At 52.2% G+C, this 271,091-nt stretch overlaps 5 protein-coding genes and 4 long non-coding RNA genes across 22 annotated transcripts in view; 4 read left to right on the top strand and 5 right to left on the bottom strand.

Moving 5' to 3' along the window:
• Positions 1-25,562: 25,562 nt before the first annotated feature.
• LOC138849674 (uncharacterized) lies at positions 25,563-32,025 on the bottom strand. 5 transcript variants are annotated; one of them, XR_011388712.1, is made up of 5 exons: positions 31,591-32,025; positions 28,455-30,273; positions 28,136-28,299; positions 27,903-28,030; positions 25,563-27,689 (listed from the first exon to the last, which is right to left on the bottom strand). It is a non-coding gene; the product is annotated as an uncharacterized lncRNA (long non-coding RNA). The 5 variants fall into 5 exon arrangements; XR_011388713.1 differs by having other exon boundaries at positions 28,136-29,442; positions 30,166-30,273; XR_011388711.1 differs by having other exon boundaries at positions 28,136-31,087.
• A 30,590-nt stretch (positions 32,026-62,615) lies between these two features.
• On the top strand, positions 62,616-70,463 carry HMGA1 (high mobility group AT-hook 1). 2 transcript variants are annotated; one of them, XM_051854819.2, is made up of 6 exons: positions 62,616-62,774; positions 63,038-63,149; positions 65,732-65,876; positions 67,302-67,385; positions 67,912-67,962; positions 69,202-70,463. In XM_051854819.2, exons 3-6 carry the CDS (start codon positions 65,775-65,777, stop codon positions 69,253-69,255), a joined length of 291 nt encoding a protein of 96 aa, XP_051710779.1. In that variant the 5' UTR covers positions 62,616-62,774; positions 63,038-63,149; positions 65,732-65,774; the 3' UTR covers positions 69,256-70,463. The 2 variants fall into 2 exon arrangements, with proteins under 2 accessions (XP_051710779.1, XP_069930282.1); XM_070074181.1 differs by having other exon boundaries at positions 65,732-65,909.
• A 123-nt stretch (positions 70,464-70,586) lies between these two features.
• SMIM29 (small integral membrane protein 29) lies at positions 70,587-72,665 on the bottom strand. 4 transcript variants are annotated; one of them, XM_002714604.5, is made up of 5 exons: positions 72,599-72,665; positions 71,440-71,622; positions 71,310-71,335; positions 71,023-71,128; positions 70,587-70,919 (listed from the first exon to the last, which is right to left on the bottom strand). In XM_002714604.5, exons 2-5 carry the CDS (start codon positions 71,548-71,550, stop codon positions 70,854-70,856), a joined length of 309 nt encoding a protein of 102 aa, XP_002714650.1. In that variant the 5' UTR covers positions 71,551-71,622; positions 72,599-72,665; the 3' UTR covers positions 70,587-70,853. The 4 variants fall into 4 exon arrangements, with proteins under 4 accessions (XP_002714650.1, XP_069930283.1, XP_017200535.1 ...); XM_070074182.1 differs by lacking the exons at positions 71,310-71,335; positions 72,599-72,665 and adding an exon at positions 71,336-71,352 and having other exon boundaries at positions 71,440-71,571; XM_017345046.3 differs by lacking the exon at positions 72,599-72,665 and having other exon boundaries at positions 71,023-71,089; positions 71,440-71,571.
• Positions 71,618-107,778, top strand: LOC138849675 (uncharacterized). Its single transcript, XR_011388719.1, has 2 exons — positions 71,618-72,357; positions 80,916-107,778. It is a non-coding gene; the product is annotated as an uncharacterized lncRNA (long non-coding RNA).
• On the bottom strand, positions 83,308-189,322 carry NUDT3 (nudix hydrolase 3). Its single transcript, XM_051854821.2, has 5 exons — positions 188,898-189,322; positions 133,738-133,848; positions 95,214-95,258; positions 94,123-94,207; positions 83,308-90,980 (listed from the first exon to the last, which is right to left on the bottom strand). Exons 1-5 carry the CDS (start codon positions 188,994-188,996, stop codon positions 90,802-90,804), a joined length of 519 nt encoding a protein of 172 aa, XP_051710781.1. The 5' UTR covers positions 188,997-189,322; the 3' UTR covers positions 83,308-90,801.
• Positions 189,323-189,439: 117 nt separating this feature from the next.
• On the top strand, positions 189,440-197,680 carry LOC108177419 (uncharacterized). The gene is made up of 3 exons (XR_001794217.3): positions 189,440-189,661; positions 193,222-193,466; positions 197,374-197,680. It is a non-coding gene; the product is annotated as an uncharacterized lncRNA (long non-coding RNA).
• Positions 197,681-203,536: 5,856 nt separating this feature from the next.
• Positions 203,537-209,652, bottom strand: RPS10 (ribosomal protein S10). 2 transcript variants are annotated; one of them, XM_002714611.5, is made up of 6 exons: positions 209,465-209,652; positions 208,704-208,853; positions 208,412-208,583; positions 206,465-206,542; positions 204,387-204,442; positions 203,537-203,625 (listed from the first exon to the last, which is right to left on the bottom strand). In XM_002714611.5, the coding sequence occupies exons 1-6, from the start codon at positions 209,642-209,644 to the stop codon at positions 203,584-203,586; spliced, it is 678 nt and encodes a 225-aa protein (XP_002714657.3). In that variant the 5' UTR covers positions 209,645-209,652; the 3' UTR covers positions 203,537-203,583. The 2 variants fall into 2 exon arrangements, with proteins under 2 accessions (XP_002714657.3, XP_051710780.1); XM_051854820.2 differs by having other exon boundaries at positions 209,007-209,505.
• Positions 209,653-215,171: 5,519 nt separating this feature from the next.
• On the bottom strand, positions 215,172-226,745 carry LOC127493049 (uncharacterized). 5 transcript variants are annotated; one of them, XR_011388717.1, is made up of 3 exons: positions 222,719-226,745; positions 216,408-219,001; positions 215,172-215,476 (listed from the first exon to the last, which is right to left on the bottom strand). It is a non-coding gene; the product is annotated as an uncharacterized lncRNA (long non-coding RNA). The 5 variants fall into 5 exon arrangements; XR_007922985.2 differs by lacking the exon at positions 222,719-226,745 and having other exon boundaries at positions 216,408-216,465; positions 218,585-222,700; XR_011388716.1 differs by lacking the exon at positions 222,719-226,745 and adding an exon at positions 219,865-222,700 and having other exon boundaries at positions 216,408-219,661.
• Positions 226,746-243,210: 16,465 nt separating this feature from the next.
• PACSIN1 (protein kinase C and casein kinase substrate in neurons 1) overlaps positions 243,211-271,091 on the top strand; it is a 56,268-nt gene continuing 28,387 nt past the window's right edge. The window contains exon 1 of the mRNA XM_017345050.3: positions 243,211-243,487. The gene's annotated coding sequence lies outside the window, so the exon portion shown is untranslated. The remainder of the gene's footprint in view (positions 243,488-271,091) is intronic.

Raw genomic sequence — 271,091 nt, 5'->3', positions numbered from 1 at the left:
ACTGCAGAAGTGACTTCAATTAGAGCTGTAAGTGTGTGACTGTCCTTGTCCCAGGGAGAGCGCAGGACACAGTGCCAGGGAGCTGGGGACAGGGCCGTGGCAGCAGAGCTGTACAGACCCTCCCTGCTGCAGAGCACAGCCCAGGCCTGGGGGCACCCAGCCACTCCCACAGCTCCCACTTCCAGGATGAGGGCTGTGGGGGCAGGGGCGTGGCTTCCCCCTGCTTCACCCCTGCTCCCTCCACCTCCCTTCTCCACAGACCTGCCCCGGTGGGAGGTGGGGGGCACCTCCCCTGGCGCTCCAGACTCCACAGAGCCAGCACCAGTCTCGTTCACCATCCTTCACCCGGGGCTGGCACTGTGCCTGGACCATAGTGTGAGCTCAGAGAACGTTTGGTGAATGAGTCGCTGTTGGCAGAGCGCACACGCACTCTGCCGTCCCATGTAATAGCCCCAGGACATGTCTCATTTACACCATCAGGTGGAACCCTCTGATGGAGGGGCCCACATTGTGTTCAGGCACTCATGCACGCTGCACATGTGTGTGTGTGAGAGAGAGACAGACCAGCATAGCCCAAGATCCTGCTCCATCCCCAGCCCTGAGAACACACACACACACACACACACACACACACACACGCCATTGGGACCCCAGCGGGAAGCGTCTTAGAGAGACGAGCGAAGGCCGTGAAAGCCGCTGCCTGTACCCAGCTGCTCTGCCCAACCGCGTGTGCGGTGGTCCAGGCTCACCGGGACTCAAGGCGTTCCCGGAGGGAGTCGGCTTCCCGTGCCTGCCCACCTGAGGGCCGGGTCCCCACCCGCAGATCGAGCGCTGCAGGGCCCGGGCACTGCGCACAAGAGGCTGTCCAGCGTGGGGAGCCGCAGGCAGGTTCCGATTCAGCGGGCCTGGGTTCTGACCCGAGTGCAAGGGTTATTTTTTCTCCTTCTCTCAGCGGCACCCCCTGGGCTGGTCAGGAGCAAAACACGATGGTAACGCATGCACGACACCTGGTCCTGTATGTGGGAGCCACTGCCGTTTCTAACACAACATAACCCTCACCACCCTGTGGTTGAATAAGGGAGCCGATGGGTAAATGAATGGATTAGCCAAACTGAAAATAACACGGGCCACGCTGCCCATCCCCTGCCCGGAGCAGCGCCTTCACTCTGGCCATAATTATCCCGCCCCCGCCCCCCACCAGCTGTGTGGCAGAAGGCTGGGCAGGCTATATTTTTCGGGGTTAAAAAAGGAAACACTGTTGGCTGGCAGATGGCTGAGTTTGTGTGGACTCGTCCAGTCTGCAGGTTCCCCGCCTGGGGCCTAGCTCCTCCAGGCAGCCCGCCTGGACCACCCCTGGGGCCTCCAGACTGCCACAGCCCCAGAGTGCTCAGCCATCGGCCCTCACCTGTGGGCCCTGGCCGTCCAGCGGGGGGGTACCTTCTTCTCTCTCTTGGGATTATGGCCGACTACTCGCCCTGGACACACACATGCTTCAAGGAACTCCCATGGGCATCCCCTGCCTTGGGGGAGCTGGGGAGCCCCCACTATGGAAGACCCATGGTCACAAGAGACCCCAAAGAGTCACACACGGAGGGCCCGGGCCTGGGCCACCTGCTCCACAGTCTGCCTTCCAAAGCAACCCCCACTGCTCAGATGGACTGGGAGGGAGTGGACAAGGGCACAGGTCTGGGAGCCAGGAGGCCTGGTCCCTAGGTCTTTTTCTTGGCAGGAGCCAGGTGCTTCTCCTGGTCTCCCATGGGGTGCAGGGCCCAAGCACTTGGGCCATCCTCCACTGCACTCCCGGGCCACAGCAGAGAGCTGGCCTGGAAGAGGGGCAACCGGGACAGAATCTGGCGCCCCGACCAGGACTAGAACCCGGTGTGCCGGCGCCGCAGGCGGAGAATTAGCCTATTGAGCCGAGGTGCCAGCCGGTCCCTAGGTCTTAAGAGCTGTGACCCTGGGGACACCCCCAGCCCCTCTGAGCACTGGGTTCCCCACCAGCGAGGTCAGGACCCTGGGCAGAGGACTCTTGGGATCCTCGGGAAATAACAGTACACAGACTGGTGCCTGGACAGCACACCTCCATGACCCGGAAGTTCTTCCTGAGATCTGACCTAACCCCATCCTGCTGCCCCAGATTCTTCCTTCCTGCCCTACCCCCACCCCCTACCTCCACTGCACACAGTGTTGGGAGTTCATATCCACAAAGCTTCTTCTGCCACTTCCCCATTTCAAAGGAATCCTAATAGGAGCCAGCGATTATCTGGGAAAAATCCTGAAGTTTGGGGTTTGTTGAAATCAGTCACAGCGAGCTGGAAGGGGCAGGGTCTGGGGAGAGGCTGGAAACACCTGCCAATGGCCCTGGGCTGAGCTGACCCAGCCACGGCCTCCACCTCCCGTCTAATGGGTTTCAGTTGTGCTTTTCCCTCTCCGGGGCCATTAGATGGAGATGGCCGGCGGAGGGGGGCAGGGAGGACAGTACCGATCAGGGGACAGTACCAGTTCCCTGGCTGCAGGTCTGCAGGATGAAGAGTTGACCTTCCAGGGAATGCAATGGGCCATGCTCCCCAGAGACCTGGAGACTCCTGAGTCACCTGCACACACTCAGGGCAGCATCGCTGGGGCAGGGGCTTCGGCCCAGGGCCTCTCCCAGCCCCTCCCCCTCCCCCTCCCCCTCTCAGAGATGCGGGTCAAGGGTGTGAGCATTGGGAAATGTCTCCTCCCTAGGGGGGAGCTCCAGGACAGGCCCGGTCAGGGCGACCCCGCTGGAGGCCAGCACACTTATAGGCCCTGCTCTTGCCCTTGGCCAGAGTGGCCCCAGCCTCCTGGAGCTCTGGGCTTGCAGTAGTGCCCCTTTGGCTAAAGCTGCAGCCCTCCTTGCACCACTCCAGAGCAATCGCGTGTTCTGGGAAACACAAATTTGTCTGCAGGTTTTCAGGGAACTCGAAAGCGGACGTGAAAGCGGCTGGAGGCTTCTTTGCTGGGAGCCGCATGTGTCTCTGCAGGAATGGCGAGAGCGTGCCTGCCGGGCCCGGCCTCCCTGGGCCTTGCACACCCTGTGATAATACACCTCAGCTGCTTTGTCTCGCTAATCCCCAAACCACCTGCTCTAAGGGTCTCTGAGGAGGAAGGGGCTGTGCACCTGTCATCGTCCTGTTTGGACTAAGGGCCCCACAGCACACTCGCAGGCTCAGAGACCAGCCCGGCCACAAGGATGGAGCTTCCAAAGTGTGAATCTGGAGTCTGAGTTCTGGCACAGCGGGTAAAGCTGCTGCCTGCAATGCTGACACCCATATGGGCATGGGTTCGAGTCCCAGCTGCTCCACTTCCAATCCAGCTCTCTGCCAATGTCCCTGGGAAAGCAGCAGAGGATGGCCCAAGTGCTAGGGCCCTTGCACCCAGGAGGGAGACCTGGAAGAAGCTTTTGGGTCCTGGCTTCAGCCTGGTCCAGCCCTGGCTGTTGTAGCCATCTGGGGAGTGACCAGTGGATATAAAATCAACCTCTCTCTCTCTCTCTTACTCCCTTTCTCTAGCTCTGTCATTCAAATGAATAAAATAAAAATATTTCAAAAACAAAACAAAGAGCAGAGCTGTGTTCAGATCAAACCCAATCGCCCTGGAGCAGGTGCCCCAGGTAGGGGAGGGTTGAGGACCGGGCATGCCTGGCAGCTGTGTGCGAGGAGGGCTCAGCGCTGGCTCCATGAGCACCCCAGGAGAATGGGGTGCAGGATGGGCGTCAGAGGCTGCCTGGGGTCTCTGCCTCCTCCCACCTGTGCGGAGGTCAAGGCAGCCGGGGAGGGGACGGGGGTGGGGGAGAAGCTCACGGAGCTGGGGAGCAGCTGGGGGAGGGTGGGGCCGAGGGAGGGGCCCCAGGTGAACAGCAGCTTCCCACTGACTGCTCCAAAGCACCTAATGACAGTGCTTCCTTTCCCTTCCAGCCTCTGTCTCCCCACTTGCGGGGGGACAGCTGAAGGTGGGGGGGCAAGGTGGCCACCTCCTCCCAGTGGGGGAGAGAACACCGCAGTGAATCCCTCCTGCGTGCGTGGCACACAGGCCACGTGGTCAGAGACACCTCAGTCTGGGAGACAGGCAGGCGCAGCAAGTGGCAGGGGTAGGGGGCTCTCAGTGGGCCGTGGAGACAGCTGAGGCCCCCGGCACCCAGGCCCTGGTCGCCTAGGGCTGCCTCAAGCCTAAGGGTGGCCAGGAAGGAGGGGTCCCTGAGCGCGAGAGGCCGGGGGAGGCCTCAGAGGAGGGGGACACTTGAAGCAGACCTGGCACACAGTAGGTACCCCGGGTTTGACTGCTGACCCCATCAGTAGCCAGCCCACCAGACAGGAAGACCTCCTCCTCCTCCCTCTCCTCTCCCTCTCCCTCCCTTCTTTTTCTTAAGAGTCAGGATCTTCCAGCCTCTTTGCCACGCTGCAATTTAAAACTACTTATCATCTCTCCCTCTCTCTCCACATGTCCAGGGGCTGTCAGCCGCGAGCCAAATGTCATCAGGATGGATGTCACAAGTCTGGATGTCAAAATACAATTAACATTTCAAAGCCCCTCCCAACTGCAGCTTCAGCCTCACGGCCAGCCTGCTCCAGAGGGGAGTGGCAGGGCTCTGGGCGCCAGGGCGGGCAGCCAGGTGACAGGTGCAGGAGGGGGCGTGGCCAGGCTAGCTGGGAGGGGGGAGGAGAGGGGATACAGGCAGGGACCAGAAAGAGAATGCACCCCCCAGGGAGCTCCTCCTCCCGTCCCCCTTCAGACCCTATGCCTGCTACATGCCTCCCACACACACCCACGCGCCGTCCACATGCTGTCCACACACAGGCACTGTCCACAGCGCCCACTGTGCTAACCAGCGTGCGTCCCACGCCACCCCCCGGTCCTCAGCGCCTCTGAGCTGTCTGAGCCATGAAGGGCTCTGCAGGTTCAAGGCTCCTGGGCCCGGGGCCTCAGGTGGCGTCCTCCTGGCCAGGCCCCAGCACCCTCACCTTGGGCCTGCTCAGGCAGCTCCTGGACAGCAGGGAGGAAGCTCTGGCGTTTGCTCCCTGCCCAGGAAGGACCCAGACAGCTGACCGGAAGGAAAGCTGGAGAGGACCCCAGGACCTCTGGCTGGCAAAGCCCCAGGCAGCATCGATCCCGCTCCGGCTGTCTCCAAGGCATTCCCTGCCTGCCTCCTGCAGCCTCCACGGAGAGCCGGGGAGGCTGGGGCAAAAAAAAAAAAACACAATAGATCAAGGCAGGGGGGAGAGGTCTTGCATAGTCCAGTCTTGGGGCTGAGCTGCAGCCACCCCCTCATCAGCCCCAGGAAACCTGGGCCACACCAGGCATGCAGCAGGGGCAGCAGCAGTGAGACAAACAGCCTTGCCTTCCTCCTCCTCCTCCTCCGCGTCCTCACGCTCCTGCGCCACCTCCCCGCCACCAACCTGTCACACGGACCCCCCAAAGAGGACAAAGCCATGCTGGAGAAGAAAAGCCCACACCCGCCAGCTCCTACCCTCGTGGGCTGCATTTTAATGGCGTCTGATTGGATCGGATGCGCTTTTAATTCCCTCCTGGGACATCAGGAGGAGGAGGGTAGGAAAGAATCTTTAATTCATCAAACTGAAATATTAATAGAACTCCAGCCGGCTGGGGTGGTAGATGAGGGGCCGGGAGGGGGCGGGGCTGGGGCCAGGGGCGCAGCTGAGAAGGCTCAGTGGGGGATCCATCCCACCCCCCTCAACACAAACTGCGAAGCTGAGAGACTCAGCTGCCTGAGAGAAGGGGTCGGGCCTGAACCCCAGTGGGCACCTGCCAGGACCTTGCCCATCCCTGAAGCCCCACACCTCTGGGATCTGCATCAACCATCAGGTGCAACCGAGCGCAGGCCTTGAAACCTCCCCCAGACCAGTCCCCGGGGGTGGCCACAACCTTGGCTCAGCTCCACCAAGGGTGCCCGGGAAGGAAGAACCTCAGAGGCTGTCAGGGGCACGAAGACCTTATGTGTTCCCCGAAGCAGGCGCCAGGCCCAGGACCACACCGGGGTCTTGAGGGCTGTTAGGGACGCAAGATGACCCTGGCGCTAGTCCCCTCCTTGCGGCGGAACGCACTCGCTCTGTGGTTGCAAGCGAGACTCCTCCCCGCCACTTTCAGCCCGGCACTCTTGACCCTGAGCAGGAGGAGCAGGTGAAGCCCTGCCCCAGGGCTCAGCGCTCAAAAGCCTGCACCCTCGGGCCGCGGGCCCCAGGAGCTCCACAACCCGAGGCCGCTGATTCACTGGCCTGCCCCGAAATAACGCCCCGCTCCCCATTTCTTCTTCCAGGTCACAACCTCGGGAAGCACGTGGGAAAGGTGCGCCCAGAAGAAGCAGCAGGGCTCGCCACGACCGCTGCCTGGGCCCCCCAGCACGCGGGGAGCGCGCCCTCGGGCGGAGCAGGCGCTAGGGAGCCTCGCGCGCCGGCAGCCGCGCTCCCATCGCGGGCCAGCAGCGCCGCCCCGCGGCCGAGAGCCCTCAGAGCAGCGGCGCTCGGGCGCGGGGAGGGTCCGCGCCGAGGCCAGCGAGACCCGGGCCGGGGTCTCCACCGCCCACGGGGCCAAGCGCTGGCCCCCTCCAACGCGGAGAAGGTTGTTTTTCACCTGAGCGGATTCCAGGAGGAGGCTGCGGGGGCGGCGTGGGTCTATTTCAGGGCTCTTTCCCAGCTGGGCCGCCGCCCTCGGATTCGTGCGCGTCCCGGCTCACCTGCTCTGACGGCAGGGAGGGGCCCCCGCGGATGCACCCACACGCACAGCAGCAAAACCTGGGGCCGTGGGCCAGGAAGCACAGGTGAGGGACTCAGTGCGCTCTGCTGCAGTGCGGAGGCTGTCGGGGTGCAGGCCTGCCCCGGATCCCAGCGTCCCGCGCCCCCGCCCTGAGCCAGGCCTGCGGTTCCGTACCTGGCTGCACCGTGCCGTCTGCCTAGGGCCTTGGAAGCTGCCCAGGAGCCTGGCATCCGACTCTGTGTGCAGGGCACCGGCGTTCACGGGTGGGCAGGCTGCATGGCGGGCTCCGCTCAGCCGCCCCCTTCCCGCGGGTTGCCCTGTGCCTTGCTCTCTCCCAGGCCCTGAGGTTTATCGCGAACACGCGTGACCGTCCCCAACGGTTCAGCCGTGTCTTCCCAAGGGGGTACGCCCCCCCGGGGGGGGGCAAAAAAAGCACTGTTCCATGAGACACGAAAAGAAGGCAAGAGATGGGGGGGAGGCATGTGTCAGACTTGGGCTCCCAGCCCTGCACTGGCACCATGGGGTGGGGGGTGGGGTCGCGAGGGCAAATCCCAGCGCTGACAGAGGAACTCCGTCCCAGCCCTACAGTGGTTTGTCCGAGGCTCCTGGGTGAGTCTGAGAGCCCTGTCGGTCGCACTTCCCAAACAGATCCTGGATCCACCCACCAGCATGATCGACGAAGCACACAGAAGGCATGGAATCTGCAAAGCCAGACCCAGGTGTGGGTACCGTGTGGCTCTTCGTGGCTCTGCTTATGCAAAGTAAAAAAAAAGTCGGAAAAAGTGGGATCCGCAAGAGTATTTAGAAAAGTTCGAGAAAAACGGAATTAAAGATAAGTTATTTTTGGTGCAAAAATTGAAATCAATGTGTGGTTTTCTCATAATAGGCATTCTTGTGAATTCATTGATGATCTCATGTATGCATGCATTTCAAACGTTTTTTAAAGGTTTAGTTAGAGGGCCTGCTCTGTGTCGTAGCAAGCTAAGCCTCCACCTGCAGTGCTGGCGTCTCATGTGGGCACTGGTTCAAGTCCCGGCTGCTCCATTTCCAATCCAGTTCTGCTGTGGTCTGGGAAAGCAGTAGAAGATGGCTGAAGTCCTTGGGCCCCTGCACCTGCGTGGGAAGCCCAGAAGAAGTTCTTGGCTCTTGGTTTCGGATTGGCACAGCTCTGGGCGTTGCAGCCAATTGGGGAGTGAACCAATGCATGGAAGACCTCTCTCTCACTCTCCCTCTCTCTCTCTCTCTCTCTCTGCCTCTCCTTCTCGCTGTGTAATTCTTTCAAATAAAGAAATCTTTAAAAAAGAATTATTTGTGAGGCAGACACGCATGCACACACACACACACACACACACACAGCTCCCATCTGCGGGTTGACTCCCTAAATGCTCACAAAGGCTGGGATAGGGCAGGGCGGGGCGGGGCGGGGCTGAAGCCAGAGCCAGGACCACGATCCAGTTCTCCCACCGGGGCGGCAGGTCAGAGCCTTGGCAGGAAGCTGCAGTCCCGAGTACAGCCAGGTATGGGACTCTGGCTCTCCAACGTGGGGCGCGGGCCTCTGAACTGCGGACCCAAACACCTGCCCGCCACGCAGACCTCCTACAGCTCTCTCCTGCGGGGCCCAGGCACCCGCTCCCTGCCCCTTTTGGTCACTACTCACCTCAGACATAACCGATCTTGTGACTTCTCACTGCAAAGGGAGAATCCTTGAAAAGTGGAATTAAGCTTGGGGCGCCGGATTCTGTCCCGGTTGCCCCTCTTCTAGGCCAGCTCTCTGCTATGGCCAGGGAGTGCAGTGGAGGATGGCCCAGGTGCTTGGGCCCTGCACCCCATGGGAGACCAGAATAAGCACCTGGCTCCTGCCATCGGATCAGCGCGGTGCACCGGCCGCAGCAGCCATTGGAGGGTGAACCAACGGCAAAGGAAGACCTTTCTCTCTGTCTCTCTCTCACTGTCCACTCTGCCTGTCAGAGAGAGAGAGAGAAGTGGAATTAAGAGAGAAGTTTATTTTGGCGTAAAAAGTTCTGCGGCGTGGGTGTAGCCACACAACGGGCTAAGCGGCCTCTTGGGATGCCTGCGTCCTACACGAAGCCCCTGGCTGGAGCCTCGGCTGCTCTCTTCCTGATCCGGCTCCTGGCTAACACGCCAGGGAGGCAGCAGAGGATGGCCCAAGTGCTTGGGTTCCTGCCACCCAGCTGGGAGACCCATAGAGCTCCTGGCTTCAGCCTGGCCCAGCCGTCGCCACTGGGGCTGTTTGGTGAGAGAGCCAGCAGATGGAAGATCTGTGTGTGTGTTTCTTGCCCTCTCTGTGTCACTCTGCTACTCCGCCTTTCAAATAACTAATTAAATCTTTTTTAAAAGATTTTTATTTATTTATTTGAGAGGTAGAGTTACAGACAGAGAGAGGGAAAGACAGAGAGAAAGGTCTTCCATCTGCTGGTTCACTCCCCAAACGGTCACAACAGCCAATCCGAAGCCAGGAGCCAGGAGCTTCTTCTGAGTCTCCTATGTGGGTGCAGGGGCCCAAGGACTTGGGTCATCTTCTACTGTTTTCCCAGGCCATAGCAGAGAGCTGGATTGGAAGTGGAGCAGCTGGGGCTTGAAGCGGTACCCATATGGGATGCCGGCACCATAGGCAGCGTCTTTACCCACTACGCCACAGCGCCAGCCCCTCAAATAATTCTTAATTTTTTTTTTTTTACTTATAAATAGAGCTCTTGGAGGAATAGGCTAGGAGTTAGGACACTAGTTGAGGCCTTGTGTCCTGTATGGGAGTACCTTGGTTTGATACTGGCTGTGGCTCCCTTTTCTGGGCCCTGGCTTCAGATCAGCACAGCTCCAGCCGTTGTGGCCAACTGGGGAGTGAACCAGCGGATGGAAGACACCTCTCTCTCTCTCTCTCTCTCTCTCTCTCTGCCTCTGCCTCTCCTCTCTCTGTGTAACGCTTTTTTTTTTTTTTTTTTTTTTTACAGGCAGAGTGGACAGTGAGAGAGAGAGACAGAGAGAAAGGTCTTTCTTTTGCCGTTGGTTCACCTTCCAATGGCCGCCGCGGCCGGCGCGCTGCAGCCAGCACACCGTGCTGATCCGAAGGCAGGAGCCAGGTGCTTCTCCTGGTCCCCCATGGGGTGCAGGGCCCAAGGACTTGGGCCATCCTGCACTGCACTCCCGGGCCACAGCAGAGAGCTGGCCTGGAAGAGGGGCAACCGGGACAGAATCCGGTGCCCCGACTGGGATAAGAACCCGGTGTGCCGGCGCCGCAAGGTGGAGGATTAGCCTAGTGAGCCGCGGTGCCGGCCGGGAAACTCTGACTTTTAATTAAATAAATAAATCTTTTTTAAAAAGCTATGTATTGATTTAAAATGTTTTTTGCATCTACATAAATTATCTTTTAATTCACTTTTCCGCGAACTCTCGGAAGTGCCCTCCATGTCGGTTCAGTCCTTCTTCTGTGAAAGTGCGCTTTGGTTCCGTGGAAGCTTCTGACGCTCTCTGGACCCCAGGAATGCCCATGGCCTGGGCCGGCTGGGAGGAAGGGCTCCAGCGCCCCCAGCTCCGTGGGCCTCGCCCTGCTGGCAGCTCCAGCCAGGCAGCAGGCACCTGAGGTTCCGGCCGGGGGTTGTGGCTGCACCAGGACGCCTCTGGCCAATTCATGGAAAATAAGATAACAGGAGCTGACGTGCTCACTCTTGTGTGACTTCACTCCGAGGACCGGAACTGGCCCCCAGGTGCCCTTAGGACAGCAGGATAGCAGCAGCTGCCACAGTCCCAGCCTCGCCACACCTCCCAGAGCCGTGTGGAGAGACCAGGAGCACAGATACAGCCCCCCCCCGGCCCGGCCCCGCCTTCAGCGTCACCAGCAGTGGGGGCTCTGCAGACCCCAACCCGCTGTGCGGCCGGAGGTGAACCTCAGGAAGCGACAGGACCCGGTCTGCAACCTCGGAGGGCAGCATCACCTGGGTCTGCAGCGGGCACCGAGGCTGGGGCAGACGCACACGGAATTACTCGGAGGGAGGGCGTGTGCCCTGTGGGGGACACTTCTGAGGGAACTGGGATGGATAGGGAGGGGATGTGCGGGCCCAGGTCTTGCGGGGAGAGGGCTTGACTTGGCAGGGGCAGGTGTCCCTTGAGAAGGAGATGAGCTGGGGAAGTGAAGGGCTTTAACAGAACAAGAATCAAAATTAGAAGACACATTAACCCCCCCCCCAAAAAAAAAGGATGTCATTGATCGTGTTTAAAGTTTTTTTTAATATTTATTTATTTGAGAGGCAGAGTTACAGAGAGAGACAGGGAGACAGAGAGAGGTCTTCCAACCGCTGGTTCACTCCCTAAATAGCTGCAATGGCTGGAGCTGAGCCAATTCGAAGGTAGGAGCCAGGTCTCCTCCAAGTCTCCCATGCGAGTGCAGAGGCCCAAGGACTTGGGCCATCCTCCACTGCTTTCCCAGGCCATAGCAGAGAGCTGGATCGGAAGAGGAGCAGCCAGGACTCGAATCCACACCGGTATGGGATGCCGGAGCTGCAGGTGGAGGCTTAGCCCACTACGTCACAGCGCTGGCCCCTAAATACTTTAGAAGCGCCCCTGTACTGAAAAACCAGACCTTTCACTTCTGCTGCTAGTGCCTGCTAACAGCCGCTCAAAGCAGATGATGTTTGTTTATTTTTTTAAAGATTTATTTATTTACTTAAAAGGCAGAGTTACAGAGAGAGACGGAGTTGGGGAAGAGAGAGAGGGAGTTGGAGAAGAGAGAGAGCGAGCCACGCCATCTGATGGTTCACCTGAAATGGCTGCAAGAACTGGAATTGGGCCAGGCTGAGGCCAGTAGGAAAGGTGGAATTAAAAGATAAATTTAAAAAAATAAATTCTTTGGCGCAGTGGGTTAAAACTCCAGCCTGCAGCGCCGGGGTCCCATATGAGCACTGGTTCTAGTCCCGGCTGCTCCACTTCCGATCCAGCTCTCTGCCATGGCCTGGGAAAGCAGCAGAAGATGACCCAAGTCCTTGGGCCCCCTGCACCCCTGTGGGAGATCCAGAGGAAGCTTCTGGATCCTGGCTCTGGATGGGCTCAGCTCTGCCGTTGTGACCATTTGGGGAGTGAACCAGTGGTTGGAAGACCTCTCTCTCTCTCTCTCTGTCTCTCCCTCTCTAACTTTTCAAATAAAAATAAATCTTTTTTAAAAAAATAAATTTATTTAGCTGCAAAAAATATTTGAAACCAATACATAGGTGCAGAGGCCCAAGCACTTGGGGCATCTTCTGCTGCTTTTCCACGCGCATTAGCAGGGAGCTGGATTGGAAGTGGAGCAGCTGGGACTCGAACCAACACCCATATGGGATGCCGGCACTGGAACTAACGCCCATATGGGATGCGGGTGTCACAGGCAGTGGCTTAATCAGCTGTGCCACAACACTGTCTACAATAGAAAGTATTTCAACAGAAACTAGAAAAAGTAGACAACATTCCTGCAAATCTACAAAAAGAAAAAAAAAAAAACAGAAAAATGAAAATCAAAACATTTCAGCTGATGAAAACTCTTCCCCAGAGAAGTACCAAGCAGAAGAAAACTGTTCCATAACCGTCCAAGCTGAACTGAATATTCTTTTTTTTTAAAAGATTTTTATTTATTTATTTGAGAGGTAGAGTTACAGAGAGAGAGGGAGAGACAGAGAGAGAGAGAGGTCTTCCATCTACTGGTTCACTCCCCAAATGGCCACAATAGCTGGAGCTGTGCCAATCCAAAGCCAGGAGCCAGGAGCTTCCTCCCACTCTCCCATGTGGGTGCAGGGCCCAAGCACTTGGGCCATCTTCCACTGCTTCCCCAGGCCACAGCAGAGAGCTGGATCAGAAGTGGAGCAGCTGGGACTAGAACCGGCGCCCACATGGGATGCCAGCGCTGAAGGCAGAGGCTTAGCCCATGACGCCACAGTGCTGAACTGAATATTCTTACACAAGCATTTACAAACAGGAGAAAGAGTGTATACTAAAATTTTAAAAACATCGAACAAAACTAGACAAAAGATGTGGCAACAGGAAATGAGAATTAGCGAACTTAGGAAATAAACAAAAGTAAATTCAATCAAAAATACAGTGAGAGGCACTCACGAAAGGAATGAAAAAACCCAAGAGAACTAAAATCAATTTAAAAGAAGCTTTTTAGAAAAGTCAGGGAGAACGAGATGGCCAAAGACGATCCAGTGTCCACATAAGTGTTGTGCCTGGAACAAAAAACAAAGCCGGGAGCAGGCGTGTGGTGCAGTGAATCAGATGTAAGCCGCTGCTTGGGACGCCTGCCCCCATTGGAGAGCCTCATTGACACGCCTGGGCCCTGCTGACATGCCTGGGAGGCAGCCGATGAGGACTGAGGTACCCGGCCCCTGCCACCCCCAGGGGAGACCAGGATGGAGCTCCTGGCTCCTGGCTTCTGGCCCAGCCCTGGCTGTTGCAGGCATTTGGGGAGTGAGCCAGCAGATGGAAGATCTCTCTCTCTCTCTCTCTCTCTCTCTCTTTCTATTCTCCCTCCTTGTGGCTCTGCCTTTCAAGTAAGTAAATAAATCTTAAAAAAAAAAAAAAAAACTAACATCAAAGTTTAAGCCCCCAAAATGAGAAGCTTTCTAGAAATAAACTTGAATCTGCACACTGAAAGGACCAATCAAGTACTCAGAAAAGTTAACCTGGATGGGGCCGGTGCTGTGGCGGAGCGGGTTAACGCACTGGCCTGCAGTGCCAGCATCCCATATGGGCACTGGTTCGAGACCCAGCTGCTCCACTTTCAATCCACCTCACTGCTATGGTCTGGGCACACATGGAAGACCTGGAAGAAGCTCCTGGCTCCTGGCTTCGGATCAGACAGCTCTGGCCGTTGCGGCCAATTGGGGGAGTGAACAAGTGAACCAGCGAATGGAAGACCTCTCTCTCTCTGCCTCTCCTTTCTCTGTGTAACTCTGACTTTCAAATAAATAAATAAATCTTTAAAAAAAAAAAAGTTAACCTGGAAAAACTGGACTAGTCAACTCTGAGTTAGAAAACCTGGAAAATGGGAGACGGCATCTCGCGGACTCCACAGTAAACAGGAGATCCAGCTCAGCACCGCTAGGCTGCTGTTCCAGAGGTGCTGCAGAAAGTCCCAGCACCACAGAGCTGAGGCTTGGCCAGAGAGAGAGAGGGAGAGAGAGAGAGAGAGAGAGAGAGAGAGAGAGAGATCTTCAGCCTGCTGGTTCACTCCCCAAATGGCTGCAATGGCCACGGCTGGGCCAGGCGGAAGCCGAGAGACTGGAGCTTCCTCTGGGTCTCCCATGTGGGGGCAGGGGCCTGGGCACTTGGGCCATGCTCCGCTGCCTTCCCAGGTGCCTTAGCAGGGAGCTGGATCAGCAGTGGAGCAACCAGGACTCCATCAGGTGCGCATGTGAGATGCCAGTGTCTCAGACAGTCACGTGACAGCCCCCTGGGCCGCAGAGCCATCTGACCGGGATTGTGCTAACCTGAATCTAACCATGAGGAAACCATCAGATACATGTAGGTGACAGGTTATTCTGCAGGATGACTGCACTCGAAACACAGCAGTGTCATGGGAGACGGAACGCACGGGGAGTGTTCTAGGGCGTTGAGGAGCTCTGACGACTAAGCTCAGTGCAAAATCCCTGACTGGGCGCTGGACTTTAAGACATAGTTATGGTGTTGGCGCTGTGGCATACCGGATAAAGCTGCCGCCTGCAGTGCCAGCATCCCATATGGGTGCCGGTTCGAGTTCCGGCTGCTCTACTTCCAATCCAGCTCTCTGATGTGGCCTGGGATAGCAGTGGAGGATGGCCCTGGTCCTGGGCCCCTGCACCCACATGGGAGAGCCGGAGGAAGCTCCTGGCTCCTGGTTTCGGATCGGCGCAGCTCCGGCCATTGCAGCCAACTGGGGAGTGAACCAGTGGGTGGAAAACCTCTCAAACCTCTCTCTCTCTCCCTCCCCCCCCTTCTCTCTCTGTGTAACTCTTTCAAGTGGATGAATAAATCTTAAAAAAAAAAAAAAAAGAGCCAGGGTTCATCAGAAACTCCTGGATAACAGAATGAGAAAGGGGGGTGGTTTACCAGCCAGCTCCGGGGGAAGGGGGAGACAGAAGCAGCAACCAGGGTTTCAGGGATCCCCAGCTTTGGGGCCCTGCTGTGGGGCAGCCTGAGCCCCAACCACCTCATCTCTGTCAATGCACAGGTTCCAAAGTTCCAGGAGAGAACCTGATTGGCCCAGCACAGTTGCTGGGCCCACCCCCTGTGTCTGTCCATCCTATCAGACGTCGGGAAAGAAGGCGGGCAACCCCCCCACCAAAGATGTCACCTGTGGGGATGCAGCATCACAGACGCTCTGCCCCTCCGTGGTCGCTTGCTTGCGGCTTCCACTTGCGAAGTGGATTGGCGCACTCCTTGGATCCTAGGTTCAAAAGCCTCACAAGGAAAGGCCTCTCCTCTTACCTTGGATCCGCTAGCTGCAGCAGGGTTACGGTGATAAGAGGTCCCTCCTCCTGAGCCTCTCAGCTGTGGCCTGGGGGTTGAGGTCAGACTGCGTGTGACTGGGCGCCGGGGGAGTGGAGCTGGCAGGAGGGGTCTGCGGAGCCGCAGTTCAGCTCACATGGTTCACCTGGGAAGGCCTGCAGACCCAGAGGCAGTGGCTCAGAGCAGGCGGAGGGCCGGGGCAGGAGGCCACATTGGGGGGGGGGGGGGGCGCGGTGAGAGGCAGGGAGCCGCCTGGAAGACAGCAGGGACACCCACCCCAGGCTGCAGGGATGGGTGCTCGGGGTGTCTGCTGCCTCTGCTCCACACAGATGGGCTCACGCTCAGGTGGGGCTTTCTCCCAGGAACCAGGACATGAAAGAGAGACCCACAGTGCACCCCTGCCTGTCGCCCATGAACTAGGACACGCGCTGCCCTGTGGCCAGAGTGGGAACTAGAGAAGGAGGAACTGGCTCACTCCCTGAGGCCCGGCCGTGTGGGGACCCAGATGGAGTCCCTGGCTCCTGGCTGTGGTCTGGCCCAGCCCCAGGTAGTGCAGGCATTTTAAGGAGTGAACCAGCGGGTGGAAAAAAAAAAAAGATTTATTTATTTATTTGAAGGGCAGAGTTACAAAAAAGCAGAGGTAGAGAGAGGTCCTCCAACCACTGATTCACGCCCCAGAAGGCCACACAGCTGGGCCAATCTAAAGCCAGAAGCCAAGAGCCTCTGCGCCTACCACACAGGTGCAGGGTCCCAAGGACTTGGACCATCCTCCACTGCTTCCCCAGGCCATAGCAGAGAGCTGGATCGGAAGTGGAGCAGCCAGGACTTGAACCAGTGCCCATATGGGATGCCAGCACTGCAGGCGGTGGCTTTACCCACTATGCCACAGCACCAGCCCTACATGTATGTGTCTTGCCCTGCCTTTCAAATAAATAAATATTTTGAAATAAAAATATAGAAACATCTTTAATTAAAAAGATTCCCACTAAGTGTGCAGCTTCTTGAAGAAGTTCCACCTTCATTCACTCAATACACTGGATGCTTAAATTAAAAAGCTTTACAGGGCTGGCGCTGTGGCGTAGCAGGTAAAGCCACCACCTGCAGTGCCGGTTCGAGTCTCCACTTCCAATCCGGCTCTCTGCTATGACCTGGGAAAGCAGCAGAAGATGGCCCAGGTCCTTGGGCCCCTGCACCCACGTGGGAGACCTGGAAGAAGCTCCTGGCTCCTGGCTTTGAATCAGTGCAGCTCTGGCTGTTGCAGCATCTGGGGAGTGAACCAGCAGATGGAAGAGCTCTCTCTCTCCTCTCTCTCTCTCTCTCTCTGCCTCTTTCTCGCTCTCATTCTGCCTTTTCAAATGCAGAAACACTGAATGGGGAGGGAGGAATGATGGGTAAGACTGCCAACACAGAGGCTGTCAAGGGAGCAACTCTGGGGCAGCCGGGTCCCTGCTGCTACTGAGGGCCCCCTGGGGACCTGGCTGTTTGGTGCTGGCCTGGTTTCCTTAGCTGGTCTCCGGGGGGGTGGGGGGCTTGTCCCTGGGCTGTCCAGCTCCCCTTTCTCTGGACACTTTCCCCGGAAGCAGCGGCCCCTGCTGCCTTCTGTCCCTACGTCCCCACAGGCCTGGGCCGACAGCCACCAGGCAGAGCTGCTGTGTGGCCACGCTGTGCGGTGCTCATGGCTGTCCACAGCAAGGTCTCTAAGGACCTCGCAGTGTTAGTCCAGCCTGGCCTGGGGCAGGGGGTGGGGGGTTCCAGGGACATTGAGGTGACAGCCCAGTGAGGGGAGGCAGAGGCAGGCTCAGAGATGCAGACCACAGCTATTGTCTGATCGTCAGTGTCACCACAGACCGCTGGCACAGCCACCCCCGCCACTTCTCGTGGGGAGCTCCTGTCCCACTCAGCAGGAGGCACGTGTGACCGAGTCCTCCCCTGCCCCACGGGCCCCTGCTGTAGCCTAAACCTCCATGGGGAGATCTCAACTTACAAAAACCAAAGAAATCAAGACAGGATTTTTTTAAATAATTTTTTTTATTTTTAAAAATATATGGAGGCAGGCGCCACTGCATAGCGGGTAAAGCCACCGCCTTCGGCACCAGCATGCAATATGGGCAACGGTTAGAGTCCCGGCTGCTTCCGATCAAGCTCTCTGCTGTGGCCTGGGAAAGCAGAAGAAGATGGCCCAGGTCCTTGGGCCCCTGCACCCACGTGGGAGACCTGGAAGAAGCTCCTGGCCCCTGGCTTCAGGATGGCCCAGCTCTGGCTGATGTGGCCATTTAGGGAGTAAACCAGCAGATAGAAGACCTTGCTCTCTGTCTCTCCCCCTCTCTCTGTAACTCTGCCTTTCAAATAAATAAAATAAATCTTTTTTTTTTTTTTTTTGACATGCAGAGTGGATAGTGAGAGAGAGAGACAGAGAGAAAGGTCTTCCTTTTGCCGTTGGTTCACCCTCCAATGGCCGCCGCGGCCAGCGTGCTGCGGCCGGCGCACTGCACTGATCTGATGGCAGGAGCCAGGTGCTTCTCCTGGTCTCCCATGGGGTGCAGGGCCCAAGCACTTGGGCCATCCTCCATTGCACTCCCGGGCCACAGCAGAGAGCTGGCCTGGAAGAGGGGCAACCGGGACAGAATCCGGCACCCCGACCGGGACTAGAACCCGGTGTGCCGGCACCACTAGGTGGAGGATTAGCCTATTGAGCCGCGGCGCCGGCCTAAAATAAATCTTTTTAAAATATATAGATATATAGAAACATCTAGGCTCCAGAACTGTATAGAAATAAATTTCTGTGGGTTCCCACTAAATTTATATTTATATGGAGCAAGACAGATCTCCTATTTGCTGGTTCACTCCCCCAAATGCCCACAGCAGACAGGGCTGGGCCAGACTGAAGCCAGGAGCCAGGAGCTCCACCTGAGTCTCCCGCATGGGTGACAGGGGTCCAAGGACTCTCCTGCATTTGTTGTTTTTTGAGACAGACAGAACCCACTCTCATCCACTAGTGCCCCCTCAAAATGCCTACGATTTTTAGGTCTGGGCCAGGCCAAGAGCCAGGAGCCAGGAGCCAGGAGCCCAATCCAGATCTCCCACATGGGTGAAAGGGACCCAACTGCCTTAGCCATCACTGGCTGCCTCCCATCATCAGGAAGCTGGAATTAGGAGACGAGCCGGGACTTAAATCCAGGCACTCTGACAGGGGACACGGGTGTCTTAACCACTAACCAAACATCCACTCCAAGCATATGGATTTTTTCGTGGAACTTCAAGAAATGAAAAACACAGAGGTTGAAATGTAAAACCAAGATTAAGTCATCATTAGATACTGCTGAAGAGAGAATTAGTGATCTGAAGTCTTGTCTGAAGAAACGACCTAGAAAAAACACAGTGAGGCAAGAAAAGGAAGCGTTTCATTTTCATTTCAGACTTTAATAGTGGCGCAGAGCAGGTGTGTGACACAGGGGTTAAGCTGCCATGTGGGATGCTTGAATTCCATCCTGGGGTGCCTGATGTGAGTCCTGGAGACCCCATTTCTGGTTCCGCTTCCTGCCACTGTGCAGCCTGGAAGGCAGCAGATAATGCCCTGGCTACTGCGGGCATTTGGAGAGTGAACCATTGGATAGAAGATAGCTCTGTCTCTCTCTCTGCCCCTTTCAAATAAAATGAATATAAATATACCTGATCTTAGCCAAAAGGCCGAGAAGCGATAAAATGAATATAAATAAATAAATGGCTTAAGTTTTTTTTCTTGCAAAACACCTCAAATTTCACTCGTGTTCATGACAAGATTAGAAGCAAATGCAGCTCACAGCGTATCCTCTGCAACAGTGCAGCCTAGCAGAAAGTCAGTGCAGAGTCTTATTTTACTTTTACAAAACAGGTGCATTTTAGAATTGAACGACTGTCTTGTTTCATTTTTCCAGAGCTAAGACCTACGTTTTCTGGCTACTAGCATTCAGCCAAACCCTGTGCTGACCCCAAGCGGACAATGGCTGGGAAAGCTGTTCCCTGACCCTGCTCGGGCTGAGCTGGAGCGGAACACCATCTCGGCAGGAGGTTTTCACAGGAAGAAATTCGCCCCTACCTACCCCAAGAGAAGACCCGGCACGCTGGCTCGCACAGAAGGCATTGCGGGCAGCCGTGCACGCGCACAGCACCGCTGCCGGCCCACGTGGGGCAGTCGCTGCTGCCGGGAAGGCGGGAACACCAACGTGAGAGGCAGCTTTGCCACCACAGCACTAACAACTAACAAGGGATCGGCATATAACACTTTGATCTTCAAGTGGGTAATCATGGGAGGTCCAAGCTCATATCAACTAGGGCAGCCTAGGTGTTCGACCGAAAAATATATTTTTTAAAGATTTATTTATTTGATTTGAAAGTCAGAGCTACACATCGAAGTGGAGCAGCTGGGACATGATCGGCACCCATATGGGATGCCGGCACTGCAGGCTGCAGCTTTACCTGGCATGCCACAGCGCCGGCCCCAAGGAAAATATTTTAAAAAAAATAACGCTGGGGGGCTGGTGCTGTGGCGCAGTGGGTTAAAGCCCTGGCCTGACACACCAGCATCCCATATGGACTCTGGTTCAAGTCCCGACTGCTCCTCTTCCGATCCAGCTCTCTGCTGTGGCCTGGGAAAGCAGTAGAAGATGGCCCAAGTCCTTGGGCCTCTGCATCCATGTGGGAGACCTGGAAGAAGCTCCTGCCTCCTGGCTTCGGATCGGCACAGCTCTGGCCGTTGCTGCCATTTCGGGAATGAACCAGTGGATGAAAGACCTCTCTCTCTCTGCCTCTCTGTGTAACTCTGACTTTCAAATAAAATAAATCTTTAAAAAATAATAATAATAATAATGCCAGGACTGGTGCTGTGGTGTAGCGGGTTAAACTACCACCCGCAGTGCTGGCATCCCATATGGACGCCAGTTCAAGTCCCAACTGCTCTTCTGATCCAGCACCCTGCTAATGTGCCTGGGAAAGCAGCAGAAGATAGCCCAAATGCATGGGCCCCTGCACCCACGTGGGAGACACAGAAGAAGCTCCTGGCTCCTGGCTTCAGATTGGCCCAGCTCCAGCAGTTGCAGCCATATGGGGAGTGAACCAGCGGATGGAAGATTGACCTCTCTCTCTCTCTCTCTCTCTCTCTCTTTCAAATAAATCTTTTTTAAAAAATGTAATGCCAGGGCTGAAATTGTGGCTTAACAGGTAAAGCCACCACCTACAATAACAGCATCCCTTATGGGTGCCAGTTTGAGTCCCAGCTGCTCCACTTCCAATCCAGCGCCTCGCTAATGGCCTGGGAGAACAGCAGAAGATGGTTTAAGTGCTTGGGCCTCTGCACTCACGTGAGAGACGCAGATGAAGCTCCTGGCTCCCGGCTTTGGACCAGCCCAGCTCCAGCCACTGTGGCCATTTGGGGAGTGAGCCAGCGGATGGAAGACCTCTCTCTCTCTGTCCTTCTCTGTGTATCTGTAACTCTGCCTTTCAAATAAATAAATAATAGTGCCTATGAGAGACTTCTAGAAACAGTGGGACTGCCTCAGGCCCAGCAGAAGACAGATTCTCAGAAGGACTTCCACGGTGAGCGTCGGAGCTGATTTTCACACGTGGCTTTAGGCTTTTAGATGCCTCTCAATTGATCCCCACAACCAAGACAAGCTGTGATCATAGGAGACTCCAGAGTCGTCCGGCAGACGGCCGCTGGCTGAGCGCTGCCCTGCACAAAACAGTCCACTGAGCTGAATGACTGGACCTCTGATACGTGGGAAAAAGGGCCACCAGGCACACAGCGAGGTCCACGCAGAGCCTGCTGGGACAAAGAGGAGGTGAGACCCTGGGCTCCCCCGTTGTGCTGACACCGACATTACATGGACACTGGGGACGGCTTGGCATGCACCTGCTCCGGCAGGCCCGACTTGGGCTCCCCAGGGGCGGGGTGGGGGTCCTGTGGCTCTGAGTGCGGAGGGGGGTGAGGAGGAGCAGAGCCGTTTGCGACCCATCCATGAGCACCATGAAGGAGGCGCTGCGGTCGGGACAGACTCAGCCTTCCCACAACCTGCTCTGTCGTCACGACCCGATGCAGCTCTGAGGCCGCTGGGCACCCACTCACTGCCTGGAGGTGGGGCCCCGTGCACAGGTCATTCTGGGAGGCCGGCGTGGACCTACACTCTCTCTCTCTGCTCTCTAGGCCAGAAACGTGCAGAACTGTCTTAAACGGCTGTGCAGAGACAGGAGCTCTTATACGTGACCAGTCCCAGCAAGACAGAATAGAGGGAAAAAGGAGGAGAGTCAATATTTCAAGAGATGACTCTGAAACTTCCGAGAGTGAGGAGCAACGTCCAGCCACAAAGAAAGCACAAATCCCAAGCAATTAGAGAGACTCCCGCGGCAAAGCGCTTTGTGGTAAAAACACAGAACATCAAAGACAGAGCGGTGCTAAGATCCCCAGAGGGAAAGGACAGCTCCACCCGGACCGGAAGTCACAAGGGATGCCAGAGACAGTGGGGCAATGCTTGACGCTGCAGTAGCAGAATGCACGCAGCTGGGCGATTTACAAAGAGCAGAGACGTTTTCCTTCCATGCTGCGGGCAAGAAAGCACAGGCGTGAGAGAAAGGGAAGGAAGGGGACCAAGCCCGTCCTTGTATCAGTGTTCTTCTAAGGAAATAACTGGGGCTAGCGGTGCGGCACAGCAGGGCAACCGCCACTTGTGACTCTCAAGTGGAAGCCGCTCCACTTCCAGTCCAGCTCCCTGCTAATGCACCTGCAAGGCAGCCTAGGCTGGCCCAAGTGCTCGGGTCCCTGTCGCCCATGTGGGAGACCAGGAGGGAGTTCCTGGCCCCTGGCGTCAACCTGCCCAAGACCTGGCTGTGCAGCCATTTGAGGAGTGAACTAGCAGATGGAAGATCTCTGTCTCTCCCTCTCTCTGTGTCGCTCTACCTCTTAAATATATCAATCTTCAAAAAGAGAAAATAACGAACGATGGGTACGTTGTACAGAAAAGAGGCGAAGTGGCTCACAGTCAGCTTTCCGTTACTATAATGAAGTACCAGACACAAGCCACGTAGGGAGAAAAGAGCTGACTTTTCTCACAGTTCTGGAGGTTCACAGTCCAAGGTCAGGGAGGCCCCCAGGGTCAGCTTCGGTGGTGACCTTCTGGCTGGCAGAGTCCCCGAGTGCCCGTGCAGCCTCGTGCAAAACCATCAGGATGTAATCGTGGGGCTGCACCCAAACAACCCCATCACTAAACGTCATAACAGATTGATTCCCACCCTCTCAGTACCCTTGACTTTGGGGCCTTAACACGTGGGTCTCTGGGGAACGTCTCACTTCCAAACTAATACCCACTCTGCACAGTTCTACGGGCTTTCTCGGGAGACCTCGTCTTGTTGGGGCTTCTGCTGCATCCCAGGATGACAGGAGCACATGTGAGAGACATCACGTAGAGAGACAGGAAGCGAGAGACCAGGGAGGGGCCGGGCTCTGTTGTTTAAAACAATCGGTTCTCATAGGAGTGAATGCGGACCCAGGAGAGCTGGCGCTCCCTTGGATAACACTGGCCCATTTCTTTAAGATTTATTTTTTATTTATTTGAAAGGCAGAATTAGAGAGAGGGAGAGACAGAGAGATCTTCCATCTGCTGGCTTATTCCCCCAAATGGCTGAAACAGCCAAGGTTGGGCCAGGCTGAAGCCAGGAGCCAGGAGCTCCATCCAGGTCTCCCACGTGGGTGCAGAGGCACAAGAACTTGGGCCGTCTTCTGCTGCTTTCCCAGGCCATCAGCAGGGAACTGGATCAGAAGCGGAGCAGCCGGGACTCGAGCCGGTGCCCATACTGGATGCTGGCACTGCAGGCAGGGACTTAACTGGTTGTGCCACAGCACCAGACCCAACACTGACCCATCTTGAGGACCTAATCCCCTCTCTCAGAGGCCCCACCGCCTCACTACCGTTATGTTGGGGAATGAAGCTTCAACATGAATGCTGGTGGGGACAAACCTCCCTCCGTCCACAGCAGCCAGGAACCCACTCCCAGGGTAACAGCCCGAGGACGGCTTTCAGAGCTCCCAACTGGCAGCGAGGCTGCCCTGGGCGGTAGGTGCAGTAGGTGTCCCATATCTGAACGTGGGGAGCCACATTCAAGCCACAGCATTCCACTCTGAGCCCCCAAAAGCTCATGCAAGACACGTTCAAGAAAACCCGGTAGCTCCAAAAGTCCTAACTCACTCCAGCACCAGCTCCGCAGCCCGCAGCCCGCAGCCCAGGGCGTCAATCATAGGAAATGTGAGAACGACTCAGGCATGACTCAGCTGGGAGCGGATCCCTCCCCAGCTGGGAGCCTGGGAAATTGGCTTCCAAAATACCAGCGTGGGCCAGGCACAGGTGGACACTCCCTTTCCACCGCACGGGGGAGAGGCAGGTGAGGAGCGAGGGCCACGGGGTCCAAACAAGTCCAAAACCCACGGGGGAACACGACGCTGAAGTCTTCAACCTGGAGAGCCATCCCCTTCGACTTCAGCCCTGCATCCTGGGCTCCCCGGGGCCTCGGGCCCACGCACCCCTGCGGCTTTGATGGGCTCAGCCCAGCCAGCGGCTCTCACGGGCTGGGGTTGCACGCCCGTGGTCCTACCACTCTGGGGTCCTGGGAGCTGTGAATTCCCACAGCTTCCCTAGGCGTTATCCTAGCAGAGACTCTGCAGGGGCGTCACCTCTACAGCTCCGCTGGGTGCTGCCCCGGGTGGGGATTCTCTGACCCTATGACAAGTCTCTGCCTGGGCCCCCAACACTTTGACACCTAGGCGGAGGCCGCCCTGGCCCCGCACTTCCTGCGTGCTGTGCACCTGCAGAACGAGCAGCACATGGATGCCCCAGGGAGCAGCGTGTTGAAAGAGGTGAGCCTGGGCAGGGGGAAGCCGGCTCCTGCTCACCGGGAGAAGGACGCTGAAGGCGGGGCAAGCTGGGACCTCGAGGGCGACGCACCCAGGAAGGCGCCCTAGGTCCTCCGCATCCACCGGGGGGCCGCGTCGCCTTGGGACCCCTGTTCCGGAAGCTGCTGCGATCCGCCCCCGCCATCCCCGCCACTGGGGCTCCCGCAGACCCACCTCTGGTGTTTTGTCCTGAACTCACTTTTTCACTCATTTTCCCAAACTGTTCCGTTCTGCTTCCCATTCAGTTGCTAATTTCATCTCCCAGGCATGTTTCTCCTTCTCATTTTACAGTAAACAGCCAGAGGAACCCGTGCAGATTAGTCCGCCTCTTCCGCTAGCCAGCTCCAAAGCCGCAGCTGCCTCCCGCTCGTAGGTGTTGGTTACAGCCCCACCTGCGGGTTCCGATTCCTCGCCTTCGTCGGAACTGTGCTGCTGGGTTCAGGTAGAACAGAGTTACTTCCTTTCCGGAAGCCGACCCTCGCTGGGCTCACCCCATGCGGGAAGGCAGAGGGGCAAGAGAGCATGTAGGGGCTGCGGGGCGCCGGTCAAGCCGCCGCCTGCACTGCCGGCCTCCCATGTGGGCGCCGGTTCGAGTCCCGGCTGCTCCACTTCCGATCCAGCTCTCTGCTATGGCCTAAGACGGTAGTGGAAGATGGCCCAAGTCCTTGGGCCCCTGCACCCACGTGGGAGACCCAGAGAAAGCTCCTGGCTCCTGGCTTTGGCCTGGCCCAGCCCCAGTCACTGTGGCTGTTTGGTTAGTGAACCAGGGGATGGAAGATTCTCTCTCTCTCTCTCTCTCTCTCTCTCTCTGCCCTTCTCTCTGTATCTGCCTTTCAAATAAGTAAACAAATCATGGGAAAAAAAAAAAAAAAAAGGAAAGGAAAAGAAAAGAAAACAGAAAACATACACACAGAGAAGGAGACCCATGTCACCAGGAGCTCCAATACCACCCCCATTAAAAAAAAAAAAAAAAACAACTTAGACGTAAACAGCAAGGAAGATACATCCACACTTGAATATGGTGGAAGCAATGAGCAGAGGGAAATCGCCTAAGTCAAGGCAGCCGCCAGGATGCGGCGGAGACCGAAAAAGAAATCAGCACACGGAACACAGCCTGGGGGACCCGGATCAGCCAGCGGAAAAGACCGGTGACGCCGGGTAAGATGCTGGCGTCCGACACCCAAGTGCTGGGTTCAATAGCCGGCACCACTCCCGACTCCAGCTTCTTGCCAATGCTGACCCTGGGCGCGCAGTGACGGCCCCAGTGGTGGGGCCCTGCTGCCGTGTGGGAGACCTGGGCGGATTTCCTGGCTCCCAGCTGTAGCCCCAGTTAGGACCATGGTGGGCATCTGGGGAGTGAACCAGCTGATGGGACCTCTCTCTCTCTCTCTCCCTCTCTCTCCCCCTCTCTGTCTTAGAATAAATAAGTAGTTAAATAAACAAGTGATTTTTTTTTAGAAGCCATTTATTTATTTATTTTAGAGGCAGAGCTACAGAGAGGCAGAGGCAGAGGCAGAGAGAGAGGTCTTCCATCCACTGGTTTTATTTCCCAGACGGCCATTGAGGTCAGAGCTGTGCCGATCCAAAGCCAGGAGCCAGGAGCTTCTTCCAGGTCTCCCACGTAGGTGCAGGGCCCAAGGACTTGGGCCATCTTCCACTGCTTCCCCAGGCCACAGCAGAGAGCTGGATTGGAAGTGGAGCTGCTGGGACTCAAACCAGTGCCCATATGGGATGCCGGCACTGCAGGCTATGTCACAGCACCGCCCCCGTTCCACTTCTGATCAGCTCCCTGCTAAGGCACCTGGAAAGGGAACAGCAGATGGCCCGGGTGTGGGGAGCAACTGGGAGCAACTCGGACTAGACTAAGTTACTTGAATTAAGACTTATTCTATGCATCTGCTCTCCCACTATATGGCGCTGAGAAGGGAGAAACAGCTTCTACACAGCGAAGCCGCTGCGTGCAGAGAGAGCACGGGGCGTGAATAGATAGGGAACGCAGGGCTGGCCCGAAGGCTGTGGTGCGGGCGCGAAGGGCGTGGAGACCGCTGAGCGCGCGAATAGAAGCCGGTAAGCCGCGCAGAGCCGGTAAGCCGCGCAGAGCCGGGAAGCCGCCGCGGGCGAGGTGCCGAGAAGCAGCCTCGGGGCGGGCGCCGGGAAGCCGCGGGGATAAGAGAAACAGAAGTTTAGAAGTAAAATGAGAGAAATAGGAATGCTGGCAGATAGAAGTAAAATAGGAGAGATAGGAATGCCCGGAGGTAGAGAAATAGAGAAAAATAAGGCCTCCCCACAACACAGCAATGAGAGAGCTTGGATTCGGTCTGCCTGATTAGTAAGACGATAAGCACCTGTGGGCGGCTGCAGGTCACCGAAGACAGGCACGTTATCAACACCAATAAGTCTCCCCACAATACGGCAATGAGAAGGCTTGGATTCGGTTTGCCTGCTTGGTAGGGCTTGTAAGCACCTGCAGGCAGTTCTAGCAGAGCAGAGCATGCGCTGCAGGGCACCGAACTCAGGCACGCATCAGCGCCTAAAAACCTCCTCACAACATGGCGAAGAGAGGACCCGGATTCGGTTTGCCTGATTGATAGGACTTGTAAGCACCTGTGGGCAACTCTAGCAAGCAGAGCAGAGTGTGTGCCGTGGGGCACCGAAGACAGGCGCGTATCAACGCCAAAAATAAAAAGAAAGGGGGATCTGTGGGGAGCAACTGGGAGCAACTCGGACTAGACTAAGTTACTGGAATTAAGACTTATTCTATGCATCTGCTCTCCCACAATATGGCGCTGGGAGAGGAGGAAACAGCTTCTACACAGCTGCCTCCAGTTCAACCAATAAACAGCAGGACCTGCTCCTGATTGGAGGAGAGCAGCGTACTCGGCGTGTGGGTAGCAGAGTTGGGATTGGCGGAAGAGGACTATAAAGGAGGAGAGAGACAACATGCACCAGGAACATCTATCTGAAGGAACACCTGTGCAGCCTCCAAGAGAGCCGGCCAGCAGTGTGCCGCTCCCCCGCGGAAGTGGGGAAAGTGGCAGGGGGAACTGCCCTTCCACAGAGGTGGAAGGACGGTAGCCAACCCGGGAAGAACCAGCAGCAAACCCGGGGAGGGCCGAGCAGACAAAAGAACAGCGCAGGGTCCTGTGTCGTTCCTCCACGAAGAGGGGGAGCGACATAATGGTGCCGTGACTCGGATAGGAAGCCTAGGCAGGGTTTAGTGTCGTTCCTCCACGAAGAGGGGGAGCGACACCCGGGCCCCTGCCACCCACGTGGGAGACCCGGATGAAGATCCTGGCTGCTTGGCTTTGACCTGGCACAGCCCTGGCTGTTGCAGTCATTTGGGCAGTGAACCAGCGAATGGAAGATTTTCTCTGTCTCTCTCTCTGTTGTTCTGCCTTTCAGAATAAAACTAAATATTAGAGGGTGGGGGGCAGGGAGGGGCTTTAGTTCTGTGACTTTTTTTAAGATTCACAGCCTAGAAACCGAACTTGAAAGCAGAACGATCTTGTTGAAGGGTGAACTGGGGTTCATTCCGTTTCCCGTACTGTCCCGCTTGCCCCAAGTGTTTCAAAATCTGTAGTGAAACGAGGCCGACAAGCACGCTGGGGAGCTGGGCTGGACACCGGCAGGGGAAGCCGGCCTGCAGCCCACTCCTCAGCCTCGGCCGCGCCCACCCGACCACCTGCCCGGGTTTCCTGCCGGGGGCCCCACCTCCTTGCCGACCCTCCCCCAATCGGCTGCATTTCCCCCACCTCCACTTCTGCCCAGGTGCCCGCCCGTCACTCACCACACGGGGGCGCTGAACTCCGGGTCTGACGGCGCTTCTGCCCCGGTGCCTCTCATCAAAGAAAATGGAACAGGAGAGAAAGAACCCGGATCCCCTGTGCGGGGACCGCTGGCCTCACGCACGTGCAGCTGTCAGGGTAGGCACTGAGGTGACGCCTGCTCTTCCCAGAGTGGTCTCCCAACCCCCTGGAGCTTCGCTGCTCCCTGTGCGGTCCGTGGGCTGGCAGCACCCACCTGAGCCGGGCACCTGTAGGAGATGCAGCCGCCCGGAGCACGCTGGGGGTTCCCGTGGCTCCGGCATTTCCCAAGCTGCACAACCAGGGCTAGTGGGTCCCGAGTCCTCTTCATCCTAAAGTCGCTGCCAGGGCCAACGCGGCTGCTCCCCTCCACCCAGGAGCCTGTGTAAGCAGAGCCCAGGGACAATGCCGCAGGCCCGCCCTTTGGGTCCCTGGCCCCTGACACCATCCCCCCTGCCCCCAGGCCAGCCACGGAGGGCTCCGAGGTGACCCTGGAGGGGCGTGTGCGGGACAGGAAACCTGGCAGGCGTCCTCACCTCCAGGGCAGTGGCGCTGGTCAGCCAGTGACCCTCCCCAGACCAGGGGGACAGCCCTGCTTCTCCAAGAGGCCTGACGAGAAGCCGGGTGCGTCGGTGGTGGGCAGGGCGCGGTCACAGCCATGGGCACCAGGGCTGTGATGTCTCCGGGCCCACGTGAGCTGGCAGGAAGCTGCCCTCCTGTCCCTCGTACCTCCTGTGCCTCCCAAGGGCATCCCGGGGTCCCCTGTCCATCCACTTGGGGTGGCTCAACTGCCTGCCGGACAGCAGTGGGCGGCCACCCCTTCTCCCCACTACCAGCCCTCTCTCTTCCTGCTCAACTTGAGCACCCACTCGGGACAGCTGGCACCCACACCCTCGGGATCACAAAGGAAAGAGCAGGAACGAAAGGCAGCCCAGAGGCTGGAAGAGCCCCCACCCGTGAGCTGGCGCACGCATCAGCAACAACCCGCCCCCCGCATGGGTGATGGCTCGGGCTGCGGTGAGCCGCGAGGACACGGTGCTGAGCCAGGCCCAAAGGCCATGCACCTGTGGTCTCAGGTACGTGGGAATGCAGGACCACGGCAGGCAGACGGGCAGGGGAGAGGGGGCAGCTAAGCTGCGTCGTCGCGTCGTTGGCGGGGCGGTGGAAATGTTCCCAGGTGCCCGGGAGCCACAGCTGCACAAGACGAATCTCCTGACACTTGCAGAATCGCACGCTTCAAGTGTGTGAGTTACAGTCCGAGCTGGTGCTTCGGAAGACAGCCGGCATCCACGAGCCTTTCTCTGAGCGGAAGGACTTAGACGGCCCAGAAGGTGCCAGTGCCGTGGATAAAAACGGACCCTCAGGGCTGGCAGCACAAAGCTGCAGACAGGGCCTCCACAGGTCACGCGCAAGCGTCCGGAGCTGGGACGGCTCGGCAGTGACACTGGGACCAGAAGGCCCAGCCCCAGCGTTTCAGCCTCAGAAGACAGCGGCCTCCCGCCCACGGAGCAACAGCCAGCCAAACTGTCAATCAAATGCAACGGGAGAGTCGGGTCATTTGGGGGCCTGCTCTGCCCTGGACATCTCAGAGGGCACAGCCAGTTGGGACACCACCTGTGACACCGGCATCCCATACATGGGCTGGGTTAGGGTCCCATATATGGGTTAGGGTTCCGGCTGCTCCACTTCCCATCCAGCTCCCTGCTAGTGCACCTGGGAAAGCAGTAGAAGACAGTCCAAGTGCTTGGGCCCCTGCACCCACAAGGGAGACCTGGAGGAAGCTCCTGGCTCCTGGCTCTAGCCTGACCCAGCCCCAGTCGTTGCAACCATCTGGGGGGTGAACCAGTGGATGGAAGATTCTCTCTCTCTGCCACTCTGCCTTTCAAATAAATAACAAAAATAAAAGCAGGTCACAGAGTCTGCGTCCCACCCACTGGCAGGAGCGCCCCCAGGAGGACGCTGTGGGTACAGGCGGGAGGTGAAGGGGGCCCTGGGTGACAGCCGGCACTGGCCGGGCAGCCCACACCCAGATACATTGGTTAGGGCAGGCCATACCCCCTAAAGACAGCAGTGGGTGCTCATTATGGAAAACACAGAAGGAGCCATCAAAGCGCAGCCTGTCACCCTCGCCCCACCCCCTGCACCAGGACCTGCCCCTGCCACCCAGCTCTGCCCCCTCAGGAAACCTCCGGGCAGCGCTGGGAGTGGGCTGCCCCCAGGGTCTACACTGGCTGCTGTTTCACTCACCCACGCGGAGATCTTCTGGGGAGGAGGATGGTCAGTGGCGAGAAGAGCTGAGCCGGAGGAGAGGAGTGGCCGGGGGCTGCAGGCACTGGGGCGCAGGCGGGTACTGCCCTGGAAAGCCCAGACAGCGGCCAACCAGGTGGGCCACAGGGGAGACCCCTGGGCCATGGCTCAGACCAAGAGATGCCCACACCTGCTCCTGAGGGTCATTCCCGGACTGCCCCTCTCCCCAGCAGGGACCAGAGCAGCCCTCACTGCTGGCAAGGGTCCTGGGAGACCCTGGGGAGTCCGGCGGGATCCAAAGCCCCCCACCCGTGGCTCCCGTGGTCTCCCGGCTGGCTTGGGGAGTTTGTCTCAGGCCCAGTCACACTCTGGGTTCCACTCCCAGACCGGAATTAGGGCCTGGGCTGTGGCCCAGCTTCGGTCTCTGTCCCCTGTGGTCAGGAGGGATTGGAGGATGCCTCAGGCCGCTTGCCACACCACCTGGCCTGGGCCACAAATGCCCACAGGAAAAAGGTGCAGGATTCAGTGGGCGGGGGTGTGGATACCCCGGGTAGCCCCGTGCCTGCCTCCTGGGGACTGGACACCCTCCTTCCAGTGCTTTCTTCCCAGCTTCTGGCTCGCCGAAGGCCTCAAGGGGTCCTCAAGGCAGTGGAGACAGGAACGCGGGAGGAAGCTGTCCGCAGGGCCACAGTCATAGGCCCAAATGGGCCCTGCCCTGTCCATGTGCACCGCCCGCAGCCTCACTTTCAGAGCAGGTGCGGCAACGCCGGCCATAGCCACGAGGTGGCGCCAGGAAACCACATTAAGACTCGCACACCAGCACCATCCGGGCCTCTCTGAGTCGGGACCCCAGGGCTGCCAGGGTCTGCGCGCCGCCGGCCACCCGCCCAGGCCCTCAGGGGAGCAGGCTACAGGGCCCTGCCTGTGGAGGGAGACGAGGGAGCCCTCAGTTGCACGGCCGCGCACCCTCCCCGCAGGCCCCGTTGCGGTGACCTTTGCGTCCCCCGGGTCGTTCGGGGCCAGCGCCTTGGTCAGTGGCTCCCGTTGCCCAGCATTCCATCAGTGGAGAAACCGGAGCCCAGGGGGACCCTGTGCCTTGGCCGGGCTGCGTCGCTCATCAGCGGTGGCGCTGGCCTGGGACCACGGCCCCGCACGCCCATCCGCACCTGGGTGCCTCACCCCGTGGAAGGAGGCCCTGCCCACTGTGCGTGGCCGTGGTCAGCCCAGGGACCTGGCCCAGGTGCCCCTACGGCCTAAGCAAGCTGGGTCCCCAGCCCACACCCTGTCCCTGGCGCTAGTGGGGTCCCGGGAGCAGTGGCCGCAGCCGCACGGTCCCGGGAGAACCCTTCGGCCTCCCTCGTTCCGCCCACCCCCAGTCGGTGCAAACCGAAGCTCCGTGGTGCACCGGGGAGATCCTGTGTTTACCAAGTGCAGGGACCCCAGGGAGCAGGGGAAGTGGCTGCTGCCCTCCAGGCTCGCTGGTCAGGGCTGGGAGCTGGAGGTGTGGTTGGAGCGAGGGGAACCCGGAAGGCGGCCCGCAGAGGCGGCGCCGGCCTGGCCCGGGGCTGCGCACTGCCTGCCTCTCAGACGCAACGCGCCGTGTGCAGGTTGAGCCGGTTGCCGCCGCCTCACCGACCCGCGGCTTGACCGGCTCTTACCCATCCAGTTTGTACTGAGGCCCTGCTGGGTCCCAGGGAGCCCGCGCGGCCAATGAGGGTGACCACCACACTGTGGAGTCCCTGGGGGGTGGAGGGGACGTCAGGCTGAGACCCTCGGGGAGTGGAGAGCGGGAGCAGGTGCCCTGGCGGGGGCAGGGGAAGCACGCTGGAAACCAGTCTGCTGTTCTTTCTCTGTGACAGAGGGCCCCCATCCGCTGACCACCCCCCCCCCCCCACACACACACACAAATGCCCGCGACAGCTGGGGCCGGCTCAGGTTGCTGACAGCAGCCAGCAACTCCACCCGGGTCTCCATGGCAGTGGCAGGGACCCACATGTGAGAGCCATCATCACCTATTGCCTTCGACGGGTGCCTTAGCAAGACAGCTGGAGCCAGGAGCCAGAGCCGGGACTCGAACCCCAGGCACGCTGATGCCCGACGCAGGCGCCTCAGCCAGCGTCTGCATCGCCAGGTCCAAGGCCCGCCTACACCACTGGGCACCAGCAGCTCCAAACCCAGTCCTCCCCAAAAACCCTTTCGGTGGCTTAAGACCCCAATTGCTTTAACTGCTCTTGATCTTTAGTGATTTATATGTGAGCTTCAAATTAGCCAGTCCTATCACCTGTGCTGTAGGAAACCCTGGATTCCACTTGAAAGCTACCCGGGAGCCTTCCCGGCTGCCAGTGCTGGTGTGCACGGCCGCAGGGGCTGGCACGCAGGGAGCCCGCAGCCGTGACACGCACACGGGCAGCTGGGCTTCAGGTGGCCCCCGGACCTTGGGCTTGCTCAGCAGCGTTCAGCTGGACGGGGGCTCACGAGCTGCTGGGCTGAGCCGGCGACAGACACGGGTGCCCCGTAGCCGCTGGAGTTCGCCGTGAGCGGGCGCTTTCCAAGTCCCTGGCAGACTCTCCCGTGTGTCCAGGGCTTTCCGTAACTGTCTGTGTAGCTCTGGTTTCTTGTGAGGGAAAACTGTTTCCAAATAGAAGTGTTGAATGTCCTCTGATCAGTCGTGGTGGGAGACGCATCGACAGATCTGCCTACGCTGTTTCTAGAACACGAGTCTTGCAGCGCTCGGTCTCGATGAAGTCACTGACGATTCCGCGAAGTCTGGGAACGGGAAGTGCAACACTGGTCACTCCGTGGACCTGGAGCCACACTTTCCCCTTTTGTCTAAAGCACGCATCTTCATTTGTGTGAAAGGCACACAGAGATCTGGCGGCCCACTCCTCAAATGACTGCAACAACTGGGTTAGACCCGGCGGGAGCTGGGAGCCGGAAACCCCATGCGGACCTCCCACGTCAATGGCCTGGATCCCAATACTTGGACCACCACCTGCCGCCTCCCAGGGGAGCGTGGAAGCTGGATCAGAAGCAGAGACGTGGCAGGGCTGGGGGGGGGGGGGCAGCAGGTAAAGCCACCCTCTGCCATGCTGGCATCCCTTATGGGCACAGGTTCACATCGCAGCTGCTCCGCTTCCCATCCAGCTCTCTGCTATAGCCTGGGAAAGCAGTAGAAGATGGCTCAAGTCCTTGGGCCCTGCACCGTGTGGGAGACCCAGAAGAAGCTCCTGGCTCCTGGCTCTGGCCATTATGGCCATGTGGGGAGTGAACCAGCAGATGGAAGTCCTTTCTCTCTCTCTCTCTCTCTCTCTCTCTGCCTCTCTGTAACTGCTTTCAAATAAGAAAGTAAATCATCTTTAAAAAAAAAAAAAAAAGGAGGAGCCGGGACTTGCACAGGCATCCAGTTGTGGGACAAAGGTGTTCCAGGCAGCATGCTAACTGCTGTGCCTGACGCGGGCCCCTCTTCTTGTTTGTGCTGGAATAATGCTTTATTTATTACTATTACACAGGGAACTCAATGAAAAATTCATGCATTCTTATTGCTCATTATTATTATTCAAGTCACAATGATTGAAACTAAAGTAGGGGCCAGTGCCATGACACAGCAGGTTAATCCTCCACCTGCGGCACTGGCATCCCGTATGGGCGCTGGTTCAAGTCCCTGCTGCTCCTCTTCCAGTCCAGCTCTCTGCTGTGGCCTGGGAAAGCAGTAGAAGATGGCCCAAGTCCTTGGGCCCCTGCACCTGCATGGGAGACCAGGAAGAAGCCCCTGGCTCCTGGCTTTGGATTGGCTCAGCTCTGGCCATTGCAGCCATTTGGGGAGTGAACCAGTGAATGAAAGACTCTCTCTCTTTCTGTCTCTCTGCCTCTCTCTGTAACTCTGCCTTTCAAATAAATAACTAAATAAATCTTTAACAAAGAAAAAAGAATTTTGTATACAGGAGAGCTGTTAAAAAAATCTCCACTCTAGGTATAAAGGCAAGCTATGACCTTGCAGTCAGGGAGGGCTTCCCTGAGTAGGCAACATGGCACCTGGAGGTTAAAGGGTGAGCTGCAGGCGAAGGCCGATTCCAGGTGGGTGAGAGGAACACCTCCACCACTGTGGCTGCAGCAGAGAACCATGTGATTCTGGATCCAGCTGGATTGTGGGAAATCCAAACTCTGTCCCATAGTTGTTCCCTATCAGAAAAACCCAACGGTAGGTCGGTGACTTGGGCCTAACGTGGATCACAGTGCCTGAGACGCAGCCCCTTACCACCAGCCTCGACACTGGCTTCTTCCTCGTGCTCCGAGGTGGCTGCTTGAGTGTCAGCCATCACGGCTGTGTTCTTGTCAGCAGGAAAGAAGGGACAGAAGCCGCAGCCAGCAGGCGTCAGAACACAGTGCTGCTGCCTGACCATGGGCCGGGATCCCGACACAGAGGCCCACCCAGATACAAGGCGGCAGGGTGGAAAATGCCTCGAGCCCAGCTACAAGTGGGGATCCTCTTTCTAAAGAAAAGGAGAATGAGGGGCCCGGTATTTTGGCACAGCGAATAAAACCAACACCCGCAGCGCCAGCATCCCACATGGGCACCAGTTCATGTCCTGGCTGCTCCACTTCTGATCCAGCTCCCTGTTAATGGCCTGGGAAAGCAGTGGAGGATGGCCCAAGTGCTTGGGGCCCTGCACCTGTGTGGGAGACACAGAAGAGGCTCCTGGCTCCTGGCTTCAGCCTGACCCAGCCATAGCTGTTGTGGCCATCTGGGGAGTGAATCAGAGGATAGATCTCTCTCTCTGCCTCTGCCTCTCCTCTCTCTCTGTAACTCTTCCCCCCCCTTTTAAGATTTAGTTATTTATTTGAGAGGCAGAGTTACAGAGAGAGAGAAGGAAAGATAGAGAGAGAGATCTTCCATCTCTGGTTTACTCCCCAAATGGCCACAATGGCTGGAGCTGGGCCGATCGGAAGCCAGGAGCCAGGAGCTTCTTCCTGGTCTCCCACGCAGGTGCAGGGGCCCAAGGACTTGGGCCATCCTCCATTGCTTTCCCAGGCCACAGCAGAAAGCTGGATTGGAAGAGGAGCAGCTGGGACTGGAACCAGCGCCCATATGGGATGCCAGCGCCTCAGGTGGAGACTTAACCCACTATACCACAGTGCCAGCCCCATAATTCTTCTATTTAAATAAATAAAATAAAATAAAATAAAATAAATCTAGGGAAGGAAGGAAGGAACAAAAAGAAAGAAAGAGAGAGACTGAGCAGGGGTTTAGGCCCGCAGTTGAAGCCCACATGTCCCACGGCAGAGTCGGGCTCCTCACCCCACTCCTGCTCCTGACCCCAGCGTCCAGCCACGCAGAGCCGGGCAGGGCGGCAGCGAAGGCTCGGACAACTGGGTTTCTGCCTCTCACGGGAAGACCTGGACGCGTGGCGGTCTCCTGGCCGCAGCTCCGCCCGTCGCAGGCATACAGGGAGTGAGTCTGTGGGTGAAAGCTTGTCCGCCCACCTCTGTCTCCACGCCTGTGTCTCTCTGCCTTGCAAATGAATACATAATTTTCAAAAAGACAACAAGGTTGGTTGGGGCCGAGCTTCTGTATCAGGGCACCTGGGCTTGAGTTCCGGGTCAGCTCTCAATTCCAATGCCTGCGGGAAGGCAGCAGTGACCGCCCGGCTGGTTGGGTCCTGCCACCCGCGTGGGAGACCTGGACTGCATTCCCAGCACCCTGCTTGGCTTGGCCCAGCCCTGGCTGTTGTGTGCATTTGGGGAGAGAGCCAGTGAAGGGAAGCTCTCTCTGTGTCTCTCTGCCTTCCATGTAAATAAAATAAATAGAAATCATTTTTCAAAAAGAACAGAGTTGGGGCCGGCGCTGTGGTGTAGTGGGTAAAGCCACCATCTGCAGCACCGCAACCCATATGGGCGCTGGTTTGTGTCCCGGCTGCTCCACTTCCGATCCAGCTCCTTGTTAAAGACTTGAGAAAAGCAGTGGAAGTGCTTGGGCCTCTGCTCCCACAGGGGAGACCTGGGTGAAGCTCCTGGCTTTGGCCTGGCCCAGCACTGGCCATTGTGGCCACTTGGTGAGTGAACCAGCAGATGGAAAATCTTTCTCTCTCTGTCTCTCCCTTCCTCTCTCTCTGTAAATCTGCCTTTAAAATAAATAAATACATCTTAAGAGAGAGAGAGTTATGGACCAGGCCTGCTGCAGGTGCAACAGATAGGCCTGAGGTGTTGGCAGTGGTGCGGAAGACACACAGATGCGATCGTGTGCATAGCCCTTGCGGGAATGAAGTGTTGCTAGGCAAAGGCTGGGAGGTGTGGGGAAGATGACCCCTCCAAGCTCCAACTGAAACACAGTCACCCGCAGCCCTGGGAGGGGCCGAGGCCTCTGGCACCCAGCGAGCCCCAGAACACCCCGGAGCCCCGTGGCTCTGGCACTCCTGCCCCTGACACCCCGGACGGAGAGCCACGCGGAAGAAGATCACGCCAGGGCTGGCAGTGGCCCGGTCTTTCTTGTCTTCTTTTAAAAGATGTATCTTATTTATTTAAAAAGCAGAGAGACAGAGAGAGCAGAAGAGACAAAGGGGAAGAGAGAGAAAACTTTCATCCATTGGCTGTTTCCAGAGGTCCACAATGACAGGGGCTGGGCCGATCCAAAGCTGGGAGCCAGGAGCTCCATCTGGGTCTCCCACGTGGGTGGCGGGGGTCATCTTCTGCCTTCCTTAGCTGAGCGCATTAGCAGGGAGCTGCATCTGAGGTGGAGCAGCTGAGCCTGGAGCTGCTGGCATCGCAAGCAGCGGCTTAACCAGCAGCCCCCAAACCCACAGAGCTTTAGGAAATTTAAAAAGAGGATGCTGGCCGGCGCCGCGGCTCACTAGGCTAATCCTCCGCCTTGCGGTGCCAGCACGCCGGGTTCTAGTCCCAATCAGGGCGCCGGATTCTGTCTCGGTTGCCCCTCTTCCAGGCCAGCTCTCTGCTGTGGCCCGGGAGTGCAGTGGAGGATGGCCCAAGTGCTTGGGCCCTGCACCCCATGGGAGACCAGGAGAACCACCTGGCTCCTGGCTTTGGATAAGCGCAGCACGCCGGCCGCGGTGGCCATTGGAGGGTGAACCAACGGTAAAGGAAGACCTTTCTCTCTGTCTCTCTCTCTCACTGTCTACTCTGCCTGTAAAAAAAAAAAAAAAAAAAAAAAAAAAAAAGAGGATGCTAAACCACAGGTGGCTTCAGAGAGGCCATACCAAGACCCAGCCTGGAGGGGGATGGACCGGGCAGGGGCGGGGGGGGGGGGGGGCGGATCAGCGATGCGGAGATGCGGTTACCCGGAGGGAAGCGCGTTTGTGGGTGGCGCTGTGCATTCAGCCCTGGCCTTGTGATTCAGGTGCCTACGAGACACCTGAAAGTGGGTGCCAGGTGGGCAGTTGGACATCCAAGTGCAGAGCGCAAAAAGAGGTCTGAAGGTAGACAGGGGTGGGGGGAGCTCGGTGAGGAGGCCAGAGAGCACAGGTGCGAGTGAGAGGCTGAGCCCAGCGAACTTGGCAGTGACCGGCTGGACAGAGAAGAAAGCAGAGCAGCAGTGTGGAGAAGGGGCTGGGCGGCAAAGCCCTGAACCTCAGCAGGGAGAGGCCGCCTGCAGGCCGAGGGACTGAGTGTGACCAGTAGTGGGGGAAGGTGCCCAGAGGCCTCCCCCACACACGGCCTCCCCCACCTGTTCCGGGAAGGACAGGCAGCAGGCAGCAGCCTGGCCCCGGCACCCCCTGCTCGGAAGGCAGTTCCTCGTGGGCAGGTGGACGCCGCGGTGCCCCAGCGTCCCTCCCTTCCACCACAGAAAGACATTTTCACTCGGCTCTTGCCTGTCCGGCCACAGACTGCCTCCCACCTCCCTCGCAGGGGGTCGTGTGGCTGCCGCGGACTGCTCCCCAGGAGCAGGACCCTGGACTGTCTTCTGCAGTGGGACCTCTGCCCACTTGCCCTTTGACCTGGAGGAGAGTGCTGTCTGTCAGGGCTGCTGGGGACAGAGAGCGTCCTGAAAGGCCATGTGGACTCTGGCAGTCAGTGCTTGGCACACAAGATGGACAGGAGCGAGAGAGACCACGAAGGTGGCAAGCATCACGGGGCAGGGCGAGGCCACTGCCCGCGGCGCCCACATCCCATGTCAGAGCGCTGGTTCAACTTCCAGCTGCTCCACTTCCCATCTGGCCTCCTGCTAACGTGCCTGGGAAGGCAGTGATGATGGCCCACATACCTGGACCCCTGCTGCCTGTATGGGAGACCCCAGTGGAGGTTGGGCTCCTGGCATCAGCCTAGCCAAACTCCAGGCATTTTTGGGGAACAAAAGCAGAGGGAAGTCTCTCTGTCTCTCTCTGTCTCTTTCTCTGTCACTGTGCATTTCCAATTAGTACATCTTATGAAAGAGAGACTCCCGGAGAATTAAGTGTTTCCACATTGCACGGATATGAATTCTGCATGAGCAATGGTATAATTACGACTACCGACACATGAAGATGAATTGTTAGGGGCTTGTGGGAAAGTCCTTTCCTCCTTCCACTGCACGTTGTCGTGTCTAGACGCAACATTTGGTGACAGGCAGCCATCTTGTGACCGTGAGGAATAACATGGCTAGTACCTTGACAATGGCAGAGATGGAAGTTGAAGTCCTTGGTCCTTGGTGAGGCTATTGAGCTACTCAACTAACTAGTGCTGTCTCACCTCTCGCCATCACATTACGAGATAATTTTCTAAATGTTTTTTTAAAGGCAGAAAGAGAGAAAGAGAATCTTCCATCTACTGGTTCAGTGACTGCCATTTGGGGAGTGGGCTAGGCCAAAGCCAGGAGCCGGGAGCATCTTCCAGGTCTCCCATGAGGGTGCTGGGACCCAAACACCTGAGCCATCTTCCATTGCTTTCCCAAGTACTTCAGCAGGGAGTGGTTTGAAAGTGGAGCTGGGGCCGGCGCCGTGGCTCACTTGGCTAATCCTCCACCTGCGGCGCTGGCACACCGGGTTCTAGTCCCAGTCAGGGCACCGGATTCTGTCTCAGTTGCCCGTCTTCCAGTTCAGCTCTGTGCTGTGGCCTGGGAGTGCAGAGGATGGCCCAAGTGCTTGGGCCCTGCACCCGCATGGGAGACCAGGAGGAAACACCTGGCTCCTGGCTTCGGATTGGCACGTTGCGCCGGCCGCAGCGCACCAGCAGCAGCGGCCATTGGAGGGTGAACCAACGGCAAAGGAAGACCTTTCTCTCTGTCTCTCTCTCACTGTCCACTCTGCCTGTCAAGAAAAAAGAAAGAAAGAAGGTGGAGCTGCCAGGACTCAAACTGGTGCCCATATGGGATGCTGGCAGTACTAGTGGTGGCTTAACCAACCACCACAGCACCAGTCCCTCTGTTTTTCTTTAAAGATTTACTTATTTAAGCCGGCGCCGTGGCTCAATAGGCTAATCCTCCACCTTGCGGCGCCGGCACACCGGGTTCTAGTCCCGGTTGGGGCGCCGGATTCTGTCCCGGTTGCCCCTCTTCCAGGCCAGCTCTCTGCTATGGCCAGGGAGTGCAGTGGAGGATGGCCCAGGTGCTTGGGCCCTGCACCCCATGGGAGACCAGGAAAAGCACCTGGATCCTGGCTCCTGCCATCGGATCAGCGCGGTGCGCCAGCTGCAGCGGCGGCCATTGGAGGGTGAACCAACGGCAAAAGGAAGACCTTTCTCTCTCTCTCTCTCTCACTGTCCACTCTGCCTGTCAAAAAAAAAAAAAAGATTTACTTATTTATGTATTTATTTGAAAGGCAGCACACTAGAGGGAGAGGGAGGAACATACACAGAGGCAGATCTTCCATTTAGTTCACTCTCAAACGAACACAGCAGCCAGGTCTGGGCCAGGCCAAAACTAGGAGCCAGGAACTCCATCCGGGTCTCCCACCTGGGTGCAGGGACTCAAGCACTTGGGCCATCATCTATTGCCCTCCCAGGTGCCAGGACACAAACCAGTGCTCATGTGGGATACTGGGACCGCAAACAGTGGCTTAACCCATGGGGACACAATCCCTGGTCTCTACATTTCCTCATTTTTGAGCCATTTGAGTCAAGATGTTTGGCACAAATAGCCTGCATCTTGCTAACCATGCAGTGTCCCTCTCTCCCTCCTGGAAATCTGGTACAAAAGGTCCTGGTGGCAAGTGGATGGCGGTGGCCTCATCCATGGGGGTGGGGTAGAAACTGCTCTTCCAAGACTACGGATAGGGGCTGGTGTTGCGACAGAGCAGGGTAAGCCACCGCTTGTGACAGCAGCACCCCATACTGGAATACCAGTTCCACCTGCTCTGCCTCCTCCAGCATTCCTACTAACGCACCTGGAAAGGCGGCAGGTAACGACTCGAGTGCTTGGACCCCAGACACTCACGTGGGAGACTGGATGGAGCTCCTGGCTCCTGGCTTCAGCCTTGCCCAGCCCCAGTCATTGCAGCCATTTGGGGAGTGAACCAAAAGAAGAAAGCTCTCTCACTTCCCCCCTTCCTTTCAAATAAATAAATAAATCTTAAAAAGAAACCCACGTGGATAATCATGCCTTGCCTAGCTAACAGCAGGGGAGTTCTTGGGGTCCCTTCCGGCTGCGAGCTGTGCCCAGCACAGCTGCTGATGTGTGCATTCCACCCATGGGAGGAGGCTCGAGGGGGTGGCCCTGCGTGTCCCCTGGGGGCCGCTTTCCCTGAGGCCCTGCCCCGGCTGCTACCATGCTTAGAGCCCCCACCCACGGGGCCCTGGCGAAGGGAGGAGGCTGCAGAAGTAGAGACTCGAGGTGGGGGGGGACAGACCTTGGGGGTCAAGTGGGGGTTCTGGGCCACGAGGGGGAGGCTGCTTTGGGCCTGGGGCAGGACCCTGAGGAAGCACAAAGCCTGGTGACACAGGCCGTGGGTGACGAATGGTTTGTCAGTCCAGCTCGCCAGGACCCAGGGCCCTTGGTCACCCTCCCTCAGGACACCCGCTTCCAAGCCGACCATGACCTTGAGCGAGCTGGTGTGGGGAGGGTTCGGGGGAAAGACAGGGATCTTCTCACCCCTCAAATTACCCTCCTTCCAACTGAATTCAAACTGCATTGAACTACTGAGCACGCTCTGCCCTCGCTCTGCTGGCTGGACTCCGGCAGGGCCCAGGGGGAGGGCCCACCTTTCTCCCTTCAGCCTGCACCTCCTGCTCACGGCTCTCCGTCTCAGCCGGACTCCCCTCCTGCCCCAGCCGGCTGGGTCAGCCCCCCCTCAGAGGCCTCCATCTCAGCCAAGTCAGCACCCCGACGTGAACTGTCCCTGCAATTGTTACCCCAGGCCATGTCCAGCGTGTGAGGCAGGGAGCATGCCGGGAGAGGCACAATGTGCCCCGGGGGTGCAAAGGAGGCCAGGCACAATCTGGGAAAAGCTGAGAGGGCTGGGGGGGGGGGGGGGCACGTCAGGTGCAGGGCACAGAGTCCAGGGCAGGGGAGACCTGCAGATGCACACAGAGGCCAGGGCTGGTGATGAGCAGCTCAGCGGGCAGGCAGGCTGGCGGAATCGGCCATTGCAAAGCTTCATTTGAGCCAGGGTGATGTGCCAGCCCCAACATGGGCATTTTATGTGTCTTCCTTTTTTTTTAATTTATTGTATTTATTTGAAAGGCAGAGCTTGAGAGAGAGGGAGAGGGAGAGAGAGAGGGAGAGGGAGAGGGAGAGGGAGAGGGAGAGGGAGGGAGGGAGAGAGAGAGAGAGAGAAATATCTTCCAGGTTCACTCCCCAAATAGCTACAACAGCCGGGGCTGGACCAGGCCAAAGCCAGGAGCCAGGAGCTTCTTCCAAGGCTCCAACATGGGTGCAGGGAGCCAAACATTGGTCCACCCTCTGCTCCTCCCCCAGGTGCATTAGCAGGGAGCTGGATGGGAAGTAGAGCAGCCGAGATACGAACCGGCACCCATATGGGATGCTGGCACTGCAGGCGGCAGCTTAACTGGCTACACCACAGTGGTGACCCGGTGTCTTCCTCTTTTAATCCTTGCCACAACCGCACTCGGTGGCTAAGGCACAGGGACCTGAACCTCAGCCTCCCTCCAGCTGCCCCCACCACAGCTTTCTGGGCCCTGCTCAGAGACTCTGCTTCTCGTAATCACCACACCTGCCCTCCCAGGAACCTCTCAGGGGTCACACAGGCTGCAGACGGCCCACCTAGACCTGCACTGAGTTCCAGGCTCTGGCTCTGGCGTGGCTCAGCGCCGGCTACTGCCAACATTTAGGGAGTGAAGCAGCAGATGGGAGCGTGCTCTCGCCCTTCTCGCTTGCTCGCTCTCTATCTCTCTGTTTCTCAAATAAATAAACAATTTTAAAAGGCCCAGCCAGGGACCGGCACTGTGGCACAGTGAATAAAGCCACTGCCTCCAGCTCTCTGCTGTGGCCTGGAAAAGCAGTAGAAGGTGGCCTAAGTACTTGGGCCCTTGCACCCGCGTGGGAGACCTGGAAGAAGCTCCTGGCTTCAGATCGGCACAGCTCTGGGCCGTTGCGGCCATCTGGAGAGTGAACCAGTGGATGGAAGATTTTTGTTCTGCCTCTGCCTCTCTGTACCTCTGCCTTTCAAATAAATAAATAAATCTTAAAAAAAAAAAAAAAAAGCCCCAGCCTTTCATGCCCAACTATTATGCCACACTGTCTCCCCATTGTCCTCTGGAAGGGGCACCCCGTCTTCACCCCCACAAAGCTATCAGCACAAGGCAGGCCCAGGGCAGGTCCCGGCCCTGTGTGGCCACCAGGCTGCAGAGTGACGGCCCAGGACCCCACCTCCTGCTATGGACACCCTCACCTGGTCCCTCCCACCTCGCAGGGGGGTCTGTGGTTGCCAAGGAGGTCATCAAAGGCATCCTGGCTGTCAACCTGGGATCACCTGCTCAGGGAGAGGCCGGCTTCCAAGCCCTAAGGCACCCCAGCCGCCCTACAGGAGGAACCAGGGCCTCCTGCCCACAGCCTTGTGAGCGACCCCCCCCCTCAAAGTGGCTCCCCAGCCTCTGTCAGGCTTCGGGTGACGGCAGCGCTGGCCAGCGTCCTCACTGCAGCCTCACGGCAAACCCCGGGCCACAGCCACCCAGCTAAGCAGCTCCCGGATCGCGGCCCCACTTGCTGAGTTATGGAGCAATAATATTCATTAATAGGTGACTCGCACGCCCCCTGAGTCCAGTCCTCTCTGTCTCTCACTCTTTTAAAGTAGACGGAATTTAATTTTCCATTGGTCATATTTAGAAAGAAAGGCAAGGAAATAGTCTGATTCCGAGGGTCAAAATGTGACATGTGGTGGCCGGCGCTGTGGTACAGTGGGTAAAGCCACTGCCTGCAGTGCCGGCATCCCATATGGGCGCCGGTTCGAGTCCTGCCTGCTCCACTTCCAGTCCAGCTCTCTGATGTGGCCTGGGAAAGCAGTGGAAGATGCCCAAGTCCTTGGGCTCCTGCACCTGCATGGGAGACCCGGAAGAAGCTCCCGGCTCCTGGCTTCGGATCAGCCCACTCTGGCCGTTGCAGCCATTTGGGGAGTGAACCTATGGATGGAAGACCTCTCTCTCTGTCTCTCCTTCTCTCTCTCTGTAGCTCTAACTCTCAAATAAATAAAATCTTAAAAAAAAAAAAAAGTGCCGTGTGGGCAGGCATTTGACTTGGTCGTGAAGACCGATTAAGACAGCCACGGCCGGTATCAGAGCACTTGGGCTGAGTCCCGGGCTCTGCTCCCAATTCCCGCTTCCTACTGACGCGCACGGGGGAGGCAGCAGGGGACGGCTCCAGGAGCTGGGTCCCTGCCGCCACGTGGGAGACCTGGAATACGCTCCTGACTCCCAGTTTAGCCCAGCCCCAGCTACTAAGGGCATCTGGGGAGTGAACCAGTACCGAGGGCTCTCCTGTCTGTCCTGTTTCTACCTCTCAAATAAACTGTGGAAAAAGAAGTGCACATGTTCAACTGAAAATGCAGGTCAGGTGTGAGGAGGAGGGGCTGGGGGGAGGACCCCACTGCGGGTCAGGTGAGAGGAGGAGGGGCTGGGGGGGAGGGGTCTGCAGGACCCCACTGCGGGGTCAGGTGTGAGGAGGGGGCTGGGGGGGAGGGCAGAGGTCTGCAGGACCCCACTGCGGGGTCAGGTGTGAGGAGGGGGCTGGGGGGAGGGCAGAGGTCTGCAGGACCCCACTGCGGGTCAGGTGTGAGGAGGAGGGGCTAGGGGGAGGGCAGAGGTCTGCAGGACCCCACTGCGGGGTCAGGTGTGAGGAGGGGGCTGGGGGGAGGGCAGAGGTCTGCAGGACCCCCACTGCGGGTCAGGTGTGAGGAGGGGGCTGGGGGGAGGGCAGAGGTCTGCAGGACCCCACTGCGGGTCAGGTGTGAGGAGGAGGGGGCTGGCAGGAGGGCAGCGGTCTGTAGGACCCCCTCGCACTGCCGGAAGCAGGGCTTTCTTGCTGCTCCTGTGGCTCGAGTCTTCCTAGTAGAATAATAGCCTCTAAAAGTTGAGGCCCCCAGAGCCGCGAGTTGGGGCTGCAGGGGCTCCCTACGCTGGGGCCCCGCTTCCGGGGCAGGTACCACTTTGTAACCCGGGAAGTGAAACGCACAAGCGCTCAAGCGAGGGTTTCAGTGTTTCCCAGAGTTACAAAAGAAACTGAAAGCAAATACTTAAATCTTGTAAGACAACACTGCACCTTTCCAAGAGGGCGCTTAGCGGAAGCAGGGCAGCGCCTGCACGCCCTCGTCCCCAGGCTCTGCGCCCCGTCCTCTTCCTCTCACCGCAAACCAGCACTGTTCCGCCATGCGTGGTGTGGGAAAGAGAAGCAGATAGGCTGGGATGCTGTTTTTTAATCTTACTTGTGTTTCTTTTTAATGTTGACAAGTAAAAATTGTAGAGAGGAGCTGTTTGGCGTTTAAAAGATGACGTGATGTGAGAGAGAGGTGTCGGGTTTACCTCTGAACAACGCAGAAAGGGAACCGTGGGAGCGAGGCCTCCGTCTTCGGAGCTCACCTGTTTCCAGACCACTTGAACCTCACAGTAAGCGTGGATTGCACCTGTGAGTGAAAAAGATTTAAAATATTGCCTGTACCCCCCCCCAATAAAACAAGATGGGCTGATTATAGAAGGTACAGAAAAAAAATTGTAATGTTTTTTAAAAATTTATTTATTTGAAAGTCAGGGTTACGGAGAAAGAGAAGGAGAGACAGAGGCCTTCCAACCACTGGTTCACTCCCCAAATGGCCACAATGGCCGGGGCTGGGCCAGGCCAAAGCCAGGAGCCAGGAGCTCCATCTAGACTTCCCATGTGGGTGGCAGGGGCCCAGGAACTCAGGCCATCTTCTGCTGCTTTCCAGGCCATTAGCAGGGAGCTGGATCAGAAGTGGAGCTGCTGGGTACAAACTGGCCCCAAATACAGAAATGTGTTTAAATTTCACCCTTCAGAGAGCTCACCACTGAACATTTTGGTATGATGCCTTTAACTTCTTCAGATAGATGATAGATAATACACAGATAATAGATTTTTAGAGCTACTCAGGGTCATTCTGAACATAGCTTTTCTTAAATTTTATCATGAAGATTATTTTTTAAAGATTTATTTATTTTACTTGAAAGTCAGAGTTACACACAGAGAGAAGGAAAGGCAAAGAGAGAGCATGCACGCGAAAGAGAGAGGTCTTCCATCCGCTGGTTCACTCCCCAGATGGCCACAACAGCCAGAGCTCAGCCGATCTGGAGCCAGGAGCCTCCTCTGGGTCTCCCACACAGATGCAGGGGCCCAAGGACTTGGGCCATCTTCTACTGCTTTCCCAGGCCATAGCAGAGAGCTGGATCAGAAGTGGACAGCTGGGATCCAAACCGGCACCCATGTGGGATGTCGGCACCGCAGGCGGCAGCTTCACCCACTATACCACAGCACCAGCCCCTATCATGAAGATTTTTTAAACTAAATTTTTCCTTATTTATTTGAGAGACACAGGAGGGGAGCGAGAGAAAGAGAGGCCCCATCTGCCAATTCACTCCCCAACTGTCCATAGTGGACCAGACTGGGTGGGGGTGAAGCCAGCAGCTGGGGACCCCATGCAGGTTTCCAGAGTGGGTGGCAGGGAGCCAGCTTCTTGGGCCATCACCACTGCCTCCCATGGTCTGCATTAGCAGGACACGGCACACAGGGCTGGAGCCTGGGACTGGTGCTGGGTGCTCCCATTCACGGCTTGGCCTCTGAGCTGCCACTCCTAGGAATAATTTCAAACACACAACAGAACTAGAGCAACGTTCCAGTGGACACCCACACCCACCACCTGGCCTCCCCCTTTGATGCTGCACTCTACCTGCCTCAGCACAGCTGCCCCTCTGCACTGTGCTTTGCACTGTGCCCCAGCAACACAGACCATTCCACGGGCACGGATGCATGTGGCCACCGTGGTCAGCAAGATTCTGAACAGTACCATCAGCTGCAGACACCACCCCTCTGGCCAACTCCTTACACCCACACTTGGTCCCACCCCTAAGCCCCACAACTACTGACCCCTTCGCGTCACCCTTGTTTCGCCTGTTCTGGGATGTCATGTGAGTGTCTGAGGCTCCTTTTTTATCCACATCATGTGGCTCATTAATTCATCCTTTTTTTTTTTTTTTCTTGACAGGCAGAGTGGACAGTGAGAGAGACAGAGAGAAAGGTCTTCCTTTGCCGTTGGTTCACCCTCCAATGGCCGCCGCCAGCGCGCTGCGGCCGGCACACCGCGCTGATCCGATGGCAGGAGCCAGGTGCTTCTCCTGGTCTCCCATGCGGGTGCAGGGCCCAAGTACTTGGGCCATCCTCCACTGCACTCCCGGGCCACAGCAGAGAGCTGGCCTGGAAGAGGGGCAACTGGGACAGAATCTGGTGCACTGACCGGGACTAGAACCCAGCGTGCTGGCGCCGCAAGGTGGAAGATTAGCCTAGTGAGCCACGGCGCCGGCCCAAACTCATCCTTTCTATTGTTGCGTAGGGTTCCATGGTATGGATGGACCATGATATATCTGTCCATTCACATTCCAGATGAGCAAAGCTGCTGAAAGTACCCGTACAGATTTTTGTGTGAACCCAAGTTCTCATTTCTGTAGGGTAAGTATTTAGAAGGGAAATGCTTGGTCATTTGTTGTATCTATTTGAAAGGCAGTTAGAAAGGCAGGGAGAGAGTTCTTCCATCTGCTGGTTCACCCCCCAAATGGCCTCAATGACTAGGGCTGGGCCAGACCAAAGCCAGGAGCCAGGAGCTTGAGGGTGCAGGGGCCCAAGGACCTGGGCCATCTTCCACTGCTTTCTCAGGCACATTAGCAGGGAGGTGGATGGGAAATGGAGCAGCCGGGACTCAAACCAGTGCCCATATGGGATGCTGGCGTCACAGGGAGCAGCTTTATGCACAACACCACGCTGGCCCCGTCAGCATGGTGTTAATTTTCAGTTATCCAGTGGACAATGATATTGGGCATCTTTCAGATGCTTATTTGTCATCTGTGTATTCTCTCAAGTGAGGTGTCTATTCCACTGTTTTGCCGATTTCTACACTGGTGGGTGCTTTCTTACTATTGTTTTGAGTATTTTTAATGTATCTATACAAATTGCCAAATACGTGATTTGTAAATACAAGAAGTCTTCAGAAAGTTCATGCAACATACGTATTATTGAAAAGTGTGGGGCTGGCGCTGTGGCTCAGTGGGTTAGAGCCCCAGCCTATAGCGCCGACATCCCATATGGGCACTGGTTTGAGTCCCAGCTGCTCCTCTTCCGATCCAGCTCTCTGCTGTGGCCTGGGAAAGCAGTAGATGGCCCAAGTCCTTGGGCCCCTGCACCCATATGGAAGAAGCTCCTTGCTCCTGGCTTCAGATCAGCTCAGCTCTGGCCATTGCAGTCACTGGGGGAGTGAACCAGCGGAATGAAGATCTCACTGTCTCTCCCTCTCTCTGTAACTCTTTCAAATAAATAAATAAGAATTTTAAAAACATTTATTTTTAAAAAGTGTGCATGGATCTCAAAAACGTTTGCATTAAAATAAGCTTATTGCAGGCCGGCGCCGCGGCTCAATAGGCTAATCCTCCGCCTAGCGGCGCCGGCACACCGGGTTCTAGTCCCGGTCGGGGCGCCGGATTCTGTCCCGGTTGCCCCTCTTCCAGGCCAGCCCTCTGCTGTGGCCAGGGAGTGCAGTGGAGGATGGCCCAGGTGCTTGGGCCCTGCACCCCATGGGAGACCAGGAAAAGCACCTGGCTCCTGGCTCCTGCCATCGGATCAGCGCGGTGCGCCGGCCGCAGCGCGCCGGCCGCGGCGGCCATTGGAGGGTGAACCAACGGCAAAGGAAGACCTTTCTCTCTGTCTCTCTCTCTCACTGTCCACTCTGCCTGTCAAAAAAAAAAAAAAAAAAAAAAAAGCTTATTGCAGAGTGTCAATTGTTAAATCAACAACAGGAGTCACTGTGCACTTATTCCCCATGTAGGACCTCTGTCCTTGATGCATTGTACTATGTGAACTAATGGTAAAACTAGTACTCAAACAGTACTTTAGACTTTGTGTGTCTGTGTGGGTGCAATCTGTTAAAATCTTTACTTAGTATATACTAAGTTGATCTTCTGTATATAAAGATAATTAAAAAGGAATCTTAATGAAGAATGGGATAGGAGACAGAGTAGGAGATGGGATGGTTTGCGGGTGAAAGGGAGGTTATGGGGGGAAAACCACCATAATTCAAAAGTTGTACTTTTGAAATTTATATTTATTAAATAAAAGTTAAAAAATACAGATGAGGATAAAAAATTCATAACTTTTTCTAAAAGTTGGAAGTGGTGGGACATAAAAAAAAAGCTTATTGTTTAATTTCATTTTCCACAGTTTTCAAAGCCCCTTCATATTGTGCGTCAGCCTGTGAGTTGCAGCGACATTCTCAGAACAGGATCTGACACAGCCAACAGTTTCAATTTTGACAAAGTCCCACTTACCAATTGTTTTCTTTCATAGATTATGTTTTTATCATTTTTAATAATTTTTGACTAATCCCAAGTCACAAAGAATTTCTTCCACTAGAAGTTTTATAGTTTCAGGTTTCACATTTAGATCTATGATTGATTTTGAGTTAATTGTAGTCTAATGTGTGAGGCTCAGGTTGAGGCTTATCAGTTTATTTGGTGTATGGATGTGCAGTTGCTCCAACTCCGTTTATTGCAAACACTTACCTTTTATGTTGGATGGTTTTGTGTCTTTGTCAACAATCACTTGGCAGGCTTTTTGGCACAGTGGTTAAGACGCCAACTGGGGGGGCCAGCGCAGTGGCATAGTAGGTTAAGCCTCTACCTGCAGCACCGGCATCCCTTGTAGGCACCGGTTTGAGTCCCGGCTGCTCCACTTCCGATCCTGCCCTCTGCTATGGCCTGGGAAAGCAGTAGAAGGTGGCCCAGGTGCTTGCACCCCTGCACCCATGTGGTAGACCCAGAAGAAGCTCCTGGCTTCGGATCGGCATAGATGTGGCTGTTGCAGCCATCTGGGGAGTGAAGCAGCAGGTGGAAGACCTCTCTTTCTCTCTCTCTTGCTCTCTGTAACTTTGCCTTTCAAATAAATACATAAATCTTTAACAAAAAAAAAAAACACTAATTTATTTGAAAGGCAGAGTGACAGAGCTGTTTCATCCACTGCTTCACTCCCCAAATGCCCACATAGCTGGGGTTAGACCCAGTCAAAGCCAAGAGCCAGGAACTCCATCCTGGTCTTCCATGTGAGTCGCAGACCCAAGTACTTAAATCATCGTCTGCTGCCTTCCCAGGTGCATTAGTAGGAACCTGGGTCAGAAGGAGAAGAGCTCTCGCATGGCATGTGGGTGTCCCAAGCTTTGGCTCAACCTGCTGCACCACAGTGCCTACCCAAGACAACTTCTCCCCCTCCCCCTCCCCCCCCCTTCCTCTTCTGATTGATTTGGAGAGAAGGAGAGGCAGAGAGCTCTTCCAACCTCTGGTTCACTCTCCAGATGGCCACCAGAGCCCAGGATGGGCCAGGCTGAAGCCAGGGGCCAGGAGCTTCAGCCGGGTCTCCCACATGGGTGGCAGGAACACAAACAGCTGGGCCATCCTCTGCTGCTTTTCCCAGGCCATTAGCAGGAAGCTGGATTGGACATGGAGCAGCCGGGACTCGAACTGCCAGCCACTAGCAAATTCTCTTGCCTCCTTTTCCTACCTTGTATCAGGCAGTACAGCACAGTTGCTTCTTTTTTTTTTTTTTTAAGGTTTTATTTATTTGCATGGCAGAATGACAGCGAGACAGACCTTCTATCCATTTAAATTTTTTTTAACAATTGCCTAAGCTTCGTGTTTCCCATCTAAACAAAACCAGTGCCCCCATACCTGCTTCCCTCCGATGACGTCGGAGCTGCAGGCACCCACACTGCTCGGCTGCACATCAGCGACCTGACCATGCTCTCCGCCTGCTAGGAGTCAAGCCCTGTGCTCCCACATCCAGTACCCACCCTGCCGTGGCGCCCAGCCCAGACTGCCAAGAGGCCGGGCAGTCAGGAAGTCATCGCCACTCCGGGGGCCGAGGGCAATGGTGAAGGCTGTGTTCCTGGAGTTGCAGTCACAGAGGGACACGGACACAGCACCAGGGCGGGAGGGGAGCACCTGGCCTCTCTCTCTTGCCCGCAGATCTCCTGCTTAAGGTGCTGCCCAGCAGAAAGCAAAGGGGCCTGGAGATCCAGGCCAAGAGTGGCCCCTGGCCCAGAGCCTGTCACAGCAGCGACAGGAGGGGAGCGCACAAAGGGAGCCGATCAAGCCCAAGAAGGCAGGGTTGTTCTCATCCCATTTTGCAGAAGACTTGAGGCCCAGAGACATAAAGTAACTTGCCTGCTGTCACAGAGGTGGCTCGGTAGAGCTGGAGGAGGCAAGGTTCAGAGGCCACGGTCCCTTGGTCCAACTTCCTAGGACGGGCCACCAGCCCCCAGACGCCCGAGGGCTGAGGGTCGCTGCCCACACCCCTGTCTTCCTCCCTCACTCTGCGGCTCGGCTCTGCTGCCTTTGCCTGGCCTTCCCTGGCCTCCAAGGAGGCGTTTGCCATCCTCTGCCCTCTGAGTCCTTCCTCACTTACCCCTCCTCTTCCCTCAGCCCTCTCTCCTCTCTCCTTGTCTCTTAGTCGTCCCCAGAGTGGCTCCTTCCCTCGCTCTCAGAATCCTGCAAAGTTCGGCTTCTTCACGCCTCGGCCCTCCAGCGGCGACCCTGTGCTGCGTGCCCCTGCCCCACCCCGGGGCACCCCAGACCGCCGCGCACAGCCCCTCCCCCGGCTCCCCGCGGCGGCCGGCTGGGTGGCAGCAGGGGGCGGGGAGCGCGGGGCTGGCGCGGCGCCCGGCCTGAGTCACACGCATGAGGCAGCGTGAGTCAGGCGCGGAGGGAAGTCCCTGCGGAAGGGGCTTTCGGAGCCACAGCCGCATCGCGGGGAAAGAGAAAGTGTCCTAAACGCTCTTTTGACACAGTGACCTTGGGTGAGCCCGGGCCGGGCACACCCACCACGTGCACCCCGGAATGCCTCCGCGTCCGCGCCGGCTCTCAGGTGCGCCCCCGTGGGGATAGCGACGGGCCGCGGGTCTTACAGTCTGCACCCTGCGCCTCCACAGCCCCAGCCAGTACAGCTGTCCTCCGCCCGGCAAGGCCCCTTTCCCCTCACACGGCAGGCATGGTCAGGAAGGACTCCTTGGAAGTCTTGCAGGCCGCCTGATGGAGCTTGTGGGGTGCACCGGGAGCAGGCAGCTTGGGGTCCCTCAGCACCAGAGGGCCAGCAAGGGGAGCTCCCCTGCCTTGAGAGCCCTCCCAGTCCTCCGAGGTTGCCTTGGAGTCAATGGGTGTCATTCAATTACCGCAGTGTTTATTGCACACCTACTAAGTGCCACCCTCAAAAACCTGGGCTATGCCAGTAAACAAAACAGGACAGTGCAGAAAACGTCAGAGCCCAGTTTCTGGCACAGCAGATAGGCCACTGCTGCCCAGGACACCGGCATCCCATCTGGGCACTGGGTCCAGTCCCAGCTGCTCCCCTTCCGACCCAGCTCCCTGCTAATGCCCCTGGGACAGCACCAGAAGATGCCCCAAGTACTTGGGCCCCTGCCACCCATGTAGGAGATTTGTATGGGGCCTCAGGCTCCTGGCTTTGGCCGGGCCCGGCCCTGGTTGTTGTGGCCATTTGGGGAGTGAATCAATGTGGAAGATCTTTGTTTCTGTCTCTGTCTCTCCCTGTCTGTAACTCTGCCTTTCAAATAAATAAATAAATATTAAAAAAAAAAAAAGTCAACCCCCACCTTCCAAGAGTATGTACGCCTTGTGGGTGAGTGGGGGAGACAATAAATAAGCAGGGGCCAGCAATGGAGTGAGTCACTAGGCCACCTGTAGGGCCAGCATCCCACATCAGAGTGCCATTTGGGGTCCCAGCTGCTCCACTTCTGATCCAGCTCTCTGCTAACGCACCTGGGAAGCAGCAGCAGATGGCCCAGTGCTTGGGCCCCTGCCATCTCTATGAGACTGGATGGAGTTGCAGGCTCCTGGCTTCAGCCTAGCCCAGTCCCTGTCGTGGACATCTGGGGAGGGAACCAGTGGATGGAAGATCTCTGCTTCTGTCTGTCTTGCTCTGTGTCACTCTTTCAAATAAATTTTAAAAAGTAATAGTAATAATAAATAAGAAAGTTGTGTAGACCAGCATGGCTCAACAGAAATAGAGTGGGAGCCATTAAAGTAATGTTAAATTTTCTAGTAGCTACATTAAAATGATTTTAAAAACCCACAAAAATTTAACTTTTATATTCTATTTTTTTTGTTTGATTTTTTAAATTTTTATTTGGAAGGCAGAGTTACAGAGAGAGGAGGAGAGACAGAGATCTTCCACCTGCTGGTTCACTCCACAATGGCCAGGGCAGGGCCAGGCTGAAGCCAGGAGCTTCTTCTGGGTCTCCCACGTGGGTACAGGGACCCGAGTACTTGGGCCATCTTCTGCCACTTTCCCAAGTGCATTAGCAAAGAGGGGTCAAAGAAATGGAACAGCTGGGTCTTGAACTAGCACCATATGGAATGCCGGTGTGCAGGCAGAGGCTTAACCTGCTACACAAAGCTGGCCTCTATATTCTATTTATTGGAATATACCCAAATATCACCATTTCAACATGGAATCACTGTACTGTTTCTGTAGCCAGCACTGGAAATCCAGGGACTACTTCAGCACGGCTCAGTGTGGGCCCGTCCCACAGCAGGTGCTCAGTCATCACAGATGCCTTGTGGCTACTGTCACAGCACAGTCCCACATTAGGGAAGGGCCCTGGGACATGGGGAAGGGAGAGCAGGGTGACGGGGGAGAGTGCTGGGTGGGCAGCCTCGTGCAGGACTTGGGCAAGTGAGGTCTGCAGAGATCCAAACCCAAGCTCTGCCACTGGCCATGGCAAGTCACCTGATTTTGCTGGGCCCCAATTACATCTACAAAATGGGGACACAGCTTTATTCCCTCTATATGGATTGGTGGAAGGCTCCTGAAGCAATGAGGTACTCATTAAATGCCACTGTTAGCCCACCCAGCTGTCTGCAGCAGTGGCCAGGGCCCAGCCTCCCAAACTCACAGCCCCAGCTCTGCCCCGCCCAACTCCTGGTGGCCACCAAAGGCAACCTAACAGCCCAGGCCACCCCATACCCTCCATTTTCTATCCATTTCTACCTCTTGCTAAAGCAAGATACTTAGCTCCATGGACCTCAGTTTCACTGACTGTGTAATGGGTGCCTTGAGTTCTGGAGAGAAAAGCACAGCAGATTTCCAGGGGACTAAGTCACCCTCTTAGGATGGACCTAGGCCAAAACTGAGGTTGGTGAGAGCAGCAGGTGCCAGGTGCCAACCTTACCACATCCCAGAGGGTCATCCTGCCCTCAAGGCTGCTGGGAAGCAGATACACCTGACCTGTAGACAGATCCCAGGGAGCAAGGGTGGTGGAGAGGGCCCCACACCCAGAGGAGGGGATTTGGGCCCCACCTCTACCTGTTGCTGGTATAGACCAGCAGGCCCCCAAACACAAGGGACTTAGGAGGGTCTCCAATCAGGGGGGCCACCTGGGCCCAGGTCTGAGGCTGCAGCCAGGTTGGAGTTAGGAGATGGAGAGAGACCCTGAAGTGCACAGAAAGAAGCCAGTGGGGCCGGGGCCTGGGCCGCAGACCTGCCTTGCCCCTTGCCCAGGCCTGGGAACTGGCAGGACACCCTGGATGGTGTGACCCAGAAACCTGGCAGTCAGCAGCTCCGGCCTGGCACTGCCCACAGCCAGCTCCATGGCTCCCTGCGCGAGTCCCTGGCGGCTATGGGGGTGGGGGTGGGGGGTAGGCCCCGTGGATCTCCTCTTTTCATCAGCTCAGGGTCAGCCCTTAGCGACCTGCCCAGCCTCTCCAGGGCATAGCTAGGTCCCAGTCCAGTAGTGTGCTTCCCAACACCCAGACTTCAGATATGAAGCGAGGAGACACACTGCCCACCCCCAGGCCACTCAGGTACAGTGTTCTAGTCCCACAGGGCCTCAGACCCCTCGGTGGCCAGTTCCTAGAGAGTAAACAAACAAAAAATTCAGTGAAGATCAGGTCTTGGAGGACATGCTGAGCCCCAGGATTTATGGAATAGGGACAGGGTAGGCTGGGAGCAGAGGATATTTCAGCCGGGGTGGGGGTGGGGAGAACACGTTGGGCCCTCCCCAGGCCATCTCCTCGCCAGATTCCAGACAGGCAGGCTCGCCCAGCTCAGCCTGCCTCCTCCTCCTCCACTTTCCCGCCAGTGGCTACATCCCCTGTGCTCCCCTCCCCCATTCCTTGTCTCTCCCCCTCTTCCTCTTCCTCCTCCCCCTCAACTTCCTCCACCCCTCCCCCAGCCCCTTTCCATCCCATTCATCCATCCATTCACCAAACTTTTGCTGAGCGCCAGGGCCCCCTTAGGCCCTGATGTGGAGCTTGCACTTGCGGTGTGGAGAGGAACAAAACAAAGCCTGGAGGGTTGCGACTGACTCTCCAGCCTGGTGCGGGCCCCTCTCCCACCGCCTCCACCTCCACCCCAGGCCATGTGTTCTGGGGTCAGGCAGGCAGTCCCAGGATGGAGACCCCAAGAAAGCCTCTCAGCCCTAAGAAAGGTTCAAGATGGCTAGGAGTCCTGAACCCACACGCAGTGTGACCCAGGACCCGTCCTCCCGGGGCCAGGCAGCTTCCTGAACTGGGACACTCCTTCAGTAAATGGTGCAGCCTACAGAAGCATAAAAGGACCAGACAAAGTGGGAGGAGCCTCCCCGTAGCCAATGTGATGGAGAACAGTCACTCTGTTTTGTAAAGATTTATTTTATTTATTTGAAAACTAGAGTTAGAATCTTCCGTCCACTGGTTCACTCATTCCCCAAATGGCTGCGATGGCCTGGGCTGGGCCGGGCCAAAGCCAGGAACCTAGAACTCAAACCAGCCCTCCTATGGGATGCCGGTGTTGCAGGTGGCAGCTTAACCTGCTGCACCACCACGATGGCTCCAGAACAGTCACTCGTGAGGCTCTGGGGACTGCCAGTCATTGCCTCCCAATCTGGCAGGAAACTGACATGAGAAAACACAATCTGGAAAAAACAAAGCAAAACCAAAAACACAAGTAGAAGACAAATAAAAATCACTCAAAACATCAGGGCCTGATCCCTGGCCCTGTGTGTGACGTGGGCAGGAAGGGGGACAGTGGCTAACATTACACAACTTGAGACCACACATTCTACAACCAGTTAAAGAGCTGACACGGACTTCCAACCCTGGTGTACTGCCTGGAGAGGCAAACCCAGCTCCAAGCCTCAAGCCAGACTCCTGGAAACAGCCCAGCACCTGGTAAGAGTTCACATTCCCTAACACACTTCCTTCCTGGGCTCCCACAGGCTCCCCACTTAAAGTGCATGCACAGTCAGCTGTTGAGAGAGGGAGAGGGCACAGTGTTCGGGGGCATTTACCAGCAAATCCTGCAACATGGAACTCTGCAGTGGACATGGCACTTAGACCAAAGGGAAGCTATTTGGTTCCACGTAAAGCTTAATAAATCTCACACTCATCCAGCCCCACGTGCCCCTCTGATGAGCTGCCACCACGACCTGGCCACCAACAGTGAACCAGCCAGTTTGCTCCAGCCAAAGGGACAAGGTAGTGTTGAGCGGCTGCCTGCTTGTGATGTTATAAACCCAAGACCAAGCGAAAAGCCTATTTCCCACAGCAGGTGGCAAACTATAACATCTACGGGTAATGCCCACTAGAAATGACCCCCGTGGCAGGAGAGCATGTGGTAGCAGCACGGGGGTTTACCCTGGCCATAGAGAAGACAGCTAACTTTGGAAGGCATAGTAGCCCTTGCTCCTGTCTCAGGCTGGGTGGCCTGCCACTCCCATGATGGATGCCGGTTTCCCTGCCCTCGGCCTGCCCTGGGATGTGGCCTTTGTGGATAACAGAAACCACTTTGGCTAATCATTCTTCAATCAGCACATTTTATGAGTCAAAACACTGCTCGGGCCGGCACTGTGGCATAGCAGGTAAAGCCGCCGCCTGCAGTGCCGATATCCCATATGGGCGCCAGTTTTGAGTCCTGGCTGCTCCACTTTGATCCTGCTCTCTGCTGTGGCCTGGAAAAGCAGTAGAAGATGGCCCAAGTGCTTGGGCCCCTGCACCCACGTGGGAGACCTGGAAGTTGTTCCTGGCTCCTGGCTTTGGTCTGGCCCAGCTCTGGCCATTGCAGCCATCTGGGGAGTGAAGCAGCGGATGGAAGACCTCTCTTTCCCTCTCTCTCTTTCTCTCTGCCTCTCTGTAGCTCTACCTGTCAAATAAATAAATAAATCTTTAAAAAACAAAAACACTGTGCTGGGGCCTGGGGACACCCCAGTGAACCTAAAAGATACTATTCTCTGACCTAAGGGAGCTGGCATTGCAGTGGAGAAAACTGGACAGAAAACACCACATATAGCATTTGTTACTGAGAATAATTAAGCAGACGAGTTAATTATATAATTATATAGTGTGTTAGAAATCACTGCTATTATTATTTTTTTGAAAGGCAGAGACAGAATCTGCCATCTTCTGGTTCATTTGCCAAATGCCTGCGACAGCCAGGCTAGGCCAGGACAAAGCCAGAAGCCCAGACAAGCTGCGTCTCCCATTTCAGAGACTCAACTACTTGAGCCATTATCTGCTGCTGCCCAGAGTGCACACGAGCAGGAAGTTGAATCAGGAGTGGAGTCGGGATTCGAACCTGGGCACTCTGATATGAAATGTGAGCATCCCAAGTGACATTTTAACCACTGTACCAAATGTCCACCCCAAGAAGCTAAAGATTCGTGTGTCATGAGAAAAGCATGTAAAGTGGGGGGGGGGGGGGGGTCCAGGAGGAGACTGCGGCTTTAAACAGTGTCAACAAAGCAATACTGAACAGACAGGACAGCACCGTGAGGGCAAGCCCAAAGGATATCTGGGGGAAGAGTCAGGCTGGCAGAGGAACAGCAGGTGCAAAGGCCCTTCGGCAAGCTCATGCCTGTAAGAGAACACTGAGGGCCAGCGTGGCTGGAGCGGAGAGCAAAGGCAGGAGAGCGAGCATGGGAGGGCGCAGGCTGCAGGGCCTTGGTGAGGTGGAAACCCCTGAAGGGCTCTGAGCAGAGAAGAAACACGCCTTCCACCGCAGATAGAGATTTACACTGGGAACGAGCGCTTACAAAACCTTTGGAAGAACTGGAGGAGCCGGCTTGGGGCTGGGCCTCCTCCAACAGGACTGAAGTGCTGGCCTCTGCCTCAGCGTGTGGGCAGGGAATCAGGAAGCCCCGCTGGAAGTGCTGAGCTGAGACCTCCCTCGGGGCAGGGGCGGGGGCCGGGGCAGAGGCCCAGCAGCCGGCACCCCTGCATGCTGACCCCCACCACACTGGACAGCGTGGCCTCCCTCCCCTCACTGCCTCCAAATTGCACTCTTTCTTTGGGGGACCTAATTTACATCCACAACTCTAGCTTCGAAGGAGTATGGGGAATGGTGCTGAATGCCAGGCACCATGCCTGTCAGAGCCCCAAGCCCATCCCCATGCCAGACACCCTGAGCCCCTACCTGTCAGCTTCCCAGGCCTCCTGGGATGTTCCACCTACACCCGGGGTCTCGCCTCTGCGCCCTCCCAGCAGGTTCAACACTGGGGAGAGTGCCCACGTACCTGTGTGTCCCTCAGGGCAGGAACGCAGTGACCCAGTTCAAGGACACAGCCTGACTGTGAACGGTGGTGCCGGAGAAGGCAGCAAGCCGATCTGACTGGAACAGAAGCAGGGGAGGGAACGAGGTAGATTCCTCAGCTCTTGAACCACCCCAAGATTCCGTGTTAACACCTGCCAGCCAGGGGCAGTAGCATCACTGGTAGACAGGGCAAGGGTGGGGAGGGATCTAAGACAGCACACGCAGTCGGTGTATGCTCCTCCGGGGCTTTCTGATGTTGCAGCAGAGCCACACTTCCCCGGGGATCCGGCCCTGACGACGAAAGCGGAGTCCATGGCTTCCGGAGCCAAGCAGGGTACACAGCTGGCTCACAGCAGAGAGGTGCAGGCCTTCTGGGCCCTCGTTTTCACTTGAGAATTTTTCCCTCGAAAGTTGGACGCAGAAGAGGCCCTCCTCCCACTCTGGGCCTGCCAGGCCTCCTGGCAGCAGAGCTGTGGTCAGCAGGGCTTGGAGGCCTGATCCTGCCAGATGACCAGATGCACTAGTAGCTGGGTGACTCCAGCATAGTTAAACACTGTGAACCAGCATGATCTTATCTCTGGTTTGCTTAGGTTAATTCCAGCTGGTGTGGTCCAGCTGTAACTATTAGTAGCGCCCCCTTCCACATTTAAATACCTTCGTCTTCCGTTACAGCAGAGCACACACACGCAGCGATCCAGCCATTCCTCTTCTAGGCTGGTACCCAGCCAAAATGTGCATACCCACCCACCAAGACCTACCCAGCACTGTGGTGCGTTCCTACCACCTAATCATTGCAGCCGTGAGAATTCCTACTCTGCAGGCACGTGCAGCAGCGTGGATGAATCTTACAGACACCACGCTGAGCAAAGCCGGGAGAACACGCAACATGTAATTCCACCCAGCCACGTACAGGAACGGGTGGTACTGAGCAACGCTGTAGGGGGCAGGACAGTGGGTTCATAAAGGAGCAAGATATGCTCAATCTCTTAATCCGGGTGACACAAGAGGAACCAGTTTGAAAAGACGCTGTAGGCGCTGGCACCTACAGTTTGCATGTTTTCCTGCTGTACAGTTTCCATCAGTGAAAGGTTTACTTTAAAATGGATGCTGAGGAGCAGGCACCGTGGCTCAGCAGGCTAAGCTGTCCCCTTGGGAGGCCCACACGCCATGCTGGAGTCTCAGTTCCCTGCTCACCACCCAGCTTCCTGCTACTGCATCCTGGGAAGCAGCCCTTGATGTCTCAAGCACTTGGACCCCTGCCACCCATGTGGCAGACCCAGATGGAGTTCTAGGATCCTAGCTTTGGCCTGGCACAGCCCGGGCTGTTGGAGGCATCTGGGGATTGACCCTGGGGGTGAAAGGAAGTGGAAGTATTTTTTTTAAAGCACACTGGTTTGGAGGACATGTTGGACAACTCCTGACGCTTTCCGCCTCTACCCATCATGCTGAACAAACCTGATGGCCACACCCTTAGGAAAACTGCCAGTAACCCAGCTGCTAAATGGAGCCACCTGCACTGGCCTTCCCATCTCCTCAAGAATCAAACTGACCTGAAGCCCCCACTTTCTGGACATTCCTGTTGGGTTCCCTGAAGTTCACTGGATTGTATCATTGGACCCCGATCATCATAAAGTTGTTTCCTGTGGAGAAGACTGGTTCTGGTGTCACCCACCCCCTCAGGGACTCCTCAGGCCTGGGCCAACTGGCTGGCGTCCCAGGACTCCTCCCCACCCTGAGCCACCCACCTCCCAAATCTGCTCAAGCTCATCTCCCCGGGCTCCCACCCTCTCCTCCTGGAGCAACTGAAGCACCCGCTGCCCCTGCCCCCTACATTTCGAGAGTGCCCACAACTTCGAGGTGCTCACCCCAGGAGTGTCCCACTTCCGGGCAGGTGGTAAGGCCCCAGGAACAGGGAGTGGATGAACCGCTCTCTGCGTCACGGCACCTCTCCTGCTGCCACTCAACTTTCCCTGGTGTATTTTTGGCCCGGGGTCCTCTAGACATCAAATGCAGAGATGGCATCTGGGGCCTCTGACAGAGGAAAGCCAGGGCAGAAGGTACAGGGCATCGGTAACCCAGAAGGCCCGGAGGTGGGGGTCAGGGGGTAGAGTGTTATTTGGACTTCAAGGGTGTGGGTAATCCTTCAGGAGAACTAGCTACTATATTTATTTGCCTAAGAATTTATTTATACCTGCCTCCGCCAGAGAGGGTTTGAGGTGGCTTACAAAAACACACACAATACAAGGTAAAAAACAAGTTGGTGAGGAAATCCGGACGAGAGGCAAATAAGAGTAGGAAAAATAGGATCAAGTCGGCTTGCCAGAAGTGGGCCAAAGAGTTGGGCAAGTTTTCCCACAGCCCCCTGGGGGGGGGGGGAGCCCCTCGTCCCTGCCCAACTCCCCCTGGGGAGCCACGTGTCCCAGGCTAGGTGCGGCTTGGAGAGGGGGCAGCCAGGTCTCTACCGGAATCTTTGGGGCCCGGCTGCCGCAGGGCGCAGACGCCGGCGTCGCTGGCCTCGGGGAGGGCTGCGGCCGCTATCCCAGGCCCAGGCCTGGGGACCCTGGTGGCGGACAGAGACCTGTGACCTGGGCAGGGGCAGCAGGAGCTGGAGGGCGGCGCCTCCGGCCAACGCAAAAGCCAAAGCTCTGGAGCTCGCACCTGAGGAGCCTCCGTCCAGCCAACGCAGCTCACGGCCTACTAAGCGCGCCTGGCGCGCGCCGGACACAAAGATGGAGGGAGCGGCGCGCTTCCACCCCGCCCCACCCCCACCCCGGCTCCAGACAAAGGGGCCGGCCGCCCCTCCCCCAGCCTCGCCCCGGCCTTCCCCCGCCGCCCAGGCCGCCCTTCGGTGACTTCCTCTCCCCTTCCAGGGGCGGCCCCGGGACTTCTCGAGAACTGCGTTTCACCTGGGCGCAGGGCGGGGAGCCAGCGCGCGCAGGGCGGCCGCCGGGCCCACCTCCCGGCCGGGCAGGCCTCAGGCCTGCGCCCTCCCCTTTGAACCCGCGCTCTCGGCCTCCGCGCCTTCCCGCCCAGCCGCCCGCGCCCCGCCCCCACCCGGCCGAGCACGTGCTGCCCGGGCCCCGAGCGCCCCCCGCGGCCCCGGGGTGGGGGCCGGCCCCCTCCCCCACCGGAAACATTCCTGAAACATTCCTGAAACTTGGAGGCCCGGCCCCTCGGGCTCCCCACCCCGCCCCCACTGCGGGCTCCGGGTTTTCCTCGCGCCCCCCCACCCCCGCCCCCGCCCCTCCGCGCGCCCCCTGAGGAGGGGGCTGGGCCTGGGCCTCGCTGACCAGGGAGGAAGAAGGGGAGCAAAGAAAAACATGAGTCACTGCCGTGTGTCACTGGGCCGCATTACAATTCCCTGCCTCACAGGAGGTGTGGAAGGCCGCCTCGGGGACCGGGCGCGGGAGGTGCGCCCGACAGGGCCGCGGCCCGGCCTGCAGGGCGCGCCTCCCCTCTCCGACCCTGCCCTCTCTTCCCCCACCGCCATCTTCCCGCTCTGGCTTCCTCCTCGTTCAGCGCAACAAGTCCCGGTGGAGCCCGGCGCGGCGGGCCCGGACGGCGCGCGTCAGCTCAGACCCTGCCCGCAAAGCGCTTCCAGGCGTCGCCGGCCCAACCCTTTGTTGTTGTTGTTTTTTTTTTTTTTAAACCACGGCAGATGAGAAATCTGGGGGCCACTGCGGGACCGCGTGCTTCCAAAACGGCCGGAGGGCGCCAAAGGGAGTGACGCCCCGCTCGGGTCCAGCCCGCGAGCGAGCCAGTTGTGTCTCGCTCGAAGGCTGGACCTTGGTCATGCTTCGCGTGTGGCCGTTAACAAAATCTAAACACCTTGCATTTCACAAGACGGTACCCCACCCGCCAGTCACGCGCGGGATGTCACTGAAACGCACATGCTGACACACCTGTCGGCCTGGAGAAATCCGCAGGCCGTCGGTGTAAGGGAAAGGGGCGGCGCGTAGGCCGCGGAAGTCTCCCACACCCGCGTTTCTCTGCCCCACTCCGGCCGCGTGGACCCCCGCGGGCACGAAGGCCCACCCACACCCCCCACGGCGGGGCGCACACGCCCGGAGCGCCCCTAGAGGTGACTGTCCCGGGACTCCGGTTCCAGACGGTGAGGACGCCCCCGCCCCCCGCCCCGACGCCAGAAGCCCCTTCGAGATTGCTCGGCGCCCTGCTCCCCCTAGGACTGTGGGGAGTGGATCGTGACTGGGCGCACCCCCACAGCAGCCTAGCACCCACCCGCGCGGCGGCGGCGGCGGCGGCTGGCGGGCGGCCGCCCTTTTAAATCCCCGGGCTCATTTGCATGGCCCCGCCCCCCGGTGACACGGCTGGCGCGGGCGGGCCCGTCCCCCCTGCCCCTGGGTCGCTCTTTTTAAGCTCCCCTGAGCCGGGGCTGCGCTCCTCTAATTGGGACTCCGAGCCGGGGCTATTTCTGGCGCTGGCGCGGCTCCAAGAAGGCGTGAGTTCGCGGCCGCTCCGGTGGCTGCTTTTTTTTTTTTTTTAAATATATCTATAATTTAATTAAATTATTTATTTATTGAGGCCGCGCACGGGCCGTGCCCGGCTTCCTGCCCCTCGCCATCCTTCGGGGGAGGGGGGAGACTCCTGCCCACCCCCCCACCCCCGGCTGGATGTGACATATAAATACCCCGCGGGGGCCTGGGCGGCGAGCACGCGGCGGCGGCGGGCTCTGAGCGCCTCTGCCCTCTCTCCCGGTTTCAGATCCGCATTTGCTACCAGCGGCGGCGGCGGAGCCAGGCCGGTCCTCAGCGCCCAGCACCGTCGCTCCCGGCAGCCCCGGAGCGCGCACCGCAGGCCGGCGGCCGAGCTCGCGGTGAGTCGTCCCCGCGGCCCGCGGCGGCGGCGGCCGAGGGGGGCGCCCGCGCCCCCGCCCGGGGCTGCAGCGCGCGCCGCCGGCTTTATTCCCAGGCCGGGGCGGCGCGAGCCGGCGGCGGGGGAGGGCCGCGCGGCGCGGGGGCGGGCGGCGGGGCCCGGCGGCGCGGGGAGGACGCCCGCACCCCTTCCCCCGCGCCGCGGGCGCCCTGCGGGGGGGGGGCGGGGACCCTGGGAAGGCAAGCGCGCGGTGGGGGAGGGGGCGCGCGGCTGCGGCGAGCGCGAGTTGTGCACCCGGCGGAGCCCGGTGCACCTCGCGCGGCGGCCGCTCCCGCCGGGGCCGGGGGTGGGGGGCGGGGAGGAGGCCGGGCTGCGGCGGGCGTGCGGGGGCTCGGACGCCCCCCGCAGCCGCACGAAGTTCTGGAAGTGAGGGGGATGGGCGGGAACCCCGAGATTGGGCTCTCGCCCCCTGCGCGGGACGAGCCGGCTGCCCGGCCTGGATTTGGGGCTTCACCCCGACCCCACCTCTGGCCCGAGCTGCGCCTCCTCAGCCCCCAGGGCCGGGCCTGCCCTCCGCCCCCACAAACTGGTTTCTCTGCTTTGCTGGGCTCTGTTGGAACTAGTCCCCTGGACTCCCCGTTTCTGTTTTCCTGGGGTTTTATTTGGCGGGGCGGGCGCAGAGAGGGGGCTTTCTTCCTGTCCCCCGCCAGCGCGCGCCAGGTCTCCTGCCCCGGGGCGGGCTTGGGTGCCCCCTCTGGCAGGAAGTGGGGCCGGGTGCACCCGCGTGGCGGTGCATGCGGCCGGGGTGCGCTCGTTTCCCGCGCCTGCAGGGACGGCCTGCGCCCCTCCCCCTCGCGCTCTGGCCCCGACTCCCGCCGGTCTGCCCACAACGGCCCGGCGCAGGCACTTGCAGACGCCGCCTGGGTCTGGAGCAAGGGCCGACAGGGTCTTCACCAGCCGCTAGCTGGGAGAGCACACCGGTGGGCTGGGAGGGTCGCCAGTTTGCTGTGTGACCTTGGAAAACTCATCAGGCTTCTCTGGGCTACTTTTTTATTTTTTCCTTTATGCAGAATAAAAGGGACTGCTAAGATGAGGTACTGGGGTCATTCCTGCAGGGCCTTTAAGCGCTGGAGGAGCCTGGGACCCGAGTGGGCTTCCTACAAGCTGAGGGATTGGGGTTGGCCCCGAAACGTGGCTGCTCCAGGCCAGGCCTCGTTGATGTTCGCGAACAGGTGGCATAGAGACCAACGTTTCTTGGCCTCCCTAGAGAGAGCCTCAGGACTTCGTGGGGGCCTGGCCGGGTGGGGTAGGGGGGAGGCAGGCACCCACCCCATGCCATCAGAGGTTCGGGGGACTCCGGGCCAGCTTCGCCCAACTGGAACCCCCCCTGCGAGGGGGCCCTGGGCAGACCTTATGTGAGGTCAGCACTCATTTAGCTGATTAATTTTGATGTTTAGTTTGAAGGGGGCCTGTGGTGTAATATAAGATTCTAATCACTGGCTGTAATTACAGAGCAGGCCAAGCCACTAATGACGGAGCAGGCTAAATCAACCACCTTGTTTGCAAGGGTCTCCCAGTCTGAGATATAAAATAGGGTAATTACCAGACAAAGTCCCGCCGTCTGGAGGGGCTCTGTGCTTGAGGGGTGGGGGCCTTGGGTCCTCAAAAAAAATCGCAAGTTTGCAAAAATGTTTTTTCTTTCCTGGGTTAAAATTGGAAATTGCCTCAGAATCTCTCAAAGGAGGAAGAGAAGTCATTTACCGATAGAAGGTTTCTGAGGCTTCAGTTTTTTTATAAACTGTTCTGAGTTGGAGCCCCAAAGCCGTGTGGGGAGGCAGTGGAGACAGGTGTCTTAGCATTGCCTGCATTTCACAGACGGAGGGGCGGGGCAGGCAGGGGGTGGTGGCTGCAGGCTTCCAGGTCCACTTGGGGCTGCTGACCGGGCTGGCCCATGCTGCCTGCTCCAGGAGGGATAGGTGAACTCATCGTGGTGTGTGCGGGGGGAGGGGGGTGCTAATCAGACCCCCAGCAGGCTTTCCTCGCACCCCGCCCGCTGCAGGCTCCACCATCTTCCTCCCTCAGTTGTCCCCATCTTTGGAGTCCTCAAGGATTTCCCCTGGGACAGGGCAGAGACCTGGTGGGTGGGCACCAGCCCTGGCTGTGTGAGTGGTGGTCCTTGAGGCTTGAGCCCCGCCAGATGCACACAGAGTCGCTGTGTGTGGCTGCTGCAGCTGCCACCGTCTCATCTTCCCTGGTCCCTTCCGAACTGGCCAGGTGTGCTTTCTGCCGGCCCTGTGGGTCCCCCACCTCACCTGCACCTCAGCCTGGCCCATGGTACCAGGTCTGGGCTGTACCTCCTGGGCACCACCCCCAGGGCCCGTGGGGGCGGTGTCTGGGCAGGACAACAAAGAGGCCTTCTCAGCAGGAGATAAGGAGCTGATTAGGCCAACGGCCCTGCCCCACCCTGGGGCAGCATGCTGGGGGTGGGCAGAGTGGGAACGGGCAGTGTGCTTTGAGGGTGGGGTGGCGGCGCCGGAAGTGGCTCAAGTTGAGCTGTGTTGAAGCCTGCTCTGCCTCTTGCAGCATCCCAGCCGTCGCTCTCGCACCTGCCCTGCAGAGAGGGAAGATGAGCGAGTCGAGCTCGAAGGCCAGCCAGCCCTTGGCCTCCAAGCAGGAGAAGGACGGCACGGAGAAGCGCGGCCGAGGCAGGCCGCGCAAGCAGCCTCCGGTGAGTCCTGGGACAGCGCTGGTCGGGAGTCAGGTGGGTGTCCACGACTTGGCTTCAGTGTACCCTTTGGGAAGGGGGAGGTGGCCGGTGTCTCAGCGGGCGAGGGCACGGGATCATCGCCATCTGGGCTTGTGTCTGTGCTCACCCCACATGCGGCTCTGGGGCTGTGGGGGGACTCCAGGTGAGTTCCCAGGCCAGTGCGAGAAGGCCCAAGCCGCAGTGAGCCGGGGTCGTGGTAGAGCCGCCTGTTCCCCACGCTGCCATCTGTAGTAAACCAGTGACCACGTACAAGCGAGGAGATGCGTGCACACAGTTACTCTGTCCGGTAGCTCTGAGTCTGTGAGTGCTTGCTGTCCACTCTTGCTGGTCATGGCGCCCTGGGCTAAGCGCCAGTGGATGGCCACACTTGGAGGAGCCCTGGGAATGGGCTTCACCTGGTTCCCTGCGTGGACGTGGAGGCCCTAGGAAATGAGACTCTGGGAAAGTTGGTGGCAGGGACCCTCAGAGCCGTGGTGCCACCCCACCCCCAGGGAGGAGAGGTGACACAGCCAGCCTGGCACCGCGAGGTGCACCTGTTCATGTGAGAACCTGGGCCTCGCAGGTGCGAGCTGTGTGCGGGGGCAGAGGAGGAGAGCGAGCGGAGGAGCTGAGGTTGGCCCTTGCCTCTTCAGCCTGGGGCGGGTCGTTAACAGCCGTGTGCAACATGGAGCCGGGGCTAAACCGCCCTGTTTCTCTGGGACTTTGGAGCAATTCACCTGTTACCTTCAGAACCTGGAGTTGGTTGGGGGGGGTCCTCCTCTGATCCGCCACTCCCTCCCGCACCTGTTAGCTGTGCCCACTGTTTGGGTAGGACCCCAGGAGAGAGGGCCTGGGTCACTAGACCACTAGATGTGGTTATGAACAGCCCACAGGGGGCTGCCCCAAGCAGTAGCTGGCCGCCTTCACTTACCATCTAGCCTCTTCACGTCGAGCAGAGAATTAGCATTATTCCGTCTGGGTTTAGTCAGATTTCAGCAGTAGTGACCTCAGGGGCAGCCTGGGACCCTCGTCTCCAGCACGCGTCCTCTGAGGGGTGGGCAGGACTGGGAACTCTGCATGCATCTCATTTCCCTGACACTCTGCAAGGTGAGGCATCCAGCGTCTTGCCCAAGATCCATGGCAGAACTGGGACTCGGCAGAGCCGCCTGCGGCTGTCTTGCTGCCTCTGTGACACCTTTTTGCTAGGGGACGTCGGTCTCTCGCTGTTCTGTTGTCACAGAGGCTCCAAGGAAAGCAAGGGGAGGGGCTGTGCGAGGGTGGTCCGGCGGAGGCCTCGAGGCCCCAGGGGCCTGCCCACCCTGGTTCCCGTGGGTGGGAGCCTGCTGCAGCGGGCAGAGGGCTGGGACAGGTGGGGACTGTCCCTGATTGCCCCGTCTGTCTCTGCAGAAGGAGCCTAGCGAAGTGCCAACACCCAAGAGACCTCGGGGCCGACCAAAGGGGAGCAAGAACAAGGGTGCTGCCAAGACCCGGGTGAGGACTGGGGAGACAGGGCAGATGCACAGAAGTCCACCGCTGTGGGGAGCTGGGGCGGGGGACGCAGGGGTGGGAGTGCTGCCCAGGACAATGGGGAAATCAAGTCAGAAGTCCCTGTGGATTTCACGATCTGGAGAAGGACAGGTGGGAGAGAGAGGGGCTGAGTGCTGCCCTTGTCCCAAGGGACAGGGACACGCACACGCACGGGGAGGCCCATTCCCAGTGCAGAAACCTTGTTTTGTTTTTTATTTTTTCTAAGGCACTACTCATATCCTCTGAGTCATGGGTGGAGGATGGAGTAGGGGGCGTGTGTGTGTGTGTGTGTGTGTGCATGTGTGTGTGTAGGGCGGGGGAGTGTGGCTGCCCAGTCCCCACAGCTGGGCCTGCCTGGTGAGAGTGGCTGCCCTGAGCTGCGAGGCGGGGAGTGCCGCTCCCATGTGCCTTCCTCCGCGTCCCGGGCGCTGGTCGTCGGACAGCACTGCTGAGTGTTTTCCACTTAGGGGATGTTTTCTCTGACCTCTAGAAAACCACCACAGCTCCAGGAAGGAAGCCAAGGGGCAGACCCAAAAAACTGGTAGGTACAGGAGCGGCGGCTCTTCCCATGGGTGCTGCTGGGAGTTCTTGATGCGTGATTCCCTGCACCCTCCACGGAAGGACACGCTTCTGACTGTGCCCGGGGTGCTGGGGTGCCAGATTGTGCAGAGGTCCAAAGGGAGATAGGAGCTTGCCCCAGGGTTTTTGTTTTTAAAGATTTTTTTTTTTTTTTTTTTTTGAAAGTCAAGAGATGGAGAGACAGATCTTCTGTATACTGGTTCGCTCCTCTGGCCACAGCAGCAAGGGCTGGGCCAGAGCCAGGAGCTGCGTCCTGGTTTCTTTTGCTGCCTCCACAGGCGCATTACCCGGAAGCGCAGCCAGGAGGCCCCGAAACCTGCAGCTCCCAGGGGCTGTGTCCTGAGGAAGCAGGCGTCCGACCAGATAGCCGGGGTGGGCGGGCTGTCCACGCCTCCAGCAGCCTGAGACTTGAAGCAGGGCCCAGGAGGTCGCCTAGCCTGTCCCTGTCTCTGGAGGCAGGAGAGGAAGCCACTGGGGAATCGTGAGGGTCGCTCCTCCGTGGTCCTCTCAGGAAGAGGAAGCGAGGACAGCTCAGCCCTGGGGGGGTGGTGGGAGGCACCCCGTCCTGCCTGGACCTTCCCTGGCTCCCTGAGGTGCTCATTCCTCGAGCTGAGCCACAGCTAAGGGGGGCGCTGCTGGCCAGGCCCCAGGAGTGAGTAACAGGAAACAAGTTGTTTTGGAGTTTGTGCCTGGCACGGGGGCTGCAGGCCTGTGTGGTGTCCCGACATTCCCGCCCAGTGAGTGGGCCCCCGGCACACACTTCCCCTGCCTCCCCACCCTGGCCCGGGGTCAGCCCTCGGCCACCCCAGGGGACCCAGGGCCACAGCCCAGTACCTGTCCCTGTGGGCCAAGGCCACCTGGTTGCCCCGCATACACAGGGGCCTCACCGCCCTCTGGCCACCCGTTCCTCCCTGTGGCCTCTCCTCCGGAGAGAGCCGGGCACTTGTCCACGCCCCCTGAGCCTGCCCTCTGCTGCCCATGGGCCAGGGGGGCCTGGCTCCTGGCTCTGTGAGAGCAGCATGTGTGTGGTTTTTTTTTTCCCTCCTTTTAAATTCTTCCTTTTTATGAATGAAACCGGGCTGTGGAGGTTGCTGAGTCACCCACACACTCAGCCCTGACTCACGCAGGGAGGGGGTGGGGCCCAGCCTCCGGGGGTGGAGAAGGAGGGCGCCCGCCCAGAGCTCCTCTGTCCACCTCACAGGAGAAGGAGGAAGAGGAGGGCATCTCGCAGGAGTCCTCCGAGGAGGAGCAGTGACCGCGCCGTGCCGCCTGCTCCGGCATCCCAGGAGCAGCTTTCCTCTGGGACTGGACGGCTTCGCTCTGCTCCCACTGCCCCCGCCCTCCCCCAGGCCCACACCCCCACCTGCGCCCTCCCCACCGCACACTACACAGCACACCACGCTGTAGGCCCCCGCCCTCCCAGGGGGAGGCCAGCTGCCCTCTGGCCTCAGCTCCCAGCCTGCCCTCCCGCAGCACACACTCGCCCGCCTGGACAAGGCTGATTCCCACTTAGCCGCACCCTGCACCTGCCGCGACCCCGCTCCCTGGCCGGTGGGAACACTGCTTTGTGGGCTCTTGGTTTGGGGGCCCTTTCTCGGCTCTACTGTTCCCTCTGGCTTCCCAGAGAGGGGGCTGAGAGGGCTCCCCTGGCCTTAAGGGGCCCAGGCCCCATCTCATTCTGACATGCACCACTCCATTGCCCTGGTGGCAGCAGGTGTGGCCAATAGCCCCCTGGGATGCCCCAATAACCACAGCCACCAGGTGGGGCTCCCACCCCGTGTTCTGCTTTCCCTCACCTCACCAGGTCCCTGTCCGAGGATGGGCAGCCGCCTGCCCACCCTGCAGCCACTCTGGGATTTGGGTATTGCAGTTAGACGTGCAGCAGGGTCGCCTGTTGTCCAAGTGAGGCCCAGGGTCCCTGTGGCAGCCACCCGAGGGGGGCTGGGGCCGTGCCCACCCCTCCCTGCTTCTGCTCTAGGCCTGTCTCCCTCCCATGGGGCACTAATAACAAGGAGCTAGCCCTGCCCGCCCCCACCCCTCCTGCTCCGCCCCACCCCCCAAGGTTCTGGTTCCATCTTTCCTCTGTTCACAAACTACCTCTGGACAGTTGTGTTGTTTTTTGTTCAATGTTTTGTCCTTAGACATCCCATCACCGCTGCTGCTGTCAGCGCCGAACGCTCCCCCCATTGCCCGCCTCATTCTGTCCGCATCCCTCCCCCGGGACAAGGGGGCTGGGGCGCAGCAGGCTGGGGCCCTGACACTCAGGCCCAGGGAAGGTGGGGCCTCACCCCGAGGGTGCTGCAGCAGAGCCAGGGGGCCCGTGTTTGTCCTGAAGGGTGTAGGAGCCGCCTTCTCCCCCTGTTCTGTTGGGGAGGGGGCAGCCGTTTTATGTCCCAGCCTGGGGCTCCCCCTTTGGTTTCCTATTTGCAGTTACTTGAATAAAAAAATATCCTTTTCTGGAAAGGAGTGTGGTTGTGCTCTAAGGCCTGGGGGGCGGGGGTGGCAGGGGGAGTGGCACTCTGGGGACCTCAGGCTGGGGTTGGAGCCTCAGGTAATTTAACCCCCTTTGAAGAATTCTGCCGCGTCTCTAGCCACAAAACCATTTATTTACAAAATATGTATACTGAGTATTATACATCTGGGTCCCTCGCTGTGGAAACCCAAAGCCAGTCCAGGATCCAGGGAACCTATAGAAAGCAAAGTTGTCTCCCAGCTGCCTCTGCCCCGGGGAGGAGGCCCCCATTAGTGCCGGGAGGTGGGTGAGGGCTGAGGGCAGGGTGAGGCTGCTGAGCAGAGTTGGGGGGGCGGGGAAGCAGACTGCAGGACCCCCGAGGCTCCGGCCGGGGGCTCAGGTCAGGTCTTGACATCCAGCAGGGGCACCCGCTTGTGCTGGTAGCCACTCTGCCAGCCGTGCACCACCTGTGGGGCGGAGGTCACACAAGGCTGGGTTGGAGGAGGCGCCCCCAGCCACGCCCAGGTGGGGAGGGCAGAAGCAGCCTGGGTTTCCCCTGCCCCTACTCACCTTCGGGTCTCCCACGTCCGACAGGAGCTCCTGCTCAGCCTCGTGCAGCTCCTCAGCCGGGTCGTAGCTGTACATGGGGAGCAGGTGGTGGCGAAGCCGGTCCACCCTGGGGGCAGGGCGGGATGCTCAGCCCAGGCCCCCAACCCTCACAAGACCTGCCTGGACCCCAGGCAAGGACGGGCCCTTCCCTGGAGAGCTGGTGGGGGCAGGGGGAACATCTCCCGAGGGATGAGGGTGCAGAGGGCTCAGGGGAAGGAGTTTAAGCAGTGGGGGGCAGTGCCACTCACCGTTTTCTCTTCTGGACATACATTACCTGCAACAGAGACAGCACTGGGCAGCACTGGGCTGCTAGGCCCCCCGCCCCCTTACAGAACACAGCTGAGATGTGTGCAGAGGTGGGGGGGGGGGGCTCCTTACCACGGCCACCACCACCCCGACCAGGGTGATGAGGAAGAAAGGGCCCAACACATAGCCCACCATGGAGTCGCTGTTGGCCTGGGGCGCATTGGGCACTGTGGTGTTACTCATGACACCGGCAGGCGGAGCGCGCGGTGGTCAGCATGGGCAGTGGTGCCTGGGAGGGCGCCTCCACCGGGCTCCCTGGGGAGGAGGAAGGGAGGTTACCATTGCACCCAGACTTCTACACCCCCACCCAGGGAGCACTATGAATACGGGCCCTAGGTCAAGTGTTGGGATGAGGGGTCCCCCAGACACCCCTGCTGGGTGTAACCAGCCCAGAACTCCGCAAATTCGGTAAGAAGGCCTAGGTCTGGTGCCCAAAGTCCTGTCCAGCTCTTATCCCGAAATCAGGGTGGGGCTCGGATCAGATGCCGGGCAAACATTTGCAAGCCTCCACTTCTGGGGAAAGGTCAGTAGCAAGTTCCCTGTTCCCTCAGACCTGGGCACCGGGGCTGCAGTTCCTGCCCAGGGGCGCACGCCAACATAGGGAGGTCCTGAGCTGCGGCCTGGGGGTGAGGCGGCAGCGCCCCAGCCGACCCCCACACTTCGACTACAGGCCACATGCCGGCGCTCTGTGCCCTCCTCGGCCCTGGGGTCACCCCAGACACAGTCCGGACATCCCCTCGGCGGTCCCCACGCCAGGGTGCACACAGCGGGCAGGGCTGGCCTGTATCTTCGAGATGATGTCACCTCCCTCGAGTCCCTCTGGTCCCCACCCGGGGCTCCGCCCAGGTCCCTCCCTCCTGGTCTGGAGGGCGCGGAAGGGGAGCGGGTCAGCTCCCTTTGACAGACGCGAGATCGTCCCGGGGCGGCTGCACGCTGGTGAACCGAGGGCCCTGACCCGGCTTCTCCAGGGTCTCTGTCAGGGCGTCAGGGGTGAGCGACCGCGCCGTGTCCCGGGGGCGCTGGGCTCGCCCCCGTCACCCAGTGCCCTCTCCTGCTCCCAGGGCGGGGAGGGCGTCAGGACGGGCCAGAGACGGCAGGCGGGAGGCAGTTCCCACGGCGCGGGGAGGCTCAGGCCGGGGTGGGGGTGTGGGGAGCGCCGAGGGGCCGCCCCGCGCCCCGGCATCCTGGGATGCCGGCGCTCCGCTGCCCAGCCACCCCGGCCATGCCTTACCTCCCGCCGCCGCAGCCCCGACAGGAACGCCCTCGCTTGGCTCCCCGGCCCCGGAAGAGCCCGCAGCGCGTGATCAAAGGACCCGGGGAAGTGGGCGGGGCCTGGGCCGCCGGGCTCAGCCAATCCGGTGGTGGAAGGAGGCCGGCCTGGAGCCTTCTGGAGCCGCCAATCCGGAGGCGGGGTGGGTGCATGGGGCGGGGTCGGGGCGGAGGGAAGCTCCCTGGCTTGCAGGGCCCCGGCGGCGGCGGCAGGGGGCGACCGAGGGCTGCGCAGCGGGGGAGGAGGGGCGGGCCGGGCGCGCTCGGTTTCCCGGCGGCCCCCGGGCCGAGGCGGGCTGCGCGCCCGAAGCTGCGGATCGGGTTCCGGGAGCGGCCGGCGTGGGTTCGGAGCCCGCCGCCTGGTTGGAGCCCGAGCGCCGGGCCCGCAAGGCCTCGCCCAGTGTTGGTTGGCCGGCCCCTGGGACTGTCTTAGCGGGAGGGCAAGCACGCACGAGACGCCGGCGCCTGCAGGTCCCGGGTGGGTTTCTCTGTGTTCTGTGGTTTTTGAGTCTGGAGGCCGCAGAGACCCCCGGCCCTGGCTCCTGTCAGAACTGGGCCGGCCTGGCCTTGCAAGGACGTGAGGAGCAAGCGAGGGGTCGTGATGGCCGTCCACGCATGCGGCTTCTGCCCTCGTCCTTCGGACCTCCGGCCCCATGTCTGAGCGCTCATGCCCGTCAGGCTAGTGTGTGCAGGGGGCCAGGTGTCAGGGTGAGGGACTCGGCGTGTTTTAGCTTTCCTCGCTCCTGGGACAGAGCACCCTGACCTCAGGTGACGCTGTGCAAGCCGAGGCCTAGAGCGCCGTATTGAGCCGCCAGGCCTTCGACCTGATAGTCCAGGGCAAGGCGAACGGCGTGGTGGGGCAGCCCTGTGGCTTCCTCCGGCGCGGGGGCCGCCCCAAGCCCAGCCCGGGAACAGCTCCAGCTCTGCCTGGCCTCTTCCTGCCGGTGTTGAGGCTGCTCGGGCTTTCTCCCTCTCTGTGTTGCTGTGGCTACAGCTTGGCGGAGGGCAAGAGGACTGAGGCGTCAGAGCGAACCGGCAAAGGCGAGACCTGAAAAGGTTGAGCTGTTTGCAAGCGACCGCACTGCAGAACGAGGGTTGCGGACAGGCATAGACCTGGAAGACATCCGGCCTGCAACATGGTAGCATTCATAGTACCTGGCATCTGTCAAGACAGTGACCCATAAACACCCAGGCACGGGGCGGCGCTGTGGCACAGCAGGGCAAGCCACTGCCTTCTAAACTGGCATCCCGTGGGGGTATCTTGAGTCCGGGCTGCTTAGCCTCACATCAAGCTCCCTAATAACTAACAGAATCATAGAGTTACAGATGCCCACAAATGAGATAAAAATGGAATAAAAATACTTGTAAAAGAAGGCAGAGTGGCCTGGTGCTGTGGCCTAGCGGGTAAAGCCACTGCCTGCAGTGCCGGCATCCCATATGGGCGCTGGTTCAAGTCCTGGCTGCTCCACTTTCAATCCAGCTCTCTGCTATGGCCTGGGAAAGCAGTAGAAGGTGGCCCAAGTCCTTGGGCCCCTGCACCTGAGTGGGAGACCCAGAAGAGGCTCCTGGCTCCTGGCACCTGGATGGGTGCAGTTCCGGCTATTGCAGCCATCAGGAAAGTGAACCAATGGATGGAAGACCTCTCCCTGTCTCTGTCTCTGCCTTTCAAATAAATAAATAAGTCTTTACAAAAAAAAAAAAAAAAAAAAAAAAAAAAAAAAAAGAAGGCAGAAGCAGAAAGGGGGAACAAAGAACAGATAACAACAACTAGAAAACAAATAACAGGAAATAGAACTGAAACCTAACTATCAATAATTATATTAAAAGTAAGTGGTCTAAACAACCCCATTAAATGGCAAAGACTTTCATATTCGATTAAAGTGAGATTCAACAATATTCTGCCCCAAGATCGCACTTTGAATACCTTCAGATGTGCTAAAAGTAAAAGGATTTGAGAGTCAAAACTGGAGAGGCTACCCCAGGATCAGAGAAAGCTGACTTCAGAGCGCAGGACGTTACCAGGGATAAAGAAGGTAATTCCACGGTGACAAAGGAGTTAATTGAAGAAATAAGCTTCAATGTTCATGTACCAGATAAGAGAGCTTCAAAAGATATGAAGTAACAACTGACAACTGCAAAAGCAAAAAAAGTCACAGTTATAATCCGAGATGACCGTATGGTTCTCTCAGTAACTGGTAAGAGGAGACATGAGCAGCCAGAATGCGGTGGACTTGAACACTGTCCATGAACGTGACCTGACTGCCATTCACAGGACACTCCACTTAACCACAGCATAACAGGGGCCGGCACTGTGGCTCAGCGGGTCACCTGTGGCGCCAGCATCCCATATGGGCCCCAGTTCAAGTCCCTGCTGCTCCACTTCTGATCCAGCTCCCTGATAATGCACCCGGGAAAGCAGTGGAAGATGGCCCAGGTGCTTGTGCCCCTGCCACTCACTTGGGCGACTCAGATGAAGCTCCCGGCTCCTGGCTTCAGCCTGGCACAGGGCTGGCTGTGCAGCCATCTGGGGAGTGAACCAGTGGATGGAAGCTTCGTCTCTCTCTCTAACTCTTTCAAATAAATAAATATATTTTTAAATGGCTCAAAAATAGCTCTGCTTACTGAGGAGGCGTTTGGTGCTATGATTTTCTCTCCATTTTCGAGGCCCCCCACAAACGCTGAAGTTCCCTTCATCTTCCTTCAGCTCACACATGTCCTATTTGTTCTTTGACCATGAGCGTAATTTGCTCAGTCTCCAGATGTTTGAGGATTTGCCAAAGATTTTTCCGTTACTACTTTCTGATATAGTTCCATTGTGACCAGAGAACATATTTGGTTATGTCTTAAATGTTTTTAAATCCACTGAGTCTTGTTTGATGGCCCAATATATTCCTCTCTTGATAAAATGTTCTCTATACACTTGAATGTGCATTATGCTATTTTGTTGTTGTTTTAAATACTTATTTTGAAAGAATCGCAGAGAGAGGGAGAAGCACACACACAGAGTTCACTCCCCAAATGGCTACCAAGAACACCATCTGAGTCTCCCACGTGCAGGGGCCCAAGGGCTTGGGCCACCTTCTGCTGCTTTCCCAGGCTGATTTGTAGGAGCTGGATCGGAAGTGGAGAAGTGGGGGCTTGAACCAGCGCTCACATGGGATGTGCTTGCAGGCAGCGGCTTAACCTGCTCTACCACAATGCAAAGGCTGCTGCTTCTTGAGAAGAGCAACGGAATGTATCAGGCTCTCGGCACCTGATCAGGCAGAGGGAAGACGGCCTGCCGCTGGCAGGAATGCAAGAGGTGGCGGCGTTACAGTCCCGGGCAGTGACAGCCACAGGAACATCGGGAAGAGCCTTACAGCAGTGCACTCCGTAACAGACACAAACCGCAGACACAAGTCACCGAAGCGCAGTTACTCTATAGCGAGGGGCCAGCGTCCTAGCTCCTGGCCAGCCCAGACCCCAGCAGTTCCGCCCACCTGGGGAGTGAATCACTGGATGAAAGATTCTCTCTCCCTCCCTCTGTAACTCTGCCTTGGAAATAAATAAATCTTTAAGATGGCTGCCTTCATTTCATGGTAAATAAACTTACAGCCATCAGCTTGAGCTGATTTTAGCTTTAATAGCCTAAGTAACTGCAACTATGGATGCCAGCTTCGCAGATGGTGGCTTAACCCCCTACGCCACTACGCTGGCCTCTGCAGTTTTTTTTTTTTTTTTTTTTTTTTTTAATTTACTTTACTTGAAAGGCAGAGTTACCGAGAGAAAGAGAGAGAGAGAGAGATCGTCTATCTGCTGGTTCACTACCCAAATGGTTGCACAGCCAGGGCTGGGCCAGACCAAAGCCAGGAGCCGGGAGCTTTATCTGGTGTCCTGCGTGGGTGCAGGAGTCCACGCACTTGGGCCATCTCTGCAGCCTTATTAGGCACAGAAGCAGGGAGCTGGATTCAAAGTGGAGCAGGGACCAGAGCTGTGGCGTAGTGGGTGAAGTCATTGGCATCCCATACAGGTGCCAGTTCTCTTCCCAGCTGCTCCACTTCTGATCCGGCTCCCTGCTATGGCCTGGGAAAGCAGTAGAAGATGGCCCATGTTCTTGAGCCCCTGCACCCACATGGGAGACTTAGAAGCTCCTGGCTTCGGATTGGCCCAGCCCCAGCCATTGCAGCCACCTGGAGAGTGAACCAGCGGATGGAAGACCTCTCTCTCTATCCCCACCTCTGCTCCATCTCTGTCTTTCAAATAAATAAAGCTTAAAAAAAAAAAAAGCTCCAAGTTTATCAAGTGTATGTTGCTTACGGGAGACTCACTCTGGACCTACACACAGGTTAAAAGTGAAAGGCTGCGAAAAATCAAAAAGAGAGCTGACTGAAATAGATTCTGAGCCGAAACTAGCTAGGTGGGACAAAGGAGCACATTCAGCGTTGTAACAGGCAAGCCGCGAGGAAGGAGCAGCAGTGGTGAGCACGCACGCCGCACAGCGCAGCCCCGGTGGATGAAGCAGACAGACGCGACCAAAGGGAGAAGTCAGTGTCTTTCTTTTTTGAAAGAAAGAAATTTCATTTTGGGGAGAACATGGAACAGTTGGAACTGTCATCCCTGGCTCATGGTGTGTGACAAGGAACAGGCACTTTGGAAAACTGTGGGATTTTCTTACAGACTTGAGGATGAACCTACTTAAGGGCTCATCGCTTAATTTGTTAAAAAGGTTTATTTATTTATTTATTTGAAAGAGTTACACAGAGAAAAGGAGAGGCGGGGGAGGGGGGGTGTCTTCCATTCGCTGGTTCACTCCCCAGACGGCTGCAACGGCCGGAGCTGCGCTGATCCGAAGCCAGGAGCCAGGAGCTTCTTCCTGGTCTCCCACGCAGGTGCAGGGGCCCAAGGACTTGGGCCATCTTCTACTGCTTTCCCAGGCCATAGCAGAGAGCTGGATCGGAAGTGGAGCAGCCGGGACTTGAACCGGCGCCCATATGGGATGCTGGCACTGCAGGCGGCGGCTTTACCCGCTACCCCACAGCACCAGGCCCCATGACTCATCACTTTAATTCCCAGAAATGAAAATATATATCCTCAACAAAATGTATGCCAGAATGTAGCTGCAGGATTTTTTAATCTTTAAAAAGGTCCCATTTTTTGACAAATTATAATCATACATATTTATGGAATAAAAAATGGTGCTGCATGTATGTAGTGTGGAACGACTGAATCAAGCTACTTCACACAGATGCCACCTTAAGCATGCATCATTCATTCCTCCTGCCCAGCTGCAACTTCCTATGCTTTGGCCAACACCTTCCTGTCGGCCTCCAGCCCCGCTAACCACCGTTCTGCTCTCTGCTGTACGGGTTCACTTGTTTTCGGGCCCACGTGGAGGTGTAAAGGTGCGGCCTCCGTCTAGAAATGGCTCCACAGTGATGGGGAAGGGATCTCATCACAACGTCCTGGGTGGAGGTCGGTGCCGAGCGGGGACCGACACCCTGACGGCAGGTGCACCATACGGGCCCTTATCATTGGCCGCTCCACTTTCTCGGATTGAGCCCCCCACACCCCAGCAAAGCAACTGCCCTGCACCTTCCAGAGGAGGTCTCCCTGGCCTGCCCCTCCCCGCCCCCCAACCCCAGGCATGGCGAGAAGCAACCAGCCTCCCCTCGGCTCCTGCCCCAGGCCCGGGAAAGCTGGCAGGGGATCCTGAGAGAGAGCTAAAGGGAGCTTCCCCCTCGTGAAAAGGCACCCCCTCTTCTTCCCTTGCTCCCCAGACTCAAGGCCAGGAGAGGCCTCCATCCGTGACGAGTGATTAGCCAGGGCACCATGCTGGGTGAACACCACCACCTTTCCCCACAGGCTGTGCACTGTGGCTTTTTTTTTTTAAGATTTATTTATTTACTTGAAAGTCAGAGTTACACAGAGAGGAGAGGCAGAGAGCGAGCGAGTGCTGTCTTCCATCCGCTGGTTCACTCCCCAATTGACCGCAACGGCTGGAGCTGGGCCGATCCGAAGCCAGGAGCCAGGAGCTTCTTCCAGACCTCCCGTGCGGGCGCAGGGGCCCAAGGACTTGGGCCATCTTCTACTGCTTTCCCAAGCCACAGCGCCGGCCCCCGCTTTTTTTTTTTTTTTTTTTTTATTTACTTGAAAGGGAGAGTTACAGAGAGAGCGAGCGAGAGTGAGAGAGAGGTCTTCCATTGGCTGGTTCTTTCCCCAAATGGCCACAACAGCTGGAGTTGGACCAACCTGAAGCCAGGAGCCTGGAGCTTCTTCCGGGTCTCCCACGCAAGTACAGGGCCCAAGTGCTTGGGCCATCTTCTACTGCTTTCCCGGGCCATAGCAGAGAGCTGGATCAGAAGTGGAGCAGCCGGGATTCGAACCGGTGCAAGGCTTAGCATACTATGTCACAGGCTCAGACTGCGGCTCTTCTACCTCCGGGACTCCTCCCATCCAGGTCCCTGAGGGCCTCTAGCATTTGCTCTGAGGCTCAGGGGGAAAGTGCAGGGCTGTGGGGTGCCGAGACGATGAGGGGATGCTGGGCGCTCCTTCTTTGTGCTGGGACACCCCCCTCCCCCAATGCCATTTGGCGCTGCCTCTTCTGAGCCCCAACTCCTGGGTCCCTGCTCTGTACTACTCAGCGGGATATGGATAGCAGAGACAGACTCAGAGCGAGGGCTTGTCCATGGGGGCACACAGCCCCCTTAGAGGGAAGGAGCGGATTCTTTCCCTAAGGAGGGCACAGATGTGAGTGTGCAGCTATGCGATGGCGTATGGCACCGGGACATCCACACGAAGTTCTAGGAAGAGGCAGTGTCTGGTGTGGTGGGCAGGTACTGGGTACTGAGCCAGCGTACTGTAGCCTCTTCACACCTTCCTAAGTGAAACGGCCAACGGCCACTCAGACACTAAGTGGTGTTTGTTTGTTTGTTTGTTTTGGACAGGCAGAGTGGATAGTGAGAGAGAGAGACAGAGAGAAAGGTCTTCCTTTACCGTTGGTTCACCCTCCAATGGCCGCTGCGGACGGCACACCGCGCTGATCCGATGGCAGGAGCCAGGTGCTTCTCCTGGTCTCCCATGGGGTGCAGGGCCCAAGCACTTGGGCCATCCTCCACTGCACTCCCTGGCCACAGCAGAGAGCTGGCCTGGAAGAGGGGCAACCAGGACAGAATCCGGCGCCCGGACCGGGACTAGAACCCGGTGTGCCGGCGCCGCTAGGTGGAGGATTAGCCTATTGAGCCGCGGCGCTGGCTACTAAGTGGGTTTTGAGTACTGCCACCATTTCTCCCAGACACCTGTCAGCACCCAGGAGCAGCCCACTGCCCAGCCCCCAGCTGGCGTGGTACGAGGTGTTTAGGGACCAGATGCAAACTCAGCCCTGCACTTGCCACCTCCCTACCTTCAGTTTCCTTGTCCACCCTCCAGTCTAGTGACCAAGATGGCGTGCCAAGGGCGTCCAAGGGTGGGTTCTGGGGCCAGCCCTCCCAGGCTGGACCATGCTTGTTTCCTTGGATGTTACCTGACTTGCGCATTTTCTCCTGCAGCCTGGTGACCTCCTTTTCCCATCTGTGGACTTGCTCCTTTGTGGGTCTTGCGCTTTTGCTGGCTGCCCATCGCCCATCCTCTGCTGTAGAACCCGGCCCTCTCCCACGCAGGGCTCCGTTTCCTGGGCCCCTGCTTCGCCCTGCTCCCCGAAGGAGCTCTGTCGCCACACTGCTTCAGCCACTGGGTCTCCCAGTGTGGGTCCCGAGGGGACACGGGGCTCCCTGGACCGGTCTCTGGCTCTCGCCTCACTGCCTTCCCCTTTGGCTTGTACAGTCCCGCTTCTCCAGCTCCTTTAAAAAGCAGCCAGCTCCCGGGGCCTCCGCCTCCTCTCCCACGCCTGGCTGCGAGCTGGAGCGTGAGGCAGGGCCTGTGGCCCGGAGCACACAGGACACGGTATCAGCTTCCCTGAAAGCCCAACCCCACGGTCACCGCTCCCTTTTAAAGCCTTTGCTGGCTTCTTGGTCATGCGGAGCAAAGGTCACGCGCGGCCTGCCAGGCCGCCTGACCCCAGCTTGCCTCTCCCGCGGCACCTCCTGCTGCTCCCCCTCGCTGCCCACTGTGGCCCTCAGGTGCCGCCGGCCGGGTCCAGGGCCCTGCCCCTGCACACACTGTCCCTTCAGCCCACTGGGTTCCTCCTGGCTGCTGCCTCCTTTGGGAAGAAGTCACCCCTGTCTTCTACTGGCTACCATTCTTGGGTCTGTCGTCACACTGTTTTATTAGTGACCGCAGCACAGCCCTTGGCATTTCCCAAACAGGTGCCACCATGTCAGGACCACAGCTCAACCTGGGCTCGCATACAATCCTACTTAATGCTCGCAACCACCCTGCCAAGTGGACTTCTCCCCCACCGAGGAGGGCACAGAGGTAAGGCCAGCTTGCCAACATCACAGAGCTCAGTGGAGCTGGGACCCGAGACCTGGCCCAGGCCCACACTCACCGTTGCACCAGCACCAGGCGGCTGTTCCATGAATGGTGTCCACCCTCTTCTGCACCCTCCCATCCATGCACTCTCCCAGGAGGCGGCTTTTGGGCATGTGATGCAATTTCTCCCCGACACCTACCAGCATCTAGGTGCACCCTGGGTGCCCAACCTGTTGACTGAGTGACGGTGACATCACAAGCAAGCCCCTCCCTCCACCTCCCTGCAGCGCTGACGTGGTCCCACCCCCCAGGCTGTCATCTCCTCCACTTCAGGCCATCTGTCATGGAGCAGGTGCTTCTGTCCGGATTTAGCACACGGCTGGGATTCAGGAAAACAGAGCTGAAGCCTCAGGCTGAGATGGTAGCTGAGCAGATCCACACACCCTTCACCCTCCAGAAAGCAGACAAGGCTGTTTTTTTTTTTTTCTTTCTTGAGGGAGCACAATGACCGGGCCTCCAGAGCCGAGGGTGAGCCTGACTGGGGAAGGAGAAGGAATTCTGCCAGCCCCACCGGCGTGGGTGGTCAGACATACCGCCTGGCACGCCCACAGGGGACAGCCAGGGCACTGCTGACGCCAGTGTTCAGGGCTGTGCTGGGTCCTGCGGGCCATTTTCCTCTCATCACTCCTGCCTGAAGTTTCGGGCTTCTTCGTAGGTCTCTCTCTCTGGCCACAAGTCCCTTAGGCTGCTGGAAGAGTGTAGAATGGGATGTCGGGGGCCGGTGCTGTGGTGCAGTGGGTTAAAGCCCTGGCCCTGGGCGCTGGCATCCCATACGGGAGCCGGATCTAGTTCGGGCTGCTCCTCTTCCGATCCGGCTCTCTGCTATGACCTAGGAAAGCAGTAGAGGATGGCCCAAGTCCTTGGGCCCCTGCACCCATGTGGGAGACCCAGAGGAAGCTCCTGGCTTCGGATCAGCGCAGCCGATTGTAGTCATCTGGGGAGTGAACCAGTGGATGTAAGACCTCACTCTCTGACTCTACCTCTCTCTGTAACACTATCTTTCAAATAAATAAAATAAAAAAATAATAAAAAAAAAAGAATGGGATGCCGTACTTTGCAAGAGTCGACATGCAGTAAATATGACAGGTGATGGGTCACCTGTCGAATGGCCCAGGAGGATGTGATAGGGGCAGGTGGGAGCGCCCTGGCAGCCAAACCCCACGAGAGGTGGCCAGCTAGGGACCCTGCCAGTCCCTCCTGAGGGTTCTTGGCTAAGAGGGCTGAGGGGTGGGCGAAGGGAAGTCTGCACCATCGGGACTGTAGGGAAACAGGTGCCCTGACTGGCTGGTCGGGCACATGACCTGTGCCGGCATGTTTGTCAGGCGGCTACTGCCCAGCAGCCAACTTCCTGCCTCTGTGCGGCGCCTCGCACAGCCAGCCAGTGCACTGACCACGTAACGCGGCCTGCCCTCTGCCGCCATGCACGCGAGCTGTCATCTGGCATACACATCAGTCTCTTAGGAGTTAAGCTGGTGTGATCTTGCACTGGAAGTGGCTGTTCCACCGACCACAGCATGTTTCTTGGCTAGTGGTGGTAGCCGCTGGAGTCCCGCCTCAAGAAGGCAGCCCGTCCTGGGGACGGCTGCGCTGGCCTGACCGGTCCTTCCCTCCTCGCGTATGGACAGTCTCGGATCTGGTACAGAACGGCTTCCGGGCTGCTCCCCTCTAAGCTGTCCTGCCGGCCGCTCCTTGACATGGCCGACACCACAGCCAAAGCTGCCCCGCTCAGGAATGTAGGGAGCGCCAACTCCTCGGGCTGCCCTCTCTTTGCAGTTTTCCCTCAGTTGACCTCATGATACTTCATCTTCATTACAGCTCGAAATGCTGTCCTTTCCTTCTTGGGGGCAGCAGGGCGCGGCTCCCTCACTGCTGCCCTCCCACTGAGGAGGCCCGGCACCTCCAGCCCCTCCCCGCCCAGGAGAGCCGCTGTGCTCTGCTTCCCTGCGGTCCTGGACGTGTCTCACCTCCTTCCCCTTCCTGCTCCTGGGCCCTGGCGGGGGCAGCCCCAGCCCGGCGCTGGGCACTCTGGGAACCGCGCGCAAGGCTGGCTGCAACCTCACTGCTCCTCCTGCTCCTCGCCTGAACTCCCTGGACGGGTACGGCCCATCTTCCACAGAGCCACCCCGACCTCTAAGGCAATTCCCAGGAACCCAGGAGCGGGATGGGGGGGTGAAACCAAGGCCTGAAGGAAGACTCCGGAAAGAAGAGACCGGACACTAACAGGGATGCGTGTGGGAAATACTGCTTTTTATTGGTTGGCACAAGATTACAACCTACAGTGGCAATGCCCTTCCCTCCCACACAGCTCAGACAAGGAAAGGGTTAACAGGATGGAGAGGAGGGGACGCTCACAGGCTTAAGCATTTGTACAAAAGGAGAGGGGCACCGGGCTCCTAGGGCTCCTAGTGCAGTACCGAGGCGCGCTCCAGCCACGGGGAAGGGTCTGTCCGCTGCTGCTGGCGCCACACAGGGGACGTGTTAGCAAGGACGGGGAAGGGTTACACATGGTTGCTATTAAGGGGGAGGTGGGGTGGCATCTGCTGTGCACCTGTCTTAGGCCAGCCCAGTGGCCTGGTGGCCCTTTCCTCTCCACTCTCCTGCACAATCCTAGGACCTGGCCACCGCACCCATGGGCGGGGGCGGGGAGGAGCCCTGCAACACCCACCTTGAGAACAGGAAACAGGAAAGCTCAGTTTCCTCCTGACTTCTCTGGCCCAAACCCCCTGCAGCGCAGTGAAGACACGGAGAGGAGGCCAGGCCCCGGACACGGCCCTGCGCAGGCCAGAGGAAAAGCTCAAACGTCCAAGCAATAGCAAGCAATGCGGCCTGGGAAACAAAGCGCAAGGCCACGCGCCCGCAGCCTGGTGGCTCCGAATCCCAGAGCGCATCGGCCCCGGGCCGAGGGCAGGATCACCGAGCCCCGGCTTCGTGACCCTGCACGCACCAGGCGCCACGGGACCTAGGATCACAACCAAGCCTCCTCCCCACGGCGCCATTGTGTGGACTCCTAGCCGGCGGCACTCACAGGGGCCGTGCTCACCCTCCTCTTCAAAGGTGACCCAGCCTGCTGGCTGTGGTTTCCTGCCTTTCTACATCGCGAAGCAGCCCGGGCACACGGGGCCCGGCCCGGTTCTGGAGACAATCCCCAGCACTTAGGCCTCAGCTGAAATGTATGTGCACCAGGCGGAAGGAGCAGGACGCCTGTGCGGGGGAAGAGGCCAGCTCACAGTATCCAGGTGACCTGACCTCAGGAGGGCTTCCCTGGAGACCCCTGTGAACAGTGCACCGCCACAGGGAGACAGCACAGCCCCTTGGAGGCTGGTCCTGGGGCTGTTGCCCTTTGTGATGCTGATGGCGTGGAGGTGAGGAAACCTGGGGCTGTTTGGAGGTCACCCCCAGAGGGAGGCCAACAGAATTGGGGCCTCCCCGCCTCCTCGGAACCCAGCCCCTACCAAGATCACTGGAAAGCATGGAAGCCAAGGCTCCTGCAGCCTAGGCCAGGCCGCTGACGTCCTGACGGACACACTGGCACCAGTCCGGGTGCTTCTTCAGACAGACACTGACGGGACTCACTTCCTCCGCCCCACCCCCCTGGCCAGGAAGCAGCAGAATGGATGTAACAGGCGTCACGAACAAAGCTGCAGCATGTCCACATTTCTTCCACACCAGAGTGGACCAAACACTGCTCTAACCACTAATGAAGACGACACAGCGGGTGCCCGGACTCCTCGGGTGGAAGTGAAAGGATGAAGCCTTCGGAGGCCTCGGCAGAACTCTGGCAGCAGAGTCTCCTTGGCAAAGATCTAAGCAGAACCGCTCTCGGCCACAGGGCAGAGGTCAAAGGGCAGGCTGCAGCCCAGACGGCCCCTGTGCTGGAGAGGACACAGCCTCTGCTCCTGGGCAAGCGCTCCCTCTCCAGAGCCTCGAGGCTCTCCCCAGCCCAGCCGCAGCCCCGCGGCCCGGGGAGACCGTGTGTGGGGCAGACCCATCATTCTCGGTACTGTTCCTAGGTGCGTCCACCGTCAGCCTAACCCCTCCAGGCCCCCATTTTAGTTGGTAAACTGCTGTAACTGAGTAACCAAGAGCAGATGTCCTTTGGGTCACTTATTAGCGACACGCTTCCTCCACAACAGACGGAGGTGAAAGACCAAGGCTGAAGGCTGCAGAGCGTCTCATCGGTGGCAGAGGGACAAGCGGTGCCTCAGCTAAGGTGGCACTGCTAAGGTTCGTTTCCAGTCCCGCACACAAGTGCTGGAAGACAGGGACCACCAGGCCCTCTCCCTGGCAAAGGGACTTCCCACAGGTGACACCACCACTCTACACACAGAGAAGGGGGTTCTGTTGTAAGGCCCAGCACTTCTGACCTTTTCCTAAGGACTTCAAAGAATTAAGATTTTGATTTCAGGGTCTGGCGTGCAGCAGGCTAAGCTGACATCCCACGTGAGTGACAGTCCCAGCTGCTCCGCTTCTAACCCAGCTTCCTGCTAACGTACCTGGAGGCAGCGGAAGTGGCCATGCAGGAGACCAGGCTGGAGTTCCAGCACCTCCTGCTCACATCTGGGGAGTGACCCCGCGGATGGGACACCTGCCAGCCTGCCTTCTGAATAAATAAATTTATCCATTCAAATTTAAATTTAGATTCCTCATTGGGACCTCAAGCCAGAAAAGCTATTTCACTGTACCGTCCCAAGGTCTCTGAAAAGCTCTCCACAGATAACAAGCACTGAGCTGATGATCAGTCCAGGCCATGAGTGGCTCTTTGATTCACGATTACAAGCACCACACACTGGCCTGGCTTTGGGGCCGAAGGGAGCACACCGAAACGGCCATGACCTGGGCAGCGCGGGCATGCTGCGGCTCGTCTATCCTCCAAAGCCTCTATTCGGGACTGTAAATTATGGCTAAGAACTGGGAATGTAAACCAAAGCAAACTTGGGAGTGACTGAACGGACTGCAGGAGGGACAGCAGCAGCGGCCCTCCCGCCTCCTAGGTCAGAATCTTTCTTTCTGGCAAAAGCACCTTCTTCTGCAGCTCCGGCTGGCCTGCCCATGCAGTGCTCACAGCTCGCCTCGGCTCCTCCCCGGGCGGCAGCCTCCCGTTCCAGGAGACGCTCAACCTCACCGATCACTGTGCACAAGGCTGCAGGGCGGGCACAGCCAAACCACGGGCCTGCTGCCCTCACGCACGCAGCGTGCCCAGACCAACACAACTCGGAGCTTTCTTTCTCCTTTCTGGGCCTTAAGGGGGCCAGGAAGACAACTATTTGACGAACGGAAAGGTGAGAAGTATCATTTTCTCAGATGCCCCGAAAGGTTATCAGCTACACACAAGTTTCTGGGTTAGAGCAAAACTAGCTATTCTCTGAGAGGCAGGGTGGGGAGGCCGGGGGCCTCAAAGGAGAGCGCCCGAAATCCCCGGGCCCCAGAATCTCAACGCAACCAGATGCGGGCACAACAGAATCTTTGACCGATTGCAGTCAACGTTCCTCAGATCAGGAATTTTTTTTAATGTCTCAAATATCTCACTGCTTTTGGTGACACTGAAAGTGACAAGGAAAACACAGCCCTCATGAGCAGTGAGGTCAATGCACAGGCTGGTCCGGGTGACCATTCCCACCCGCCTAACAGAGGCCAGGCTGAGCCACTAACACGGGCAGCGGAACCACAGGCCTTGGCTCTGGCCTCGCTCAGAATCGTTCAGAATGAGAACTAGAGGAGCTGTTCGCATCGTTTAATCACTTTAAGTAATCTCCTCCCTCCCTGTCCCTGCATGCCTTGCACTTTTTGGAAATCTGTGGATTGTATTCTGAAATACAGATGGCACCATGATAAAATTCTATTATCAATTACAGCCAATTCTCATTTCTCTTAAGAAAGCAAAAATTCAGGGCCGGCGCTGCGGCGCAGCAGGTGAAACCTGCAGTGCCGGCATCCCATATGGGCGCTGGTTTGAGTCCCGGCTGCTCCACTTCCCATCCAACTCTCTGCTATGGCCTGGAAAAGCAGCAGAAGATGGCCCAAGTCCTTGGGCCCCTATAGGCACACGGGAGACCTGGAAGAAGCTCCTGGCTCCTGGCTTCAGATCAGCCCAGATCCGGCGTTGTGGCCATGCTGGGGAGTGAACCAGCAGATGGAAGACCTCTCTCTCTGTCTCTCCTTCTGTCTGTAACTCTGCCTCTCAAGTAAATAAATAAATCTTAAAACAAAACAAAACAAAACAAAACAAAAACAAGAAAGCAAAAATTAACCCCACATGGAGACTTCTCCAGATATTTCAACTCTCAACCAGAATGGGCTGAAAGCATACTTCAGAAATATTAAAATCACACGACTGTGGAAAAATCACACTGTGGATACTAACATCCTTTTTGTTAACAAAATGCATGTGGCTCAGGCTAAGCTGTTAAAAAAAAAAAAAAAGAAAAGAAAAAAGACGACGATGAGAATTATGACTGTACAAAGGCTAACGGCAGCCCGAACGGCCGTGAGAAGTCCGTGGGCTCCAGTATGTGGCATGTACACCAGGGCTCCCCAAAGACTGACGACACCTTTGGCTACGGAGGGCTGGAAGGAGCCATCAGAGAGTGAGGAGGGAGTGGAGAAGAGCAAAGGGGAGGAGCAGGAGGAGGAGGAAGAATGGTTTTGCCCAGACCTTTTTTCTTCTTTAAAAAAACCCACAGAAGTGAGTCTTCGCTTCTAGGCTTGCCTGTGAGACTCCACACGGGCTGACTCCTAACATCAAAACAGAAAATATGTCCTTACCGCCGAGGCACTGACCACGCAGCACCACATTTACACACCTCCTGCACAAGAGACCTGCGGGCAGTGACCTGCCCTGCTCCCCGAGGCTGTGCGAGCAAGGCCTTAGGGCCCCTGCAGGGTGCACGGCGCCACGCCGAGGGCGGAAGTCAAGCAGCGTGGCCACCCTCTAGCCTTCTGTGGTCTCAGAGGGGACGACACTCCCATACCCTTTGACCCCTGCCAGATGGCTCAGCCTGGCCCCCGCAGTGAGGGGCCCTCTCCAGGAAGGGCAGACGGGACAGAAGACACTTGTACAAACAGAACACAACCGATTCATTAACTGTTCCATCCTGTTAGGTTTGCTAGGAGAAAAATCCAGACTCCTGTCTCATGGATTGTACTCTTTCCTGTGGTCCACTCCCTTCTCTCTCTCACACACATAATTAAGTCCTGATCCACAGAGGCTGCAGGACCTTACTGGTGTTTCCCAAATGGCTACAATTTACAAGCTAAGAACAAGTTTTAATTAAAACCCCCATTACATACTTTTTCTCTCCTGAATCCAGTGGCCTATGATGGAAGATCTCGTAATAACCAGGATCTGCAAATGTCCTGCGAGCACGAGACGGCATCTGCCTGTCCGAAACACAGGGGCCTGTTTCCACAAAGCCAGCACTGGCAGAACTAATGGTCGATCGATGCCAGTGAAACATCCCACAAGCAGGGTCACTGGAGATACAGGTCATTTCAGCCGGACAACCGCCTTGTCTGTCACAAAGACTGTAACTACACATCAGTAAAAACAGCCATCCACGCACAGTGCCAGGGAGAGAAAACACCAACCCCAGCTCACTGGAGTCCCAGGGCAACAGCACCAGTTCTGACAACTCTGGCGTTGGACAAAGCATCCCTTTGTCAGCTAAGAAGGCATCAGGATGCTCTCTCTAGCTAACCGCGATAATAGGACCCATTCACGTCACCAGTTCACTCTCCTGACCCAAGACACCAGCAACAATCCAAACTGCACTTCTGGGAGCAGTCTATTGTCCCAGCAATCCAGCCAAAACATCTTCAGAGCATGAGAGCGAGCAGGCGAGCGCACAGCTGACGGACCCCGAGCTCCGCTGGCAGGAGAACCTGCAGCACACTCCTAAGGCTGGCATTTATCTGTGACCGCGTACTTTGTGGATTCTACTTCGCATCTATTTGGGCAGAAGCTTAGAATGCGCCAAGTCAGGCAAAGAGCAGCAGTGTTTGTTTTGATGCAGGACACGTGAACAGCAAGCTGGTGCTCAGGCTCAAAGCCCGAGGTGCCTGCGCTTCTATCCCCGGGACCTGCTTGCGGCCGGGTCCCTTTCAAGGGCTCTGAGGTGCTGCTTTCTGACTGTTCCCACACTGAGAGAAGACACCAACTGAGAACAGACAGCAAAATTGAGAGCTCGTCAGCTGATGTCTCCAGAACTGCTGAACACTAAATGGCACAGCTCTACCAGACACGTGCATTTCTTTTTAGTGGGAAGAAGCGCAAAAGCTGTTCAAAGTTTGCATATTTATTAGAATTTTTAAATAAAGAGCTATGATTTTAATTTCACATCTTGGCTATGATTTGACAAAGGAGACGCCACTACGAGTATAGCAACAATCTCCTGTCCCAAGCCAGGGATCAATCAGTGCCCCCCTCCCCCATGCCCAACCCTCAGGCGAGACCCTTTTCAAGACCATTTTACTTCTCAACTAAACAACACAATTAGCAAATGCAGCCAGCATGAACCTGTATCAGAAACCAACCAGCCAGCATCCGCTCCAGTAAATGACTAAGCGGCCTCCTGTCGCCCCCCAGGCTGCAGACAGACCTCCCCCGTCCTGGTGGGAGCAGAGTTTGGCATCTCTGAGCACGCTCCCAGGGGCGAGGAACTTCACACAGCAGCAGGTGTGAGGGCAGGACTTTGCCGCTGCACTTCTGTAAGGTACAGCCAGATGCCTCGGTGCACAAGGCAACAGCCAGGTCAGTACGGCTAAGGCCTAGATGGACAGGAGGAGCAGCAGCTGGAGGAGATAGGCCGCATTCTGGAGCGGATTCCGAACCACGCAGACACAAATGGCATTCGAGGCTCCGGTTTTTAGACAGCCATCCTAAGGATCCAGTTCAAGCCCTATCAGCAACAGGTAGGGCAGAATCCAGCATCTATCACGGTTTCTCCGGATCTGGGCTGAGCCAGTTGATTTCTTCCTGTTTCTTTGTTGGCGGGGAAACCCAGCTTAGAGAAGGGAAGGAAGGCCAGGAGCCCCGGGAGCACTACAAAGGTCGCCAGCGCTTCCCTCACTGCCTGGGGAACGGAGGATGGGGAAACCTGCCTAGTCACTAGCATCAAAAGCAAAAAGCTAAGTAATTGTGAGGCCCTCCATTTCAGAAATATACCAAATTAAAAAAAAAAAAAAGCTTGAAAAAGCAAACAGTTAAATTCCTCCTTCTAAAAGCCATTTATTTACATATTATATGTCCGGTATATAATGTGTAGATAAATGCGTCCCGCAGTGAAAATGACCGACCTACTGGACCACACAGCACACTACAGGACAAGTTCTTGAAAAGTTCTCTCACGTTGGTATCTTTTAATTACAAAAAAAAAAATCAGAGAAAACTCTCTGGCCAGGACTGGGCGGAGGCCAACAGGAACATTTTGGAATCCAAGGGAGGGAACGCTGTTTGCCTCTTCAGAGGCCTGCAGGGGCGCAAAGAGGGGGACAGAGCATGCACAAAATAATCACAGTTACCTACCCACCCACCCCCGGATAAGCAGCAGCAGCCCACCGCGTAACCCCGGCAGCAGCGTCACCAGCACCCCTTGCTCTGCTGCCCATCATGCTGTATTAGAAAGAGGAGGCCTGTGAGGAGAGGCGGAGAGAGCCAGGGTGAGAGGGAGGATCTGCATTTCAGTCTGGTTTCCAATTTCCCTTTCTCTTACAGGAAGTCTTCAGTCATCTGATGCCTGACATGGAGCTCTGAGCAGAAACCGAGTACGTGGTGGCCACAACCGGGGTGCCATTGTTGGCCGAGTAGCCTTGCCTCAGCGTTTCAAAGTACGACGCCTGCACGGGTTTGTGACAACGCAGCACTTTTATGGCATCTTCTATTTTAAACCATTCCCTCTTCCTTCCTGCGGAGGCACGAAGAAAAAGAAGTTAGTACGAGAGGGGAGCAACGGGCAAGTTTCCGAGCCTGCGGGCGAGAGTAGAGGAAGGCTTGCCGACACAGGACCCAGGCCTCTGGCCCACGTGCTGGGTTCCCACACAGCTCCAGCCCCGGTGAGCGGAGCGTGTGACCCGGGCAAGGCACCGGGCCCCTCCATGCCCATGCCCCTCACCGACAGAGGTGATAAGCAGGGTGTGGACCTCACAAGACCATCCTGAGGGTCGATATACAAAACACCTGAAAGGCACCTGGCACACAGCGCACACTGTGAAGTTAGCTTTTTAGTTGTTACTCGTTCTTTTTTACTTCTGTTGCTTCTTAAGCAATATTTTGTTATAAAAAAAGTATGACATGTAATGGCTACAGTACATCATAATACCCAGCATGGATGTACTGTCATTCAATTAATCATTTTCCTATCATTAGAAACCAGTAGCCTACAATTTAATTACAATTTTAGCTTAAATAATATTTCATAGGAAGTCTTTCTTCCCGCTTTTCTTTTTTAAATTTCCCAGATAAAGATCCCTAGCGCAATGGCCACAAGAACAAAGCATTGCATGTTCAAGGGCTCAGGATACATAGTGCCAAAGTGTTTTCCGGAAAGGCTACACCAATTCTGTTCATGTGTCTCACTACATCCCTGCCAGCACTGTTACCTTTTACTACTGCTAATTCTTTAGGTGAAAACTGGTACTTTGTTTTGTTTTCATTTCAACTTTTTTTTTTTTTAAGTTTTATTTTTTATTTATTTGAAAGGCAGAGTTAAAGGCACGAGGAGAGACACAGTACACGATCTTCCATCTGCTGGTTCATTCCCCAAATGGCCGCAATGGCCCTGGCTGAAGCCAGGAGCCTGGAACTTGGGCCATATTCCACTGCTTTCCCAGGTGCATTAGCAGGGAGCTGGATCTGAAGTAGAGTAGCCAGGACTCAAACCGGCACCCATATGCTTAATCTGCTACAACACAATGCCAGACTCTCAACTTACTATTTTAATGTAGCTCTATATAACTCTTTTATTATTATTTTTAAAAATTTATTTTATTTATTTGAAATACAAAGTTACAGGAAGAGGTAGTGACAGAAAGATCTTCCATCTGCTGGTTCACTCCCCAAATGGCTGGAACGGCTGGAGCCAAGCCAATCCAAAGTCAGGAGTTTCTTCTGGGTCTCCCACACAGGTGCAGGGGCCCAAGGACTTGGGCCACCCATACTCTGCTGCTTTCCCAGGCGCATCAGCAGAGAGCTGGATCAGAAGTGGAGCAGCCAGGACTTGAACTGGTGCCCACATGGGATGCCAGCACTGCAGGCCGGGGCTTTAACCTGCTGTACCACAAGACCACCCAAGACTCTTTTTTTAAAAAAATATTTATTTATTTATTTGAAAGGCAGAATGAGAGAGGGCGGAGAGACAGAGAGATTTCCCCTCCACTGCTTTACTCAAGTGGCTGCAACAGTGAGGGCTGGACAAGACTGAAGCCAAGAGCCAGGAACTCCATGTCTCCCACGTGGGTGAGAGGGTTCCAAGCACTTGGGCCATCCTCCACTGCTTTCCCAGGATACATTAGCATCAGGGAGCGGGATTAGAAGCAGAGCAGCTGGGACTCGAACTGCCACTCAAATATGGAATGCTGGCATCCTAAGCAGCAGCGTAACCTGTTGTACCACAATGCCTGCCCTGTGTTGTATGTTTAAGACCCCCCCCCCTTTTTTTTTTCTAGTAAGGGTAATTCCAGGAAGGCCATTTGGAAGGAAGCTCAAAGGCTTACTCTCCCACTGGATAGTAACAGAGCAACTGGTGCCTTAAAAATTAGTGCTATGAATGTGAGGTTCTTGCCAGACAGACTGACCTGAGGACAGGACCACACTGTATTCATTTCTGCCTCCTTTCCAGCCCTCAGCACTGGTTATCAAGGAGTTTATTTTCAGTATATCCATACTGAAAGCATTTATTTAAGCATACCGCATTATTATTAGGTATAAAGCCATTAGGAGAAGAAGAGCTATGAACCATCCATGTTAACAGCAGGAGGGGTATATGGCAGCAAAGTGCATACTAATAATAAAGGAAGGGTTTTGGTGAACAAATTTTATCTGCCTGCCAATCTTTCTTTCTTTTTTCTTTTTTTTTTTTTTTTTTGACAGGCAGAGTAGAGAGAGAGAGAGAGAGAGAGAGAGAGAGAGAGAGAGAAAGGTCTTCCTTTTCCGTTGGTTCACCCTCCAATGGCCGCTGCGGCCGGCGCACCGCGCTGATCTGAAAGCAGGAGCCAGGTGCTTTTCCTGGTCTCCCATGGGGTGCAGGGCCCAAGCACTTGGGCCATCCTCCACTGCACTCCCGGGCCACAGCAGAGAGCTGGCCTGGAAGAGGGGCAACCGGGACAGAATCCGCTGCCCCAACCGGGACTAGAACCCGGTGTGCCGGCGCCGCAAGGCGGAGGATTAGCCTAGTGAGCCGCGGCGCTGGCCTCTGCCTGCCAATTTCTAACAGCAATTATGCTGCTCTAGAACATACTTTGCTTCAGAGGCAAAAAATCAAAACATGAGTGAACCATACAGCACCTCAGCTGCTTGTTCAGGACAGACACACAGCAGTGGTCTGAGAGAAAATGGATCCTCAGGAGAAAGCTGGGTGTCCCTGCAGGGCAGGTACCAGGAATAAAACTGGAAACGACCCCTCCCACCTTACATCTACTGATCGCCTTTGAGGGCAGGGCTGCCATCCAAGAGTTTTCTGTATCAGTATGATTGAGTGCCGTGAGGAGTAAGGCCAGGGTCCTGCTTCACCTCCTGGCAGTGAGCGGGCCCTCCGTCCATGTCTGCCCAGGAGGTACCAAAGCAGAACCCTCTAGAGATGATCCACTGTGATAACAGAAACAATCACTCGACTTTTATGGGCCATGTTTCTATTTGTTGACAATGTACCCAACACAGCTTCCTTTCACACATTTCAAAATACTAGCTTCTCAAGTTCAAAATACATACACGCTTGCTTTACCACACACAGCCTTGTGTTATTTCTTCTGTTACCAGGCTCTTGGGGAAGGACCTAAAGTGAGGCAAGGGCTGGTGCTGGGACTCAGTGGGCCTCTCTGGTGACGACTTACCAATGTTCACGGAGTCCTCCCAGTCCTCCAGCACTTCTGTGACAATGAGCACATACACATACGTCCTGTGCTTCCTCTCCTGGTTCTGAAAGGACAGCGGAGATTACTTTCATGTAACACGGTCACCACACTGTCTAGAGCACAGGCACAGGACTCCTCTTCCTTTATCTTGCCCTACAATCACGGCCCATTTCTTCAGTTTCATTTCACCTGAAAGGCAGAGACAGAGCAGCAGCCAGAGAGAGCTCTTCCACTCGCTGAGTCACTCCCCCAACGCCTGCAACAGCAGGGGCTGGGGGCCAGGCTGAAGCCAGGAGTGCAGAATTCAGTCTAGGTCTTCTACTGTGTGGCAGGGACCAAAGGACTTTAGCCATTACCTGCTGCCTCCTAGGGCCACACGAGCAGGAAGCTGAACAGGAAGCTGAGCCGCTGAGCCGAGAATCAGGCACCGTGACATGGGATGCAGGCATCCTGAGCAGTGAGTGATTTAACAGCTGCACCAGATGCCTGCCTCTCGGCCAATTTGAATGAATTCAGGGTGTGTTCTCTGGCCCACTTCTGGAGCTGAAGTTTTATACTCATTCTCCCTTCTCCTTCCTCCAGCTGCAGGTTCACATGAACACTGTGACTTCTCAATGAGCAGCACGTCCGTTTAACCAGTGAGACAGTGGGTAGGGACGGCGTGGTGCCGCCATCGAGGCCGACAAGCCAAGTGTCTTGAACACTGCCCTCTTTCCAAACCACTCTGCTCATCTTTATCCCACAGTCTCCCACGCCTTCCACTTCATTTCAAATCCCCCTTCCTCTGCGACAGCTCCGTGTCTGCTAATTTTCCTCTTTTCTCGACACTTACCTATCTTTCCTCCCACCTTGGGAACAGAGATAGAAAAGTGGGAATGGGCTATATAGTAAAGCAAATTATTCCAGTTGTCTAGAGGAGAAGCCCGCAGGATTTGAAGAGAGAATGCTAGTTATCCTCTGATGGTGCTTCTGCATTTACACAGGTGACAGAGATGGCCTCTTCCCTCAATTAGGATATATGTGGTTATTATATTAACATACATTTATACCAAAAGGTGTAGAAGACTTACCTCAAAAATTCCAACTAGTCTTCCCAATGTCCCTTTTACTCCAGCCTGAAAAATGAAAGGGAAAAATTAACACACTGTTTCCCGCGGGCCTTAATGGCAGCCTTCTGGAGCAGTCTGTAAAACAGAAAGAAAAGACCAGAGGACACAGGTGGGGTGCACTCCAGGTGTGGAGGTTACACCAGCCTACCTGTGTGTCCCAGCCGTAGACTGACCACAGCTGGGTACACTCTGAGGAGAGAGAAGTCCTCCAACTTTCTCTTCCCACAGCCTAAAAGAGCAAGCAAATCAAGGCCATGAAGCCATCAGGAAAGCAGTCATTTAGCTACAAATACATACTGACTGCCTGACTTAAGCTAGGAAACAGCGTGTGAGCTGGAGGCACAGTGAGGAACAGGCCGGAAGGCAAGATCCATGGGGTGCCAAGACCCTTGCTAACTGGTTTGCTGGTGTCCGTGTTTGCTGTGCAGGAGGAGCCCAGCACCCTGCAGGACTTCAGAAGACTTGTGTCAACGAAAACAGACTAATTCTGCCAGCAATAGGTTATTGTGATGGAAACACATGGGGTTGCAAAGGGGCATCTCCAGTAGTAGTTGGTTAGAATGTTTTAGTGTGTACTAACTCCCATTAGCCCTTGCATACTTGTTTAGATTTGTGCATTAAAGATAAATTTTTTAGTCTATTTCAACTGATTAATTTTCTTAACTAGACTGGTATTTCCATTCCTATTTTTTCATATCTGCCTGTTCCAATCATGTACGCTTTTGTTTCCGTGACATTTTTCTTTCTTTTTTATTAAAAACGATTTTATTTATTCACTCGAAAGTCAGAATTACAGAGAGGCAGTGGCAGGGAGAGAGAGGAGTCTTCCATCTGCTGGTTCACTTCCCAAATGGCCACAACGGCCAGAGCTGGGCCAATTTGGAGCCCGAACTTCTTCCCGTCTCCTACATGGGTGCTGGGGCCCAAGGATTTGGGCATCTTCTACTGCTTTCCCAGGCCATAGCAGAGAGCCAGATCAGAAGTGGAACAGCCGGGACTCAAACTGGCACCCATATGGGATGCCAGCACTGCAGGCTGGGGCTTTACCTGCTACGCCACAGCACCTTTTTCTACCTTTTTAATAGAGTGTAAGGATTTGCTCTTCGAACATCTTAACTTATTTATCTGTGTCCTCTCCTTAACCAGGCCACTCATGTCTTTTGAAAAGCCTGGCTCCTGGTGTCCAACCCCCCATCCCTTTCAAGAGAGGCTTTGGGACTGCCTCCCTCCAAGGGGTGCAATCAGCTCCCGAGGCCAGGCAGCTGCAGCTTCCCCTGGCAGTTCTGCAGCTCTGCTGTGCTTCTGATCCATGGACGCATCTGTCCTGTGGTTGGGCCAGGCTATCACTTGTTGGACTTTGCTTCTATATTTTATGTTTTTTTGCTGGAAGCAGAGGGGTGGGAGGGAAAGGAAAGAGGAGCACCTGGACGTGCCTGGATAACGCTGTAACTCATCTTCATTACTAATGCCATGTTACTGTATACTTTGTGAAAAATGAAGGCAAAATGCGTTTTAAAAAAAGGGTTTATTTGTTTATTTAAAAAGCAGAGTAATAGAGGGAGAGAAAGAGAAAGTGAAAGAAAGAGAGAGAGAGAGAGACTCTTCCATCCTCTGGTTCACTCCACAAACACCTGTAAACAGCCAGGGCTGGCCCAGGCTGAAGCCAAGTACTTGGGTCATCATTCACTTCTTTTCTAGGTGCATTAGCAGGGGGCTGGATAGGAAGTGGAGCAGTCAGGACATGAATCCATGCTGCAATCTGGGATGCTGGCATCACAGGCCTCAGCTAACCCACTGCGCCACAACACTGGCCCCAGCAAAAATACTTTCTAAATACAAGTAATACTCAGTTTGTATCAAATACACAAAAATTTTAAATAAGTACTCTAACAGCTCTTTTAAAAGTTTATTTATTTTCATTTTATTTCAGAAGTACAGAGACAGAGACAGATCTTCCACCCACTGATTTGTTCCCCAAATGCCTACCAACAGCCAGAGCTGGGCCAAGCCAAAGCCAGGAGCCCAGAAGGTGGCAGAGGCCCAAGTAACTGCTGTCTTCCAGGGTGTGCATTAGCAGAAAGCTGGACTGGAAACACAGTAGCCTGGACTGGAACCAGGCACTCTAATATGGGATGTAGGTGTCCCAAGCAGAGATCTAAGCACTGTACCAAATGCCTGCCACCTAACATTTTTTTTTTAATATTTATTTTATTTATTTGAAAGACAGTTACACTGGGAGAGACAGAGGTCTCCCATCCACTGGTTCACCAACAAAATGGCTGCAATGGCCAGAGCTGAGCTGATCTGAAGCCAGGAGCTTCTTCTGGGTCTCCCATGTGGGTGCAAGGGCCCAATGACCTGAGCCATTCTCTGCTGCTTTCCCAAGTGCATAAGCAGGGAGATGGATTGGAAGTGGATCAGCCAGAACTTGAACCTGTGCCCTTATAGGATGCCAGCACTGCAGGCCAGGGTTTCACCCACTGTGCCACAGCGCCAGTCCCACTTCTTACATTTTATAAGAGATTCACAATAGGGGCTGGTGCTGTGGCGCCAGCATCCCATGTGGATACCAGTTAGTGTCCTGGCTGCTCCTCTTCTGATCCAGCTCTCTGCTTCTGGCCTGGGAAAGCAGTAGAAGATGGCCCAAGTGCTTGGGCCCCCACACCCACGTGGAAGACCTAGAAGAAGCTCCAGACTTCTGGCTTCAGTTCAGCTCGGTTCTGGCCATTGAGGCCATTTGGGGAATGAACCAGTACATGGAAGATCTTTCTCTCTCTCTCTCCTTCTCCCCCTGTAACTCTATCTCTCACATAGATAAAATCTTGAGAGAGAGAGAGAGAGAGAGAGAGAGAGAGAGATAAATAATAGAAATGCTAGAAGTTGATTTAAAGCAGGGGTGGAGAAACTTTTTTTCTGCCAAGAGCCATTTATCTAAATATTTTTAAAAACCGGCCAGCACCCTGGCTCAAGAGGCTAATCCTCCACCTAGCGGTGCCGGCTCACTGGGTTCTAGTCCCAGTTGGGGCGCCGGATTCTGTCCCGGTTGTCCCTCTTCCAGGCCAGCTCTCTGCTGTGGCCCGGGAAGGCAGTGGAGGATGGCCCAAGTGCTTGGGCCCTGCACCCCATGGGAGACCAGGAGAAGCACCTGGCTCCTGCCTTCGGATCGGCGCGGTGCGCCGACCACAGTGCGCCAGCCATGGCGGCCATTGGAGGGTGAACCAACGGCAAAGAAGACCTTTCTCTCTGTCTCTCTCTCACTATCCACTCTGCCTGTGAAAAGAAAAAAAAAAGAAAGAGAAAGAAAGAAAGAAAGAAAGAAAGAAAGAAAGAAAGAAAGAAAGAAAGAAAGAAAAAAAGAAAGAAAGAAAGAAAGAACGAACGAACGAACATTCATGAGCCATACAAAATTATCAACTTAAAAAATTAGCCTGCCTGGGGCTGGTGCTGTGACGTAGCAGGTAAAGCTACTGCATGCAGTGCTGGCATCCTACATGGGTGCCAATTCAAGTCCCAGCTGCTCCACTTCTGATCCAACTCCCTGTTAATGCACCTGGGACAGCAAAAGCAGCAGAAGATGGCTCAACTCCTTGGGCCCCTGCACCCTTGTGGGAGATCCAGAAAAAGCTCCTGGCTCCTGGCTTCGGATCAGCCCAGCTCTAGTCGCAGTGGCCATTTGGGGAGTGAACCAGTGGAAGGAAAATCTCTCTCTCTCTTTCTCTGCCTCTCTGTAACTCTGCCTTTCAAATAAATACATAAATCTTTTTTTAAGATTTCACAGGCTATACACTCCCCACCCCTGATTTAATGGCTTATACTTCTGGATGACTTATATTTTAAAATTAACTTTTGTTAATTATCTGTCAAGGAATTATGTTCCTTTCTCTGCCAACATGTATGGTTTCTCTATTTTATATACATTCTTTTTTAAAAGGTTGTATCAATTTTTTAAAAAATATTTTTATTTGAGAGGTAGAGCTAAAGACAGAGAGAGGGAGAGACACAGAATAAGGTCTTCCATCGGCTGGTTCACTCCCTAAATGGCTGCAATGGCTGGAGCTGAGCCAATCCAAAGCCAGGAGCCAGAGTTTCTTCTGGGTCTCCCACATGGGTGCAGGGGCCCAAGGACTTGGGCCATCTTCCATTGCTCTCCCAGGTCATAAGCAGAGAGCTGGATTGGAAGAGGAGCAGTCGGGACAAAACCAGTACCCATATGGGAAGCCGGCACCACCGGCAGAGGCTTATTAGCCTATTATGCCACAGTGCCAACCCATGTATCATTTAATTATATCCATCCACTGTTCGTGGCTTTGGTCCACTTGAATGGAAATGTCTACCTTTCTTAAATTCTTAAATTGCTTCTCTCCATTTCTTCAAATAATTGCTCACCACAACCTGCTAAAGCTAGTTAGCTTGCATTTCATGGATTAACCAACATAGCTAGCTGCCTGAAAGAGTGCGCAGAGCCGCCGGAGGACCAGTTCTATGCTCTGATTCTGGGTCTCCTGAGACTAACACCTGCGCTCCTGCCATAGCCTCCACAGGTGCATGAAAGTAAACAATGTTGAGATTTAGCAGTTTCCTTAGGAAGAGGTCCTCCTTTTCTAAGAGAGGGTTTCTGTTCTCTAAAGTCACAGAGCTGATAAAGAGAAATACTCTTCACAGGCAAAGCTGCTCACTGCAACTGGCCCACTTCTCCCAAGTCCCCCGGACCCAGAGTGCAGCCTTCCTCTCCCAGCTCGCTCTCCAACTCTGTCACAGGCAATCTGAGAGTGGGTTATATTTATATCTCACATGATTCCTGCATGTGGACTGGGGGAAGTGTCAGGGTCATCGCTGACAGATATTTGGCTTAGACATTTGGGGATGAGATTTGATTTGGGGTATATATAAAGTTTGGTCCAATCTGGATACTGATACAGAACCGTTTTTCTCAAATTATATGAAAGTGGCTACAATTTCGATCTTTATGTCAAAGGCTCCTAATCTAGACAAAGAATCTTTATTTTTAAAAAACTTATCTTAGCTATTAGCGAGAATTCTAAATAAAATACGTGCTGTCCTTCATTATTCAACCACACAGAGGTATTTTCTTCCTTAAACTTCAATGTATACAATACCAATTCTAGTACTTTAGATCAAATTAAAAATAATCTCAGCAACTGCCTACTTATTAAAGAGAGAAACCAAAACAAGGCACGAGTGTTTCTTTTTGCTCTTTGGCGTTCTCCTGGGGTAGAAGCATTTGCCTGGGAAAGGCCGGACTCAGCAGGGAGACCCCGTGACCCCGTCCTTCCCCCAGCTGTCTCCCACGCGCACATGCACCCAGGCAGAGGCACTCACGTGAGTGAGGGTGTTTGAGGCTGGCCCTCCAAGGACCTCTACCACAGGAACACGAGCTGCCTACGGGTCTGCACGAGCTCTGAGTGGGCTGTCACCGTAGGAAATGGGCTTCTCAGTCCACAGCGGGCGTCCTGGCGGACACTGATGGCTGCCCGGCCACTTGGAGAAGCACACCTGTGCTGGGTGCCACGAACCCCATGCCCCTCTGCAGGGACTGCTTCGGGTGCCAACGCCCGTGACCCAGTTCTGGGTCCTGGCTCCTGACAGGATGTCTTTTGGGGACTTCTGAGAGATTTCCCATCATGATAGAGAGACTGCACAAAAAGAAACCCTACACCTACTTGTCCAGCAGGGACTCAGACTCGGAGCTGCTGCAGTCATCCGGTGATCAGGAGAGGAGGCCACGAGACAGGCGAGAAGCTGAGCCCCTGCCCTCGTGCTGCCGCCTAGCAACGTGGCACTGGCCACCCCTGCACTTATCGCGAGAAAAATACAAGACAGGTGGGAAGCCACTTTCAGTTGGCTGAAAAGTCCCTGCTACTTCTTCCCTGATTAAAAGGTAGCTATCTGCCGAAGACCCAAGTATCTCAAGACAGCTACAGTACTGTAGACAAGCTTCCTTTATGAAAGCAGTAAGTCCACTCCTAAAAGGAGCTCAGGGGAACAGCTCTAATGCAAGTGTCTGTATAAGGAGGCCCACGAACAAAATACGATAGTCAATGCACATAACTGTCAGGTACCTGCCGAGCCTGGCAATTAATTACTGAAGACAACAATACATGGGAAGTGTAAGGAAAGCATCTGACTTTCGTTTTTATCTTTCAACAAAATATTTCAAACCTCAAAAAAAGAAAAATAAATATTCATATTGTTACTGGCTGTTTTTGTCAAATATGAACACATTGTGTTGTTTACTTCTTCTTCTTCTTCTTTTTTTTGGTTAAAGAAATAAAACAGGGGCCGCCTTGTGGCACGGCCCCAGCTGCTCTACTTCTGATCCAGCTCCTTGCTAATGTGCCTCAGAAAGCAGTGGAAGACTGCCCAACTCCTTGGGCCCCTCCATCTGTGTGGGAGACCTGGAGGAAGTTCCTGGCTCCTGGCTTTGGACCGGCCCAGGTCTGGCTGTTGCAGCCAATTGGGGAGTGAACCAGTGGATGGAAACCCTCTCTGTCTCTCTTTCTCTCTGTAACTCTACTTTTCAAATTAATAAATAACTCTTTAAAATAAATTTAAAAAATGACTTGGATAAATGAAACGCCTCTACCCAGTGCAAGAGACAATTAGCCACCTGAATTTGGTGTTCATCATTCTCTTCATGTCCTCATGCTTTTACGACTCGGCTGCGTATCCCCTATTCATAGGATATGATATTTTCTGTAAGTTTCTCTATTCAACTTTTTTAAAAAAGCATATACCTTCTGCAACTCTCCCATCAATATTATGTTTCAGAGTTTTAGCTACACTGATGCATGTAGTTTTAGTTAATTCACTTTAATTGTTGACCATTCATTTATTTTAAGAACTTATCAAAATTAATCCAGTCATCTGTCTATTTAGTTTTGCTGTTATAGAAAATGCTGCTCAAAAAAAAACCTACTGGAGATCTCCTTGTTCCCATGCATAAGAGTTGCTCTAACTGACTAAACTTCCATTTCCCCAGATATTATCAAGTTGCTCTCTGGTGAAGATCAACTGCAGAAATGGTTTCCATTCTTCATCTATCCCTGCATATCCTTTGAAATGTGATTCTGTGGCTCTTCCAAAATGCTATGGCTTAAACCATTAAGCATTTATTATTGTGTGCACACCCAGAGATAGGATCTACCTGCTCCCTCCTGTATCTAGGCTCACCTGCGACTTGCTTTGCTCAACAGAATACAGAACAATGGGCTATCAGTTCCAAGGTTCCAAGACAGGTCTCAGGACACCTTGGTGCTTCTACTTTTTCTGCTGGAACTCTGTCGTGGCGTGTGGACAAGCCTGAGCTAGCTCCCTAAAGGCTGAAAGACTACAGTTGTCTCACAGAGCAACCCACAGCCTCTAACCACCAAACTCGGACAGTGGAGCCAACATCAGAGGAGCTGCCTCTTGACCCAGAGCTGGCTCAGAACAGTCTGGCTGACACCAGAAGCTGATGCACGGGCAGTAATAAATATTTAGTATTTCAAGTCACTGAATATTGGAATAGTTTGTTATTCAGCAAAGTGATCCACTCTTCAAATATACAAGCAGTGGACAAGCTGCCATCACTCTTGTTTCTCTGCAATACTTGGAATTTATTGTTTGCCATTCTCCTTCCTTCTATTTCTTTCTTTCTTTTGGTCAACATAATAAACTTGAAATTGTATTAAATCATTTTTAAAACTGAAATTGTTGGGGCCAGCACTGTGGTGCAGTGGGTTAACGCCCTGGCCTGAAGCACCAGTATCCCATATGGGCGACGGTTCGAGACCCAGCCACTCCACTTCCAATCCAGCTCTCTGCTATGGCCTGGGAAAACAGAAGATGGCCCAAGTCTTTGGGTCCCTGCACCCGCGTGGGAGACCTGGAAGAAGCTTCTGGCTTCAGATCGGCACAGCTCCAGCCATTGTGGCCAACTGGGGAGTGAACCAGCAGATGAACCATCCCCCCCCCCCATGCCTCTCCTCTCTCTGTATAATTCTGACTCTCAAATAAATAAATCTTAAAAAAAAAAAAAAAAAAAACAAAAAAAAACAAAAAAAACACCTGAAGTTGTTTATCCTGTTCAGTGGACATTCAGATCTCTTCTTCTGGGACATGTATATTATACATGTCCACATTTTGCCCACACTTCACATTTTAAGGTTGCAGTTACTTGCAGCTGTGGTCAGAAGGGCCAGTGTTATGGCATCACTGGTAAAGCCACTGCCTGCAACACTAGCATCCCATATGGGCACCAGTTTCGAGACCTGGCTACTCCACTGCAGATCTAGCTCTCTGCTGATATGCCTGGGAAGGCAGTGGAGGACGGCCCGAGTGCTTGGGCAACCACATGGAAGGCCCAGAGGAAGCTCCTGATTCCTGGCCATTCTGATCATTTGGGGAGTAGAAAATCTCTCTCCTTTCTACCTCTTCTTCTCTTTGTGTAACTTAGACTTTCAAATAAATAAATAAATCTTTAAAAATATACATTTTTTGAGAGACTATATTCACCTAACTTTTATTATAGCATACTGTTGTAACTCATCTGTTTTATTGTTAGTTGTTAATCTCTTTTTGTCCCTAAGTTATAAATTAAACTTTATCCTAAATATGTATCTATAGGAAAAAATACCATTCATATAGGGTTCAGTACCATGTGCAGGTCCAGGCATCCACTGCAGGTCGTGGAATATAGTCCCATGGTTAAGGTGACAGTACTGTGTTCTAATATTTCTTACTTGACTAAGACCATCTGAAAGATCTACGGAAGTTATTTGTATCTTGTGATCCTGCACTTTGTAGTAAATATTTTCTCCCAACTGGCACTTGTCTTTTACTCTGTTTTCAATGGTCTTTTGCTTCTTAAAAATGATTTATTTATTTGAAAGACAGAGAGAAGGAGAGAGCGAGCGAGTGAAAGAGAGAGAGATCAATCTTCCCATCCTCTGGTTCACTATCCAAATGGCTGCAGTGACTGGGCTGGGCCAGGCTGAAGCCAGGAGCCAGGAGCTTCTTCCAAGTCTCCCACATGGATGCAGGGCCCAAGGATTTGGATCATCCTTTACTGCTTTCCCAGACACATCAGAAAGTGGAGCTGGATCTGAAGTGGAGCAGCCAGGACTCAAACCAGTGCCCATACGGGATGTCAGCACTGCAGGCCATGGCTTAATTTGTGGTGTCAGAGCACTGGCCCCTAATGTTCTTTGCTGAACATGTATTATTAGACATACTTGATTTTCCTTATCCTTCCCTTTTGTGTTCAGTATTATTTGAAAGGTGGAGTGACAGAGGGAGAGAGAGAGAGACAGAGAGAGGGAGCATCTATCTACTGCTCACACCCCAAATGCCTGCACCTAGGGCCAGCACAGGCCAAATCCAGGAGCTAGGAACTCCGTCTGGGTCTCCCACATGGATGGCAGGGACCCAAGTACTTGGGTCAGCATCTGCTGTCTCCCAGGTGCATTAGCAGGAAGCTGAATTGGAAGCATGGAACAGCCGTGACTTGAACTGGCACTCAAGTATGGAATGCTGCTGGCGTCCCAAGCAGCAGCTTGACCTGCTGAGCAACACTGCCTACTCCGGAGTGCTTGGTGTCTTAAGAAACATCTCTCATCCAATGATATTAACTTTGTCTCCTATTTATTTCCTAATAGTCTGAGGATTTTATACCATTATCTACCTACTTTATACTATTATCTACTATTATTTATCTACTATTTTATACTATTATCTACCTATAATTTATTCCTAGGTAACCAATGATTTAGGGACCTCCAGAATAGAGCTGTGTAAATTACTATCCCACTCTGCTAATCTAATTGTTAGTTTTTGTACTAACACCACATGATTTTAACTAACACAGCTTTATCTTAATACCTGGAAAAAAAGTCTCTGTTCTCTTTTCTGTTTTTCTTTTTCAAAAGATTCTAAGCTATTATTTGTACCTTCACTCTCCCATATAAATCTCAAAAGTCAGTTTTCCAGATTTCTTGAAAAATCCCTTTTGGATATTGTTATATTTTAAAAAAAATAAAGGTTTATTTATTTGAAAAACAGCATTTCAAGAGGGAGAGACAGAGAGAGGGAGAGAGATTTTCCACTCATTTGTTCACTCCCCAAATGGCCAACACAGCCAGGGCTGGGCTAGGCTAAAGCCGGGAGCCTGGAACTCCAGCAGAGTCTCCATCTTGGGTGCAGGGGCCCAAGCACTTGGGCCATCGCTTGCTGCTTTCCCAGGTGCAATAGCAGGGAGCTGGGTCGGATGTGGAGCAGCAGAGATTTGAATGACACTCCTGTGGGATGCTGGTGTTGTATGCGGTGGCTTAACTCACTGTGCCACAACACTGGCCCCAGAATATTGGTTTTTATTATTGAATAGTTAGAGTAATTTAAGAAAAACACACATATTTACAATATTTAGTCTTCCCATCCAAGAACAGACTAAATCTCTTCATGTTATTTCAGGTCTTGATTTCTTCAATAAAGTTCTTTTATTTTTACTGTAAAAGGTCTTATACTATATTATGTTATAGCAAAGCATTTTAGCTTTGATGCTATTGCAAATAGTATACATATTTTAAAGATATGTATCTTCTAATTGGTTACTGCTGGTTTAAGGAAATATTACTGAGGGGCGGATACTGTAGGCAGCCCATCAGGAAAGAATCCTGCCTCTGCTTTCCATCCAGCTTCCTATTAATGTGCACCAGCGGAGGTAACTGACAACGGCCTAAGTACTCGGGTCCCTGCCATCCATGCAGGAGTCCATGATGGAGTACTTGGCTCCTAGCTATGGCCTGGCCTAGCCCTGGATGTTGTAGACATTTAGGGAAGGAATCAACAGCTCAATCTGTCTCTGCCTTCCAAATAATTTTTTTTTTTTTTGACAGGCAGAGTGGACAGTGAGAGAGAGAGACAGAGAGAAAGGTCTACCTTTACCGTTGGTTCACCCTCCAATGGCCGCTGCGCCGGCACACTGTGCTGATCCGAAGGCAGGAGCCAGGTGCTTCTCCTGGTCTCCCATGGGGTGCAGGGCCCAAGCACCTGGGCCACAGCAGAGAGCTGGACAGGAAGAGGAGTGACTGGGACAGAATCCGGCGACCAAACTGGGACTAGAACCTGGGTGCCGGCGCCGCAGGCAGAGGATTAGCCTACTGAGCCGCGGCACCGGCCTTTCAAATAAAAAAAAAAAAAAAAAAAAAAAAAAAAAACCTTAAGAAAGACTGCTGGGTTTTTGCTTATTAAAAATCTTATGCTGTGCAACCTCTCTAAATGCTTTACTAGTTCTACTAATTTCTACTGTTTAACTTTGGTTTTCCAAGTTAATCATCACCAGTAGTAGGTAATAACAGAGACAGAGAAGATCTCCCATCCACTGGTTCACACTCCAAATGCCCATAACAGCCAGGACTGGACCAGGCCAAAGCCAGCAGCTAGGAACTCAATCTGGCTCTCCCGTGTGGGTGGCAGGCATCTCCCAGGGTACGCATTGGCGGGAAGCTGGAATGGAGGATGGAGCTGGGACTGGAACCTAGGCACTCAAATAGGGGATGAGGGGTCACAAGCAGCAGTCTAACTTCTGCATCAAACACTCATTCTAGATTTTTATTTTTAAAAGTAAATTTGTATTTTTTTTCTCCAGAAAATTTGTATCAAATTTTCAAATTTTTATAGATCTTCAATGCTTTATAGCATTCTCATAATTTAAAAATCAGTGATAGTCTGAGTATTTCCTTCTTTTGGCTCTTTATTTACTTGTGCTTCTCATTTCCTTTATTGGTTCTGCCAAAATCTATTTTATTAAATAAATAAAAATCCACTTTTGATTTTGTTGATCATTTCTATCTTTCCTACTAATTGCTGCACCTTCCCTGTTATTTTCATCCTTTTATTTTGGGGACTTACTCTTGTTCTTCCAGCTTCCTGAATTGTTCAATCTACTCAATGCCTATTTCATTAATTTCTAGGACTCAAAGAGCTGACTGAACTGCATGTACCCCTAAAAAGCCATGGGGTGGAGTGCTTCCACGTTGGTCAGCTCTGCTTACTTCACAACACCTATTATGATTTGTGCTTTAACTCATGGGTTACACTTAGGATATTTTGTTGCCCAACATGTTTCATTTTCTTTCAAGCTGGCTCTGCTACTGACTGCTAATTTTATTGTATAGTATGAGAGTATATGAAATCAGGGGCCAGCGCTGTGGCTAGAGGTTGAAGCTGTCACCTGCAGTGCTGGCATCCAATATGGGTGTTGGTTTGAGTCCGGCTGCTCCTCTTCCAATCCAGCTCTCTGTTATGGTCTGGAAAAGCAGCAGAACATGGCCCAAGTGCTTGGGCCCCTGCACCTGCGTGGAGGACCCAGAGGAAGGTCCTGGCTCCTGGCTTTGGACTGGCCCAGCTCTGGTCGTTGTGGCCATTTGGGGAGTGAACCAATGGATGGAAGACCTCTCTGTCTCTGCCTCTCAAATAAATAAATAAATCTTAAAAACAAAACAAAGCAAAAAAAAAAAAAAAAAAACAACACACACACAAAAAAAAACAAACAAAAAAAACCCAGAGTATATGAAATCTAACATCTGGAATTTTTAATACTTCTTTTACAACCTAACATGGTTGAATTTTATAGTACTTTTGTGTGTGCATGAATAAAACTGTATATTCTTAGTTGGATGCAAGGTTATCTCTTGATATATCAGGATACATCAAAAAGTTTAGGGGAAAATGAGATTAAAATAACTTTATTTTAATGTAAATATTGTTAAAAATTCATGCATACTTTTTTTTTGACAGGCAGAGTTAGACAATGACAGAGAGACAGAGAGAAAGGTCTTCCTTTTTTCCGTTGGTTCACCCCTCAAGTGGCCACTACAGCTGGTGCATTGTGGCCAGTGCACTGTGCCAATCCAAAGTCAGGAGCCAGGTGCTTCTCCTGGTCTCCCATGGGGTGCAGGGCCCAAGCACTTGGGCCATCCTCCACTGCCTTCCCAGGCCACAGCAGAGAGCTGGACTGGAAGAGGAGCAACTGGGACAGAATTCGGCGCCCCGACCAGGACTAGAATCTGGGGTGCCGGCGCCGCAGGCGGAGGATTAGCCTAGTGAGCCGCGGCACGGGCCATACTTTTTTAATAATACACATTTTCCACTAACTTTTTTTTAAGATGTATCTACTTATTTGAAAGTCAGACTTGGGGCCGGTGCTGTGGCACAGCAGGTTAAAGCCATGGCCTGTAGTGCCAGCATCCCATATGGGCGCCGGTTCGGGTCCCAGCTGCTCCACTTCCAATCTAGCTCTCTGCTGTGGCCTGGGAAAGCAGTGGAAGATGGTCCAAGTCCTTGGACCCCTGCACTCACGTGGGGTACCTGGAGGAGGCTCCTGGCTCTGGATCAGCTCAGCTCTGGCCGTTGTGGTCATTTGGGGAATGAACCAGCGGATGGAAGACCTCTCTCTCTCTCTCTCACTCTCTGGCTCTACCTCGCTCTGTGACTCTATCTTTCAAATAAATATATAAAATAAATCTTTAAAAAAAAAGAGAGAGAGAGAGAGAGAGAGAGAGAGAGAGAAAGAGAGAGGTCTTCATCTGCTGGTTCACTCACTCCCCAGTTGGCCACAATGACCAGAGCTGTGCTGATCGGAAGCCAAGAGCCAGGAGCTTCTTCTGGGTCTCCCACGCAGGTTGCAGGGGCCCAAGGATTTGGGCCATCTTCCACTGCTTTCCCAGGCCATAACAGAGAGCTGGATTGGAAGTGGAACAGCCGGGACTGGCGCCCACATGGGATATGGGCACAGAAGGCAGTGGCTTTACCTGCTACGCCACAGCGCCAGTCCCTTTCCACTAACTTTTTAGAAATCTCTCATGGCTACCTGTTCAACATTTTTTTTTTTCCTTTTTAAAAGTTTAATTATTTGAAAGGCATAGTGATATGAGACAGAGGTAGAGACAGTTCTTCCATCCCCTGGTTTACTTCCAACAGCAAGGCTGATCCAGGCTTAAGCTAGAAGTAAGTCCATTTGGGTTTCCCTCATGGGTAGCAGGAACTCAAGTACTTGAGCCATTATCCACTGCTTCCCAAACATGTTAGCAGGGAGTACCTGGGACTCAGATGGACACTCTGATATGAAATGTGGTGTCTCAAGTGGCAGCTTCACCTGCTGCATGGCAATGCCCACACCTTACGCTTGTTAATGGTTATTATTCAACCCCTCTGTTTTTCTCACTGTCTGCTTTTTTTTCTTTTATTATTATTATTTTTATTTGACAGCTAGAGTTACAGACAGTGAGAGAGAGACAGAGAGAAAGGTCTTCCTTCCCAAATGGCCGCTATGGCCGGTGCGCTGTGCCAACCCGAAGCCAGGAGCCAGGTGCTTCTCCTGGTCTCCCATGGGGTGCAGGGCCCAAGCACTTGGGCCATCCTCCACTGCACTCCCGGGCCACAGCAGAGAGCTGGACTGGAAGAGGAGCAACCGGGACAGAACCGGCACCCCACCTGGGACTAGAGCCCGGAGTACTGGCGCCGCAGGTGGAGGATCAGCATAGTGAGCCATGGCACCAGCCAGGACTGTGCAGTCTCTACAGGCAAGGGCTGCATTTAGTATTTGCTAAAGCCACTGTGAATTGACCGGAGCCAACGGAAAGGAAGCTGTGGATATACTTCCTACTGACTAAAAATCCTTTCGGGAATGTGACCGGGTTGGGAAAGCAAACACAATTGTTCTGGAAGACTTCTGGACTCACTCATTTAGCGGAAGGTGATGGGCTCCCATCCTGGGATTTTGGCCTGTGTTCAGGGTTCCAACACAAAGCAGTTCAAGCACAATACCATATTAACTAACAGAGCAGATCTTAATCTCTACACTTAGCCACTAAAATAACTGCTTGTCAATGGGTGGCATTTAATTACATGTGATTACACAGCTAAGTTGAGTAAAAAGATATAATAGTTGAAAGATAATTTGGGATTAGTTATTTTTATGAAAAGCTTGTTAAGCTTTTACTAGTTTTAAAATATGAATTATTGGGGCCGGCACTGTGGAGCAGCATCCCATATGGGCACTGGTTCAAGACCCAGCTGCTCTACTTCCAATCTGGCTCTCTGCTATGGCCTGGGGAAGCAGTAGAAGATGGCCCAAGTCTTTGGACCCCTGTACCCATGTAGAAGACCCCAAAGAAGCTCCTGGCTCCTGGCTACGGAGGTGCAGCTCCAGCCACTGCAGTCAATTAGGGAGCGAACCAGTAGATGGAAGACCTCTCTCTCTGCCTCTCCTTCTCTCTCTATGTAACTCCGACTTTAAAATAAATAAATAAATCTTAAAAGAAAGAGAATTATTTTGCTGGAGAGTGATTCTTCCTTAAAAGTCACTAGTGTTTAAGATAAATCACAAATAGAAATAACTGAATTTATAAAACGTTTTCTACCTGCAATTTGGGGAAGGGGATATAGCTGCTGAGAACAATATATCCCTGTTGAGTATTTTAGAAAATTAGCTTAAAGAAACAAAATATTTATACCATTACTCAGAGTCAAAGAAAAAGAGAGGAGATATAATTGTGAAATTTAAAAAATGTAATAAAAAATGTGGTGGCAGACTATAAATATTACTTCTTCCTTTTCCTGGAATCCCATTAAAATGGGAGCAGAATAAGGAAAAAAAGCAGAGAAAATGGAATCATATAATGCTCAATTAAAACCACAAAAGGGGCAGGTGCTGTGGGGCAATCATGGGTTAAGCTACTGCTGGCAGCGCCCACGGTTGGTATCAGAGTGCTAGTGAGAGTCTTGGCCACCCCGCTTCTCACCCAGCTTCCTGCTTACACACACTGGGAGGCAGCAGATGATGACTCAACGCTTGGGCTCCCATCACTCACGTGGGAGACCGGAATGGAGTTTCTGGCTCCTGGTTTCTGACTGACCCAGCACCAGCTGTTGTTGGCATTTGGGGAGTGAACAACTTGACAGAAGATGGAGAGTCTCATTCTTTCTCTCTCTGCCAAGTAGATTAAAGATAAAAATAAACACTTAAAAATACAAAAGGCATAGAAAACAAAATCAGGAACAAAGAAAAAGATAATACATAGAAACCAGTAGGTTCTACTCTAACTATATCAATAATGACCTTAGGCCGGCGCCGCGGCTCACTAGGCTAATCCTCCGCCTTGCGGCGCCGGCACACCGGGTTCTAGTCCCGGTTGGGGCGCCGGATTCTGTCTCGGTTGCCCCTCTTCCAGGCCAGCTCTCTGCTGTGGCCAGGGAGTGCAGTGGAGGATGGCCCAAGTGCTTGGGCCCTGCACCCCATGGGAGACCAGGAGAAGTACCCGGCTCCTGCCATCGGATCAGCACGGTGCGCCGGTCGCAGTGCGCTGGCCGCAGCAGCCATTGGAGGGTGAACCAACAGCAAAGGAAGACCTTTCTCTCTGTCTCTCTCACTGTCCACTCTGCCTGTCCAAAAAAAAAAAAAAAAAAAAAGAAAAAAGAAAAAAATTTGAAAAAAAAAATTGAAAAAAAAAAAAAAATAATGACCTTAAACATCAGTGGTCAAAAAGACATCTATTAAATGACAGAGACTGTGAGAAGGGATCAAAAACATAACTCATTTCTATATATGTTCTACAAAGGTACATTAAAAGAAGTAGAATTCTCTATTAATTTCAGAAGACTTCAGAGCAAGGAAAGTTATCAGAGATAAAGAGAGTATTACATAATGACACAGGGCCCATTCTCCAAGGCATAGTAATAATCCTTAATGTATATGTACCTAAAAACAGCACACCAGAATGCACAAGGTAAAAGTTAACAGAAATGCAAGGCCAAGCAGATGAATCCTCTATTATCATTGGAGACTTCAATATCCATCTCTCAGAAAAAGACACAACCAGGAGGTAGAAAACCAACTGGATATAAATGACGTGTACAGACTGTCATTCAACAACAGAACACACTTCTGGGGCCAGTGTTGTGGTGTAGCAAGTAAATCCATCGCCTGCAGTGCTGGCATCCCATATGGCTGCCGGTGTGAGTCCCGGCTGCTCCACTTCCAATCCAGCTCTCTGCTATGGCCTGGGAAAACAATAGAAGATGGCCCAAGTCCTTGGGCCCTTGCACCTGCGTGGGAGACCAGGAAGAAGTTCCTGGATCCTGGCTCTGGATCAGCCTAGTTCTGAATGTTGCGGCCATTTGGAGAGTGAACTAGTGGATGGAAGACCTTTCTCTCTTTCTCCCTCTGTAACTCTGTCTCTGAAATAAATAAAATCTTAAAAACAAAAACCAGAAATCACAATATATGTCCTTAGACTGCAACAGGGATTAAACTAAAAATCATAACAGAAAGACAGCTGGAAAATCCCAAAATACTTGGAGATTAAACACTACACATTTAAACAAAACATGAGGGGGATGGAAGCTCTCTCTCTCTCTCTCTCGCTCTGACTTTCAAATAATAAATCAATCTTAAAAAACAAAATGCCAACATCCTCCACTAGAGAGCCCCAGTTCCACCTTCTGACTTCAGTTTCCTGTTGATGCAGACCCTAAGAAGCAGTAATAGTGGCCCAAGCAATTGGATTCCTGCCACCCAAATGAGGGAACTAGACGGAATTCCTGGCTCCTGACTTCCACTGGGCTAAGCAATGGCCACTGTGCACTGTGGACATTTGTGAACATTAATGAACCAACAAATTAGAGTGTGTTCTTTCTCTCTCTCATCATACATACACACACCCTACACATACATATATGTCTCCTTGCCTCTCAAATAAATAGTCCTGGCTGTTGCAGGTATTTGAGGAGTGAATATGTTTGCTTCTCAAATAAATAAATAAATAAATAACAATCCTGCTCCATTAAAAAATTTCAGGGGGAAAATTATTTCAGAATCTAAAAGTAATGGTATTTCTGGGACCCTGCACCCGTGTGGGAGACCCGGAGGAAGCTCCTGGCTCCTTGCTTCGGATTGGTGCAGCTCCGGCTGTGGCAGCCAATTGGGGAGTGAACCAGTGGATGGAAGAACTCTCTCTCTGTCTCTCTCTCTCTCTGCCTCTCCTCTCTTCTATAACTCTTTCAAATAAATAAATAAATCTTAAAAAAAAAAATAAGTAATTGTATTTCTCTTCTCACAAAATATGTTACAGAGGTCATGAGAGGTGGCAGCCTTTTATTTTTTTTCCCCCAGTTAAAATATGTGACCACCTTTGGGGGCGGGCAGGTAACTGTATTTAAATGGAATCTTATGCGTTTTCTGAATTTTCAATTACTGAAGGTGGATCACATAGCCTTCCAGACTACCTGAAAATCTGAAAAACCAGGACTGAAAGATGGGTTTTAAAAGGAGGGAGGGAGCAAACATTTAAGAAAAGCGGGGTCAGCAGCTGTCGGTGATGTTGGTGCTCTCCCCTGACGGGCTCCTCAGTTCTCCTGCTTTTATTTTAAAGGCAGAACTGTCCATTTCAGTTTGATGTGACCAAAAGTAAGTCCACTCTGCCAAACGTTACTATAAAGGTCATCTTGCTTTTTTCTGAAACATTTAATAGCACATATTTTAATTCACATAACAGATGAACAGTTTATCTGACAGCAGCAATAAACTGCAATTACCTTTCTCACTCTTTGAATGACATTTCTTTTTTATTTTAATCATGCTAACAGGTTAAATCTAGTAGCATCTCACTGTTGGATGACATTAAAGGTAATGTTTTTAACTAACAAAAATGTTTTTTAAAATTACTCAGACAACATACAAGAGTATCTTTTACATGAACATATTCAAAAGGAAGAAATAGAGAGTCAAATGGTCTAGATTTAGTTCTGTTTGACCAAAAGTACAGATATAAACTAGATCAGCTCTTGATGTCCTTCCCAACAATGTGTTTCTATGACCCCATAAAAATAAATTCCACCTAACATCACAGTCCCTATATAGACAGGCACACCCCTCAGGCTTCTCAAGTCTCAGGATCTGCCGCTGATGTCCTTCTTCAGCTCCGCACCCAGAAAACTCTGCTGGTCCCTTGGTCATAAACAGTTGATTATTTATCTTTCAGCTCTCATAAATCTCAGTTAAAACACATCATGGGGGGCCAGAATTGAGGTATATCACGTAAAGCCACAACCGTCAATGCCGGTATTCCACATGGCCAATTCAAGTCCTGGCTGCTCCACTTCCAATCCTGTTCAAGGCCTGGGAAAGCAATGGAAGGTGGCTCAAGTGTTTGGACCCCTGCCGTTCACATGGGAGACCAAGATGAAGGTTCTGTTGCAGCCATTTGGGGAGTGAAGCAGTGGATGGAAGATCTCTCTCTCTGTAATTCTGACTTTCAAATAAATCTTAAAAAAAAAAAAAAAAGCCATGACCATCTTGGTTAAAAAACGGTATCGTCCCTTTTACAACTGCCTCCATCTCCATTCTTTTTCTTTTTAAAGATTTTATTTATTTATTTGAGAGGTAGAGTTACAGATAGTGAAAGAGAGAGACAGAGAGAAAAGTCTTCTGTCTGTTGGTTCACTCCCCAAATGCCCGCAATGGCCGGAGCCAGGACTAGAACCAGTGCCCATATGGGATGGTGGTGCCGCAGGCGGAGGATTAACCGACTGCACCACAGCGCCAGCTCCCATCCATCCCCATTCTAAAAGCCATAGAAAAAGCTTAGTCCTTTTAAGAATGTTCTTATGGCTTAATTTGAAACCCAGACCATACTTGTCCCAGGCCTGAAATGGAGCCATCCCAACCCTCTCATCTGACAGATGGCATCCCAAACCACCTTCTCATGCCACCTCAACACAAAGGGTGATCAAGAGGAACAAAAATGGAGCCCCTAACTACTCACACCTCATCTGAAGGGCAGTTCTGCTTCATATGGTGGGTATCTGAATGAGCAGGAACTGGGGGCAGATGGGTGAAGCAAGGCATTTCATGCCACAGATGCAAATGTTTGGACCTACTACTTACAGTACAAGCACTATATTTAGTGTCTGAAATTGTTAATTTCCCATCCTCGATACCATGACATTTCTTCACCAATAAAAGGCGCCTACTATTGAGATCATTAGAAAAAACCAGCCAGCCAGTCTCTCCTGTAGGATCATGGTCTAAAACTGGATTTCTAACCCTGCAGATGCAAGCAGCAGGAACAGCCATTACAAAGGCCCTGGAGGGAAGAGGCCTGCTGTTAGAAGATGGCTGTAGCTGGTGAGAGAGAGAGGAAGACCGCAGGGAGCCAGGTCACATGCCAACATAAGAGCTTCCACTTAGAAAGCCTATCAGGGACGTGATCAGACCTGGTTTTTTTTTTCAATAGGATCATTTTGCCTGCTTTGTTGGAAACAGACTGAAGGCGGTTTGGTGAGGGGCAAGAGAAGAATCAAGGTGAGAGGTGATGGTGGCTTGGACCAGGATGACAGCGATGGAGACAGTAAGAAGTAGTTAAGATTCTGGCTATTTGTATTCTTTTTTTTTTTTTTTTAAAGATTTATTTATTTATTTGAAAGTCAGAGTTACACAGAGAGAGGAGAGGCAGAAAGAGAGAGAGAGAAGGGTATTCCATCCAATGGTTCACTCCCCATTTGGCCGCCATGGTCCGAGCTGCATCAATCTGAAGCCAGGAGCCAGGAGCTTCCTCCGGGTCTTCCATGCGGGTGCAGGGGCCCAAGGACTTGGGCCATTCTCTACTGCTTTCCCAGGCCATAGCAGAGAGCTAGATCAGAAGTGGAGCAGCCAGGTCTCGAACTAGTGCCCATATGGAATGCCAGCACTTCAGGCCAGGGCGTTAACCTGCTGTGCCACAGCTCCGGCCGGCCCCTATTTGTATTCTGAAGAGAGAGCTTTCAGCTGTTATTCCAAACAGGATTAGCTGAAGAACTGGATATTGCAGGTAAGAAAAGAAGAAACCAGGATGACCTCCAGTAGTCTAGGTTAAGCAACCGAAAGATGGAGTTGCCATTTATTGAGATGGGAAGACTGGAAGGGCAGGTTTGGGGAAGGGAGTGAATCAAGGTTTATACATACTGAGTTTCTGCTGGACACCACAGGGAAATCCCCAAGAGGCTGATTAAGGGAAGTTGTGGTTCAGAATGGAAGACTCTTGCATCCATCTTTCTACCCACACACTATCTAAACTTCCTACCTACTCTATTTAAAGGTTTGAGAATGGGTGAGACCACCAAGGAATAAATGAGACAAGGGGCTGAATTCCAGGGTATTCAACATTAACAGGTTGACAGTTGAAGAGGAATAAGCAAAGAAACTTCAGATGCAAGACAAAAATCACAGCCAGTGCAGTGATGTAGTGGGCAAAGCTGTGCCCTGTGTCACTGGCATCCCATGTGGGCACCAGTTTGAGTCCTAGCTGCTCCATTTCTGATCCAGCTCCCTGCTAATGCGCCTGTGAAAGTAGTGGGTGGCTGGCACCGTGGCTCACTTGATTGGTCCTCTGCCTGCAGCGCTGGCATCTCATATGGCACCAGGTTCTAGTCCCAGTTACTCCTCTTCCAGTCCAGCTCTCTGCTGTGGCCCGAGAGGGCAGTGGAGGATGGCCCAGGCGCTTGGGCTCCTGCACCCGCATGGGAGACCAGGAAGAAGCACCTGGCTCCTGGCTTTGGATTGGCACAGCACCAGCCGTAGCGGCCATTTGAGGGGTGAACCAACGAAAGGAAGACCTTTCTCTCTGCCTATAAGTACCTTTGGGGAAGAAAAAAAAAAAAAGAGAGAGAGAGTAGTGGAAGGTGACCTAGGTTCTTGGGCCCTGGCACCCACGTGGGAGACCTCCAAGGGAAGTTTCTGGCTCCTGGCTTTGGTCTGGCCCAGCCTTGGCTGTTGTGGCCATTTGGGGAGTGAATCAGCGGATAGAAGCACTTTCTCTCCCTCTCTCTCTAATTCTGCCTTTCAAACAATTTCTCCAACACTACTCTGCTCCGTCTTTGGCTCTTTATGCCAAGAACCCAGATATTACGAAGCATGGCTGCACACTGTCTGAATTCTTTTCTCAGAAAGCATGAGATTAACAGCGATTATTTCTGTTTAAAGTTTTATTAGATACTAGCAGATAAAATAGATTCTAGGCCAGTGCTGTGGCTCAATAGGCTAATCCTCTGCCTGCGGCACAGGCACACCGGGGTCTAGTCCCGGTTGGGGCGCCAGATTCTGTCCCGGTTGCCCCCCTTCCAGGCCAGCTCTCTGCTGTGGCCCGGAAGTGCAGTGGAGGATGGCCCAAGTGCTTGGGCCCTGCACCTGCATGGGAGACCAGGAAAAGCACCTGGCTCCTGGCTTCGGATCAGCGCGGTGTGCCGGCCGCAGCGGCCATTGCGGGGGGGTGAACCAATGAAAAAGGAAGACCTTTTTCTCTCTCTTTCTCTCACTGTCTATAAATCTGTATGTCCAAAAAAAAAAAAAAAAAAAAAAAAAAAAAAGTGGGGTCACCCCTGCCATTTCATTTAACTGCCTATCTTAGAAAGACTCTTCATGCTGGGATACATAGATTTCCTGTATTATGTTTAAACTGTGGATGGCAGCACATACTATGAATGTGCCACAAATGACACCACCATTCTCGTACTGATGGAAACTTAAGATTGCTTTCAATTTTCTGCTGTTACTAAAGTTGTGACAGATATCTTGCATGAACTGCTTCTTTATGCGCATGAACAACCTATATTTTAGGTTGTACACAGACCTCCCAGCTAACTTTCCTGTCTCATATTTGAAGATAACTGTAAGAAGCCTATAGCTGAGATGGTAAAAACTCACATAAAAGGAAAGACATCAAAATGTTACCAGTCGCAAGAACAAAAAATTTAAATACTGTTCTCTTTACTTTTCTGTTCTTAGAATGCCTACACTGAATAAAAACATACAACAAAGTACATCTGAAACTTACATTAGAATGGGATGATGGGTTAAGCACTCAGCAGCATGAGAATCATGCATACTTCCATAAAATGTGGTGGCTGAACTGAAAAACTCAAGAAAGGACCCCAGGTAGCAAGGGGTAGGGTGGGCTAGTTGATAGCAGCCACTGCCCCAATGTGAGTCAAACTGTAACACAGGTTTTCAAAGAAAAGCTAAGTGACAACCTCCTAGCAGAGCAAGTAGTTCCTCCCGAATTGTTTCCTCATCTACCACCACTCAAACTGACCCAGATTAACTTGTGAGACAATCCAAATTAGCACCAAAAGCCAAGCCACTCTACCAGTACCCCCGCCCCCAAAAATCCAACAGGTCCACATTAAATCATTGAGAATCCATTCTCAGGCTCTATAATGTTTCTCTTGATAATACTGGTGTTTCCATTCCAACCTCAGACTCCACATAAATAGGTTACAAGCCAAATAAAGCTTTACTGGTACGTACCGTTTTACAACACTACATTTCACAACTATTTTAAAAAATATATTTATTTATTTATAAGGCAGAGTTACACACACACACACACACACACACAGAGAGAGAGAGAGAGAGAGAGAGAGAGAGAGATGGAGGAAGAAACAGAAACAGATCTTCCATCCACTGGTTCACTTCCCAAATGGCCACAATAGTCAGAGCTGGGCCAGTCCAAAGTCAGGAGCCAGGAGCTTCATTTAGGTCTTCCATGTGGGTGCAGGGACCCAAATACTTGGGCTATCTTCTGCTGCTTTCCCAGGAACTTCAGCAGGGAGCTGGATAAGAAGTAGAGCAGGGGCCAGAGCTGTGGTATAGCAGGTAAAGCCGCCGCCTGCAAGTGCCGGCATCCCACATGGGCGCCAGTTTGAGTCCCGGCTGCTATACTTCCGATCCAGCTCTCTGCTATGGCCTGGGAAAGCAGCAGAAGATGGTACAAGTCATTGGGCCCCTGCACCTGCATGGGAGACCAGGAAGAAGCTCCTGGCTTCAGATCAACCCAGCTCCACCCATTGCGGCTATTTGGGGAGTGAATCAGTGGATAGAAGACTCACATTCTCTCTCTCTCTCTCTCTGCCTCTGCCTCTCTGTAACTCTGTCTTTCAAAAAAAATAAATGTACAAATCTTAAAAAACAAAACAGATACAGAGGCCAGTATAATGGCATAGTGGGTAAAGTTGCTGCCTGAGACACTGGCATCCCATATGGGTGCTGGTCTGTGCTCTAGTTGTTCTACTGCTGATCCAGCTACCTGCTAATGGCCAGGGAAAAGCAGTGGGAAGATGGCCCCATTGCCCAGGCCCACGTGGGAGACCTTGATGAGGTGCCCGTGTCTCTCCCTCTTTCAAATAAGTAAACATTTTTTAAAAGATACAAATATTTTAAAATGCCTTCTATTTCCGTTCACAAAAAGGCCCTAGGATCAATTACAACCCAGTAGCAGTGAGCACACCAAGCACCTTAAACTAGGTTTCTATACCATTCCCCACTAAAAGGAAACTCCCTAAAATGGCTGATTAAAGGAGGTATCAGACGGGGCTGGCGCTGTGGCGTAGCAGGTAAAGCCTGCAGTGCTGGCATCCCATACGGGTGCTAGTTCGAGTCCTGGCTGCTCCACTTCTGATCCAGCTCTCTGCTATGGCCTGGGAAAGCAGTGGAGGATGGCCCAAATCCTTGGGCCCCTGCACTTGCGTGTTAGATCCAGAAGCTCCTGGCTCCTGGCTTCAGATTGGCGCAGCTCCAGCCGTTGCGGCCATCTGGGGAGTGAACCAGCGGATGGAAGACCTCTCTCTCTCTCTGCCTAATTCTGACTTTCAAGTAAATAAATAAATCTTAAAAAAAAAAAAAAAAAAAAAAAAAGGCCTGAGACAGGAAAGGTCAAGGTCATCCTGGAACATCTTATTGCACCATAAAACACTGAAAGCACACAGGAGGTTGCTCAGACGGGTACACACTGGCTGGATCTGGGGCTATTAAAGCAAAGAGGATAATGACTATGGCTAATAACACACTGAAAAAAGCAAAATACATGAGTCCAAAGTGGTATTTGGTAAGACTATAGGGGCTGTGGCGGTCAGGATATTAGAGTGGAACAGCTGCACAGATTACTGACTAACTTTATTTTGTAGGGAGAAATATACTGCTACCATGAAGAGACCACGAATTACCCGGTCAAACTGTTTATCACTAGCAGCAAGGCAAGGTGACATAAAGCATTAGGAAGTACACAGCAATTCATCAAAAATGTATACCCTGAACCTACTGAAGCCTCAAAAGCTGTGCTGTTCAAACTAGCGACCACTGTACACACAGAGCTATTGGCACTAGTGTAACTATGAAAATGAATATTAAGTTTTATTAAATTTTAATTATTCCAACTAGCCACGTAAAGCTAGTGACTACCACAATGGTAGATAAAATAAAGAACACTTCTACCACTTCAGAAAGTTGTACTGGAAGGCACTGTTGCAGACTAAATTACCAGAAATATACGGGAGGAGAAAACAAGTTAAAGGATACCAAGAACAATTAAACCAAACCAAGATGTGAGCATCTTCTTTGTGCTTTGCCTCTTCATTCTACAAGGAACACAATTATTTTTCTAATCAGAAAAATTGTAAGCTACATTTGGCACCAGGTTAATCAAATGATCGAACTTGGCTACACTTAGCAGCATCACTGAGTACTTAGAAGGAGCACTTTAAAGCCGTAAGAATAAAAGCCTTGTTCAGGTTATATCATTTCTATTTTTTCTTAAAGATTTGTTTGAAAGACAGAGTTACAGGATGGGAGGAGGTGGAGAGAGAAATCTTCCATTCACTGGTTCACTACCCAAATGGCCACAATAGCTGGGGCTGGGCCAGGCTGAAGTCAAGAGCCTGAAACTCCATCTGAGTCTCCCACATGGGTGGCAGGAGTCCAAGTACTTGGGTCATCTTCTGCTGCTTTCTCTGGCACATTACCAGGGAGCTGGATCAGAAATGGAGCAGTCAAATCTTGAACTAGCACTCATATGGGACAGCAGCATCTGAAGCAGTGGCTTAAACCGCTATAGCACAATGTCAGCCCTTATTGTTTCTATTTTTTTAAAGATGAATTTATTTACTTGAAAGGCAGAATTACATAAAGGAAGGGAAAGACAGACAGACACAGACACAGACACACACACACACACACACACACAAAGAGAGAAGAGACATATCTTGCATTCACTGGTTCACTTCCCAAATGGTCGCAATGGCCAGGGATAGGCCAGTTCAAAGCCAGGAGCCAGGAGCTTCATCTGGGTCTCCCATGTGTGGCAGGGATGCAAGTACTTGGGCCAACTTCTGCTGCTTTTCCTAGGCCTTTATTTTAAATTTATTTTTTTTTAATATTTATTTATTTGAAAGGTAGAGGTACAGAGAGACAGAGGCAGAGGCAGAGAGAGATCCTCCATCTGCTGGTTCACTCCCAGATGGGTGCAATGGTGGGAGATGTGCCTATCTAAAGCCAGGAGCCAGGAGCCAGGAGCTTCTTCCGGGTCTCCTCTGAGGGTACAAGGGCCCAAGGACTTCAGCCATCGTGGACTGCTTTCCCAGGCCATAGCAAAGAGCTGAATCAGAAGAGGAGCAGCCAGGACTCAAACTGGTATCCACACGGGATGCCAGCACTGCAGGCAGCAGCTTTACCAACTATGCCACAGCACTGGCCCCTCTCCCAGGCTTTTAGCAGAGATTTGGATTGGAAGTGGAGCAGCTTGGTCTTGAATCAGGCCCTTATGGGATGCCAGCACAGGCAGTGCCCCAACCTGCTATGCCACAATGCTGGTCCTCCTTTCTATTTTTAAGGTTAATATTTTACAGAGCACCCCAATAGATATTCCTAGTTAAAAACCCTAAATATTTAGACTAAAATGGTCACTAACACAAATATAAATCACATGACACTTTTCATAAATTAATAAGACTTTTTTTGGGTAGATGTCTGGCTCAGCAATTAGGACACCAGTTAGGACATCTGTATACCACATCAGAGTGCCTGGTTCACGTCCCAGTTACTCAGCTTCTGACCCAGCTTCCGGCTAATGTACACCCTGAATGGCTCAAGTACCTGGGTTCCTGCCATCCATGTGGGAGACCCAGATGGAGTTCCATGCTCCTGGCTTCAGCTTGGCCCACTCCTGGCTGCTACAACCATTTGAAGAATGAACCAGGAGACAAATGATTTCTCTTCCCTTTGTCTTTCAAATAAAATGAAAAAAAAAATTTTTTTTTGACAGGCAGAGTGGACAGTGAGAGAGAGAGACAGAAAGAAAGGTCTTCCTTTGCCGTTGGTTCACCCTCCAATGACCACCGCGGCCAGCGCGCTGCGGCCAGTGCACCGCACTGATCCGATGGCAGGAGCCAGGTACTTATCCTGGTCTCCCATGGGGTGCAGGGCCCAAGCACTTGGGCCATCCTCCACTGCACTCCCTGGCCACAGCAGAGAGCTGGCCTGGAAGAGGGGCAACCGGGACAGAATCCAGCGCCCCAACCGGGACTAGAACCTGGTGTGCAGCGCCGCAAGGCGGAGGATTAGCCTAGTGAGCCGCGGCGCCAGCCGAAAATAAATTTTTATAACAGTTTTTGCAAAGGCTGGAATGATAGTCTCTAAAAATGCAAACATCTTCAGGATGATTCCAGAAGTAATCATGGTAATGACCCAGGAGCAACCATCTTCTAGGAGCCCTGGAGCAGAACTGTCTGAGAGAAGTGTCCATGCCCTGGGGCCAGAGGTGAAGCATGCCCAGCTATGTGAGCAGAGGATCATCAGAACTGCACCTCAGCCAGACACATCACTGGAAGCCACATCTGTGCCAAAGTTTCCTTTCATCTCTGAACTGTAACTGAGAGGGGAGGACCTTTGCTAAGTTCTCAGCTGCCAGAAACAGGAGATTCAATACCAACTGACTTACAGGCCTGAAAGGTAACACCAAACATCCGTTGAGAACCACTCTCTTCTCCAATGTAAAGCTGTCTTGCACCAGATTTTACACATTTTCTCTGTTCACTTCAGAGAGTCAGAATTATTTTTTCTAACAATAAGTTGTAAATTTTTTTGTTATATTTCTGTGTACGCATATGCTTTACCTGGGAGAGCAGGATAAAGATGGTTCCTCACATGAAATGTACACCAAGGTTAAGTGGACAAATGGCCTGTCTTGGTACAGTGACAGCTATCATTCATGGTACTTCATGGTCTCCAGCTTAGACTCTTGAATATGGTGGGCATATCAAAATATTTGTGCCTCTTTTCGCCCCACCTTTTTATTTTGAAAATGTCAAACACATGGAAAAATCCTTTGCCTATTTTGTACCTATTTTTAAGATAAATTTACTGGGTACATACAACCACACTTGAACGTTACTAGCAATTCATATTCATGTATTTTAAAATTCTTATTAAATAATGGAAATTTGGAGAAAAGCATCTAAACAACACCTGTTGATAAACAAATAAATGGGGTTGACTCACAATCTCTCTATTTCCAGCATTTACATCTAGATAGATTTTCTCATTTTAACATTTCCATTAAACAGTGAAATAGTCACAAGGTTTAAAATCTTTACTAGCCTTCACTTATTAATTAGGAGACTGAAAAAAGAAAACTCTTTCCTTCTATGAGATTGTAGTTGATGGGTACACAGTTCAATGTAAAGTAAGTAAAGACCTAGAACATACTACCACTATGATCGTTAAGGTCTTTTTAAAAAAATATTTATTTATTTATGATTTGAAAGACAAAATTATAGAGTAGGGGAGAAACAGAGGGTGGGGGGGAGGGAGAGAGACAGACAGACAGACAGACCCTCCATCTGCTGGTCCACCGCCCAAATGGCTGCAATAGCCAGGGCTGGTCCAGGCCAAAGCCAGTAGCCTGGGACTCCATACAGGTCTCCCTCAAGGATGGCAAGAGCCCAAATATTTGGGCCCTCTTCTACTGCTTTCCCAGGAGCATTAGTAGGGAGCTGCATAAGTGGAGCAGCCAGAACTTGAATCTGCACTCACATGGGATGCCAGCATTACAGGCGGCCTCACCCACTGTACTACAACTACAGTGCCAGTCCATTAATGTCTTTTTTTTTTTTTTTTTTTTTTGACAGGCAGAGTGGATAGTGAGAGAGAGAGACAGAAAGAAAGGTCTTCCTTTGCCGTTGGTTCACCCTCCAATGGCCACCACGGCTGGCGCGCTGTGGCTGACGCCCCACGCTGATCCGAAGGCAGGAGCCGGGTGCTTATCCTGGTCTCCCATGGGGTGCAGGGCCCAAGCACTTGGGCCATCCTCCACTGCCTTCCCGGGCCACAGCAGAGAGCTGGCCTGGAAGAGGGGCAACCGGGACAGAATTCGGCGCCCCAACCGGGACTAGAACCCGGTGTGCCGGCGCTGCTAGGTGGAGGATTAGCCTATTGAGCCACGGCACCAGCCCACCATTACTGTCTTTTAATCCATATACATATATTACATTAACATTTTGAAGATTTTACTTTAGAAGACACATTAAGAATATTTCTAAAATTTATTTGAAAGGCAGAGAGAGAGAAAGATCTTCAACCCAGTGATCCTCTCCTGAAATGCCAACCAACAGCTGGAGGTGGGCCAGGACAAAGCCAGGAGCCTGGAAGTCAATCTTTGTCTCCCAGACCCAACCACCTGAGCCATTACCTGCTACCTCCCAGAGTGCACATTAGCAGGAAGCTATAATCAGAGAAGGGGCTGGAACTTAAACACAAGTACTCCAATATGGGATGCGGAATCCCAAAGGTTATGCTAACTGCTGTGCCAAATGTCAGTCTCCAACATGATGTTTTAATCCTACACAATGGGTCTCATCTTGACAATTACTGGCAGAGTCTCAGCAGAGGCCACCTCCCAGCTAGGACAGGTTCTCCTCATTAGGTCAGAACCTCACCCACGTCAACTGTCTGTCTGCTCCTCTACAAGCTGATGAGTTGGAGACCCCAGTCTACAAAATTACTTCCTTCATAATTCCCCAAAACTGTTTCGCTTATATCAAAATAACTGAAAACATTCTTGATAGGTTATTCATATTTTAAGCTTTGTTACTGAATGATATATATTTTGTGATTCAAGTTCCGGATTTTAAATATTCATGCTTCTGGGAACCATTTTACGGTACAGCTAGTGAAGCCGCCACCTGGAATGCTGGCATCCCATATGGTCCCTGCACCCACGTGGGAGACATAAAAGCAGCTCCTGGCTCTCTGCTCCAGATTGGATCAGCTCCAGCCATTGTGGCCATTTGGGGAGTGAACCAGCCGATGAAATACCTTTCTCTCTGTCTCTTCCTCTCTGTTACTTCTCAAATAAACCAATAAATAAATCTTAAAAAAAAAAAAAAAAGATGAAAATACAACACGGTCGGGGTGGCATTGTGACACAATGGGTTAAGCCATCCCTTGCATCCCATATGGGCACTGGTTCAAGTCCTGGCTGCTCCACTTCTGATCCAACTTCCTGCTAATACACCTGGGAAGGCAGGGGAAGATTGCCCTTGGGCCCCTGCACCCACAGGAGACCAGGATGGAGTTTCAGATCCTCATTTCTGCCTGGACCAGCCCCAGTTGTGGCCATTTGGGGAGTGAACCAGCAAATGGAAGATATTGTTCCCTCTCGGTAACTCTGCCTTTCAAATAAATAGATAAATCTTTAAAAAGAAAAAAAAAAGGCAGGGGGTGGCACTATGGCACAGTAGGTTAACGCCCTGGCCTGAAGCGCCTGCATCCCATATGGGCACTGGTTCAAGACTCGGCTGCTCCACTTCCTGTCTAACTCTCTGCTATGGCCTGGGAAAGCAGTGGAAGATGGCCCAAGTCCTTGGGTCCCTGTGCCCACATGGAAGACCGGGAAGAAGCTCCTGGCTCCTGGCTTCCGATCGGCACAGCTCCGGCCGTTGCGGCCAACTGGGGAGTGAACCATCAGATGGAAGACCCCCCCCCCCCCGTCTCTCTCTCTCTCTCCCCTTCTCCCTCTACCTCTCCTCTCTCTGTGTAATTCTTTCAAATAAATAAATAAATCTTAAAAAAAAAAAAAAAGAAAATACAACACAGTCACACTGAGCCATAGCTTTTCCCTAACTCCAAATAGAGCCAAACATTTATAAGCTATAAAAAGAGTAACAAAAATAATTTCTTAAATTATTCCAAGTAGACACAGACTTAAAAAAAATGTTCTCCTCCTGTATAACAAGAGACGTGAGGAACTTTCCCGTTAGAAACAGTTCTGAGATACCATATGGACTTTTGGCTGCTATGATACACACATGTATAAAAGAACACAACCATTCTTTGCAGGACAGAGACTGCATGCTACAGAACCAGGATGAGAAAACAGATTTTAAAAATAAAATCATTATGGCATTTCCTATGTTCGTACCTGAAAATACAGATGGGATCAAGAAGGGTTACATTAAGTTCCTGATGGACTGTTGTGAGGTCGATTAGTTGGGGCCAGAGATCACTGAAAACAGTTCTGAACAGCTGAGGAAGGCAACCTTAGGATATTGTATTAAGGTAGCTAGACAATGGAAAACTATCTTCAACAAAGGTGAATGAAACCACACATACCTGCTGTGACGTTTTTATTTTACGTATGGCAGTGTACTAAAAATTTGAGGAAGGGGTTGGCATTGTGTCATAGTGGATTGGGCTGTCGCATGCAATGCCAGCATCCTGTATGGGTGCTGGTTCAAGTCCCGGCTGCTCCACTTTTGATCCAGCTCCCTGTTAATGGCCTGGGAAAGTAGCAGAAGATGGGCCAAGTACCTGGGCCCAGCCACCCATGTGGGAGATGTGGAAGAAGTTCCTGGCTTCGGCCTGGCCCTGGGCTGACAGATGTGGTCATCTGGGGAGTGAACCAATGGATGGACGATATCATCTCTCTCTCTCTCATCAACTTTTTTTTTTTTTTTTTGGACAGGCAGAGTGGACAGTGAGAGAGAGACAGAGAAAGGTCGTCCTTCCATTGGTTCACCCCCCCAAATGGCTGCTACGATGCCATCGCGCTGCGGCGATCCAAAGCCAGGAGCCAGGTGCTTCTCCTGGTCTCCCATGTGGGTGCAGGGCCCAAGCACTTGGGCCATCCTCCACTGCCTCCCCGGGGCCACAGCAGAGAGCTGGACTGGAAGAGGAGCAACCGGGACAGAATCTGGCACCCCAACCAGGACTGGAACCCAGGGTGCCGGCACCACAGGCGGAGGATTAGCCAAGTGAGCCGCGGCGCCAGCCAAGTTTTGGAGTCTTAATGGAGTGAGAGTAAACAGGGTCAATCACGATTACCAGTCTCTAGTGTTTTTTGGGGGGGTTAAGCATCTTTCAGTCCTGGAAATATTTAGAATTAAATATAGGAATGTTTCATAAAAATGAAAATCACAGTATAAATTTTTCTTATAAAAGAGCCCAGACATATTTTATGATTTTGAAATGCTTATAAGACTGTGAAGCATTAGACTGTCAATCTTTTTTTTTTTTTTTCATTTAAGGTTTATTAGCAGGGAGTTGGAAGTGGAACAGCTGTAACTTGAACTGGCATCCATATGGGATGCCAGCATCACAAGCGGCAGCTTAACCACAACACCAGCCCCGACTGCCAGCCTTATAACCTCAAATTTGTATTCTTTGAGAAGTAGGCATTTAGTGGTTAAGAAGTCTGTGTCCCACATCAAAGTACCTGGGTTTGATTCCTGGCTCCAACTCCAGACTCCAGCTTCCTGCTAGTGTGGACCTTGGGAGGCATCAGCAATGGCTCAGGTAATTGAGTTGCTGGCTCCCTACTTCAGCGCAGCCCACTCCCAATAGTTTCAGGCATCTGGGGAGTGAACCAGTAGATGGGAGTTCCGTCTCTTTCTGCCTCTCAAATTTTTAAAAAGTTGGTTTTAAGATTTACATATTTGGCCGGCGCCGCGGCTCACTAGGCTAATCCTCTGCCTAGCGGCGCCGGCACACCGGGTTCTAGTCCCGGTCGGGGCGCCGGATTCTGTCCCGGTTGCCCCTCTTCCAGGCCAGCTCTCTGCTGTGGCCAGGGAGTGCAGTGGAGGATGGCCCAGGTGCTTGGGCCCTGCACCCCATGGGAGACCAGGAGAAGCACCTGGCTCCTGGCTCCTGCCATCGGATCAGCGCGGTGCGCCGGCCGCAGCGCGCCAGCCGCGGCGGCCATTGGAGGGTGAACCAACGGCAAAGGAAGACCTTTCTCTCTGTCTCTCTCTCTCACTGTCCACTCTGCCTGTCAAAAACAAAAACAAAACAAACAAACAAACAAACAAAAAAAAAAGATTTACATATTTATTTGAAAGGCAGAGTTACAGACACACACATACACACAGAGAAGGAGAGAGGGAGGGGGAGAGAAGAGAGCAAGATCATCCATATGCTGGTTCACTCTCCAAATGGCTGCAACGGCTGGGAGTGGGTCAGGCTGAAGTAGGAGCCTGGAATTGCATCTGAGTCTCCCATGTGGGTGGCAGGGTCCCAAGCGCTTGGGCCATCCTCCACTGCCTTCCCAGGTGCATGAGCAGGAGGTGGATCAGAAGGAGAGCAGCTGATACATGTACCGGTGCTCACATGGGATGCCAGCATTGCAGGCAGTGGCTTACCCCACTACACCACAATGAGAGACTTTAAATAAAATTTTTAAAAAGTATAATTGAGTACTTATTTCCAACTTGTGATATTAAGTTTAAAATCTTAATAACCTTATATACAGTATGAGAATATTTAAAGAATCTGACTCATCTCATTTATAAGCATTTCCTGCTGCCATCATCCAGTTTTCTACATCTCAGATGCACCTGTATAACCCACGGACCATTCCACTGTAACACCCAACAGAACAGCTTCCCTGAGACCCACACTAACTCCAAACCGTGTTCCACAAAAGCACAACCACTGGGTTCCAGCCATAGTTCTCCAACCAAGGTCTCTGAACTTGGCCCTCTCTCTCTACTCCAGAACTATCATTCTATTTCAGGTCTTGGAACAACCTGCCTGAACCCAAACTTGCAACATAACTCTGTCAAACATCACTTTTGTCTTAGGCACCTAAAAACCTACAGAAGCCAATTGGATTTAAATCAAAATTATGCACCAACAGGTCCTACCACGCTTACTCAACAGTCAAATCTTTGGGATCCTCCAGAAGGGGCCAAAGGTTATGATGTCCAGAATTTAGGAAGAGAAAGCACAGAGCCATACTTGGCCCTCAAGTCCTGTCTGTACCTCAGGCATTTCTCATTCCCAACAGGAAAATAGGGTCTGATCTGCTTCAGAATAAAGAAAGGTTCACCCTGTATTTCATTCCTGTTTTATGAGAGGAGGAGAGAGGAGGAGAGGGATCTTCCATCTGCTGGTTCACTTTCTGAATGGCCACGGCAAACAGGGTTGAGCCAGGTTGAAGCCAGGAGCCAGGAACTCCACACTGGTCTCCCACAGGGTGTTAGGAGCCCAAGGACTTGGGCCATTTTCCACTGCCTTCCTGGGTGCATTAGCAGGAAGCTGGATGAGAGCTTGAATGGGCACTCCACTGTGAGATGCAGGCACTGCAGGTGGCAGCTTAATCTGCTGCATATTTTAAACTTGTACTTAAATTTATTTTCATTTATTTGAAAGGCAGAGAGACAGATAAAGACAGAGATCTTCCATCTGCTGGTTCACTCCCCAAATACCTGCAGGAGCAGGGACTAGGCCAGGCTGAAGCTAGGAGCCCAGAACTCCATCTGAGTCTCCCACAGGGGTGGCAGGGACCCACTGCCTGAGCCATAACCTGCTGCCTCCTAGGGTATGTGTTAGCAGGAAGCTGGAATTATGAATAGAGCCAGGACTCATATCTAGGCAATCCAAAATGTGATGTGGGTGTTCCAAGCAACATTCTAAACACTGTGCCAAACATTTGCTCCCAAATAGAATAATTTTAAATCAGCAAGTCCAAAACCTTACAGATGACTTCCTAGAAGCCAATCTTTGTGCCAGAAGTGGCTATTCTAGCCGCTGAACTAACTACTCCTTCAAATCTTAACTTTACAAATTATAATTTCCAATTTGCTTTGTATTCTCCATGAGATGTTAAAATGCACTGAGGCCGGCGCTGCGGCTCACTAGGCTAATCCTCCGCCTGCGGCGCCAGTACTCCGGGTTCTAGTCCCAGGTGGGGTGCCGGTTCTGTCCTGGTTGCCCCTCTTCCAGGCCAGCTCTCTGCTGTGGCCAGGGAGTGCAGCGGAGGATGGTCCAAGTGCTTGGGTCCTGCACCCCATGGGAGACCAGGAGAAGCACCTGGCTCCTGGCACCTGCCATCGGATCAGCGCGGTGCGCTGGCCACAGCGCGCTGGCCACGGCGGCCATTGGAGGGTGAACCAACGGCAAAGGAAGACCTTTCTCTCTGACTCTTCTCTCACTGTCCACTCTGCCTGTCAAAAAAAATAAAAATAAAAATAAATAAAATAAAATGCACTGAGAGCAAAACTTAGGTGCCTTATTTATTTATTTCTGTATCTCAGTCAACAGCCATGCAGAAGGCACAGTTTCTGGATCTGAACTGGAATCTGCCCTAGCAGCCCACTGCAGGTTAACACTGCCAAGCAGGAGTACTGACAGGACTGGCAGTCACCACTCCCAGGGCATCTGAACTAATCAAGATTCTTAACTGCAGACAGTAGAAAGCAATCTGATTAAGAGATTTATTAAGGGATAAAAAGAATTTACAGAATCTTTGGGAGAGCTAAAGACAGAGACTGCAGGCCACGGTTCTAGGACAACTTCCTAAATACTGCACAACTGGGCTTCCAAAGGACCGGCTGTCTCTGGGATGGATCGAGACCCTGCCAAATAAAGCACTCAGCCAAACAGAAAGTTGAGCCCACAGCTGCCAATTCCAGAACCATATCTCCTCTTGTCGAAGTGTGTGCCACCAAAGCCAACAGGGCTGCTATCCTGACAACAGAACCTGCTTCTCTCCTTGAGCTATCTGCAACAGTCTTGTACGAGTGCTTTACACTGGGCAAACCTCTACCACACCAAGGAGACTTAGCTGCATTTGTTACAAGTCTGGGAAAAGTCCTTTGTTGTTTTCAAGTCTCTTTGTATCAGAGGGGATTGGAATGGATGTGGAGACAGCCAAATCAGAATCCATCCCTCAGAGAGCATTTCTCTCCACAAGTCCTTCAGGAGGGAGTCTCAGAACACTCGTCAGAATTCCACACTCTAGTGCAAGTGGGTTCTAAAAATCAGCTGGGGAGCCTAGAAAATCAGACTCTGCTATACATACACTAGGCCTCAACTGGGGCCTGAGAGTTTCCATTTCAACAAGCTCCTGGCTGATGCTGATGTTTCAACAACCACACTCTGTACGGATTACAGCTCAGTACTGGATTTGTAAATAAAGCTGTACTGGAACACAGCCACATCCATTCGTTTGTGTTACGCATTGTCTATGCTACTTTTGCCTTATAATGACAGAGTCTAATTGTAACACAGACTGCATAAAGGATCTGAATTCAAAGTTATATTTTATCTGGTCTTTTACATTATAAAATAAACACGTATTAGTACATTCCAATGTAAGTACATTTCTAACAAAATAAACTCTATGGGGCCGGCACTGTGGCATATTTGGTAAAGCCACCACCTGCAGTGCTGGCATTCCCATATGGGTGCCAGTTCAGGTCCTGGCTGCTTCACTTCCCATCCAGCTCTCTGTTATGGCCTGGGAAAGCAGCAGAAGATGGCCCAAGTCCTTGGGCCCCTGCACCTATGTGGGAGACCTGGAAAAAGCTCCTAGCTCCTGGCTTTGGGTCGGTGTAGCTCTGGTCATTGTGGCTAATCAGGGAGTGAATCAGCAGATGGAAGACCTCTCTCTCTGACTCTCCTTCTCTCTTTGTGTCACTCTTTTAAACAAATAAATAAATCTTTAAAAAAAAAATAAACCCTAAAGATTTTTTCTGTTTTTTTGTTTTTGTTTTTTAGATTTATTATTTATTTGAAAGGCAGAATAACACAGAGAGGGGAGAGACAGACAAAGAGATCTTCCACCTACTGGTTCATTCCTCAAACACCTGCAACAGCCAGGGATGGGCCAGGCCAGAGTCAAGAGCCCAGGTCTCCCATATGGGTGGCAGGGACCCAATCTGCTGCCTCCCAGGTGAATCAGCAGGAAGCTGAATCAGAAGCAGAATAGTGGGACTCCCCGCCCCCCCAAAGATTTATTTATGTGTTTGAAAGCCAGAGAGAGAATCTTCCATCCACTGGTTCACTCCCCAAAATGGCCACAATGGCCAGGACTGGCCCAGGCCAAACCCTGGAACCAGGAGCTTCTTCTGGATCTCTCACTTGGATGCAGGGGTCCAAGTACTTAGGCCATCTTCTGCTGCTTTTCCCAGGTGCATTAGCAGGGAGCTGAATGGGAGGCAAAGCAGCTGGGACTCAAACTGGTGCCCATATGTGATGCCAGCACTGTAGGTAGAGGCTTAACTATTATGTTATGTTATGTTATGTTATGTTATTTTATTTTATTTTATTATTTGACAGGTAGAGTTATAGACAGTGAGAGAGAGAGAGACAGAGAGAAAGGTCTTTCTTCCATTGGTTCACTCCCCAAATGGCTGCCACGACTGGCGCTGCACCGATCCGAAGCCAGGAGCCAGGTGCTTCTTCCTGATCTCCCATGCAGGTATAGGGGCCAAAGCACCCATGCCATCCTCCACTGCCCTTCTGGGCCACAGCAGAGAGCTGGACTGGGAGAGGAGCAACCGGGACTAGAACCTGGTGCCCATATGGGATGCTGGCGCCGCAGGCGGAGGATTAACCAAGTGAGCCATAGCGCCAGACCCGAGGCTTAACTTACTACACAGTGCCAGGGACTTGAACCACACACTCTGATAGGGGATATGGGAGACCTAAGCAGTGGCTTAATCCACTTATTTATTTGAAAGTCAGAGTTACACACATGCACATGCGCGCGCACGCACAGAGAGAAAGAGAGACAGAGAGAGAAACAGAGACAGAGAGACAGAGAGAGAGGTCTTCCATCCGCTGGTTCACTCTCCAGATGGCTGCAATGGCTGGAGCTGTGCTGATCCAAAGCCAGGAGCCAGGAGCTTCTTCTGGGTCTCCCATGCAGGTGCAGGGGCCCAAGGATTTAGACCATCTTCCACTGCTTTCCCAGGCCAAAGCAGAGAGCGGGATAGGAAGTGGAGCAGCCGAGACTCGAACCAGCACCCATACAGGATGCCCGCATTGCAGACCAGGGCTTTAACCCGCCGCACCACAGCACTGACCCCTATTTTATTCTTGATCTTTGCCACAGGTAAAAGCAGCAATGCTGGAAGAGACCCATCGGAAGTCACAAAGGACTGTCCCATATAATCAGATAAAACCATTACTATCAGCTCTCTTCCTCCATACAGAGCCTGATAAATATTACCACATCACAGCTCAATCACCCCTGAATCAAGAAGGCATAAACAAACCAAAAAAGCCAGCTTTCTGCGATCCTGAGTGTGCTTACTCAGTGGATGGTGATAAATTAAAGCACTAGACAGGCAGGACAGGCTCAGGAACTTAAGGGACAGCTGTGCCCTTCCTCCTCATGCGTACCTCCTCACAGACTTCTCGGGCTGCTGCCACACTGGGCTCCTCCTCGGGCTCCATGCCTCCTCCAGGGACAATCCATCGGTCTGGATGGCGACTACTGCTCACAAGTAGTACCTGAAATCACAGAGGTCACGTTGGGGAGGGGTTAAAAATTTGAAAAGGCACATTCAGACAGATTCAGAGTTTAAACACCATACACATCAAAGTAACTCAGACCCATTCTTGTTTATACCTCTCCAAACTACCTCTTATAAGTTGGCATCCATATTGTTAGAACAAATAGACATATGATCGAGCAAAATCAGAAATAGTGGCCATTATCCCCTCTCTGACTCTCAGCTATTTATCTTCTCTATTTCTCCCTATTCAAAAAAAAAATATATTTTTTTTTGACAGGCAGAGTGGACAGTGAGATAGAGAGAGACAGAAAGGTCTTCCTTTGCCGTTGGTTCACCCTCCAACGGCCACTGCGACCGGCGCACCGCGCTGATCCGAAGGCAGGAGCCAGGTGCTTATTCTGGTCTCCCATGGGGTGCAGGGCCCAAGCACTTGGGCCATCCTCCACTGCACTCCCTGGCCACAGCAGAGAGCTGGCCTGGAAGAGGGGCAACTGGGACAGAATCTGGTGCCCCGACCGGGACTAGAACCCGGTGTGCCAGTGCCTCAACGCGGAGGATTAGCCTAGTAAGCCACAGTGCCGGCCTCAAAAGTCTTTAGAATACACACCTGACAAGGTGACAAAAAACAAAAGATTATCATTGATGAACGTGAAGAAAGGTGACCACTGGCCAGGATTTTCACCATGGTCCAACCCTTCCCCTCCAAGTTTCTCAATCCTCTGTGTCCCAGTTCCTGTCCCATCAGATCACCATGGGTCAATACAACACACCATTCTCAGCTCTAAGAGAACAGTGAGACTTTAACTCAGCAGTGTACATGTGAAGTAAAAATATTCTCTGTTTTCAGATAAAACAAAACCAGACTTTTTTTTTGAAAGGCAAAGAGAGAAAGAATGCATGCAAGAAAGAACTCCTCCTATCCACTGCTCTACTCCCCAAATGTCCACATGCTCATCTACAAAATCTGTGATTTCCAGACTCGGAGGACACAATGGAGTTCTGAGAAAGGGACCCACAGACCCACGAACCCATATACAGTCACCAATTCCAACCCACGGACTGAAAAAAATCATGCTTTATACTTACCAGTACTACTTTTAAAATGTACACATTGGGGCAGGCATTCAGTGCCACGGTTAAGACACTACTCAGGACACCTGCATCCCTACTGGAGTGCCTGATTCAAGTCCTGGCTCCTCCATTCCAATCCAGCTTCCTGCTAAGGTGTACCCTGGGTGGCAGCAAGTGACAGCCCAAGTCCTTGGGTCCCTGCCAGCAATGTGGGAGACACAGATTTATTTCCTGGCTCTTGGCTTCAGTTTGGCCCAGTCTGACAGTTGCACGCACTTGGGGAATAAACCAACAGATGGAAGATATCTCTTTCTCTCTCCCTCCCTCCCTTTCAGATAAAATGAAAAATTACATAAATAATACAGATTCTACTTTGATTAGTGCAATGCAGAATAATTAAAAAAAAATACTATGAGGGGTGGGCATTTGGTCTAGCGGTTAAGAGGCCTGAGGTTGGAAGATTTCCACTGAGTCTCTCCCTCTAACTCTTTTAAATAAATAAATATTTTTTAAAAAGGAAGCCCAAGTCCCACATCAGGGTACCTGGGTTTTACTCCTGATTCAAGTTTTCTGCTAATATGAACCTTGGGAAGCAGCGGATGATGGCTCAAGTGGTTGCATTTTTTTATCACCCACATGGGAGACCTGAATTGAGCTTCAGGCCCGTGGCTTTGGCCCCATCCCAGCCTTGGCCATTGCAGACATTTAGGAAGTGAACCAGCAGATAGGAGATTATCTCTCTTTCTGATTCACTCTGTATGTCTCTCAAATAAATAAATAAAATAATATGAAACGCATAGCAGTTTTCAGTTGATACAAATACAATATGAAGGCTCCATTAAATTTTGCCATCAAAACAGAGTTCTCATGAATTACCCTCACAGATCATACATAAAAATTAACTCAAAATGGACCAACACCCTAAACATAGAGCTAAAACCATAAATATTTAGAATAAAATATAGGGATAAATCATAAAACATTCCAAATTCTTAAATATGACATGAAATATGACATGAAAAATATGAACACAGGAAAAAAAGACAAACTGGATTTCACCAAAACTACAAGACTTCTTGTAGGGTTAAGCCACTGCCTGCAATGCCAGAAACCACTTTGTGTCCTGGCTACTCCACTTCCAATCCAGCTCCTTGCCAATGTGCCTGGGAAAGAGGCAGAAGATGGCCCAAGTCATTGGGCCCCTGCACCCACAATGGAGACCTAGGTAGAGTTCCAGGCTCCTGGCTTTGTGCTCTCTCTCTCTCTCTCTCTGCCTTTCAAATAAATAAACTTGCCAAAAATACTAAAGATGTCAATGCATCAAAAGGCAGTATGTGAAAAGACAACCAATAGGAGAAAATATTTGCAAATCACATATCTAAAAATTAGGTATCTAAAATATATAAGGAAATCTTACAACAAAAAGACAATATTTCTCCAAACAATAAGCACAAAAGTATATGTTCACTATCATTATTTACTAGGGAAATGCAGAGTAACACCACAATGACATACCCACTAGGTTAGCTATATTCAAACAAACAAAAGGAATGTAAAGAGTGTTGGCAAAGTTGTTGAGAAACTGGAACCCCTCATAGATTGCTTCTAGGAATGTGAAAAGATTTAGCCACTGGAGAAAACAGTTTGGTAATTCCTCAAAAAGTTAACAAAATGTGCAGATAAAGCACACAGCATTTAAAAAAAAAAAGATTTATTTATTCATTTGAAAGTCAAGTTACACAGAGAGAGAAGGAGAGGCAGAGAGCGAGAGAGGTCTTCCTTCCACTGGTTCATTCCTCAACTGGCCACAAACAGCAGGAGCTGTGCCTATCTGAAGCCAGGTGCTCTTTCCCGGTCTCCCATGCGAAAGCAAGTGCCCAAGGACTTGGGCCATCCTCTACTGCCCTCCCAGGCTGTAGCAGAGAGCTGGATCGGAAGAGGAGCAGCCAGGACTTGAACCGGCACCCATATGGGATGCCGGCACTGCAGGCAGTGGCTTTACCCGCTACGCCACAGCGCTGGCCCCACACACGCATTTTAATCTGCCACTTGAGATACCCACATCCCATTCCAGAATGTCACTCTGAGTTCTGGCTACTCCACTTCTGATTAAGCTGCCTTCTAATGTTACCTTTAAATTATTAAGCATTTATTATTTACTTATTTTTACTTTAACTGAAAGAAACAGAGAGACAGTGAGAGAGATCTTCCAACTGCTGGCTCACTCTCTAAATGCCTGCAACAGCCACGGCTGGGCTAGGCCAAATCAAGAGCCCACAACTCAATTCTGCTCCTGGGAAGGCAGCAGAAACGACCCAAGTAGTTGGGACACTGCCACTCATATGGGAGACCCAGAGGAGTTCCTGGCCCAGATCTGGCTGTTGTGGCCATCTGAGGAGTTAACTAGCAGATAGAATATCTCTCTTCTCTCTCTGCCTTTCCAATAAAATTCAATCTTTTTAAAAAGTACTATATAATTTCGTAATTCCACACTAGATATATACCCCAAAGAATTGACAATGGGTACTTAAGCAAATATTTGTACATGAATGTACACAGTGGTGTTATACACAACAGCCAAAAGTTAGAAACAACCCAATGTGCACTCACAATAAACAAAATGTGCAGGTACACACATGGGATAGTATCCAGCTGAAAGAAGGAGTGAAGTACTCACACATGATGCTAGGTGAAAGAAGCCAGACACAAAGGTCATATTATATGATCTCATTTGCATGAAACATGCAGAATACTCATTTTCCTTGGTAATTGTGATCAACGTTACCTTTAAATTATTAAACATTTATTATTTACTTATTTTTACTTTAACTGAAAGAAACAGAGAGACAGTGAGAGAGATCTTCCAACTGCTGGCTCACTCTCTAAATGCCTGCAACAGCCACGGCTAGGCTAGGCCAAAGCAAGAGCCCACAACTCAATCTGGGTCTCCTCACTGGGTGGCACGGAACCAGTACTTGAGCTGTGCCCAGCTGCCTCCCAGGACGTGCATTACCAAGAAACTGGATCCAAAGTGGGATCCAACTTGACTCAGTCAGTCACTATGATACGCAACACAAGCATCTTGACTGACATCTTAACCAATGAGTCATGCCTGCCCCCAATGTTACCTTTTTAAATATTTATTTATTTATTTGAAAGGCAGAGTTACAGAGGGAGAAGAGACAGAGATCTTCTATCCACTGTTTCATTCCCCAAATGGCCGCAATGACTGGGGCTGGGCCGGGCCAAAGCCAAGAGCTAGGAGCTTCTTCCAGGTCTCACACATGGGTGCAGGAAATCAAGAGACTTGGGATATCTTCCGCTGCTTTCCTAGGCACATTAGCAGGGAGCTGGATCAGAAATGGAACAGCTGGAACTTGAACTGGTACCCATATGGGATGTCGGAGCTGCAGGTTGCGGCCTAACCAGTCATGCCACAGCACTGGCCCCCCATGTTACATTTCTGAATATTCCTTTTCAAAAGGAAAAATAAACCCAAATATAGATACTAATTCAAGTTACAAAGTAAAAAAAGTTCTCCAAAGACTCTAGACAACGGCATCTAGGTCATATCTACTGAACATACAAGGAAGATTCAAAAGAGAAAGTAGTAAACTGTGTTAATCCCTCATTGACTTATTACATAAGTAACAACGCACGTTCTGTCTTCACACTTCCTGGCACAGAGTTTACTGGCTATTCTGAACTTCAGCCTCGCTTCAAAGGCTGACAAGGGCCAGCCAATTAAATCACACAGTCCGAATGAAGGACCTTCACAGGAACATTTCAAAACCACAGCAGAGGAAAGGAAACCTCTGATGTAATGTACAGCCATTCAATTCATAAATTTCAATCAATGTGAAACGTGAATTGGCAAATCCACTAAGTATTACTGCTTGGAACATTCAAAGTATGATTATATGAAGTGAAACTATATGTAGGGGCCAGCACAGTGGCGTAGCAGGTAAAGTCGCCACCTGCAGTGCTGGCATCCCATATGGCCGCCAGTTGGAGTCTCAGCTAGTTCACTTCCGATCCAGCTCTCTGTTGTGGCCTGGGAAAGCAATAGAAGATGGCCCAGGTGCTTGGGCCCCTGCACCCGTGTGGAAGATCCAGAAGAAGCTCCTGGCTCCTGATTGGCCCAGCTCTGGCTGTTACTGCCATTTGGGGAGTGAAACAGAGGATAGAAGACCTCTCTCCTCTCTCTGCCTCTGCAACTTTGCCTTTCAAATAAATAAATAAAACTATAAAAAAAATTTGTCAAAAAAATTGTGTGTAATAAGGAGGCTGAGTAAGCAAGCCTCCTTACTTTGTAGTCATACTTCCTACTGGTAAATAGCTCTCCTTGGTGAGCTTCCTTGACAACCCAACAAAAATGTTCTACCAAAAAAAAAAAAAAGCTTTACTCTAGTCAGGGGTTTTATTTCTTCCTACATTATAAAACACAAACTGGTTTCTGGTCATCTGAAAACTGATCATGAAACAAAATTAAATGGCAAAGCTCCTAAAAGCTTCTGAAAATGACATACTAAAAAAAATGGAACATGGCCAGCGCCGCGGCTCACTAGGCTAATCCTCCGCCTGCGGCGCTGGCACACCGGGTTCTAGTCCCGGCTAGGGCGCCAGATTCTGTCCCAGTTGCCGCTCTTCCAGGCCAGCTCTCTGCTGTGGCCCGGGAGTGCAGTGGAGGATGGCCCAAGTCCTTGGGCCCATGGGGGGGTGAACCAACGGCAAAGGAAGACCTTTCTCTCTGTCTCTCTCTCTCATTGTCCACTCTGCCTGTCAAAAAAAAAAAAAAAAGGAACTTATATTTTATATTTTTATTCAACAAATATTAAGGCAGCATCATAAGCCAGGAACTGGAAATGTGGACGTTTAAAACCAACGGAATTTTGAGGCAGATTAAAGTGGGGAACTAGCAGATCTGTTATGAATTTATAGTCATCCAGACAGGTGAGAGTACAAAGATGGATGAATGGTTCCACAAGACACATGCACCCATAGACTCTTAGTTTCACTGTACAGGTGGCTCTACAGAGCAGAGAGAAATCAACAGACAGGGCAGGGCCAACTTGTTTTCCATTTAGACCCAGAGGGAAACTGTACTGACTGGGGACACACTGAGTATCTAGTGGAAGAAGAAAAGGAGGAATTACAGAGGGAGGAGTGCTTTAGTTAGGTCAGGTATGTACAGAACACCACAATGACTTCGTAAAGTAATACCTGACCCAGGCTGGGGGACAGTAGTAGACAGAGGGACAGAAAGGGTTTCTTAAAGGAAGTGGCTACATTAGGCAGCTTTGCATCACTACAATGAAATACCTCCACTTGGACTCTACCTCGGGTCACCATAACAGGAGGAAGTTCCACCTCTTCTTCTTTTTTTAAAATTATTTATTTGAGAGGCAGTATTACAGAGAGAGAGAGAGAGAGAGAGAGAGAGAGACAGAGGTCTTCCATCCACTGGTTCACTCCCCAGATGGCCACAACAGCCAGAGCTGGGTGATCCAGGAGCTTCTTCTGGGTCTCCCACATGAGTGCCGGGGCCCAAGCACTTAGGTAATCTTCACTGCCTTCCCAAGAGCATCAGCAGGCAGCTGGATCAGAAGAAGAGCAGCGAGGACTCGAACTGGCACCCATATGGGATGCCAGCGTTGCAGGCAGAGGCTTAACTTTACTACACCACAGCACCGGCCCTCCATCTTCTTAACACCATTAATTTATGACTCTGGGGTTTAAATGTCTATGTGAGTTCAGCAGCCAAACCACATTCAAGCAACAGCAGTGACTTAAGCTGGATCCAAGTTCAAGAAGAACATTTACTCAACAAAAATCGTAGGACGCCTACTGTGTGCTCATGTGCTCAGGACACAAAAGCAAGACAATTACAGCTTCAGTGCATCAGAACATATGAATTAGGGGTTTCAGTGGGATACCGAATGAATATTTCTAGTGGGAAGTCATAAATCTGGAACTGGTGCTAAGAGACAGAGATTTGGGAAACAATGGCTTCAGAATAAGAATAGCACAAGGGAGAAAATGTGCATTTACAAAGCTCTAACTAGAAAAGCTAGTCCTATTCCCCCTACCCACCCTCTAATCCCTCTTCCTACTGCCAAGAGTATAGTGGGGGTAGATATATTCCAGGTATCCCAGGTTAAAGTTCTTATCTCTGGTGACAATCTACACCATGGGAAATCCTGATTGACAAGCTACAAAGCAACATAGTGCTAATTTCCAGGGAACTGTACACAGCAATGCACTTCACGTGATTCTGTTTCCTATAATGCAGTGCCCTGGCAGGTGACAGCCCACAGCACTGCCAGCACTGCCAGAGAGCTCCGCTGGCGCTCTAGGTGGCACAGAGGCTGCACACCCTGTCGACTCTGTGGTGTGCCCTGAAAAAACGCTTCTACAGATGAGCCCAAAACAAAAGTAAACAACCGTGTCCTTGCTGGGGCTCCAGATAAATGGAATTTTGTTTTGTTTTGTTTTGTCTACAGAGTGTTTTAAGAACAGCTGCTACAAATTCTTGTGCAAAATGACCCTATAAAATGTTTAAAAGACAAGTAAAGCGGAATGATGTGAAATAACTTGTTGAAACTAAACCAATAAATTATCATAAAGCCAAGCAATAGTAGTTCCAGTTGCCACAGTTCTAAAGCCATTCTACCTATTTTTAAAATAGTTATTTAAAAAATAAATCTTTTGGGGCCAGCATTGTGGTGTAGCTGGTTGGGCCACCATCTGTGATGCCAGCATCCCATATGAGTGCCAGTTCCACTCAAGTTCCCTGCTAATGCACCTGGGAAAGCAGTGGAGGGTGGCCCAAAAGATTGGGCCCCGGCACTCACGCTGAGACCAGGAGGAAGCTCCGAGCTTCAGCCTGGCCCAGCCCTGGTTGTTGGGGCCATTTGGGGAGTTAATCAATGGACAGAAGATCTCCCTCTTTCACTCTGTAACTCTGCCTTTCAAATAAATAAAATATGTCTTAAAAAAAAGAAAAAACTTAACATGAGGTCAAAAAACTGCTGGAAGGAGAAAAGCATTAGATGTAACCAGTTTACAAAAAGCCTTATAAAATCAGCTTCACCTTACCCAGGTGATTGGGTTGTTTGTTTAATAAAAAGCATTTCTCTACCCAGAACAAGGAACCACCACACTAGCCTGTGAACAGATATTCTGACAGTTTTAATCTTGGAAACAGGGTACTCTAAGAATATAATGAAAAGGTAGCCACAAACACAAGCTGTTCTACACAAACATCATTCTTCAGTGAGAGTCCCAGGGATGGGTACAATCCTAGCCAACAACTGCCTCTGTACAGTCCAAGGGTGGTGCTGGGGAGAAGCAGGCATTTCACTTTATAACCTTGTGGACAGTTTGAATATTTCAGACAAGCATTTAGACTCAGATAATTGGCCAAGAGAAGGCAAAGCATTATTTCCTAGGAAATTTCTGAAAACTAAATGGAGTGCATGAAATATTTAGAATGTTTCAGTTTCCCGAGGTTATTAAAACAAAGCCACAGCTACAGCATTCCTGACATCCATACACTGCATTACTGTCCCACACACAGTCTTAGAACTACTGGAATACACTGTAAAATCCTTGCCCATTAACACACTGATTGGGCCAAGCCATATAATAAATGACGTCCTCCAAAACAGGCTAATACAGGAGACACTGGCTATAAATTCAAATGCAGGTATTGTATCCCCAAATGTATTAAACATACTTTAATTTAAGATAAGGGCTTTTTAAACGTTTGTTTCCAGCAACTCCATACTAGTATTCCACATGGGTGGCAAAGACTTAGTACTTGAACCATCACCTGCTGCCTTCCAAGATACACATTAGCAGGAAGCTAGAATTGGCAGCACAGCCAGGACTGGAACCCAGGCACTCCGAGGGATTTGGGGGCCCCAAGCGGTGCTTTAATCACCAAGCCAAATGCCCGCCCCCAGAGTACTTTTAGGATGGAGGGGCAGAGGAAGGTGACAGGTCTTTCACAGGAAATGATATCTGGCAGAGACAGACTAAAGTAAGGAAACAAGCCTTTGGTTCTCTGCGGGAAAGGAGGAAAGGAGTGTCCAGCACAGGTACCCTCAGGATCAAAGCTCCTACTCCCAGTTAACATGAACTTGGCTGGCTACAGTCCAAAGGCCGGGGAGGCAGGAGGAACAGCTGGTTAACAGATACTAGCTTACAGCCAGATAAGAGTAAGAAGTTCTGGAGCAACTACTCTACTATATTAATGTGCAGTATATTTATTTATAAGGTAAAACAAACTAGAAACTAGAATCTGGGATGCTTTTAACATAAAGAAATGGCAAATGTTTGAAAAGATAAATCTATCTACCTTGAGGCCAGTGCTGTGGCACAGATTAAGCCTGCACCTGTGATGCCAGCATCCCATATGGGCACTGGATCGTGTCGTGGCTGCTCCTCTTCTGATTCAGCTCCCTGCTTCATGGCCTGGGAAAAGAGTGGAAGTTGGCCCAAGTGCTTGGGCCCCTGCACCCACATGGGAGACCCACAAGAAGCTCCTGGCTTCGCATTTGCCCAGCTTCGGCTGTTGCAGCCATTTGGGGAGTGAACCAGTGTATGGAAGACCTTTCTCTCTCTCTCTTTTTCTCTTTCTTTCACTCTCACTCTAATTCTACCTTTCAAATAAATAAATAAATAAATAAATAAATAAATAAATAAAATCTTCTAAAAAAATCTATTTACCCTAATAGGCCTGAGCCCTGTTTCAAAGGATCTAGACAAAGGAGTCTGAGAACAACCAATGAGAGAGAAAGATAATCAAAATGTGACTGGGTCAAGTAACATGTTTCCAGGATAAAATGATTAATTAACTCAATTAAATGCTACTAACAGGATAAGTAAGATGGGAATTGAGAACTGACCGTGAATCTAGCAATGTAGAGGTCATTTGTATCATGATATGGGTGGTTTCTTTATAAAACCTAAGATACGAGTTTCCATGCTGAACACAGGCATATCTGTAACAATAAATGCTGAAGCTTCATCTTGCACAGAGGTGGCATGGGTTAAATGCTACCATAAGCACAGACTGACTGTTCCCACACATGTTATTACTCAACTTTCTGACATACGTCAATCTGGAAGATGAAATATCGCATTTCAGAGGGCCAGCGTTGTGGCGCAGCTTAATCCTCTGCCTGTGGCACCAGCATCCCATATGGGCACCAGTTCAAGTCCCGGCTGCTCTTCTTCCAATCCAGCTCTCTGCTACAGCCTGGGAAAGCAGCGGAGGAGGGCCCTAGGCACTTGGGCCCCTGCACCCACATGGAAGACCCAGAGGGGGCTCCTAGCTTTGAATCAGCCCAGCTCTAGCCATTGCAGCCATCTGGGGAGTAAACCAGCGGATGGAAGACCTTTCTCTTGTCTGTCCCTCTCATTGTCTGTAACTCTACCTCTCAAATAAATAAAATCTTTTAAAAAAATGACATTTCATTTTAGTTTCAATTTCCATTTATCTTAAGAGGTAGATCATCTTTCATGTATTTAAGAGCCAGTCTTATTTCTTTTTAATATCCTTTGCCCACTTCTTAATTGGGTTATTGAGCTTATTCTTACTAACTGGGAAGAACCATTTAGCTATTAAGTAAATTAGCCCAGTGATAGTTTGTTGATTTGGCTTTATGATAATTTTGCCAAGTAAAAGCCTCCTATTTTGATGTGATCAATTAAAAAAAAAGTTATTTATTTATTTATTTAACAGGCAGAGTTACAGGGGTGGATTGGGGAGAGACGGAGAAAGATCTTCCATCTACTGGTACACTCCCCAAATAGCTGAAATGGCCGGAGCTGGGCCTATCCAAAGCCAGAAGCCAGGAGCTTCTTCTAGGACTCCTACGTGGGTGCAGGGGCCCAAACAATTGGGCCATCTTCCACTAATTTCTCAGGCACACTGGTAGGGAGCTAGATCAGAAGTGGAGCAGCTGGGACACAAACCAGCGCCCAGCCTGTTATGCCACAGCTCCGGCCCCAATATGATCAATTTTATAATCCCTTCTTTGTCAGTCTGGTAAATGTTTAATGGTCTTTAATTGTGGCTTTATTTGCCATTCTTTGATCATCAATAATGCTGAGTGTTATCAAAAATGTCTTCTGACCACTTGGGTTCCCTCTTTAATCAAGGGCCTTGATCAAATCATGAGCCCATTTTTCTACTTTGTTGTCTGTTTCTAATCAATTTGCAGTTCTCTTTTATTTCCTCAAAAGATTTATTCATTCATTTGAGAGTCAGAGTTACACAGAGAGAGAAGCAGAGGCAGAGGCAGAGGCAGAGGCGGGAGGGGGGGGAGGTCTTCCATCCACTGGTTCACTCCCTAAATGGCCGCAACAGCCAGAGCTGAGCTGATCTGAAGCCAGGAGCCAGGAGCTTCCTCCAGGTCTCCCACGTGGGTGCAGGGGCCCAAGGACTTGGGCCATCTTCCACTGCTTTCCCGGGCCATAGCAGAGAGCCAGACAGGAAGTGGAGCAGCTGGGTCTTCAATCAGCGCCCATATGGGATGCCGGCCAGGGCGTTAACCCACTGGGCCCCAGCGCCGGCCCCAGCAATTACTTCCAAAGGAGAATACTTTCTTTAAAAAAGCACAGGAACGGGCATTTAGCCAACAGTAACAGTGCTGACATCCCACCTTGGAATAAGTACCTGGATTTGATTCTTGGCTCTGGCTCCTGACTCCTTCCCGCTAATGCAGATTCCTGGAGCACTGGTGGTGGTTCAAGTAAAGGATTCCTACCACCCGCATGGGAAACCTGGGTTGTGTTCCCACCTCCTGCGTTTGGACCTGGCTGTTGGGGGAATTTGGGAAGTGAAACAGTGAAAACAGAAGCTCACTCTCTGTCTCTTTCTCTCGCAAATAAAAATTTTTTTTCTTTTCTACATTTAAAGATTTATTTATTTATTTGAAAGAGTTACAGAGGGAGACGGAGAGACAGAGAACTTCCATCCACTGGTTCACTATTGCAACAGCCAGGGTGGAACCAGAATGAAGCCAGGAGCCAGGAGCTTTCTCCAGTGCTCCTACATGGGTGGCAGGGGCCCAAGCACTTGGACCATCTTCCGCTGCTTTTATCCAGGCCATCAGCAAGGATGCTGAATTCGAAGTGGAGCAGCCAGGACTTGAACTACCACCCATATGGAATGCTGGCATTACAGGAAGCGGCTTTACCCACCATACCACAATACCGGGCCCTCAAATAAAATTTTAAAAATGTATAAGTTTTGGGGCCGGGCGCTGTGGCACAGCAGATTAACGCCCTTGCCTGAAATGCCGGCATCCTATATGGGCACCGGTTCGAGACCCAGCTGCTCCACTTCCAATCCAGCTCTCTGCTATGGCCTGGGAAAGCAGTACAAGATGGCCCAAGTCCCTGGGCCCGTGCACCCACATGGGAGACCCAGAAGAAGCTCTTGGCTCCTGGCTTTGGATCGGTGCAGCTCCGGCTGTTGCAGCTAATTGGGGAGTGAATCATCAGATGGAAGACCTCTCTCTCTCTGCCTCTACTCTCTCTCTGTAACTCTGATTTTCAAATAAATAAATAAATCTTTATAAGTTTTTAAAACTTTAAAAATTCTTATTTAAAAGACAAGATAGGGCCGGCGCCGCGGCTCACTAGGCTAATCCTCCGCCTAGCGGCGCCGGCACACCGGGTTCTAGTCCCGGTCGGGGCACCGGATTCTGTCCCGGTTGCCCCTCTTCCAGGCCAGCTCTCTGCTGTGGCCCAGGTGTGCAGTGGAGGATGGCCCAGGTGCTTGGGCCCTGCACCCCATGGGAGACCAGGAGAAGCACCTGGCTCCTGGCTCCTGCCATCGGATCAGCGCGGTGCGCCGGCCGCAGCGCGCTGGCCGCGGCGGCCATTGGAGGGTGAACCAACGGCAAAGGAAGACCTTTCTCTCTGTCTCTCTCTCTCACTGTCCACTCTGCCTGTCAAAAAAATAATAAAAAAATAAAAATAAAAAAAAATAAAAAAAATAAAAGACAAGATAAATGAATGATTTTTTTCCTTCAATTTGCCATCATTCCCCAAATTGATGAGGTGGTTCATTGACATCTTTCAGTGGTTTCCAGGCTTGTTTTGTTTTTTTTTAATTACAATATAACATAATATAAACTCATGGATTTTGTTTTAAAAGGTTTATCTTATTTATTTGAAAGGCAGAGTAGCAGAGAGAGAGAGAGAGAGAGAGAATCTTCCATTTGCTGGTTCACTCCCCAAATACCTACAGCAGCCAGGGCTGGGCCAGGCCTAAGCCAGGAGCCAAGAATACTTAAAATAGCATTGAAACACAGTGTAGGACAGGGCTTGGCAAGCGATTGCTCGTTTTTGCAGATAGGTTTTATTGAAACAGCCATGCCCTTTTGTTTACACATTGCGTTGTCTGTGGCTGTTTTGGTGCTACAACAACAGAGTCACATGCTGAAAATATTTACTCTCTGGCCCTTTACAGAAAAGTCTGCCAGCCTCTGGTATATACAAGCATTATGACCTTGAGGTAAAAAATGCTTTATACAAGAAACAGAAAACATTATCCATAAGGAAAAACATTTCCAAGTTCTATTCATGTAAAGGAAACTCCACTGAATACTTGCAGTAACTCCAGGAATTAGACCCAAGTAGATTTCTAGTCTACACTTGAAGAAACTGGGGTTTAAACAATGGAACTCAGAACTGAACTCCAGATCTGTTTGTAAAGGACCAGTCTTTCCACCACACCACCTGACTCCGTTTGACCACTGCAGTACCATGAACCGCCAGCACTTACGAGGGGCGCCCTGAGAGTCTGCATCTGAATGAGGAACCGATGACACCGGAGCAGTTCTGCAGCACATGGACTGCAGTAATTCAAATTAGTCAAGCATGGCAGAATAACGATGAGCACAATACTCAATCAGCAAGCACACTGTTCTGGGTAGCCAACCCAAACCTGCAGACACTCACTATGGACTGTGAACTCACAGACTACATAACATGCTGGCAGCCACACAAAGCAAGGTTCACCGTGTTCTACCTCAGAGCCTGGAAGTCCTTAGATCCACATCTCACCTCGACAAGAATAAGGGATTCCTTGGGTTCCTTTGCAAGTTAATAAGTACTGGCATCTAGTAACTTCCACTAGAGGAAGGTAGCTATGCAAAACAGATCAGCAAAAGTGGCAAATAACCCAAGGCCAATTAAAATGAAAAGGTAGACTTAACTCATCAGCCTGCAGCATTAAAAGCCAGTGAGTTGCATCCTTGCCATGAAGGAGAGGGAGGGAAGCCACCCTGTCATTTAAGGGTAAGAAGCAAATTCAGCAGTTGTGGGAGATTAGGGAGTCTTGGCAGTGGAAGAGGGCCCAAAATAGATGCATTAAACATGGCTAGGTGAGAGTTCTGATCAGCACATATTTTGTAAATGCACATTCATAACTTTCACATGTCCAGTTCAAATCTAATCCAGCTACCAGTCTTGTGAAATGCCAGAAAGTTCTTCCTACCCCCACATCACCCTCTAATGGAAATCATCACAATTAAAGTCCAATCATGATTCTGATGCTGCCAGGAGACTTCACAGTTTCTACTCCCGCATTGGTCTTTGTTCACCTGCCTCCAAGCCCCGTGTCTGATCTGCACTTAGACTACATTTGACCACACCTTATTTTCATTTCTCTGTTGGTATTTTTCAACTGCTATCAAACTAATATTATACCAAGACTGCCTTTAGCTCTGTTGAATATCAAGAATCAAGTTTTAGACAATCCTAACAAGAAAACACAACTGATAGAGAAAACAGCTACAGTTAATAAGCTGTCCTTCTTTTCAATTATTGTAAATCTAATTAAATTTCAATGAACTCAATACTTTTGCCCTCCTCTAGACCCTAAGCCCTTTTGTTCTCTAACACTAGACAAGCTCCTGTATCATTTCCATTAGCAGTTCAGCCTGTTGTTCCCCTTTTGTAGAGGCCTCTGACTTATAAACAGATTTTTAAAAATACAAATACGAATGATACTTTCTAAATCTATAAACAATATGCTGTCTTTTATTTCTACCTTTACTCGGTAAGTGAAGCTTTCCTTCCCCTAGTAAATCACAAGCTCTTTCAGTCAGGGCCTAAATCCTGGTCATTTTGTATCACTGCCAGCATCAAGGACAGTACATATAGGGTAGAACAAATACTTATTAAAAGAAGCAACAAGTGAAATATTTGTCCATCCAGGGCACGGCTTTGGCAAGTGATTTTTAGATTTAAAATTTCACAGATAAGAAAAATATGTTAAGGTATAAAAATATTATTCAGCCTTTTTAAAAAGAAATAAAACTCTGAGACATGCCATGGCATGGGTGAACTTTAAGTAATTTTCAAATTAAAAAAATGCATTTATTTATTTGAAAGGCAGAGCTAGAGAGAGAGAGAAAGAAAGACAAGAGATCGTCCATCTGCTGGTTTACTACCCAAATGGCCACAACAATTGGTGCTAGAACAGGCTGAAGCCAGGAGCCAGGAGTTTATTCCAGGTCTCCCATGCGGGTGCAGGAGCCAAGGGACCTGGGCCATCTTCTACTGCTTTCCCAGGCACATTACCAGGGAATTGGATTGGAAATGGAGCAGCTGGGATGCAAACCAGCGCCTACATGGGATGCCAGGCAATACACCACAGGGCCAGCCCCATGGATGAACCTTGAAGACTTTAGGATAAAGTAAGTCACAAAAAGATAAAAAGTTGCATGATTCTGGGACCAGCATTGTGGGTCAGAAGTGGAGCAGGGGCTGGCGCTGTGGCGCAGCGGTTAAAGCTGCCACCTCCAGTGCTGGCATTCCATATGGGTGCTGGTTTGATTCCTGGATGCTCCACTTACGATCCAGCTCTCTGCTTTGGCCTGGGAAGGCAGTAGAAGATGGCCCAAATCCTTGGGCCTCTGCACCTGCGTGGGAGACCTGGAAGAAGCTCCTGGCTCCTGGCTTTGGAACAGCTCCAGCTATTGAGGCCAACTGGGGAGTGAACCAGCGGATGGATGACCTCGACCTCTCTCTCTCTCTCTCTCTCTCTCTCTGCCTCTCCTCTCTTTGTGTAACTCTTTCAAATAAATAAATATTTTAAAAAAAAAATAAAAGGAAAGGGCCGGCGCTGTGGCACAGCAGGTTAACGCCCTGGCCTGAAGCACTGGCATCCCATGTGGGCGCCAGTTCAAGACCCAGCTGCTCCACTTCCAATCCAGCTCTCTGCTATGGCCTGGGAAAGCAGTGGAGGATGGCCCAAGTCCTTGGGCCTCTGCACCCACATGGGAAGACCCAGAGGAAGCTTCTGGCTCATGACTTCATATCAGAGCAGCTCCGGCTGTTGCGGCCAACTGGGGAGTGAACCATCCGATGGAAGGCCTCTCTCTCTCTCTGCCTCTCCTCTCTGTGTAACTCTGACTTTCAAATAAAAAAATCTTTAAAGAAAAAAAAAAAAAAGAAAGAAAAAGAAGTGGAGCAGCTGGAAGTCGTACTGGCGCCCATATCACAGGTGGTGGCTTAACCTGCTGTGCCACAACGCTAGCCCCTTCCTAGGCTTGCATTTGGACACTATTGCTTTAGAGGAAGCTCAGAGCATTATCTCAAAGACCATGAGAAGGAAGAAGAGGAGCTGTGCCATGGAGTAAACTGGCCACTAGGCTGGGGGCGGGGGGGTGCAGGGAAGAAGAAGACTGTCAGAAAGAATGAAAAGGTTCAAAGATGTATCTTTTGAGGCTGGCACTCTGGCTCATGTCTCAGCTGCACCACTTCAGCTCCCTGCTAATGCACCTGGGAAAACAGCAGAAGACGGTCCAAGTGCTTGGGTCCCTGCACCCACATGGGAGACCTGGATGGAGTTCTTGGCTCCTGGCTTTGGTCTGGCAGAGCCCTGGCCATTGTGGCCATTTAGGGAGTGAACCATGCGATGCAGGCTCTCCCTCACTCTCCATAAATCTGCCTTTCATATAAATAAAAAACTTTTTTTTTTTTAAAAAAAAGCTGCATCTTTCATAGGAAATATCCTTTAAAGATTTTTTTTAATTAATTATATGATAGGTAGAGTTATAGAGAAACGGAGAGAAAGAGAGGTCTTCCATCCACTGCTTCATTCCCTAAATGGCCGCAACAGCAGGAGCCAGGAGCCAGAATCATCTTCCGGGTCTCCCATGTGGGTGCAGGGGCCCAAGCACTTGGGCCATCCTCCACTGCTTTCCCAGGCCACAGCAGAGAGCTGGCCTGGAGAGGAACAGTGCCAATCTGGGATGTCGGCACCACAGGCATACACGTAATCTACTACACGGCGGCATCAGCCCCTGGATATTTCTTTGGACATTTTTCCTTCAGGACTGCTTCAAGCTCCTGTTTCTCTCATCCCTCTTAAGTGATTGAGGACTGAGATGGTCAAGCTCCTTACAAACTCAAGAAGGGGCCATAACTCTTGCAGGGATGATCAACCTGGAAAGGAAAGGGGCCAGGAGATCTCACAAGGCAAAGAAGCACACAACCTCTTGTTTATAAATAAATAAAACAAAGTCAGGGCTGACACTGTGGCGTAGTGGGTAAAGCCGCTGCCTGCAATGCCAGATTCCTACATGGGCGCCAGTTTGGGTCACAGCTGCTCCACTTCCGATCCAGCTCTCTGCTATGGCCTGGGAAAGCAGTACAAGATGGCCCAAGTCCTTGGGCCCCTGCACCCGTGTGGGAGACCCGGAAAAAGCTCCTGGCTCCTGGCTTCGGATAGGTGCAGCTCTGGCTGTTGTGGCCAATTGGGGAGTGAACCAGAGGATGGAAGACCTCTCTCTCTCTGCCTCTCCTCCTCTCACTGTGTAACGCTGACCTTCAAATAAAAAAGTAAATCTTAAAAAAAAAAAAAAAAAAAAGTCTTGTTTATGTGGCTCTCATCTAATCACAGCATCAAAATATGGAATGGAAGAGGGACGCAATATGGATCTCTACCAGTAACTCCCAACTGGCCAAGCAAAAACTCTCAGGTTGAGGCAGGCACCTGGCAACAGGGTTAAGACACTGCTCGGGATACCTGTCTCCCACATCAGAGTGCCTGGTTAGGGCACTGGCTCCACCATTTCAATCCAGCTTTCTACTAAAGTGCACCCTGGGAAGCAGTACATGATGACTCAAGTACTTGGGTCCTGGCCACCCATATTAGAGACCTGGATGGAGTTCTGGGCTCTTGGTTTTGGCCTGACCCAGTCCCAGCTGTTATGAGAATTTGAAGAGTAAACCAGTGGATGGACAATCTCTCCGTGTGTGTGTGTGCGTGCGTGTGTGTGTGTTCCTATCAAATGAAATTAAATAAATTTTTAAAATTTTAAACACCTTCCAGATTTAAGCACTAATGTATGGAACAATCTGCTGTCTCTATTCTGTTGAATTTTTAAAAACTAGGGACTTGATACATGCAACACAGAGTGAGCAACTTCCTCACTGTTCAACCCCCCAGCAGCCTAGGGAATTAGCTCTACACTGTTTATTGTGAATATAACATATAGAAGGAAAACTAGTATAGAAATGTACATTAGAAAGGAACATAAGTATAATTCTGCAAATTTATGTCAAAATTATTTCTACTAAATTCAGAAGTTTAAATTCAATTCGTCAGAAAATATATGAGTATGTCCACATATACAAAAACTAATAGCAAAAGTAAAAACTACAGTGAATAGTTTCATTGACTTTTTATTTACTGGGAATTAAAAATTGCTCACAGGGGCTGGCACTGTGGCGTAATGGGTAAAGCTGCCGCCTGCAGTGCCTGCATTCCATACGTGCACTAGTTCGAGTCCTGGATGCTCCACTTCTGATCCAGCTCTCTGCTATGGCCTGGGAAAGCAGTGGAAGATGGCCCAAGTCCTTGGATCCCTGCACCTGCGTGGGAGACCAGGAAGAAGTTCCTGGCTCCTGGCTTCAGATCAGTGCAGCTCAGGCCACTGCGGGCATTTGGGCAAGTGAACCAGTGGATGAAAATCTCTCTCTCTCTGTCTGTGCTTCTCTGTAACACTGCCTTTCAAATAAATAAATAAATTTTTTTTAAAAAATTACTTACAGTTTCAATGTTATTTACTACAGAATATTTGCATCAGGAACCAAACAACTGTTTTGCTGATAATACTTTATTATATGACTATTATGATTTATTTACTTAGGCCGGCACCGCAGCTCACTAGGCTAATCCTCCACCTAGTGGCGCCGGCACACCGGGTTCTAGTCCCGGTCGGGGCGCCGGATTCTTTCCTGGTTGCCCATCTTCCAGTCCAGCTCTCTGCTGTGGGCCAGGAGTGCAGTGGAGGATGGCCCAAGTGCTTGGGCCCTGCACCCCATGGGAGACCAGGAGAAGCACCTGGCTCCTGCCTTCGGATCAGCGCGGTGCGCCGGCCGCGGCGGCCATTGGAGGGTGAACCAACAGCAAAGGAAGACCTTTCTCTCTGTCTCTCTCTCACTATCCACTCTGCCTGTCAAAAATAAAAAAATAAAAAAATAAAAAAATTAAAACAAAAGATTTATTTACTTGGGGCCAGCACTGTGGCACAGTGGGTTAACACCCTGGCCTGAAGCGCCGACATCCCAGACATTTGAGACCCGGCTGTTCCACTTCCTATCCAGCTCTCTGCTATGGCCTGGGGAAGCGGTAGAAGATGGCCCAAGTCCTCGGGCCCTGCACCCACATGGGAGACCTGGAAGAAGCTCCTGGCTCCTGGCTTTGAATCAGCGCAGCTCCAGCCGTTGTGGCCATCTGGGGATGGAAGACCTCTCACTTTCTCTGTGTGTGTAACTCTGACTTTCAAATAAATATATAAATTTTTAAATAAAAAAAGATTTATTCACTTAAAAGGTGGTGTTAGAGACAGAGAGAGACAGATCTTCCATTCACTGGTCACTCCTCAAGTGGCTGAGGCTGGGCCAGGCAGAAGCCAGGAGCCTGGAATTTCATTTGGGTCTCCATGTGGGTGGCAAGGGTACAAGCACTTGGGCCATCTTCTACTTTCTTAGGCAGATTAGCAGGGAGCTGGATCAAAGCAGAGCAGCTGGGACAACCACTCATATGTGATGTCAGCATCCAAGCTGCAGTTTAACACACTGGCCACAATACTGGCTCCTCTATGATTATTTAAAACTTAACAGTGAGAGTTATTGATAAATGAGGAAAAAATAGAAATATATTTGCATATTGACAGTCATTCAATCAAAAAATATCCACTGGGAACATAGGAACATATAAGACTCTTATCTAAGCACCGGGACTACACTACAAACAAGCTGCAGGAGATTACTGCTCTGATGGAGGGGGGTCTCATGACAACCCACCCCCACCGAGGAGGGAGTCACGTAAACATGTGAATAAGAGTATCAAACACTGATGGCTATGAGGAAGAAAATTAAAGAGCATGATGTGACACTAAATGACTGGGAGGGTATCATCAAAAAGAGGAAGAGAAAGTTTCTCTGAGAAAAACCAGTAAATCAATCTAAAGTGCTTCATCTCGGGGCTGCATGTTTGGCAAAGTAATTGGGACCCCACTTGTGACAGCTGCTTCCATGTCAGAGTGCCTGAGTTCAAGTCCCAGCTCTGCTCCTGATTCCAACTTCCTGCAGAATGGGAGGTGGCAGCTGCTAACTCAAGTGGTTGGGTGCCTGCTGCACGTGTGGGAGACCCAGACTGAGTTCGAGGCCCCTGGCTTCAGCCTGGCCCAGTCTCAGCTGTTGTAGGCACTGGAGAGTAAGCCAGCAGAGGGAGGATCTCTATCAAGTAAAAATGAAAAAAATTTTTGTAAAATAAAGTGATTTATTTTGTATTTAAAATAATCTACCACATGCGACCTCAGAATGGAGAAAAGATTTTTAATTCCTACAGAAAATTACAGTAATCATAAACAGGGCAAGTGCTTGGAGGGTCTTATTGGGAACATTACCAGTATCAGGCAACAGACCTTAATCCTCACCTCTTCCTGGCCACAGCTGGGCCAGAAAGAAGCCAGGAGTCAGGGACCCAAGCGCTTGGACCATCATCTGCTGCTTTTCCAGATGAATTAGCAGGGACTTGAAATATCACTCTAATATGGGATGCTGGTGTGGCAAGTGACAGCTTAAACCACTGCACAACAGTGCACTCCCTCCCCACCCTGCCACTAGATTTAATTTTTAGAATTGATCAGTCTTCAAAGAATATGGTATATATGGAAGCAGGATTGTGGTGTTGAGGGTTAAGCTGCCCCATGCAGTGTCAGCATCTCACATGGGCACTGGTTTGATTCCCGGCTGCTCTGCTTCCAATCCAGCTCCCTGCTAAATGCACCTGGGAAAGCAGAAGATGGTCCAAATGCCTGGGCCCCTGCATCCCCTGTGGGAGACCCAGATGAAGCTCCTGGCTTTGGCCCAACACAGCCTTAGCCACTGCAGCCATTTGGGAAGTGAACAAGTGGATGGAAAATCTCTCTGTGTCTCTGTCTCTTCTTCTTTCTCTTTCTGTAATTTTGCCTTTCAAATAAATAAATAAATCTTAAAAAACAAAAAAAGGAATATGGCAAATAGTACTCAAAGTTCAAATAGAGGGGCCAGTGCCGTGGCGCAGCAGGTAAATTCGCCACCTGCAATGCTGGCATCCCATATGGGTGTCAGTTCAAGACCCGGCTACTCCTCTTACAATCCAGCTCTCTGTGATGGCCTAGGAAAGCAGCAGCAGAAGGCCCAAGTCCTTGGGCCCCTGCACTGATGTGGAAAACCCGGAAGAAGCTTCTGGCTCCTGGCTTCGGATTGGCACAGCTCCAGCCGTTGTGGCCAACTGGGGAGTGAACCAGCAGATGGAAGATCTTCCTCTCTCTGCCTCTGCCTCTCTGTAACTGTCTTTCCAATAAATAAATAAATCTTAAAAAAAAAAAAAAAAAAAAAAGTTCAAACAGATATCCACAGAACATTTCTGACAATTTGTCTCTGCCCAAATAATCATTTTTTGCTTTCTCCTTGGCATCATTCTATAAATCATCTCCACCATACTGTTTGGATCGGAACCTGATACCATCCCTTGCTACAGAGACTGGTTAAGAGAGCACAGCTGGCGGTCAGCACTGTGGTGCAGCAGGTTAAGCTGCCAGCTGTGACTCCAGCATCCCATATTAGAGTGCTGGTTTGAGTCCTGGTTGCTCTGCTTTCCGATCCAGCTTCCTACTGATGTAGCAAAGACAGCAGAAAATGGCCCACTATCAGGGCCCCGTCATTCATGTGGGAGACCTGGATGGAGTTCCAGGTTCCTAGCTTTCGCCTCACCCATCCCTGGCTGTTGAGGCCAGATGGAAGATCTCTCTCACTCTGTCTCTCCCTCTCTCTCTGTCATTCTCCCTTTCAGATAAATAAATATGTAAACAAATCTTTTTAAAAAGAGAGAGTATGGCTGCAGCTCAGATAGGCCCTGACATGGAAATTGGTTGGCTTCTTTCTTCCTGTGCTTGGTCTCCATGCTGCCGTCCATCAATAACCCAGCCACACAAGTCACAAACTCAAGAGTTACCTGAGCTATCATTTCCTGTTCCCTCACCCTCCATCTGACCTATTTCCAAGTGCAGGGGATTCTCCATCTACATCTCTGAAATCTGTCCACTTCTTTCTGCCCCACTGCTACTAACCCTGCTGCTACTGACTCAAAGTGTCTGTCTGACTGGACTACATTAACAAACTGCCTGACTGGTCTCCCAACACATGTGCTCCCCTCTCCCTAATCCAGTCTCTATTCTGCAGCCCAAACAATCTTTCAAAACAAAAATGTGGTCAAATTTACCATCCAACCTTGCTTTTTTTTTTTTTTTTCCAACCTTGCTTTTTAAAAACCTTTCAGGGGCCAGCACTGTGGCACAGCAGATTAATCCTCCGCCTGTGGTGCCGGCATCTCATATGGGCGCAGATTTTAGTTCTCTTCCGAACCAGCTCTCTGCTGTGGCCTGGGAAGGCAGTGGGGGATGGCCCAAGTATTTGGGCGCCTGCACCCATATGGGAGACCCAGAGGAGGCTCCTGGCTCCTGGCTTTGGATCAGCGCAGCAGGGAGCTGGACTGGAAGAGGAGCAGCATCCCAAATGGGTGCTGGTGTGTGTCCTGGCTGCTCCACTTCTCTGCTAAAGCCTGGGAAAGCAGTGGAAGACGGCCCAAGTGTGTGGGCCCCTGCACCCACGTGAGAGACCTGCAGGAAGCTCCTGGTTTTGGATCAGCCCAGCTCCAGCTGTTGCGGCCATTTGGGGAGTGGACTGGCCAGCCGATGGAAGACCTTTCTCTGTCTCTTCCTCTCTCTCTCTCTGTAGCTCTCCCTCTCCAATAAATAAATATCTTTACAAAAAACTATTTACTATTTGGTCTTAGTTTCCCTCAAATTGCTACACAGAAATCATTCTTGTTCATTTTGAAAAGTCTTCCTTCTGACACACTGGAGTCATCCACATTCCTGAGACTGAAGAACTGTGATGACCTGACCCATCAAAAATAACCACACAAATCCACACCCTGATGTTTTCACTCTTCATTATAGTGGCTTCTACTCTCCCCATGCCACGTCCCTTCAGTTCCTGCTCCTGAGTGACAGGCAAGAAGACTTCTATTGGAGATGCTTCAGCAGAGGTCCCAGGACTTCATGCCTGTTATGGGTAGAGTCAGACTTGGCTTCCCAAAATCCACGCTAGGGTTTAAAACTCTGATATCTTAATGTTAACTGCTGATGGACTAAGGGTGCTTGATCTAATCTGGCAGCTAAGGGGGCGGGGGGGCATAGGAAATCTTGAAGATAAGCCTTTGAAGGGTGATTCTCAGCAGAGAGTTGATTATTGAGTTCAAGTTGACTCCAGGTTCTCTCTCTGCTTCCTTGCTCACCATGTGATCATTACTCTGTATCCTCCATGACCAGCCTCCACAGATGCCGGAGAAAGGGCCACCCAATCCTGGACTACAACCTCCAAACTATAAGCTGATATAAACCCTTCCTTTCCCAAGTAACTCCTCTTAGGTATTTTAGTTAAAGTAACAAAAACTGGATTAAGATGGCACCATTCTTCCTTATCTGGAATCATCACGAATACTCCTACTGCAGTATGCTCCAAGCATCATCACCATGGTGCTATATAATTTATATTATGCAGTAAGTAGATATTAAAGGATTTTAATATTTTATCAGAACTTCTGGGTGATAGGTAGAAAGCAGAAGAGACCAGAAGTTAAATCTGATATTCATAATTTAGGTAATTTTCTCATGTTAACATTTGATGTAACAACATATATCTAATTTAATGTAACAAATCATATATCTAAATAGTGACACGTTGGGGCTAGCACTGTGGCATAGCAGGTAAAGCTGCCGCCTATAGTGCTGGCATCCCATAGAGGTGCCAGTTTGAGTCCCAGCTGCTCCACTTCCAATCCAGCTCTCTGCTATGTCCTGGGAAAGCAGTGGAAGATGGCCCAAGTCCTTGGGCCCCTGCACCCATGCGGGAGACTGTCGCTCCCCCATTCGCGGAGGAACGACACAGGACCCTGCGCTGTTCTTTTGTCTGCTTGGCCCTTCCCGGGTTTGCTGCTGGTCCTTCCCGGGTTGGCTGCCGACCCCTCCACCTCCGTGGAGGGACGGCTCCCCCTGCCACTTTCCCCACTTCCGCGGGGGAGCGGCACACCGCCGGCCGGCTCTCTCGGGGGCTGCTCAGGTGTTATCCGGATGTTCCTGGTACATGCTGTCTGTCTCCTCCTTTATAGTCCTCTTCCACCAATCCCAACTCTGCTACCCACACGCCGAGCACGCTGCTCTCCTCCAATCAGGAGCAGGATCAGCTCCTGCAGCTTGTCAATCAAATTGGCGAGAGGCAGCTGTGTAGAAGTTGTTTACTCCTCTCTCAGCGCCATATTGTGGGAGAGCAGATGCATAGAATAAGTCTTAATTCCAGTAACTTAGTCTAGTCCGAGTTGCTTCCCACAAGAGACCTAGAAAAAGTTCCTGGATCCTGGCTTCATACTGGCCCAGCTCTGGTTGTTGCGGCCATTTGGGGAGTGAACCAGCGGATGGAAGACCTCTCTCACTCTCTCTCTCTGCCTCTCCTTCTCTGTGTAACTCTAACTTAAAAAAAAAAAAAAAAAAGAGTGACATGTTGAACATAAAGTTCAATACTTCTTAGAACTACAGCTAATAGGATGCTAATAAACAGCCAGCTAGGAGACTAAATATATCAAAATATCTTCTAAACAAAAACCAGCAGGAAGCATCTGGCACAGAATTCACCAACTAATTCAGACATCATTAATCTCAATTTATAATTGAGGAGCTGAGTAAAAAGTTAACTTTAATTTAATCTATCATCTGCTGAGTAAATTTACAGACCAAAATACTTAAACACTCTAAAGTACCTGTTTATATAAAAATATTCCATATCTCATGCTAACTACAAATCATTCTTCTTATTCAGTTAGCCAGTGAGGCCTATACTAAGAAATACTCTAAAACTATGTATCTGTGGATTAAAAAGTTTCACAATATAGAGTTTAGACAATTAATTGGCATTTCATCAAGTAAGTCTTAATTAAAAAGGTCCCACTTTATGGGGGAAAAAAGGATCCTACTGTATTTTTTTCTTTTTTTTTTTTTGACAGGCAGTTAGACAGTGAGAGAGATAGAGAGAGAGTTATAGACAGTGAGAGAGAGACAGAGAGAAAGGTCTTCCTTCTGTTGGTTCACTCCCCCAATGGCTGCCACAGCCAGCACTGTGCCAATCCGAAGCCAGGAGCAAGGTACTTCCTCCCGGTCTTCCATGCGGGTGCAGGGCCCAAGCACCTGGGCCATCCTCCGCTGCCCTCCCAGGCCACAGAAGAGAGCTGGACTAGAAGAGGAGCGACCGGGACTAGTACCCAGCGCCCCAACTGGGGACTAGAACCCAGGGTGCCGGCACCGCAGCGGAGGATTAGTCAATAGAGCCACGGTGCTGGCCATCCTACTATATTTTTAAATCAAATTATGAAATACTAAACTAGCCACAGCAGCAAAGCAAGCACATTTTAAAAATTATTTTTCAAACAATTTTCTTCATAAATTTAAAAAATTTTAACAGACACATAATGGTTATACATATTATAGGGTACAATGTGAAATTTCAATACATGCATAAAATATATGATAAGATTAAGGTAACTGCTATATTTACCATCTGAAATATCATTGCTTTATGCTAGGAAAATTAAAATCTCTCTACCTGCTATTTTTTTAAAAAGATTTATTTCAAGACACTGTGGCAAAAAAAAAAAAAAAAAAAAAAAAAAAGACCTAAATGAAAGACCTCTGTGAGTGAGATCCCAGCAGAAAGAACGGGCCATCAAAGAAGGAGGTACCTTTCTCTGAAGGGAAAAGAGAACTTCCACTTTGACTATGACCTTGTGTAAATAAGATCGGAGTTGGTGAACTCAAAAGGCTTCCATAGCCTTGGCAGCTCATGACAAGAGCCTCGGGTGATTACTGACGTCATAAATAAGGTGTCAATTTTTAAATCAACAACAGGAGTCACTGTGCACTACTCCCCATGTAGAATCTCTGTCCTTAATGTGTTGTACTATGTGAATTAATGGTAAAACTACTACTAGAACACTACTCTATACTTTGTGTGTCTGTGTGGGTGAAACTGTTGAAATCTTTACTTAGTAAATACTAAGTAGATCTTCTGTATATAAAGATAATTGAAAATGAATCTTGATGAAGAATGAGATGGGAGAGGGAGAGGGAGTGGGAGTGGGAAATGGGATGGTTGCAGGTGGGAGGGAGGTTATGAGGGGAAAAGCTGCTATAATCCAAACGTTGTAATTTAAAATTTATATTTATCTAATAAAAGTTTATTTATTTATTTGAAAGAGCTACACAGAGAGAAGGGAGGCAGAGAGAGAGAGAGAGAGAGAGAGAGGTCTTCCATCCGACGGTTCACTCCCCAACTGGCTGCAATGGCTGGAGCTGCACCAATCTGAAGCCAGGATCCAGGTGTTTCTTACAGGTCTCCAACATGGGTGCAGGGGCCCAAGGACTTGGGTCATCTTCTACTGCTTTCCCAGGCCATAGCAGAGAGCTGGATCAGAAGTGGAGCAGCTGGGTCTCGAACCAGCACCCATATGGAATGCCAACACTTCAGGCCAAGGAGTTAATCCACTGCACCACAGCGCCGGCCCCTCTACTAGCTATTTTAAAATATATAAATTATTGTTGTAAGCCATGGTTATCTTACTGTGCTATAGAATATGAGAAGTTATTCCTTCTACACAACTGTATGCCACACCTGCTAACCACCCTCTTTCCATGCCACCACTTCCCCAGGTTCTGGAAGGTACCATTTTATTCCTTGTATGAGATCAGCTTTTTTAGTTTCTATATAAGATGTACAGTCTGTTTCTGTGCCTACTTATTTCACTTAGCATAATGTCCTCCAGTTCTGTCCATATGGCTGCAAACTACAGATTTCATTCTTTCCTATGGCTGAATATTCTATTTAGTGTATATATACCATATTTTCTTTTTTTTTTTAAGATTTATTTATTTGAAAGTCAGAGTTACACAGAGAGAGGAGAGGCAGAGGCAGAGGGAGAGGGGGAGAGGGGGAGAGAGGGAGAGAGGGAGAGGGGGAGAGAGGGAGAGAGGGAGAGAGGGAGAGAGGGAGAGAGAGGGAGAGGGAGAGAGAGGGAGAGGGAGAGAGAGGGAGAGAGGGAGAGAGGGAGAGAGGGAGAGAGAGAGGGAGAGAGGGAGAGAGAGAGAGAGAGAGGGAGAGAGGGAGAGAGGGAGAGGGAGAGAGAGAGAGGGTTTCCATCCAATGGCTCACTTCCCAACTAGCTGCAACGGCCAGAGCTGCACCGATTGAAAGCCAGGAGCCAGGTGCTTCTTCCAGGTCTCCCATGCAGGTGCAGGGGCCCAAGGACTTGGGCCATCTTCTACTGCTCTCCAAGGCCATAGCAGAGAGCTGGATCAGAAGTGGAGCAGCCAGGTCTCGAACCAGTGCCCATATGGAATGCTGGCATTTAGGGCCAGGTTGTTAACCCGCTGTACCACAGCACTGGCCCCTTTTCTTTTTTAAAGATTTACTTATTTCTTTTTTCTTTTTTTAAGATTTATTTATTTGTTTGCAAGACAGAATTAGAGAGTGAGATAGAGATCTTCCATCCGCTGGTTCACTCCCCAAATGGTTGCCAACAGCCAGGGCTGGGCCAAGCCAAAGCCAGAGCCAGAAGCTTCTTCTGGGTCTCCCATGTGGGTGCAGGTGCCCAAGCAACCGGGCCATCTTTCACTGCTTTCCCAAGCCATTAGCAGGGAGCTCAATCAGAGTAGTAGCCGGAACTTGAACCAGCACCCATATGGTTGCCAACATCCCTGACAGTGGCTTAACCCACTGAGCCACAGTTCTGGCCCTGTCTATGTTTTCTATATTTATTTATCCCTCAATAGATACCTCAGATGATTCTATAGCTTGGTTATAGTGAATAGTGCACAGTAAACACATTCTTCATAAATTTCAAGTAATTAATAAAATTAAATGAGACTATTCAAAAACTGTGCAAGGGAAAGATCTACATGCATTTTTAGAAGCATTTCTGCCAAGTTAAATAAAACAAAAATTAACTTCTTGTAAGGAACTTAAGACTGTTTTATTATCTGCTAGTTAGAAAACAAAGGCCAAAGAACAGATCTTCTGAAACCCAGATCATTCTCCACCTGCAATAAAAGCTACATTTCAATTTTAGCCAGATGGAGCCTATCTTTAGGGAAAGACTCCATACCCCAAATAGCGTTTAACTCTTGACTGTCACTGGGGTTGGATGTTTGCCTTTGTGTTTAGCTAATTCCTCCTGCTATCAATGGTCCCATTCCGGTGTTTATGAGGTCAAGCAAACTGGTTACATATATCAGAGTACTTATTAAGTAATTCTTCTGTTTTTCTCTTTAAGAAGTATGGATGTGTTGGGCCCGGCGCTGTGGTAGCTGGTAAAGCCACCACCTGCACTGCTGACATCCCATATGGGCGCCAGTTTGAGTACTGGCTGCCCCACTTCCGATCCAGCTCTCTGCTATGGCCTGGGAAAGCAGTGGAGGATGGCCCAAGTCCTTGGGCCCCTGCACTCACATGGAAGACCTGGAAGAAGCTCCTGGCTCCTGGCTTTGGATCGCGCAGCCCTGGCCATTGCGGCTATCTGGGGAGTGAACCATAGGATGAAGACTTCTCTCTCTCTGCCTCTCCTTCCTTGTGTAACTTTGACTTTCAAATAAATAAATAAATCTTAAAAAAAAAAAAAAAAGAAGAAGAAGAAGTATGGATGTGGGGCTGGCACTGTGATGTAGCAGGTTAAGCTGCCGCCTGCAAGACTGGCATCCCATATGGGTGCCAGTTCAAGTCCTGGCTGCTCCGCTTCTAATCCTGTTCCCTGCTAACACACCTGGGAAAGCAGTGGAGAATGGCCCAAGTGCTTGGGCCTGCAACCACGGGAGACCCAGAAGGAAGCTCCTGGCTTCGGTCTGGCCCAGCCCTGGCCATTGCTACTATCTGGGTACTGAACCAGCAGATGGAAGATATCTCTCCCCCATCCCTCCCCTAACTTTCAAATAAATAAAAATAAATTATAAAAAAAAAAAAGTGTGGATCTTTATCTGGTAGTTACTAGAAGATTTTCAGGTGGTAACTTGTGTGCCAATTAACATTATATATGGCTCCTGGGTGTTACTGACCAAATGCTTAGATAAGCCATTCAGTGTATCTATCAGAGCCCTTAAGAAGGTTGTTCAAGTCTACCGTTCTTCACAACTGACTTTCCTTTGTGCTAGAACTCAATGTTACATTCATCCTGCAACTAGTCTGCCAATCTCTTGAAATGTCTATAGAATTCTTAATCTGACTTCTACTTCTTTATCACTATATTGTTTACAGGTAGAATTAGGTGACAACTTCCAGTTTTTCTGTACCTCCAAGGAAAAGATTTGCCTGCATACAGGATTTTTCTGGTGAACTCAACAAATGCCCATTTGACACATATAACAAGGTCTGATAATCTGTCTTTATCCTATCCATCACAGTTTATGGGGTTCATTGAATAAATGAAGAAACATACTTCTCATTAATGAGCACTGAGGGAAGAGAGTGTCATGTAGAAAATAATTCTTTAAGATGATTACTTCAGGGCTGGCACCGCGGCTCAGTAGGCTAATCCTCCACCTTGCGGCGCCGGCACCCCAGTTCTAGTCCCGGTTGGGGCGCCGGATTCTGTCCCACTTGCTCCTCTTCCAGTCCAGCTCTCTGCTATGACCCAGGAAGGTAGTGGAGGATGGCCCAAGTGCTTGGGCCCTGCACCCGCATGGGAGACTGGGAGGAAGCACCTGGCTCCTGGCTTCGGATCGGTGCGGTGCGCCGGCCAAGGCGGCCATTTGGGGGGTGAACCAACGGAAAAAGGAAGACCTTTCTCTCTGTCTAACTCTGCCTGTCAAAAAATTAAAAAAAAAAAGATGATTACTTAAGTGTCATATGAATATATTCCAAAAAATAATGCACTTTGAGAAAAATAACACAATATTTATAGTTGTAACCACTGCATCAATATCAGCTTTTTTTATGATTTCAAAATGTCATCCACAACATGAGAAGAACACTTACATAAGTTCTTTCCTCTATTTACATTTTTAAAAGATTTTTTATTTATTTGAAAGGCAGAGTTACAGAGAGAGAAAAGGAGAGACAGACAGATCTTCCAACCACCGGTTTATTCCCCAAATGGCCACAATGGCCAGGGCTGTGCCAGGCCGAAACCAGGACCCAGGAGCTTCCTCCAGGTCTCCTACATGGGTACAGGGGCTCAGGGCCTTGGGCCATCCTCCACTGCTTTCCCAGGCACATCAGCAGGGAGCTAAATCGGAAGTGAAGCAGCCAGTAACTGAACTGGCATACATATGGAAGAAAAAAAACAAGAGAGAGAGAGATCCATCTTCATGCACTGGTTCACTCCCCAAATAACCACCACAGCCCAGGTTGGGCCAGGTGGAAGCCAGGAGCCAAAAACTCCATCTAGGTCTCCCATGTGGGTGGCAGGGACCAAAGCACCTAGTCATCTACTGCTTTCCCAGGCATATTAGCAGAGAGCTGGATGGGACACAGAGCAGCCAGGACTTTTATCAGTACTCCAATGAGATGGCAAAATCACAAGCTGTGGTTGAGACCACTGCAGCATAACAAGAGCCCCTCTTTCATCCATTTAAAGGGCATGTAGCCATTAAAAATGTGTATTTAGGAAGAATACACATTTGGCATAACAGCTGAGACACCACTCGCAATGTCCTATATAGGAGTGCCTGAGTAGCAGTCTAAGCTCCACTTCTGATTCCAGTTTCCACTAAAGTGCATTCTGGGAGGCAGCAAATGATGGCTCATGCAATTAGGTCACCCATGTGGGAGACCTAGAGTACTGGGCTCCTGTCTAGTCCAGCCCTGGCTGTTGTGGACATCTGAGAAGTGAACCAGTAAATGGAAGTTCTCTCCATCTGTCTCTCTGCCTTTCATATTTAAACAACGTGTATGCAGAATTCAGGTTAGGAAAAATATGTGAAAACAGATTATAAACTGTTCTACATCAACCACAATATTGTAAAACCATAAAACATAATGATTAAAGAAAATAATTTCCAGGGCCAGCGCCACCTGTGGTGCCGGCATCCCATATGGGTGCTGGTTCAAGTCCCAGTTGTTCCACTTCCGATCCAGCTCCCTGCTATGGCCTGGGAAAGCAGTGGAAGATGGCCCAAGTCCTTGGGCTCCGGCCCCCACATGGGAGACCTGGAAGTAGTTCCTGGCTCCTGGCTTCAGATCGGCGCAGCTCTGGCCATTGTGGCTACTTGGTGAGTGAATCAGCAGATGGAAGACCTCTCTCACTCTCTCTCTCTTCCTCTCCTTCTCTAACTCTTTCAAGTAAATAAATAAATCTTTAAAAAAAAAAAAAGGAAGAAAAAAATAATTTCCTTCATACAGTCTTGGAGGAAATTATTTGGAGGCTGACTGGTGCTTACCCTCACAAACACCTGCAGGCTCACTGGGAGAGCACCATGCAGACATCACAGAGAATGAACTCTGAGCAGGAGGGACATTTTGAAACTCTGGTAACTTATAACCCAGTGGTCTCAGAAAAGGGGATACTGTCTAAATTTCTTAAGTGAAACATCTTTATAATGGAAAGACTACTAAAAATTAACTTCAAAGCACTTTTTGGCTTTCAAAATTTGCCAAAAATATCCATATTTCTGACTAATTTGGTTCCTTCCCACAACACACATGCACAGGATTCGTGATCAGTTACAGCTAATAGTGACAACAGAGCAGTAGATGCTGCTGAAGCTGATACAGACTGCACTTCTATAATTACATTACACCCTCTCATCCCACCCATTCTCTTTTAAATGCCAGTGCTAAATGTCAGTTTTAGAACTATATTTTTATTCAAATTTCTTCAATTCTACTTCTTTAACTCCTTTTGTGGATCTGTTGAGAAAAAACTATGTTCTGCTTTTGTGCACATTATTTACCAGAAATATCACAGAAGATAGATCTGAACACCTTTTGTTTTCAATTTCTTTATCTCACTCAAGTAACTGGATAAATCATGTCTAAGGTTACTTTCCAGTTTATAAACTTAAAGATTTATAAACTTCCTTCCAGAAAGTCCTTTCCAAGTAAACTCACACAGCTCAGTTTCCTACATTAAAGCCTTTCTTTTCTAGTTCTTGTATTTTTGGATCACATACCATGCTGAAGCCTGTCTGTGCAGTGTGCACAGCTACTGTAATCAGGATCTGGTTTTTTAAACGCCTGCACAATCAGTACTGGAGCTGGAGCAAACCTGTACTCACCTTTCAGCCCCTACATTTCCCCTTCCTCTGTTTCTGACTTTCCAATCCAACATTTATCACCAAAGCATTCGAGATGGGGCTCTTTTTCAGCACCTACTTCACCGTATCATAATTATGTGTTGACCAGGATGATCCTTCCCTGGTTCCTATCTTGGTAACAGTGGCTAACACTTCCTGGGCATTTATTATGTACCTCAGAGTCACTTTCCTCATCCAACTCTCACAGAAACCTCCTAAATTAGACACAAATTATTCCCATTTTATAAAGGAACTGATTCACAATCAGCTTCCGAATTCCTCTGACCTTATATGATGTTCTTTAATCAGCCCTCAAACTTGGAGTTTCTTTACTCTTCTCTTTTCCCTCTCAAATTTCTACATGCAAAGGGATAGCAAAATAATCAAATCTTACCCACTCTAAATCCCATCCCTTCTTTTGAGCAACCAGATTGTAAGTTCTAAAACTGTCTCTCCTAGTCACGTTACCCTCTGTGGTACCCGCATAGTGCTCTATACACAGAAGACCCACAAGTGTCTGTGAAGATGAATACCAACTACCCTCCAAATGTTCTCCCTTATCAAATTCATTTCAGTCCTGAACACACCAAGATCTGGTGTGGCACAGTGGGAAAAGCCACAGCCTGCGATGCCAGATCCCATATGGGAACAGGTTTGAGTCCTGGCTGCTCCACTTCCAATCCAGCTCCATGCCAAAGGGAAAAGCGGCATTAGATGGCCCAAGTACTTAGGCCCTTGCACCCACGTGGGAGATCTGGATGAACCTCCTGGCTCCTGGCTTTGGCCTGATCCAGTGTTGGCCGTGATGGCCATCTGGGAAGTGGCCAAACGGAATATTTTTCTTCTTCACTCTCCCCCCTCTCTCTGTAACTCTTTCCAAATAAATAAATAAAGTTAAAACTCAACCCTGACCACACCAAAGCAAGTCTGCTGGACTTGTTCTTGCCTCTCAAGCCTCTATCATCAGTTTAGTTCCAGTGAATACTCTTAATGCTTCCTTCTTAGAATGGAGCCTTCTGGAAGGAGTTTTCTTAACTCCACATCAATATAATTCAGGCTTTTTCTTTTTTAAACGATGTCGTGGGAAGGAAGAGCAGGCTCCGTTACCATGAAGCCCCGGGGTTCTCATGTGCAGAGCAGACTTCTTTCTCAGGAGGCAGCTGGAAGGGCTCACAGGTGGACTGATGAGCTGGATATCTTGTAGGCTGCTGCAAGCTTTTGGCTTCTTTCAGTGTGATGGCTCTGCCCCCCAAATCTAACTTAAAACCTCATCTCCTTGTGTCTTTACCAGGATGTTTTCAAAGGCTCTCAGGACAATGGAGCCTTCTAGTATGTTTAGAAGTTGATTCAACGGACAACCTAGGGAAAATCTACGCTGGAAAAGGGAGAAATGAGTGCAGTGAAAGCTCAAGTGTATCAATCTTGTCTCTGAGGGTTTTCCTGGAGCTTGGCAGTGACCTGGGAGCTACTAACGGGCAGGGACAGGCAAGAGGTTCTCCAAGAGCTCCAGGTGGGGAGCGGCGGTGCGGGGGGCGGGGGGGGGGGGGGTGGACACACCAATCTGAAGAAAGCCAGAAGCCACTCAGGAGAGAGGGTTCACACCTGCTAAGTCAAACTGCATCTGCCCTGTGGGGCTGGGGCAGTTTCCCAGGGAGCTAGGAAACTCAATTGTGGATCCTCCCCTAGCTTGGAAGGGTTCTTGGGATTCCCCTTGCCTGAAGCTTCCCAAAAGAGAGAGGGGAACACACGTCCCAAAGAAAAGGAGGGGACCCTCTCGTTTCTCTTCCCCCTTCATGTTTTTTCTTTTACCTACCCTCCAATCTCTGAATTAGGCTGTAGGAAAACCCATTTTCTTCAATCAGTCCAAATCCACACATCCATCCTACCGTTCTACTGGAACTTCTTTCTAAAGTCATCCTATCATCAAATATAGATCTGACTGACACTATCACCCACCATACCTTTTTAAAAAATTTTATTTATTTGAAAGGCAGAGTTAGAGAGAGAGTGGGAGAAACAGAGATCTTCCACCTGCTGGTTTACAACCCAAATGGTTGTAATGGCCAGGGCTGGGCTAGACCAAAGCCAGGAGTCTGGAGCTTCTTCTGCATCTCCCACATGGGTACAGCGGCCCAAGTACCTGGCTATCTTCTGCTGCCTTCCCATGCTCATGAGCAGAGGGCTGGATCAGAAGTTGAGTAGTCAGGACACAAACTGGTGCCCATATGAGATGGCTGCCAACTCAAGCAGCAGTTTAAGCTGCTGTGACACAATGCAGGCCCCCACCATACCTTTTTGAAGGTTCCTCTCCCTCAGCTTTAATGATAAGGCCTCGGCTGGCCCCTGTGATGCTCCAGGCTCAGGCTGAGTCTCCGCTTTTCTCTTAAGTCACTTTCTCTTATGCTAACTTCCCACTCCTTCTCTAAAGAGGGAGACACTCCACTCTACTTATAGTCCTTACTTCTCACACTCTCTCTAGTCCCAATCTTTAACTAGCATCAGTTCAACTCAGTTCACTGCTTCTAATTAACATAGTAAAAACAAAATCCTATCTTTTCTCCAAAACCAACCTCTCTTCCAAATTTCCACTTTTCTCATCATTCAGTGTCGCTCCCCGTCTTCGCGGAGGAACGACACAGGACCCTGCGCTGTTCTTTCGTCTGCTCGGCCCTCCCCAGGTTTGCTGCTGGTTCTTCCCGGGTTGGCTACTATCCCTTCCACCTCCGTGGAAGGGCGGTTCCCCCTGCCACTTTCCCCACTTCCGCAGGGGAGCGGCACACCGCCGGCCGGCTCTCTCGGGGGCTGCACAGGTGTTCCTTCAGATAGATGTTCCTCTTAGATGTTCCTGGTGCATGTTGTCTCTCTCCTCCTTTATAGTCCTCTTCCACAAATCCCAACTCTGCTACCCACATGCCGAGTACGCTGCTCTCCTCCAATCAGGAGCAGGTCCTGCTGTTTATTGGTTGAACTGGAGGCAGCTGTGTAGAAGCTGTTTCTCCCTTCTCAGCGCCATATTGTGGGAGAGCAGATGCATAGAATAAGTCTTAATTCCAGTAACTTAGTCTAGTCCGAGTTGCTCCCCACAATTCAGGATCGGAATTTAATATTTATTTACTTATTCTAAAGGCAGAGTGAGAGACAGAGAGAGAGAGCGTCTGTCTATCCACTGGTTCACGCCCCAAAAGGCTGCAAAGGCCAGAGCTGGGCCAATCTGAAGCCAGGAGCTTCTTCTAGGTCTCCCAGGTGAGTGCAGGGTCCCAAGCACTTGGGCCATCTTCTGTTGCTTTCCCAAGTGCATTAGCAGGGCACTGGATCCAAAGTGGAGCAACCAGGACTCAAACCGGCACCTATATGGGATGCTGGCATCACTGCAGGCAGCGGCTTTACCCACTATGCTACAACACCAGCCCTAGGATCAGAATTTAGAAGTCAACTTCAGCTAGAAGCTCTTTCACTTTTAACATAGCATCTGTCACCAAATCCACTCTTTTGACTGCTGGATCACTATATTCTCTCCTTCACTCCATTCCCCTGCTGCCATAGCTGGCACTTTCAGAATGGAACGGCATTCTTCCCACATTCCCTCTGGCAGGAGTTCATCCTGCATTCTGCCCTGCACAAGACTCTCCACAACAATCCTTCGAAGGGTATCTGGTTTCGCATATTGGGATGAAACCCAAACTACTTATGCTCTTAAAGCAAAGCTCTATCCCTCAACTCCCTCTGACTTTCCCTAACCAACATTGCCTCATCTTTGCCCTATCACACTACTATCCCCAACTCAGGCTCCTGTGCTCAGAGCCTCTGGCATGCAACAAACTTATGACCTCAAATACTCTTGGCTCCCATCTCCTAATACACTCTTTACCCTCCCTTTCCACCTACCCAAGTCTTACTCATTTCTTAAAGCCCAATATTGACTACTTCAGTATTTTATCTCCAAAATAAATACCTCCAAAGCACAGCTTCTCCCGCATTGTTTCTGGTTCCTCCATGCACCATAATCCTGTCTTTTCTTTTCTGATCTGATCCCACATAAGACATCATATACTCACTTATTCAACTGTATGGAAATGGCTAAATGTAATCTGATTAACTCATCAATTCTGAAAGGCATCCTTTTTATAGAACAAGGAATGTGTCCACAGCTTTAAATTTATTTATTTATTTGAAAGGCAGATCCTCCTAATTTATGTCTTACCCACTATGCCAAATGCCTGCTCCTTGTTCACAGTTTTAAAATCATCACTGCACCTCAAATAATACTCTGCATAAAATAAGGACTCAACAGATTCTTGTTACGTGAGACAGAGACTACAAGAAGTGTTTTTAAGAATCACCTTATAGTTTTCATAAAACTTGGATTTTTTTTTTTTTTTTTTTTTTTTGAGAGGCAGAGAAAGGGCTCCCACCTGCTGGTTCACACCCCATATGCCCACTATGACCCTAGGGGCTGAATCTGGCAGCCAGAAAATCAATTCTGGTCTCCCACATAAGTGCCAAGAACCTAAGCCATCACCACTGCCCTCAGGGTCTGCCAACAGCAGGAAGATGGAGTCAGGAGCTGCAGCTGGGTACTGAATCCAGGGCCTTTTGTTGTTGTTTTTACATTTATGGAGCTAACGTTGTAGCATAATTTATTAAGCTCCTGCCTGCAGGGCCAGCATCCCATATGATGCCAGATCGAGTCTAGGCTGTTCCACTTCAGATCCAGCTCCCTTCTAATGTGCCTGGGAAAGCAGTGGAAAATGGGTCCAAGTCCTTGGGCCACTGTACCCATGTGGGAGATCTGCATGGAGTTCTGGATTCCCAGCTTCTGGCCCAGTCTTCCAGCAGAGGGAAGATCTCTGTAACTCTGCTTTTCAAATACATAAATAAATAAATATTTTAAAAATAAATATAACTTTTTAAAAATTTATTTATTTTGAAAGGCAGGGCAGTATAGGCCATAATGGCCAGGGCTGGTCCATGTCGAAGGCAGGAGCATGGAATTCTATCAGGGTCTCCCATGTGGGTCGAAGGGGCCCAAGTACTTCAGTCATCCTTCACTGCCTTCCCAGGACCATTAGCAAGGAGCTGGATGGGAAACAGAGCAGTGGGATTTGAATTGACACTCCAATATGGGACACTGGTGACACAGACTGTGGCTTAACCTACTGTATCACAAACACTGGCCCCAATAAATAATTTTTTTAAATAAAATGACAGTATTTGCATATAACCTATATATACATATGTGTGTGTGTATGTGTGTACACTTTTTTTTCCACTTTATCTGAAAAGCATAGGGACAGAGAGAGAATGAGAAAGAGAGAGAGAGAATGCTTTACTCTCCAAATGCCTGCAATAGCTGGGGCTAGATCAAGCCAATCCAGGCCTCTCAAATGGACGGCAAGGACCCAACTACTTGAGCCATTACCTGCTGCTTCCCAGGAAGCATGTTAGGAGGAAGCTGGATCAAAAGCAGAACTGGCACTCCAGATACAGTCATCCCAAGCAAAGTTTTAACCACTGAGCCACACACTCATGACCTTCCTATATAAATCATCTCAAGATTACCTGTAATACCTAATTCCATGTTAATGTTATGTGAGTAGCTATTAAACTGTATTGTTTTGTGTAAAATGGCCAAAAAGTTGCCACGTATGTAGAGCAAAGACAATTTTTTTTCTTGATTCATGTTTGGTCAAATTCACAGATGCAGAACCCATGGATGTAAAGGGCTGGCTATACTAATTTTTAATAGCACAGAGTATTAATATCATGAAATAAAAAGGTTAGGCAATGAGCATTTCGCCTAGCAGTTAAGATGCCCATGTCCCATACTACAGTACCCAGGTTCAATCCCAGGTTCCAGCTCCTGACTCAAGCTTCTTGCTAATAAAGACCCTGGGAGGCAGCAATGATGGTGCAAGAAAATTGGGTTCCTGAGCCGGCGCCGTGGCTCAATAGGCTAATCCTCCACCTTGCGGCGCCGGCACACCGGGTTCTAGTCCCGGTCGGGGCGCCGGATTCTGTCCCGGTTGCCCCTCTTCCAGGCCAGCTCTCTGCTATGGCCAGGGAGTGCAGTGGAGGATGGCCCAGGTGCTTGGGCCCTGCACCCCATGGGAGACCAGGAAAAGCACCTGGCTCCTGGCTCCTGCCATCGGATCAGCGCGGTGCGCCGGCTGCAGCGGCGGCCATTGGAGGGTGAACCAACGGCAAAGGAAGACCTTTCTCTCTCTGTCTCTCTCTCTCACTGTCCACTCTGCCTGTCAAAAATAAAAAAAAATAAATAAATAAATAAAAAAATAAAAAAAAAAAGAAAATTGGGTTCCTACCACTATGTGGGAGACCTAGAATATGTTCTTGGCCCCCAGTTTTGGCCCAAGAGGCCCAGCCATTCTGTACATGTGTGGAGTGAACCACTGGATAGGAGTTCTCTGTCTCTGTGCCTCTCAAACTTAAGAAATTTTTTTTCTGAGTAGGTTAGATTTTGAAGGATTTTCCTGGTTTCAGTAGCAGTTTCAAAATCCAAAACCAGCAGTGTTTTCTGCTGAGTTGTTTTCAAGTTCATAGGGATGAGAAAAAGGGTTTCTCTGCCAGACATTAGTTGGATCTTTAAAAAAAAAAAAATGCATTCATTTATTTGAAACGCAGAAGGACAGAGTAAGAGGGAAAGGGAGAGAAGGGGGGACATCTCCCATTCACTGATTCACTCCCCAAATGACCACAACAGTCAGGGCTGAACCAGGCCAAAGCCAGGAGCCAGGAATTCAGTCTGAATCTCTCATATAGGTGAGAAAGGCCTCCCTAGGTACATTAACAGGAGCTGGAATGGGGAGCCAAGCTAGGACTCCAACCCAGACATTCCAATGTGGGATGCAGGCATCCCAACCAGCAGCTGACTACTAGACCACTGCCTGCCCATGGGTTATATCCTCTTAAGTTCTCTGCCAGCACAGAAGTGGGTAGAGAAAGGCAAAGGATAAGAGCTTTCTTTGAAAATCAGGCTTCCAAAGGCTATGAATTTAGGCCTAAGTAGCTAACCCAATGTGCTCCTTCTGGAATATTCTAATTTTGCCACGTAGTCCACCCAAGTCAATCAGGTCTGATCCTGTATAATCCATAAAGCCATCCCTGACGTGGCAGCTTATCACTCATCACAGACTCCTACAAATTCCTAAAACACTCCGCTCCATCCCTTCTCTAGGGACTTTACACTCTCAATCATATCTTGCTAACAGATTAAAGCTTATCAGGGGTGGAGACCGTCCAGCCTGCAGACTGTATAAGGCCTCAAAATCATTCTCTCTGGCTCGAACAACATGACTGTAAGTGGGACTTGAAATTCAATAAATCTATAGCAGGCTAATTTTTAAGTTGGTATTTTTGTATGGCCTGAGTATGATGTTATAAATACACAAATGGCCGTCGGCAATAAAAAGGTTCCCCACCTCTGACTTTGATGCTACATTCTACAAACCTCAAACTCAGTTTAAGCATTCCTTATAAACAATACAATACCATTACCTTTGTAACAGAGAAAAAAAAGCCTTTTCAAAGAAAAAGCACTCATAGCACCTGGCAAAGAAAAATCCCAAAGCAGCCTTTTTTTTTTTTTTTTTTTTTTTTTTGACAGGCAGAGTGGACAGTGAGAGAGAGAGAGACAGAGAGGAAGGTCTTCCTTTTACCGTTGGTTCACCCTCCAATGGCCGCTGCGGCCGGCGCATCGCGCTGATCCGAAGCCAGGAGCCAGGTGCTTCTCCTAGTCTCCCATGGGGTGCAGGGCCCCAGCACTTGGGCCATCCTCCACTGCACTCCCGGGCCATAGCAGAGGGCTGGCCTGGAAGAGGGGCAACCGGGACAGAATCTGGCGCCCCAACCGGGTCTAGAACCCGGTGTGCCGGCACCGCAAGGTGGAGGATTAGCCTATTGAGCCGCGGTGCCGGCCCCAAAGTAGCTTCTAATTAAACAGTTGAGCCTATAAAATTGTCGTAAGTATATAATACTAAGCACAGAAACTCACTGAATTATATCCCTAACTCACTATATCAATAAAATCTAACTTTTGTTTTATTATTATCAGAGGCAAACAACAAAAACTACAAAACTGGGAAAGGCACCAACACCACAGTAATAGATGTAAAAGCCCGGATCAGGGCTTAGCACACTCCACGATGAAGTGTGAATCTAACAGCCAAGTCACATCTGCAGAGGAATCAAATGAACACCCTGAGTAAACAAACTTTCAAGTATGATCACAATGACCACATATTTAAAAGCTCTTCATAAATTTAAAAAAAAAAAAAAAAAGTAAGGGCCAGCATTGTGGCATAATGGGTTAAGTCTCTTCCTGCAAAGCCAACATCCCATATTAGCCAGTTTAAGAAGCAGATGCTCCACTTCCAATCCAGCTGCTCTCCACTGCACCTGGAAAAGCAGAAGACGGCCCAAGTTCTTGGGCCCCTGCCATCCATGTGGGGGACCTGGAGGTGCTCCTAACTCCTGGATTCAACCTGACCCAGCCTTGGCTATTACAGCCATTTGGGGAGTAAACTAGGGGATGGAAGATCCCTCTCTCCTTCTCTCTCTAACTCTGCCTCTCAAATAAATAAATAAACCATTTTATAAAATAAAGAAATTTGAGGCCAGCGTTGTGGCATAGTGGGTTAAAGTCCCAGCCTGCAGTGCTAGCACCAAGTACCAGCTAATCCACTTTCAATCCAGCTCCCTGCTAATGCGCCTGGGAAAGCAGCAGCAGATGGCCCAAGTCCTGGGCCCCTGCACCCACATGGGAGACCCGGAAGAAGCTCCTGACTTCGGATCAGCCCAGCTCTGACTGTTGAGGCCACTTGGGGAGTGAACCAGTGGATGGAAGACCTCTCTCTCTGTCTCTACCTCTCTCTCTGTAACTCTTTCAAATAAAAATTTTAAAGAAATTTAAAAAGTTTTATGAAAGTATGTAACTTCTCTTAATGCATATTTTATCAGGATTCCTAAATACTCAAGTCACTATCCTTTGTTTTAACAGAAATACAAGCACAACACACCCAAGGAGTTCATATCTACTTGGGTTCATCATTCCTAAGCTGCTCTTACCAAGCACATCGAGATGTGTTAAGTAACCAACCCAGAGTTCAAGCAGCTTTGTAAAAGGACTTTACTGTTCTGTGAACAAAGAAATCAGCTGACTGTACACAAAGAAAGTCTATTTAAGGGATGAATTTGTTTTCATTTTTATGTTTATAATACTCTTGTTTTCTAACAGTTGGTTTTCTACTTGTTTTAGATTTACATTTTTGTATCTTTTGTAATACTTCTTTCACATGCTCTCAGACACCTGGCCTAGAAACTCGTCTCCTCTTGGAAATGCTCACAAAAACACCATCATTAAGACAACCGTTCATGGCACTCAGTTGTTCACTTCCCATTTGGAATAGAATAAAAAGCCGTTTGAAGAGCAAGTATTTGGCCTAATGGTGAATATACTGGGTTAAAATTCCCACATCCCGGAGACCAGGAAGAAGCACCTGGCTCCTCCTGGCTTTGGATCGGCGTAGCTCCAGCCATAGCGGCCATTTCGAGGTGAACCAACAGAAGGAAGACCTTTCTCTCTGTCTGTCTGTCTCTCACTGTCTAATTCTGTGAAATAAAAAATTTTAAAAAAATTTAAAAATTATAAAAAAAAGATTCCCACATCCCGGGGCTGGCATTATGGTGCAGCAGGTAAGGCACCACCTGCAGTGCTGGCATCCCATATGGGCACCGGTTCGAGTCCCGGCTGCTCCACTTCTGATCCAGCTCTCTGGTATGGCCTGGGAAAGCAGCTGAAGATGGCCCAAGTCCTTGGGCCCCTGCACCCACATGGGAGACCAGGAAGAAGCTCTTGGCTCCCAGCTTTGGATCATCTACTCAGCTTGGGCCGTTGCGGCCATTTAGGGAGTGAGTCAGTAGATGAAAGACCTTTCTCTTTCTCTTTCTCTTTCTCTCTTTCTCTCTTTCTCTCTCTCTCTCTCTCTCTCCCTCCCTCCCTCCCTCCCTTCCTCTGCATCTCTATAACTCTGCCTTTCAAATAATAAATAAATAAATAAATCTTTTTTTATTTTTTTGACAGGCAGAGTGGACAGTGAGAGAGAGAGACAGAGAGAAAGGTCTTCCTTTGCCGTTGGTTCACCCTCCAATGGCTGCTGCGGCCGGCGCACCGCGCTGATCCGATGGCAGGAGCCAGGAGCCAGGTGCTTCTCCTGATCCCCCATGGGGTGCAGAGCCCAAGCACTTGGGCCATCCTCCACTGCACTCCCGGGCCACAGCAGAGAGCTGGCTTGGAAGAGGGGCAACCGGGACAGAATCCGGTGCCCCAACCGGGACTAGAACCCGGTGTGCCAGCGCCGCAAGGCGGAGGATTAGCCTAGTGAGCCACGGCGTCGCCTAAATAAATAAATCTTTAAAAAAATAAAACATTCCCACATCCCACGACAGAGTTCCTGGGTTCGATTTCTGGCTGCACTCTGGATTCCAGCTTCCTGATGCACACCTTGAGAGGCAGAAGGTGGCAGCTCAAGTATCTGGTTTCTGCTACCTGTGGCAGACCTGTACTGCATTCCCACTTCCTGGCTCCAGCTCTGACTCAGCCAAATCATTGCAGGCACTTGGGGAGTGAATCGACGAATGGGAACTCTCCTTGTCTCTCTGCCTCTCAAATAAAGAAACAGGGAAGAGGGGGTCCCAAACTCTTAACTCTCCCCATCCTGTCCCTCCCACCTTCACACGCAAAGGAAAGGAGGCAATCTGCAGGGAAACCAGAGCAGCAGCAGGCCCCACAGTCTGACGGCCTCCATCCCCAACATCTCCCACCCACCCCCCCATCCCCGCACCTCATCCTGCCCGCCCCTCTGGCCTCCAGCAACACTGTCCACGTCCACGCAGAGCTCATCCCTGCATTGGGAGGTATGCATCGCTCCTCCCTCTGCCTTGCCTTTCAGGGGGCCACCAAATCAAAACTTGACAGAACCCCACTCCACTGGCAGCTCTATCACACACTGACTTTCTGCCCGCCACTTCACTGCTCCCTAAAAGCATCATGTTGACTGATACACTTCCTCACGTACTGGCTCCCCACATCTGTAGCACGTGTGTCCCAAGAGAAAAGGCATTTGTCTGCCTTGTTCACCACTGTTCACCGAAACAGCAGCCAGCAAGGCTTGGGTAAATGAACAGTCTTCCCCGCTCAAAAGATGAGGAAGACCGGAGAAGAGACTCCTGTAGTAGACACACTGCTTTAGGGCCGACATTCTCAAAGTGGATTCAAGGATATTTTCTTCAGTGTTCACCATATTTCACTCAAAAAATTAACTTTGCATCTCTGTTTCCTTACTAAACTTTAAGTCTGAGGATTTTATTTCTAAGCTTAATTCCTTACTCGTCTTTTATTCACATCATCTTTTTTTTTTTTTGCCTCTTATAGTTCCTTTGTTCTGTTCTGTAAGTTAACATAAATAAAATCTTCAAAACTCATCACCTACAAACTTTTTTTTTAAGGTTTACTTATTTATCTGAAAGGCAGAGTGACACAGAGATACAGGGAGATCTTCCATCCTTCTTCACTCCCCAGAAGGTTGCAGCAGCCACGCCTGGGCCAGGCAGAAGCGTGGAACTTCATCCTGGTCTTTCACATGGGTGGCAGGGGCCCAGGCACCAGGACCTTCCCCCACTGCAACCAGGTGATATGGGATGCTGTGCCCCAACACCAGCCCGTACATCACATTTCTTACACATTTTACCTATATTTAGAACAAAATGCTGATGACAGGGATAGACAACTGGTGCAGCATTTAAGACACATACTAAAGTGCCCACGTTCAAATCCCAGCTCTGCACTTGATTCCAGCTTCCTACTGTAGTGTGCCGTGGGAAGCAGAGGTGATGGCTCAAATATTTGAGTCCTGCCACCCACTTAGGAGACCTGAATTGAGTTTCCAGCTCCTGTTTTGGCCCAACACCCTGAGCATTGTGGGCATTTGGGAAGAGAACTAGCAGATAAGAGTATATGCCCTCTGCTGCCAAAAAGAGAAAAAAAAAAAAAGGAAAGAAAAGAAAGAAAGACAGACAGACAGACAGGAAATCTTATGACCATCCCTATCAGCTCCATCTCCAAATAATCCTAATGTTAACTTTTACAACCCAGATTTGATATACATTCTAGACTATGAACCACTACCAACAAGTCACTGAATGACCACCTCACTGTAGTCTGTATATTTACTTATGCATTGATAAAAGATCTCAGGGTATCATCAAAATTAAAATCCCCTGCCTCTGGACACTGCATCACTAGGGTTGGGGAATCAGTTCGGCATATTAACCAGCCAACAGAAATCCGGCAAGATGGCACAGAACTGCAAGTTCAATGTCTGAAAGAAATCTTAACATCCTATCATAGGACTAGCCACAAAGAAGAAAGATTTACAACCTAATGCACACATACTATAACTGAGTTGATATTCAAGATTAACAGATAGCCTGTCACTTAAGACACTAGAAATAGAGCCAGGGGACTTTTCTGAAACATATTTATCAACACATTACTGTTAAACACTAGCTAGCACTGTGTATTTTGGCCATCAGTTCCACACTACACCATCAGCTGCTGCGCCTTTTTTTTTTTTTTTTTTTTTATTTATTTATTTGAAAGGCAGAGTGGAAGAAACAAAGGGAAATCCTTCACCTGCAGAACAGAAGCCAGGAGCCCAGAATTCAACCCAGGTCTCCTACATGGATGGCAGGGAACCAAGTACTTGAACCATCACCCTCGTTCCCAACCCCCAACTCCCTAACCCATACCCTGGGCAGGGTGCACACTAGCAGGAAGGTGTAATCAGAAGCAGAGCCAGGATTCAAGCCCAGCACTCCAATACAGGATGAAAGGCGCCCCAAACCCTGGCTTAACCACTGCACTGAACACCTACCCCAATATATATTTCTTTGAAAGCAGGAACTGGGGCCAGTGTTGTGGCACTGCAGGAAAAGCTGCCTGCAATGCTAGTATCCCATATAGACATCAGTTCAAGTCTTAGCTGCTCCACTTATGATCCAGTTCCCTGCTAATGGCCTGGAAAAACAGCGGAAGATGGCTCAAGTACTTTGGCCCCTGCCACCCATGAGGGAGACTGGCCTGACTAAGCCCTGACCATTATGGCCACTTGGGGAGATAACCAGCTGATGGAAGATCACTAGCTCTGTGTCTCTCCCTCTCTCTAACTCTGACTTCAAATGGATAAATAAACCTCAAAGAGAGAGAGAGAGAGAGAGACCGTGAGAGAGATTATGAGAGAAAGAGAGAGAGAGAGGGGAAGGAAGGGAGGGAGGGAGGAGGAATTTCAGGGTTTAACTAATTCATTCATACTTCCAACAAATACATTGAGCATCTCTATATCCTAAGCACTAATGATACAGAAGCAGATAAAACAGACAAAATCTCTATCCTCAGAGAACTAGCTTCCATTCTAGTGCTAGCAAATGGGCAATAAACAAATGACACATCTAGTGTCATGCCTAGTTATGTGCTGTCAAGAAAAAAGAAGCATTAGAAACCTACAGTGACAATGGACTGCTGCTATTTTATACTGGGTGATCATTAAAGACGTCTGAAAAGATGCTAACTAAGCAAAGAGCTAAGTAAGGGAGTGAGCCATGCAGACATATGGGTGACAAGTAGCACAGGGAACTGTGGGGCTGGTAGAGGGATGAGCAGAGAGAAAGAGGTAAGAAATGATGTCAGAGCCACCCGTGCTATGGAAGTCACAGTGAGACGAAACACCACTGCAGTAGAGAAGTGCCCGGAATGCTGGAAGAATCAGTCCAGAAGCTGGGGCAGAAAAAGATTGGAGGAATAATAGCAGCAACAGGGAGACCAGTTAAGATGACATAGCAGTTAACATCCAGGCAAGAGGCAATACTGGATTAGGCAAGAAAAGCACAATGAAGGCTATTAAAGAAACATAGTTGGATTTAGAATCTCTGCCAGACTGGATGACAGAAAGGGAAAAATCAAGGATGACTCCAAGATTTCTAACTTGAGCAACTGATAGCATAGAGATTCCTTTTACTGAAAGACTGTAGGAGACCAAGTATTTTTGTTGTTGCTTTGTTTTCTGGTGGATGGAATCAAATCTTCAGTTTGGGGGCCAGCGCCATGGTGTAGTAGGTTAAGCCTCTGTCCACAGTGCTGGCATCCCACATGGGCATTGCTGGTTCAAGTCCCGTCCCGGCTGCTCCACTTCCAATCCAGCTCCCTACTAATGTGCCTGGGAAAGCAGTGAAAGATGGCCCAAGTCTTTGGGGGCCCTGTACCCACACAGGAAACACAGATGAAGCTCCTGGCTCCTGGCTTCAGCCTGAACCATCCTTGGCCATTGTGGCCATTTGGGGAGTGAACCAGCGGTTGGAGGAGCTCTCTCTGTCTCTCCTTCTCTCACCGTAATTCTCACTTTCAAATAAATTAATCTTTACAAAATAAAAGACTTCAGTTTGGATATCAATATTTGAGATGTCTATCATATATACAAATGAAAATATTGAGTAGATTGTAGGCTATTCAAGTCTTGAAGTCAGGAGAGAGGTCAGGGCCAAAAATAGACATTTGGAAGTATTTGGTATATTTAAAGATGGGACTGGATGAGATCACCTACTGTATGGGGGCAGGGAGGAGAAGAGGTTCAAAGACTGAGCCCGCATACATTACAATGGGTGAAGTCAGGAAAATGGGGAGGAATACACAACAGCACTAAGAAGGAGCACCAGAAAAGGAGGGGAGAACCAGAGAGAGGTCCTACAAGCACAATGAAGAAAGTGTTTCAAAAAGAAAGGACTGATCAAGTAACATGACAACTGACAACTGGACACTGGATTTAGCAACTTGAAGGTTATCTTACAAACTGGCTTCAGCAAATGTGGGGGAAAATCCCTAGCTGGAATGAGGTGGGGAGAGAATGGGAAGAAGGAAAGTGGAGACGGCAATTGCAGAAATATTTTGTCATGAAAGGGAAGAGAGAAACGGAATGTTAGATAGAAGAAGGAAATTTAGGGTCAAGGGATAATTTCTTTTCTTAACACTGCTTGCCCTGGGAAGGATAAAGCTAAAAAGGAGACAGTGTGCAAGAGAGGACAACTGTAGGAGTTAGAGGCCTAGAGAGATAGGAGGGAATGGACACGGGGCGGCCGCTGGCTCTGAGGAACCACAGCCTTTTTATCTGTGTATTACCAGGGTCTGGCATGCTGACTAGTCCTTAGTAGGACCCGCAACAACATGTGTTTGAGGAATGAATAAACATGTATTCCTCAACATGGGCCCTTCCTTTTTGTAATAGGCTGTGAAGAAAAATACAGTTCGTTTCACAAAGTAGATATACAGCACTATTTTTTTTACAAATGAGAATCCCCAAAAACAGAAAAGCAGGATCGGGACAAGGCATGGTTAAAGAACAAAGGGAGGGGGGGTGCCAGCATTGTGGAGCAGCAGGTTAAGCCAGTTTGAATCCTGGCTGCTCCATTTTGATCCAGCTCCCTGCTAATGCACCTGGGAAAGCAGCAGAGGATGGTCCAAGTACTTGGGCCCCTGTAACCACACAGGAGACCCTGATGGAGTTATTGCCTCCTGGCTTTGGCCTGGCCCAGACCCAATTATTGTGGACACTTGGGAAGTGAACCAGCAGATGGAAGATCTCCTTCTCTTTCTGTTTCTCCTTCCATTTCTGCTTTCCAAATAAATAAAATTTCCAGGGAGAGAGAGAGACAGAGAAAGAGAGACTTGAGCTTGGTTAGGCTGTGACCAGCCTCCAGCCTCCAGCCTCCAGCCTCCAGACTATCCCGCAGCCTGATCCTGACCTGTAAACTCAAAACTGTAGGCTGAAATAAACCTTTCCTTTCCCAAGGAACAAAAATTAAAAACTGAGAGGGAGCGATTACAGTCTGACTTCAGACCAGAATTCACATTTTGGGAAGGAGGCAGAAAAGGACACAACAGGAGAAATAACTAACTGGTCCTGGGAAGGCAGAAAGGGAACCACAACAAAACCTCCCAGGAAAGATTTTGAGAAATGAAAAGCAAAAACATCCGGTCATGTGACTGGATCGAGGCATCCATCAAGATCTCACAGGAGCCTTAGACAATGACTGAGATATGCTACAAAAGAACTCTTCAAGGGGCCAGCGCTGTGGCATAGCAGGTAAAGCCACCTCCTGCAGTGCCAGCATCCCATATGGGTGCCAGTTCCGAGTCCCGGCCACTCCACTTCCGATCCAGCTCTCTGCTGTGGCCTGGGAAAGCAGTGGAAGATGGCCCAAATCCTTGGGCCCCTGCACCCGCGTGGGAGACCCGGAAGAAGCTCCTGAATTCAGATCAGTCCAGCTCCAGCGACTGCAGCCATTTAGAGAGTGAACCAGTGGATGGAAGACCTGACTCTGCCTTTCAAATAAATAAATATATTTTTTAAAAAGGGTGGGGGTGGGGGGGACTCCTCAAGCAGCTTGGGATGGACTGGAAGCCCTGCATCATGGTTATGGCCTCTGGGATTGCCGCCTGTGCCTTACTCCTCTCTCAAGAGTACTGGAAGCTGTGGTCTGTAGTGATGTCCTTCCTCTTGCTCCTCTGGGGCAGTCTGCAGACACACACACTCAGGCCACCAGGGTCTCTGCCCACCGAGGATCTCCAATGCCCATCACCTCCCCATCCAACCTACTGAGCTCAAGTTCTGAGAAAAGCAGCAGCAGCAGCTCCCTCTTCCCAATGATGCAGGGCTTCTGATGGTAAAGCTCAAGTCAAAGTTTAAGTTTCAACCTTTTTTTTTTTTTTTTTTTTTTTGGACAGGCAGAGTTAGACAGTGAGAGAAAGAGACAGAGAGAAAGGTCTTCCTTCCGTTGGTTCACTCCCCAAATGGCCGCTATGGCCGGTACGCTGCACCGATCCAAAGCTAGGAGCCAGGTACTTCTCCTGGTCTCCCATGGGGTGCAGGGCCCAAGCACTTGGGCCATCCTCCACTGCACTCCCGGGCCACAGCAGAGAGCTGGCCTGGAAGAGGGGCAACTGGGACAGAATCCGGCACCCCAACTGGGACTAGAACCCGGGGTACCAGTACCATAGGCGAAGGATTAGCCTAGTGAGCCACGGCACCAGCCCACCCTTTTTTTTTTTTTTTAATATTTATTTATTTACTTGAAAGTCAGAGTATGGGCCTGACCCTGTGGCTCACCTGTTTAATCATCCGCTTGTAGCACGAGCTTCCCATATGGGTGCCGGGTTCTAGTCCCAGTTGCTCCTCTTCCAGGCCAGCTCTCTGCTGTGGCCCAGGAAGGCAGTGGAGGATGGCCCAAGTGCCTGGGCCCTGTACCCCCATAGGAGACCAGGAGGAAGCACTTGGCTCCTGGCTTCGGATTGGCGTAGCTCCGGCCGTGGCGGCCATTTGGGGGGTGAACCAATGGAAGGAAGACCTTTCTCTCTGTCTCTCTGTCTAACCCTATCTGTCAAAAAAAAAAAAAAAAAAAAAATGGAGTTAACACAGGAGAGGCAGAGAGAGAGAGAGAGGGAGGTCTTCAATTTGCTGGGTCACTCCTCAATTGGCCGCAACGGCTGGCACTGTGCCAATCTGAAGCCAGGAGCCTAGAGCTTCCTCTGGGTCTCCCACACAGGTGCAGGGGCCCAAGGATTTGGGTCATCTTCCACTCTTTCCCAGGCCACAGCAGAGAGCTGGATCGGAAGTGGAGCAGTTGGGACTCAAACCGGTGCCCATATGGGATGCCAGCACCGCAGGTGGCGGCTTTACCTGCCACAGCATCAGCCCCCATCCTTTCTTTTTAAGCACAGTTTTAAGACACAGGTAAATCTAACAGACGCAATCCATGACTACTCATTTAAGATTTTTATTTATTTACTTGAGAGGTAGTTACAGACAGAGAAATGCAGAGCCAGATAGAGAGGTATTCCAACTGCTGGTGCAATGGCCGGAGCTGATCCAAAGCCAGGAGCCGAGAGCTTCTTCCAGGTCTCCCATACAGGTGTAAGGGCCCAAGCACTTGGGCCAAGCCTCTGCTGCCTTCCTAGGCCATAGCAGAGAGATGGATCAGAAGAGGATCAGCCAGGACTCAACCCAGTGCCGCAGGCAGAGCCTTAGTCCACTATGCCACGGCGCCAGCCCTGAGCGCTCATTTTCACCCTGGGTTAAACAAACTCTTTAGGAGCTTTCCCTTTTCCGGGCACCATGATGTCATCTGACGTACACTCTGCATCACTGACCTTTCTAAGAGTATCTCACACTCCTAGACAGTTCAGGATCTAAAATGCCTGTGTTGATGATGGCTCAAGTATCTGTGCCCCTGCCACCCACGTGGGAGATCCAGACTGAGTTCCTGGTTCCTGGTTTCAGCCTGCCCAGTTTTGGCTATCACAGGCATTGGGGAGTATACCAGCAGGTGGAAGTTCTTTCTAAAAATTAAGAAAAAAATTTAATGCCTGTATTACATTCTCCACTCTACTGATGTAAAGAAGTGTCTCTCACTTCTGTCAGACTCCAAAAAAGAAAGGAATGGGGAGAAGGGAAAATGGAATGATGCAAGAAGGCCAAGGTTGAACAACATGACAGAAAATGAATGTTCTAGTACCCAATTCAGAATAATCAAAACTTACTCAAGAAGGATGTTCCAGTCTTCCATACTACTAATGATGAAGTAGCAAGTGGAGACTATGACAGATTGAAAATATAATATTTATTTGCTAATCTTTGTAGTATGAATCTATTGTTGAAATGCCAGCTGTCTTTCTTTCATATACCACACCCATAACAACTAACCTCTTTCCCCAAGTCCTGGTTTCTAGAAAGAACAAAAACCTGAAAACCTTCACAAAGTAATCTATGTACAGAATACATCTACACTTTTAAGAGCCCCTGTCCAATCTGCCAGTTTACGTGTCTATATGAGATGTGATTTATTTTAATGACTTGCATTTATAATTTATCCAAAGCATTTGAAACACTCCTCACAAACCTGTTCTTCCTATCTGAAATTCACTAGCTTACACTATATTTCACTGCCTGACTGTAACAAGTATGATGAGCATAAGCAGACACAGAAATAAATACAACTGACTCTTCATAAGCAAAAATCCCATGGCTAAAGGCTCCATGGCTGGGGTGTATCAGCCCAAGCAGCGTGCGCGGGACCTCACCGGTACGCCAAGCTGGTTAAAGGGCAACTGGTTAAGAGACTGTCCACTGTCCATCAGGTTCAAAGTGCCGCAATGAATTATGTTACTACAAATGCCCCAAACTTGAGGTTTTAATTTACCAAAATACTGGTAACACTGAGAAGAACTTTTAAATGTGGGATTTTTTCTGTTAATTCTTGTTATAAACAGGGAAAAACAGCCAGAGGTTTGGTCTGTTTGCTCTCTGAGCTCCCTCCTTGCTTGCTGTGTTACAAGGCCCTGTGCTCAGTGAATGCTCCATAAACTCGCTAACTATGTTCACACATCCTAACCTGGATCGGAATTTCAACTGCCCTCACTGCTGGCCTGTAAATAGGTTTCTAGGGCTGAAAAAACAGAACGCTAACGGGTTTGACTGACGGTCAATTATCCTCTCATAGTTTCATCTCTTTTTCTTCACATTGTATGTATGTTTCCTGACATTGGTTAATTAAATTTAAAAATCAAGGTCCTGGCTATACTTAGATTACAGTTGCATTAACGCTAATAATATTCTATAAACTACTCCATCTTGATTATAGCCATTAGTGCTCATTAAAAACCAAAACTGGGCTGAATGTCCCATTATGTTTGAATCCCACATTCCCACAATGTGTGGCAGTTAATACTTCCAGTCTTTGGCACGTCTACTGAGAACATAAAAGTTCTCCTGGAACTAACAAATTACTTCCCTTCCAACACAATTATATAATCTGAGTGCTGAACAGCACCCTAGAGATTATGCTGTGGTCCAAAATCCCTCTCAATTAAAGGACCTCATCTATAAGTACTGGGGAGGGGGGGATGCTTATCTTTAGATCACATATGACACAGTGCTATCTATACCCACAGTAGGCCCTTTAATACATGCATGTTTAATTGAACTGAGCAAGTCTAAAATGGGCTCATTTCATTAATTTTCTTGGTCTGCCCAGGCTTCAGCTGCAACACTCACTGAATGTATAATTAAAGACTTGCATGATTATTCTGCTCATTAACCAATGTTCAAAAAGAAATGCACTAAAGCAAACTCCATGATCATTCAAATGTTTTAATCCACTACAGAGACTTGTTTCATAGCTTAAAAATTTAAGCTCGTAAAAGGCAAGTCCTAGGCCTGGTCTGACTTCCAAGAGGCAGCGGCGTAGCCTAAACACGCAACTAAGCACGCAACATGAACACTGCTATGCACACAATAAAACTTTAACAGAACATGGAGAGACAAGACTTCGTTAATTTGTTTATGAAAAAGGAGTTGTAATTCACCCAGAATATTCACATGTTTTCAATTTCAAGTGTGCTTTTTAAAACATAGTCTTGCATCATTCATACAACTAAATTACATACCCTACTACTTATAATTGGGGTGCTCACAGACTTAACTCCCATAGTGTAGGAAGACATGCTATTATGCTAATTCATCTTCCTTCCAGTTAACAGCCTGCGATCCCATCTGATATCCCATAATATGATATGATAATGAGGAGAACAAAGACTGCAGCAGTAACCGCTACCAATCATATTTACTTCTCTCCACTATCTATTCCAAAACAGGGCATAATTACTGCCCACTATCACTATTACACTGCATCCGCTTTGGGGGACTTTTATAATGTATACTAGGACCCAAAGTATCTATTTCTAAATCTCCTTTCCTTCTCTTTCGCTAAAAGGAGGGTACCCATGAGATGGCCCGACACCACCATTAGCGCTGCACTAATTTTCCTCAGGTAGTAATTTACATGCCCACTTCCTCCTAAACATTTCTGGACAGCAACGCCTGGTAATCCATCTGTCTCTTTCATCACAGCTCCTTTTCATAACTAACGGGTCGAGTTCCTCTCCCCCATTTCAACACCGAGGCGCTGTCCCGCTGCCCCGCCACCTCAGCCCACTGGGGAACGCCAGAATCCAACAGATTGAATTTCCCTGTCTTTCATTGTTTCCACCCTAACTGCCATTTTACCACCGCGCTCACAAGAGACATGCATTCCCACAGGCATCTCACGAATTTCCAAAGCAGCTATTCTTTGTGGATTTACAAACCATGGGCCCTCTCTGAATTCCCTCCATCACCACAGAAACGGCTTTGGGAAGCTAAGATTTTTTTTTTTTTCCTCAGTACCCTAAGCAAAAAAGAGACTGTTCTCAAACATTTCTGTTGTCCTAGCAGAGGAGGAATGTCAGGGCCCAGATCTCAAACAATCCTTTCGGTCTTTCCAAGCAAAAGGAAACATTTTCAGTCCGCAAAGATTATTTTATCAGATGCCTTTTCTTCTCAGGCTACCCCTTCGGGGCTAGCCAGCGCGCTGTAAATCAAACAGTGGCTCTGGCCGGTGCACAACGCCCTCCATCTTCCCCCCACCCCCCGGCGCTCAGACACACCTAATCCCTCGGCAAACCCCAAATCGGCCCAAGAACGGGACGATTTCTCCGCCACAAAGGCCGGCCTGCGCCTCGTGCGCTGCGGCCTCCGCACACATGTGCCGGGCTGACAAGCGACGAGCTGCCCTTCCTGGATCCGCGCTGTGGCCTGGGCCGAAAGCCACGCTCCTCCCGGGCCGCTGCCGACTCCGGGTGACAGGCGGCCGGCCCCGAGCGCCCCGCCGCAAGCTGGCGTCCCCCTCCGGCCGCCGCCGCACGGAGCCACTTCCCCTCCGCCCCGCCGTCCGCGCTCCGGACCTCCACCCCCACCACCCCTCGATTTCGCCCCGCAGGGAAGTCCGTCGGAACCTCCCCGGGGCCGAGCGGGGCGCCCTGGCCGCGGCCCGGGCACACCCTCCCGCGGCGGCCGCGCCCCCCGCGCCCGCGCCCCCCAGCCCGCGAGGCCCGGCGCCTCACCTCCTCCTCGCTCTCGCTGCGGAAACAGAGGCACGCGGCCCGCTTCTTGTAGCCGTCGCCGTCATAGGTGCGGGTCTGGTTCGACTTGAGCTTCATCATCCTCCGGGCCCGAGGTGGGGGTGCAGTGCGGGTCGCGGGAGTCGAGGGGTGGGGAGCCCGCTCCTGACGGCCGCGCGCGCGCGCGCCCCCGGCTCGGTCAAGGAAGCAGGGAGAGAGAAGCCGCTTCTCTGCTACACGGCTCCGCCGCTGGCCCGCCGCGGCCGCCTCATTCCCCCCGGCCCAGGTCCCGCGCCGTTGCCGCCGCCACCGCCGCCGTCACGGCTGCCGTCGCCGCTGCCGCCACGGCCGCCGCCCCCTCTGCCGCCGCCACCCCCGACGACGACCACGCCGCCATCTTGGGCGCGCTGCGTCAGCGGCGTAAGGCCGCGCCGGCCTGCGGGACGGCCGCGCGCTCACAGCGCAGACCGCGTTCGGGAATAGCGCCCTCCCAGCCCGCGCGGCGTAAACGAGCGTCTGGAATGAGAGGGCCGGGCGACTCCAGGCTGCCGCTACGCGAGCAGCGTAGGCGTGGGGGACCGTGGGCGCGCGCGGAGGAAGCGACGGAGATAAGATGCGGGAGGGCGCGGGGCGGGGATTCCCGCGGGACTGCTGCACGGGGCAGCGGGACAGAAGCGGAGACTTGGCCAAGGTCTCTGCGAGTCCGCGGCAGAGGATGATCCAAGGTCATGTCCTCTGGCCTTTCGCCTTGCCTGTGTGGGGAGAAGGTAAGGGAGGAGGTGTGGAGGGAGAAAATGGTATGCAATTAAACACTACAGAGTGCAGCCTGAGAGATCTGTTTGCCCCAAATCTTGGGAAGCGAGGGAAGCATCCCCCGCTGCCCGTTGAGGTGACAGCCTGAAGTTAGGGAGGTCTTAATGGGTTGGCGCATGTCGTCCATGCAATCCTTTGTTGGTGCAAAAATCAAGTGCTTCCGCTGAAGTTGAACCAGAGAGCAAAAAGGGGTGTGTGTGTACGTATGGGTATGCACGGATCAATCATAAATCATAAAACATCATTCCTGGCAATAAACGAGGAACATGTGTCGTGGAGGTCAGACAGCTTCTCCGGAAAAAGATACAGACTGAAGCTCTCCAGGAAGGAGAAATATGTTGTGATCTGCGACTGTCCACAGCAACCAGACCTACCCTGCCCGGGGCTAGCGTTGCCATAAACATACAGAACTTTTCCTGCAGGATTTGGCTGTGGATGTTTATTATTGCCCTTATTTTTAATTTGCTTCTATTTTAGCGTAATCAAAAAGGTCAGGATTTAAAACCAACAAACCTGGTTGGAACCTCGATTGCATCATTTTTTTTTATTTTTTATTTTTTATTTATTTATTTTTTTTTTTTTTTTGACAGGCAGAATGGACAGTGAGAGAGAGAGACAGAGAGAAAGGTCTTCCTTTGCCGTTGGTTCACCCTCCAAAGGCCGCCGTGGCCAGTGCGCTGCGGCCGGCGCACCGTGCTGATCCGATGGCAGGAGCCAGGTACTTATCCTGGTCTCCCATGGGGTGCAGGGCCCAAGTAAAACAGGGATACTAAGCTTGCTTGGCCTCTGCACATGGTAGACACCAAAGTTATTGCAGCTAATGTTGGCACTGCTCTCAACCCTTGTTACATAAGTGGAGTTTCTTTTGTTAAATATACTTTTTAAAGATTTATTTATTTGGGGGCTGACTCCATGGCTCACTTGGTTAATCCTCCGCCTGCGGCGCCAGCATCCCATATGGGCCCCAGGTTCTAGTCCCGGCTGCTCCTCTTCCAGTCCAGCTCTCTGCTGTGGCCCGGGAAGGCAGTGGAGGATGGCCCAGGAGCTTGGTCACCTGCACCTGCATGGGAGACCAGGAGGAGGCACCTGGCTCCTGGCTTCAGATCGGCATAGTTCCGGCCGTGGCGGCTATTTGGGGAGTGAACCAGTGGAAAAGGAAGACCTTTCTCTCTGTCTCTCTCTCTCACTGTCTATAACTCTACCTGTCAAATAAAAAAAATCTTAAAAAAAAAAAAAGATTTATTTATTTGAAAAGCAGAGTTACACAGAGAGAGAACAAGATCTTCCATTCTGTGGTTCACTCCCCAAGTAGCCACAACAGCTGGAGCTGGGCCGATCTGAAAGCCAAGAGCCAAGAGTCTCTTCCAGGTCTCACATGTGGGTGCAGGACCCCAAGCACTTGGGCCATCTTCCACTGCTTTCCCAGGCACATTAGCAGGGAGCTGGATCTGAAGTGGAGCAGCCAGGACCCAAACCAGTGTCCGTATGGGATGTGGATGCCCTTTTTTTAATTTTTTTTATTTTTTATTTATTTTTTGACAGGCAGAGTAGACAGAGAGAGAGACAGAGAGAAAGGTCTTCCTTTTGCCGTTGGTTCACCCTCCAATGGCCGCCACGGCTGGCGCGCTGCGGCTGGTGCATGGCGCTGATCCGATGGCAGGAGCCAGGTGCTTCTCCTGGTCTCCCATGGGGTGCAGGGCCCAAGCACTTGGGCCATCCTCCACTGCCTTCCCGGGCCACAGCAGAGAGCTGGCCTGGAAGAGGGGCAACCGGGACAGAATCCAGCACCCTGACCGGGACTAGAACCCGGTGTGCCGGCGCCGCAAGGCGGAGGATTAGCCTAGTGAGCCGTGGAGCCGGTGGGGATACACTTTTTACCTGCTAAGCCACAACACCAGCCCTTAAATATATATTTTTAAATTTTATTTGAAAAGCAGAGTTACAGAGAAAGATGGGTATTCCATCTGCTAGTTCTCCCCCAAAATGGGCTCAACAGCCAGAGCTGGGCCACACGAGGCCAGGAGCCCAAGCACTTGGTCCAACTTGTGCTGCTTTCCCAGGCTCACTAACAGGGAGCTTGATTGGAAGTGAAGCAGCCGGGACTCAAACCAGTGCTTACTGAATGTGGTAGGCAGCTCAACCCGCTGTATCACAATGCTGACCTTGAGATGTGGAATTTCTTATCATTTTGGTCAAACCCCCTGCAACAGAATTCCCAAACGTAGTCATTTTGTTTGTCTTTCTAGCTTTCTCCTGAATTAAAAGATGCCTCTGGGAGCTATGGCTGTGGTATAGAAGATTAAACCTCTGCCTACAGTGTCTGCATCCCATATGGGCGCCAGTTCAAGTCCCAGCTGCTCTACCTCTGATCCAGCTCCCTGCTAAAGTGCCTAGGAAAGTCACAGAAGGTGGCCCTGATGCTTGGGCCCCTGCACCCATGTGGGAGATCCAGAAGCACCTCCTGTCTCCTGGATTCGGCCTGGCCCAGCCCCGGCTATTGCAGCCATTTGGGGAGTAAACCAGTTAGATAGAAGATCTCTCTTGCTCTGTGTGTCTCTCTGTCTCTCTCCTTCTCTCTATATCTCTGCCTTAAGTAAATAAATAAAAAAAAAGAATCAAAAGTTCCATTTGTAGAAACACACTGTCAAACATCTGAAAAATCCAGGGGACATAAAGAGCATGAAATCATGGATGGCTTTGAGCACATTCTGTAGACATCGCTACCCTGCCTTTTTTTTTTTTTTTTTTTTGGCCTTTTACCCATGTCATTCAGTTTTTTTTTTCTTTTAAGATTTATTTATTTATTTGAAAGTCAGAGTTACACAGGGAGAGAAGAGGCAGAGAGAGAGAGAGGTCTTCCAAACGCTGGTTCACTCCCCAGTTGAGCACAAAGGCCAGAGCTGCACTGATCCAAAGCCAGGATCCAGGAGCTTCTTCCGGGTCTCCCACGTGGGTGCAGGGGCCCAAGGACTTCGGCCATCTTCTACTGCTTTCCCAGGCCATAGCAGAGCTGGATCGGAAGTGGAGCAGCCAGGACTCAAACTGGTGCCCCATGGGATGCCGACACTGCTTTCCCCGCTATACCACAGTGCTGGCCCCATTCAGTTTTTCATTCCTTTTTTTTTTTTTTGGACAGATAGGGTTAGACAGTGAGAGAGAGACAAAAGGTCTTCCTTCCTTGGTTCACCCCCAAAATGGTCGATACTGCTGGCATGCTGCGCTGATCCGAAGCCAAGAGCCAGGTGCTTCCTTCTGGTCTCCCATGCGGGTGCAGGGCCCAAGCACTTGAGCCATCCTCCACTGCACTCTCGGGCCACAGCAGAGAGCTGGACAGGAAGAGGAGCAACCAGGACAGAATCCAGTGCCCCGACCGGGACTAGAACCCAGGGTGCCAACGCCGCAGGCAGAGGATTAGGCTAGTGAGCCGGGGCGCTGGCCTCATTCCATTTCTAAGTGCTACTTATAGGCTGGTGTGGAGATGTACATCAACCATGTTCCCATTTCCCGTCGTTAGGTCAGGCTGTGTCCTTTGACGCTAGAACCGCATCAGTGAACTTCCGCAGAGAAATCTGTGTCTGTGTCTCAGGCGGCTCCTGAGACATGGTGAGGAGAATGGAACGTGTTTGTGATTTGCTGCCTCTTGCCGGAGCCTCCCTGGGAAGGTTGCAGTCAGACACTGCGCTGGACTGTGTGCCTCTTTCTTAAGGTTGAGAGCACAACGACGAATGGCGTTCCTCCCTTCAGTCCCTCGGAGTCCAGGTAATAAGCAAGTTAGATTGTAAACTTCCTGAAGGTGAAGACTGCCATTTACAGCCACGTCCCCACGTCTTAGCACCTGACCTTGTCCAAAGGAAGCACTCTGGAATGGGGCGGGGATGTGGAGAAGCAGATTAAGCCACAGCTGGGTTGCCTGCACCCCGTATCCGCGCGTCCTGATGTGGCCATGGAGATCCAGCTTCCCGCTAAGGCCTCAGAGGCAGCAGGTGATGGCTCAGGTGATTGGGCCCAGAGGGGAGTGAGCAACAGATGGAAGCTCTCGCGCTCTCTCTCTCTCTTTCCCTCTCTTTCTCTCTCTCTCTCTCCCTCTCACTCACTCACTCGCTCTCTCTGCCTTTCAAAAAGATGAACATGAAGTTTCCTTTCGTTACTTTTTAAAGAAGATTCATTTAGGGGCCAGCACTGTGGCATGGTGGGCTAAACATCTTCCACCTGTGGCGCTGGCATCCCAGATGGGTGCCATTCAAGTCCCGTCTGCTCCTTTTCCGATCCAGCTCTCTGCTATGGCCTGGGAAATCGGTAGGTGGTGGCCCAACTCTGGGGCCCCTGCTCCGCGTGGGAGACCTGGTGAAAGCTCCTGGCTTCAGATCAGCCAAACTCTTGGCCATTTTGTGAGTGAATCAGTGAATGGAAGACCTTTCTCTCTGTCTTACTCTCTCTGTCTGTAACTCTACTTCTCAAATAAATAAGTAAAATCTTTTTAAAAAGGAAGATTCTTTTATTGATTTATTTGTTTGAAATAGCAACAAAAGGCAGTGGTTAAGATACCACTTGGGGGTGGGGCAGGGCAACACTTGGCACAGTGTGTTAAGCTGCTGCCTGCAACACCAGCATCCCATATGGGCACCAGTTCAGGCCTCTGCTGCTCCACTTCCGGTCCAGCTAATTTGCTTGAGAAAGCAGCGGAAGATGGACCAAGTGTTTGGGCCCCTGCACCCACATGGGACACTGAATGGGGCTTCTGCATCCTGGCTTCAGCCTGACCCAGCCGAGGCTACTGCAGCCATCTGAGGAATGAATTAGCAGATGGAAGCGCGCTCTCTCTCTCTCTCTGTAACTCTGATTTTCAAGATGGATCCTAGGCTTTCAATTTTAATCAAAACTATACTTGAAAAAATAAATAGCCAAGTAACAGACAGTGACAAAGATATTCACAAGAGATACTAGTAACCAAGGTCTCTATCCAATAAGTACAAAGGACTCTTGCTATTTAATAACAAAAAAAAAAAAATTTAAATGGCAGAGTGGAGTCAGGCATTGTGGTGCTGCAGGATAAGCCAACACTTGCCCATCCCATATCAGAGTACCAGTCTGGGCCGGCGCCGCGGCTCAATAGGCTAATCCTCCGCCTGCGGCGCCGGCTCACCAGGTTCTAGTCCCGGTCGGGGCTCTGGATTCTGTCCTGGTCGCTCCTCTTCCTGTCCAGCTCTCTGCTGTGGCCCGGGAGTGCAGTGGAGGATGGCCCAAGTGCTTGGGCCCTGCACCCTATGGGAGACCAGGAGAAATACCTGGCTCCTGGCTTTGGATCAGTGCGGTGTGCTGGCCACAGCACGCCGGCCACAGCGGCCATTGCAGGGTGAACCAACAGAAAAAGGAAGACCTTTCTCTGTCTCTCTCTCACTGTCCACTTTGCCTGTCCAAAAAAAAAAAAAAAAAAAGTACCAGTCTGAGTCCCGGCTACTCTGCTTCTGAGCAGGTTTCTTGCTAATTCATCCTGGAAGCCTGCAGATGATGGGTCAAGCACTTGGATCACTGCCTCCCACATGGGAGACAGGGTGGAGTTCAGAGATCTGGGTTAGCACTGGGCCAGCCCTGACTGTTGCAGGCATTTAAGGAGTGAACCAGCAAATGGAAGACATTGGTCTCCATCTCTTGCGTCTCGCTGTCACTGTCACTCTCACTATCTCAGTCTCTTGCTATTGGTTTGCCTTTCAAGTAGTTTTTTTGTTTTTAGTGTACCAGCATTTTTTAAAGTCTATTTTGTATTTATTTGAAAGGCTGAGTAAGAGAGAGGGACAGACCAAGTGAGAAAGATCTTCCATCCACTGGTTCGCTCCCTAAATGGCCAAAATAACCAGGGCTGGGCTGGGTCAAAGCCAGGAATCCAAAACTCCATCTGGTTCTCCCACATGGGTGGCAGGAGCCCAAGTACTCGGGGCATCATCTACTGCTTTCCCCAGTACATTAGCAGGAAGTTGGATCAGAAATGGAGGGGCCCGCGCTGTGGCTCAGTGGGTTAACGCCCTGGCCTGAAGCACCAGCATCCCATATGGGCGCTGGTTCGAGTCCCGGCTGCTCCTCTTCTGACCTGGCTCTCTGCTATGGCCTGGGAAAGCAGTGGAGGATGGCCCAAGTCCTTGGGCCCCTGCACCCTCATAGGAGACCCAGAGGAAGCTCCTGGCTCCTGGCTTCGGATCAGCGCAGCTCTGGCCGATGTGACCAATTGTGGAGTGAACCTTCGGATGGAAGACCTTTCTCTCTCTCTGTGTGTGTGTGTGTGTGTGCGCGTGTAACTCTGACTTTCAAATAAATAAATAAATATTAAAAAAAAAAAAAAAAGAAATGGAGCAGTAGGGACTCGAACCAGCACTCCAATGCAGAATGCCATCACCGCAAGTGGCAATTTAACCCGCTGTACCACAACACCAGCCCCTCAAAGACTAAAATCAACAAAAAGTACACATTTAAAAAAAAGTCAAAACCAGGACTGGCATTGTGGTGTAGCAGGTTAGGCAGACATTGTGATGCCAGCATTCCATATCAGAGTACTAGTTGGAATCCCAGCTGCTCCACTTCCAATCCAGTTCCCCACTAATGCACCTGAGGAAGCAGCGGAAGATGACCCAAGTGCCTGGGACCCAGATAGAGTTGCTGGCTCCTGGCTTTTGCGTGGTCCAAACATGGCTGTTGTGGCCATCTGGGGTGTGAAGCAGTGGATGGAAGATCTCTCTGTGTCTCTCCTTCTCTGTAACTATGCCTTTCAAATGAATAAATCTTTAAAAATAAAGTCAACATTTGTTTAAAGCGGTAAAGTATTTGAAGATACTTCATGAAGAAAAATGATCAGTAAGCACAGTGTTCAATGTCACTGGTAATCAGTGAAATGCAAGTTCAACTGTAACGAGACTTTGCTACGTCTCTACTGGAATGGCCAAAATTAAAAATGCTGACAGCATCAAATCTTGGTGAGAATGCTGAGCAACCAGAACTCTCATACGCTGGTGTCGAGAATGTTCCGTGGTACAAACACTTGAGAGAAGTGTTTGGTGGTGTCTGATAAAGTGAAACAGTATCCACCTCACAACTCAGTGAGTCTATGTCTGGGTGTACTTACCCAATGCGGTAGGCAGAATAAGGCCCCCACCAAAGACGTCAACGTCGTACGCCCCAGAATTTGCGACTACGGTACCTTGCTTGGGAAAAGGGACTCTAATGATGTGATTAAGGATCTTGAGGTGGGGATAGAATTGCATATTATCTGGGTGGGCCCAGCGTAATCACAAGGGTCCTATAGGGAAAGAAGGTGATAGAATAGTCAGACTGAAGAATACAATGATAGGGACTGAGATCAGAAAAAGCTTTAAAGGTGCCGTGAGGTGTGGGTGCTTGGGGTTAAGGTGCTGCTTGGGATGCCCCCTGGGTTCAAGTCCCAGCTCTGCCTCTGCTCTACCATCCTGCAAACGCCCACACTGGGAGGCAGCAAGTGATGGAAGGCTCAGGTGGTTGGGTGCCTACCCTGCACATGAAAGACTGGCATTGAGTTCCTGGCACCTCGTTTCCACCTGGCCCAGCCCCAGCTCTTGCAGGCATTTGGGAGTGAACTAGTGTGTGGAAGATTCTCTAATAAAAATAAATAAAATGTTCAGAGGTGCTATGTTGCTACCTCTAGGATGAAGGGAGGAGCTACGGACTGCAGGTGGCTTTCAGAAGGTGGAAGAGATGAGAAACAGATTCTCCTCCAAGCTGCCAGGACGAATGCAGTCCTGTTGACCCATGTTGGAACTGGGCCATCAGAAGTGTAAGGTAATAGATGTGTGTGGCTTTAGGCCTCTACATGTGTGGTAATTGTCACAACAGCAATTGGAAATCAGCAAATGCAATCAGCAAAAGTGAAAACACTGGTCTCCAAAAAGGCTTTTACAAAATGGTCTTCCAAATAAATAAATCTTTTTAAAAATAAAAATGAATAAACTCTAGTATATCTTTGCAATAGAATACTATTCAGCAATAAAAAGGAGCAAACTTTTGATATATGCAATATCCATGGATGAATCTCAATGTATTATGCCGAAAAACAGAAGCCAGATTCAAGAAAACGTATTATATGTCTCTATTTGTCTGACATTCTGGAGCATTACAGAGACCAAGAACAGCGACTGTCAGGGGGACTGGCCACAGGAGAGCAGCGTGGGTGAGCTTCTCGGCGTATAAAAGATCTATAGCTTCACATGGCGATGGTTACATGACCATACAAGGGTCAAGTTCATGGAGGGGGTGGTCTTTGGCACAGTGGTAAAAATGCCTTTCGGAATATGCACATCCCATATCAGAATGTTGAAGTTTAAGTCTTGGCTCCACTTCCAATTCCAGCTTCTTGCTAATGCAGACCTTAGGAGGCAGATAATGGCTCAAGCACTTGGGTCCCTGCCACCATAATGGAAGACCTGTGGAGTTGCCGCCTCCTAGCTCCAGCCTGGTCCAACCCTGGCTGTTTGGGCATTTAAGGAGTAAATCAGTGGATGGAAGATCTTTCTCTCTCTGCTTTTCAAATAAAATGAAAATAAATAAATAATAATAAAGCTCATGGAAAATTAGATTATCAAAAAACTATGTATGCCTGGATTTTAAAAAATGTTTGCACCAAAATAACATTTTTAAAGTTAACATTGTTTATTTGTTTGCTTGACTTGAGAAGCAGAATTACAGAGAGAGGAGAACAGACAGAGAGGTCTTCTATCCACTGGTTCACTCCCCAAATGGCCATACTGGCCAGAGCTGGGCCAATCTGAAGCCAAGAGCCAGGAGTTTCTTCCAGGTCTCCCAAAACATGAGTAAGGGGCCTAAGCATTTGGGCCATCTTCCACTGATTTCCCAGGCCATAGCAGGGAGCTGGATCAGAAGTGGAGCAGCTGGGACTCAAACTGGCACCCTTTTGAGATGATGGTGCTACAGTCAGATGCTTAACTTACTAAGCCACAGTGCCAGCCACACTTATTTAATTTTTTTAAAGTTTTATTTATTTGAAAGGCAGAGACAGAGAGGGAGTGTGTTGTGGGGGGGGGGGGGTGAGAGAGAAAGAGAGAGAAATAGACCCAGATCTCTTCCCATCTGCTGGTTCACTCCTTAAATATCCAAGGCTGACCCAGGTCAAAGCCAGGAACCCAGAATTCAGTCCACATCTCTCATGTGGGTGGCAGGGACCCAACTACTTGAGCTATCACTGCTGCTGCCCAAGGCATTAGCTGGGATTCAAATCCAGGCACACCAGTATGGTTGTGGGCATCCCAAGTGGTATTGTATCTGCTCTACCAAATGCCCACCCCCTAAATTTATCTTTTAATTCCATTTCCATAAACTTTCTGAAATACCTTCATATCTATCAAACCCAGAATTATAAAAAGCATATTTTTCCTGCATGTAAATTTTGCCTCAACAAGCCTGTCTGTCAAAGGGTTGTGGGGAAGGAGAGCAGGTGTGGCCGTCAATGTAACAAGAACGGGGAATGCTGGCACTTGCCGATGCTCACTCCCTGGTGGGTGCACTGGTTTTTACACACTTGCTTATTTTATATACATTGGAAATTTCCCATACCAAAACAGTTTCAATTTTTATTCATTTATTTATTTTTAAAGATGTATTTCTTCTTCTTCTTTTTTTTTTTTTTTTTTTTTTTGAAAGGCAGAACAACAGAGAAAGGGAGACAGAGATCTTCCATCTGGTGATTCACTCCCCAAGTCACCACCACTGCCAGGTCTGGGCCAAGTCAAAGCCAGGAGCCAGGACTCCATCCTGGTGCCCCATGGGGGCGATGGTGGCCCAAGCACATCAGTCATCCTCTCTGCTGGCTCCCCATGTACAAGTATGTTAGCGGGAAGCAGGATCAGAAACAGAGCAGTGACCTGATGCGGGATGCTGGTGTCACTGACAGCAGCTTGGCCCACTGTGCCATAATGCCAGCCTCCTTAAGAGTTATTTTAGATGAAGGGGAAGCTGTGTGTAACAGAGGTAAAGATGCTCACTGCTCGCCGTTTCCTGCACATTAATGAACTGATGCCCCGAGATTCTCCAACTGATCTACTTTCCATGTGCTTAAATAAACTAGAACTATTTACTTTGACATTTTTTGCAGGTACCCTTCAGAATTTCTTTATGCTATTTGTGTCTTTCATAAATTTTGCCCCATTTTGAGGCCTCCTAAATTCCTTTGGCTCGGGTGTCCTCTCTCATTTAATATTTCTGTATTTTTCAAGATGCCCTTTTCCTCACAATGCCCTCTTTGACATGTCCGTAAACCGTGCAGGGCTTATTTTTCAAGTGGCTGTCCTTTTGGACTTGTGCCATGCATTTATCACAGGCTTCCAATAAAGCACTTTTAAATAGAAATGGGCTCCAGGCTTTCTATGGGCTGTAACTTTTTAAACAATTCTTTTCATTCCCCCGCCCCCTCCAGTGCCCTCATTCTGTCCTAGTTTCCCTTTCTAAAAGTGAGCAATCAAGTGATGGATTTGCCCTTCCCTTTCCCGTTAGCAAGCTGAATGTGCATTGTACTCACTGTGGACTAAATGGTTTACCCATGACCACTCAGTGCCCACTGCGGTCACTGGGCAGACCCGATTCAGCCGAACAGATTCTGCAGCAGGGGTTCAGGCTATTTGCCAAGCATCAGGCATTCCTGGCATGTCAATCCTCACCTTCATGCTGTTGGGCATTTTTAAGGTTTTTGTTTAACATTATTTGATAGGCACAGTTATAGAGAGAGAGGGAGAAACAGAGACCTTCCATCCCCTGGTTCACTCCTCAAATGGCCACAACATCCAGGGCTGGGCCAGGCCAAAGCCAGGAGCTGGGAGATTCATCCGGGTCTCCCACGTGGGTGCAGGGGGCCCAGCACTTGGGCCATTCTCCAGTGCTTTCCCAGGTGCATTAGCAGAGAGCTGGATCAGAAGTGGAGCAGCCAGGACTCGAACTGACACCCACATGGGATGTCAGCACTGCAGACAGAAGCTTAACTCTGTGCCACAGTGCCAGCCCAAGGTTTTTTTTTTTTTTTTTTTTTTTTCACTGACAGATAACTGTATTTTATTGACACAGAGACAGAGACAAAGCTATATAGGGTTCCCCTCTACTGGTTCACTCTCTAGATGCCAGCAGTAGCCAGGAGTGGGCTGAGGGACCAAAGCCAGGAGCAGACTCAATCTAGATCTGCCATCACTACTGCTTCCCGAGATCTGCATTACCGGGAAGCTGGAGCCAGCAGCCAGAGTGAGGAATTTAGCCCAGGTCCTATGGCATCTTACCTGCTAGGTTAAATGGATATATGGGGAGTCTCCACAAGCTTCTGGAAATGCAATTATAAAAAAAAATGCAGCGATTTAAAACATTTTGTGTACTAAAATAAAATTTTCTTAGATTTATTAGAAAAGCATTTTTTTTTAAATAGAAAGAATCGTCCATCTGCTGGTTCTCTCCATCAATGGCCACAACGGCCAGGGCTGAGCCAAGCAGAAGCCAGGAGTCAGGAGCTTCATCCAGGTTTCCCACATGCTTTCCCAAGTGCAGAGAAGACTCAAACAGGCTCTCTCCCAGGATGCCAGTGTTGCAGGCAGCAGCGTAACCCACGATGCCACAATGCCGGCCCCCCACCTGGCACTTTCATTTCTCAGCCAAACTTCTGCAAGTTGCCCTGACTGGTCTCGGCCCCCCCCCCCCCGTCCCGGAAACCCCCTGCTTTGCACCTCCTTAGAATGCAATCTGAACATAACTTGCCGTGTACACATACTTTTACGCAGCTTTGTTTTTCTCTCACCACTGAGGTGCTTGATGACAAATTTTGAGCCTGCTTCTTGGAGCATGTGCCAGCAGTGACCCGAGCCGCTAGGGAATGAGTACTGACTGGCAGGGCCATTTCAGCCCACCAAAGTGGCAGAGGGGCTGGCAGACAGCAAGAGCCACCTGCACCTGCATGTTTTTATCAACAGGCTGTGATTACCGTGGAGACCCCTCGGGATTTCTCCAGATCCCGAGGCCGTGGCTCATCCCAGAGAATATATTCTGGAACTCATTTAAATCACAAGGGGTTGGCAAAGAGCCCTGGTTGAAAAACAGGGCTGTTTTAAGGCCAGTTAATCGCCAGGGCAGTAGAGGAAACCCATCTGCTTGCTGACCTTAGTGGGAAACAGAAAGGCCGGGAGCTGCTAACACTTCAGCGGAATCCAGGTTAAACAATCACAAGGCGTGTGAACATGGCAAACCACTTGACATCACTACAGCCAGCAGAGAAACTGGATGAAAAGCAATCGTTGGCAGGGCAGCCAAAGCAGTGCTGAAATGAGCTTCCGCAAACACTGCCCCTTTCTGCCAAAGCAAGCGTTTCTCTATTGGTCGCCGATTCCAAAGCGCCCCTCCCAGCACCACACAAGGCATTGCTATTAGCTGCCACCTTGTGGCCTAAAACGTAACTACCAAGATAAAGGTGGCTGTCCACACAAAACCCACCTGCTTACCTTAGGACTTAACCCCACATGGCCAAACACCCCACAAATGCAACTCCCAAGCCTGCTTTGCGGACTAAACACCAGGCCTGGCTAGGGCCCAGAGCTGGTGCTCCAGGCTCCCCACCCCCCTTCACAGACTAAACACCAGGCCTGGCTAGGGCCCAGAGCTGGTGCTCCAGCCCCCCCCCCTCCTGTTTATGATCACCTGCAAGCCAAGGCTGCAGTCTTGCTCAGCAAAGCAAAATCCAGATTGTTGCTGAGCTCTTGCCCGTTCCTTGCAAAATTCTAGATAGTGTACTTGTGGTAGAGCACCAAATGGTCCTTTCACCGCCCCCCCCCCCCAACTCCCCATCACAGCTCCTCTAGGACCAAAGGTGGCCCTTGGCATCCTCACCAGAAAGCTGAACATTACCACCCATGTCCACTTACCGCCATGTGCTGGGCCACCGCTCATGGAAACTGCTCATAATGCACTCTTTTTCATAGAGCCCTGGGATGGCAGAACCTCCAGTTGCCCACTTATTCCAACCATGGAGACACAAAAATCTCAGGAGTCTATAGATGGCTAGGCAGTCTTTCAAGCTGGCTTTTGTTTTCTTTTTTTTGTCTTATAAGCTTAGAGCCTAAGGCCTGCATAAGGCTCTGACCTGCAGTGCTGGCATCCCATCCGGGCCCCAGTTCAAGTCCCACGGCTCCACTTCCTATCCAGCTCTCTACTGTGGCCCGGTAAAGCAGCAGAGGATGGCCCAACTCCTTGAGCCCCTTTATCCATGTGGGAGACCCGGAGTTCCTGATCAGCCAGCTCTGGCCTTTGTGGCCACGTGAGGAACCAGTGGATGAAGACCTCTCTCTCTCTCTCTCTCTCTGTAACCCTGCCTTCAAATAAAATAAATCTTAAAAACAAAAAAACCCAGAGCCTCAAAGACCCAGATTAAACCTCAGGCATGAACACCACTACTGCACCCCCCCCCCCCCCCGAACTGTAAAGGATTCCAGGAAGAGCATTCCCTTTCAGCCTCCCTCCCCAGCACTTCTCAGATGTCCCAGCAGCAGGCACAGAACCAACTGCAACTTTCCCACCGCGCAGAGCTGAGTATGCTTGGCTGGTCTGCAGAAGCTGCCCAGTTGAGGCGTGGTCCCATACTAGACAGCCCCTGCAGGGAGGTGCTGGACAGAGCCAAGGGCATGTGACAAAGCCAAGTGCGCAGCTCTAACAGCAAGTGACATCACCAGCAACAAGGACAACTCCCAAACCCAACTCAGTCTTGACTCATTTTTATTCTGACCTGTAACCACTGCAGTCAGGTTACGCAATGCAATAAAGGACACATAAGACCGTTTTTCTGGCTACAAGTTTATTTAACACAAAATAATCCCCTCCATCTTTACTGGGGTGGCTGACCACGTCCACGACCAAATCCGCCTCTCTGCAAGAGAAAGCATCAGCATTAGCGTCACTCCCAGTCCTACCTCTTCAGGGCTCTGCTAACTTTGTCTTGTCATTACTGCAGAGCCCTGGCATGAGTCAGCCTGGTCCTTTACTGGCCTGTGAACCACACTAAGATGTAGGCCCGTTTCCTCAGAGGTAACCTGGGCCACCTTGAGCATGCCCATGGTCACACATATGGAAGCACCTGGCATGGGATGGGAACTTGTTTCTACCATATAAGCAAACCTCCAGTTCACATCTCTGAGGGACTGTGTGCTGTTTAGACCTGCCTCACAGCTGCCCCAACGACACGCCAGCCCCCATGCTGAGCACCTGAGCTGGATTAGCTACCTCACAATCATTTTGATAGCTATAATCTCCACCTCTATCTTATGGATGAGACTGTGGCAGAATGCCACTGCCCAGGATCGCATCATCTCTGAGAATATGGAGGCTCTGATCTCAGAGCCCACCCTATCTGCAGCATTTAGTTCAATGCCAGGCTTCACTTAAGGAAACAGATTCAGGAAGTTATGACCATCGTTAATGAAATAATACCACTATGTCACATGTATTCATCTATGGAGATCCACTTCAGTAATTCATAGTCACAAAAGTCTGCATGCCTCTCAATGTCAAATTTGGAATTGGGGGGATTTGGGGAAAAAGACGAGGAAGGGAGGGACAAGACCCACCACACCCGCAGCACTGAGGCTTAAACAAATGACTGCTGATGGAAAGGGAACAGAAGATACTCACAAACTGGAATTCAGTTGCTGACCCAGCCCCAGCCTCGGCTTTCTTGTCGGCACCAGCTGCAAAGGAATACCAATGTAAGAGTCGTCGTCATGCGTGCAATCAGAACCCATCAGTGAAGTAAGCCAGTCCCCAAAAGACAAACTGCATATGGGTTTCCTGGCTACCTAGCCATTAACACCGAATACAAAAAGCATGTAGGACCAATACATCCTGTGATTTGATTGACTGGGGGAGGGAAGTATGGTTATCTTAGAATTGCACCTATGGACTCTCTTTATATTAATAAAAACTCAGAGAGTACTCAGATGATGTGTTCCACTGCAGAGTGAGGGGGACAAGCCACTTGATCCCACTCTTCTTACAGGAAAGTCTTGTCAGCACAGCTGCCACGCCATGAAGTAAACTGTGCCAGCAGTGGAGGGGAACATGTCATGAGCCACCCTGGCTCCCTCCCACCAAGGGGGAAAGCACCTTTCTGTGCCTCCCTGTGTCACCCTTAAAAACTCACAGCCCAAACTCTCAACTCCTCCAGGAAAGCGGTCCTAACCACACAGCCTGGACCGCATGCCCTGCCCTCTAAGGTCCGAGGACCCTCAACTTCCTGCTGGGTTACTGATCATCCATTTGAGAGCAGGGAGCTTAACAGAGAAGAAGCGAGACGAAGGCAGCGATGGCCCATGGGTGCCACGGGAGAAGCAAACACGAAGAAATTGTTACTGGTGCAATACCCTATATAGTGGCCACTAGTTCAAACCAAAGGTGTGGGCGCTGGCGTTGTGGTGCAGCGGGTTAAGTAGCTCCTTGTGCCCGTCCTGCTCAGCTGATCCAGCTCCCTCCTAATGCACCTGAGAAAGCAGCAGATGGCCCAAGTGCTGGGACCCCTGCCACCCATGGGCTCGACCCTGCTGGAGTTCCTGACTCCCGGCTTTGTAGCCATTTGGGGAGTGAACCAGCAGATGAAGAATCTGTCTCTGCTTTTAAATAATCTTTTTCAGACCATACTCACCCTCGCCACAGGCTGCTGTCTGCTCACCTCCCTGATGGCTTGGCAAGCACGCCACATGTTCACTCTATCTCTGTACCTCTGCACATCCAAGCTCTAGCCGAAAATGCTCTCCCGCACACCCCCATCACCAAGCTGAGGACCCCCATGGCTCATGCCCGACTCTCACACCCTCTAAGAGTTCTAACTGATTCTTGCACGGATGACTTCCAATCCACGCAATCACCTCTGATACCAGAGTTGGAGATCCATCCTCACTGCTGCCTGGTAGCATTCAGGCCCAGCATTCACTTCTACTTCACACAGGTGAATGAGGTAGAACTAGCAAAAAATCCCCCATTTATACCTTGCTTATGTATCATAATTAACTGCTCTGCACAAAGACTAGCAGGTAGGATGCTACTTCCTCTGCCGACGGCTCCCCATCTCAGTCAAGAGTAAGCACAAGCCCTTACCATGGCTCATTCTTATCTTCCCACCAAGCCAGGCGTCCTCCAGGAAAGGCTTTGCCTGGATTGCCCCTCCCCCAGACCACCCCTGGCCGGCCCCTCACTGCCCACTATCAGGAGCTTGCTTCTGTCTCACCTGTGCTTGTCCCTGGGTTTCAATTCTCCCTCCACAACACCTGCACCCCCTGACCGCTGAGCACGGCCTTCTATCTATCTATCTGTTAGGGACGCTACAGTCTCCCCAGCTCCCAGAGCAGCTCCTGGCACACGAGGAGCTCAGCACGTCTGCTGAATTAAGGCAAAACCTGCAGCTCTGAAACAAGACTCTGCACTAAGCAATCATTGGCAGTGGCTGAGCGAGCCCTGCTCAAGAGCTCAACCGAAAAGCTTGCTGCTGCCCTCAAGGCTGTCCACTGTGCACTAAAGTTCTTCAACTACAGCCTCTGGGTCTTCAGCCTCCAACCAGCATCTATCGAATCCCTGTGTAGAAAGAGGAAACCCCAACGACTCCTGGTGGTGTGCTGACTCAGACTGAAGACAAGACCTCTCTCGGTGGCCCTGTCATCTTGCCAACTCAGAATCCAGATTGCACTCAAGGGCCCTGGAAGAGGCGACGCATTACTCACGGGGCACAGCGCTTCGTCTGTAAGTGTCTCTGTCGGCTTCCCCTCTTGTGAGTCTCGCAGGCCGCTCCCCCTCCAGACCTACAGGAAGCAAACCACATTATGAACACAGGACAACCTGGGAACTCTACCTCTTAAAGAGAAAGTTCGCACTACTGTCTCGTTCTCAGCGGACAACCACTTAGTTACCGTAAGTTAACAGGGACAGAACTCCTTTCTCCCTGTCAGCTAGTAACTGACTCCACAGATACTCCTCATCAGTTTGGCTCCTCAAAGGCCTCAGCAACTCACATCTCAGGTAGAACGCCACATATCTGCAATGACATTCTTTTACCGTGCTTCTCAACACGAAGTGTTTCCCAATCACGTGACAAATTTAGAAAACTGGCTATTTCTACAAGCACGTAAACTGTCAACATTCTGAAGTATATTCATCTCTGTAGGAGGGAAAATTCAGGGGCTGGTGATCTTGCATAGTGGCCTGAACTGCCCGCCACCTTTGATGTCGGCACTGATTCGGTCTTCCAATCCCGCTCCCTGGTGGATGCGCCTCGGAAAGCAGAGGAGGGTGGCTCAAGTCCCTGGGCCCCAGCAACCATCTGGGGAGTGAACCAGCAGATGAAAGATCTCTCTGTAACTCTACCTTTCAGATAATTTTTTTAAAAAGCTAAAATTTAATATGCAAATAAAAACATGGCATACGGTGTAAGGCCCACAGCATATAACCTAGAGGCTATCAAGAGGGTCAGCTTCTCCATCTACCTCATCAGGCCATGGGATATGAGTACAATGCCTCTTGGGATACCTGGACACTCAAGTCCCATATAGAAAATGATGCAGTACTCGCTTATAAGCTACACACATCCTTCCATATACCTTAAACCACCTCTAGCTAATTTACAGTACCTAACACAACTTAAATGCTTGTTCTGCTATATTTAGAAAACAATGACCAGAGAGTGTATGCAGATCAGTACAGATGCAATTTCTCCCCAGTACTTATGTTCCTCAGTTGAATCTGTGGCTGCAGAACCCACGGATGTGGAGGGCCAAATATTTGCTAAAGCACAGCTTAAAAAAACCATAAACATCGGAAGTAACAATTTCATCTTCTAAAAAAATCTTCACTCAGTTACCACCCTAGAATTTACCTGAAATCTGTATGAGTAAAAAGTTAAATGAAACAGACCTTATGGCAAGTGGGAAAAAAAACTGTCACACAAAACACCAGGCCCACCCACACTGATTCAATCAGAATCTGCGACATCCCCCAGATGCAGGAGGGAACTTCTGCTGTAGAGATACAGAATCCCACCTCAAGGAGCTTTCATTACCAACATACATTCCTGACTCCATGAAATCACTCTTCAGAACAGGGGAAGTCTGATGAGCATGTTTTCAAAAACCTCTGCCTCTCAGCCCCGCAGCCCACAGCGTCTGCAGCTCCTACAAAGTTCACATGACAAGGAACCCAACCCTTTGCCAACAAGCAACTCTTAGCCAGCAATGATCTCAGGAGTCAGAAGATAGCTCCCCAGCCAAGATGCACTGCACGCCACAGTTGTACACGCATCTGTTTTCCCTCTAACGTTGTAATTTCTGCTCCCGTTGCCAAAAAAATACAAAATGGTTCATTTCCCCACAATGATTAGTTTTGCTTTGGACTCCTTGAGAAAGCACAAACTCACTCTGCTGCTCACAAAATGGTCACTCAATGCTCTACCCCATGTCTGGATATTTGCACAAGGACTGGAGAAGACAGACCAACTTTCTACTCGTCTAAGGCCATTCCAGGATGGAAGTCCCACGTCAGGGGACAAAGGTTCCCGAACCTGACCAAGAGTCCGTGTGCCATAACCCTTCTACAGCTGACACCAACGATGTCTCCCGAGAACACCCCTGTCCCCACACCCACTCCTCCCGCTTCCAAGCAGGCCCCTGGCCGTGTACCTTTGGGCCTGGGCCTGCCGGTCTCGGGTCGGCTGCGGCGCAGGGTGGCAGGCACGATCTCAGGGGGCAGGTGGAGGTAGTCCCGGAGATACTGGATGCCCTCGTTGGTGAGGTACCAGTAGAAGTGTCTCCACGCAAACTGCTCCTTCACGTAGCCTCGAGACTTGAGCGACTGCAAGGCAGAAAATGACCGTTAAAAACGCCGCCGAAGCCTGGGGGTCAAAACGAGAGGCAAACACTTTTAGTTGGCCTTGATGATGACCCAAAACCCCACTCCCAGCCCCACACACACCTGCATGGCCTTCATGACGTGGAGGTTGGGCACGTTCTTGTCCGCCAGCTCCGGGTGCTTCGGCATGTGCACGTCCTTTTTGGCTACCATCACCCCCTCCTTGAAGAGGAGTTCGTAAATGGCAATGCGATTCTTCTTGGGCATCAACATCTGCAGAAAGGAAAATGGCCAAGTTCACGGGCCTCATAACGACCCCGCCAAACCACTGGGCACCCCACAGAAATGTGCAGATCGAAAAACTACTGCACGCGCCCCCGACGGCGTATGCGGAAGAGAAGCAGCAGCAGACTGCGTTGTGGGTACCTGGGGACCATCGGCGGCTGCACCCTAAGGCGCGCAGACACGTTCCGGGGAAGAAAGCTGTCGCTTCTCGACAGGCTGCTGACTCCAAGGCGAAGCGCCAAGGCCTTCGCCCCCTCCACTCCTCCCCGACTAGAGCTCCAGCGCCAGCCAGGCAGGCGGCGCCGACTCGGGTCTTCCCCGAGCTAAGCGTGTGCAGGCAGGCTGCTGTCTTCCCAGCCTCGCCCGGCTGGCCCCCTCGCGCAACAGCTTCATCCTCCTGCCGTCAACCGGACGCCAATCTTCGCCAACCCGCGTCCCTCTACCCAGGGAAAGGCGCCCCAGACCCTCTCGCTGCTCAAAAATACATGCGTGGAAAGAATGAGAGAAGGCCCCCGCCCGACCCTACAGAAGCGGGGGCGCTTCGGCGGCAGGATGGCCCCGATGGGTGCCGATGGAAACCAAACCCCGCCAGAACTCACCGCGGCGGCTGTAGGGTTCGGAGCCGAGGCCGGAAAGGAAGGGGCATGCGCGGCGCAGCGTCTCTTCCGGGCTGGCGTGGCCCCGCCCCCCGTCAGGACCCGCGCGCTGTCTGGGGTGGCCTCGGCGGTGCCTGAGGGACGCGAGGCTCTCGCCGCTGCTCTGCCCGCCCTCGTGCGCATGCGCGAGGACAGCGCTGTCGGGATCACGCCTGCGTTTTCAATCTCTGGTTATTTGTGTTCCCGCTGAAACTGGACGCTGGTAGCGTGTTTGTTTTCCCTGCCCTATAGTTTAACTGCAGGTGACTCTTCCATACTCTTGGAGCAGGAAGAAAGAGAACATGAAGATAAAATAATAATGTAACAATAACCAAAAAAGCCAGAAAAAAAATTTTTAACATTTTAATATATTTTTTTTGACAGGCAGAGTGGACAGTGAGAGAGAGACAGAGAAAGGTCTTCCTTTTTGCCGTTGGTTCACCCTCCAATGGCCGCCGCGGCCGGCGCACCGCGCTGATCCAAAGGCAGGAGCCAGGTGCTTCTCCTGGTCTCCCACGGGGTGCAGGGCCCAAGCACTTGGGCCATCCTCCACTGCACTTCCGGGCCACAGCAGAGAGCTGGCCTGGAAGAGGGGCAACCGGGACTAGAACCCGGTGTGCCGGCGCCACAAGGCGGAGGATTAGCCTAGTGAGCCGTGGCGCCGGCCCATATACATGTGTTATGTATGACATGTTTTGTGAGCTTTTTTCCTCTGAGAATCTCTTCACGTTAACATCTCTGATTTTAATGACTGTTGAAGTCAGCTGGTGAATAATCAACACTCTAATTGATTATATATGTTTAAAGATTTATTTATTTATTTGAAAGGCAGAGTTACAGAGAGGCAGAGGTAGAGAGAGAGGTGTTCCATCCACTGGTTCACTCCCCAGTTGGCTGCAACGGCCGGAGTGGCTGTGATCTGAAGCCAGGAGCCAGGAGCTTCTTCTGGGTCTCCCATGTGGGTGCTGTGGGCAGACAATTAGGCTAGGGAGATTCCGGGAAGAGGCAGGAAGAACCTAAACCTTTCACGAGAGATGATATAGATAATCAGTCACAGCTGAAACCTGCATTTATCACCCAAGTGTTTTATTGTACCCTGTAATCAATAATTAAGAACCTTGTCGGGAACTCTTTGTAACCTTAAAAGCCTTTTTTGATATGTAAATCTTTTGTGCTCCTTCTTGAACAACTGGTCATGTTTAAATACTACTAGATTTGTTCAATAAAGGAGCCTTGATCAGGACTTGTCTTGGCTCCATTCTTTGCGTCCTTGTCCCCACATTCCCACTCTCTGTTTCAGGAAACCCAGTTCATTGTGCTGCAGGTCGGCACAGGTGCAGGGGCCCAAGGACTTGGTCCATCTTCTACTGCTTTCCCAGACCATAGCAGAGAGCTGGATAGGAAGAGGAGCAGCCGGGACTTGAACCAGTGCCCATTTGGGATGCTGGCACTGCAGGCAGTGGCTTTACCAGCTACGGCACAGAGCCGGCCCCCATACAAAAGCTCTTAACCTGGGGCGGCATTTGACACAATGGTTAACATGCCACTTGAGACACCTGTATCCCATTTTTGGGTTTGCGTTCATCTCTGCTCCCAATCCCAGCTTCCCTCTAATGTGTACCCTGGGGGGCAGCAGGGCATGGCTCAAGAGGTTGGGTCCTCGCTGTCTGCTTATGAGACCCTGACAGCTCTGGGCTCTTGCCTTTGGCCTGGCCCTGCCTGTTGCAGGCATCTGGGGAATGAACCAGTGGATGGGAGACTTCTGTCTCTCTCTCTCTTTTTTAAGATTTATTTTATTTACTTGAAAGGCAGAGTGACAGAGAGGGTGAGACAGAGAGAGAAAGAGATCTTCCATTGGCCGGTTCACTCCCCCATATGCCTGCAACAGCGAAGACAAGGCTGGGCCAAAGCCAGGAGCCTGGAGCTCCTATGTTAACTACCATCCAGGCAGTGATGGTTTGGAAAACAATTTAAGTGTCTCCCCATGCACTAAATAAAGTCTTGACCCCCCCCCCCCACCAGAGTCTCATGCTAGTTGATTAAGATGGAACTTAACGGAATGATGGTGTCTGAGGGTGGGGCCTTAGGAAGTGATTAGATTGGACGAGGCTGTCAGGGTGGGGCCCCATGATCCAATCCTGATGGTTTTCAGCACAGACAGGTGAGTGTGGAGGGCAGGGTGTGCCCCTGGCCTGCGTGTGGAGCATCCCCATTGCCAAGCTCCACCAAGGCCAGACTAGGGGGTTTGCCTGATCCTGAACTGTGACCCTCCAAACTGTGAGCCAAAATAAACCTCTTCCCTCCTAAAGGCTTCCCCTCAGCCCAGGGTGCTGCAGGACTGGCTCACACAGAGACCAAGACCACACTGCGTCCAGTCCCCGGGAGGATCTCTTCCACTCACTCCCAGTACGCTGCGGACCGATGTCACCACCGTGCGAGCTTGGGCCCGGCCAGCGGCCCCTCCGCACTGTTAGGCCTGGCCCGGGTGTCACTAGGTGGTTACTGTGGAGTGGCGTTCCATGTAAAGATAATTTGTCTACCCAGTCCCCACTTCTTTTTCTTTCTTTCTTTCTTTCTTTCTTTTTTTTTTTTTTTTTTTTTTTTTTTTTTTTTTTTTTTTGACAGGCAGAGTGGACAGTGAGAGAGAGAGACAGAGAGAGAGAGAAAGGTCTTCCTTTGCCGTTGGTTCACCCTCCAATGGTCGCCACAGCCGGCGCGCTGCAGCCGGTGCAGCACTGCGCGGATCCGAAGCCAGTAGCCAGGTGCTTCTCCTGGTCTCCCATGCGGGTGCAGGGCCCAAGCACTTGGGCCATCCTCCACTGCACTCCCTGGCCACAGCAGAGAGCTGGCCTGGAAGAGGGGCAACCGGGACCCCGCTGTGCTGGCGCCGCAAGGTGGAGGATTAGCCTATTGAGCCACAGCACCGGCCTCCCAGTCCCAACTTGGTGAATGTGTAGGTTGTTCCCGTGTTTGGCTGTTATAAATAAGCTGTTAGCAATGTTCCCACACGTAAGTTTTGGGTACGGGTTGGCAGCAGTTCCAGAAACAGCCAAAGTTGAGGACCAGTGACTTTGAGGAGTCCACGTCCCCAGGGACTCCTGGGGGTCTCACCAGATTGGAAATGAGTGAACTACGGCTTGGAAAGACTTTGAGTTGCTCTTTGGTTCCTTCTGAGATCCCTGGGCCTTTATGAAAATCCCTGTGTCACAGCAGTCACAGGGGAAGCCCTGGAGAGCACGGCCCTATGGCCAGCACCACGGCCCAGCAGGCTCTCTGCTGCCGGTGCTGTGGAGCCCCAGGGACAGAGGATAGAGGTTCATGATCCAGGAAGAGCAATGCCCCAGCCAGGGCCGCCCCTGGTCCTGTCTGCATCTCCTTTTTTTTTTTTTTTAATTAGTTAATTTATTTATTTTTTGACAGGCAGAGTTTGACAGTTGAGAGAGAGAGAGACAGAGAGAAAGGTCTTCCTTTTCCATTAGTTCACCCCCTAAATGGCCACTACAGCCGGTGCTATGACAATCTGAAACCAGGAGCTTCTTCCTGGTCTCCCATGCAGGTGCAGGGCCCAAGCACTTGGGCCATCCTCCACTGCCCTCCAGGCCACAGCAGAGAGCTGGACTGGAAGAGGAGCAGCCAGGACTGGAACCGGCGCCCATATGGGATGCCGGCGCCGCAGGTGGAGGATTAACCAAGTGAGCCACGGCGCTAGCCCCAAGCTGCTCCACTTCTGATCCAACTCTGCTTTGGCCTGGGAAAGCAGTGGGAGATGGCCCAAGTCCTTGGGCCCCTGCACGAATATGGGAGATCCAAAAGAAGCTCCTGGTTCCTGACTTCAGATTGGTGCATCTCTGACCGTTCGACCACTTGGGGAATGAACCAGTGGGTGGAAGACCTTTCTCTCTGTCTCTCCCTCTGCCTCTCTGTAACTCTGCCTTTCAAATAAATAAATAAATCTTTAAAGAAAAAAGCTGCAAGAAGCTATAGAAAGCAAAGGTATAGCTAAATGACCTTTTTTTTAAAGATTTATTTATTTATTTATTTGAGAGTCAGAGTTACAGACAGAGAGAAAGGTCTTCTATCCACTGGTTCACTCCCCAAATGATCACAATCTGCTGGAGCTGGGACAGGCCAAAGCCAGGAGCCAGGAGTTTCTTCTGGGTCTCCATGTGGGTGCAGGGGCCCAAGTATTTGAGCCATCTTCTGCTGCTTTCCCAGGCCAAAGCAGAGAGCTGATGGGAAGACAAGCAGCCGGGACAGGAACCGGTACTCATATGGGATGCTGGCACCGCAGGTCAAGGCTTAGCCTACTATGTCACAGCGCTGGCCCCAAAATCCACCAATTTTAAGTGTGCAGTTTGATGAGTTTATAAAGTCACGTAACCAACAGTCATGCCAAAACAATGTTTCCAGCACCTGAAAAACTTGCCCTGTGCCCCTCTGTACTCAGTTCCTTTTCCCTAGTCCTAGACCCAGGCAATGACTCATCTTTCTGTCGCTGTAAATTAGATTTCTCGTTTCTTTTCTTAAATTGTTTTGAAAGGCAGAGATACATAGAAAGAGGTCTTCCATCTGCTGGTTCACTCCCCAGATGACAGCAACAGCCAGGACTGGGCCTTTTGATCCCAAGGAAGCCAGGAGCCCGGAGCTTCTTCTGGGTCTCCCATATTCGTGCAGGGGCCCAAGGATCTGGCCCATCTTCCACTGCTTTCCCAGGTGCATTAGCAGAGAGCTGGATCAAAAGTGGCTCAGCCAGTACTCGAACCTATGCCCATATGGGATGCTGGTTCCATAGGTAGAGGCTTAACCTGCTATGCCACAGTGCCAGCCCTGATTTCCCTTTCCTAAACTTTCATATAACTGATCTCATGCAGTGTAGTTTTTTTTTTTTTTATTGTAGTTCCTTTGACTAAACTGAATGGTTTTGAAACTCATCCTCATTGTTGACTCTATCAGTATTTCCTTCCTTTCTATCGCTGTGTAGTAGTCTGTTGAATGAATAACCAAGTTTGCTGATGTAATCTTTGGATGGACATTTGGATTGTTACCAACAATCCAATTGTTTAAAAATTAATTTATTTGAAAGGATGAGTTACAGAGAGGGAGGGAGGGAGAGAGAGAGAGAGAGAGAGAGAGAGAGAAAGGTCTTCCATCCTCTGGTTCACTCCCCAGATGGCTGCAATAGCTGGAGCTGGGCTGATCCAAAGCCAGGAGCCAGGAGCTTCTTCTGGGTCTCCCATGCAGGTGCAGGGGCCCAAGGACTTGGGCCATCTTCTGCTGCTTTCCCAGGCCATAGCAGAGAGCTGGATCAGAACTGGAGCAGCCAGGACTCGAACAAGCACCCATATGGGATGCCGGGACTGCAGGAGGCAGCTTTACCTGCTATTTCACAGTGCTGGCCCCACAACAACCCAGTTTTTGGCTGTCACTGATAAAGGGCCTAGGACATTGGTGTTTGGTTTTATTGTATAGATGCATGTTTCTGTTTTTCTGGGTAAATACCGGAGAGTGTGATTGTTAGGCCTTAGGAGAGGCTTGTGTTGAAATGTACATGAAACCATCAAACTGGTTTTCAAAGTCACTGCACCACTGTACAGTGTCACAAGCAATAAATGAGTTTCCATTCTTCTGCATCCTATTTAGAATGTCAGAACTTTAAAAAATCAGTTTAAACTTTTAAAATTCATTTTCATTTTATGTGAAAGGCAGAGACAGAGAGAAAGGGAGAGATCCATCAGTCGACCCTCCATCTCAGGTTCACTCCCTACATGTGCAGAGCAGAGCCAGGAACTGGCTTTTTCCATGGTGGGTTTCCCATGCGGGTATCAGGGACTTGCGGTACTTGAGTCACCTCTTCCTGCTCCCCACGGCACAGACTGCAGAAAGCTGGAATCTGAAGTGGAGCTGGAACTCAAACCAGGTACCATGATCCGGGATGCTGGTGTCTCAACCACTGTGCCAAATGCCTGTTACAGCATTCTAGAAGACAAAGAGTGGAATCTCATTTGCATTTTCCCAGTGATCAATCTTGTTGAACATTTTTTCATGTGGTCATTTGGCCATTCATGTATCTTAAAAAACAAAAAAGACTTATTTATATTTTGAATGTCAGAGTTACAGAGAGAGGAGACGTCTCCCATCCGCTGGTTCACTGCCTAGATGGCCGCAACGGCTGGAGCTGGGCTAGCCCAAAGTCAGGAGCCAGGAGCTTCATCCAGGTTTCCCACATGGGTGCAGGGGCCCAAGGACTTGGGCCATCTTGCACTGCTTTTCCTAGGTCATTAGCAGGGAGCTGGGTCGGAATTGGAGCAGCTGAGGCATGAGCCAGTGCCCGTACGGGATGCAGGCATCACCAGTGGGAGATTAATCTGCAATGCCACAATGCTGGCCCCTTTCTGTGTATCTTTTTTCCTACTATGCTGTAAAGTCTACCATCTTAAACACTTTTCAGTACCCAGTTTAGTCTTCAGCTCATGTTTAAAACTGGGCCACTTGTCTTCAGGCTGAGTTTCAGGAGTCACTTACACAGCCTGAATGTCAGTCTGCTCGGCTTGCCAGTCCAGCTCCCTGTAACGTTACCCTGGGCGGCGGCAGATGACGGCCAAGTACCTGGGTCCCTGCCACCCTCTCGGGAGACACAGATGGAGTTCAAGGTTTCGGCTTTGGCCTGGCCCATCCCCAGCTGTGGCCTGCATCCGAGGGGCGAACCAACAGATGGAAGATTTCTGTCTCTGTCTCTGTCTCTCTCTCTCTGCCTTCCAAATAAAAAAATGAAAATAAATAAATAAAATTTAAAAAAGAAAAAGAGCTCCTAGTATTGATATCATTTAAAAATGGTTCTGGCTTGCTAACTTAAAAATATATATATATATCCCAAATTTGGAAAGTGTCACAAAAGACCGAGACTCACAGATTGGAGAGTGAGGAGAAACAGCAACCAGATGCAATGTGGGGTCAGGGATCAGGTTCTGGAGCCAAAAAAGGGACACAGGTGAAAAATTCATAAACATCAGTAGGATCTGCATTTAGTGAATGACACGGACTAACGCTAACTCCTCCTCTTGGTTAATATGGAGGGAAGCAGGCTGACACCAGGACATCCTGCACTATTTTTGAAACTTTCCTCTAAGTCTAAAATTAGTTCAAAATAAAAAGATTTCTTTTTACAGATTTACTTATTTATTTGAAAGGCAGAGTAACAGAAAGGGGAAAAGAGGAGGGACAAGATCTTTTATCTGCTGGTTCAACAGCCAGGGCTGGGCCAGGCCGAAGCCAGGAGCCAGGAGCTCTACCGGGGTCTCCCACGCGGGTGGCAGGGCCCACGTATTTGAGCCGTCATCTGCTGCTTCCCGGGTGCATTTATCACCCAGGAGCTGGATCTGAAGCTGAGTAGCTAAAACCACGCAGTCCTCTGATAGGAGACATGGGCAGCCCGAGGGGGGCTTGACTCACTGCGTCACAGTGCCCACTCCCTCAAAATAAAGAGATTTTTAAATATTAATTTGAAAGGCTGAGAGAGGGAGAGGGGTATCGTCCATCTACTGGTTCACTCCCTAAACACTCACAATGGGTGGAGCTGGGTCAGAGCCTGCTTAATTTTGCTGTGACATATAAAAAGTAGTCTATTTTAAAACCAGGAAAACGAATTGAAAAATTTTTAGTACTTTTTATTTATTTGAGAGTCAGAGAAACAGCGAGAATGAGTGACTGACAGCTCCTATCGGCTGGCTCATGCCCACATCAGACCAAAACTCAACCGAGGCCTCCCGCATGGGCAGCAGGGACCTAATTACCATCACCTAATTGAGCCATCCCCGCTGGCCCCCAGGGTCTACACTGGCAGGAGCTAGAGCTAGAGCTGGGCATTGAACTCAGGCGCGCCAATGTGAACACCAATGTCTTAACCAAGAGACTACATTCCCACTCCTGTGAAACATTTTGAAAAGCTTTTTTGGTTATTATTATTATTTTGAGAGACAGAGAGAGAGTGTGTACTCCCATCTGCTGGTCCACTCTCCAAATGCCCACCAGGGCTCCTGGCCAAGGGGATCCAACTACTTGAGCCATCACCACTGCCTCCCAGGGTGTGCATTAGGAGGAAGCTAGAATCCAGAGCTGGAGCCAGGACTCGAACCCAGGCACTCCACTGTGGATGCAGGCACCTTAACTGCTACACCAAATGGCTGTCACCCCAGAAACAAAATTTCAAGGCGAATTCAAAAGAATGAGGTGTGTGGGGGGAGGACCAGCATTGTTGTGTAGTGAGTTAAGCTACCGCCTGTGACACTGGCATCCCATACTGGAGCGCCTGTTCAAGTCCCAGCTGCTCTGCTTCTGATCCAGCTATCTGCTAATGTGCCTGGGAAGACCACAAAAGATGGTCTGAGTAGTTGGATCCCCACCACCCACGTGGGAGACCCAGATGGAATTTGTGGCTCCTGGCTCGCTCTCTCACTCTCTTAAATGTTTTTAAAAAGATTTAAAAATTGATGGCCAATTTTTTTAAAGATGTATTTATTTACTTAAATACACAGAGGGGGGATGAGGGAGGAGAAAGAGAGAGAAATCTTCTATCCGCTGATTCACTCCAAACATGGCTGCAACAGCCAGGATTGAGCCAGGCTGAAGCCAGGAACCAGGAACTCCATCTGGGCCTCCCGTGTGGGTGACAGGGGCCCAAGCACTGGGCCATCTCCTGTTGCCTTTCCAGGTGCATTAGCAGGGAGCTGGATTGGAAGGAAAGCCACCGAGATTTGAACCAGTATTATGCGGGATGTTGGCACCACAGGTGATGATTTAGCCTGCTACGCCACAATGCGGGCCCACAACTGATTATTTTTATTTTCATTATGACCTGTGAATTCAAGCTTATTTGATTGATTTGAACCCACTACGACTCTTACGTTTATTAAAGCTCCCGTGGCCCAATGGGAGCCTCTCCAGGTCTTGGCGCACAACTTTCTTAGTTTTTGTTTGTTTGTTTGTTTGTTTGTTTGTTTTTGTTTTAGATTTTATTTATTTATTTGAGAGGTAGACTTACAGAGAACGGGAGAGACAGAAAGGTCTTCCATCCACTGGTTCACTCACCAAATGGCCTCAATGGCAGAGCTGAGCAGATCTGAAGCCAGTATCCAGGAGCTTCTTCCAGGTCCCCCACGCAGGGGCCCAAGTATTCAGGCCATTTTCCATTGTTTTTCCAGACCACAGCAGAGAGCAGCCGGGACTCCAACCGCACCCATATGGGATGCCGGTGCTACAGGTGGAGGCTTAGCCACTCTGCCGCAGCGCTGGCCCCAGCCCTCTTGGTCTTGAAGAGCAGCCTGGGCAGGTGCTCCAGGCTCTTCCCCTACCTGGTACTTTTCTGCTCCAACCTGAAACGCAGCATCTCTCCAAGAAGCCCCAGTCTCTCTTCGTGGGAAATGGTATTTCAAGGCCACAGTATGCGCTCCACGGACCCTTGTGTGACTGAGTTCACCACTGTTGTAGGCTTCCTGGTGGATGCAACTAGGAAGAGGCATAGTGCTTTGTGAGCCCGGCTGACATGCGGAAGAAAGGGTGGGAGGTGGGCACAGAGGAGCGGTGAGTTAACAGTGGGCACACCCGCTTTTCCCGGGCCCTCCTGCCCCTCACGTCTCCTGTCCCTCCACTGCAGCCTCTCCCCAGGGTGGGTCCCGTCCCCACAGAGTGCTGTGTCCCGGGTGGGTCCCGTCCCCACAGAGTGCTGTGTCCCAAGGATTCACAGGAGCGGCATAAGCTCCATCCTTGATTCCAGCGCCTTTGCACCAATGGCAACTGGCAGCGCCTGCTTTGGCCCCTCTTCCTAATGTGGCCACAGTGCTGCCTGCCTGTGCATACTGGCGGCCTGCTCAGGCCCGCCCTTCCTTCCTTCCTTCCTTCCTTCCTTCCTTCCTTCCTTCCTTCCTTCCTGTTACACAGAGAGAGAAGAAGAGGCAGAGAGAGAGAGAGGTCTTCCATCCGCTGGTTCACTCCTCAATTGGCTGCAACAGCTGGAGCTGTGCCGATCCGAAGCCAGGAGCCAGGAGCTTTTTCCGGGTCTCCCACGTGGGTGCAGGGGCCCAGGGACTTGGTCCATCTTCTACTGCTTTCCCAGGCCATAGCAGAGAGCTGCATTGGAAGTGGAGCAGCTGGGACTCGAACCGGTACCTGTAAGGGATGCCCGCACTGCAGGCAGTGGCTTTACCCACTACGCCATAGCGCCGGCCCTGGGCTCTTGTTTCTACAGCCATCTGATGCTGCACCCCCCAGTTCTCCCCCAGGGGAAGGCTGCCGGCACAAATCTTATGGCTGTCAATGGTTCATCCTCACTCGTGTTTTAGGCTTTGCTGGTTGACAGCTGTGCTGTGAACCTTGTCTGTGGTTTCTGGTGATGCCAAGGTCATCTCAGCTGGTGGCTGGCAGGGGCTGCAAGGAACCAGAAACTTTTTCCCACATGGCTTCTCTCTCCCTGAGGGCATCCCTGGGAACGCAGGAGTGGAAGCTGCCAGGTCTCCTATATCCGGTGTGGAGCTGTCATCTCCGCTTTCTGGTGATCAAAGCAAGACACAAACCCCACCTGCGTTCAAGGTGAGGGAGACACACCCCAGGTCCTGCAGGGAAGTGCAGCAGGTGCCCAGGGGAAGGGGCACCGGTGGCGCCAACTAGGGAAATTCTAGCTCAGGCTGGTCTGAGCCGAAGCAGGTGCCATCCTGCTGCCTAGGAAACTTGCCTTGGCTGACACAGTTTCACTCACTGTCCAAAGGATGGGTGGGCGGTGCTTTCCGCGCCAGGATTCTCCACCCTCCGGGGGCAAGAGGGCTGGCGCAGGCCCTGCCCTCTAGCAGGGACCTGGCTCCCACCTCCCCTCCCGCCCCATCACTCGCAGCCCTCCGAGGGCTGGCAGGACAGACGGGCCCTGCCGGCGGTGAGTCAGGCTGGGAGCCCGGCCAGGGCGGGCCAGATGGAGCAGGACGAAAGCACCAGTCCGCCCTCGCCCTCGGCGCCGTAAATACCGCCGGTGGGTGCGTGCGCAGCCCGCAGCCCCTCCCTCCCCTCTGGCCCCAAGGTCCTCGCTGCTGGGCACCACACTCCGCAGCCCACGGGCGGGTCACTCGCCATGCCAGGCTCACCCCCAGAGTCATTTTTCGTCGCCCCCTCGCTGATCCCCCACGCACGGGCTGAGCCCCCCCCCCCCCCGCGGCTGCGGCTCCACGTGCCCCGTGGGGAGGGGCCTCCGCCCGGGGCCTTGACATTCTGGTGGGGGAAAGGACAGAGCGTTTTCCTCTCTGATGCTCAGCTTGGCGTCAGGGGCTGGCTGCGAGATGCCAGATGGCGCTCCCACGTCCTCAGCCACCGGAGCGGATTTTTGCAGATTGAGCAGGCCCTGAGCTGTGTCCAGCCGCCTTCTGTGGTCGCCTTGCTCCCTTCAAGGTGAAGGTCTGACTTCTCACAGGCGGTTCCATTCCGCCTTCAGAAGGGGCACGGAGCGCCCCCGGCAGACTCTGGACTCTGGACTCTATCTTTGCTCCTCATGAGCCGCCTTGGGTGGGAAGGCGTGGGAGGAGCCAGGAGGGGCTGCATCTCCTCCCAGGGCTCCCGGCTTGTAGCATCTCAGGGCTCAGTCCCCTGCACTCTGTGTCATTGCATTGGGAAGCGTCTTGGAGCTCTGCTTCTCCAAGGGCAGTCAGGTTCCATCTGAGAGCTTTTAAAAATAGCAACTTCCTGGGCTTCACCAGAAGTGGAGGTGTGGGAGACTGTGTTTTATTTTTATTTAAAAATATATATCGTTAATTCATAATTATTTGCTAGACAGAAAAAATGACACAGATAGAGACAGACATAGCTGCCATCTGCTGGTTCACCCCCCTCCCCCATGCCTGCAATGGCTGGGGCTGGCTCAGGGCCAAAGCTGGGAGCCAGGAACACAATACAGGTCTCTCCCATGGGTGGCAGGGGCCACGCACCTGCGCCATCTTCTGTTGCCTCCCAGGGTCTGCACTGGCCGGAAGCCGCAGTCAGGAGCAGGGGCCATGCATCGAAGCCAGGGCACTTTGATGGGGAATGTGGACATGCCACCAGCAACTTAATCACCAGGCCAAACACCCAAACTGCATCTTCCATAAACCCTCTGCTGCACCAAATGCCAGCCCTCTTCAGGTGATTCTGTTTTCTGCTTTCTTTCTTTATGACTTATTTATTTGAAAGGCAGTTACAGAAAAGGAGAGAGAGAGAGAGAGAGAGAGAGAGAGAGAGAGAGAGAGAGAGAAGGGGTCTTCCATCCGCTGGTTCACTCCCGAGTTGGTCTCAACGGCTCCAGCTGGGCTGATTCAAAGCCAGGGACCCAAGGACTTGGGCCATCTTCTACTGCTTTCCCAAGCCACAGCAGAGAGCCAAATTGGAAGTGGAGCAGCCAGGACTAGAACTGGCACCCATATGGGATTCAGGTACTGCAGGCGGTGGCTTTACCCACTAAGCACAGCGCCACCCCCCCCCTTCCCCTTTTAAAAGGACACTTGTGATGCCATTGGTCCCACTCAGATAATCTGGGAAAACCACCCCCCCCATCTCAAGATCCTCAACTTAATCACATCTGGTAGGTTCCTTACCATCTGACCAACCTGGTCACAGGTCCACACCTGGCATCTTTGGGGACCACCGTGGGTGTACCACAAAGGAACCAGCAAAAAGGGAGGGGGAGCTAAGACAGGTGGTCAAGACTGCTCTGGCCACAGGTTGTTAGGAACAGTGAAATCTGGGCAAGGCATGCTAGGGCCTCGCCTGTAGACTAGGGACGGTGGCAGGGACTGGAAGATGAAAATGGCCTTCAGGATGTGTGGTGTGGGGCCTGCTGCAGGGCACCAAGGCCTGTGCTCCTCGCTGTGCTCTCTGGTGGAGGGGGGCTGGGCTGTGCCAGGAAGCCCCCAAGCATGCTGTGGGAGGGAGGGAGCCAGGTGAGTGAGTGGCCTGGGTCCGGGAGCTGCGGCTCTGGCAAGCCCACTGCTGGTATTCTTATTGTGAATACGCGGTTCCGTACACAGCATCCAGACAGTCTGCGAACCACTCAGCTCTAGAGTCACGAGACACAGCTTCCTGTCCTGTCCCCTCACAAGGACTCACACAGCAACGGCTCCACTAACAGCAAGCAGGGCTGACACACCTGCGACCCTGCCCACGGCTCCCTGACGGCAGATGGGAGGCGGGGTCTGTGTTGCCCCAGGAGCTCACCTTCACGGTCCACGGCTCTGCAGCCCTCTCTGCCATCCGGTGCCAGCCAGGCTGGGCAGGAGGGGCCGAGGGTCTCGGCTGGAGGCAGGTGCTGGAATCTGAACAAGGAGGGGTGCAGCTTCGGAGGAGGGGCCGGGGGCTCTGCGCGGAACAGGTCCGCAGTCCAGGCTGTCTTCCTTCTTTTCTTCCTCCTTTGAGTTCAGGGTGTGCTCAGAAGAGCTCCGCCTCGGCCTCTCCGTTGTGGGGGAGGGGCGGGGAGTAGCGGGGATAGAGTCTGCCGGGGGCAGGTGGGACTTGGCGCTTCTGCAGTCCACCTGCCATTAGGGCCACTGTGGAGGGAGCTGTGTGGCACATGAGCCCACGGCAGAGGACCAAGGCAAGACTGAGAGCCGCTTTCCGCCCGGTGTGCCCAGCTCCCCTGCCACCGAAGAGCGCCGGCTCCCCAGGACGAAGGCGTGCCCTCGAGGAGGCGGCATGGTGATTGCCGCTGTCCGTGGAGAAGCCACCACATCCACACTGCGTGGCTCACTCTGATGTGGCCAGCATGCGGCTGGAATTTTCCTGGCCTCAGAGAGGGGCTGCCCAATACAGCCGGCGGAGCTGGTGCAGCGCCTTTCAAAGTCCTGGCCCCGTGCCTTACGCAGAGTCGCACCACGCCGTCTACACGGGATCTCAGGGCACCCCAAAGGGAGAAAACTGTATTGGAAAAGAAGAACAAAGCTGGAAACACACACTTCCTGGTTTCTAACTTAGTGCTACAGAAGGAGCACAAAGTACAGATGGAAAATAAATACATAGGGGCTGGAACTGTGGCAAAGCTGGTAAGGCTGCCGCCTGCAGTGCTAGCATCCCACACGGGCGCCAGTTCGAGTCCTGGCTACTCCACTTCTGATCCAGCTCTCTGCTGTGGCCTGGGAAAGCAGCAGAAGATGGCCCAAGTCTTTGGGCCCCTGCACCTGCGTGGGAAATCTGGAAGAAGCTCCTGGCTCCTGGCTTCGGATTGGCTCAGCTCTGGCCATTGTGGCCATTTGGGGAGTGAACCAGAGGATGGAAGACCTCTCTCCCTCTCTCTCTCTCTCCTCTCTCTCTCTCTCTCTCTGCCTCTTCTCTCTCTGTGTAACTCTGACTTTCAAATAAATAAATCTTTTAAATAATAAATAAAAACAAAATCAAAACGTACTACAAAGTAACAACCGAGACGGGGTGGTACTGGCACAAGGACAGACTTGCAGACCAGGGGACCAGATCAGAGAGCCAGGAAGGAAGCCCTCCCACGTGGGACCAAAGGACTTGTGACAAGGATGCCAAGACTCACAAGGAGAGAAGGGCGATCTCTGCTGAAGACAGGGCTGGGAAAACTGAATAGCCTCACGCCAAAGACTGAAGCTGAACCCTTACCCACACAACATGTGCAAATTAACTCAGCAGCTCAAGGACTGAAATGCAAGAGATAAGTCGTAAGACCCTCAGAAAGAAACACAGGGGGCCTTCACGACACTGGATCTGGATATGATGGATCTTGGATATGATGCCAAAAGCACAGACAAGTAAAGAAAAGAATAAAGTGGATTATTTTTAAATAGATAAATTGGATTTTTTTTATGCCATAGGATACTAAGGGGTGGTGGTGTTGGCGCTGTGGCATAGCAGGTTAAGCTGCTGCCTGTGGCACGGCCATCCCATATGGGCACCAGTTCAAGTCCTTGCTGCTCCACTTCTGATCCAGCTCTCTGCTATGTCTTGGAAAATGGCCCAAGTCCTTGGGCCCCTGCACCCATGTGGGAGACCCAGAGGAAGCTCCTGGCTCCTGGTTTCAGATCGGCTCAGCTCCAGCTGTTGCGGCCTTTGGGGAGTGAACCAGGAAGACCTCTCTCTCTGTCTCTCGAGCAGCTGGGACTCGAATGGATGCCCATAGGGGATGCTGGTGCTGTAGGCCAGGGTGCTAACTCACTGTCCCACAGCACTGGCCCCAAAATTCACCATTTTAAAGTGGACAATTCAGTGGTATCGGGGGCATTCAGAATGTCGTGCAACCATCATCACCATCTAGTTCCAGAACATTCCCATCACCCCCAACAGATGTTCCATCCTGTTTAGCAGTGACCCCCTCCCCTCCCCCAGCCCCTGGCAACCACTTCTGCTGCTACGGATTTGCCAACCGACTCCATCTTTATCGGAAGATGTCAGCTGTTTGTGCTTCCTGTATCAGTTTCCATTGAGAAAAGACTTTGTGGAATGGGAAGTATTGACGAGATGATCCCTTGACTAATTTTCTTTTTTTCAGGTTTCAGGGTGAGCCTGACGCCACCCACATTAAAACACCAAGGCTGAGTGGTGGGTTTTCTCTGCACCCCACACAATGGCCTTGGGAACCCAGTTCTTGGCCGGGGCCCTCATCAGCATCACAGAGTCTCCGTGCCCTCAGAGTCACCCTCCCTGGCTGGCTCAGCCTTGGGTTGCTTTCTATCATGCAGCACGTGTTTTAATTTCTTTCTTTTTTTTTTTAGAGATGTGTTTATTTATTCGAAAGACAGAGTTACAGAGAAAGTGAGAGAGAGAGAGAGAGAGAGAGAGAGAGAGGTTTTCCATCCACTGTTTCACTCCCCAAATGGTCACAATGACCAGAGCTGAGCTGATCTGAAGCTAGGAGCCAGGAGCTTCTTCCAGGCTTCCCACACAGGTGGCAGGGGCCATCTTCTGCTGCTTCCCCAGGGCATAGCAGGGAGCTAGATTGGAACTGGAGTAGCTGGGACTTGAACCGGCACCCATATGGGATGCCACAGGTGGGGCTTACCCCACTTGTCCACCACACTGGCCCCTATTTTGTTTTTTACTTTGCTGAGATAATAATCATTAGGATGGATGATTTCCTAATACTTTAAAAAAATCCCACATGACTTACTGACTCTTTTTTAGGGGGGCTGCATGGCTTACTGAGGTTTTTTTAGGGGGAGAATGCATACAAAATTTCACTGGTTAAAGCTATGTAATTGTGGGTTTTCTTTGTGGCCATTATGCAATCAGTCATTGAGATATGTTTTTTTCTGGACATTTTGATTCTCTGGCCCATTTTTGTGTGGATGGTCTCTTGGGAACATTCACTGCCTCCCCAGCGAAGGAATATCTTCTATTAGTCTCCACCTGCCCAGTCCCCCACTAGTCCTCACAGCACGTCGCCGCCCAGCAGTCGTATTTATCTGCTCCCATCTGTCTTCCTTCCCGGGCTCATGGGCCGCAGGAGCGCAGAGATTTCACCCGTCTTGTTCACAGCCATATTCCCAGCACCCAGGACAGTGCCGGGACCACAGTGGGTCCTCACACTCCCAGTGGATGAAGGACTCAAGTGTGGCATGGGTAGAATGCCAATGGTCTGAATTTGTCTCTTAGTCCATGAGCAAAATCCTGAGCTGTGTGAGTAAGAGAGAGAGAGAGAAGGACCCAGGACTGAGAATGGTACAGCCCCCAAACGTGGGCCGAGCCCGCCCCCTGCACACGGAGGGCGAGCCTAGCTCCCTGGAGCTCCCCACATTGCAGGGAGCCAGGCAGCCTGAGCGTCAGTGTTTAACTGACACCAGCATGGGGTGACGCTCGGCTTAGCACGGCAGAGTACGTGGCCAACACCACCGGGAAGTGCGCTGATGGTGCCACCCAGACCAGGGCAGACGGAGAGGCCAAGGGCAGGCTTTTGATGCAGTAATTAACAGACCTCTGGTGCAGATGACGTGGTGTAGCAGGTAAAGCTACTGTTTTCAACGCCGGCGTCCCATACGGGTGCAGGTTCGTGTCCTGGCTGCTCCACTTCCAATCCAGCTCTCTGCTAATGGCCTGGGAAAAGCAACAAAAGATGGTCCAAGTGTTTGGGCCCCTGCACCTTTGTGGGGGACCTGGAAGAAGCTCCTGTGTCCTGGCTTCAGCTTGGCCCAGTCCTGGCCATTGTGGCCATCTGGGGAGTGAACCAGCAGATGGAAGATCACTCTTTCTCTCTCTATATGTCTCTTCAAACTAAGACAAATAAATCTAAAAAAAAGAAGAAGAAAGAAAGAAAGAGAGAGAGAGAGAGAGAGAGAGAGAGAGAGAGAGAAAGAAAGAAAGAAAGAAAGAAAGAAAGAAAGAAAGAAAGAAAGAAAGAAAGAAAGAGGAAGGAAGGAAGGAAGGAAGGAAGGAAGGAAGGAAGGAAGGAAGGAAGGAAGGAAGGAAGAGGGAAAGAAAGAAAGACACCCTGACACCTCTGGGGACGCCCGCCTCCCATACTACAGTGCCTGAGTTGGAGTCGCGGCTCCACTTCCGATTCCAGCTCCCTGCTAATGCGCACCCTGGGAGGCAGCAGAGGACGGCTCAGCGGCTGAGCCTCTGCCACCCATATGGGAGACCTTGATTGAATTCCTGGCTCCTGGCTCAGACCTGTCCCAGCCCCAGCCGTTGTGGCCATTTAGGAAATGAACGGGCAGATGGAAGATCTCTGGAAGATCTCTGTCTCTGTCTTTCAAATAGATAGACAATTAATTTCAAAAAGTGTGCTGTGTCCAGGCATTTGGCACAGTGGGTAAGACACTATGTTTCGTGTTGCAGTGCTGGGGTCCAGCCCCCACTCTGCTCCTGATTCCAGCTTCCTGCCAAGGTGAACCCAGGGCAGCAGCAGGTGATGGCTCAGGTACCTGGGTCACTGCTGTCCATGCGGGAGACCTGGATGGGGTTCCAGGCTCCTGGCTTCAGTCTGGCCCAGTCCTGACTGTTGTAGACATCTCGGGAGACAAACAGCAGATGGATGCTCTCTGCCTTTCTTTTTATTTATTTATTTTTTGATTTTTTGACAGGCAGAGTGGACAGTGAGAGAGAGACAGAGAAAAAGGTCTTCCTTTGCCGTTGGTTCACCCTCCAATGGCCGCTGCGGCCGGCGTGCTGCGGCCGGCGCACCGTGCTGATCCGATGGCAGGAGCCAGGTACTTCTCCTGGTCTCCCATGGGGTGCAGGGCCCAAGTACTTGGGCCATCCTCCACTGCACTCCCTGGCCACAGCAGAGAGCTGGCCTGGAAGAGGGGCAACCGGGACAGAATCCAGAGCCCCGACCGGGACTAGAACCCGGTGTGCCGGCGCCACTAGGTGGAGGATTAGCCTATTGAGCCGCGGCGCCGGCCTCTCTCTGCCTTTCAAATAGAGATAGATAGACAGACAGACAGACAGATAGATAAATAACAACTTTTAAGAAAACGAGCACCAAGGAGAGACAAGGAGGTAGGACTTCGGGGACCTGGGCACACAGCTCCTGATGGTGGATTTCCCTGAAGGCTGCACCAAGGGGGCCTGGTGGGGCCTCTGCCTTCCCTGCCCATCTGAACACCAATGAGCAGCAGAAACTCAGCAAAGCACTGGGACCCCGTGGAAGCTGCCTCCCCAGGAATCCTCCCTCTGTTACACGAACCACCCTGCACTAAGCCGTCGCACACAACCGTGCCGGTTCTCTCTGCTGACCCTGCTCAGCTGGAGGTGCTACTGACTTAGGAGCCACCTGTGTTGCCTCTGATTGCAGCTGGGCCAGAGTCTCTCAGAGGCCTGCTGGGTGGAAGTCTCGCGGGGCTGTCTGTCTGTCTCTCACCTGCCAGTGGCCAGGGGTCTGATTCCAGGAGCGCCCTCCAGAGGCAGGGGGCAGAAGCTGCAGGCTGCAGAACCACGCACCATCACGTCTGCCCGCCGCTTCCTGCTGGTCAAAGCAGCCACAGTGCATCCGGATGGACGGGACGGGGCACGGGCTCTGCCGCGTCGTGTGCACTGCCAGAGACAGGTGTGGGAGCTTGGGTGGCGCTGTCACCACCGCCACGCATGCACATCGTGCAGGGATCTGCCCAGAGCAGCACAGTGCCCGTGCTCTCCACAGAGCCCGCGCTCTCCACAGAGCCCTCCTGCCCAGGTGTCCCAAGAGGGCAGGGCCAGCAGCTCCGGGGAGGCCACTGCTTTCTCCCTGCGGGACTCAGATGAGCCAGTTTACACCCCCCGTGCCTCAGTTTCCCTATCTGCAAACGGAGTCGGGGAGAGGCCGGGGGGTGCTGGAGGGGGCGACAGTCAGAGGGAGGTCACGTGCATAGCACCTAGCCTTACCACTCCAGGCTGTGTTTATTTAACCTCAGCGATGTCTTTTTTTTTTTTTTAATAGGAAATGCACTCGCCTGGTCCCACGTCAGACAGGGCGAGGAGGGCTGCAGAGCCAGAGTTCAGCTGTGCAGAAGACCACACACACACACACACACACACACACACCGCGGCTGTCCGTGAGGGCAAAGGGAGCCCGTGGCAGTGCCGCTGCCTGAGTCTTGCTTCCTTCTTCCTGTGGAGTTTCCCTCTGGAGGAAGCAGAAGCTGAAACAGCCCAGTGTCAGGGAGGAATTCAGCCCTAAGCTTCAGGAGCCCTGCCCAGGTCTCGCTGGCCTCCTTAGCCAGGTCACTCATCCTCTCCTGGCCTCATTATGGGTGCTGGACCCACTGGGGCCTCTTGAGGGGCCCAATACACATGCTGGAACCAGCAGAGCTGGCTTCCAAGACCAACTCAATCAATCCCTCCTTAACAAGAAGCAGGGGTTTGGTGTAGCGACTTAAGTCGCCACTTGGGACGCCCACATCCATGTCAGAGTGCCTGGTTCAAGTCCGGCTGCTCGGCTCCCCACCCGGCTGCTGCTAACACACCTGGAAGCCAGGGGAAGGGGACTCCCATTTGGGAGTTCTGGGCTCTGGTTTCAGCCTGGCCGAGCTCTGGCTGCTGCACTGGGGAGTGAATCAGTAGCTGGAAGTTTCTTCTCTCTCTGTCGCTCTACGTTTCAAATACAATGAAAATTAGTAAGTAAGTTTTTTCAAAAAAAAAAAAAAAAGAGCCAAATGTATGCAGAAGACCTTGGAAAACAAAAAGTCAAAACACTACAGATTTTCCTCCTCCCCAAGTACGAGTTTTGAGAAGAACATTCTAGGGGCCGGGGCTGTGGTGTACTGGGTAAAGCTGCTGCCTGCAGTGCCGGCATCCAATATGGATGCCGGTTCAAGTCCTGGCTGCTCCACTTCTGTTCCAGCTCCCTGCTAATGTGCCTGGGAAGGCAGCAGAAGATGGCCCAAGTGCTTGGGCCCCTATAGCCTTGTGGGAGACCTGGAGAAAGCTCCAGGCTCTTGGATCCTGCCATTGTGGTCATTTAGGGAGTGAATCAGGAGATGGAAGGACCCCCCCCCCCCGCCTCCTCAGCCTGTCTCTAACTCTGCCTTTCAAATAAATAAATAAATCTTAAAAAAAATAAAGTTAAGAGTTCAATGTGAATTCCGGACCAGCAATGAATAACTTTCAAGTAGTGTCTGGGATATAGTAACACTAGAAAGTTGTTCACTGTTTATCTGAAATTCACATTTAAAATAAAAAGAGAGAGAGAGAATAACATTCCAGAACTCAGTCTGAAGAGTTAAAATTGTATATGTACAGGTGTCAAAAGTTAAGCTTAAGCTTACAGGTTTAAACCTTCCTAGTGCAGCTGTAAAAATAAAACAGTGAAGTAGCACCTTGACAGTAGGGACTCCATTTTGGAGCACTTAAGACTGCATTCTGGGAAAGCAACCCCCCCACCGTGAGACTCTGGTCCGAAACTATGATCTCAAATAGCCGGACAATAGCAGTACACTACATCACCCTTGGCAACACACAAAAACCCCCTAGCATGACTGCTCAAGCTTAAAAGTAGAAAGGTTGCACCTGGGTTACCTGGGCTAATAATGAAGATGTGATTTGTCTATGTCTTAAGATCATAATTGCTGATTGTAAGACTTTAGCAACCGCTTAACAACCGTGTATTCTCTTCCCCTTCCCGGTTTTGCGGTTTTTGCCTTTATAAACCCTAACCTTTGGTTATTCGGGGCTGCTCTGCTCATGATGATCAGACAGCCCCAGCATGCTGGATAATCAATAAAGCTTCCCCTTGCTGTTTGCATAAGAGATGTCTCTTGGTGACGTTTTTCGGGCAGTCGACTCTAACATTTGGAGGCCCCAGCGAGATCTGACTGCTGCCTGCAGACGTCTCCAATGGATATCTCTCGGGGTAAGTGCAGGCGCCTATTTGTGTTGTCGGCCGGCTTATTTGTGGTTTGTGTCTCTTCATTCTGGATTTTGGTAGTTTGTGAGCGCTCTAGGCTTTTGGGAACTGTGCTGGTGTAGTAGCTGCTGGGACAGGGCGTGAGCCCTTCCTGGCTGTGGCCGGCAGACGTGCCCGGGGGCCACAGGCTACGGCCCTGAGGGACGCCTCAGGAGGACAAAGGAAGGCTGGGGACGCCCAGATACTTCCGACGGGGCAGGCGTGGAGTCTGCATTCCCAGCACAGATGGGGTGGCCGGTAAGGCCTTCTTATTATTAGTCTTTTGTAGTTGTAAGGTGCTTTGTTGGTTGTCTTGTTGTTTGTTGATTGTATTCTCTTGTCATTTAGCATTGTATGGGGCGCTGTGATGGCTCCCGTTTGGTAGATTTGGAATCTGCATTTGTATTGCCAGCATTGTCGCGTGACTCTGAAGTGGTTCTGGAGTCTGCATTTGTAGGTTCTGAAGTGGTTCCGGAGCTTGCATTTGTATTACCGGCATCCTCACAGGGCTCTGAGGCGGTTCCAGAGTCTGTGTTTGTATTGCCAGCATCATCGCGACCAGTAGTTTATCTCATTTCCTTTATGGACACTTTGTGTGGTTGTTGTGTGCTGATTCTCTACACTGTTTGTCTGTTCGTGTACATTGTGATGTCTGCTAACATGGGCCAGACTGTGTCTACACCTTTGTCTCTAGCTTTGAATCATTGGTAGGAGGTAAGCGACCGGGCACATAACCTCTCTTTGTCAGTCAAGAAGGTAAAGTGGCAGTCTTTCTGTGCCTCTGAATGGCCCCCCGGAGGGCTCTCCATTTACCACTCATTCGCCAAGTGAAAGAGGCCGTTCTCCTGCCTGGCCGTCAAGGGCACCCAGACCGGGATTTTGAGAAAACATCGGAGGTCAGTATTCCTTCCCTCAAGCGGGACCGGATCTGTGGAAGTGACCGTTGAGTGCCCGGCACCCCACAGCTCTCCGAGAACGCGGAGTCCCCCCGGCCACAGCTTAGCTACGGCCGAAACTCCAGAGGGATTGTAAGGAATGGGAGGGAAATTAGGAAGGGCAGTTGGCTGAGAGCCTGGAGACCCCCTGAGCTCGCTTTGGCTTCCCGGCGGCCGGACTGCGACCCGAGGACCAGGTCTCTCTCTCGGAGGGACGCCTGGTCACGCTGCCTACTGCTACGCGAGCAGGGCTTAGCTTCGGTCGAGGCTAATATTGGCTCTCCAGGTAAACTCAGACAACTAGGTAGTGGGTAACCTTGAGTGGTAGGAGATTTCAAACCCCACTCAGCCCCCAGACATGAGGAGCTTCATTGCTTTCTGCCTTCCTCCTCCTCCCGGGGGGCTCCCTCCCCCACTCTTTTGCTCTCCTCATCTCCATTCCTATACCACTGGCGAGGAGAAAGGGAGAGGGAAATTCCACAGGTCTGTCCACCTGGGGAAAAGCTGTTACCTGTTACCTGTTAACCCTTTCCAACCGGGTAAAAAGTTTTCCGTCTTTGCAGCTTATGGTAGCTCTGGTGCGTCTTAAAAGTTTTTTGTAAACTATTACTGTTGCTAAGCTTTGATTGCCTGAGGACTAAATCTGGAAAAGAGCTAAAGTTAACTATCTGTTGTAATTGACTGAGTGTCTGCAGTAGTCCTAATTAATCTGGCTTTGGTTAAATTATAGAAGGTTCCCAACACCCCACGGCTAGTCCTGCCAGGCCCCGGTGTGCGCAGTCTTCCCTGTAAATGGGGGACCACAGCCTTTCTCTGCACTCCAAATATCTCTAGGCAGAGCCCCCACCCCAGGGCTGCTTCTTTTTCCTCTCCTGGAGGAATTTCCAATTCAATACCACTGCTGACCTTACCTAAGGGAGCCAGAACCTTAAGCCATTAACCCTTTCCAAGCTGATGGGTTATTCTCTTTGCAGCTAATAAAAACCTAAACAATGGGTTCATATGCTGATAATCAGCTCTTTTCTGTGCTGCTGTCCCTGACTCATCTGAGAGCGTTCACCTGTCTTGAAGGTTTCGTGTTTTTCTATTGCCATTATAAGTCTTGATTGGAAAAACTACAGCGCGAAGTTTGTTTACATTGTTTATCTGTTTTTAATGTGTAAGTAATTACCCAACTGATCAGAAATGTACTAATTTTGGCTAAATGGTTTGACTCTCTGACAGCTTAAATTCTAAACCGAGTCTTCCAACTTTGGGCTTCCAGTTGGATCCCTGAAACTCTCAAAGGATGAGACTCTAAATTTGTTAAAGTAACAGCTGCTTGGGTCAATTCAAATTATATAAAATATATTAAAATATTATAAGTAATGTCAGACCTATGCTATATTTATGTTTTTGCTTTCCAGCTAAAGCGGTCTTATAAAAATAAGAGTAAAATTCTGTGTATACAAGCCTTTATGTTGTTAACTAAAGTAAGCCAATACAGATTGGTTCAGAAAATTGAGGTAATGCAAACGCCCTTAAGTTTGCTCAGTGGCTTGCTTGCTCAGTTTTACATGTCTTTAATATGCTTTAAACTTGTTTCTCTTAATGAGGAAGATCTTTTCAAAGTTGTAAACATGCACTAATGTTTGCTGTCCAGGAGGTGTTATCCTCATGTTACTTAAAAATATAAAAATATAATTTTAACTTTTATTTCAGATAATGATGTGGTATTCATTAATAACTCAGTGTCTTAAGTCATCTAGGCATCAGTGCTAAGTAAAACTTGAAAAAATATATTATATATACTTTTAACATCTCAAATTCAATAAAAAAAACTATTTGAGTTTGTTAACATGTATTCGCATAGGTTGGCCATACATGACAATTCAAGGCTATGTAAAAATAACTATAAGTATAAAATTTCAAAAGATATAAACAAGTCATAAAAAGTTTTAAAATGTTTATAATTTTAAAATATTATTTACAGAGTTAAGTGCTAATGCTAAAATTACACTGACCTAAAGTTAAAGTCTAATCTTCTATTATAACAATAAAGTTTAAAAAAAAGTATACTAATATTAGTAAATATCTAAAAATGGTCTAAATCATAAATCTTGGAATCTGTTTCTGCAAAAACTGTAACGTCTGTTTTAACAGTGTCTGCTTATTCGGTTACTCTGCCATTTCTAGAGTTAGGTCCTGTAAGCTCTTTTTTTTTGACTCTGTTAAATAATCCTAAATTATGTAAACTCTTATATACAGGTTTTTTTTTTATTATTTCTGGTTTATTCGACAACAAGAGACATAAAATTCATGTTAATCCATTGTGTACTCTACTGTCTCTGTTAAGTTATGGTTATGTGGCAGATGCTAGAAAACTGGGTTCCAGAAACCCAAGAAAGCTCTCGTGTCTACAGGCTACACGGTAAATACCCGGAAGCCAAAGAATGGCAGAGACCTCTGCCACAATTTCTCCTCTAAGTCAGGCTACACAGTAAACACTGGTTAAACTGCCAGTTAAATCTAAAAGCCCAAAAAGTCAGGCTAGAGACCCAACTCGCTGCCTCACTTCTCCTCTTTTCTCTTCCAGAAGGGAAGTTACTACTGTTCTGCAGGACTCTCCATTGTGATGCACGGTTTGATCCCCAGACCTTATGTAAGGGATGACTGACCTTTTCTGTAATAATGCCTGGCCACAGTATAGGGCCCCAAACAACAACAACAACAACAAAAAAAAGGTTAAACTATAAAATAATATGACAACTAGATCAATTTTTCGGTGTAAAAAGTTACACTGACGACCTCAAAGTATACAAGCAGGTCACCACAGTTGATCTTACCTAAAGGGTCATAGTTCTCCTCATGGGCACGGTCTTAACTCGCAGGAAAATACTAAGTGTCAGAATTTGCCCATGACCATAGTTTTTCTAGCTCACCCTGATATTTAAAAAAAATCTCCAAAAATCAGGATTGGGTTGAGCACCCCCTTGACTGACATCATAGAGGCTGCCTCCTTGGTCTACTTTATTAGAGACCAGGAAAACGAGGAGCAAGCTAGCAGCAGAGGATAGGCAACAGACCAATCAATGGCTGCTTTACATGGTGATTGCCATCAAGGAGACCCAGCAAGGCCAGTGCACCCCAAACGGCACCTGTTGCTGATATAAGGAGACAGGGCATTGGGCAAGCAGCTGTCATGACAGCAAATGCCTTCTGTCAGCCCTGCCAAGAGCACGGCCACTGGACACGGAACTGCCCTGGGTGTCGAAGGACTCCTGGTTCAGAACCGCTGACCCTGTGGCCCCGAGCTAAAAAGCCTTTGGCTCTGCCCAGCCTCTGCCCAGCTTCCAGCTCCAGCCACTGCTATTGAGGGGATGGCCTACGGTCAGTAAAACGCAAGTTGCCTATTTCCATCAGCCTCCTATTCAGCTCTCTTCCTAGTCCATCCATGTAATGCAAGTCAACAGGGTGCCTCCCTTAAAGGAGATTTGCATCTCTTTCAATTCTCTTCCAGCACCCCATGGATAGGTCTGGGCCTCACACACCCAGCCAGGCCTTAAAAGTCTATCCAATAACATTAAGCTTAGAAAGCCCTCCCTGCCAGTTCCTAAAAACAGGGCTTTCAGTAACAGCTAACTCAGATAGCCCTACACCGATTTGGACAGGTCCTCACTGAGGACTTAAAGGGGCTATCTCTTGAGGGGGGGTGCACAATAATCCATAATATAAATGGTTAAATGTAAATAATTCATTAGTCTGTCCTTTTCCCAGCCTGAGACTCTAGTTTTGTACATTGGCTTAACTTCCTAGCAAAACTGGCTACTAAATATCAAAAAAAAAAAAAAAAAATTGTCTCTGGGTCAATCAGACTAGACAGGCGCAAACCCAAATTTGTACTTTTCCTGGAAAAAGCCAAACAGCTCCAGGACCAGGCCAAGCAGGGCTGGGATTTCTGGCCTGACACCTGGTCATGGAAATCCTGGCTATTTCCTCTCCTTGGCCCACTAACTTCTGCAATCTTGATGCTTCTCTTTGCACCGTGTGTTTTTAATGCCCTTGTTCGTTTTGTCTCTAACAGACTAAAAGCTGTTAAACTCCAAATGGTCATCAGGCAAGGCTTCCAGCCCATTCCACTGGACGACCTGAGCAGCCCTCTGAGCAACACAGTTTTTCCAAGGCCACTGTTGCACACCATAAGACAAGTAGCAAGAGGAAATACCCAAATCCCCCTCGACGCCCACATGCCAGCTTCGAAGAAGTTACAGAAAACGGAACTCCATCCATAATCCCAAAGAAGAATTTTGGGTATTACCTCTTGAGGGGAAAATATTAGGCAGAGAGTCAGTTATGAGCTTATGTGTGTGTGACATAAAGGCCTAATGTGTCCAGCATATGCATCTACATCTCAGTCATCCTGACAATGTTTCACGGGCAGCCTGGCCTTTGCATCCTGCCCTGCCCCCTTCTACCTGATAACCTTCCAGGTGGAGATGCCCGCCCCTTCTGCCTGAGAAATCTTCCACAATCTCCCAGATGCAGCCCAGTATCTGCATTTCAGTATTACAGAACAGGCGGGGGTTAAATCTCATTTTCATGGGGGTGGGTTATGCGCGGCCCTAAAGAAAAAATGTTGTTTTTATGCCGACTGAACCGGGGTGGTTAGAAACTCCATGGCCAAACTCAAAAAACGACTGGAAAAACGGCAACGGGAAAGGAAAACTCAACAGGGATGGTTTGAGTCATGGTTCTGCCGGTCCCCATGGCTTACTACCCTACTGCCAGCCCTAGCAGGACCCTTAATTGTTCTACTCCTAATTGTAACCATAGGACCTTGTGTGTTAAATAGACTCATCACCTTCATGTGGGAACAAGTTAAAAATGTTAAACTCATGGTTGTAAGGCAACAATATGTCACATTAAAAAAGACAAAAACGAATAATCTCTAAGATTAGAGATCCTCACAACAAGGAGTGGGGAATGAAGAGTTAAAATTGTATATGTACAGGTGTCAAAAGTTAAGCTTAAGCTTACAGGTTTAAACCTTCCTAGTGCAGCTGTAAAAATAAAACAGTGAAGTAGCACCTTGACAGTAGGGACTCCATTTTGGAGCACTTAAGACTGCATTCTGGGAAAGCAACCCCCCCACCGTGAGACTCTGGTCCGAAACTATGATCTCAAATAGCCGGACAATAGCAGTGCACTACATCACCCTTGGCAACACACAAAAACCCCCTAGCATGACTGCTCAAGCTTAAAAGTAAAAAGGTTGCACCTGGGTTACCTGGGCTAATAATAAAGATATAATTTGTCTATGTCTTAAGATCATAATTGCTGATTGTAAGACTTTAGCAACCGCTTAACAACCGTGTATTCTCTTCCCCTTCCCGGTTTTGCGGTTTTTGCCTTTATAAACCCTAACCTTTGGTTATTCGGGGCTGCTCTGCTCATGATGATCAGACAGCCCCAGCATGCTGGATAATCAATAAAGCTTCCCCTTGCTGTTTGCATAAGAGATGTCTCTTGGTGACGTTTTTCGGGCAGTCGACTCTAACAAGTCCGAGACCACAGCTTAAACATGAAACGCTACTATTAGGGACCGACGCTGTGGCTCAGTAGGTTAATCCTCCACCTGAGGCACTGGCATCCTATATGGGCGCTAGTTCTAGTCCCAAATACTCCTCTTCTGACCCAGCTCTCTGCTGTGTCCTGGGAAAGCAGTGGAGGACGGCCCAAGTTCTTGGGCCCCTGCACCCACGTGGGAAACCCCTGCACCCACATGGGAGACCCAGAGGAAGCTCCTGGTTTCAGATTGGTCCAGCTCCGACCATTGCGGCCATCTGGGTAGTGAACTAGTAGATGGAAAATCTCTCTCTCTCTCTCTCTCTCTCTCTCTCTCTCTCTCTCTCCCCCTCCCTCTCACTGTCTGTAACTCTACCTCTCAAATAAATAAATAAATAAATAATTTAGCAATTTATTTGAAAGGCAGAGTTACAGAGAGAGGACAAATGGCCGGAGCTGAGCTGATCTGAAGCCAGGAGCCAGGAGCCTCCTCAGGGTCTCCCATGTGGGTACAGTGTTCTGAGGGCTTGGGCCATCCTCTGCTGCTTTCCCAGGAGGCACATTAGCAGGGAGCTGGATCGGAAGTCAAGCAGCCAGGTCTCAAACCAGCGCCCATGTGGGATGCTGGCACTGCAGGCAGGGGCTTTAACCCACTGTGCCATAGCATCAGCCCCAAATAAAATATTTTTTAAAAAAGAAAAACTATTAGTCAGCCAAACTTCGTTATTGCTCAGGACACAGAGACTGAAACACAAGAAGAGGGGCAGGTGCTGGGTGCAGGTGCTGCAGGAAGTGGCTGAGTAACCCCACTCGGGATCCTCACACGCCACATCCCAGTGCCTACATTTGGATCCTGGCTTTGCTCCCGATTCCAGATGCCTGCTAATGCGCATCCGGAGAGGCACCACTGATGGCCACTGAGAGCATTTGGGGAGTGACCCGGCTGATGGAAGATATCTGTCTCTGTCTCTGCCATTCAAATTAAAAAATGCAAATAAAAAATAAAACAACATCAAAATCGAAACACAGAGTCATAAAGATGCAGTGCCAGCATCCCATATGGGCGCTGGTTCGAGTACCGGCTGCTGCACTTCCAATCCAGCTCTCTGCTATGGCCTGGGAAAGCAGTAGAAGATGGCCCAAGTCCTTGGGTCCCTGCACCCACATGGAAGACCCAGAAGAAGCTCCTGGCTCCTGGCTTAGGATCAGCGCAGCTCCCTCAGGCCGTTGTGGCCATTGGGGGAGTGAACCAGTAGATGGAAGACCTCTCTCTGCCTCTCTATTTCTCTCTCTGTGTAACTCTGACTTTCAAGTAAATAAATCAATCTTAAAATAAAAAAAAAGAATAGCATATGTTGAACTTAACACACAAAGCCTCTGCTTAGGCACCCTGCTTGCACTTAAGGTACACTGCCACCAGGTGGCGATGGTGTCCAGGCCGTGGGGGCAGACACCCCAAGGACAACCTCAAATGGCCTCCTGTTATACTTTGAGAGCGTTCTCCCCAGATGACCCACTGGGCCTTGGTTTTACCACCTGTACTATGGGAATAAGAGTACCTAAATGAGGAATGGGTGTCTTGGCACAGTGGGATGCCCCATCCCATAGCACAGCACCAGGTCATGTCCTTGCTGCTCTGTTTCCAACCCAGCTTCCTGCTAACGTGCACCCTGGGAGGCAGCAGGCAATGGCTCAAGTACTTGGGCCCCTGCCACCCACGTGGGAGGCCTGGATGGAGTTCCTGGCTCCTGGCTTTGGCCTGGCCCAGCCCTGGCTGTTGCAGGCATTGCTGGGGCGGGGGGGGTGATTCAGCAGATGCAAGATGGATCTCTCTCTCTCTCTCTCCCTTTCAAGTAGATAAAAATAAACAAACATAAAACAGAGTACCTAAATGAGATAAGGTATGCGAGATCCTCCCGTGCACAGCCAGGGCTTCAGCGTTTGCCCCTTTGAGAGCTGGCAATTAAGAGCACGGCTTCTGGAACTGGACTGCCTGGGTTTGAAGCCCAGCTCTGCCATTTACCAGCTGTGTGATCTTGGGTCAGTGACTTCACGTCTCTGGGCCTCAGCCTCCCTGTCTGTAAGTTGAGGCGAGCACCCCCCAGCGTTAGTGGGGGGGGGAGGGCTTAGAACGCGGCTGTCCAGGAAAAGGCCGGGCATGTCTCGGGCAGCCTCTGCTCACCTCCTGGACGGAGGCCTCGGCAACCAGCACGTTCAACCCCTGGAGGTGAGTCCTGGGGAAGCCACAGATTGCAAGGCTCCTGACCCCGGTGTCAGGATTCAGGGCACGGCCGGCAACCGCCTCCGGCCACCAGGCAGCCGGGGGAATACAGGTGGAGGGCATAGGGGCTGCTTCTCCTGGCTTTCTGTCCCATGTGCTCACCTCCAGGCATGCATGTCGCTGAGGGGCAGCTGAGGACAGAACCCCGCCCGGCGCTGCGCAGGCTGCAGGGGACGAGGGGGAATCCGGTGACCGGAGCACCTGACCAGCACCCGGCAGATCTGTTTTTAGCTCCAGCTCTGTCACGGATGTGCTGTGTGACCTTGAAGGAGTCACTTTCCCTCTCTGGGCTTCCGACTCCAGCTCTGCCCAAACTGGGACATGATCCCTGCCCTTCCTTTCCAGCCAGAGATGTGGCAAGAACAGAGACGTCCCTAAGACCTCACCGCCTCCTTGAAGCCTTCTGTGTGGGAAGGCACAAAAGAAACTCAAAGCCTTCCCCCAGGCCTCACGTGCAGTGTTAGCGAGTGTTTGGCATTCACTCGCTCATTGATTGGTTTCACACGCCTGTTCGGCGCTGGTCTGTCCTATTGACGTGCCCTCTGTGTCCTGTCCACATTGGAACGCGCCTCCGGCAGGGCCTGTGCCTGCCCCGTTGCTGTGTGGCTGGGAGTCTAAGGCGGGGCCCGTGGGAGCGAGGTTTCCGCAAGGCTGAGAGAAGTGGCTGCTGGGGACAGGAGAGACGTGGCAGGGTCAAGAAGGGCCAAAGTCGTCCTCACTGGGCAGGTGCGCAAAGCGCCAAGGGAGCGGACGGAGGGCCCAGGCTGGTGGACATGTTTTGCAATCACAAAATCCAGGAGGAAGCAGTTTAATTTTAGGAAGCCTGGAAGTTGTGTCAGTTCCTAAAATAACGCTTTATTTTGGATTGCACAGGGCAGGTGTGTGTGTGTGTGTGTGTGTGTGTGTGTGTGCATATGCGTGCTCCATTCTCATTTATTTTTCTGGGCGTGGGCTGCTAAGGTCTGACCCGAATCCGAGGCCTCCAGCAGGAGCTCCGAATGGAGTGAGCCTGGCTTATCTTCCCCCACCCCCCAACCTGCCCCATGCCCCAACCCCCTCCCCACGGTCATGGTCACCTGTCTGGCCAGGTCTCCCTCGCCTGTACCCTCCCCACATGGCCCCAGGAGTTCCAGCTCCCTCGAAGGCGGAGTCTGCTCTGGGCTCCCGGTGAACAGCCCCTGCCCACTGCAGCCCGGCTGGGAGGGGATGCCCTGTTAGGCACAGCTCACGGCCTGGACCTCACGGCCTCTCAAGCCCTAAGAGGCCTGCCTTGGAGCTGCCGCTGACACCCGCGCGGACCCCTGGCACAGCAGACAAGCCTGTTCCCATCTCTGCTGGCCAGGCTGCGCTGCCAAGCCTCTGGGGGAATGAGCTGCTTTGCCTGCACACAGTTCTGTGTACAGAGGGGATTTCCCAGCAGGCCCAAAGGGGAGGGGCTCGCTCAGCGGCCAGAAGAGGAACAGGAGCCGCTGTGTCCCAGGCACGGTGCTGGGTGCCCTGCAGCCTCCCCCCCCCCCATCACACCTCCTCCTGGGCCCGCTGGGAGTCTGTGGGTGGGTAGGTGGGCAGCTGCACTGGAAACTGAGGAGGGGGCAGGGGGAGGGGCCTCCCCAGCCCTGGCCCACCGCACACCCCTTGCACAGAGAGCATGTAGCATGGTTCAGGGCCCCAGCGCTGGCTGCCCATAGAACGCCCCTGGGCTTTGGCGGCCTCTCCCAGGAATCCTTCTTGTAGCACAGTGGGTTGGGCTGCCACTTGGGACATCAGTTAGCATCCTGGCTGCTCCACTTCCGAACCAGCTCACTGCTAACAAGCCTGGGCCCCTGCCACCCACGTGGGAGAACTGCATAGAGTTCCAGGCTCCTGGCATCGGCCTGGCCCAGTCTCAGTTATTGTGGCCTCCTGGGGGCGTGAACCAGCGGATGGAAGCCCGCCCACCCTCTCTCTCTCTCTCTCTCTCTCTCTCTCTCTCCTCCCTTTCTCTGTAGGTCTACCTTTCAAATAAATAAATAGGGGCCGGCACCATGGCATAGGAGGTAAAGCTGCCGCCTGCAGTGCCGGCATCCGATATGGACAGCGGTTCGAGACCTGGCTGTTCCTCTTCTGATCCAGCTCTCTGCCATGGCCTAGGAAAGCAACGGAAGATGGCCCAAGTCCTTGGGACCCTGGACGTGTGTGGGAGACCCAGAAGAAGCTCCTGGCTTCTGGTTTCAGATCGGTGCAGCTCTGACCATTTCAGCCACCTGGGGAGTGAACCAGCGGATGGAAGATCTCTCTTTCTCTCTCTCTCTCTCCCTCCCTCTGCCTCTCTGTAACTCTGCCTTTTAAATAAATAAATCTTTAAAAATAAATAAATAAATCTTTGAAGAGAAATATGTGTATCTCAGCCTCCAGCCCAGTCTAGTTCATCATAATCTCAGTTATCACTCAGTAGCCTGTCTGAATGTCACCTCCTCCAGGAAGTCTTCCTGCATGGCTGTAACCCACAGCTGTCTGGTTTTCTCTAGGACATCGTCTACTCACTTGGCGGTCCTGTGCAGCCTTAGGGTAGGTGCTGTCACACAATCACCCCAAATGAGTGCTAAACGCCTCCGGGCTGCAATGCCCTACACGCAGTCAGTATGCACAGGGTCCCGTGCGGGGGGCCCTGGGGTCACCAGTTTCAGTGCCTCTGCTGAGGGGGTGATAAAAAAGAGACCAGGAAATACACGCCTGTGTGTGACCAGCCCAGGGCAGCCACAGGGAGTGGGGAGGTCTGTGGCCAGCTGGAGACGCCCTGAGTGGGGTGGCGGTTCACATTCACACGCATGCGCACGCAGAAGCCCTCACCCGCCGTCCGCCCTGGTGGCCCCGCGTTCTTGCCTTGCTTCCCTGCGCTTTGTGCGCACCTGTCTGAGATAAAGCCCCCTGCAACTTACACGGACGGCTGTCTCCGCTTCAGGCAGGGCAGGGGTGCGCCGGGCACACAGTAGGCGCCTTACAGATTTGTGCTAAAGGACTGGTCCCCGGGAAGCGCCCCCCCAACCCCGGCTCCAGACTCAAGGGCGCAGGGCAGAAGAGTGAAGCCCTGTGTGTGCGTGTGCGCGCGTGTGTGACTTTTAGGACCCAAGACCCCCAGAGAGCCCCAAGGACATGGCTGTGTGTTTTGGTGACTGAGGAGTCTGCCCCATGGGGTCAAGGCAACATTTCCGAGGTGGGGGTGGGCCATGGGTGGGGTGAGGTGGAGGGAGTCATCACACACACACACACACACACACACACACACACACACACACCCCTCGGACGTACCCTGCATGTATGCGGTCAGAGGGACGAGAGGGCAGAAACACAGATATCCAGCCGTGGCGGGGGGGGGGGGGTCAGGAAGGGCGTGGAGAGACAGCCCCCCCTCCATAGGAGCTGGCAAGTGGGGTTGGGTGGGGGGCGCGCTGGGAGAGGAGTTTGGGGAGGGGGCTGGAGAGGGAGGACTGAGGAAGGATGGGGCGGGCTAGGGGGCTCAGGAGGAGGCAGTGCGGGAAAGGAGCTGTCCGCACCCCCGCCCCTAGAGCCCGCTGCCCGGCCCCGGCGGCCCGGGAGGAGAGAGCTGGGCGCCCCCGCTTGCGCCTCCCCCGCCCGGGCGCGGGCTCCGCCGTCGCGGCCGCCTCGGCAGCCGGGGCGCCGCCACCTGCGCAGCCTGCGCCGCCCGGCCGCGCCGCCATTGGCTCGCTAAAAATGCCTCTCTAATCGGCTCGGCCGCGCGCTCCGCCCGCCCCTGACCTTCCTGCTTCCCGCAGCCCCGCCACAGCCCGGAGCGAAGCGGCGCGGCGGCCGCGCCAGCCTCCTCCTCCCCCGGGAAGCCTTCCGGGCTTGAGGCCGGGCCCAGGTGCCCCGCGTCGCCCCGTGGCGCCGCCCATGGTACCCGGCGCTCCTGCCCCCAGGTAGGGGTCTGGCCCTTGAGAGGGCTGGGGTGGGTGGGGACCCAGGTGGCAGGTGCGGGTTGCTGGTGGGTGCAGGGTGACTTCTTCCAGGCCGGGGGTTGAGGGGAACCGGGCAGTTACCTGGAGAGCGGTAGGCACACGGCCGGAGAAGCTTCGCAGGCGCCCCGGCTCGTGGGCATCACCCAGGCAATGCCAGGAGGCCCTTGCGCTGGGTCCCTGGGGGAGACGGAGCTGGCGAGGCCTTCACCTTGGGGGGGGCGCAGGAAATGGGTTCCTTGGGAAGGTGCAGTGGGGCCCCGGTGTCCAGGTGTCGGGCAGGGGTGGGCGGGCTGCGCCAGCCTGGTGCGCGGCTATTTGTGGATCAGAGTGGGCTGGGGAGAAACAGGGCTGATGCTGCTGCGCTTGGTTTACAATTACAGCATTTCCTCTGGCACTCACCCCTTCCCCCACAGCTGGGGGTGGGCAGGGGAGCAGGGAGGAGGCAGTGGGAGGGAGATGATGCTCAAGGGCCGGCAGGTAGGGCAGGCGCACCGGTGCGGGCCACTGCCCTCCCCGCAAGCCTCAGCTCCCTTGCTGCCTGCTGGAGCCCCCCCCCCTTCCCTGCTTTCACCTTGCAGCAGGCTGTGAAAAGGTAAAACACGTCGTTAGGGTTTGGGGGCTACACTGGCCAGGCCCAGCTTCAAGCCCCAGCTGCTCCCTGCCCCCCCGCAGCCCAGCTCTGCCCTCCAGGGCAGTGACACATGTGGCTGCTTTTTTTCTAGGTGCAACCATAAATAGCCTGCATTGCCCCCAGCACCTGGCACAGCCGGGTGCAAACCGGGGGCAGTGTGGCAGGGATTTTGGAGGTTCTGTCCCCGCTCCTGGCCTTCCCAGCACGGGTGCAGGTCACCACCCACAAGTACCCCCCCCCCCCCCCAGTACGGCTCTTCTGATGCCCCCGTGAGCTCCTCATCACCTGCCCCAGCCTCCTGGACCCCGTGTGCCTCTGGCTTGGGTATTTCTGTCTTGTCCGTTGCCCTGTGGAGCAGAAGTGCTCTGATCCCTCTCTGTCATTGCCCCTGCCCCTGCGCAGGGGGAGGCACCAAGTAAATGTGGACTGACTGACTGAATGAACATGAACTTGGCAAAACAGAGGGCAGCTGGGAGGAGGGGGGCTCTCTGTCCACTCCTGAGGACCAAGAGCTGCTGGACACAGCTCCATGACGCCCTTCCCAGGCCAGGAAGCAGAAGCCAACGCGGGCTGCTTTGGCTCCTGGAGATAAGAAGTGTTGCTCCAGTGGGGCTATTTTTTCTTTAAATCTCTCTCTCTCTCTCTCTCTCTCTCTCTCTCTCTCTCTCTAGTCAACATTCATTTATTTGAAAGTCAGAGTTACACTGAGAGAGGGAGAGACAGACAGAGCTCTCCCATCTGCTGGTTCACTCCCCAGATGGCCGCAATGGCTGGAGCTGGGCCGAATGGAAGCCAGGAGCTTCCCCCCGGTCTCCCACGTGGGTGCAGGGGCCCAAGCACTTGGGCCACCCTCCACTGCTGTCCCAGGCACATAAACAGGGAGATGAATCAGAAGTGGAGCAGCTGGGACTCGAACCAGTGTCCGTTTGGGATGCTGGTGTCACAGGCAGTGACTTACCCTGCTACACTGCAGTGCTGGCCTCTCCAGTGGGTCTTGTTGGGCCCCCGGCTGGATTGCCCAGGCCTGGTCCAAGCTGGGGGGAGGCCTGAAGTGGAGGCGTGGCTCTCGGCAGGCACTGGGTGGCTGCCTTCTCGGGGTGCCATGTTCAGGCCAGGGATCTCTGCCACTGTCCCAGCCCTTAGGAGGGGAATGCAAGCCAGCGTCAGGGAGCCTGCACAAGCCAGGCTGTGCGCAATCTCTGGGGTGCGCATAGCGAGGCTGGAGCCAGTGGAGTGACACTGTTGCATGGGGGAGCAGACCCAGGCCAGAGGAGAAGCCTGCCCCCGAGGGTTCCAGCCTGGGCAGGAGGCCTGAGAAGCACGTGGACGTAGGCAGAGCTCTTTCCCAGCCCTGTCGCCTTGGGTAGCCCTGTGGTCTCCGCAGCGTGCGGCTGCCCCTCCCTTCCCACCCCCCCCCCCGCTCCCAGCTGCTCTGATGCCCTGTGCATAGCCGCCCCTTCTACCCCCTCCTCCTCCCCCAGGAGTCCAGGGACGTGTCTCTTCCTTTTAGAAGCTTCCCCAGCTTGGGCTGAGAGCCTCAACCATGACCCCCTTCCCCCGCCCGGCTGCTTGTTTCCCCGCCCCCCCCCCCCCAGTGTCCTCTGCACTTGAGGTTGTGTCTTCCGGAGCTGTGACGTCTGGGCGCAGAGTCTGTGTCCTGTGTCCCGAATCCCAGGGCCTGGCCAGAGTGTCCTCGACTGTGTAGGCACAGCCATCAGGAGGTGAGGGACCCATTCAGGAGCTTGCACCTCCGCCGCCCAGCAGCAGGGGGCGGGGCAGTGGGCCTGAGACGGTGGGGGGACATGGGGCTGGGGGTGGGCACCAGTTTCTTCTGGGGAGGGGTTTTCTCGGGAAGCAGGTGGCCCGCGTGTGGGGGCAGCGAGTGTGCCGGACGGGGGCACGGCTGCTTGAGTGTGCTCTCCGGCCTCCCTCTGCCTGCTCGCTGTGCACTGTTGAGAAGGCGCCGCTGCGCCCGGGGTAGGGAACCCTTTCATGGCCCGCTGAGGGGGCAGGCGCCGCAGGATGCCTGAAGACTGGGCCTCAGAGGAGTCCACACCTGCTCTTTAAAAATCACCAGGGCAGGTGTTTGTGCAGTGGTTAAGATGCTTGTAGCCCAGGTCAGAGGGCCTGGGTTCAAGGCCCGGCTCCGCTTCGAAGTCTAGCTTCCCGCTAATGCACACTCGGGGAGGCAGCCGGTGATGGCTCAAGTACTTGGGTCCCTGCCAGCCACGTGGCAGACCAGAATCGAATTCCCGGCTCCTGGCTTTGGCCTGACCTAGCCTCGGCTGTTATGGACATTTGGGAAGTGAACCAGAGGATAGAATCTGTGGCGGCTGGCGCTGTGGCATAGAGGTTAAAGCTGCCACCCACGGTGCTGCCATTCCATACGGGTCTCTGATCGTGTTCTGGCTGCTCCACTTCTGATCCAGCTCCCTGCTAATGGCCTGGGTAAAGTATTGGAAGATGGCCTAGGTGTTTGGGCCTCTGTCACCCACGTGGGAGACCCAATTGAAGCTCCTGGCTCCTGGCTTTGGCCTGGCCCAGCCCTCGCCCTTGCAACCATCTGGGGAGTGAACCAGCAAATGGAAGACCTCTCTCTCTCTCTTTCTCCCTCTCTGTAACCCTGACTTCCAAATAATTAAATAAAACATTTTTTAAAAGATCTCTGTTTTTCTCTCTCTGTGTTTGCCTTTCAAGTAAATAAAAATAAATAAATAGAAATTGTTTTAAGTACTTGGTTTTAGCATGCTGTGTGGTGGCTCAGGTAGGCCTGCCAGGTAAAATGCAGGCAGCCTAGTTAAATTTAAATTTCAGCTAAGCCATCTGTTTGTTTTTATTGCTTTTTAGTATAAGTATGACCTACATACTGCACGAGTTATACTTGTACTAAAAAGCAAAAATTGTCACTTACCTGAAACTCAAGTTGAACCTTGATTGATGCAGCGTGGCTGCTTAAGGCTGGGAAGGGGAGGGGTGGAGGGAGAAGCGGAGGCAGAACGCGGGAGGTCCTAGTCCTCTTTCCTTGCTATCTTGCATGCTTGTTGGAAGCTGACAGTTCTAAAGCGTTAACATGTCCGGTGTTAGAAGTCGGATGTTTCAGAGTGTGCATCCGGGCCCGCTCTCTGTGCTGTCCAGGGAGTAGCTCCGCCTTTGTGGACTTTGGCTTCCTGGTGCTGTTGAGGAGTGAAGACGGTCCTGATTCCCGTGGGACCAAGGGAGATTTGACGATCAAGGATGGCATCACCAAATGAGGTTAATCCAATCGAGAAATAAAAATCCTCACCGTAATAAGGCTCTTAGCGGGCAGCGGGTGTGGGAACTGGGACTCTCCCATCAGAGGGGAGAACCATGGGTACGGCCTTTTTAGAAAGGTAGATCAGGGGCTGGCGGGCGTCATGATACAGTGGGTAAAGCTGCGGCCTGCGATGCTGGCATCCCACGCGGGCACTGGTTCGAGTCCTGGCTGCTTCACTTCTGATCCAGCTCCCTGCGAATGGCCCGGAAGCAATGCTTGGGCCCCTGCACCCACGTAGGATACCCGGATGGAGCTCCTGACTTCCTCCTGGCCTAGCCCTAGCCATTCCAGCCATATGGGGAGCAAACCAGCAGATGGAAGATCTCCCTCTCTCTCTGACTCTGCCTTTCAAATCATACATCTTGGGGTGGGGGGGGGGGGAGGAAAAGAAGGAACAATCAGCCAGGTGTCTGCTGGAGGGCTGGGGGCGCGCCCAGGACCAGTGCTCGTCGTGACTTTAAGCCTCGTCCTTGGTGATGGCCACGTGTCTGCCGTGTGCCAGGCACTGTTTTTGGAGCTTGAGGGCCTGAGACTCAGGGCAGACCTGGGTACTGGTGTGGCAAGATGGTTGCGGCAGGTGGCTTTTGTAGGACAGCGTGTTTAGGGTGATGCAGTGTTCAGAACCCACGTGTGTATCTTTGTCCCCCTGGACGCGTATGTGCATGCAGACGCGTGGAAGGCTGCACACGTGATGTTCTCAGCGCTTACCCCGGGGCGGTGTGGACACGCCGAGTGCTAGGAACAACGGCGCTGGTTTCCCCTTTCGTAGCCATCCTGCCCCATTTGCCTTTTCTGCAGCAAACATTGTTACTCATAAACAAACCATAGCTGCATTCGATAACACCTGCAGTGCTTTTCTTAGAGATTGAAAAAAAAGGGGGAGCTTGTAAATTGCATTCTCCTGAATTTGATGGCATTTGAGTCATATGCTGCCATGTGGGTTGAAAGGTTTTTATATTTGTGACTGGTTTCAAACTGTTCCGCTCTGGGGCTGATGTCTCTTCCGCTTCTTCCTTCCAAACCTGTGGCGGACAAAACCTGGTGGGAAGGGAAGGGGCTCGGGGATGTCTGAGGGGCCCTGGCCAAAGCTCAGTAGGCAGGGAGTGGCGATTGCCTGTCGCTGGCACACGTGTCCTGGGGGCGGGGATCCACTCACACTTGCAGGTACTCGTCTGAGTACTTGTATTTAGTCCTCTCGGAAAGCTCATGGGGTCACTCCCATTTTACAGATGGGCCAACTGAGGTTAAGTGACTTGCCGGAGCTCCCACAACGAGCAAGCAGCCAAGCCGGGCTCCACCGCTGTGCAGCCTGGCTCCTGAGGCTGCGCTGCTAACCTCTGGTCAAGGGTTGCAGGGGTCGCCCCTCTCAGAGAATGGGGCAGGCATCCCCAGAAGACTGGGGCTGGGGCTTCTGCAGGAGGCAGATCTGGGAGCAGAGAATGGCCAGGATCAGAGAGGCCGGGACAAGGGTGGGAAGGCCGGAGTGGAAACATGTGCAGGCACACAGGGAGGTTGTGGCCAGGGGGCCGGGGCCACATAGCCTGGGTTGCTGGCCCTGGACGGTTTAAACTGTCTGCCTCATTGGATCTGCTGGGGCACGTGGCACCTGCTCCTTCTCACCGGTCCTGATGGAGAGAGATCCAGCATCCCTGACTTTCCCTGGGGCCCCGTGTCCCATCCGGGGCCTGCCTGGGTCCACCTTGACCAGTTGCAAGGAGGCCAAGACGGGGCAGGAGGGCCGGGGGTCCAGGCTGGGATCTCAGCCCTGACAGTACCTCCAGTACCTCATGAGGGCGTTGTGTCACCAGTCACCTCCCTTGCTCTGCTTCCTCTTTTTTTTTTTTTTTGACAGGTAGAGTTATAGACAGTGAGAGAGAGAGAGAGAGAGAGAGAGAGAGAGAGAAACAGAGAGAAAGGTCTTCCTTCCGTTGGTTCACCCCCCAAATGGCCGCTACAGCTGGCGCTGCGCCGATCCGAAGCCAGGAGCCAGGTGCTTCCTCCTGGTCTCCCATGCGGTGCAGGGGCCCAAGCACTTGGGCCATCCTCCACTGCCTTCCCGGGCCACAGCAGAGAGCTGGACTGGAAGAGGAGCAACCAGGACTAGAACCTGGAGCCCATATGGGATGCTGGCGCCACAGGCGGACGATTAACCAAGTGAGCCACGGTGCCGGCCCCTCCTCTCTTTCTTTGCAGACTTCCTATGGGAAAGTAAAAGCAGCCCCAGAGGTAGAGAAAGTGGCCGGTGAACCACTGCATCCCCCGCTAGCTCAGGTATGCCCCCCCATCCTGTCCCCCTGTGAAGCAGTCATCCCGGGGTTAGGCAGCCTCGCGTCCTAGGTGTGTGGAGCGACCAGCTGGCCCTCTGTATCTGGGATCCACATCCGCAGATTCGACTGGGATCATAAGTTTTTCAAAAAGCACGGAGTGTGTACTGCACCTGGGCAGCATGGTTTTCCTTCTCATTCCCTAAACAATACAGTGTAGCAACTCTTGACAAAGCATTTATATTGTGCGAGGTGCTCTAAGTAATCTAGAGGTGATTGAAAGTACACAGGAGTATGTCACGGGCTCTACGCAAATATTTGGCCAGTTTCTGTAAAACACTTGAGCATCAATGGATTTTGGTACCCAAGGTTGCGGGGGGGTCTCTAAAAGATAGTGGCTTTTCCTAACAGGATCACAACACCATCCTCACGCCTAAACAGTCAGTCCTTCCTATCATCCAACACCCACTCTGTGGTGGGCATCTTGCCTGTGGTCGCAGACATGGGTTTTGTTTTGTTTACAATGTAAATCAGTATATAAATCAGTATGTAAATGAGGCCCACCCAGTTGATATAGCATAGTCTCTTTCAATCTGTAGGCTTCCTCTGCACCTTTGTCTCATTCCTTAGCGTTCCGCCCAGTGAGGAGAGCCGGTGACTGTCCACAGGACTTGCCGTGGTGCGGTTTGGCATGTTCCTGTCCTCCCAGTAAACCGGCAGTGGGACTCACCTGCCTGGCGACCCCTCCATGTCTCCTACCTCCCTCGCCACCTCCACCCCTCTCCCCCCCCCAGCTGCCTTCTCCTTGGCCTCTGCTGCTCCCCAGGATGCGCGCTGCCGTCATCCCTGTCCCCTCCTGGGCCCAGCCACCAGACAGACCCTTGTAAAACCCGAATCAGGTCCTATCCTTCCTCGGCTCCGAACTCTTCAGAATGGAACCCAGGGCCCTCCGCAGAGCACTGTAACAGCCCACAGACAAGGCTCCATGGGAGCTGGCTGCCGGCTCCCTCGGGCCTCCCAGCCCGTTCTCGGCACAGCAGACACCCTGCCTCAGGGCCTTTGCACTGCCACCCCCCTGTGCCAGGAATCCCCTTCCCCGATGACGCATAGCTCCTGATGCTCACATCTCTGCTCTCTTTCACCCTCAGAGGACTTTTCAGACCCCTCATCTGAAATAGCCCCGCTGCGCTCCACCCCCAGCCCCGCCTTACCATCCTTCACGGCACGTTTCCCTGTACCGTCTCCCTTAGCTGCCTGCGAGTTTCATGAAGGCAGGGCGGGGCTTAGGCAGGCGGCGTGACTGTCCCCCGACTCTGCCTACGGAGCAGGCCTCCTCCCCCTTCAGCGTTGCTGGTTCCTCTCCTTGTGGTGTTTCCTGAAAAACACAACCGACCCCATGCTCGCGCATGCTGCCTCGGAGTTTACAGAGTACTTCCTGTCCCGGGCCAGTTCCCGCCCAGGATTCCTGCAGGCATGCTCGCGTGCTGCCGGCTGGAGCCTGGAGACCGACCCGTGGGCAGCACAAAGCACTTTCAGACGGCTACACTGAGGCCGCAGACAGCCCACCGGCTCTCGGACGAGGTCGTCGGTGAGCATGGGCCAGTGTTAGGATTCCAGTGAGGGTTTCAGTGTGGCCCTGCCCCCCACCCTGCTTCCTCCCCTCCCCCAGCCCCACCCAGCCCCACCCACAGCAGGGTATCTGGTGACACCCCTATATCGGCGCCTCCATCAGACACCCCCACTTGCTCCGTGGGTGTTGGGTGACTGGCAGCCTGTCACCAGCTCCACTTGGCCCTGCCCCAGGTGGGGCGGCTCTGGCGGGAGGCCTCCCAGGCTCTGCCTCCCTTCCCAGCCCCACTTGTCGTCGGTCCTCACGGTCCTCACCGACAGGGCTGGCAGATCACAGCAGGGCTTCCTTCCTGCCAAATGGGCCCAAGACAGGCCTGGCTAGAAGCCACACCACGTGACTGCTGCTTGGGGGGCTTGGGGTGGTGGCTACGAGGGTCTGTGAGGCTGAGGCAGCTGAGGGCCCCCAGGCCCACTTGCTTTCCGCCACCCCCCGGGGGGTCCTCCAGACTTCTGAGCCCTTGCTGAGCTAGGCAGAGCCAGTGGAGGCTGGAGCCCAGGTCTGGTGTCGCCCTCCTCCTCCTCCTCCTCCTCCTCCTCCTTGGGCTGTGCTCAGGAGGGTCCGTGCCCCTTGGCAGAATGTAGGGAACATTTCTGTGAATTTGGGGCAGGAGCTAGCAAGCCCAGCAGGTGCAGAGAGAGGCCTGGCCGTGGGGAGGTGTGGCCTTCGGGAGCAGAGGCGGAGCCATCCGGTCATCTGGCCACCCGCTTGGTCTTGGTCATTTTGTTAGGTCTTCCATCTGCTGATTCACTCCCCAGATGGCTGCAACAGCTAGAGCTGAGCAGATCTGAAGCTAGGAGCCGGGAGCTTCTTCCAGGTCTCCCACTTGGGTGCAAGGGCCCAAGCACTTGAGCTATCTTTTATTGCTTTCTCAAGACCATAGCAGAGAGCTGGATTGGAAGTGGAGCAGCCAGGACTTGAACTGGAGCCCATGTGCAGGCCGGGGCTTTAACCCGCTGCGCCACAGCGTCGGCCCCTCGCTCCATACATTTTAACCAGCTAATACAAAGCCAGCACCTGAGTCACCACCATCTAGGTAAAGAAAAGGAGCATGGCCACAGCTCCCAAAGACCCTTCCCTGGCACCAGCCCCTCCCTTCCCCAGAGGCCCCCCCCCCTCGATTTATTCTCAATAATTAGGGCTCTCAGATGCTGTGTTACTAGGTAAGTCTGCATTCAAAACCAGTCTGTCTCTGTTTCAATTTGTAGCTAATGGAATTGTGTATTCTTTAAAGTCTGGCTTTTTTTAAAAAATGTTTACTTAATTTATTTGAAAAGCAAAGAGAGAGGGAGAGATGGAGAGAGGGAGAGATGGAGAGAGGGAGGGAGGGAGGGAGGGAAGGAGGGAGGGAGGGAGGGAGGGAGGGAGAGAGGTCTCTGCCATCCCCCAGGACCCACAACAGCAGGAGCTGGGCCAGGCTGAAGCCAGGGGCTGGGAACTCCCAGGTCTCCCATGTGGGAGGTGGGAACCCAAGTACTTGAGCCCTCACTGTTGCCTCCCAGGCTGTGTGTTAGCAGGAAGCTGCATCAGAAGTGGAGGTGAGGCTTCTAGCAGGCGCTGTGATACGAGCTACAGGCGTCTCAGCCAGCGTCTTCTTAACCACTAACTAGGCAGATCCTCCCCAGCCTGGCGTCTTTTCTCTTTACCTACATCCAAGGTGTTATTTGTAGCGGCAGTCCTTTCATTCTGCTTGTTTTTTAAAAATTTTTTTATTTGAAAGGCAGAGTTGGAGACAGAGAAAGATCCCTTCTGCCCGCTGGTTCACTCCCCAAGTGGCTGCAATGGTCAGTGCTGAGCCAGGCTGGAGCCAGGAGCCAGGCCTGCTGTCCCCTGCTGCACTCAGCCCTGGCCCTCCTCGCATTTTTCTTTTCTTTCTTTTTTCCTGACTTTCTTTTTAAAGATTTATTTATTTATTTGAAAGGCAGAGTTACAGAGAAGCAGAGGTAGAGGTAGAGGGAGAGGGAGAGGGAGAGAGAAGTGAGAGAGAGAGAGAGAGAGAGAGAGAAGTCTTCCATTCACTAGTTCACTCCCCAAATGGCCACAATGGCCAGAGCTGAGCCAGTCCGAAACCGGGAGCCAGGAGCTTATTCCAGGTCTCCTGCGCAGGTGCAGGGGCCCAAGCACTTGGACCATCTTCTACTGCTTTCCCAGGCCTTAGCAGAGAGCTGGGTCAGAAGTGGAGCAACTTGGACTTGAACTGGCATCCATATGGGATGCCGGCACTGCAGACGGCAGCTTTACACACTACACCACAGCGCTGGCCCCTGCATTTTTCTTTACATGTGCAGTTGCTCCGTGGTATCCATAGGTTCCACACGCATGGGTTCAATCCATGTGAATCAAAAATATTTGTAAAAATAAAATTGAGTCTCAGGCCCAGTGATGTGGCATAGTGAGTAAAACTGCCACCTGCAGTGCTGGCATCCCATATGGGTGCTGGTTGAAGTCCCAGCTGCTCCACTTCCAATCCAGCTGCCTGCTAATGTGCCTGGGAAAGCATTAGAGGGTGGCCTGAGTCCTTGGGCCCCTGCACCCACGTGGGAGACCTGGATGAAACTCCTGGCTCCTAACTTTGGTCTGGCCATTGTGGCCATTTGGGGAGTGAACCAGAAGATGGAAGATTGCGCGCTCTCTCTCTCTCTCTCTCTCTCTCTCTCTCATTCTGACATTCAAATAAATAAATCTTTTTTTTTTTTTTTAAATTGAGTCTGTATGGAACACATACTGATGATTTTCCTTGTCATTTTCCCATGGACAGTAGAGCGTAACAGCTGTTTACACAGCATTCACATGGTATTCAGTGTTACAGGTAAACTGGAGATGATTTGAAGGGCATGGGAGGGTGGGCTGGTGTTGGGGCACAGCAGGTTAAGTTCACCGCCCGGAACATCTTTGTCCTGTGTCAGAGTACCTGGTTTGAGTCCCTGTTACTCTGCTTCCAGTCCAGCTTCCTGCTGATGTGCTGGGAGGCAGCAGGTGATGGCCCAAGTATCTGGATCCTTGCCACCCATGTGGGACACCCGGATGGAGCTCCTGGCTCCTGGCTTTGGTCTGGTCCTGTCCTGACTTTTGTGGCCATCTGAGGAGTGAACCTGCGGATGGAAGACCTTTCTCTCTCTCTGTCTCTCCCTGTGTCCCTCTCATTCTGCCTCTCAAGTAACAAAACTAAATAAGTCTTTTTTAAAAAATGAAGTGCATGGGGGGATGTGCTTAGGTTATACACAACTACTACGTCGTTTTGTTCGAGGAACTTGGCATCCGCAGATACCGGGGAAGAAGGCTCTGCCAGTTTACCATGAAATCACCTGTGGATAGTCCACGAGTCACGGATCCAGCCTGCCACTGACATGGGTTGTTTCTGATTGGTGGCAGTTTTGCAGGGTGCTGCTCCTTAGCTTCTTATGCATGTCCCCAGGTGAACACGCAGCCGCCCAGGTCTGTGGCTGGGAGCGGCATTGCTCCACCCCAGGGCGTGTGACCCACAGCCCTACAGATAAGAAGCCGTGTAGCAGAGTGGCTGCACCGGCTCCCTCATCCCCAGGCAGCTCGTGCAGAATCCACAGTGCCTGCAGTAACGTGGTTATTTGTAGGCCTCTTAGTATTCTTGGATGTAGATTTTTGTTATTGTTATGGACTTTTATAAGTTTGACGGGTTTCACTGCTGGTCATTATTCTCAGTGGTGCTCAGATTGTCCCATCTTTTTCCACTGGGAGTCTTTTTTTTTTTTTTAATTATTGTTGGCTGGCGCCGCGGCTCACTAGGCTAATCCTCTGCCTTGCGGCGCTGGCACACTGGGTTCTAGTCCCGGTTGGGGCGCTGGATTCTGTCCTGGTTGCCCCTCTTCCAGGCCAGCTCTCTGCTGTGGCCCAGGAGTGCAGTGGAGGATGGCCCAGGTCCTTGGGCCCTGCACCCCATGGGAGACCAGGAGAAGCACCTGGCTCTTGGCTTTGGATCAGCGCGGTGCGCCGGCCGCAGCACGCCAGCCGCGGCGGCCATTGGAGGGTGATCCAACGGCAAAAGGAAGACCTTTGTCTCTGTCTCTCTCTCTCATCGTCCACTCTGCCTGTCCAAAAAACAAAAACAAAAATTATTGTTTATTTATTTTAAAGCATTTGATTGAAATACAGTATACATAGCAAGACATACACTAGGTGTCCAGATAAATGAGTTTTTGGTCCTCTGGCTGCGCTCACGACCAAGGCTGAGATTAAGAACGAGATACCACTAGTTCCGGTTGGGAACTTTCCAAGTAGACCCTAGCGGTGCTTTTTCTGCAGCCACACCCTTGATCTCTGGGTTGCGGATGCTCCAGGCTCTCCAGAGATGGACTCAGCCATCCCTCCAAGAAGCTGCAAACACATTTATATAAATGCAACTTTAAAACTGAGCTGAAACCCATATACTGTACTATGCACTCCTTTAACATGTTCAGTTCAGCGGCTTTCAATATGCGTGCAAGTTGTGCAACCATGGCCACTAATTCCCAAATGTTTCCATTACCTGGGAGAGAAACCCTGTACCCATCAGCACTTCTTTTCAATGCCCACGCCCTGCCCCGCCTTCAGCTCTGGCAGATTATCTCCAGCCTCTGCTGTTGTGCCTCTGCTGGAAGTCCTGTGAGCCTTTTGCGATGGCTCCTTTTGGTTGGTTTGTGCTTCAGGTTCATCCGTGTGTAGCACGTAGCGACTTCCTTCCTGGGTATGGCCAGTCGCAGTCGTATCATGGATACCGCCTTCTGTTTGTCCCTTCAGCACTGGTGGGTGTTTGAGTCGCTCCCTCTTTTTGATTATTAGGACTGCTTCCGAGAGCATCTGTGCGGCGCCTTTGTGTGGCCGCAAGGTTTCCTTTCTCTTGGGTATGTTCCTAGGAGCGGATTGCTGGGTCACGCCCTGACCATGTTTAGCCGCACCGTTGTACGTTCCCACCAGTGGGGTTCGAGGGCCCCGGCTGCTCCGCCGCCTCCGCGGTGGGGAGCCATGCTCGTGGGCGTCTCGCTGTGGGTTTCTCTTGCTGCTCCCTGAATGGTAGCGACGTTGAGCGTCTTGTGTGCTCCTTTCCTGTTGTATTTCTTCGTGGATGAATGTCCCTTCACGTCCCTTGAGCAGTTTTTAATGGCATGATCGTCTCTTCATTGTTGAGTTTTTAGTTCTTTATCCGGGATCCCAGATCCTTGTCAGATCTATTATGTGCACATATCTTCCCCTCTTTGTGGAGTGTTTTTTCCCCATGGATCTGTGTGTGGGAAACGTCCTCAGAGGCTCCCAGCTGGGGGTCTCAGGCGTCAGACGTTCTGAATCCTGGAAGTCCGTGCCAGGACCCACCCGAAGGCCTCAGAAGTTCTGGGCTACAGGCGTCAGCCTTGCCCAAGCCCTTCATCCCACAGGGGGCCTGGGAGGCGGAGGCGGAAAGTGGTTTGCCTTGGGCCCCATGGCCGGGCTCAGGGGACACCAGTCGGCTCCCCAGTAGGGTTTCCATTGCTCCTCTGGGGGTCCCCACCCTAGGTGGGTTTATGCTCCCCGGAACTCCACACTCAGCCCCTCCCCACACGTGAGTGGGGTCCCGGGTGACTCTACAGTGGTGGTACTTGTCATCTTGCACTTGTCAAAACCTGTGGGATGTGCCACACCGCATGTGGACCTGGGTAGGGGGGCAGTGTCATCAGTGCAGGTGCATTGACCGTAAAGAATGCACCATGCTAGGCAGGGTGTACTGGTGGTAGGGGAGGCCGTGCGTGCGGGTGGCACAGGCCCATGGGAACCTGTGCTTTCTGAGAACCTAAGACTGCTCTAGAAAATAAAGCCCACCAGTTAAACATATCGAGGAGTGATAAGTGTCACGAAGGGAAAGGAGAGCAGGGGTAAGGGCTAGGGAGTGATGGGCACGGCTGGAACTGGGGGTCAGGGATACTGAGCAGAGACTTACAGCAAGGAGATGAGCCCCCTGGATTTCAGGGGTGGAGCAGCCCGGCACAGGAAAGAGCATGTGCAAAGACCCTGCGGCAGGAAAGAGCTTGATGAGCTTGAGACGGAGCAGGAAGCCAGACTGCCTGGAGTGCAGTGAGGGACGGGGAGCAGCTGGAGGTGGGGTGCGCAGGCTGGGGCTCACAGCGGGCTGCCTGCCTGCCAGTCGGCCAAGTGGAAGCTCACGGTCTTGTTCCCAGGGAGGGGGTGAGTCACTAGGGGCTGTCAGCAGGAGTGTGATGTGTCATTTTATGTTTATGTTTTAGAAGGATGACTGCAGCTACTGTCTGCCAAACAGACAGCGGGGGGCCGGGGTGGTAGCCAGGAGGCCGGTTAGGAGGCTGCACAGTCCTCCCCGTGAGGGGCTGTGTGCCGTAGCCTCCGGTGGTCGGGCAGAGGCATCATGGGGAGCCGGCAGGAGAGTCCCCGGGCGAGGGGGGGTGAGGGGCTGGTGCACTTGGCTGAGCAGTGGTGTCTCGAGTGCTGTGGGAAGACCAGGCTTGGAGTAGGCTGGGGAGCCCTGGTTTGGGACATGTTGACTTGGAGTTGCCTGAATGCAAGGGACATTGGGAAGGGGCTGGGGCAGAGCCGGGGCTGTAAGAGTGGGGTCCTTCACACCGCAGACCTGGGTGATTCCCCAAGGGCCAGGCAGAGCAGGGCAAGGGAAGAGGCCCTGGGCCCCAGCCCAGGTGTGCCACGGCTCGCCAGGGACATGTGGGAGTGACACGAGGTGGGAGCCCGGTGGCAGCTCAGGGCTGACCGAGGCACTGGTCATTTGGATGGACCGTGGGGGCGGGGAGGGCCAGAGCCAGGCTGGAGAGGCACTGGGAGGGAGTGGAGCCGGGAAAGGGGGCAAGGCTTTCTAGGGTGTTCTCCACCTGCCATGGGACCAGACACTGGGGTGGCAGGCTGCCGAGGACCCTGGGCAGCCCCCAGAGGCCACAGCACCGTCTCCCTTGCTGGGAGGGGTTCTGTGGCAAGGGAGTTAGTGGAGTGACACTGCTACCCAGTGCGGGAGGCAGAGCCGAGGCGTGGGGAGCGAGGCGGGCACCCCGTCTTTAGGCCACTCCCTTTTCTCCGAGAGCAGCCGCTCAGGCCAGCTGAGCGCCAGGGAGGAAGAGGCGGTGAGAAGCGCCCATCTCCTGGTTCTCACAGCCCTGGTGCCAGAGCCTGCCCTGCTCCGTGCTCCGCCGAGGAAAGCACGGATAGAGCCGGGCAGGTGGCTTATCCTGGCGGGACAGCGTGGGGGTTTGAATGGGGTCTGGGGGATTCCAGGCGGGGGGGGGGTGCGGCTGTCTGGATGCAGCTCTATGGTCTGTGCTGTGCTCTGAATGTCCCCCGAGGAACTCGGGTTGAAGTCTGAGTGCAGCTGGGGAGGTGGGGAGAGGGGTGTGAGGACGGGGGCACCGCAAGGGACCCCCACTCAGGGTGTTGCTCTTGCAGGAGTGGGGTCGGTGTTGAGGAGCTGGGTTGCTGCAGGCGAGCCTGGCTCTCTCTGGCCGCTCCTGCCCCCTTGCCCTCGTGCGTGGTCCCTTGCCCTCCTGCTCTCCCTGGAGACCAACAGCTCGCCATAGGGCTTCCCGGCTTCCAGAATGGGGAGAAGTGTTTCCTGTCTTCCTAAATGGCCCAGTCTGTGTCACCCTCCTGTGATAACAGCTCTGCAGGGGGGACACCCGCGCCCTGACAGTGGACATAACACTGTCATGTCCCTAAAATCTTCTTCCCCTAAAGTCTCCTGGGTACCACCCCGGGGCCGCCCTGCCCCGCTGCTCCCTGCGGCCCCGCTGCCCTGCCCTGCCGCCTCACCGGCTTCCCTCCTGCCCTGCTGCTCCACGTGTTGAGGGCAGCGTCTCCTCTCCACTGCCCCAGACCCCAGCCCAGGGCTTCTCTATAGCAATTTCTGATGAAGCTGGGCTGGGCCTGGGCATTGGCTGTAAAGCGGGCACACATCCTATAGCGGGCACAGGACCAGCGCCCAGGGCAAGATACAGGCCGCCTCCCGCCTCGTCTCCACTTCTGCCACCACGGGTCAGGTTGGCCTGCAGGGTGCGTCGTGGCAGGTGCCGCTGTGCAGCTGCCCGTCCTCAGTGCTGGCCTTGGGCGCCCCCGGGGCCTGGCTCCGGCGGTTGGTGTCCTTTTCCTTGGCTGTGTAGGCTGGGTCTCTGGAGCCGCAGGGCCTGGGCTGGAGTTTGGGTGTGGCAGCAGCAGGAGTGAATGATGGAGGGACCGGTACATGGGAGGCCTCAGCCAACCACGCAGAGCCCTAAGCGCGATGGCTCTTGAGAGCTTTCTCGTAGGAGGCCAGTTCGTGCGTCCCCGCAGCAACCAGTCCCTGGAAGCTTGACCGTGGACGAGGCAGCTCCTTTCAGCCAAGGGCCAGAGAGGGACCCAGCTGCAAACCCTCAGCAGGCAGCACTGCCAAGGGCTGGGGCCCAAAGCACTCTAGACCTGGAGGATGAACCCGGGCAGCCCCCCCCCCCCCCCCGGGGTCTACTGCAGCCTGTGCCTGGCGCCGCGGGCAATGTGCTCTTACAGGGATGCGTTCCATCTGGGAAAAGCTTCTCCATGCTTTTGCATGGCCTCCTTTTGGGGGCAGCTTGCAAGGGCAAGGGCAGTGGGTGAGCTGCTCCCTGGACCACCTGCTGGCTCACCTGGCTGGCCCATGGCTAGCACCCCTGCTGGTCAAGGGGCTTACCTGGCTGAGTGATCCAGGTGCTGGTTGCCTGGATTCAAAGGAGGTCTCCCTGCCCCAGGTGGAGAGAACCCATTATTTGAGCCATCAGGGCTGCCTCCCAGGGTCTCATGGTCAGGAAGCTGGAATGGGAAGCCGGGGTGGGACCAGCCCTACAGCATGGGATGTGGTGTGCTCACTGCTCAGCCAGCGCCTGCCCCTAAAGCTGAGAGCAGGGTGGGCCCCTGCTGTCTCCTGGTGGGCTGAGCAGGTGAGGGTAGGGCCACTCGCATCCACCCTGCAGCTCTGGAGAGCAAGGACTCACCCTGCGGGGGCCCCTGCCCTGCCTGCCGGCCATCAGCTAGGAGTACGAGCTCTGGCTGTCCCAGGAGATGGCCCTGGTCCTTGCACAAGGGCAGCTTCAACCTGCACTCCCACTGCATCTTTTAAAAATTATTTTTCAATTCAGAAATAAACATTGTGTTTGGAAATATGCACACGTCCTTGTGGAATGGCTAAGTCCAGCTAATGAGCATATGCATTCCCTTATGTATTTTTTGCAGTGAGAACGCTCAGTGTGAACTCTCCCAGTGAACACAGTATATTGTTACTAACTGCGGGCACTGCTGTTTCTGGTTGAGCTCTTCGGCTGCATCACAGGGCTGTGCACATCACTGGGGGGCAGTTCAGGCTGGGGTGGGGCATGGGGACCAGCAGGCTCCCATCGTGTCCCCAAACCTGGGCCAGGGCTGCTTTATCTCCCATTGCACATGCTCACCCCCAGCAAGGGGCCGAGGTGACTCGCAGGGATTTGTGCCAGCATGTGCTCGGGTGTCCTCAAGATGCCCTGTGACCCTTTTTCTCCAGGGCCAGGAGATTGGACGGGAAGTATGTCCCTCTGGGGGGCGCGGCTGGGGTCACTGCTTGCTCTGGGTTGCAGGGTCCTTCCTCCTGGGTGCCTGCTGTCTCCTTGGGGAGGGGTTTGAACGTGGACCCTTGCCCAGGTGTGGAAACTGAGCTGTGACTTTGCATTGGGTCGCTGCTGTCAGCCCTTGGGTTCCTGCGGCTGCACAGAGCAGCAGCCTGTCCGGGCCGCCAGCTCTGTTAGGCGTTTCTCAGGGCCCCGGGGCTGTGGCTCTGACCTTGCGCTGGTTGTGGTAACTGTCCCCACCTGGCGCTCTGCCGCTGGCCTCTCCCTCTGCGACCGTGGGACGCCTTGGCTGTCGGGGTGCCCAGCTCTGCAGCAGCAGCAGCTCCCGTGACTGGGTCTTGCGTGACACTTAGCCCGGAGCTTCCCAGGACTGCTGGCGCCCCTTGCACCTGTGCCGAGCGAGCCCAGTGTCTCCCAGGCCTTTCCGCAGAGCAGCGGCACGGGACGGGTCCAGCCGGGCGCACCCTCTCCTTCCAGCCTTTAGATCCTTTCTTCTGCTGTGGGACACGGCAGCCCCAGCATGCATTTCTGCCCCTCCTGCCGTGGCCGGGCCTCCTCCCCGCGGTGCTGAGTCCCTCGCGCCCTCCCAGCTTCTGCAGGTGCATGGCCAGCAGGGGGTCGTCCAGGTCTGGAGGGCCCTCTGCCGCCCCTTCCGCCCCTTCCGGAGGAGCCACAGCTGTGGGCCCCCCTTTCTCAAGCAGGGCTGACCTTGATGCAGCCGTGGGCGGGGATGCAGCCTTCTCTGTGGCTCACACTGCTCCTAATTAGACCCTAGCCTGCTCCTCAGCCTCTCCCTCCCCGCCCCCAGCTGCAGGAGAGGAGGATGTGTTTGTGGCTGAGGAGGCCCTTGGCTTTCACAGTTGGCCTTAAGTGAGTGGTGACTCACCCTCAGCCCTGTGCCGAGTTTCTCCAGCGCGCGCGAGCCCATACAACAGCCACCCTGTCGCGGGGTCTCCCAGCCCCTCTCCAGTCCCCCTGACGGGACGTCCCTCGTGCGTCATTCCACCTCACTCTTGGCGCCTTTTTTGAGAGCACCTCTGTTCCGTTTCTCCTCCTGCTCTCTCCTCCTCCCCCTCAACCAACACTTCTGATTCTCACTCTCCCTTCCCCACAGGCAGGCAGGCGCTCAGCTGGCGTTAGGCAGAGAGCTAGCTGCATAAACTTATTTATACTAATGTGTGAATGACTCACATCTCTTCCGTTAACTCTTCCAGTGATTATTTAGATGTATACAGAAGGAGCTTGTGGTTGTTGGAAATGTTGGGTGAAAGAAAGAACAGACCGCGTGCCTCCCTCGGGCGGCTGGGGACTGCCGGTTAGGCGCAACTCCCCGAGGCAGACCCTGGGCCCGGCTCTGTTTCCCTGCTCCCCCACCCCCGTTTCCAAAAGAGAGAGAGAGCTGCTTAGGGGGTGCCTGTCGCCCTCAAGCCCAGGCGGGCTGTTAAGGTCCAACTTCTGCCAGGATTCAGCTGCCTAAAGGCCGCCCACTGGTCCTGGTGAGGCTGAGCCCTGGTTTCCCCTTCTCTGCAATGGGGGTGGAGCCAGCTGCCTATTGCCCACCCTGGGCTGTGGCTGCAGGCTGTGCCGTGGGCCACGGGTGGCCTGTGATGGGGCGCGTGGCACCTGGGCTGAGGCCTGGCCACAGAGGCTCGCTGGGGATAGTGGCTGTGCTAACTATGAAGCCTGCTTGGCATTCCGTGCCCCCACAGAGGTCATCCGTGACTGCCCGACCTCCTCTAGCAGGCAGCTGGCAGGTGGGCGGGTAGCACAGCCTCAGCGGGGCCTGTCAGGAGGTCTGGGGGCATCTCCAGGTGGGCTCTGCTAGCCTGAGGGGGGAGGCAGGCAGGTGAGCTCTAGGGTGGAGGCTGCCTGGCCTCCCGTGGACTTCCCGCCGCGGCCCCTGGAGGGATGTGGCACGCACAGGTGCTCGCCTGTGCAGAGCCTGAGGCAGAGGCCAGGCTGTGACTCGTGCCGCCCAAGGGGCTGTGTGAAGCCTCAGCCCCACATCGTCCTCAGCCTGACCTTCCCAGCGTTTGGTCTCTCAGTATTGTGGAAGATTTGCAGGGGGCTTTGGAGCCAGATGAAACGGAGTTTGAATCCTGGCTCGTTCCTGCTGTGTGATCCTGGGCGATTGACTTCACCTCTCTGATGCTCCGTTTCTGCTTTAAAAACAAAACAGAGCTAAGGGTCTGCGTCCGGGGAGTTGCTGCTGACGCTGAAGGAGGTAAAGGTGACGTGGGTGACATCGTCAGCACCAGGGGCTTTTCCTGCTCTGCACTGGAGTCCACCTCGTGACGGGGTGCTCCCCTTGTTCCCGGTTTAAAGACCCATGGAGAGAAGGCACGGCAGAGGCATCCGGTGGCGCCAGCTCGCAGTCTGGGTTGCCTGTGGTCCATGGCATCGTCACCGCTCTGTCCTCCTTCAGCAGCTTCTCCTGGGCCACTGAGCGGCCCCATTTACTCCCTGCACACCTGCTCCCTCCACACCTGTCCCCCCACACCTGTTCCCCTACACCTGCTCCCTCCACACCTGTCCCCCCACACCTGTCCCCCCACACCTGCTCACCTCCACACCTGTCCCCCCACACCTGCTCCCTCCACACCTGTCCCCCCACACCTGCTCACCTACACACCTGTTCACCCCACACCTGCTCCCTCCACACCTGTCCCCCCACACCTGTCCCCCCATACCTGCTCACCTACACACCTGTCCCCCCACACCTGCTCACCTACACACCTGCTCCCTCCACACCTGCTCACCTCCACACCTGTCCCCCCACACCTGCTCCCCCCACACCTGCTCACCTCCACACCTGTCCCCCCACACCTGCTCACCCCACACCTGTCCCCCCACACCTGTCCCCCCACACCTGCTCACCTCCATACCTGTCCCCCCACACCTGCTCCCCCCACACCTGCTCACCTACACACCTGTCCCCTCACACCTGCTCACCTCCACACCTGTCCCCCCACACCTGCTCCCCCCACACCTGTCCCCCCACACCTGCTCACCTACACACCTGTCCCCCCACACCTGCTCACCCCACACCTGTCCCCCCACACCTGCTCCCTCCACACCTGCTCACCCCACACCTGTCCCCCCACACCTGCTCACCTCCACACCTGTCCCCCCACACCTGCTCACCCCACACCTGCTCACCTACACACCTGTCCCCCCACACCTGCTCACCCCACACCTGTCCCCGCATACCTGCTCCCTCCACACCTGCTCCCCACACCTGCTCCCCTCACCTGTCCCCCCACACCTGCTCACCTCCACACCTGTCCCCCCACACCTGTCCCCCCACACCTGCTCACCTCCACACCTGTCCCCCCACACCTGTCCCCCCACACCTGCTCACCTACACACCTGTCCCCCCACACCTGCTCACCCCACACCTGTCCCCGCATACCTGCTCCCTCCACACCTGCTCCCCACACCTGCTCCCCTCACCTGTCCCCCCACACCTGCTCACCTCCACACCTGTCCCCCCACACCTGCTCCCCCCACACCTGCTCACCTCCAAACCTGTCCCCCCACACCTGCTCACCTACACACCTGTCCCCCCACACCTGCTCCCTCCACATCTGCTCACCTCCATACCTGCTCACCTCCACACCTGTCCCCCCACACCTGCTCACCTCCACACCTGCTTCCCCTACACCTGCTCCCTGCACACCTGCTCACCTCCACACCTGCTCCCTCCACACCTGTCCCCTACACCTGCTCCCTCCACACCTGCCCCCCACACCTGTCCCCCACACCTGCTCCTTCCACACCTGTCCCCCCACACCTGCTCCCTCCACACCTGTCCCCCCACACCTGCTCCCTCCACACCTGCTCACCTCCACACCTGCTCCCTCCACACCTGCTCACCTCCACACCTGCTCCCTCCACACCTGCTCCCCCCACACCTGCCCCCCACACCTGTCCCCCCACACCTGCTCCCCCCACACCTGTCCCCGCCCACCTGCTCCCTCCACACCTGCCCCCCACACCTGTCCCCCCACACCTGCTCCCTCCACACCTGCTCCCTCCACACCTGTCCCCCCACACCTGTCCCCCACACCTGCTTCCCCCACACCTGTCCCCCCACACCTGTCCCCCACACCTGTCCCCTCATACCTGCTCATCTCCACACCTGCTCCCTCCACACCTGTCCCCCACACCTGCTCACCTCCACACCTGCTCACCTCCACCCCATTCCCTCCACACCTGCTCTCACTGCTGCTTTGGCACTGCCTCCTGCTGAGCCTCCCCTCCAAACTCAGAAAAAAACATAGGGAGAAGTCTCATGATATTGGATTTGTACTGATTTCTAGGCTATGACAGTGAAGGCACAAAAGGAGAACAATAAAGTGGACTTCATTAAAATTTAAAAGTGGTGCATCCGTGGATAGCCAAGAGAGGAGAGGCAGCCCATGGGGTAGGAGGTACAAGTTCAAGTGTTTGCAAATCCTGTGTCTGACAAGGGTTAGTACCCAGAATCTAGCAGGGACTTCTGCAACTCAGCAGCAGCCAACCAGCCAACCTGGCTGGAAATGGGCTGCAGGACGTAGAGACATTTCTCCAAAGGAGACACACAGGCGTCCAAGGGTGGTGGGGCAGTGCTCGGCCCCCTACTCCCGGGGAAACCAAGGCACAGCCACAGCAAGCTGTGGGGGTGGCCGTTGCGGCGGATGCAGAAAGAACACGCAGTGGTGAGGAAGAGGAGGGACAGGACCGTGTGCTGTGGCACTGGGAATGTAAACGGAGGCCTCCGAGGCGCCTCAGAACCGCCACAGTCGGTGGCCCTGTGCTCCGCGACCCCGCTCCTCGACAGACGCCCCAAAGAACTGGAAACGGGGCCTTCCTGAAACGGACACCAGAAGACCAGCGTTCATGGCAGCGTTGCGAGTGTGGACTCGCCCAAGCACCCACTGACAGGGGCCAAACGTGCATAATATGAAGCGGGTCTCAGCCTTACGGGGCCCTCAATTTCCGATAGGTGCTAGGGCTCAGGTAACCTTTGAAGACATTGTGCTAAGTCCTGGGGGCCGGCCCGGGAGGACAGTGCTGTGTGATTGGGGGAGTGTGGCTGGTGTGGGCGTGTGCACAGGGGTGGGCAGTGCAGGGGGGCTGCGTGATAAACCGGTATAGGGTGTTTGCTGGGTAGCATGAGGCAGTCCCAGAGACGCGTGGTGGCGACAGTCCCACAGCGATGTGGATGTATCAAAAGCCACCGAACTGTGCACTTGAAATGGTTAAAACGGTGACTTTCATGTTGTGTGTATTTTACCACAATAGAGAAAAAGCATTGGGGCCACTGTTGTGACACAGTGGGTTAAGCTGCTGCCTGCAGTGCCGGCATCCCTCATAGGCGCTGGTTCGAGTCCTAGCTGCTCCACTTCCGATCTCTGTAACTCTGTCTTTTAAATAAATAAGATAAATCTTTTTAAAAATAGAGAAAAGAAGGCCGGCGCCGCGGCTCACTAGGCTAATCCTCCGCCTTGCGGCGCCGGCACACCGGGTTCTAGTCCCGGTTGGGGTGCCGGATTCTGTCCCGGTTGCCCTTCTTCCAGGCCAGCTCTCTGCTTTGGCCAGGAGTGCAGTGGAGGATGGCCCAAGTGCTTGGGCCCTGCACCCCATGGGAGACCAGGAAAAGCACCTGGCTCCTGGCTCCTGCCACCGGATCAGCGCAGTGCACCGGCCACGGCAGCCATTGGAGGGTGAACCAACGGCAAAGGAAGACCTTTCTCTCTCTCTCTCTCTCTCTCTCACTGTCCACTCTGCCTGTCAAAAAAAAAAAAAAAAAAAATAGAGAAAAGAATGTTCCAGGTGATGTTGAGAGGGCCAGAGGAGCAGCATGGAAAGAATGATTGTCGTTAACACAGCCGCTGGGGTGGCACAGGGGCCTGGGGACGTGGGAAGAACAGGAGCATCGGGTGGGAAGCTCGGAGACTCAGGGGAGACCGTGTCCCCGCGGAACAGGCTGGCACCAAGGCTAGCAGGTCCGTTCTGCAGTCAGATGCCCCCTGGCACATCGAGTTTTTGTTCTTTCAGTTTGTTTATTTGAAAGGCAGAGTGACAGGTAGAGACACACAGAGAGAGGTCTTCCAACTGCTGGTTCCCTCCCCAAATGGCCGCAACGGCTGGAGCTGGGCCAGGCGGAAGCCAGGAGCCCAGAGCTCCATCTGGATCTTCCACCTGAGTGGCGGGAGCCCCAATCCTTGGGCCTTCCTCTAGCGCCTCCTGGGTGCATTAGCAGGGAGCTGGCCTGGAAGTGGAGGCAGGACTTGAACCAGGCACCACGATATGGGATGTGGGGGTGCAAGCCGAAGCCTACCCCGCTGTGCACTCGCTCTCGCCCCCCACTTGTCAGTTTTGTGCAGTGCTGGGCACCTGCCTTGTGGGGGACCGCTGAGGCCAGGTGGGTCCTGTGCTGGGCTCTGTGGACAGTGTCTGCTCAGGCCCTGAGCGCCAAGGCTCAGGTGCTCTCTGCTGTGGCCCGGGAGTGCAGTGGAGGATGGCCCAAGTGCTTGGGCCCTGCACCCCATGGGAGACCAGGAGGAAGCACCTGGCTCCTGGCTTCGGATCAGCGCGGTGCGCCGGCCGCAGAGGCCATTGGGGGGTGAACAAACAGAAAAGGAAGACCTTTCTCTTTGTCTCTCACTGTCCACTCTGCCTGTCAAAAAAAAAAAAAAAAGATTTATTTATTTATTTGAAAGACAGACTTACACACACACGGAGGGGGGTGAGGTCTTCCATCCACTGGCTCACTCCCCAGATGGCCACAATGGCTGGAGCTGGGCCAATCCGAAGCCAGGAACCATGTGCTTCTTCCTGGTTTCCCATGCAGGTGCAGGGGCCCAAGCACTTGGGCCATCTTCTACTGCTTTCCCAGACCACAGCAGAGAGCTGGATCGGAAGTGGAGCAACCAGGACTCAAACCCGCATCCATATGGGATGCTGGAACTGCAGGCGGCGGCTCTACCCACTATGCCACGACACAGACCCTCCCCTGCTTCTTAAAGCCTGAGGCTTGGGTCCCAACCTGGGAGACTGATTTAATTGGTGTGTGTTGGGGGGGGGGGAGTGTAAAACCTTCCCCGGTGATTCTAATTGGCAGCCAAGTTTGCAAATTACTGGCTTAAAAAGGACGATGTATCTCTCTAACAGAGAGCTTCCCAGAAGAACGGCTTCAGGCTTCCTTAGCTCTGTGGCTGAGCAACCTCAAGGAACCAGCTCCTTTCCACCTCAGGGGGTAGGTTTGGACCTCCGTCGACCTCCCTCAAGGGTTACAATATGGCTGCCACAGCTCCGGACTTCACATGCGGACTCCACAATGTCCTGAGAGACCAAGGATTGTTTCTTCCCCATTGTCTCTTGTTATTCATGAACACTCAGCCCTTCCCCTGTGGTCTGACTGGCCAGGGGACCAGGAGTGTCACAAATGGGTTAGACCGGTGGTCCTCAAAGTGGGGTCTGTGACCAGGAGCATCCATCAGCATCACCTGGGCTCTGGTTGTGAATGTAAGATGTGCTGAGTCAGGGCCAGCACTGTGGCATAGCGGGTACAGCTGCCTGTGGCGCCGGCATTGCCTATGGGCACTGGTTCAAGTCCTGGGCTGCTCTACTTCCAGTCCAGCTCCCTGATAATGCATCTGGGAAAGCAGCAGAAGGCGGCCCAAGTGCTCAGCCCCTGCACCCATGTGGGAGACCTGGAAGAAGCTCCTGGCCCCTGGCTTTGGATCGGCCCAGTCCTGACCTGCAGGGTCTTAGTCCACCCAAACAAGGATGGACTGGGCCCAAGGAAAGGTAAGCGTGCCGCTCACCCGTTTCCCAGCCTCGTGATCCTGGAGACAATCAGACACAGCGGGGAGCCAAGTCAAGCACGCGTAGCAAAGCCTTTTAAAGCACAAAACTGCAGAGTCACTGGGGCAGGGCATAAGGACCAACCAATCACTTAAAAGATCATTTTACGTGGCGATTTTTATAGGACCAGCCATATGTCTATATGCTTGTCGTCAGTTGCCGTTACTTCCCCTGATGCTGCACAGCCAATCAGCTTTGGTGGTAGACAACTCTGAGTTCTGCCCACCTTACTTCCTTTGGGCGCCATCTTTGAATTGCCTTGTGTGCCTAATTTCCCCACATATTCCCCCTTTTTTGTTTTTAGCCAATCGCCCACCTCATTTGAGGTTCGAGCATACGGACACCTCCATTAGGAAGTACGTCCTGGCTACGTGGAGGGGTTTGTTTTGTTTGTTTGATTAATTTTGTCATAATGTCCTGTACTTCCCGGACTGACCATTGCGGCCATTTGGGGAGTGAACCAGCAAATGGAAGACCTCTCTCTGTCTCTCTCTCTGTGTGTAACTCTTCCTTTCAAATAAATAAATCTTAAAAAAAGATGGACTGAGTCAGAAACAATGGAGAGGGGCCCCTCTAGGTGTCTCTGATGCCCCCTTAAGTCCAAGACCCATCAGTGTGGTGTCTGAGCCGTCCACCTGTAGCTCTCAGCCCGGGAGATTGTGTCCATCAGGGAACACCTGGCAGGGTGTGCTCACGTGTTTTGCAGACTGAGGGTGGGCACTGGTCAGCAAGGGTGGAGGAGGAGCCGCTGCTGGCGAGAGAAACTCACGACTGTCACGCGTCCCGGGTTCTCACAGCGCCCCCTTGTCCCGCGGGCTCTCCCTTTAGAAACAGCTGCAGAAATAGCACCAGTGCGAAGTGGGGTGTGGGGGTAGGGGGGAGGGGGGCTCATGGGGTCCAAGAGGTTTCCACTGGTCAGGACTGCGAATGTGTGGCCCCTTGCAAGGGTGGGGAGCCCCCGGTGCCCCCGCAGGGCTGGACGTGCCAGCTGCCATCTTCTTCTGCCTACGTAGAGGACGTGACGTTGTGTCCCTGAGTGCGATTTGTGCGCTGTTTGGGGCCGAGGCTTTTTTTTTTTTTTTTTTTTTTAACAGGCAGAGTGGACAGTAAGAGAGAGAGAGACAGAGAGAAAGGTCTTCCTTTTGCTGTTGGTTCACCCTCCAATGGCCGCTGCCGCCGGCGCATCGCGCTGATCCGAAGGCAGGAGCCAGGTGCTTCTCCTGGTCTCCCATGGGGTGCAGGGCCCAAGCACCTGGGCCATCCTCCACCGCACTCCCTGGCCACAGCAGAGAGCTGGCCTGGAAGAGGGGCAACCAGGACAGAATCCGGCGCCCCGACCGGGGCTAGAACCCGGTGTGCCGGCGCCGCAAGGCGGAGGATTAGCCTAGTGAGCCGCGGCGCCGGCCTGGGGCCGAGGCTTTTTTCTTTCCCCCGCAAGAATTGCAGCCGTAGCGCATGGTGTGACCGTGGGGCAGCTGGGTCTGCAGGCGGCACTGGCCTTCCAGTGCCTTGGCGCCTCTGCAGTGGCCAGCATTTGTGTTTTTCCACCGAGCCGTCCTGTGCGCTCTGTTTGAACTTCCTGCGGTCTGGGAACGTTCTGCAGCCACACTGTACAGTTGGTGGCCGTCCCCTGGGTCGCTCCCCACATGCTCCCAGCGGCCAGCACTGGGCCCTGCGAGGCCAGGAGCCAGGGGCTCCATCCGCATCTCCCACGTGGGTGGCAGGGCCGTCACTCGCTGCCCCCCAGGATTCGTTAGCAGGGAGCCTGATCGGAAGTGGAGTGGCAGGGACTCGGAGCAGTCCCCAGCACACAGACAGTGTGGAGCTGGGCAGGCTCCGGATTCCAGGCCCCCCGTCCCGTCTGTCTCTGCTGGAGGCCCCCACCCTGCAGAGAGGGACCCGATTATTTTTGGATATTGTGAAAACCTGCACCCACGCTGGACATGTACCAAGCCGAGCAGTGCTGTCTCTCCGGCGCCTCCAAACTCGCTGCGTAGATTATTCATCAGAGACCAGAAGCTCTAGCTAGTAGTCACTTGTAAGAAGTCATCTGTTTCTCAATTAAAAAACAAAACAAAACAAAAACAACTAGCGGGGCAGATGTTGTGGTGCAGCAGTGTTAAACTGGTACCTGGGACGCCAGCATCCCGTATGAGCACCTGTTCGAGTCCCGGCTCTCCACTTCCCATCCAGCTCTCTGCTCATGGCCTGGGGTGGCAGCAGATGATGGCCCAAGTGTCTGGGCCCCGGCCATCCACGTGGGGGACCCGGGTGAAGCTCCTGGCTCTGGCCTGGCCCAGCCCTGGCTGTTGTGGCCGTTTGAGGAATGAA

This window comes from Oryctolagus cuniculus, chromosome 5 (assembly GCF_964237555.1).
Source record: "Oryctolagus cuniculus chromosome 5, mOryCun1.1, whole genome shotgun sequence".
Taxonomy (NCBI): domain Eukaryota; kingdom Metazoa; phylum Chordata; class Mammalia; order Lagomorpha; family Leporidae; genus Oryctolagus; species Oryctolagus cuniculus.
Note: the sequence above shows the minus strand (reverse complement) of the source record. Positions and strands in the feature narration are given on the sequence as shown.

Bases quoted from the DNA above. Each gene is read 5' to 3' on its own strand.
- SMIM29 (XM_002714604.5), bottom strand. From the start codon at position 71,550: ATGAGTAACACCACAGTGCCCAATGCGCCCCAGGCCAACAGCGACTCC. The intron at 71,336-71,439 runs GTAAGGAGCCCC...TCTCTGTTGCAG, and splicing joins TCGGGGTGGTGGTGGCCGTG to GTAATGTATGTCCAGAAGAG. The intron at 71,129-71,309 runs GTGAGTGGCACT...CCCTGCCCCCAG, and splicing joins TATGTCCAGAAGAGAAAACG to GGTGGACCGGCTTCGCCACC.
- HMGA1 (XM_070074181.1), top strand. From the start codon at position 65,775: ATGAGCGAGTCGAGCTCGAAGGCCAGCCAGCCCTTGGCCTCCAAGCAG. The intron at 65,910-67,301 runs GTGGGTGTCCAC...CTGTCTCTGCAG, and splicing joins CAGCGCTGGTCGGGAGTCAG to AAGGAGCCTAGCGAAGTGCC. The intron at 67,386-67,911 runs GTGAGGACTGGG...TCTGACCTCTAG, and splicing joins AGGGTGCTGCCAAGACCCGG to AAAACCACCACAGCTCCAGG.
- NUDT3 (XM_051854821.2), bottom strand. From the start codon at position 188,996: ATGATGAAGCTCAAGTCGAACCAGACCCGCACCTATGACGGCGACGGC. The intron at 94,208-95,213 runs GTAAGTCTTCTA...CTGTCCTTTCAG, and splicing joins GACTAGTTGGAATTTTTGAG to AACCAGGAGAGGAAGCACAG. The intron at 90,981-94,122 runs GTAAGTCGTCAC...GTGCCTCCGCAG, and splicing joins GGAGGACTCCGTGAACATTG to GAAGGAAGAGGGAATGGTTT.
- RPS10 (XM_002714611.5), bottom strand. From the start codon at position 209,644: ATGCGCACGAGGGCGGGCAGAGCAGCGGCGAGAGCCTCGCGTCCCTCA. The intron at 208,584-208,703 runs GTGTGTGTGGGG...TCTGCCTTGCAG, and splicing joins ACGTCATGAAGGCCATGCAG to TCGCTCAAGTCTCGAGGCTA. The intron at 204,443-206,464 runs GTGAGTAATGCG...ATTCCTTTGCAG, and splicing joins CAGACGAAGCGCTGTGCCCC to CTGGTGCCGACAAGAAAGCC.